This window comes from Hippocampus zosterae, chromosome 12, assembly GCF_025434085.1.
Source record: "Hippocampus zosterae strain Florida chromosome 12, ASM2543408v3, whole genome shotgun sequence".
NCBI classification, from domain to species: Eukaryota; Metazoa; Chordata; class Actinopteri; order Syngnathiformes; family Syngnathidae; genus Hippocampus; species Hippocampus zosterae.
In genome coordinates, this window is record NC_067462.1 from 21297843 (window position 1) to 21586200 (window position 288358).

General features: G+C 45.7%; 2 protein-coding genes and 2 long non-coding RNA genes across 4 annotated transcripts; 2 read left to right on the top strand and 2 right to left on the bottom strand.

Annotated features, from left to right (window-relative positions):
• Window positions 1-14762: 14762 nt before the first annotated feature.
• On the bottom strand, window positions 14763-121178 carry parp4 (poly (ADP-ribose) polymerase family, member 4). The gene is given in 35 exon segments (XM_052081954.1): window positions 14763-15571; window positions 19373-19499; window positions 29446-29545; window positions 29707-29830; window positions 32279-33192; window positions 33293-33343; window positions 33430-33591; window positions 33689-33784; window positions 49155-49235; window positions 49326-49406; window positions 51550-51720; window positions 51815-51914; window positions 60063-60250; window positions 60440-60510; window positions 72531-72720; window positions 72814-72951; window positions 73245-73326; window positions 80930-80976; window positions 81103-81267; window positions 81380-81466; window positions 84467-84598; window positions 84709-84854; window positions 85540-85681; window positions 87773-87956; window positions 88082-88180; window positions 89047-89178; window positions 91327-91478; window positions 95008-95175; window positions 106745-106882; window positions 112729-113049; window positions 113126-113204; window positions 115328-115449; window positions 119469-119668; window positions 119999-120124; window positions 121008-121178. Coding segments are annotated over 33 exon segments (5208 nt in total). The 5' UTR covers window positions 119667-119668; window positions 119999-120124; window positions 121008-121178; the 3' UTR covers window positions 14763-15351.
• Window positions 19829-25989, top strand: LOC127612052 (uncharacterized protein K02A2.6-like). Its single transcript, XM_052083017.1, has 2 exons — window positions 19829-22710; window positions 24153-25989. The coding sequence occupies exons 1-2, from the start codon at window positions 21942-21944 to the stop codon at window positions 25250-25252; spliced, it is 1869 nt and encodes a 622-aa protein (XP_051938977.1). The 5' UTR covers window positions 19829-21941; the 3' UTR covers window positions 25253-25989.
• A 34-nt stretch (window positions 121179-121212) lies between the features above and the next one.
• On the top strand, window positions 121213-136543 carry LOC127612130 (uncharacterized). The gene is made up of 3 exons (XR_007965587.1): window positions 121213-121270; window positions 121417-121503; window positions 136254-136543. It is a non-coding gene; the product is annotated as an uncharacterized LOC127612130 (long non-coding RNA).
• Window positions 136544-179116: 42573 nt separating this feature from the next.
• Window positions 179117-179511, bottom strand: LOC127612150 (uncharacterized). The gene is made up of 2 exons (XR_007965608.1): window positions 179413-179511; window positions 179117-179225 (listed from the first exon to the last, which is right to left on the bottom strand). It is a non-coding gene; the product is annotated as an uncharacterized LOC127612150 (long non-coding RNA).
• Between the last annotated feature and the right edge of the window lie 108847 nt (window positions 179512-288358).

Here is a 288358-nt window from a genome sequence, read left to right on the forward strand (position 1 = left end):
CATGGCGACAACCTTGACAATTTTGTGTGTGGATGACAATTTTGTGTGTGGATGGTGGTTTGTAAACATAAGCCTTCATGATTGGGTGTGAGCTTTTAAAACCCAAAACACAGCCTTCAATGAATACACATGGTGCCTTCATTGACTTAACATAAGCCTTTATGACTTCAGTTATTCAGCCTTCGATGACCTCATCGGGATTACATCATAGTATGGTCAGGCTGGCTGTCACATGATTGATACTTGGTGAACATCCAACCCACTGACCAACAACTATTACAATGTTAATAATATTGGGCATAATTCAAGAGAGACATGTCCCCCAATGGATATTAAGGTAAGCAGCAATTATATAAATTTCAGTTCAATTTGATTAACACTAACATGTCAGTGAGTTGAAGGATTGCTACTCACTGGACATATCGTTCGAGACATCCTCTGCAAAAATGATTTTTTTTTAGTTAATTTTGTTTATTGAACATAAAACATATACAGTCATAATTTGACAGAAAATAAGGAAGATAAAAAAGTAAAAAGAAAGAAATCAGTCTTCATTCAACACAGTTATTATGTTCAAGGGAGTAGAAGAAGTAAAAAAATTATCTAGTCCTACCCCGTTATGTGTTTATATCTACTAAATAATTTTTATATCAATCAGAAAAGAAAAAAGTAAGAAGAAAGAAGTCTCCATTAAGGCTCATACTTTACCCTTAACCGTGATATTTTTACAACTTTTGGTTTGTATCGGGATTATATACATCCACACCCTGGCACTCTTGTGTCAATGTTCTCATGTATTCATAATGGATATTTCAATACCTTTCTCTATTTATCAACTTAGTTCTGATTTATCATTATATTTAATGTTTAGAATTTATCATTTTAACTCTGATTGATGTAGGTTGTTTGTACATTTTTGTTGTTGTTGTTTTTGAACTCAGCAAGCGATTTGCGCATTTTCAGGTCCGTTTCGAGATTATTCCACAGATTAACACCTTTGCTAGATACACTTCTTTGCTTGATGTTTGTTCTTGTTTTGAGTTTTTTGAATAAGTTGGTACCCCTTATTTCACAGCTGCTTTCTCGAATTTCGAAAAACCTCAGAATGTTTTGGCAGAGCAGGTTATTGTGTGCTTTGTACATTAATTGGGCGATTTTAAAGTCAACCAGGTGATAAAATTTCATCGTATTTAATTTGATAAATAGTGGATTTGTAGGATCCATATATTTTGATCTATTAATAATTCGAATTGCTTTTTTTTGTAGTTTGAGAATAGGGAGTGTGTTTGTTTTGCAGGCATTTCCCCATGTTTCCACACAGTAGGTCATATATAGTAATAATAATGAAGTGTATAATGTGTACAAAGATCTCTTATTTAGCACTTCCTTGGTTTTGTAGAGGATTCCTACGGTTTTGGCTATTTTTCTTTTTACGTTATCGATATATGGCTTCCAACATAGTTTTGAGTCTATTACTAATCCGAGAAACTTGGTTTCATACACTCTTTCTATCTCAATTGAGTTTACCATAATTTTAGCCTGGTGTTTGATTGGTCTTGTGCCAAAAACAATTAACTTCGATTTTTTCAGGTTAAGTGACAATTTATTTCTGTCGAACCAGTTTTTTAATTTGTTTAATTCGTTTTCTATGGTTGTCAGGAGCTGTTTCAGATTTTTACCAGAACAGTAGAAGGTTGTATCATCAGCAAATAGGATACATTTACATAGTTTTGAGACCTTGCAGATATCATTTATATATAAGATGAATAGTTTTGGACCAAGCACTGACCCCTGAGGAACTCCGTGAGTGATTTCCAGTTCATTCGTTTTTTTTTATTGTTGAGTTGCACGTATTGATATCCGTTTTCTAAATAACTTGTTATCCACTTGTAAGCTACACCTCTAATGCCATATCTTTCTAGTTTTTTCAATAATATACTGTGATCTATTGTGTCAAAAGCTTTTTTTAGATCTAGGAAAACCCCATAAATAACCCCCACTAACTGTCACGTGTTTCCCTTGCCCGGACGCGGGTCACCGGGGCCCCCCTCTGGAGCCAGGCCTGGAGGTGGGGCTCGTTGGCGAGCGCCTGGTGGCCGGGCCTACACCCATGGGGCCCGGCCGGGCTCAGCCCGAAGAGGCAACGTGGGTCCCCCTTCTCATGGTCTCACCACCCGTGGGAGGGGTCAAAGGGGTCGGGTGCAATGCGAGCTGGGCGGCAGCCAAAGGCGGGGACCCTGGTGGTCCGATCCTCGGCTGCAGAAGCTAGCTCTTGGGACATGGAATGTCACCTCTCTGGCAGGGAAGGAGCCCGAACTGGTGTGTGAGGCAGAGAAGTTCCGACTGGATATAGTCGGACTTGCCTCCACACACAGCCTAGGTTCTGGTACCAGTCCTCTCGAGAGGGGTTGGACTCTCTTTCACTCTGGAGTTGCTCACGGTGAGAGGCGCAGAGCAGGTGTGGGCATACTTATTGCCCCCCGGCTCAGTGCCTGTACATTGGGGTTCACACCGGTGGACGAGAGGGTTGCATCCGTCCGCCTGCGGGTGGGGGGACGGGTCCTGACTGTTGTTTGTGCATATGCACCAAACAGCAGCTCAGCCCCCCCCGATCAGAACTCGAGTGGTGTTTTGTTATTGGACGTCTGTGCTCGTCACGGACTGTCCATAACGAACACCTTGTTCAAACATAAGGGTGTCCACGTGTGCACTTGGCACCAGGACACCCTAGGCCGTAGTTCGATGATCGCCCTTGTGGTCGTGTCATCGGATTTACGGCCGCATGTTCTGGACACTCGGGTGAAAGAGAGGGGCGGAGCTGTCAACTGATCACCACCTGGTGGTGAGTAGGCTCCGATGGTGGGGGAAGATGCCGGTCCGTCCTGGCAGACCCAAACGTATTGTGAGGGTTTGTTGGGAGCGTCTGGCGGAATCCCCTGTCAGAAGGAGTTTCAACTCCCACCTCCGACAGTGCTTTTCCCATGTTCCGGGGGAGACGGGGGACATTGAGTCCGAGTGGACCATGTTCCGTGCCTCTATTGTTGAGGCGGCCAATCTGAGTTGTGGCCGTAAGGTGGTTGGTGCCTGTCGTGGCGGCAACCCTCGTACTCGCTGGTGGACACCAGCAGTAAGGGATGCCGTCAAGCTGAAGAAGGAGTCTTATCGAGCCTTTATGGCCTGTGGGACCCCAGAGGCAGCTGACGGGTACCGACTGGCCAAGCGGAACGCAGCTTCGGTGGTCGCCGAGGCAAAAACCCGAGCATGGGAAGAGTTCGGTGAGGCCATGGAAGCCGACTTCCGGACGGCTTCGAGGAAATTCTGGTCCACCATCCGACGTCTCAGGAGGGGGAAGCAGTGCACCACGAACACTGTGTACAGTGGGGATGGGGCGCTGCTGACTTCGACTCGGGACGTTGTGAACCGGTGGGCAGAGTACTTCGAAGACCTCCTCAACTCCACCAACATGCCTTCCTTGGAGGAAGCAGAGCCTGGGGACTCTGAGGTGGGCTCTCCTATCTCTGTGGTTGAAGTCACCGATGTGGTTAAAAAGCTCCTCGGTGGCAAGGCCCCAGGGGTGGATGAGATCCGCCCAGAGTTCCTCAAGGTTCTGGATGTTGTGGGGCTGTCCTGGTTGACACGCCTCTGCAACATCGCGTGGTCAACGGGGAGAGTGCCTCTGGATTGGCAGACCGGGGTGGTAGTCCCTCTTTTTAAAAAGGGGGATCGGAGGGTGTGTTCCAACTACAGAGGGATCACACTCCTCAGCCTCCCTGGTAAGGTCTATTCAGGGGTGCTGGAGAGGAGGGTCCGTCAGGAAGTCGAGCCTCAGATTGAGGAGGAGCAGTGTGGTTTTCGTCCCGGCCGTGGAACAGTGGACCAGCTCTACACCCTTAGCAGGGTTCTCGAGGGTATGTGGGAATTCGCCCAACCAGTCTACATGTGTTTTGTGGACTTGGAGAAGGCGTTTGACCGTGTCCCTCGGGGAGTTCTGCGGGGGGTGCTTCGTGGGTATGGAGTACCGAACCCCCTGATACGGGCTGTTCGGTCACTATACCACCGATGTCAGAGTTTGGTCCGCACTGCCGGCAGTAAGTCGGAATCGTTTCAGTGAGGGCAGGACTCCGCCAAGGCTGCCCTTTGTCACCGATTCTGTTCATAACCTTCATGGACAGAATCTCTAGGCGCAGCCGAAGCGTTGAGGGGGTCCGTTTTGGTGGCCTCAGTATTGCATCCCTGCTTTTTGCAGATGATGTGGTGCTGTTGGCTCCTTCAAACAGGGCTCTCCAACTCTCACTGGAGCGTTTCGCAGCCGAGTGTGAAGCGGTTGGGATGAAAATCAGCACCTCCAAATCTGAAACCATGGTCCTCAGTCGGAAAAGGGTGGAGTGCCCCCTCCAGGTCGGGGGGGAGATCTTGCCCCAAGTGGAGGAGTTTAAGTATCTTGGGGTCTTGTTCACGAGTGAGGGCAGGAGGGAGCGAGAGATCGACAGGCGGATCGGTGCAGCGTCTGCTGTGATGCGGACGTTGTATCGGTCTGTCGTGGTGAAGTCGATCTACGTTCCAACCCTCATCTATGGTCACGAGCTATGGGTCGTGACCGAAAGAACGAGATCCCGGATACAAGCGGCCGAAATGAGTTTTCTCCGCAGGGTGTCCGGGCTCTCCCTTAGAGATAAGGTGAGAAGCTCGGTCATCCGGGAGGGGCTCCGAGTCGAGCCGCTTCTCCTCCACATCGAGAGGAGCCAGATGAGGTGGCTTGGGCATCTGATTCGGATGCCTCCTGAACGCCTCCCTGGTGAGGTGTTCCGGGCATGTCCCACCGGGAGGAGACCCCGAGGAAGACCCAGGACACGCTGGAGAGACTATGTCACCCAGCTGGCCTGGGAACGCCTCGGGATCCCCCGGGGAGAGCTGGAAGAAGTAGCTAGGGAGAGGGAAGTCTGGGCTTCCCTGCTAAAGCTGTTGCCCCCGCGACCCGGCCCCGGATAAGCGGTAGAAGATGGATGGATGGATGGATGGATGGATGGATAACTGTCACGTCCCGTGTTTGCCAGCAGGGGGCGAGCTTTCTGCCCGCCGTTTACACACCTGTCACCCATTTGGCAGTAATTGCTCAGCCTTTATTTGAAGGCTCTGGCAGTCTACTCACTGCCGGAGAATTCCACGCCGCGCCAATATTCTCTCGCTAAAATTACTATTTGGATTACTTGTTGCCTCTTAGCTTTGTGGCTGTGATTACGCGCCATTATTCCTATTACGTACAAAATTTATATAATCGTCTAATCAGACCTTCCTTGCCATTTGTTTTCCGCAAGCGTTTTCTGTTGTTCCCTTTATTCTATCCCTGGTCCTTATTTTGACCAGCGTTTTATTGTTATTCTCCCTGTCTGGTATTTTGCATTCGTCATTAAAGACTCCTTTTGTTCTCTGACAAAATCTCTTTTGTGTCTGCTATTTCGGGGATTCACCTTTCAGTTATTTTGTTGTGCACGAAGCAATAATTCCATCGCTTCGGGCACAACGTGACACAAACTCCATAACTGCCATTGAGGTGGTCCGTTTTTCCCTGAAGCCATATTGATTCTCGCTTAACAGCGCATGCTTTTGTATAAAGCTATCAAGTCTGCGAGAAAATAGTTTTTCTAATTTTTTGAAAATTTTGGTAGTAGTGATATTGGTCTATAATTTGTAAACAGATGTCTTTCTCGACTTTTATAGATTGGAATAACTTTAGCAATTTTCATTTTTGATGGAAAGATACCAGCTTTGAATGATAGGTTGCATATTCGGGTGAAAGGTAGCACTACATATTCTATAATCTGCTTTATTATTGTCAGATCAATATTAAAGCAATCAGTTGACTTTTTATTTGTCAACGTTTTTATAATATTTGATACTTCTTGTTTTACAGCAGTAAGGAACATCGTGGAGGAGATTTTTTTCTACGTATCTATTTCAAACACGTTTGTTGGATCAGGAATTTGTTTTGCCAGGTTACTACCGATGTTGACAAAATACTCATTAAATTCAGTTGCTATTTCTGCAGTTTTTTCCAAAATAGTATTTTTGCCTTTAATAAAATACTCAGGATAATCAATTTTTTAGGACTATTTCTGATTACTTGGTTAAGAATTTTCCATATTTCCCATCAACAACATTCCCCAGAAACAGACTGCTGTGTTCACAGCAAACTTGAGAAAAACGAAGTATGCAACCATGGTTTAAATCCACTATAGGCTGAGTACTCGTTTACCTTAGATGAGCACTTTATAATGTTATATTGCTCTGTTTTGATTTAATTAAAAAAGCTGTTAAAGCAGCTCTTGTGTGACAAAATATTTTTTTTCACTGTTGTTGATGGACAGTAATATTGTGTGAGAGATTATGTGTGAACAACTGCTCCAAGTGAAAAATGTTAATGTAAAATTGAAAATTGAAATGGTTATTTCAGTAAATATTTGCATTTAGCACATAGAAAATTGATTCATGATTCCAAGTTGATGAGAGCATTAAAATGGGGAAAAATAGGACAAAAAATGTAAAAGGAAATTCAGAAACGATAAAAAATGTATGAGTAATCACGATTAATTTTTTAGTTCATACGAGTTAATTATGACAGTTGCATTTTTAATTAGATTAAATATTTTAATCGTTGGACAGCTCTAATATATATGTTATCTATTAATGTGGGCACTGGTTTGGGAGATGGGAGTTCGAATCCCGCTTGGGGCAAAAATGAGCACATAACACCATCCAGTGTGGGTCCTTGGGTCCTGTGGGTCAGACCCTTCACGCTAATGCCTATCTCATACAATGATGAGAATAATAAAACGAATGACATGCTGGCTCAGACGTCGCCCGGCCAAACAAGGTTGCGTCAGGTGCTGGGGAACCAGAGCATCTTGATGAAAAATGGGCCACTAGAACAAAGCGGAGATGGGCGAGAAGCGATAACAAGCTGTTGTAGTGGATGTCGTGTTGTTTTTGTAATACATACACTTTATTAATTTGCTTAACTCAAGCAACTACAGACACGTCCTTCTCCTTCTCATCTCTGTGCCTTCTGCTCGAGAGGCATTCAACGACCACCCCCAAAAACGTAACTGTGACTTCAATGACAGTCAGAAAAGCAAACATAATGCGCCAAACAGAAAATCAAGAAAGGAAATAGCAAAATAAATTCAATGGGGAATTCTATGGGGGGAGTTTGTGAACACACAACAAAGGAACAAACTACACAAACAACTCAGAGACAGTCCAGTCACCTACAAAAGGAAAGATGACGGAAGTACAACAGAGCATGAAAGCAACGCATTCGACCCGGATGTAATCAACTCTTATCACGCATAGCGACTTCACTCTTGTAGAATTCACACGTCCCATTTTATATCGGTGCTGCCTCGCAAACTAGCATTTACTCCGGAAAAATAGAACAAAAAAATGTAAAAGGAAATTCAGAAACGATGAAAAAATGTGTGAGTAATCACGATTAATTTTTTTGTTCATTTGAGTTAATTATGACAGTTGCATTTTTAATTAGATTAAATATTTTAATCGTTTGACAGCTCTAATAAATATGTTATCTATTAATGTGGCCGTGTCAACTGTTATTCTGCTAGGTTTCAGGATTACTGGGAAAAAGCTGTTGCTGTACATAGTATTTATTAAGTCAATTGTTTTTTGTGTCCATTTGGGTTTAATAAGTCAATGTTAAAGTCACCACATATTATTCGTGTTTTCTTATCGTTGTAGTAACTGAGCATATCTTTTAGTTTTTTATTGAATGTGTCAATACATGATCCTGGTGTCCTATAGATGCAACTTATGATGATATTTGATGCCTTTTTATTATGTATTTCAATGGTTAGACATTCCATTAGGTTTTCTATTGTGTTTGTCAATCTCTCGATTTTACTGCATTTAAGTGCTTTGTCTACATATATTGCAACCCCCCCTCCTTTTTTGTTTTCTCTATTAGTTGCAAACATTTCATAACCTTCTATTTCCATTTCAGTTGTTTTATCTTCATCAAGCTAAGTTTCTGATATGGCAATTATTTTACATTTATTGAATTTAGTCAGCTATACTTTGATTTTTGTGAAGTTTTTATCGAGACTTCTACTGTTTAAGTGTATTACTGAAAGAGCATTTTCCAATTTTCTATTAGTGTTGAATTGTTCATCCAGGTACTAGTCAGAGTTTGTTACCCTTTGTTTGTTCTTGAAGAAGTTATTGTCTGGGTCCAAATTGTTCCCGGGATCAAATGGCTTACAGTCAATATCTTCAAAGGGTTGGAAGTCCATGTTTTTGGGATGTGAATTTCCGGCTCCCACGCGGTCGTCGATGGCTCACTCGCGGTCGTCGCCGACTCCCTCACGCCGTCCGGCTGGCTGTCTCCCGGCTCTCCCACGCGCGCTGGCTGGTTGTCTCCCGGCTGCCTCAGGCTCGCTGTCTCTCGGCTCCCTCGCGGTCACTGGCTCCCCTGCAGTCGTTGCTGGTTTCCTCTCGGTCGTCTCTGGCTCCCTTGCGGTGGTCGCTGGCTCCCTCGCGGTGGTCGCAGGCTGGTTGTCTCCCGGCTTCCTCGCGGTCGCTGGCTTCCCTGCAGTCGTCGCTGGCTTCCTCGCAGTCATTACTGGCTCCCTCACGGTCGGTCGTTGCTGGCTCTCTCGCGGTTGGTCGGTCTTGAAAAACTTATTGTCCAGGTCCAAGTTGTTCTCAGGGTCAAATGTCTTGTGGTCAGTAGGGTTGGAAGTCATCAAAGGGTTGGAAGGGTCATCAAAGGGTTCGAAGTCCATGTTTTTTGGTATGTGAATTTCCTGCTTCAGTAGGTTCAGAGTTTTTATCGTCGGGTGGTGAATAACTCTCAGTATGCTGCTTGATGTTGTTGATGGTCAGTTCTCACTGAGTGTGATGAATGGTTTGGATGAACACAGATCTGATATCCTGGAAGCAGTCGATGAAAGACACACAAAGCTCTTCATCCACAGCTCTCCTTCTTTCAATGTTTTTAGTTTTTACAACAGTCAGGCTATTTCTTTGGCTGCTTCGGGTCCGAACATTTCATTTATGCCTTTGCAGCCGGGAACTATTAATTGCTGCCACTTTTTTGATTTAGCCACATGTTCAGCAACAAGGTAACTTGCTGTCAAGGCTCTCTCATTCATCTTTGTGGTTTTTCTCATGCACGCTGCTTGTCTCTCCGTATATTTACGCAGGCGAACAAAATACTCCACATTGTTGTTTCGAAGTGAAGGGTATTTTGTTTGGAGATGGAGTTTAAGCTTACTTGGGACAATAGCGCTGTTTCACCAATTACCAAGCACAACGGAGTCGGTGCCGTTGCATCTCTGGTAAAAGTAAATCTAAACGAAAGATAGCTTTCGTTGTATTCCCTCATGCCGGAAACTTCGCTTGTCTCGAAGCATAAGGCCATTAGCTAGCTGCTGCTGCTGCTACCTGCCAGTAAGGAAGAATGCTACACGATTACTCTGCCAGGTGATAGACCACACAGGCATACAACATTTCCCATGGCACACCTGATAATATGCAGTGGCACACCAAACAGAGTTTGAAAAACACTGTTGTAGGTGACAGTTCTTTTTCATAATATACAATACTATACCTCATAGTTGTACCAGAAAGAGTTTCATGAACAAAAAGATGACAGCACACTTAAAATCCACTTGTCACATTGTGGTTAAAACCACTCTAATTGTGGGATTTCCATCTCATCCAAATTTGTCAAATTGGTATGATAGCACTTTCCTGTGTTCTGGCTGACACCTGAAAATGTTGGATCTTCGCCCAGCCTAGCTCCAAATCTTAAGCTGAGCTATGAAAACTCGCCAAACTATATATAAATATATATATATATATATATATATATATATATATATATATAAAAGAGCTGTCAAACGATTAAAATATTTAATCTAATTAAAAATGCAACTGTCATAATTAACTCAAATGAACTAAAAAATTAATCGTGATTACTCACACATTTTTTAGCGTTTCTATATTTCCTTTTACATTTTTGTCCCATTTTCCACCCATGTTAATGCTCTCATCAACATGGAATCAGGAATCAGTTTTCTATGTGCCAAATGCAAATATTTACTGAAATAACAGTTTCAATTTTCAATTTTACACGAACATTTTTCACTTGGTGCAGTTATTCACACATAATCTCTCACACAATATTACTGTCCATCTATAACGATGAAAAAAATATTTTGTCATACAACAGCTGCTTTAACAGCTTTTTTTTATGAAATCAAAAGAGCAATATAACATTATAAAGTGCACATCTAAGGTACACTAGTACTCAGCCTATAGTGGATTTAAACCATGGTTGCATACTTAATTTTTCTCAAGTTTGCTTTCAACACGGCAGTCTGTTTCTGTATGTTTGTTGAAGAATAACGAGACACCGGACACCAGTGTTCATTATGTGCCGCTGTATTCGAAACTGCCGGTCTTACAAACAAGCACACTCACTTCCCCCGTGCTGCAGGGGCAAACCATTCTGAAAGGGGGCGGGGGGTTCAATCCCCCTAACATAGTCAGGCTATGTTGATTGTGTTGGTCCTTCTTGCGCGGAAGTCTCTCTCTACGGTTTTGTGTAGACCTCATTTCGAATGACTACACTTGGTTCGATGACAACACTGGAGACATTTTACTTTCGCTACGTCGCTACCACTGTAGCGCACTGTCACTGTCAGACGAACACAGAGAAGCTCCACCCGCTGTATTTATATGGACACGGAACGCTGTAACCTTCCACAAAAAATAGTTCCAAACAAGTAACAATCGCGTCAGTGGCATACATTGTATACCTGTATGATACAGAGAGAGAGAAGAACAGATAACTTTGGTCTTGTCAGTGGAGCAATATGGCAACCTTTTAAAAGTAAACTTTCCATTCATAAACTCTTTAAGTATCCGTTTTCCGTTTCTCGCGCTGCCGTGGCTGGCAAAACAGACATGGGCGTGGACTTCTGCAGCGCTCTTGTTGTTTTGTTTCTGGTGTTTTTATAGAGCAACATAACATCCGCTTGTGACGTGTGCCGCATTAATCTCGCGAGAAAATTTTTAATCCCGTTAAAATTCATTTAAATGAATGCCAATAAAAACGCGCTAAACCGACAGCTCTAATATATATATATGTGTAACGGAGTGATATATTGCGTTTATTAAATTATGACGGAAGTGACGCAACAGGGCACGGTATGGCACCAGCTTCCCGCCGTAGTTCAGGCAGAGCAACCAGGGAGGTCACAGGGTAAGTCAGGTTTCATTAACGGTCCGGATTCATTTCTAGTTTAATTACAATATTTCACTTTGTTTTCCCTTTTTCTACGGCGCTGTGTATTTAATTCCCGGATTTGTTCCGAGTCCACATTGCTTTTTGTGTCATTTCATTTAAGCTTTGTCGAATGAAAGTTTTTATCCATTGAGTTAACAGGTGTTTTTTTTTTTGAGCAGTTATTTTCTAGACTGAAAAACCCCGTGACTTCACCTATCTTGCCATACTGTGTTGCAGGTAATGCTTCTTTCCTTTTGATTGTACTGTATATAGTTTTTCGTGTTGTTTTTCATTTGACTATTAGTGTGGCTGGCGTGTACCCGCGCGGTTCGTCGCGGCCGCCATTACTGTGCATTGTGCAGCCGTTCTGCTGCGTGTGATGCGTTCAGCGGCATCACGTAGATACCAGCGAAAGTGTTTTTTTCCTTTTCTTTGTAAGTAGTTAATATACGATCACCTATGTTGTATATTTTATTTTGTTGTGCATTCAGTTTCTTATGGATGATGTTTCGTTCAGGCAGAGCTACCAGGGAAGTCACAGGTTATTTTCTAGACTGAAAAGCCCCGTGACTTCACCTATCTTGCCATACTGTGTTGCAGACAATAAAAAAAAAGGGAAAAGCCACATCCTAGGGTCTGGTATTCTTGAAGCGGCAGCGACGTGGAGCTCGAGACCATCATAGTTGTGACCCCCGTCACATCTATATATGTGCATGCATTCATTGGGGCTTGCCTCCCAATCCCTGGTATGACCTCCTCTGATCTGGCAGCCTGGGGCCCTCCACCATGGAACCTGCGTTGTACCTCATCAATCTCAAGTTGTGACAACAGTTGCCGTTTGTGGATGTTGGAACACTGAGCTACTAGTTGTTTCGTGGTCAACCGTGACTGGGTTTCGAAGTAACCATTTAGCATGTAACCCCTCTGACTAGGGTTGCTTGAGTAGTAGTCCAACAGAGCCATATTATCGCATCCTGCCCATCTCCGCTTTGTTCCAGTAGCCCATTTGTCATCAAGGTGCTCTGGTTCCCCAGCACCTGACGCAGACCTTGTTTGACCTTCCAAAATATGAAAGCCAATGTGATAATCAGCGACAGATTGCCTACCTTGTCTGCAATCTCAATCAACCTCCATGGCTGTGACGCCCATCCACTCATGTGGGCAACTATGAGTCAGACACCGGCACTGACCGCTGGAATTATGGTAAAGCTGAGTCGATCTTGCACAGAGGCCACAAGAGGCTGAAACTGGAGGGAGACATTTTTGATAGGTTCAGGGTCTCCCTATTTGAGCTCAGGTGGACTCTGGGGCAGATGATTGTTTCATCGACCCCAATTTGACAAATGAATTAGAATCAGGGTGCCCATTACGTGGATCCTGATCTACCGGTAGATCTAAGACAGGTCCCAAGTAGATCCGAGGAGTGTCAAGGAGAAAAAAAACAAACAACCATTAGTGTTTTTGTACATGTTAGTAATATATTTTTTGTTGTTAATGTACGCTGCGCCCTAATCATCCTATCAGTCTCATTTTCACATAAAAATATTAAAAAAAATAAAATAAAGCAGATAAATCTTGAATTTACGGTGGTGCGGGATTGCGTCACCGGAGGTTGTTAGCGCTGAGCAGTCTGCAATTGCAGCTTGTGATCAGAGCTGTTGCGCTCTATCTTTTATCGTCATTATTTTCATTCAGAGTTTGCTTCGTGTACAATTCATCGAGGGCAAGGCCAAAGAATAGGAATCTAGGAGGGCCCAGGGAAGCACTTTAAAACGGTACGTGTGAGCTACGATAGTTAACAGGCTACAAAAGTGCATCGCATGCCTCAGTTTCAGGCTGTTTCTCATCATGACATTTGTGTGTGTGTGTGTGTGTGTGTGTGTGTGTGTGTGTGTGTGTGTGTGTGTGTGCGTGCGTGCGTGCGTGCGTGCGCGTGCGTGCGCGTGCGTGCGCGTGCGTGCGCGTGCGCCGATAAGGGTAGGTTAGTTGATCGAAAAGTAGATCTTCGGTCCAAAAAGTTTGGTCACCCCTGAATTAGATTGTCTGGTCGAAGATTCTGAAAAGGTCAATAGTGTTTGTGATCTCGATGGGCGAATCCTGTCGGAAGTAAGACAGATCACAGGCCCATTAATGTTGAAGAGCTCAGGCAACCATGTCAAGCAAAGGCGATTCTCATGTCTTGCCGAGCGGCATCATTCGGCCTTGGGTTACCAGAACGCACCACTGTTCACATGTGTGGCAATGAAGGGGCAAGGGGGAGAGCTCTTCTTTGTATTTCGGCATGTCATACAGTGTGTGCTTTTGTTCTAAATGTACATGAGTGTTTTGCCGTGAACCTTGGAAGACGTTAACAATGCGTTGCTTTCAAAATATGGTTCAGTATTGCTCGGGAACAAGCACAAACAAGTTCTTTTCTTACCTGATTTTAAATTCAAACCACCGATGTTCATGCATTACTTGGATATCTTTAAATTTGAAGGCAGCCAACACCACTCGCTGGAGGCTGATTACCATAATTAACAATCACTGTGGCGGCTGGCTTGAATTCAATTTAGCATGTGGAGGCTGGCCCGACTGCAGCGGTGTAAGCCCGATCGTGCTGCCGCGGTTTCTCAATTAAACCTTGCAGCTAACTAGCACTTCACGTAAGTTGTCACACTTGACTGACCATTTCAACATATAAAGGGGGTCAAGTCCGGCCCTCAGGAGCCCTTCCTTATCCAGCCTGTTTTTAGATGTCCTCCTCCTCCAACGCAATTGGTTCAAATGATCTGCTCATCAGGAAGCTGTGCAGGAGCCTGGTAACAATCCTGTTTCGAGTCGATTTTTAAATGGTTAAGAGCAAATGTATTGTGAAAAGTTAAATACAACTGAAAGAATAAAAGAAATTACGTTACTTCCGTTTTATTTATTTCAGAATCGGAAAGATGTTATATTTAGAAAAAATACTGTATTCTCTGTTACATCCGTCTACATTATGTTACTCTTGATGCGGGGAAGGCACGCTTCTCGGTCACGTGGTAGGTTAATGCTAAACTGAAACCCAGGAGCGAGCAAAATGAGTAAAAACCAAACGTCTTTGGGAAGGGGCAACGGCCCAGGCAGGAGACAGAAGAGGAGCCTACTACGTAAAAGAAGGCTAAATTTAATATTAATAAATAATAATAATAATATAATTTAATGCAAAAAAGGTTGTAGAGGAAGCGGTATTTGTCTGTGTTTTGTCTTAGAACTATAAAGCGAAGCAACCGCAACCCTGATGTGTGTAAAATAGGAAGTGTGGTGAAACGGCGCAAAAAGCTACATTGCACCACGATAGAATGAAACACAAAATAAGGATTCCTCTTCGGTAAATTGAATACAAAATGTGAATATTTGCATTATGAACCATTGTAGAGAAAAAGTGCTGTTGTCTCAATTAGGCAACTTTCAAAACAATTATCACAAAGAAAAAGGCTTGTCTTTTGCCTACAATTACTAGTAGAGGGTGTCATACAACCACGAGCGAGTCAAGGTTTTTGTTTTATTGATTATTCTTCAACATTCGTCTGTATTGGTCCTATTTAACTATCTCTGAAGAGAGATATTAATCATCTAAAATCTAAATCATGAATATCCAAATGTGATGAACAAAAAAAAGCAGTGAAATCAGCATTAATCCTCAAACGATTCCCTAATAATTCTTGATAATATTTAAATTGCCCATTTTCAGTTCAAAATCAACATTTTTACCAACATATTGCTCCATTAAATATCATTGCAGCCTCATAATATTTTGTGCAAGGAAATTATAGGAAAACGAACATCACACATCCAACCAGCAAAACCTCACGCCAGATAATAAAATGGGAAAAATATTATGGTAGAGGAAATTATGTGTCCAATCTGTTGAACATTTCGGTGTTTAAATATACTGTGTAATTCTCTTTGATTCTACAGATCATTTTTACAGTAAACCTCAGCCAGGGGTGACAAACAGCTTGAAGCAAGCAAACTTGAGAATAGGTGCGAAATACTTTTAAAAAGTGTGTTTTAATATGCTGTGATCAGTGGACGACCATGGAGACAGGAGCGGCCGACGTAATCCTCCTCAGCTCCAGGCCGGCGAGAGGCGAGAATTCAGGGAAGCTGTCGTAGCCCAGCAGTTGGCGGGTGGCCGACTCCCACGTAAAACCGAACTCAAGCCGGCTGCAGATGCAAGGGTACTGGCGGTCTGCCCAGCGAACCCAGCTGACCGCCTTCCTCACCTTCCACCAGCGGGCCGGCCTGGTTTGCACCAAACAATGACCAAAAAAGACAATTGGAGAAAATGACATCCTGTACTCCACGTTGTACTCCGTAAAGCACTTTCAGCATGACATGGTGTAGATCAAGCGCTTTGTAAGTGCGCTCCAGGTTAGCTCATCATTTATCATGACTTGAAGCTTCTTCACTGCCAAAAAGGCAATATGATTACGATTCGTTGAATCATGTCAAAACAACCACTGATGCACACAGATGCTTCCTTGTTGCTCCTTTGTGGTCGCTATTGGAAGCCGCATGTGTTGAGTCCCACAGACTGCAATGATATTGTCCCACATGGTTTTTATTTCACCACGCTGTTTGTTTGCCCGTCTGTGCTTGTGCTGTTTGCTACATGGCAAGTAAGAGAGCAGCAACTCTAAGTGTTTAGCTGCTTGAGAGAGCCAGTCATTTTAAGTGCTTAATAAAGTTTAAAAATCTTAAAAGAGAATACAGTGATCCCTCGCTATTTCGCGGTTCGTTTATCGCGATTTCGGTGCATCGCAGATCTTTTCAAACATTCATTAAAAAAAAAAACTTTTTTTTTTTGAAGTCCCCAAAAAGTCCGCGAGAAGCAGTGAAAGTCAGCAAAACAACAGTGAGTCACATAGAGCAACATATAAAGTACACATGTGGGGCAGGGGTGGGGGGTTGCTGAGAAGATGTAAAGCCATGTTGATTGGCTGTGCATCTTCCTTCTGTCTTATTTTGTGGGTTACCCTTTGATCTTTGATCAGTGTCTAAGTGTTGTTTACGATGCTGCGAGTGTGCGTCTGTGTGTGTGTGTGTGTGCATGTGTGGCTGAGAGAGAGGAGGTTTATAAAAACAAGCAGGTCTCTTCCATCCTTAATTGTCTAACCATACTTAATTGACTAATCGTGTGTGTGTGTGTGTGTGTGTGTGTGTGTGTGTGTGTGTGTTAGTGCACTCTGTTCAAGCGCAAAGGCCCACGTGGGGCATTTTTTTTATTTTTATGTGTATGTTAATTGGTCGCTACTTCACGGATTTTCATTTATCGCGGGTGGTTTTGGTCCCCATTAACCGCGATAAACGAGGGATTACTGTAATATCTGGACTGCGGCCAATCAGAGGTTCTCACCCTTGACAATCTATGATTGGCTGAAAACATAATATGCATGTCCTTTGAGCGATGGTACCTTGGCAGGCAGATGGCACAAGTGCAACCTCTGGCTTTTCTCAGATGTGGCATTGTGAAATTCGGGCGCCCGCGCACCCAAATTAGGTGCACCATAGGGCCTCGTACATTTATGATTTAATTATTTATTGCTCTGTGATAAGTTGAGTGATGAAGAAGTGCAGTCCACCTTTACGTATCATGTTTCATAAGGTGATAGGGAGGAAGTTTTAAAATTTGTTTACACAATCTGTTTATGAGTGGCAAAACAACAATTTCTGCAGTGAAAGCTTCCTCGACTAGACATATAGACATAAAGTATTTAGTAGGTTTAGACCTGTAATTGTAGTCGACAAACTCCCTTTTATATTAATGCTTCATGCTCCATAAGCTTTATCATAATATCCTACAATGCAGAATGATATTGTTTGTTATGATAAATATTAATTTCTTGTTTGTTGAAAAATACAAAAATAAAGCACCTTGGAAGAATTACTGAAAATTCAATCGCAATTTTGAGGGGGGAAAAAAAAATCGCAATTTGATTGTTTTATAAAAATCTTTCAGCTCCATACCAGAAACGCAATGGACACACGTAGAGTAGGTCTTGAATCTCACGAATGAATAAATAAATAAATAAATCAAAGCTACAGAAAGAAACAGCTTGAATGTTAAACATCTCTTGTCCGAACGACGAATACTTCATTTCATTTTGTCCTGATCTTAGAACTGATATTGTGTTCATTTCTACTTAAGTTTCACTGAGTCACGTGACCACGCACAGTGACTGATGATACCAGTTTGCAAATGATCTGCTCATCAGGAAGTTGTGCAGGAGGCTGGTAGTGTGATTGGGTGAAGTGAAGCACCCGTGTGGAAATGTCCAGCCTGTTCATTGAGTTGAGGGAATGTTCCGATTGAAAATCTGAACTTTTAATATGTGATGATCACGTGGGAGTCACTCTGGCATGAATACAGAAGGCTCACCTTTCACCAAGAGCTACTCTGTTGGAAAATCCATAACCCGAAATCCAAGTCAGCTGTCTACCAGGTTATCATACATAAGAGTACAGGAAGATGTCTTCAAGCTGCTCCATGGTAATCCTGTGGCAGGCCATTTGTCAGCAGAGAAGCTTCTGCAGCGCACTCAGGTACTGTGCTACTGGCCATTCATGTCTCGAGATATTCGTGAGTGGTGCAAGAAGTTTGTGCCATGCGATGCTCGACGCAATCCTGCTCCACGTCAGAGAGCAAACCATGAAGACAGTGTCTGCAACCTCATCATTCCACAAGATCTGTTGTGGACCAAATGTCGACAGCTCTGCCTGCAGCCCTGGGCTTGAGTTCCAGTTCCTTTACACGCCGAGGCCGCCGTGATGTTAAGCTTCCGTCTTGTTTCAAAGACTTTGTTCTGAAATGATTGTATGTTCCTGATGCCCCTTTATCTATTTAGTTATTTTTTTTACCCCCCTGTGCAATGTTGTTCATTTGTTGTAACCTGGATTCTATATGAAGTGATCAAAGTAGAAATGAGGACATTTCTCTGGTGGGAGGAGGAGGAATGTAAGCTTATGTTAAATTATGAATTATTTTATATTTGGCATTATATTCTTTTGTGTTACAGTTACCTAGGTTATATTCCGTTTAATAATTGCTTAAACATGTTTATGTTGATATTATCTGATTGGTTAAGGAAACCAGGAAGTGTTTTGTGTTTCCGGGAAGGAGGTGTGTTCTCGTTCGTTCGTTCGGAGGTGCAGACGGGGGAAAATAAAAAGCTGCCTTCAAAGGATTCTGCAATTCCCTTTACTTTGGAGTCAGCCAGTCCTCCATTAAGCGCCTTCAGCTGGTCCAGAATGCCGCTGCCCGCCTCTTGACTGGTACTCGTAAGAGGGAGCACATAACTCCTACGGGCGGCTCATCAGCTAGTTCCTGCGGAAGGCTGGTAAGGTGGGCCTTCGGCCCACAAAAGTGTTGTTGCTTGGTTCAACTTTTTGTTCATCTTCATTGCTTATCGCGAAAATAAAGAGATGTTTAGCTCTACTAAATAACTAACAATTTCATTGCAATGCTTGTGGGTAGACAACATTTTTTCGCTAAGATGCCCGCGCGATCGTAGTGAGCCACTGCCTGAGCGGCGCAGTGGCGGCGCACAGCGGCGCGGTGAAGTAGGTACGTTTTGAAAAGGGACGGACGGAAGGACAGACCGCGTGCGGGACGACGCGCAATATATATATAGATGTTAAATTGCTCCATGTACAGCACTTTGTATGCAGCGATGGCTGTTTGAAAGTGCTCTATAAATATAGTTGACTTGACAATGATTGTAAAGGGAAGAAAATATTCTCTCTCAAAGTGGGTCAGTGATTGAACATTCTCTCTCTCTCTCGTCTATCGGGTAACCCCAGAGGGTCGTTACGGAATAGACGTAACTCACTTATATTCTTTGGCATTCGACTCAGCATGACTTAGATTTGTTCTTGGTTTTACTGTTCGGTGCTTTCTACCGTCTTTGTTACCGATTTGTTTTACTGTTTATTGTATACAGTATGTTAATTTGCTCCATGTACAGCACTTTGTATGCAGCGATTTCTGTTCGAAAGTGCTCTATAAATACAATTGAGTTGAAATTGAATTGAATTGAGTGTCACCTGTCAGTATCCTCTAGACAGAAGAGCGTGCGCAGCAATACACCTTCTGGGAGCTTCTCCAAGCGCATCAGCTGCAGGACCAGAAGAGTCGCCAGAAGCCTCAGAATGTCAGTACGGGCCGTTGCACCTACACACGCACGACAAGTGGAAAAAAAAGCATGAGGTCACGAAAAGGGAGATAATATTGAAGTCTCACTAAACATTATGGATTATGGATGTACCTAAACCACCAATCAAAAAACGTTGATGTCTTCTGCGTAAGTTAGCCTACTATTTATCATACCATTTTAATAGGACATGGATTTTTTGAGCCTGCTCCCGATTTTTGGCAGAGAAAAATACAGATTACAGATGAATTGGCTGAGAAATTGAAAAATATATAGTTATATATATATATAACATTGCGTAAGTGTTCGCAATGTTATAAGATGTAAATATTTTTTTTTTGACTGAAATTATATGAACTGTGTTATCTGTTCTTTAGAGGGGAGATCATTTATGTTTGTCCACGTGCTTTGTACACACCCAACACACCGGAACATATCGAGTAAGTGTTGCTGCATCTCAAAACATTGGGTTGTAATGATTATTTGTTCTGCACTAAGAAGTATTGTGGCTTGGAAATAATGTATTTTTATTTCTGTTTCGCTATTAAGCAAGCCACTGCTGTTGTCAATTGTGGCGTAATTGTCTTTAATCTGTTAAATGATTTTCTTTGATCTCTTAGATCCCTTTTCGAACTCTTTTAAAATTCAGTTAACATCTCAGACTTTCATCTTAAAGCTGTACAATTTCTCATTGTTCAGTCAGGAATAAAGCCCACATAAAAAATATTTTGTGTCCACCCAGTCCTTCCAGAGACTCGGCTACACAATTTTGGTGTCAGAAGTGGGATTCCCTATTAAGTTCTGAGATTGTAGTGGATAGTGTGAGTTTTAAGTATAATAGACAACAGTAGTGGTGAGAAGTGAAGCAGTTCTGATGCCATAGTGTGGAGTGTCGATGGCGTAAGGCCTTCGTGTATAGCCTGTGGTTCGTGTGGCTGAATGTGGAACAGCCTCGCATCGACACGCATCACTGAACGCGAGGGAGTCTTCAAAGCTGCCAGAAGAGAAACGGATTGCCTTTTTGCGACTGTTGCGCTCTGCTGTGTTAAATACATTGCAACGGAGACCTGAAAATGTCAGAGGACGACGCGCAAGCAGCTGCTATCCTGGCAGGGACCTACAGCGAGGATGACCCAAGTTCCTTACATTTGGGTGATGAAGGTAACTGCGTGACCGCGTTACAGTCGCAAATTAGCGAACTCAGTCTAAAACACGAGGCTATCATGTCAAGCCTTGCAAATTTGGGTAATGTTCAGCCCAGATCAATTGTTTACATCCCAAGGGAAAAACATATTAAACCTTTTTCTGGTGAGATTGGGAAAGATGTTGACACTGTTGATGAGTTTATAGAGGAAGTAGAACGGGCAATAAGAACGAGAGGTCTACAGGAGGACGACTAAATAGACTTCATTATTTTACTGTTAAAAAGTTCAGCCCTAGAGGAGGTTAAACTGTGCATGCGAGGGCAACCTAAGACGCCCAGTGATGTGTTTTCTTGTTTGCGTGAAGCCTTTCGAGAAAAACGTACGGTACCGCAACTCCGACATGCTTTTTATGCTCGCAGACAATTTGATGGAGAAGAATTGTGCGAATTTTCACATGCTCTCTCCCAACTGCTCAATTCAGCCCTCCAACAGTCGCCTAATGTGGTATCTGATGCTCAGATAGCTCATAGAGACCAGTTCGTGGAGGGAGTGCGAGACTCCACCTTGAGGCGTGAACTGCGTAGGCTGCTCAGAGAGAGACCGGAAAATAGTCTATTCGATGTGAGAAAGGAGGCAATGATGTGGGCCCTTGAAGACCAACCACCTCACACTAGTGTTGCAAAGAACAGAAACCTGGTTAGTGACCACCAGGATAGGACTTTAGAGAAGAGAGACATGACCACTGAAGTCCAAACTGACTTATCCGTGACCCTGCAGGAAGTAGTTAAAATAATTGCCCAACAGGGAAAGGCTATTAGTGAATTGACAAATGCCATCCGTGGACTCACCATGACCAATAGCAGACCTAAGGTTCAACCCAAGTATATGAGTGACGGCCAACCAATTTGTCTGCGATGTGAAGGTGTTGGACATATTGCTAGGCAATGCCGGGTGACACGCAAACCCCCATATCAACATCCGACTATGCCCAGCCCGCCAGTCCAGGGAAACAGGAATCCTCCACTGTTGTGAGCCGGGCAGTGAGGAGTCGGAGGGAAGGTTCAGGTAATTTGTTGACGAGAGAACGTTTTATAGAGAGGGCTGTAGGCAAGTGCCCTGAAGTAGACATACAGATTGGTGGAGTCCCCTTGTGATACATACTTGACTCTGGAAGCAATGTAAGCACCCTCACAGAAAGTTTTTTCAGAAACTGTCGGAGATGAAGATACGCACTGTACTGCTAAATGGCTTAAACTAACCGCAGCAAATAACTTGCCTCTACCCTATTTAGGTTATGTTGAGTTGGACGTGCAGGCAATGGGGGTCAGGATCCCTAAGTGTGGATTCCTAGTTATCCAAGATAGCACAGATGAGGCTGGCAAATCTTTTCAGGGAATTATTGGAATGAACATTACCAAGCGATGTCAACAATTGGCATTGTCACAGTTCGACACCACTTTGGGTGGTGAATTGGATTTTGCCTGGAAAGAGGCCTTTCCGCGCGTGCAAGAAACAGAGTTGGTAGAGAAGGTTTCAGCTGCTCGTGTCATAGGAACAAGCAAAGTTAGAGGACCGTCTTTTTCCGTCGCAACAGTCTATGCACGGGGCCTAAAGATATCGTCCAATGATGCTGTAAGCATGCTGCTTGAACCTGGAAATAGCCAATTACCAAGAGGATTGATTGTTGTACCAACAGTAGTCCCTTCCTACAGCAATGTTTTCCCAGTCCAAGTCGTCAACTTGTCTCCAGAGGACATCTGGTTAGCTCCAAGAACACGGCTAGGTATTCTAAGTCAGTGTAAGTGTAGGGAAGGCGATCCCTTAGAAGTAAATTTTCAACAGATTTCGTCCAACCACAAGGAAGTCACAATTAGTCGGAAAAGTGTTCCAAAGTCAAATTGTGACGTACAGGGCTTACTAGACCGGTTGGACGTAGGCGGTACAACGACCCAACAGGCAGAGTTTAGGGGGCTCCTGACAAAGTATGCGGATGTGTTTGCTCTACAAGACAAGGACTTGGGATTTACTGACAGGGTTAAACACGAAATCCCCGTGGTTGATGAAATCCCAGTCAACCAAGCATACCGTCGCATCCCACCTAATCAGTATCAGGAAGTCAAAGAACATCTATCAGAGTTGTTGAGGAAAGGTGTTATTCAAGAGAGTTCAAGTTCCTATGCTTCACCAGTCGTCTTGGTCCGAAAATCAGATGGCAGTTTGAGACTTTGCGTTGATTATAGGAGGCTCAACTCGAAAACGAGGCGGGATGCTTTTCCACTACCCGTATCGATGAAAGCCTGGATGCTCTAAGTGGCGCCAAGTTCCTTTCCACACTTGATCTCGCCAGTGGGTACCATCAGGTGGCAGTACATGAGAAGGATAAACACAAAACGGCATTTACCACACCTTTTGGTCTTTATGAGTACCTTAGAATGCCTTTTGGGTTGTGTAATGCGCACGCCACTTTTCAGCGACCAATGCAGACTACAATGAGTGACTTGGCGTTTCAGATCGTACTGGTCTATTTGGATGACCTACTGGTCTTCTCACCAATCTTCCATGACCACCTCGTGAGACTAGAGACAGTTCTGAAGCGATTGAGGGACACAGGCCTCAAGGTAAAGATTGAGAAATGTCACTTCCTAAAAACGGAGGTGAAGTTTCTGGGTCACCAGCTGTCTGCGGAAGGCATAAAAACAGACCCGGATAAAATAAGTGCAGTGAAACAGTGGCCTATTCCTACTACAGTAAAGGAACTCAGGTCTTTCTTAGGCTTTTGTAGTTATTATAGGAGATTTGTGGAAGGCTTCTCTAAGATCGCCGGACCGCTTCATGACGTTGTTAGCACCTGTGCAGCAGAAAATAGTCGGGCCAGGGCTAGCCAGTTGTTCAGGTCCGCTTGGACACCTCAGTGTCAACAGGCTTTTGAAGCGTTAAAAAAATGGCTCACAAGTGCACCCAAACTAGGTTATGCAGACTTAATTCACCTTTCATACTGTCTTTCACTGTCTTTCATCGAGACAGATGCCGACAATTTAGGTTTGGGTGCAGTCCTTTATCAAAAACAAGCGGGTCAGAAGAAGGTGATAGCTTTTGCTAGTCGTAGACTTAGGGGTGCTGAGAAAAATGATCAGAACTATAGCAGCATGAAGCTTGAACTCCTAGCACTGAAGTGGGCAGTGACTGAAAAGTTTAGGAGTTATCTGCTCGGGTTCAAGTTTACAGTCCTCACAGATAATAACCCTCTGTGTCACCTTCAGACTGCTGACTTAGGAGCAACTCAACAGCACTGGGTGGCTCAGTTAGCAATATTTGATTTTGATGTAAAGTATCGTCTTGGCAGATGTAATACTGTAGCTGATGCCCTTTCTCGTCGACCAGTGAATGAGCCAGAACCGACCAGTGAAGATGCAGAGTTTGATGGTAGTGTAGCAATTTGTAGCTCCCTGAGGACAGGGACGGTTTTAGAACCAGAGAGGGTTTTGGCAGGAGTTGAGACCCATATGATCAGACAGCTGCAAGCGTCAGAGGCCAATGAGACAGTAAATGATGAAACTGTTCAAGATAATACCCCCACACTGCCGGGATATTCCAAGGAAGTACTTCAAGGATTTCAGGCTGCCAACCCAACTCTCAAAGTGGTGCGAGACTTTTGGAACCATCAGAGAAAACCATCTTATCAAGAAAGAAGGGGCCTTTCAAAGCCAGTGCGTGCTCTGCTAAAACAGTGGCCCCGTCTCAGAGAAAGAGATGGACTCTTGTACCGAGTGATTAACGATGTTCACCTAGGAGAATGCTACCAGTTGTTACTACCTGCCTGTCTCAAAGACAAAGTTCTCAGAAGCGTCCATGACCAGATGGGACATCAGGGTATAGAGCGAACATTAGGTCTGCTGCGGCAAAGGTGTTTCTGGGGAGGCATGCATGAAGAAGTTGAGCAGTGGATAAAGAAGTGCCAGAGATGTGTTTTGACCAAAATGCCACAACCAAAGATTCGGGCCCCTCAAACTCAATTTTTGGCGACTCGGCCACTTGAGGTCGTTCCTGTGGATTTCACGACACTGGAACGTGCAACAGATGGGCGTGAAAGTCTTCTCGTGATAACGGATGTATTCACGAAGTTCAGTCAGGCAATTGCTGTTCGAGATCAAAAGGCAGATACTCCTGCAAAAGTCATCCTGAGAGAGTGGTTTCTCAAGTATGGTGTGCCAGAACACCTGCACTCAGACCAAGGCCAGAATTTTGAAAGTGCTGTCGTGGCTGAGTTGTGCAAGCTCTATGGAGTTAAGAAGACCCGAACCACACCCTATCACCCCCAAGGCAACCCACAGTGTGAAAAGTTCAACCGAACCCTACATGATCTTCTGCGTACGCTTCCCCCTGAAAAGAAACGCAGTTGGCCGGAACGCCTGTCCGAATTGGTCTATGCATACAATGTGACTCCACACTCAACAACGGGACATTCACCCCATTACTTGTTGTTTGGCGTCCATCCTCACCTTCCAGTGGATGCCTTACTGGGCCAAGAGCAACAAGTCAAAGATGATACAGTCGACTGGCTTGCCGTACACCAGGAACGACCCAGAGATGCACATGCCCGGGCAAGAGAGATGACTGAGAGCAGCTGAGAGAATGGCCCAGCAACAGGAGAAAGTCTACTGTCCACCTGTTGATGTGGGTGAACTCGTGTACTACGTTTCAGGCCTCTCGGAAGAAATAAGATACAGGATGCATGGGCCTCGACCATGTACAAGGTTGTGGATGTACAAGGAACCACCTACACAGTAGAGACCCTGGATGGGGGACTGACAAAGAGGGTGCATAGGTCCAACCTCCGTCCATGTGTGGGACCAGCGCCGGAACAGAGAAGTCCTTGCCAATCACCTGAAAAACAACCTATCCCAGCTCCACCATTAGAAGATGAGGCGGATGATATCGAGTTCGTATTGGTTGAAGAATTCAATGAACCACTTGCGGAAGAGGAAGTTTCCTAAGAGCCAGATGATAATGATAATGTTTCTGACACTGGTTCTGAGGAGGAGGAAAATTTGGAAACAGACTCGTGGCAAAACCTTGAGGCCACATCAGATGTTAGCATGGCCGAGGAGAGCCCAAGACCTGGGCCTGCACCAAGGTGAGAAAGAATAGTGACTGTTAGTGTAGGTGTACCCAGTTCTGCCCTACGCAAGAGTCAGGGGAAAACTGCGGGGAAACACAAGAATCCGTTCAATCTCCCCGTGTCAGCATGCAATGCCATTTCATTAAGTCCGGATGTATTCTCTCAGATTTTAGCAGGGGTGGTCCGCTTCACTTCGACCTTCACCAGACAGGTAATCGAGTGATAAGTCACAGAGGACATTGACTTGTAGCACATAAAATACCCCCCACCCCCAATGCATTTCAATGGCTGTCATTTATGTGCAGATTTTCATTCTTCACAGGCCGGCCTGGTCCTTATCTCCCGCAAATAGCAGGGATCAACTGTAAATAAAATTTCTCTTTCAGTTGCATTCCGCTCTGCATTATTTATTTTTTTACCAAGATGGCGCCTGAGTAGGCAGCTGTCGGCAAGTGCTCTTTAAGAGCCTTGTGTTTTTTTTGTTTTTGTCTTTTGTTTTGTCACATGGTGTAGTGATGGGAATTCCGGCTCCTTTTAGGGAGCCGGCTCTTTTGGATCGGCTCCCTAAAAAGAGCCGGCTCTTTCGGCTCCCAAATGGCTCCTCAGTTTTTTTGTTGCTTAAATTAATTTAATACCAAAAATAACGTAATATTATGTGTAAAATGAATTACTAATGCAAAAAATAGACATTATATCAAATATTTATTATTTATATGGCTTTATTTATATTCTTCTGAACATACTCAACATGGAGTGCTACAAAAATAAAAACAAAGTACAAAGACCCATCTCAAAACAAGGTCGTCAAAAAGTTCCAATCTCTAATGTGTATATTTATAAGCTTTTAACTATTTCCAGTAAAACAACATAAGTAAGCTTTGAATACCACACAACAAATTATAAATTAAAATTTGTAAAACAAAAAGAAAAAAAGCAGCATCCAGGTAAAGATTTTAGCTTGTCTTTAGCGAAGATTGGCATGAAGAAAAACCAAGTGCCTCAGCTTTGAGGGGTTGATCCTCTTTCTCCTCTCTGTTAATATTTGCCCTGTTTTGGAGAAGATTCTCTCTGAGGGGACAGATGTTGCGACAACACACAGCCAACACAAAATGGATGAAAATCCCTTGCAATCATTTACCCAGTTCCTCATCAATTGTGTTCTGTTTTGCTGGTTGTATAGCTTTTTGCATAAAGTGGCTCATAGAGCTCTGGGTTGTACATCTAGGCAGTTGTGACATTGCAGCAGCAGCAACAGTTGCAGACACACTAGCACCTTCATTAATAGCTGGTTCCCTTGCTTGTCTTTCTCTTCAAATTGTACTGATGGGTGGACATTTCTGATGTGCCTGTGCAGGTTATTCGTGGGGCCTGATCTATGGGATATTTTAACCTTGCACAGTCTACACGCTGCCTTTGAACTATCAATTAAATTGAAATGAGTCCATGTTTCACTGCATTTCCTATCCATTTTCTCACTTTTCCACTTTCCACCGTGTTGTTTTTTTTCACTAACTAGCTCTCTCGTCTCCTCGTCTGTCTTGTTCGCGTGCTGCTCAGTGTGCTGCTGACTGTGTCTCTTCTCTAACCCCTCCCTTCTCTAAACTGCAGGGCGTGCGTGTGTGCGTGCGTGCGTAACCCTCCCCTTCCGGCTCCCCAATGAGGAACCGGCTCCCAATGAGGTGGGAGCCGGCCCCCATCGTTCACTTCAAAGAGCCGGCTCTTGGAGCATCACATCACATCACTAACATGGTGGTGTTGTTACATTGTGTGGACCTGATGTGGACTGTTTTAAGCATTTTTGGCCACGACATTCATCAAAGAAATCTGCCTTTCGGCGACACGCGTGTACCAGCACTGATTAGGATTGGGAGGAATGTCGGCGCCATTTGACTGTCGCTGCTGGACAGCCCCGGGGCGCTTGTGTCTTGTGCCTGAAATAGGCAGCTTTTTCACAGCCCCGCTTTGTTCAGTGGAAAGGTCGGTGCTTATGGAGAGTCTGCGGCTGGATGGATGCATGGCTTGAGGAGCCGACGATGAGAAGAAAGGAGCGTCGGCGCAGAGCGCCGATGCGTATGTGGAACTGGGAGTCACGGCTTGGAATTGAAGCGGATTTACCGTATTTTCACGACTATAAGGCTCCATTAAAAGTCTAAAATTTTCTCCAAAATGGACAGGACGCCTTATGGTGCGGAGCGTCCTTTATATGCGCTGAGTTCCAAAATCTGACTGACAGCCGACACGCTGTTTATATAGAGAAAAGGCGGAAGTGACTGTGGCCAGGCATGCGGGAAAGAAGAACATGCTAGTGTGAGTTGCTACGCATTGCCGAGCAGAAAGAAGGAGTAGCAACAGCAAAGTCAACATTTCTCTCGTGTGAAGCTTTCCCACATTTGAAAGTAAAGAACAGAGCGAAACATGGTGGCAGCGCGTGTGTGTGTAGAAAGAATTGAACAATTGTGCAAGTACCGTAATCCATCAAAAACGCCGCGTTCTCTCTCGTTGTTGCGTATTGTGGCGTAAGTCGCCAAGCGCTGCCTCTCACTCTTTGTAAAGTTGTGTTTGCCACCGATCATCCATTGTTCCCATGCCGTTTGCAACTTTACTTTGAATGCCCGGTTGATGCCAATGTCCAGCGGTTGGAGTTCTTTAGTCAAGCCTCCGGGAATAACGGCAAGCTCAGAGTTCATTTGCTTGACTTGTTTTTTCACCGCTGCTGTGAGATGGGCACGCATGCCAAAAGCATAACCGGTGGCTTTAAGTTTGAACTGAGCTTCGTAGGCGTGTCTTTTTGTCAAATTTATTTTCAGGGGTTCTTAGAAACCAAAACCGGAGTTGTTTTGCAACAATGCGCATTGCCACACTCTATACAAGTGTTGGTACTGGCTTGAGGCGTCCACTTACACGCCCACCCTTCACCATTGGCGGACTAGCTTGCCTGTCCTCTCTCTCCCTCTCTCTCTCTCTCTCTCTCCCTCTCCATATATGTATATATACACGCCCACCCTTCCCTGATTGGCCGACTTCTTTGCCACATGCCTGGCCACAGTCACTTCCGCCTTTTCTCTATATAAACAGCGTGTCGGCTGTCAGTCAGATTTTGGAACTCAGCGCATATAAAGGATGCTCCGCACCATAAGGCGTCCTGTCCATTTTGGAGAAAATTTAAGACTTTTAATGGCGCCTTATAGTCGTGAAAATACGGTAAGCAAAATGAAACCTTGCACACTCAGTTCATTGAAGACGAAAGAACATCAGATGTTTTAGTAATATATATATATATATATATATATATATATATATATATAGCTGCTGTGAGATGGGCACGCATGCCATATATATATATATATATATATATATATATATCCACACAGAAAGGCCGGGTCCTGATTCAAACCCACATCATAAATTTACATGAAATACATAAACCAGGGTTGCTTGAGTACAACTGCTGTAAATGACAAACATCAGCCATTTGGCCGATTATTTTGGCCGATGTTTGAAGGGTCATAATTGGCCTAATAGTCAATGTTTCAGATCAATTTCTCTGTATAAATTTCAGAGGAAAATGCCTATTTCCAGAGGCAGACAAAGTCCTAAACATCCTTCTTGAGGATTATTATTTAAAACATTGCAATCAACAATGTAAAAACAATATTGGTAACATAATGTTCAGTCCAACACCAGGGAGGAAATGGATCTCACCGAGGGAGAGGATGCCTTTACTTTCGAGGAACGCGGCAAAGATGTCGAGATCCACATTGACGTACTTGCCCAGTTCTGTGCTCAACTCCCAGTAGCCCTCCTGCAACACAAATTTCACAGGGTGTGTCTTCAAATATTTTGGTGCTCATATCATTTTGCTGAGGTACCTAATTCAATGACAAATAGGTGTGCAGCGAAAATGGCCAGAGTTAAAAAAAAAAAAAAAAAACATCTTGAACACATTGTCATTTTATGACTTACCGAAATCTGCATCTGGAAGTTTCTTCGCCAATCCAAATTAAATGTAACGTGATCAATGCCACCCACTGACATGGTCTTGCAAAAAGGGCTTCTACCAAATGTCCTGAAATAAATGATGTCCGGTTATTAATATAATAATACATTTATTTGTGGGCGCCTTTCTAGAAACTCAAGGACACCTTACAGTAAGCAGTTAAAATCACGAATACAATGCTAAAAACAACATCAAATGAAATAAGAAAAAATACAACAAAAATAAATAAATAAAAATAATGGCTTTATGGTCCAAGTGAATAGCCTTGTCTAAACAGATGTGTTTTGAGGCTGGATTTGAAATGTGTTAATGAGGCTGTATTACGAAGGTCAGCGGGGAGTGAGTTCCATAGCTGGGGAGCAGAGCGATGGAAGGCTCTGTTTCCCAGAGAGGAGGAGAGAGGAGGAGGAACGAAGAGAGCGCACAGGTGTAGGAATATGGATGAGGTCAGATAGGTATGCAGGGGCTAGGTTATGGATGGATTTGAATGTGAGGAGCAGGATTTTATACTGAATTACGGTGTAAAATGGGGAGCCAGTGTAGATGTTGTATGACAGGTGTAATATGGTTTGTGTATGGTGTGAGTGTGATAATGCGGGCGGCTGAATTTTGGACCAACTGAAGCTTATGGAGGGTTTTTTGAGGGAGACCCAGCAGGAGGGAATTACAGTAATCGAGTCGCGAGGTGACGAGGGTCTGAACAAGTATAGCAGTGGACTGAGGAGAGAGAGAAGAGCTGAGCCGATGGGTGTTTCAAAGATGATAATATGCAGAACGAGTGATGTGGTTGATATGTGAAGTGAAGGAGAGGGTGCTATCAAGGATGACACCCAGACTCTTGACCTGAGGGGAGGGGGTGATGAAAGAGCTGTCGAAGGTAATGGAGAAATTGTTTATTTTGTTTAGGGTGGATTTGGTGCCAATGAGGAGGAGTTCAGTTTTATTGCTATTCAGTTTGAGGAAATTTGAGGTGAACCAAGATTTTAATTCCTGCAGGCAGTTGTTTAGGGAGAATGGTGAAAGTATGGTATTGGGTTTGGTAGAGATGTAGAGCTGGGTGTCATCCGCGTAGCAATGAAAGTGAATGTGATGTTTCCTGAAGATATTACCAAGGGGAAGAAGATAGACTAGAAACAGCAATGGGCCAAGGACAGAACCTTGAGGAACACCTGAAGTGAGGGGAAAGGGGTGAGATCTAAAACGTTTGAGCTGGATAAACTGGGTGCCGTCAGAAAGATAGGAGCGGAACCAGGAGAGGGGGATGGTGGTGATGCCAATGGAGGAGAGTCTGTTGAGGAGGATGGAGTGAGAGATGGTGTCAAAGGCTGCAATGAAGTCAAGTAGGAGGAGGATGGCGAGTGAACCGGAGTCAACAGAGAGAAGAAGGTCATTGCATATTTTGAGGAGGGCGGTTTCGGTACCTTGGAGGGGACGGAAGCCAGATTGAAATTGTTCGTAGAGGTTATTGGAGGAAAGATGGGTGTGAAGTTGAGCAGCTACTGTTTTTTCTAGAAGTTTGGAGATGAACGGAAGGTTTGATATGGGACGAAAGTTGTTCAAGTCGGAGGGATCAGAGCCAGGTTTCTTCAGTATGGGAGTGACAGCAGTAGTTTTGAGATGGGAGGGTACAATGCCAGTAGAGAGGGAAGTTTGAATAATGTTAGTGATGAGAGGGGAGAGGGCCGGGAACGAAACTTTTACTAAAACAGCAGGGAGAGGGTCAAGTTGACAAGTAGAGGACTTGGACTTCTGGATTAAGATGGAGATTTGGTGGACAGATGGGATGTGAATGCAGAGAACAGGTGGGTAGGAACCGGGGAGAATGGAGAAGGAGGGATAGGAGCAGATGAAGGGGTGAGTTGCTGGTGGATAAGTTGGATTTTGGATGTAAAAAATGAGGCCAGAGTATTACCTTCATTGGAACTGACTAAACCAGAGTAGAAGATTGATTTGGCTTTGGATATTGAGTCCTTGTAATGGAGGAAGTGGGTAGTGTACATTTCTTTATGAATAGCGAGTCCAGTTTTTCTATATAATCTTGCAAGTTGACGGCCTTTTGATTTGAGTTGTCTGAGAGTAGGGGTAAACCAGGGTGCTGTTTGGTTGAAGGAGACAGTTTGGGTTTTGAGTGGGGCCAGGGTATTGAGAGGTTTGTATTGTAGTGTGTCAAAAACTCATCTGTTGTAGAAAGACAATCAGTACTGGGGAGGTTGTTGATAAGTGATTCTAAATTGTAAATTGTAATAATATACTATGTGATGAACATACAAACACTACCAACACCAATGTTGTTGAATTAATGTGCTTACATTTTTAATATATTGAAAATATGTAAACAGCATTGCAAACTACAGTGGGCAACTGCTTAAAAACTGTTTACTTCAAAGTTAAACCTTACATTTACGCATGCATCCACGCACGCACACGCACCCACACACCCACCCACGTAACAAAAACAATCACAAAGATTATGGTATAAACAATTGAATGACTTTTTAAACGACTGAATCACAAGAGTGGTCATGTTTAGAAACTTACCTGGAGGTCTGTTGAACGACTTGAGAGCTTGGCATTGCTGAATCAAAGTTGAGAGCTCTGTTTCCAAAACTGACTTTCCGTTGTACCTTATCAAGTGCAGCCTTGCTTTTAGCTTGGCCCCCAAATGAAAATCCCACCGCAGGCAGTGCGTTACAGGGCCAGAATTTTGTCCCTGCAATTCCCCGTGTGGGTTGGGACTCAGAAATACCTCCACTAGGGTGGCCTGAAGAAAACGCTGTCAGTTGTTGTCTGAGTGGCGGGCCACTATAAGCGTCGTCTTTGGATGCAGCTCGACCAAGCAAGCGATTAATTGTCTCCTGCATCCCAGTCGAGCCTGAGTCGGCCAAACTCGCCATTGACAGCTGTACTGGTCTGGCAGGTACTATGCCCTGTAAACTCTGGTTACTGGAAATATTGAGAATGCGGTCCCCGAGAACACCAGTGGGTCGACATTTAGAAGGTGAGCTGACGCGAATTTCGCGTAAAACCAGATCCCAAGGTGTAGGACTGTCGACTGATACGCCGACAGGCCGAAGTGGCGGTGGAAGAGGAATATATGATAGATGGCCAACAGATGGTGGTGGAGGGGGAAGAAATGATGGGCTGCGAGGTGAGGGTGCAGGGGGCGGGGCAAAAGATGAGTGGTCAAAACGTGGAAATGAATGAGCAACAAACGGAGGATGACCAACAGGGAGTGGCGGTGGAGGTGGAGGGAGTGATGAGCCCAAAGTATGGATGCTTTTTGATGGACGGCCTGCATCGATTGATACACTGCGCGATCGAAACACACGCCCAGCTTCAGTGTCCGTCATTTTACATCGCTCTTTAGCACCCTTCAATATGGACGACCCTGTGGTGACACTCTTGGACATGGGCATTTCCTCAAATGTAGGTGAGGAAGCTAGACTCGGACTCTAAAGAAAACAAAAACAAAAAATAAAACTAAACAATGAAGAGTTATTGTACTGCACAGATGTGCCTAACAAATAAAGAAATGAGGGCAGAGAGACGAACCGTGGGCGAATATTGGGACGTCTCACTGGAGTCTGAGCCATAACTTTGAGCCTGCATGACAGACAATAGACACAAGCAGCTTAGAAAGATGACCAGAAGTAACATGAGCAACCAAGATGACGCGACAGGTGACATACACTGCCCAGAAATTCGAAAAAACTTTCAACAATCTCCATGTCCCCCTCCTTATCTTCTACAATTTGAGGAGATATCCAGTTGAGGTAGGGAAGAATGTCCACATCTTCTTCCGCCAACAACTTGGGGATGTCCGTGAATCCCTCATCTGTTTGATTCGGTTGCTGAAAGTTCAAAAATACTTTTGTCATGACATATTTGAGTGGGGACCGACAGATGAATCAGTCAAAGTGACAAGAAAAAACAAACAAACAAACAAACCCTTTCTTCAATGGCCACAAAGCTGGTGAACTGAGACAGGATGGAGAATTCTTTGCTCAAGGCAATGATGAAGGACTTCAACTGGATTTTCTTCCCCTGAGGGCACAGGCATACAATTTAAAACAGTTTAGACTGTTGCCAGGTTTGTTGATGCTGTATACAGTATGTCTGAGAGGTACTTTCATTCAAATACACCAAAGACCAATAATTACAACACACCTCTTTCCATTATCTGAACCGTTCTTATTCCAACGAGGTTCGGGGGCGTGCTGGAGCTGATCCCAGCCGTCTTTGTGCAGTAAGCGGGGTACACCAGGAACTGGTTCCCAACCAATCACAGTATAACACACTTTTCAACCCTATTTTTCTATTGAGATAAACTTGTTTTGTCTCATAAGTACCACCTCTCACCCTGCCCCCCCAACAATGGGGCAAATGCAGAGTACAAAAGCAAGGGAATTTTGAGGAGCCCAGAGGCAAAAGAGCAAAGTGAGTCCTCAAAATTCAAAATACCAACAACAATGGTATTCTCTCTGACATTGAAGTCAATGGACAGGCACTCGACTGTGTGTCGAGCGTCAAGTACCTCGGAGCAATTGTGTCCGATGAAGGATCAAAGCAGGAAGTCCTTGCCAGAATTGCTCAAACACCAGCTGGCTCCGGTCTTCACACAGATCTTCAACAGATCCCTGGAGCTGTGTGAGGTCCCATCCTGCTTCAAACAGTCTACCATCATCCCAGTTCCCAAGAAATCGGCAACATCGGAACTGAACGACTATAGGCCTGTCGCCCTGACGTCTGTGGTCATGAAGTCCTTTGAACGCCTTGTGCTGAACCACCTTAAGAACGTCACTGGACCCCTGCTGGACCCTCTCCAGTTTGCCTACCGGGCAAACAGGTCTGTGGAAGACGCAGTCAACATAGGTCTGCACTACATCCTCAAGCACCTCGACAGCACAGGGACCTACGCAAGGATTCTGTTTGTGGATTTCAGCTCTGCGTTCAACACCATCATCCCGGAACTCCTCACCCCCAAACTACTCCACCTCGGTGTGTCCCCTGCGATCTGCCAGTGGATCCTCAGCTTCCTGACGGGACGGACACAACAGGTGAGACTGGGAGCAACAACATCATCAATACGCACTACCAGCACTGGAGCCCCACAGGGATGTGTCCTCTCGCCACTGCTCTTCTCTCTCTACACAAACGATTGCACGTCAACAGATCCAGCTGTCAAACTCATAAAGTTTGCAGACGACACCACGGTCATCGGTCTCATCAAAGACGGCGACGAGTCTGCGTACCGCCAACAAGTGGAGCAGCTGGAGCTCTGGTGCGGCCGACACAACCTCGGGCTGAACACGCTCAAGACTGTAGAGATGATCGTGGACTTCAGGAAACATTCTTCTCCTCAGTTGCCCCTCACACTATCCAACTGCCCTGTGTCAACCGTCGAGACCTTCAAGTTCCTGGGAATCACAGTCTCCCAGGACATGAAGTGGGAAGTCAACACCATCTCCATCCTGAAAAGGGCCCGGCAGCGGATGTACTTCCTGAGGCTGCTGAGGAAGCATGGCCTGCCACAGGAGGTGCTACGACAGTTCTACACGGCAGTCATCGAATCAATCCTGTGTTCTTCCATCACGGTTGGGTTTGGGGCCGCCACAAAAAAGGACAAAATCCGACTTCAACGGACAGTTAGGACGGCAGAAAAAATCATTGGCACCGCCCTACCCACTCTTGAGGACTTGCACACTGCAAGAATCAAGACAAGGGCACGGAAAATCCTCCTGGATCCCCCGCACCCTGCCCACCACCTTTTTCAGCCACTCCCCTCAGGCAGACGCTACAGATCCATGCGCACCAAATCCAGTAGACACTTAAACAGCTTCTTCCCTCTAGCCATTAACTCCTTAAACAGTCACTGACATAGTCACTCTTCTTGCACCACAAAATGGTACTACAAAACTACTGGTATACTCTAAAATGGTTCAATGATTTTGTTGTTTACGATGATACTAGTGCAGTGTGTTATACCGGAGACAAATTCCTTGTGTGTTCTACATACTTGGCCAATAAAGATGATTCTGATTCTGATTCTCAAACGACTGCAGCCCTGTCAAAACTCAGGCCCATATGGAAAGATAATAACATCAGTCTGGCATCAAAAGTGAGACTGCTGCGCTCACTTGTCACCTCAATCTTTCTCTATGCTTGCGAAACATGGACCTGCAGAGCTGCAGAGGAGAATACAGAGTATGGAGATGAGATGCCACAGAAGACTTTTGGGTATCTCCTACACCCAACATGTTACGAATGAGGAAGTCCCGTTAAAAGATCAGACAAGCCATCGGCCCACATAATGACCTCCTATCCACTGTTGTGAAGCAGAAACTGAGGTGGTACGCAGGTGTCATCAGATTCTCAGGCCTTGCAAAGACCATCCTGCAAGGCATCGTACAAGGTGGCAGAAGAAGAGGGAGGCAAAAGAAGAGATGGGAAGATAACATAATAGAATGGACTCACTTGAAACTCAATGAGGCAATGAGAGCTGCCGAAGACAGAGAAGGATGGAGAGAGCTGGTCAACAGATGCCCCAACGACCCCCTGGGGTTACGGGATAGACGAGAGAGAGAGAATGTTCAATCACTGACCCACTTTGAGAGAGAATATTTTCTTCCCTTTACAATCATTGTCAAGTCAACTGTATTTATAGAGCATTTTCAAACAACCATCGCTGCATACAACGTGCTGTACGTGGAGCAATTTAACATATACGATAAACAGTAAAACAAATCGGTAATAAAGACGGTAGAAAGCAGCAAACAGTAAAACCAAGAACAAATCTAAGTCATGCTGAGTCGAATGCCAAAGAATACAAGTGAGTTTTGAGGAGGGTTTTGAAGATTGGCAGCGAGGAGGCTTGCCGAATGTTCAGTGGGAGGTCATTCCAGAGAGAGGGACCAGCAACAGAAAAGGCTTGATCCCCTCTGAGCCTCAGTTTAGTTCTTGGTACTTCTAATAATGTCTTGTCCGCAGACCTGAGGCAGGTGAGTAGGGATGGATGAGCTCAGAAAGGTAAGGTGGCGCGAGATTATTAAGAGATTTGAAAATAAATAAGAGGATCTTGAAAATAACCAAAATATATGGGGAGCCAGTGAAGGGATGCCAGAGTAGGAGTTATGTTCTCCCTCTTACGAGTACCAGTCAAGAGGAGAGCAGCAACATTCTGAACCAGCTGAAGGCGCTAATTGGAGGACTGGCTGACTCCAAAGTAAAGGGCATTGCAGTAATCAAGCCGAGATGTGACAAAGGCATGAATGACTGTCTCAAAGTGTTCATGAGAGAGGAGAGGTTTTATTTTGGTCAGATGTCTAAGGTGAAAGAAGCTGGAATGAACAATGGCACCAATTTGCCGATAAAGTTTGAAATCACTGTCCAGTTCAAGGCCCAAGGTTGAGATTGTTGACTTAAGATAAGGAGACTGGGGGCCCAAGTCTACAGGATGGGATGTACAAGGGCAACTGGGACCAAATAGTATCACCTCTGTCTTCTTTTCATTGAATTTCAAGAAATTTTGTGCCATATATATGAAAAAAATAAATAATAATCCTCGTCGCACCCCCCCCTCATTCAGCTCGGTTCCTCTACCAGAGGCCAGGAAGCTTGAGGGTTCTGCACAGTATCCTTGCTGTTCCCAGCACTGCACATTTCTGGACTGATGTCAGATGTTGTTCCCGGGATCTGTTGCAACCACTCATCTAGTTGGGGGGTCACTGCCCCGAGTGCTCCGACCACCACAGGCACGACTGTCACCTTTACCTTCCAGGCTCTCTCCAGCTCCTCTCTGAGCCCTTGGTATTTCTCGAGTTTCTCGTGTTCCTTCTTTCTGATGTTTCCATCACTTGGGACCGCTACATCCACTACAACAGCTTTCATCTGCCCTTTATCTATGATCACGATATCTGGTTGGTTCGCCATTACCATCTTGTCAGTCTGGATCTGGAAGTCCCACAGGATCTTTGCTCTGTCATTCTCCATTACCTTCGGAGGTGTTTCCCATTTTGACCTTGGGGTTTCCAGTCCATACTCCGCACAGATGTTTCGGTAGACTACGCCAGCCACCTGGTTATGGCGTTCCATGTAGGCTTTCCCTGCCAGCATCTTACACCCTGCAGTTATGTGTTGCATCGTCTCAGGTGCCTCTTTGCACAACCGACACCGTGGGTCTTGTCTGGTGTGGTATATCTGGGCCTCAATGGCTCTGGTGCTCAAGGCCTGCTTGTGATACATATATATATTAAGGGTGTGGAAAATAATCGATATTAATCGATACATCGATGCGCACGTCCGCGATCCGAGTGCATCGGCTCATTCACTGGGCACGACGCGATTGACGGGTGAAATCGCGATTCATCACGATGCATTGATGGGTATCGGTGAAATCGCGATTCATCACGATGCATTGATGGGTATCGGTAAAATCCGATTCAATCGCCGTTTTATTCATGTTAAACGTCACATATCTGCCCTTTCCTAGGCGCAATGAATGCACCATCATTGCTTTGCGTTTTGTGTTGAATACGGACGGTAGCCATGCGTCACATACAGTCCAGTACACAACGAGCGAAACATTATGGAAGTTAGCGCACGCAGCAGCAAGGAAACTACTATATTTAATGCAGCCGCAACATTCAAATCTTATGTTTGGAAATACTACGGCTTCGAAAAGAAAGACGGAAAGCTTGATAAAACCTCCGTAATTTGCAAGGAATGTCGCACTAAGAAGCCATACAACGGCAGCACCACAAATATGCAGACCCACTTAAACCGATGGCACCAGATCACCGACAAGTTTCCCTCCCGCTTCCCCGCCTAGTTCGTCGTCGGACACCGGAGAAACTCTTGGTAAACCAGCTCAGGATCAGAAAAAAATCGCTTCTTATTTTGGGAGTCCCCTTGCAACTCACTGTGACCGCGCAATGGCTATAACTAAGGCCACTGCTTATTTCATATGCAAAGACCTCCAGCCTTAGCGTGGTGGACAACGAGGGTTTCAGACAGCTCGTGCACGTTTTGGAACCCAGGTATAAAATACCAGACAGGTCTGTGTTCACTTACAAACATATTCCCGATGTGTACAACAAAGTGAGAAGTGAGATTACTGTGTCGCTGAACAGTGCGCAAAGAGTTGCACTTACAGTGGATGGGTGGACATCTTGCGCTAGAGATTCATATACATATATATATTATTATTATATTTCATATAAGACACTCAGTGAGAATAGTCTGTTTGTGTTTACACTACAGCAACAGCTGTGAGTCTCAGGTGCCAAATTGTTTACATTTTCTTTGCACAAAACCCAATTGTGAAAGGGCTTAAATAAGTTGTTTTACAAGTTCTACTCTTTATAAGGAATAAAGTGGTATCCTTTTTGTAATACCATACTGAATTCCATCTTTTTAAAAGCTTTTTTTCTTTGCTTATTTGCATCATGTTTAATTGCACAATATCGCAACAAATTGCATTGTATCGTATCGGATCGCATTGATTTGAACTTAATGTGTATCGAATCGTATCGCATCGTGACGACGGTGAAACGTATCGCATCGTATCGCCAGAAAATTCCATGTATCGTTTAAGTATCGCATCGCTGGCAGTGCATCGAGATGTGTATCGAATCGTCTTCAGTGCTGAGATTCACATCCCTAATATATATATATATATATATATATATTAGAGCTGTCAAACGATTAAAATATTTAATCTAATTAAAAATGCAATTGTCATAATTAACTCAAATGAACTAAAAAATTAATCGTGATTACTCACACATTTTTTATTGTTTCTGAATTTCCTTTTACATTTTTGTCCTATTTTTCCCCCCATTTTAATGCTTTCATCAACATGGAATCATGAATCAGTTTTCTATGTGCCAAATGCAAATATTTACTGAAATAACAATTTCGATTTTCAATTTTACATGAACATTTTTCACTTGGTGCAATTATTCACACATAATCTCTCACACAATATTACTGTCCATCAATAACGGCGAAAAAAATATTTGGTCACACAACAGCTGCTTTAACAGCTTTTTTTAAATGAAATTAAAACAGAGCAATATAACATTATAAAGAGCACATCTAAGGTACACTAGTACTCAGCCTATAGTGGATTTAAACCATGCTTGCATACTTAATTTTTCTCAAGTTTGCTTTCAACACAGCAGTCTGTTTCTGTATGTTTGTTGAAGAATAACGAGACACTGGACACCAGTGTTCATTATGTGCCGCTGTATTCGAAACTGACGGTCTTACAAACAAGCACACGCACTTCCCCCGTGCTGCAGGGGCAAACCATTCTGAAAGGGGAGGGGGGTTTCACTCCCCCTAACATAGTCAGGCTATGTTGATTGTGTTGGTCCTTCTTGCGTGGAAGTCTCTAGGGCCGTCCACACGACACACATTTGCTCCGGTGCTGCACCGAGATAGTTTGTGCGGGATATTTTGCACCGCAGCAAATTGTGTGGAGCGTTCACACGTACAAAGCCGCTGACTTTCAGTTCAGTTTCTGCAGCGGCGCAAAACGACAGAAAACAAACGAGCTGTCGTGTTGGTTCTTTTTAAAACGTACTGTATATACACAACTCAAGCGACGACTGGACCGGCACGTCCTTCTCCTTCTCGGTTTCCGTGCCTTCTGCTCGAGAGTGACCGCCCAAGAAAACGTAAATGAACGATGACTTCAATGACACTCAGAAAAGCAAACACTATTGCGCCAAACAGAAAATCAAGAGAGGAAATCACAAAATAAATTCTATGGGGGCGGGGGGTTGTGAACAAACAACAAAGGAACAAACAACTCTGAGACAGTCCAGTCTCCTACAAAAGGAAATATGTTACTAGCCAAGTCTTGTGTCGTTATGAATCAACACATTACGGAAGTCCGACAGAGCACGAAAGCAAGGCATTCTCGCCATAGTACTCTTCACAAGCATTTGCTCTGGAGCTAATTTAACCCAGTTGCGTTCACACGTGCACATTCACACCGGTGCTGCCTCGCAAACGAACATTTGCCCCGGAGCAAATATTTGACCCACCTCCCTGAGGTGGGTCAAATTTGGTCCGGTATAAGCTCTTTTCCAGGGCTACCCCGGAGCTAATTTGCACGTGTGAACGCTCTACTGGGGCAGCCCCGGACCAAATCTTGCCGTGTGAACAGCCCTTCTCTCTACGGTTTTGTGTAGACCTCATTTCGAATGACTACACTTGGTTCGATGACAACACTGGAGACATTTTACTTTCGCTAGGTCGCTACCACTGTAGCGCACTGTCACTGTCAGACGAACACAGAGAAGCTCCACCCGCTGTATTGATATGGACACGGAACGCTGTAACCTTCCACACAAAATAGTTCCAAACAAGTAACAATCGCGTCAGTGGCATACATTGTATACCTGTATGATACAGAGAGAGAGAGAAGAACAGATAACTTTGGTCTTGTCAGTGGAGCAATATGGCAACCTTTTAAAAGTAAACTTTCCATTCATAAACTCTTTAAGTATCCGTTTTTGGTGTCTCGCGCTGCCGTGGCTGGCAAAACAGACATGGGCGTGGACTTCTGCAGCGCTCTTGTTGTTTTGTTTTTGGTGTATTTATAGAGCAACGTAACATCCGCTTGTGACGTATGCCGTGTTAATCTCGCGAGAAAATGTTTAATCCCGTTAAAATTCATTTAAATTAATGCCAATAAAAACGCGCTAAACTGACAGCTCTAATATATATATTTATACACCCCCCCCCCCCCCCCCACACACACACACACAGTGACCTTTACGTTCCAGGTTCTCTCCAGGCTCTCTCAAAACACTTGGTATTTCTCCAGTTTCTCATGTTCCTTCTTTCTGATGTTTCCATCACTTGGGACCGCCACATCCACTACAACGACTTTCCGCTGCCCTTTATCTATGATCATGATATCTGTTTGGTTCACCATTACCATCTTGTCAGTCTGTACCTGGAAGTCCCACAGGATCGTCGCTCTGTCATGTTCCACCACTTTTGGAGGTGCTTCCCATTTGACCTTGGAGTTTCCAATCTATCTATCTATCTATCTATCTATCTATCTATCTATCTATCTATCTATCTATCTATCTATCTATCTATCTATCTATCTATCTATCTATCTATCTATCTATCTATCTATCTATCTATCTATCTATCTATCTATCTATCTATCTCTATCTCTATCTCTATCTCTATATATATATATAATCGCAATAGCACTGATTGTAATTACAAGCTGCAATTACAGACCGCAAACAACTTCTGATGATGCAGGTCACGCCCCACCATAAGTTAAAGGTCAGCTGCTTATTTAATTTCATTTATTTTATTTTTTAAATACTTTTGTGTGAAAGTGAAACTGATCGTTGCGGAGAGGATGCAGTGTATACTTAGACAAAAATATCCCTTTTTAATAACAAGCACACAGACACAAAAATGAAAGCTGCCACCAGAACGCAGACCATCACCACCAAACAAGCCCTGATTGTCGACCGAGAGTAGTAACAGCTAATTTGCCGGGCTAGCCACCGGAGCCCTGAATAGCTTCGGGAATTAAAGGCAGCTAGCCGATGGTCGGCTATCGGATCACCAAATATCGGTGCCAAGACCTGTAATCATTTTCAACTTTCAACTCCTGGTACATCCTGATAAAAAAAACATGCTGCAAGAGTAATTGTATATAAAAAAATGGCACGCCCGTGATGGGTCCACAGCTGCTATCACACACATCCAACCGTCAGCATGACCCCTCCAATTACCGAGGAATACATTGTGAGTGTTTCCCCACCCCTTTGGATGTTTGTGTGTTAGGCCACTCCCTAAGACAATTAAGTGGAGAGACGAGTGAAGGGTTTTCAGAGATGTTTTGAGAATCATGTTCAAGTTCTCCTTAGGAGAAAAAAATCAACTCTGCTAGACTCCTAGTCTCTCTTGTGATTTAAAGTTTGTCTTAAGGGTCTGAATGCCTGACTGACCTGACACATGCCTTCTCAAAAAGTCAGACAACTCCTTATGAGGATGATGCCGCGGTCACAATGAGTGTTCTCTTACAGTAAATGGAGCAGCACAGAGTTCTACAAGGAGATGCGATTGCGGGACAACGTTAAACTTTTCATTCTGCTGTTCGTGGACAGAGCTAACAAGGTGTACATGAGCTGAAAACGAGCACAGAATTGACTTAAAAAATAAGATGGGATGCTCTGAGATCGAGAAAAAAATTTCCATCATGAATTCCAAGCAGGAGTTGGCTAGAATGCTCACCAAACTGGATTACATTAAGAACCAGAGCAGGAGAAAAATGATTCAATCAACGGAATTGCCGATGAGAAAGAGGAGAACTGAAGTGAAAAAAAGTGCATGTTTTCAAAATACATGGGCCTGCGTGGCAAAAATATGAACAGTGAGCGTGTTCAGAGAATTGGTCAGGACCAGAAGGGTGGAAGACCGAGAAAAATTCCCAAGCTCCTTTGGGTGCTAAGATTTTCATTCATCAAGAGTTCTCTGAATCTGTGCAACAGAAGTGGAAAGATCTCTGGCCGAAATTGAGAGCTGCCAGGGGGAGGAGATAAAGACAGAGCTAATCTTCTTTGGGGACATCCATGCTTATTTCAGAGAAACAATGGCAACCTGCATTTTGCATGTGTCACATCAATCCAGATCTGTCTCCCACTGAAAACGTGTCACAAATTATTGTCATGTCGCGTGGCCGCCAGCAGGTGGCGGGTTTTTTCCCCCGTCTGTTCTGCACACCTGTTCGTAATTTCGGGCTGATTACCCTCCTTTATTAAGAGACTCTGGCAGTCCTCTCACTGCCGGAGAATTCCTTACCGTGCCATTGTTCTCTCTCGCTATTTCATCGTTCGAATTTACTCGCTGCCTTTTTGCCTTACGGCCACTACTATTGTTATTCGCGTTTCATCCAAATTGTTATTGCTCTAGATTACTGATCTCAATACTTCCTCGCTCTTTGTTTTTTCGCGAGCGTTTTCGGTTGTTTTTCCTTATTTCCTGGTCCTTATTTGACCAGCGTTTTCTGTTACCGTTTTCCCTGTCGGGCTCTTTCTGTTCGTATAAAACCCTTTGTTTTTCATACAAGATCTTTTCGTGTCTGCTTTTTCCTGGGATCCACCTCGTTATTTTTGTTGTGCACGAGGCGATTTTTCATCGCCTCGGGCGCAACGTGACAGAATTCTCCGGCCACCATGGATCCCGCAGACATCGAAAAGATATTTTCCGCTCTTTCCCGACAAGAGCAACAAATGAGTCAGCACGGCCAAACCATTACGGAACTCCGCGGCGCGGTCTCCATGCTGGCTCATCGGTTCGATGAATTCAAACCTCGCTTAGTTCGGGTGGAGGAACGGAGACCACCACCTCCCGGGGTTCGTCCTACCACCCTGGAAGCGCCCTCCTCATATCCCTCTATGTCGAGGGAGCCCTCGCTTCCACAACCCCCTCGTTACGGGGGTGAGCACGGGCAGTGTGGACACTTCCTACACCAGTGCTCTCTCGTATTTGACCAACAGCCGTCTGCCTACGCTAATGACGCCGCCAAGGTGGCTTATGTCATGAGTCTGTTAACAGGTCCGGCGGCGTCGTGGGCGATTGCGACCAGTGACGCTAAGCCGAATCTCCGTTCATCATTCCGTGACTTCGTGGCAGCCTTTCGTCGGGTGTTCCACCATCCCGTGCGGGGCAGAGAGGCGGAGGGTCGGCTACTCGCCCTTCACCAGGGAAGGCGGTCGGTCGCGGACTACTCCATTGAGTTCCGGATCCTGGCCGCACAGAGTGGATACGGCGATCGAGCCCTGTGTGGACTGTTTCGCCGTGGCCTAAACTCGCTACTCAAGGACGAGCTGGCGACCCGCGACCACAGCACCGATTTGGAGGAGCTGATCGACCTCTCCCTCCTCATGGACAATCGCCTGAGGGAGCGAGGCCGGGAGCGTGGAAGTGATCAGTATCCGTCTCGACGCACCACGTACCGTGAGGAACATCATGGGTTCGGTGAGCACTCTCGGGGCCGGGAGACAGCAACCACGGAGGAACCGATGCAGCTGGGCGGCAAGGACGTTGGTGCGGAGGAAGGAAGGCGCCGTCTCCGCGACCGTGCTACGACAGACAGTGCCCAACCACCTCCTCACGCCGCAACCAGCTATCCGGGGTCGTCTTTCCATGCCCACCCCGAGTACTGTGAGTTACGACCTCGCGCGTCACCCCCCGAGCCTAGCCTAGGCGAGTCGACAAGCGACCGGGACACCCCAACAGACTTGAGCTCGAGGGGTAGGTATTCGGTGGGTCCCGGTCAAGGCGGGTTCGGGCCCTTGTAGATTCAGGAGCGGATGACTGTTTGATGGACACCAGTCTCGCGTCCGAGCTGGGTTGCTTTTTAGAGGAATTGATTGAAAAGAAGCGGGTGCGTGATCTTGATGGGCGTCTCCTGGCGGTAGTAACGCATCGAACGGAGCCGCAAAAGCTTCTACTATCCGGCAATCATATTGAGCATCGCCGTTTTTACGTAATGCGGTCCCGCAACGCTCCGATCATCCTCGGATTACCCTGGCTTCAGACGCATAACCCCGTGATTTCGTGGGCGCGCCCAGCAGTCGATAGCTGGAGCCAATACTGTTATCAGCACTGCTTACAATCAGCCGTCGGGAAGCACGAACGCGTCGCGCCCCCCGAGGAGATCTGCCTTGACGGAGTGCCGGAGTGCTATCGGGATCTTAGGGAAGTATTTAGCGAGGATCGCGCGCGCTCCATGCCCCCACACCGCCCCTACGATTGCGCTATAGACCTGCAGGCGGGCGCCCCGTTGCCGACCTCGCGGCTGTATCAGGTATCCCAACCCGAGCGTGAGGCGTTGACGGAATACATCAACAGCTCGCTCACTGCAGGTCTCATCAGACCATCACGCTCACCGTTAGGGGCGGGTTTTTTCTTCGTGGGGAAGAAGGATAAGACCCTGCGACCCTGCGTAGACTATCGGGGATTGAACGAGATCACGATCAAGAATAAATACCCCTTACCCTTGATAGACTCCGCCTTCGCCCCACTGCAATCTGCCACGGTCTTCTCGAAACTAGACTTGCGCAGCGCTTACCATTTGGTTCGCATCCGGGAGGGCGACGAATGGAAAACCGCGTTTAAGACCCCCCTGGGCCATTTTGAATATTTAGTTATGCCTTTTGGACTCACAAACGCCCCTGCCGTATTCCAGAATCTTATTAACGACGTGTTACGGGACATGATTAACCTTTTCTGTTTCGTTTATCTTGACGACATTTTGATTTTTTCCCGTTCATTACATGAGCACCGGCAACATGTTAGGCTGGTGCTACAACGTTTACTGTAGAACCGGCTCTTCGTCAAGGCAGAAAAGTGTGAGTTCCATGTCCCCGTCATCTCCTTCCTGGGGTTCATTATAGAACAGGGCAGGCTACGAGCGGACCCCATTAAGACGCGTGCGGTCACTAACTGGCCGGTTCCTACCAGCCGCAAGGAACTGCAGCGCTTCTTGGGGTTCGCCAACTTCTACAGACGTTTTATCCGCGGATACAGCCAGATGGTGCTTCCCTTAACCCGCCTTACTTCTGTTAAGATCCCATTTAAGTGGGATCCTACCGCGGATGTGGCGTTTGCTAACCTGAAGGCGGCGTTTACTAGTCCCCCTGTACTTCAACATCCAGATCCTGACTATCCTTTCATCGTAGAGGTGGACGCCTCGGATTCAGGCTGCTGTCCCAACGCTCTCCAGTCGACCAGAAGCTGCATCCCTGCGCCTTCTTCTCCCGTCGACTCAGTGCCGCCGAGTCCAACTACGACGTGGGCAACCGGGAACTGTTGGCAGTTGTGACTGCCTTGCAGGAGTGGCGGCACTGGCTCGAGGGGGCAAAGGAGCCTTTTACCGTTTACACTGATCATAAAAACCTCGCTTATCTCCGCTCCGCCAAAAGACTAAACGCCCGTCAGGCCCGGTGGGCCCTCTTCCTCACCAGGTTCGACTTCGTCCTCACCTACTCTCCCGGGTCTAAGAACACTAAGCCTGACGCCCTTTCCCGTCTCCACGAACCTGCGGGGAGGGACCGATCCCCGGAGACCATCCTCCCGACCCAGTGCATCGTGGGGGCCGTCCAGCGGGAGATTGAGCAGCGGATCCAGGGAGCCCTGGATGGGGTTCAGGTGCCGGCGGGGTGCCCAGCGGGGAGGCTGTTGTTACCTCCTTCCCTCCGATCGGAGGTCCTGCAGTGGGGACATGGGTCCAAGGTGGCGTGTCATCCCGGGGTGAACCGGACTGTGCAACTCGTCGCCCAGCGTTTCTGGTGGCCGGAGCTCCGTAGCGACGTGACGGAGTACATCAAGGCCTGCACCTCCTGCGCCTGCGGCAAGTCGTCCCATCAACCTCCGGCGGGACTGCTCCAGCCGTTGCCCATTCCTCCTCGCCCGTGGTCCCACATCGCCCTGGACTTCGTCACGGGCCTCCCGCCTCCCCGGGGTCGAACGGTCGTGCTCACGATCGTGGCCCGCTTCTCCAAGGCTGCTCATTTTGTGCCTTTGTCCAGGTTGCCGTCGGCGCTGGAGACCGCCAACCTCCTCATCAGACACGTCTTCCGTCTCCACGGCATTCCGGCGGACATTGTGTCGAATCGGGGCCCCCAGTTTGTGTCTCGCGTCTGGAAGCGGTTCTGCCGGTCCCTCGGAGCTACGGCCAGCCTGACCTCGGGATACCACCCCCAGTCCAATGGACAGGCTGAGCGCGCCAATCAGGATCTGGGGGCGGCCCTCCGCTGTGTGTGCCTCCACCGTCCCGCATCCTGGGTCGACCACTTACCCTGGGTAGAATATGCCCACAACACCCTCGTCTCCTCCGCCACAGGCAGATCACCGTTCATGACGGCTTACGGGTACCAGCCACCGTTGTTTCCGTCCCAGGAGGGGCAGGTGGAGGTCCCCTTGTACAGCACCACCTTAAGCGGGCCCACCACGTGTGGAAGGAGGCCCGGGCTGCGTTGTCCCGCACTGCGTCCCGGAACCGGCAGATCGCAGATCGTCGTCGGCGCCCGGCGCCCTCATATGTGGTGGGACAGAAGGTGTGGCTGGCAACGAGGAATCTTCGCCTGGCCGGCACGTCTGCAAAACTGGGACCCCGATTCACTGGACCATTCGAGGTCGAGGCCGTCATCAGCCCCGTCGCGGTCAGGCTCCGGCTACCGGCCTCCATGAAAGTTCACCCCGTGTTCCACGTCTCCCTGCTCAAGCCTGTGTCTTCCAGCGCCTTGGCGCCTCCTCCCGCTCCGCCGCCGCCTCCGCGGGTGGTCGATGGTGGTCCGGTGTACGCGGTGCGTGCCATCCTGGACTCTCGGCGCAGGGGCAGGGTTTTCCAGTACCTGGTCGACTGGGAGGGCTACGGGCCGGAGGAGCGGCAATGGGTGCCACGCTCCTGGATCCTTGATCCGTCCCTTTTGCGCGACTTCCACACTGCTCATCCAACCAAACCGGGTAGTCCGCCGGGAGGCGTCCATTGAGTGGGGGGTACTGTCACGTCGCGTGCCCGCCAGCAGGTGGCGGTTTTTTTCCCCCGCCTGTTCTGCACTCCTGTTCGTAATTTCGGGCTGATTACCCTCCTTTATTAAGAGACTCCGGCAGTCCTCTCACTGCCGGAGAATTCCTTACCGTGCCATTGTTCTCTCTCGCTATTTCATCGTTCGAATTTACTCGCTGCCTTTTTGCCTTACGGCCACTAAGGCCGTAAGGCAACATAACAATTTGGCAACAATAATAACAATTTGGATGAAATGCGAATTGTTATTCGCGTTTCATCCAAATTGTTATTGCTCTAGATTACTGATCTCAATACTTCCTCGCTCTTTGTTTTTTCGCGAGCGTTTTCGGTTGTTTTTCCTTATTTCCTGGTCCTTATTTGACCAGCGTTTTCTGTTACCGTTTTCCCTGTCGGGCTCTTTCTGTTCGTATTAAAACCCTTTGTTTTTCATACAAGATCTTTTCGTGTCTGCTTTTTCCTGGGATCCACCTCGTTATTTTTGTTGTGCACGAGGCGATTTTTCATCGCCTCGGGCGCAACGTGACAATTATGAAGCACAAAATATAGCAACTGAGACCTTGCAATGTTGAACAACCAAAGCTGTATGTCAAGCAAGAATGGTAAAGAATTCCACCTGCAAAGCATAAAAAATGAGTGTCCTTAGTTTCCAAAAGCTTATTGAGTGTTGAGGAAAAGGTGATGTAACACAGTGGTTTACATGCCGCTGTCACAGATTTTTTTGGAATTGTGTTGAAGGCATGAAATTCAAAATGAGAGAATATTTGGAAAAATACAGTTGTTGTCGTTAAACATCCTAATTTCATTGGAATTTGAGTCTGTACATTTGTGAGGCACCTCATGTTCAGCTTCGTTGGAATCAAAGCTTCCGTCTTCGTAGTCTCTAATGAGAGCTCTCGCTGTCAGCTTGTGAAGAAACTGCACACATACACATAACAGCACTATGACCAACCACATCATTTATCATGAAAATAACACCTCATTTGGCAGAGTGTTGCATCCTTATACCGTGCCCCTCGTCTTCTGCAGTTCACTCGTGGACACCATGGTATTTAGTTCCTGGCCGCTCAGGTTTCCAAGCAGGGTAGCCTGCAACAGACAAACAGCAAACTCTGATCAGTAATCTCAACAATCAAAGGTTGTACTGACAGTGGTTTTTTTACATTTGATGGTTAATGACATTTAAATGTATTTTTCTTAGAATTTTTTAAGCCTACTTAGGACACTTAGTCCTAAAAAAGGAGTAGCCTCAACTAGAGGAAATGATAACTGTTTTTATACTTCATCGACTCTTAAACTATTGACTGTTTCTTGTTTTAAGTTTTATCAGTGGTTAATTTAGAGATGTCAAAATTAAGGCCCGTGGGCCAGATCGCGAGTGCAAATCATGTGCGTCAACTTCCACAATCCATGCTAAAATCTGTGCCGAAATGTCAAATTATCATGTGTAATAAATAACATTGAGGTTTTGCAAAGATTTTGTTGCTCTGTTTGCACTCACTTGAACAATAATAGATCAAACCATTATAGTTGACTGATTTAAAAACTAGGAATGCATCAATTTGTTGTGTACGAGTAACAATACGATAATGCGATAAGGGGAGTGAGTCAGCTTCTCAAGGGACAAAAGATAAAGAAAACTCCTATCACGGTTGGTGTCTCTCCCTCCTGGCTAAAAGTCTGCACGGATCAGCTGGCTCTAATCTTCACTCAAACCTTCTCCTTCTACTCCTGGAAATGTGTGAAGTCACATTGTGCATCAAATCCTCGAACACTGAAATCTCAAGAAGCCTGCAATGACTACAGACCTGTTGCTCCTTCATCTACAACTTATAAAGTCTAGGGACGTACACTGTACATTTTTCTTTCAGCAGCAAACACTCCATTTTTGTATCATTTTGGCTTTTACGGCTGGCTGTGTCAGTGGAAGTAAAAAACAAAAAAAATAATGCCCTTACAGCAGCGAACTCTCAATGACTAAGTCAGAGGCTGTCTGTTTATCACTGGCATGAAGACAAATCCCGGTATACACGTGCTGACCTATCAAAAATGCATTCTACTATTTGGGGCCACCTCATGTGCCAACAAACTCACGTACACAATCAATGGGTTGGTCGATGGTACATTGCGATATGCAGTATGGCTTACGGCCATACTACTACCCTGAGAATGCCCAATCTCGTGTGATTTCCGAAAAGATCATAACAGTTCAGGGGCTACAAAAAGGCAGCCAGTGGGCTTACTTTATATTGCCGCATTTACCGCACTATATGGTGCACCTAAAAGCATTCAATTTTCTCAAAAGCCGATAGTGCGCCTTATAATCCGATATGCCTTATATATGGCAAAACACTACATGACACTACAGTCTCTTTATACTGTATATTCCCCAAAGAGTTGTTTCCCTGCTCGTGTTCCTATGCCACCTAGTGGTGATTATTAGCAGGAACCCATTGTATCCGAAAAGGGTTCTGCCCGACACTAATTGACGTGCAGCTGCCAACACACACTCAGACAGACAACTATTTTGTGAGCTCTGCGTAGCCATTATGAAACGAAGATTACACCAAAAGCAGAGTAAACTAATGACTAAACGAAGGAAGAAGGAGACAAGTAAGATTTCTAAGGATGTTTAGCCCCTTGTGGATGTGAGCTCACAAGGTTTGTGTGCCTTTTTTGTTGAATCAATTGTCTTCAAAACCTCTTTCATTCATTTCTTATTTTGTAATGCCATTTGTATTTATGCTCAGGAATAAACTCTGTCTTTTATGGACTTCATGTCATGCTTTATGCTATATGAGGGAGCAACATGAGGATCAAAATTCTAATTTCTTGGATGTAGTATTTTAAATGTTCTGTAAAGCGCTTTGTTATAGCTGCAGCAGTTGTGAAAGTTCTAAATAAATAAAGATATTCCCTTCCCTTTAGTGTCGCTCCATCTAGTGGATCCATAATGCAACCGCAGTCACTATTGTAGCTTCTAATTTACATGCCTTATAATGCAGTGCATGCTATATATGAAAACAATTTTAAAATAGGCCATTCATTGAAGTTGCGCCTTAAACTCCAGAGCACCTTGTAGTGAGGAAAATACGGTGTCTACAGCAGACAGTGGCCTGTCTGCTGTAGTTGTAGTGTGGCTCCAACTACTTGAGATACATTTTAACAAAGTTGGCTAATTATGAAGATTCAATTAATTTCAATTTAATTTAATTAGTGAACAATGTCATGCCTGTGTGCAATGTGGCACGAAGCCATAGACAAGCGTGTGGCAATCGTTGAAGAGTGCATGGAGTTGCTTGGGGGCTTGTACAGGAGTGGGATCTGATGGGTTAAACTGTTGCCATTTCACTGACACAGAACTGCAGCCGGGAGATGCCATGCGCCTCAACTGACACTCCACCTGTGACGGAGACAGGACACGTCCTAAGTTAGGACGAATGTTTCACGGAAATCACCCAAAAATATGAATGTGAGTGTCACTTTTATTTCCTCACCTTCTCTGCCCACTTGTGCTTGTGTTTAGCATAAAAAAATTCATATGCTTCGCACCCCGCCTGAGCAAGGGCTCTCAGCATGTGTCGATTGGCTGTAGAGCTAACAAACAAACAATTGATAACCCATTAAAAAGACAACCCATAAATATAATCTCTTTAGTCTTGATTCAGCAGCAGTTTTCAATGTGTTATCGATCTTTCTTTTTTTTTCATATTCAATTACAGTGCATTATTGATGAAAGGTTTGCTATGCTATGTGAGTGAATGGCCACCAGTTCAGCATGTAACCTGCCTTTAAATCTGCCGCCACGGAGGCCAGAAGTAGTTACTTAAGGGAGAGGATCTGCAGTAGCAAGAAAGCTTGCACCCATAAAAATGCCACGGAGCGGTGTCAAGAATTGCTCCCAGTTCACGAGCAGCAGCTCAGAGCTGATTGTTTTTTTAGCACGCCACTTCTAACTAGTTCGCTTGGCAGAAGAGGAAGGAGATGGCGTTTATAGTAGTTCATATAAGAGTTGATATTGTAAATGGAGTGCACTTATATAGAGCTTTATCTACACCACATGGTGCCCAAAGCACTTTATAAAGCCTTACATCCCCATTGAGAGTGCACACAGCTTCCCCTGAACTCTCACAGGCTTTTTCTCACTTCCGGAGTGAACGCTGGCGAATTTTGGACGCCGCTACTCCTTTGATTTTTGGATTATTAAGTCAATTTTTTAAGTAATTTTTTTGATCTTTAAAAGCCGACATATTTTATGTCGACCTGCTTTTATGGTCACTGAGTGAACAACGATCAATCCACACTCGATCGGCCGAACTGTCATTACCTGTCATCGAGTATTGAGATGTCGTCGAGTTGCGGCTAGCGGCTAGCTTACCTGCTACCTGTTGCTGCTTCCCGACTTCATTATCCAGTCCAGCTATGTCGATCAGCTGTGAGTGGCTTGCTTTCTGCTGGTTCGTCCTGTCTGTTCTCCACCACCCATTGGAAGTGCTTCACCAGTATGTAGCCACTGAGCTCAAACTCAATTTTAATCCACACGGTCCACCACCGCCTGCTCTGCTCCAACACCCGGACATCCTTACGTGCCCCGGCGAAGGTGCACTCACTTGGGCTCACGCCGAAACTATCAATACGACAACTCCAGCTCCATCAGGTTGTTCTGGTCCACTGCTCGCCGCCCACGGAAGAACACCGGACGCTGTGCGGATGCCTCTGTGTTGACACGCGCCCCGAGGTCGGATAGCATCGCGGTCGCTCATAGCTGCACTGCTGTCAATGTTGGCCTACTGAACATCCGCTCCCTTACGAGCAAGGGCCAGTTCGTCCACGACCTCCTGACAGACCGAGAGTTTGACATTCTGTGTCTGACTGAGACCTGGCAGCAGCCAAATGATTATGTACTCTTAATGAAGATACTCCACCGGGCTTTGTTTATCACACTGTGCCTCGCGATGATTCTGCGCGAGGATTGGAAATTTGCACCTGTAAATGTGCCTGCTTTTTTATCTTTTGAAGTTACAGTTATACAGCTAACCAAACAAGAATTTTATCACTGACATTACTACACTCCTCACTCATCTGTATACACTATCACCAAATGTGATTCTCTTAGGAGATTTTAATATACACATGAACAATATCAATAACTCACTCACCAAAGACTTTACCTCCTGTCTGGACAGTTTTGGTTTTCAACAGTTTGTCAAATTACCCACACACAGTAAAGGACATATTCTGGACTTGATCTGCTGAATTGGATTATCACCAACAAACTGTAAAACCGATCTCCTCCCATACACAGATCATCTATTGCTTTCATTGAATGTTAACCTGTCCTTTTTCAAATCCAACCCACAACGCATTCTACATTTCCGTAAAATCAAGGACATTAACCCGGACATTTTAGAATCACTTATCAACAACCTCCCCAGTACTGATTGTCTTTCTACAACAGATGAGTTTTTGACACAGTACAATACAAACCTCCATAACATTCTCAATGTGTCCTGGGTATGACGTTAAACTGCATCCAACTGGTCCTCCAGGTTGGGGGTTGGGCGTGAGGTTAACAACCTCACCCTGTAAAAACCTGCTGCCTTGTAGGTTGGGTCTCTTTAGACAAAGGCTAGGAGAAGGCAACTCTGAATCCAAAATCCCCCTGCTGCCTCGCAGGGTCTGCCTCTTAGGCATTGGCTACGGTGGTACACCAGTGTACCCGGAGTGGAGCCCCGACAGGCAGGGTCAAACACGCAGTCAGCGACCCTGGCAACTCCTGCAGCAGACCCGGTCCCAAGTGTATTGGTTCATCCTCTCCCTTGGGCTCCGATCGGTGACGCCGAGAGGGGGACACTACAGCCTGGGCAACTCAGTGTCTCCATATCCCCCGCCCAAGCCTTCGACGCGCACTGGAGAGTGGTCTCCACTGAAGTCGCAAGACTTCGTAAAGCAACCACGGGAAGAGGCAGTTACCGGTTCATTAGAGCTCCGGCCAATTGCCGTGGAGCCGGAGCGCCAGGGGCCTCGTCCGACGGTGGGAGGAGTCATCGCACTCCATTGGCTAGCTACCGCCCGCCCCAAACTGGGCAGCCCCCGGTCAATAGGGTGCTAGCCCGTCACACTCGCCTGCTCTACTGGGTGCGTAGAGAGCAGGGGAAACCCGGAAAGCGAGTGCCTCCATGCACCAGGCAAAACATGCAAGAGAAAGAAGTCCCCAGCACTTCGCATAGCAAGCTGGAACGTCAGAACTATGTGCCCCGGAATGTCCCCCGACCCGACTCAGATCACTGACCTAAGAAAGACCGCCATCATTGGGAAGGAACTGGCCCGCTTGAACATCGATGTGGCCTGCCTCCAGGAGACACGCCTGCCAGACAGCGGATCCCTCAGGGAAGAAAACTACACCTTCTTCTGGCAGGGTCGGCCGCAGAAGGAACCGCGCCAGCATGGCGTGGGCTTCGCAGTGAGGAACTCCCTGCTCCACGCAGTGGAAACACCGACCGGCGGCACGTCCCGTCTCCTCTCCCTGCGCATGAAGACCACAGCAGGGTATGCCAACATCATCTCAGCCTACGCCCCCACCCTGACGTCCTCCCCAGAAGCCAAGGATGAGTTCTACGAAACTCTCGAAAATGAAGTGAGACGTATCCCCAAGACCGAACTCCTCCTGATTCTCGGCGACTTCAACGCACGTGTGGGGGCCGATTGGCAGGCTTGGCCCTCTTGCCTCGGCCCACATGGAGTTGGCCGACTGAACGAGAATGGCCAACACCTCCTCGAGCTGTGCTGCCACCACAGCCTCTGTATCACCAACACCTTCTTCGCAGGCAATGACCGCCACAAGGTGTCCTGGACGCACCCTAGATCCCACCATTGGCACCAGCTGGACCTAGCAATTACAAGAAGATCCAGCCTGAACGCCATCCTCCACACGAGGAGCTACCACAGCGCAGACTGCGACACCGACCACGCCCTAATCGCCAGTGAGGTGAGGCTGCAGCCTCACAGAATCCACCACGCCAAGACCAAGTGCAAGCCGCGCATAAACACCTGTGGCACTGCCGACCTGGAAAAGGTGAACTGCTTCTCCACTACATTCAGAGATAAGCTGAAAGAGAAATATGACAACACCACAGAAGACCCCGTCCGTCTCTGGGACCAGCTCAGAAACGCCATCTACGACTCCGCAATGCTCGCCTTTGGGAAGAGAGTGCGGAAAAACGCAGACTGGTTCGAGGCGCACTGGCTAGAAATGGAGCCTGCAACAGGAGCCAAGAGAAAGGCAATGCTTGAGCACAAGAACAAACCCTGCCCCAACACCCGAGACACCCTCCGTGCTGCCAGGAGTAAAGCCCAGCAGTCAGCCCGCCGTTGTGCTAACAAATACTGGCAGGACCTCTGCATGGAGATCCAGTCAGCTGCTGACCAGGGCAGGACCAGGAGCATGTATGAGGGGATCAAAACGGCAACGGGTCCATCATGCAACAAAACCGCCCCTCTCAAGTCCAAGACCGGTCACACGATCCAAGACCAAAGCAGGCAAATGGACAGGTGGGCCAGCACTACCTAGAGCTATATGCAACTCAAAACACCGTCGCAGGAGCAGCCCTTGACTCCCTGCCTGACCTTCCCCTCATGGAGGAACTGGACAGCGCACCCTCGCTTGACGAGCTTGCGAAAGCAATCAACGCTCTAAACGATGGCAAAGCACCAGGCCAGGATGGCATCCCCCCTGAGGTACTGCGGCATGGGAAACACACGCTCCTGCAACCGCTGCACCAGCTTCTGAGCCTCTGCTGGGAAAAGGGCCACATCCCCCAAGACATGAGGGATGCCTCCATTGTCACCCTCTACAAGAACAAGGGGGATCGCAGCGACTGTAACAACTATCGGGGCATCTCTCTGCTCAGCATCGTTGGGAAGGTGTTCGCCCGCGTCGCCCTGAAACTGCTTCAGCGCCTCGCCTCACGAGTCTACCCCGAATTGCAGTGTGGCTTCAGGGCTAAAAGATCCACAGTGGACATGATATTCTCCCTCCGCCAGCTTCAAGAGAAGTGCCGCGAGCAGCAAAGACCTATGTTCAATGCCTTCGTTGACCTGACCAAAGCATTCGACCTGGTCAGCCGGAGCGGGCTATTTCAAATACTGGAGAAGATAGGCTGTCCACCAAAACTGCTCACCGTTATCCGCTCTTTCCATCAAGACATGCAAAGCACAGTCCGCTTCAACGGCGCTACCTCCCAGCCATTCCCAGTCAGCAGTGGAGTGAAGCAGGGGTGCGTCCTTGCACCAACCCTATTTGGAATCTTCTTTTCCATCCTCCTCCAGTATGCCTTCTCCGACTGCGAAGAGGGGGTATACCTCCGCACACGGCAAGATGGTAGCCTCTTTAACATGGCAAGACTGCGCGCCAAGTCTAAAACCTACAACATCCTGGTAAGAGAACTACTGTTTGCAGACGATGTTGCCCTCACTTCCCATAGTGAGGCAGGACTCCAGCACAGGGTGGTGGTGAACAGACTCTCACGTGCGTGCAGGGACTTCGGGCTCACGATCAGCCTAAAGAAGACAAATATACTAGCCCAGGGAACCACCGTCGCCCCCTCTATCACCATCGAGGACACGCCACTGCAAAATGTCGACTCCTTCACCTGTCTAGGCTCAACCGTCACATGTGCAACAACACTCGACGCCGAGATCAGCTCGAGGATCGCCAAGGCTGCCGGTGTTATGGCGAAGCTGTCGAAACGCGTCTGGGAAAACAGCCTTCTCAGTGCAAAAACCAAGGTTATGGTGTACGAGGCCTGCGTCCTCTCCACCTTACTCTACGGCAGTGAGTCATAGACCACCTACGCTATGCAGGAACGGCGACTTAACACCTTTCATCTACGTGCCCTCCGGCGGCTGCTGCGCATCAGGTGACAGGACCGGATTCCAAACACCGCGGTCCTCCAACAAGCCGGCCTCCTAAGCATCCAATGCACCTTGATGAAGAGGAGGCTCCGCTGGATCGGCCATACCTTCCGCATGGACCCCCACCGGCTGCCGCGGGAAATCCTCTATGGCGAGCTGCTTGAGGGACGCTGGAGTGTGGGCCGGCCCCTGCTGCGCTACAAGGACACTGTCAAACGTGACCTAAAGGCGGTCCGGGTGGATCCCAACAGATGGGAGAGTGCAGCAGCAGACCGAGCCACCTGGCGCAACACCATCCGCATAGGGGTCGCCGAGGCTGCGGCGGAGGAGCAGGACCGGGCCTCACAGAAGCGGGCAGCGAGAAAGTGCCGCGCAGCTGCTCCACACACCACCCCACCATCCTCAACATTCACCTGCGTGAAATGCCAGCGGGAATGCCACTCAAGAATAGGGCTCTTCAGCCACTCGCGCTCATTCGTCCAGTACAGGACCTAATCCCCCCCCTACGCGTCGACCATCGCCTTTCGAGACGAGGATGCTGCTAACATTCTCAATACCCTGGCCCCACTCAAAACCCGAACTGCATCCTTCAACCAAACAGCACCCTGGTTTAAGCCTACCCTCAGACAACTTAAATCAAAAGGCCGTCAACTTGAAAGATTATATAGAAAAACTGGACTCGCTATTCATAAAGAAATGTACACTACCCACTTCCTCCATTACAAGGACTCAATATCCAAAGCCAAATCAATCTTCTACTCTGGTTTAGTCAGTTCCAATGAAGGTAACCCCAGATCACTCTTTTCACTCATTTCTAAACTCGCTAAACCTGCTGACACTCTTCCCTCACATCTCTATTCCACTATTTTTTGTAATACTGTGGCCTCATTTTTTACATCCAAAATCCAACTTATCCACCAGCAACTCACCCCTTCATCTGCTCCCAACCCTCCTTCTCCATTCGCTCCGGTTCCTACCCACCTGTTCTCTGCATTCACATCCCCATCTGTCCACCAAATCTCCATCTTAATCCAGAAGTCCAAATCCTCTACTTGTCAACTTGACCCTCACCCTACGGTTTTAGTCAAAGCTTCTATCCCGGCCCTCTCCCCTCTCATCACTAACATTATTCAAACTTCCTCTCTACTGGCATTGTACCCTCCCATCTCAAAACTGCTGCTGGCACTCCCATACTGAAGAAAGCTGGCTCTGATCCCTCCGAATTGAACAACTTTCGTCCCATATCAAACCTTCCGTTCATCGCCAAACTTCTAGAAAAAAAAAACAGTAGTTGCTCAACTTCACACACTTCTTTCCTCCAATAACCTCTACGAACAATTTCAATCTGGCTTCCATCCCCTCCTTAGTACATAAACTGCCCTCATCAAAATATGCAATGACCTTCTTCTCTCTATTGACTCCGGTTCACTCGCCATCCTCCTCCTGCTTGACCTCAGTGCAGCCTTTGACACCATCTCTCACTCCATCCTCCTCGACAGACTCTCCTCCATTGGTATCACCAGCATCCCCCTCTCCTGGTTCCGCTCCTATCTTTCTGACCGCACCCAGTTTATCCAGCTCAAATGTTTTCGATCTCACCCCTTTCCCCTCACTTCAGGTGTTCCTCAGGGTTCTGTCGTTGGCCCCTTGCTGTTTCTAGTCTATCTTCTTCCCCTTGGTAATATCTTCAGGAAACATCACATTCACTTTCATTGCTACGCGGATGACAATCAGCTCTACATCTCTACCAAACCCAATACCATACTTTCACCATTCTCCCTAACCAACTGCCTGCAGGAATTAAAATTTTGGTTCACCTCAAATTTCCTCAAACTGAATAGCAATAAAACTGAACTCCTCCTCATTGGCACCAAATCCACCCTAAACAAAATAAACAATTTCTCCATTACCTTCGACAGCTCTTTCATCTCCCCCTCCCCTCAGGTCAAGAGTCTGGGTGTCATCCTTGATAGCACCCTCTCCTTCACTTCACTTATCAACCACATCACTCGTTCTGCATATTATCATCTTCGAAACATCCACCGGCTCCGCTCTTCTCTCACTCCTCAGTCCACTACTATACTTGTTCACACCCTCGTCACCTCACGACTCGATTATTGTAATTCCCTTCTGTTCGGTGTCCCTCAAAAAACCCTCCATAAGCTTCAGCTGGTCCAAAATTCAACCGCCCGCATTATCACACTCACACCATACACAAACCATATTACACCTGTCCTCCAACATCTCCACTGGCTCCCCATTTTACACCGCATTCAATATAAAATCCTGCTCCTCACATTCAAATCCATTCATAACCTAGCTCCTGCATACCTATCTGACCTCATCCATATTCCTACACCTGTGTGCTCTCTTCGTTCCTCATCCTCTGTCCTCCTCTCTGTCCCCCCTGCTCGCCTCGTCACCATGGGAAACAGAGCCTTCAGTCGCTCTGCTCCCTAGCTTTGGAACTCACTCACAGCTGACTTTCGTAATACAGACTCATTAACACATTTCAAATCCAGCCTCAAAACACATCTGTTTAGACAAGCCTATTCACTCGGACCATAAAGCCATTATTTTTATTTATTTATTTTTGTTGTAATTTTTCTCATCTTATTTGATGTTGTTTTTAACATTGTATTCGTGATTTTAACTGCTTGTTGTAAGGTGTCCTTGAGTTTCTAGAAAGGCGCCCACAAACAAACAAACAAACAAAAAATAGAAACTGTGCAGCCCTCATCCAAAGTGCTCCCTGTATTTTAACAATAAACCAGTTGTAAAGAAATCCTGTGGTTTTAATGTAACCTGTGACCCCCTTGACATTTGACTGACCTGATGCCACAAGTGAAGAGGCGGCTGTGTTCAACATTGTCCTTGAGCAGCTGCAAAGTGACACTGATGTTCTGGACGTGGCCGTCTGACAGCAGAAAAAGATTGCGAATGCCATTGGATGGAGGCAGAAGTGCAAGAGCTTGGAGAGGGCGCCAAAGCTCGGTGCTGCCCCCCACTGGTGAGATGGACTGATTGGAAAGAGCAAGAGAGAGCACACAGTACTGTACATTTTTCACTTTTTATGGCTTGTTAATTTACTTTGCTTCATAAGAGGCATTAAGTAGTCCCAATGTACAGTGTACAAGTGTACCTTTTGAGTGTAACACTTTGGTCCTAGTCACATGAAAGTCCGGTAATCATACGTCATCAGGACTGACCTGTATGAAGTTCTCAGCAGCTTGTCGAGCTTTGTGAAGAGGCTGTGCTGTCAGGAACGCTTGTGTGTAATCTGACAATACAACAAAAATACAATCGAACAAAAAAAAATATATAAGTCATTGCCATGTTCTTACAGCATTTGGCTCTGACTCTGGAGACCACGTGTGTCTGGTTTTATTGGAATTAACTGCAGCATTTGATACAGTGGATCACAGTATTCTTCTTACTCGTTTGCAGCATTTGGTGGGCATTGGCGGCAGTGCTCTTGAGTGGTTTAGGTCCTATCTAGCTGACAGGACCTTTTGTGTCAGCCTTGGCTGCTCTGAGTCACGCACTGCTCCCCTGTCATGTGGTGTTCCACAGGGCTCAATTCTGGGGCCTTTGCTGTTCTCGCTGTATCTGCTCCCATTGGGTTCCATCTTAAGGAAACATGGTATTCCCTTCCACTGCTATGCAGATGACTGCCAGATCTATGTCCCACTGAGCAAGAAAGACACCTTCTCATTAAGGCCACTCCTATCCTGTCTGGAAGAAATCAAAACCTGGATGGCACAAAATTTCTTGAAATTCAATGAAAGGAAGACAGAGGTGATATTGTTTGGTCCCAGTGGCCCTTGTACATTCCATCCTGTAGACTTGGGCCCCCTGTCTCCTTATCTGAAATCAACGGTCTCAAACTTGGGCCTTAAACTGGACAGTGATTTCAAACTCGATCGGCAAATTGGTGCCGTTGTTAAATCAAGCTTCTTTAACCTTAGACAGCTGGCCAAAATAAAACCTCTCCTCTCACATGAACACTTTGAGACAGTAATTCATGCCTTTGTCACATCCCGGCTGGATTACTGCAATGCCTTGTACTTTGGAGTCAGACAGTCCTCCATTAAGCGCCTTCAGCTGGTCCAGAATGCCGCTGCTCGCCTCTTGACTGGCACTCGTAAGAGGCAGCATATAACTCCCACTCTGGCATCCCTTCACTGGCTCCCCATTCATTTTAGAGTTATTTTCAAGATCCTCCTCTTTGTTTTCAAATCGCTGAATAATCTCGCGCCACCTTACCTCTCTGAGCTCATCCGCCCCTACACACCTGCCCGTCGCCTCAGGTCTGTGGACCAGTTTTTGTTAGAGGTACCAAGAGCTAAACTGAGGCTCATAGGGGATCGAGCCTTTTCTGTTGCGGGTCCCTCTCTCTGGAATGACCTCCCACTGAACATTCGGCAAGCCTCCTCGCTGCCCATCTTTAAAGCCCTCCTCAAAATTCACTTGTATTCTTTGGCGTTCGACTCAGCATGATTTGTCCTTGATTTTACTGCTTGGTGCTTGTCCACCGCCTTTATTACCGATTCGTCTTACTGTTTATTGTGTATGTTAAATCGCTCCATGTACAGCACTTTGTATGCAGCGATGGCTGTTCGGAAGTGCTCTATAAATACTGTTGACTTGACTTGACTTGACTTGGGCATACGTGGCTAAAAATTACAAAAATTACAGTACACACATGCTTAACAGTACACATACTGAAGAGTTTCCACTTTGCTGTAGCCACCGTTTTTCTTGCTCTCCTCAGTTTCCTTTCAGACAAAATGAGCTTTCTTACCATCAGCCACAAACAGAAGAATGGAGACCCTTTTCTCCTAATTTGAGATTTGTGGGGTCAAGTAGAGAGCCTTCACGCGTGTACCTACAAGTACCGGCGACCCTGTTAATCTCCCAAACCCACGGGGTAGACCAATCTCTACACCACGCACAGTACTGAATAATTGGGGTGGTAAAAGGATAAACCCTCGGCCCCAATTATGCCAAACTTCAAGATAGTCAGCTTCAATGCTGAAGGAATTTCATCATCAAAAGCCGAAATTCTCTCCAACCTCAAAGCTGACATATTATGCTTACAAGAGACCCACAAGGACTCAATACCACCTAAAGTCCCAGACATGCACCTAGTCGTCCACCATGCTAGCCCTGTTCATGGAAGTGCCATCTACACACAAGATCCATCGAACATCCTAAACAGCAGGGATCTCTCCGAAGAAGGGATGGAAATACTTGAAGTAGAAACGACACATATCACCATTGTGTCAGTTTACAAACCACCATTAACACCATTCATGTGGCCCAGAACCCTCAGCCAAAGAAACAAGGCCCTAGTTGCTATTGGTGATTTCAATAGCCATAACACCATCTGGGGCTATGCCCAAAATGATAATAATGGAGAGGTCATTGAAAAATGGGCATTAAGTAACAATCTGACAATCTTACATAATGCTAAAGAGGCTATAACCCTGATCTGGCATTTGTGTCCTCTAACATCTACACAAATTTTGAAAAATATGTCAACGACCCAATTCCCAGATCACAACATAGACCAATCACTTTGAATGTGAGGCCAGTAATCAGGCCTCTCGACTCCAAATCAACACCCAGATTTAACTTTAGAAAGGCAAAATGGGAAGACCTCACCCTTGAACTAGATTCAAGGATCTCCACCATTGCAGCGCGAGCAGAGAACTATGAACACTTCCAAAAGCTTGTCTGGGAGGTTTCCAGGAGATACATCCCAAGAGGATGTAGAAATACCTTCATTCCTTGCCTAACAGATCAAAGCAAGGAACTTTATGAGGATTATGTTCAAGCATATAATGCAGATCCATTTGATGAAAATCGAACTTGGTGAATTGTTAACAGCCTCTGTTGCAAATGGAAAATGTGAACGCAAGAAGCAAGAAGGCATGGAGCACTATAAAGAAATTGAATACAGAAAAGAACATCCGAACAAGAACAGCTGCCGTAACACCGGACGAAGTGCCAAACCAACTACTACTCAATGGAAAACCACCCGATAAAGAGCGAAGATACCTCAAAAAAATGAAATCAGCAGTGGACTGCATTATGCAAGAAAGTGATAAACTCTTCAATCCGTTCACCATGGAAGAACTCTTGGAAGCCATGAAATACCTCAAACCAGGCAAAGCAGCAGGACTCGATGGTATTACAACAGAAATAATTCAGCACTTTGGTACAAAGACCAGATCACGGATACTTGCTCTCTTCAACAACTGTGCAGCAAGTCTAAAGATCCCGAAGATATGGCGAAGAGCAAGAGTCGTGGCCCTGCTAAAACCTTGTAAAGACCCAGAGAATTAAAAAAAGCTATCGTCCTATTTCGCTCCTATGCATCCTCTACAAATTATATGAACGAATGATAATGGCCCGAATGCACCCTACAGTGGAACAACAACTATCGCCAGACCAGGCTGGATTTCGTCCAGGGCGATCATGCTGTAGCTAAATGTTGAACCTCACTCAGTACATCGAGTATGGTTTTGAGGCCAAGCAAATTACTGGTGCAGTTTTTGTAGACCTTACTGCTGCATACGACACAGTAAATCACAGAATCCTTCTCCTGAAACTTGCCAAAGCTGTTCATAATACAACGATTGTGAAAATCATACAGTCACTGCTTACAAACAGACGCTTCTTTGTAGAAATGGATGGCAAGAAAAGTAGATAACGAATACAAAAAAATGGTCTCCCACAAGGCTCTGTTCTGGCTCCAGTACTTTTTAACATCTACACAAATGACCAGCCAGAGTTTGTAAACATCCGAAGAATTATATATGCCGCTGATTTGTGTATTGCCACCCAATCGCGCTCATTTGAAACCACCGAAAGGAGACTATCAGCTGCTCTTCAATATCTAACAGAGTATTATAAACAACACCACTAACACCACCAGAAGAAGACTCAAGCCCCATACTGCGCGAAGAAGTGGAACTAGCCGTCAAGGAACTTAAAAAAGGAAAGTCTGCCGGAGCAGACAATATCCCTGCGGAACTAGTCCAAGCAGGAGGAGAGGCAATGATAACAGCACTCACAAAAATTTGCAACCATATATGGAGTACCGGAGTCTGGCCAACACCCTGGACTCAATCATTAATAATCACCTTGCCGAAAAAAGCTTGATCAGTCACCCAAGCAAAGTCCTGCTGAAGATCATTCTGCACAGACTGAAGCCCATAGCTGAGAACATCATAGCTGAGGAACAGGCTGGATTCAGAGCAGGACGCAGCACCACAGAACAGATTTTTAACTTAAGAATAATCTGCGAAAAACACCTACAGCACCAAAAAGACCTATACCACCTATTTATAGATTTCAAGAAGGCCTTTGACAGGGGATGGCACGCAGCCCTATGGACCACCATGCGCAAGTATAACATCGATGCCAACCTCGTCCGAATCATCGAAAACCTGTATGGCCTCAAGTGCTGTCCTCCTGAATGGAAGTATCGGCAATTGGTTTAAAACTACTGTCGGTGTGCGTCAGGGTTGCCTACTCTCACCCACCCTCTTCAATTTGTATCTAGAGAGGATCATGGAAGATGCCCTTGAACATCATGAAGGAACAATCTCCATCAGAGGGAGAAACATCACCAACCTCAGATTTGCTGATGACATAGATGGACTGGCAGGAACAGAAGATGCAGCTGCCTCATATGGCATGGAAATATCTGCCGAAAAAACAAAGCTGATGACCAACAACAATCAAGGCATCAATCTTGATATCCAAGTCAGTGGGAAAAAACTAGAAACTGTGCAGTCATTCAAATACTTAGGCTCTATTATCTCAGACGAGGGCTCGAGGCCAGAGATGTTGGCAAGAATTGCTCAAACATCAACAGCAATAGCAAAACTCCAAACCATCTGGAAAGATAAGAACATAGCTCTGTGCTCAAAGATCCACCCTCTACGCTCCCTTGTCATGTCAATCTTCCTATATGCATGTGAAACCTGGACACTAACAGCAGATCTCCAAAGAAAGATCCTTGCAATGGAGATGAGATGCTACAGGAAGATATTAAACATCCCTTACACCGATCATGTAACAAACGAGGAAGTTCAAAATAGGATACAACAAGCTATCGGGCACCATGACAACCTACTCACCATCGTAAAAAGACGGAAGTTACGGTGGTACGGCCATGTTACGAGATCATCAGGCCTTGCAAAGACGGTGCTACAAGGAACTGTACAAGGATCTCGCAAACGAGGAAGGCAGAAAAAGAGGTGGGAGGACAACATCAGAGAGTGGACCAACCTGGATTTCGGAAAGTCCCAGAGAGAGGCAGAAAACAGAGACGGTTGGAAAGAAACGGTGAAAGGGTCTTCACGGGCGCCCCAACGACCACAACCGAGGTCAAGGAATAGGTGAGAGGTGAGAGGTTTCTTTGTAGAAATGGATGGCAAGAAAAGTAGATACCGAACATAAAAAAATGGTCTCCCACAAGGCTCTGTTCTGGCTCCAGTACTTTTTAACATCTACACAAATGACCAGCCAGAGTTTGTAAACATCCGAAGATTTATATATGCCGATGATCTGTGTATTGCCACCCAATCGCGCTCATTTGAAACCACCGAAAGGAGACTATCAGCTGCTCTTCAACACCTGACAGAGTATTATAAACAAAACTCACTTAATGCCAATCCAGGAAAGACGCAGGTGTGAGCATTCCACCTAAATAACCACCAGGCAAATAGAAAATTAAGCATCCACTTGAATAATGAGAGACTTGAGCATGTTGACTATCCCGTCTATCTTGGAGTCACATTAGATCGAACGCTCTCCTTCGCAGAACATGTAAGGAAACTCAAGTCAAAAGTTGCCACAAGAAACAAACTCTTAGCTAAACTTCCTAACTCGAACTGGGGAACAGATCCTAAAACTCTGTGAACAACAGCTCTAGCACTATGCTACTCTACTGCTGAATATTGCTCAGCAGCATGGGCAAGATCATGTCATGCTCACAAAATAGATCCTGAGCTGAACAACACATGCTGAATAATTACTGGCTAAAACCAACACCACTGCCAGCACTCTACAGATTGGCGGGCATCGCACCACCACACATACGTAGAGACATTCATGCAAGGACACAAAAGCATAGTCAAGAAAATGACACAAGACACCCCCTCTATGGTCATAGTGACTCAATAAGAAGACTGAAGTCCAGAAAGAGCTTTATGACCGTCCAACGTTTAGATCCTGTGCAGTCAACAAACCACCCAAAAATGGAGAGAATGGGACAGCTCTGCACTAAATGGTGCAATCCAAAGCCCAAACGAACATCTTCCAAGTGGAACTGCCCTCTCAAGAAAGACCTGGGTGACATTAAATAGAATAAGAACCAGAGTAGGCAAGACTGGGAACAACACCTATAAATGGGGACTCTGACTCAGCAGTGAATGTCCGTGTGGCCACCCAATACAAACAATGGAGCACATTCTTCGGGATTGTGAACTGGGGCCCACCTGCACAGATCAAGACCTCTTAGACACTAGTGATGCTGCCAAGCAATGGATCCAGTACTGGCGCGACATATATGATGATGATTTGAGATTTGTTATCGTGTCTCATTGTGATTTATGCGTTTAATATGGCATGATTTTGAGAGTTTATTACGGTGCTATTAAGCAGAAAATCAATCAAGTTTGAGCTGTCCAGGACTGAGTCGAGAATAATAAATAGAAGAATGAATTACGTATTGTGCAGACCATCAATGTTTGTCGTCCATCATCAAAGGATACGACTTGTATATAAAAATTGCAGTACAATTTTGAGTTGTTTTTATTTTTATTGATCTCGGTCTTTCGGCAATCACAGAAGAGCTTTTGACAAAGGTTTTACATTTGCTAAGTTTCAATCCCACAATATTGTATGCATTTAGTTTTTTTTTTCAAGTTTTTGATATATTTTCTCTCTTCCCTATTGATAAAGTCACGTGGCTCTCTGCATAGTCAATTGACGATGAAAGGCAAAGTTTGTCTGCTCCAAGATACATTTACCCAGTTTTACTGTATCTGTTACATAATGAGATGCTGTTGCCGTGTCCATGCAACCATTTTCGATGTGCTGTGTCCTCATAAGAGTCTTGGTGAGCTAGAGCAAGCTAACTTTGGGCAAGAACTACACCCTGGACTGGTCACAAGCTCCAAGTCACATGATGTATGGAAAAAGAGCCATTATTACTAATATTGCAACTACGGTTTGGGTTTATTCAACCCATCATGCATGCTTTTCGAATTGGATGTTCAGAGCAGGGAATCAATACCAGGACATCGGAACTGTCAGGCAGACATGCTAAGTCACCATGGTGCTCTGTTGTTTTGTTGCTGATCAAAAATTCTAACATTATGCTTCTGACATGAGACTTTTTAACTAGCCAGCGCTAGCAACTTTAGCCAGCAAAGCTAACAGGGTTCAGCAATGAGGTCTGTTGGCTATATATATATAAAAAAAAAAAAAAAATCCTCATCTCACCCCTCGGGTGGTGTCCGTCCCTCATTTAGCTCGGGTCCTCTACCAGAGGCCAGGAAGCTTGAGGGTTCTGCGCAGTATCCTTGCTGTTCCCAGCACTGCACATTTCTGGACTGAGATGTCCGATGTTGTTCCCGGGATCTGTTGCAACCACTCATCTAGTTTGGGGGTCACTGCCCCGAGTGCTCCGACCACCACAGGCACGACTGTCACCTTTACCTTCCAGGCTCTCTCCAGCTCCTCTCTGAGCCCTTGGTATTTCTCGAGTTTCTCATGTTCCTTCTTCCTGATGTTCCCATCACTTGGGACCGCTACATCCACTACAACGGCTTTCCTCTGCCCTTTATCTATGATCACGATATCTGGTTGGTTCGCCATTACCATCTTGTCAGTCTGGATCTGGAAGTCCCACAGGATCTTCGCTCTGTCATTCTCCACCACCTTCGGAGGTGTTTCCCATTTTGACCTTGGGGTTTCCAGTCCATACTCCGCACAGATGTTTCGGTAGACTATGCCAGCCACCTGGTTATGGCGTTCCATGTAGGCTTTCCCTGCCAGCATCTTACACCCTGCAGTTATGTGTTGTATCGTCTCAGGTGCCTCTTTGCACAACCTACACCTTGGGTCTTGTCTGGTGTGGTATATCTGGGCCTCGATGGCTCTGGTGCTCAAGGCCTGTTCCTGAGCAGCCAGGATGAGTGCCTCTGTGCTGTCCTTCAGGCCAGTCCTCTCTAGCCACTGATAGGACTTCTTGAGATCAGCCACTTCAGTTATGGTCCGGTGGTACATCCCATGTAGGGGCTTGTCCTCCCATGATGGTCCCTCTTCCAGCGCCTCATCTTCTGTTCCCCATTGTCTGAGACATTCTCTGAGTACGTCATCCGTTGGAGCCTTCTCCTTGATGTATTCATGGAGCTTGGATGTTTCATCCTGGACAGTGGCTCTCACACTCACTAGTCCCCGGCCTCCTTCCTTTCGGCTTGCGTACAGTCTCAGGGTGTTGGATTTGGGATGGAACCCTCCATGCATGGTTAGGAGCTTTCGGGTCTTAAGGTCCGTGGTCTGAATCTCTTCCTTTGGCCACCTTATTATTCCTGCAGGGTATCTGATCACTGGCAGGGCATAGCTGTTTATTGCCCTGGTCTTATTCTTGCCATTGAGCTGGCTTCTTAGGACTTGCCTCACTCGCTGGAGGTATTTGGCCGTAGCCGCTTTCCTTGTTGCCAGTTCGAGGTTGCCATTGGCTTGTGGTATACCAAGGTACTTGTAGCTGTCCTCAATGTCTGCTATTGTTCCTTCAGGGAGTGAGACCCCATCAGTGCAGACTACCTTGCCTCTCTTAGTCACCATCCGACTACAATTCTCAAGCCCGAATGACATCCCGATGTCGCTGCTGTAGATCCTGGTTGTGTGGATCAGTGAATCTATGTCCCTTTCACTCTTAGCATACAGCTTTATGTCATCCATGTAGAGGAGGTGACTGATTGTAGCTCCATTTCTGAGGCGGTATCCATAGCCTGTCTTGGTGATTACTTGGCTTAGGGGGTTCAGTCCTATGCAGAACAGCAGTGGGGAGAGTGCATCACCTTGGTATATGCCACATTTGATGGACACTTGGGTAAGTGGCTTGCCATTGGCTTCAAGTGTGGTTTTCCACATTCTCATCGAGTTCGCAACGAAGGCTCTTAGGGTCCTGTTCACCTTATACAACTCCAAGCATTCAGTGATCCATGTATGTGGCATCGAGTCATAGGCTTTCTTGTAATCAATCCAGGCTGTGCACAGGTTGGTACGTCGGGACCTGCAGTCTTGTGCGACTGTTCTGTCAACCAGGAGCTGATGTTTGGCTCCTCTGGTATCTCTACCAATGCCCTTCTGCGCCTCGCTCATGTATTGATCCATGTGTCCACTTATCTTAGCCGCAATGATTCCTGACATGAGCTTCCATGTTGTGGAGAGACAGGTTATTGGCCGATAGTTGGATGGGGCTGCACCCTTCGAGGGCTCCTTCATGATCAGGATCGTTCGCCCTTCGGTTAGCCATTCTGGGTGAGTCCCATCCCTCAGCAGATGGTTCATTTGTACTGCTAGGCGCTCATGGAGTGCTGTGAGTTTCTTTAGCCAGTAGGTGTGGACCATGTCCGGGCCTGGTGCTGTCCAGTTCTTCATATCTGAGACTCGTTCCTGTATGTCTGCCACTGTTATGGTAACTGGGTTCTGTTCAGGGAGGTTGCTGTGCTCCTCTCTCAGGGTCACCAGCCATTGTGCACTGCTGTTATGTGCAACCTCCTTCTCCCATATGCCTTTCCAGTACCTTTCAGTTTCCAGTCTTGGTGGGTCAGCTCTGTTGTTAGGACCCTGCCACTGAGCGTACACTTTCGCAGGTTGTGTTGCGAACAGCCTGTTTATTCGTCTGGCCTCATTCTCTTTCGTGTACCGCTTTAGGCGACTGGACAAGGCTTGCAGCCTTTGTTTGGCAGTTTCGAGTGCTTCAGGTATGGTCATCTGGATGTACTTCTTGAGTATCGGCCTTTTCATCACACCTCTCTGGGCCTCCGTCAATTGACTCACATCTTTCCGGGCCGCCTTGATCTTAGCCTCCAACCGTCTTTTCCATGGTGGGTAACGTATCTCATGGCTTCCATGGTTGCTCTTATAGCCAAGCATCTCAAGGATCACTGATGCTGAAGCGTATATCAGCTCATTGGTTTCCGTGATCGTTACGGTAGGGATCGTCCTCAGTGCTGCATTCACACTTTCCATGAGACTTTCAGGTGGTACTTCACATAGCCGTTGTAATCGGTTTCTAGGTTGCCCAGCTTTCATTCTCGCCATGATCTTAGCTTTCAGGTCAGTTGCTGCCTCGCTCAGCATTTCATTCATTGGGGCTGGCCTCCCAATCTCATCATCTGCATTCATTGGGGCTTGCCTCCCAATCTCTGGTATGACCTCCTCCTCTGGTCTGGCAGCCTGGGGCCCTTCACCATGGAACCTGCGTTGTACCTCATCAATCTCAAGTTGTGACAGCAGTTGCCGTTTGTGGATGTTGGAACACTGAGTTACTAGTTGTTTCGTCGTCAACCGTGACTGTGGGTTACGAAGTAACCATTCAGCCCACATTCTCTGCATGTAACCCCTCTGACTAGGGTTGCTTGAGTAGTAGCATTCCAACAGAGCCATGTTATCGCATCTCATCACGGTGCTCTGGTTCCCCAGCACCTGACGCAGACCTTGTTTGGCCGGGCGACGTCTGAGCCGGCATGTCATTCATTTCATTGTCTCTCATCATTGTATGAGGTAGGCATTAGCGTGAAGGATCTTGCCCAAGGACCCACACTAGATGGTGTTATGTGCTCATTTTGCCCCAAGCCCGTCTCCCGTATGCCAAACCGATGCCTTACCAACTGAGCTATCCAGCCGCTTATATATATATATATATATATATATATATATATATATATATATATATATATATATATATATATATATATATATATATATATATATATATATAGATATAGATATATTTATATATACACACACATACACACACACACACGTCGACTTCACAGTGCAGAGGTATCGGGTTCAATTCCAGCCTCCCCGTGTGGAGTTTGCATGTTCATGGCAGGCTGATTGATCACTCTAAATTGTCCCTAGGTGTGAGGGCGTGCATGGTTGTTGGTCTCTTTGTGCCATTTGATTGGCTGGCTACCAATTTGGGGTGTCCCCCGCCTACTGCCCAAAGACAGTTGGGATAGACTCCAGCACCCCCGCGACCCTAGTGAGGATGAAGCGGTTCGGAAGATGAATGAATGAATGAAATATATAGACACACACACACACACACATTTTGTGCGTAAATGAATAATTCTTTTGTCCAAACAAGTGAGGTTTGAGACATTGCCGTAGCACACACATTTGGAATCACTACTCTGTCTACCTCAGGAGTGTCAAACAAATTTTTGTCCAGGGCCACATTGTAGGACCGTTCTCACTGTGAAACCATGTATAGAAGTCAATAATAATCGTTCATTTAACTATTTAAGTTTGTGTAATGAGGGGTTTGGTGACAAGAAAAAGGAATGTCTTAGTTCTTTATTCCAGATGAGAATTTGTAATTTTGGTTCGGATTTTGGCAAGCATCATGGAAGTTGACATGTTTTAACTGCTTTTGTGGGCCACACAAAATGATGTGTCGGACCAGATTTTGCCCTTGAAGTTGACGTCAGTGATCTATATCATTTTCCAGGCTATTGTTGTTTTTTGCCGTCTTATCTGCAAGCTACGATAGCATTCATCTTGATTTATGTTACATTATTTGGGGTCACTTTGATACAGTGCATGCCATTTTTAAAAGGTATACTGCTTCTGTGTTAGCAACAACAAATCGGTGATGAGAAAGTAACTTCCACGAAACACAGCCAAATACATAAAAAACATGAAAATAAAAACAACAGACATGCGTACACGCAGAGTGGTGATTGGTGAAATTAAAACAAAATGGGATGTCTGTGGGACGGAATGGTACACAGCACTGTTTTATTTTTTTCTGTATTTGGCTACGTGTCAGGTATGTAGCACAGATGTGTGATGCATTACTGGTGAATTCATTCTGAACCCCGTTTGGCTGTCACTGACGATTCGGATGGACTGACGAGCGGACTGACGATGCCTGCCTCTGCTTAATGGCAATAACTAAGGGGAATAGTCTCTCTTTTTCACACGCACGCATGCACGCACACGCACACGCAGACACACACACGAATTGGCACTGACCTGTGCCAAACAAGATGATGTTGATTTTAAGGTCACCCTTTAGGGTTTTGATGGCGTGCCGGGCAATCCTCTGGGCCCAGAGTAAAGGCTCTCCATGCATGGACTCAGACGTGTCCAGCAAAATGACCACTTCATTGGATCCAGAAGTGGGTTTGATGTCAAAGTTAGGGTAGAAAACTAACATGCAGGCCTGCGGGATTGACAATTAGGTTATTAAAAAAAAAAGAATTCCTGGAGTGAAGCAGCAGATCAAGGCTGACAGATAGACGCCAAACTGTCAGACCTGGCTGTCCTTGTCAGGGTGTTCCTCCACCCACATCCTGGGTAGATGTACCTCCGACAGAGTGACTGACAGCTGGAATCCTTCTGGAGTCATGACCTGCCCTGGCAGCACACTCACAACTGCCTTGCAGTCGGTCCTCTGTAGGATAACATTCACAATACATTTAATGTATTAATAACGTGATCACAGAGAGCAAAATGATCACTGCTGTCACAGCATTTTGACGATATGTGATGTTGAAAGGCATCTGTGTGAGCTCTTGAAACACTGCAGATCACACGGTTTTATAGGAAATATGAAAATATGAAAACTGTCCTGAAAGGTATAAAACAAAAACTGTGCATTTTTAATGAAGCTGCAGATTAAAAATACATGAAAAGGAGTTTGTTCCAATCCAAGAAAAGGCATGAAGGGACTAACATGGGACCAACCTTCATCTTAACTTTGTGCGTAATGCATTGCAGGTTGGTGATGTCATATGGCATCTCAATGGACATGTCCAGGCTGAACTCTCTGAAGGGGACCAATTAATTTGTTAGCACACTTACATAATAAGTGCACAATATACAAGCCACATTTTTTTTGATGCACCACCGTCACATGCCAAAACAGCTGCTATTTAACAGCCAATCGGAAACTTGAGAAAGACAGCGATTTCCAGATCACATAGCACAACGAAGAATCAAAGTACTACATAGGACTGAAACATGGTAGCATTTCACTTTTCCACATTTTGTTATGTCATTTTTCCCCCTCATACTTATACACACAATACCCTATAATGACAACATGAAAAACGTTTTCGGTGGGAGCAGGGGATTTTCAAAGTTTTTAAAAATTTAAAAAACTAAAACATATCTGTGTAAGGATTCGCAGTCTTTGCTCAACACTTTGATGCACCTTTGGCGGTAATTACACAAATCTGGCACACCTAATCAGTGGGCAATTAACGCCCATTCCTCCTGGCAGCACCTCTCAAGCTCCATTAGGTTGGATGGGTAGCATCACTGCAAAGCCATTATCAGATTTATCGGGAGTTATTTGATCAGATTCAATTCTGGGCTCTGGTTGGGCCACTCAAGGACCTTCACAGCATTGCCCTGAAGCAAGTAAGCTTCATTTAAAAGCCACCTACAGATAATGTTAAAAACAAAATGGAAAACCAAGGATGTCATGAACAACAAATCACTACTATGTATAGCTCCCTATTACTCAGGGACGTGAGGTCAGGTGGGGCATGCGAGGCACTCGTGCATCCCCCTGCTGGACGTTCTCTGCACGTGAAGAGCAGAACAAATAAAACATACTTTATGGACTGTGCTTTTGTCAGGTGGAGAGGTGACATGACAAAAGAGAAAAAGAACTGTATGGTCGAAAAGATCACTTGTTACGTAAAGGCACCATGTCTTATGATGTAATGGTATAAGGTTAAATGAAATGAATTCCGGGAGGCCCGGTGGTTGACTTGTGAGCGAATTGGCCTCACGGAACAGCGGTGCAGGGTTTGCATGTTCTCCCTCTGCCTGCGTGGGTTTTCTGTACTCCGGTTTCCTCTCACATTGCAAAAACATGTACCTGGGTGTGGGTGTGAGCACGGATGGTTGTTCAGCTATGTGTGCCGTACTATTGGCTGGCAACCAGTCCAGGGTGTCCCCTGCCTACTGCCCAGAGACAGCTGGGAAAGGCTTCAGCACCCACCGCAACACTTGTGAGGATAAAACGGATCTGAAAATGGATGGATGGATGGATGAATTGAATTCCATGACAAATGGCTTAACGGTTGGCATGAATGTTTGCAATTCTAAAAATTCAAACAACAGATTTCCCCATCTTTGATTTAGGCCCTTCTAAATTTGGTTTCACCACTAAATTTATTCATTCATTCATCTTCCAAACCGCTTTATCCTCACTAGGGTCGCAGGGCAGCTGGAGCCTATCCCATCTGTCTTCGGGCAGTAGGCCGGGGACACCCCAAATTGGTTGCCATCCAATCGCAGGGCACACAGAGACAAACAACAATGCACGCCCTCACTCACACCTAGAGACAATTTAGAGTGATCAATCACCTGCCATGCATGGTTTTGGAATGTGGGAGGAAACCGGAGTACCCGGAGAAAACCCACGCAGGGCCGGGGAGAACATGCAAACTCCACACAGGCACACAGGGAGCTGCAATTGAACCTCTGCACTGTGAGGTCGACGTGCTAACCACTGGACTACCGGGCCGCCCACTGAATTTAGACTTTAACAAAATAAATGGAATTAGCCAGTGCATTAACAATATAATTTTAGGTTTAGCTACCAAAGGCAAACAGAGAGAACCACAGTAAACATCCACATTAGAATGACAATTTCAGAGTTAGAAAACAGCGTGATCAGATTGATTTCTTATTTCTCCTAAAGGTTGTTTAATAGAGAAAGCCAAACTGTTACTGGCACTCAAGGATTAAGGCAGTGAGTACCAGAGATGTGTTCCTCGAGCCGGTCCTGTGGACCGGCTCGAGGACCGAGGGGGGGTCCTTGGTCCTTGGCCTCTGAGTCAAGTCCTTGGCCTTGGAGTGCCGGTCCTCTGACACAATGAGGGATTCGAGCCTCAAATCGCTTGTCTAAGGACCACAAAAATCATGAAGGAATCTAATAAATTACATCCAAGGAAACCCATATTGATGGATTAACTTTGGCGCTTTAAGAGGGGCGGGTCTGCCACTGACAGGTACACAGTTAACGCAACGTATAAAGAGCGGCATCACAGTTAGTTTCAATCACGGTTTGTTGCGTTCGCGATCGGCAGTTCAAATAGCGTGTAAAGCCTTTCTGTAACAGTGATGTATTTTATTTATTTATTTTTGCACAGTCGTCACGTTTGTGCGGTTGCGCTCGAATGTTTGTTTGAACCAAGTAATTTGCGTTACAGCTGGGGTCAATAATGTCGGCAGTTCACTTCTGGGTTTGGCCGTTGGGATTTGGAGTCCTTTTGCTCGATTCCAGTTATGTTAGCTGAATGCTTTCTCATGTTTGAAATAATGAATATTAATGATGCATAGTGCGGCCCGGTAGCCCAGTGGTTAGCACGTCGGCTTCACAGTGCAGAGGTACTGGGTTCGATTCCAGCTCCGGCCGGCCTCCCTGTGTGGAGTTTGCATGTTCTCCCCGGGCCTGCGTGGGTTTTCTCCGGGTGCTCCGGTTTCCTCCCACATTCCAAAAAAACATGCATGGCAGGCTGATTGAGCACTCTAAATTGTCCCTAGGTGTGAGTGTGAGCGTGGATGGTTGTTCGTCTCTGTGTGCCCTGCGATTGGCTGGCAACCGATTCAGGGTGTCCCCCGCCTACTGCCCGAAGACAGCTGGGATAGGCTCCAGCACCCCCCGCGACCCTAGTGAGGATCAAGCGGCTCGGAAGATGAATGAATGAATGAATGATGCATAGTTTAAAATCATGGTTGATTTAATTATTTATTATTATTGTTGTTAAGTTGAAGGTATTAATTAATGTTGTATTAGTGGTAGTGGTAATAATAGTAGTACTCAGAGAATGGTTAGAGATTCAGCCATCTCGTTACCTCTGCGTCCCGCGTCCTCAATGCATAATTTTCCCACGGGACGCAGAGTTCCAAACAATGTGTGTTTTTGGGACGCAAGAAAATTTCTCAGTCAAAACAAACAAACAAACAAAAAACTACGGCAAGGCTGAGGATTTCACAGTAACAATCGTTACCGGTTCGTGTGTCGTTTCCGTGGCGTCATTTTCACGGTACCGAAAAATAGTTTAATTATAAAAGTCACTGCACTTGAATTGACTGTGTGATCCACGCGATTTACTGCGCCTGTATGTGTGTTTGCGTTATGATGTGGTGTGTGAGTGTGTTTCTTCTAATTTACTTTCGTTTTGTTTTGTTTTCAGTGCTGGGGGGGACACAACAGTTGACGTTATGTGTGCATGCGGGTTGTTATTTTAGTCCGCAAACTGAGGAATCGCGCGGATGAAAGTTTGAGATGGCGGCGAAAAAAACTCACAAAGGTCTACTAATTACGACATTTGAGAAATGGGAATGCCAGTCTCATTTTTCGTATGAATCGTCTAAAGGGCGTATCACTAAACTCACCTGTGACGTATGCACAGAACGCGAGAGCGAAATACGACGCGAGGCACGATTACGAGGCAAATTGGTCATTAGATTTTTAGGCTAATCGCTGTGAAAAATATTATGAAACAGTATTGGTTATTCTATAATTTACTGGTTGTAGCATGGTAACTTTATGAATAAAACATTTGTCACAAGGTGTAGTAATGCTAATGTTAACTGTTGGTAGAACTAATGATGACGTGTGTTAAATTATTTCGTCAAATTGATCGTAGATTACACATGCATCATCTTGGGAAGAGCATGTCAAGCCACATCAATACTTTCTTGTATTAATGATTACCAGTCAATTAATATTTGCAGTGTGAGATTGGAAAAAAATACTCTAATGATGCCACATGAGTACACTAGTTTTTGATCCATTTATTTTTTGGAATAAACCTGGAGTACACAGCTGCTGATGTAATGTTCATTGTTAATACATAGTTTTCAAACATTGACCCTTGATACACTATACTTTTGAGTTTCGGAATTCTTGATTATCAATATCAGTCAAAATAGAAAAATGGGTTCCCATGATGAACGTTTTCGGAACCCAACATTTGTTGTCGTGGTTTCCCATTGGGTAATCCGACGGAACCGAAAAACGGTTACCATGAATTTCCGAAATCCTCAGGCTTGCTCCTGAATTATTACAATTTTTGCAGGATTTGTTTATCATTGTATGTATATGTTGTTGTTTGTGTTATCATATTCAATTGAATAAGTAGACCCTTTCAGAATTAAAAATTTGGCACTCTCAATGCATAATGGGACTCATGCTTTTCTGATCAGCAAGTCCCTGGGACTCGCTGCCGGTAAACTGTAAAATTATCACAGAGATTACCACTTTTTCTGCAGTCAGTGATTGAGTTTTATGCAAAGTCATTTCTCAACTTGTGTTCCGTGCCATGTCATGCTTATTGAGTGTTGATTTACTTCATATTAAGAAACTACTGCACTAAAACATTAATTCATAAATGTATACCATATGATTTTTTCCCCTCAGTATAAATAACACGTTCCCTGACTGTTCTACTCTTTGAATAAAAACACTTCATTCAAGCGTTAGGGAGTGCAAAGGGTTATGATAGAGGGGTGTTGCAAATCATGAAGACCTGCCAAGTGGTATGATAGCATTGTTTTATACATGTCCTCGGCTAGGCCTCAGTTTCAAAATCAGTACTTGGTCCTTGGCCTTGGAGGCAAGTCCTTGGCCTTGCCCCGGAGTCAAGTCCCTGGCCTTGGCCTTGGCCTCGGGTTGCCGGTCCTTGGACACAACACTGGTGAGTACCCGATGTGTCCTTTTCTGTTACCGGCTTGAGAAACCGTTGTCTCCTTTTGTTTGTTTGTTTGTTTATTGAACATAAAACATATACAGTAATAGTTTCACAGAAAATAAGGTAGATAAAAAAGTAAAAAGAAAGAAATTAGTATTCATTCAACAGTTATGTTCAAGGGAGTAGGATGAAGTAAAAAACTTATCTAGTCCTACCCCGTTATGTGTTTATATCTACTAAATCATTTTTATATCAATCAGAAAAGAAAAAAGTAAGAAGAAGTCTCCATTAAGGCTCATACTTTACCCTCTTTCTTCTTTCTACATACATTCTTGCTGCTGGAGGCTGTAAATTTCCCCAGTGTGGGACGGATAAAGGATATCTTACTTACTTAACCGTGATATTTTTACAACTTTTGGTTTGTATCGGGATTATATACATCCACACCCTGCCACTCTTGTGTCAATTTTCTCTTGTTTTCATAATGGATATTTCAGTACCTTTCTCTATTTATCAACTTAATTCTGATTTATCATTATATTTAATGTTTAGAATTTATCATTTTAACTCTGATTGATGTAGGTTGTTTGTACTATTTTTTTTAATTTGTTTTTGAACTCAGCAAGCGATTTACTCATTTTCAGGTCCGTTTCGAGATTATTCCACAGATTAACACCTTTGCTAAATGCACTTCTTTGCTTCTTTGTTTGTTCTTGTTTTGAGTTTTTTGAATAAGTTGGTACCTCTTAATTCATAGTTGCTTTCTCGAATTTCGAAAAACTTCTGAATATTTTGGCAGAGCAGGTTATTGTGTGCTTTGTACATTAATTGGGCGATTTTAAAGTCAACCAGGTCATAAAATTTCATCGTATTTAATTTGATAAATAGTGGATTTGTGGGTTCCGTATATTTTGATCTATTAATAATTCAAATTGCTTTTTTTTGTAGTTTGAGAATAGGGAGTGTGTTTGTTTTGCAGGCATTTCCCCATGTTTCCACACAGTAGGTCATATATGGTAATAATAATGAAGTGTATAATGTGTACAAAGATCTCTTATTTAGCACTTCCTTGGTTTTGTAGAGGATCCCTACGGTCTTGGCTATTTTTCTTTTTACGTTATCGATATGTGGTTTCCAACATAGTTTTGAGTCTATTACTAATCCGAGAAACTTGGTTTCATACGCTCTTTCTATTTCAATTGAGTTTACCATAATTTTAGCTTGGTGTTTGATTGGTCTTGTGCCAAAAATAATTAACTTCGATTTTTTTAGGTTACGTGACAATTTATTTCTGTCGAACCAGTTTTTTAATTTGTTTAATTCGTTCTCTGACTAAGTATACAGTACTGTGGCAAAGGGCAATGGGAGGTTTTACCAATTTGAAATGGAGAGCCGGTCAGGGCTTATTTTAGTCCCTGGGGTCAGCGAGATTTAACACTTTCCGTTGATTTTCTTTTTCAACACATTGCAACGCACCGCAAGCCTCCAGTAACACGTATCCACGCATACATTCGTTGTTGACTTGGGCAGTTGGCACGTAAACTTACACAAGAGATGTTGCCATTTGTCTTTCGAATGCCAATAAACGTGTATTATCACAATGTGACTGCACGTGCTGATGTTAAGGGTCTAAAATATTTAATTAATACATGGCATATTTAGTCACTCTTACGGCCAGAAAAGTCACTCCAAGTGCACGCTGGAGACCAGAATGTACAGTGCTGCTGCTAGCATGTGGCAATGCTGTATGAAACCCATCGACCAGGGGTGCCCAATATGTCGATCGCGATTGACCGGTCGGTCGCAAGTCCCAAGTCGGTCGCGAGGGGTGTTGAAGGGAAAAAAACTAAACAAACCAAAAAAAAACCCCATTTGTGTGTCAGTGTGCACGTTATGAATATATTTTTGTGTTAGTGGACACTGCACCTTGATCATCTCCATCAGTCTCACTTTCACAAAAAGTTCATCCATCCATCCATTTTCCGAACCGCTTAATCCTCACTAGGGTCGCGGAGGGTGCTGGAGCCTATCCCAGCCGTCTTCGGGCAGTAGGCGGGGGACACCCTGAACTGGTTGCCAGCCAATCGCAGGGCACACAGAGACGAACTACCATGCGCGCTCACACTCACACCTAGGGAGAATGTTTTTAGTGTCATCATCATTGTCATTAGTGTAGTAGTGTCATTCAATCAGTCTGTCATGCATGTTTTTGGAACGTGGGAGGAAACCAGAGCACCCAGAGAAAACCCACGCAGGCCCGGGGAGAACATGTAAACTCCACACAGAGAGAGCGCAGCTGGAATTGAACCCGGTACCTCTGCACTATGAAGTCGACGTGCTCACCACTGGACTACTGTGCCGCCACTTTCACAAAAAGTATTAAATAAAATAAAATTAAATTAAAAAGCAGGTCACCTTTAACCTACGGTGATGTGTGACCTGCATCATCGGAAGTTGTTAGCTATCAGCAGTCTGCAATTTTTTTAATCCCCCCCCCCAAGATGGCGCCCGGGTAGATAGCTGTCGGCAAGTGCTCTTCAAGAGCCTTGCGTTTTTTTGTTGTTTTTGTCTTTTGTTTTGTCACATCGTTTTGCTGTTACGTCGTGTGGACCTGATCTGGACTATTTTCAGCATTTTTGGCCACGACATTCGTCAAAGAATAATAATTTATTTTTTCGTTTTTTTTTCTTCTACAACTTCTACTTTCATGCAAACCTTGTACTTGCTGCATCATCTGTTACACACACTTTGTCCACGGTCACCTATTGAAAACACAAATACATCTGAGTTAGACTAAATCTGGCTTTCTTTCCACTTTATTGAGCCGAAAAAAAATATTTTAAAAAATGCACAATTTTCTATTTTAATTCAAACCAGGCCTGTGTTACCTGTGTAATCTGGTTGAGCGCTGCACTTTTCTGCCACGGTGCAACACTACTAGGCAGGGTGAAGAAAACACTCCCGTCCTTGATGATGAGCTCTGACACAAAGGTCACTTTAAGGAGCACGCTGGCACCAGTTGGCAGGTTGCCCACGCTGATGGTGAAAATGTCCTGCAAGGAATGGTGTAGAGGCCACATTAGAGGTGATACTAAGTTTATTGCCTATTTGTGAGTGTGGATGTGTGTGAGTGTGGACGGGTGTGTGCATGTGTGGAGTGCTTACTGGGACATCCTGGTCCATGAGGTAGGCTCCATGGCCCTTCTCTATTGCCCGTTTGTACTGCTTACGAGCTCGTTCTTTCTTCTTCACCTGACATGAAGGACATGCATGTTAATTAGTGTTGAAATCATCAGACAACAAGGCTGCATTGGCAAGCTACTGTGTCAACGAGGCTTCAATTCCAGATCATTGCCTATATCTGATTCATTTAACTCTCCATTCTGTTCTCTTCATAGTTTAAAGTCTTAAATCGATAAGATGTTCATCAAAAATATGTCAAATGTGTGTTCTGTGTGTTTTGCTCTTATTTGGGCTTTTGGTGACCTTTTTGTCATACTTTTTCAAAAGATAAGACTCTCACACAAAACAGCAGTACGCCACTCAAGAGTTTAGTTTAGGATTAAATCTGTGCTGCTGTTTTATCTATTTTATTTTTTGGGGCTGAGGGGGTTATTCAGTCACACATTTCAAAAGAAGGATCAGTCTCAACATGTGGTTTTGAGGAGACCAATATGAGCAGAGAAGAAAAATATATACCAAAAGTTAGGTGAAATATGAGAAAAAAACTCTGGTTTTACCATACAGTGCTATAAAATAGTATTTGCCCTCTTCCTGATTTCTGTGTTATTTGCATGTTTATCATATACAAAGATTTCAGTTCATCAAACCAATTTGAATATCACAGAGACTACCAAAGTGCCAATCTCATTTATTAAGGCACAAAAAAATTACAAAACTACCTGTCTCTCTGTGAAAAAAGTAATTATTAAATTATAAAGTAACTGTGACCAACAACAGCTTGGGAAAGCTGAGTTCAATTTCACATCCAAGCACCACATTTGTTGAATCAAGAAATCACAGAAACAGAATCTGGGGGACTAAGTAGGCTACAAGCTCTCAAGAAACCAACGCATCATGCCACGAGTCGAAGAAATTCAAGAAGAAATTAGAAAAAAAGTTATTGAAATCTATAAGTCTGGAAAAGACTACAAAGCCATTTCCAAGAGACTGGGGTTTTAGAAAATCACTGTCTAAGTCATTATCCACTAATGGAGAAAACTGGGATCAGTCTCAAACTTTCCCAGGAGTGGTCAACCAGCTAAAATTACTGCAACAGTGTGACGACGACTCATCCAGGAGCTTGCAAACGAACCTAGAACAACACCCAAAGAATTCCAGACCTCACTGGCCTAACAACTTCAGATCAGTGTTCATGACTCTTTCATAAGAAAGTCACTGGCCAAAAATGACATCCATGGGAGAGTTACCAGGAGAAAAACACTGCTGTCCAAAAAGAACACAAAAAAAAGCCAGTGGCAAAAAGACATATTGATGATCCTCAAAACGTTTGCAAAAACATTCTGTGGACTGACAGGTCAAAAACTGAACTTTTTGTAAGATGTGCAGATGTCTGATGAAAAGAACATTATGCCAACAGTGAAGCATGGTGGTGGCAGTGTAATGGTCTGTGATGCTTTTCTGTCTCCAGACCACGACAACTTGCTGTGATTGATGGGACAATGAATTCTGCTGTCTGCCAGAAAATCTGGAAGGAGAACGTCTGAGAATCAGCAAGCGCTCTTGGATCATGCAACAGTACAACGATCTGAAACACACCAGCAAGTCCACCTCTGGGGGAAGAAAAAAAAACACGGGCGAGTGGCCAAGTCAAAGTCCTGATTTGAATCCAATTGAGATGCTGCGCAGTGAGATGCTAGAAAACCCTGCAACATGGCAGAGTTGAAACAATTCTGCAAAGAAGAGTGAGACACAATTCCTCCAGAGCGACGTGAATGACTCGGCGCCAATTATTTCAAACGCTTCATTTAAGTTATTGCTGCCAAGCATGGCACAACCCATTATTAGGTTCAGTGGGCAATTACTTTTTCACAGAGGGTCAGAGAGGTTTGGATTTTTTTTTTTTGGTGCCTTAATAAATTAAATTGGCAGTCAGAATTTACATTTTGTATTTCGTTGGGTTGCCTCTGTGTGATATTAACATTGTTTTTATGAACTGAAATGTTAGTGTGGGATAAATATAAAAATCAGGAAGGGGCAAATACTTTTTCACGGAACTGTATGTGTCATTAGATGTTATCAAAGTAGCAGTACGTCTGTTTTGTTGTTTTGTCAATGGTGAACCTTTTCTTGCACATGTATGACAGTTAAGCATGTGGGCTTAAGAAAAAGCAAAAAATGAATTTTTTTCAGGCCCATCAATCAGTCCAGTTTCTATGCTACTGATCTACATTCTGGTGGTAGGGAACTGCAGTCAATCCCAGCTGACTTCACTGATACATTCAATCACATGCAACATACAGACCAGTGGTTCTGAACCTGGGTTCGATCGAATACTAGGGGTTTGGTGAATTGGTCTCAGGGCTTCGACGGAGCCTCTGCCATGCAGGTTAAGACACACCGACCCAAGATGTCAATTAGTTATGACACGCCGCCTGACCATCGCTGGCTGCAGATGATCACATGACATTGTTTGTCTAATCAGTGCTGCGGGAAATTTAGTTCGCTCAGTAGTCACCGTGTGACTGTCATGATATAATGTCATACAATTTTTAAAAAACTACACATTTACCATCTAATTTTATTGACTTTTTTTCTGTTTTTAATAAATGTGCTCTTTAATGTCTGGAATTTGTAAAAAAAACATTTTTATTTTTCACTTAGAGGTCGGTGAACGTGCATATGAACTGGTTGGGTTCGGTACCTCGAACAATGCTAAGAACCACTGATTTAGACACACAACCATTCACACCTCTGAACAATTTCAAGTCTTTAATTAACGTCATGTGTACATTTTTGGAATGTGGGAGAAAAATTGGTTTCTGCAGAAAACCAACACTATATGCAATCTCTAAACCGAGACATGGCACATCTTCTGACCGTGTGAAATGTTAATCACTACTTCACCCTGCAGCCTTTTATGGAAATTTAATCCAGTAAATTTGCAAAGTAAATTTAACTGGGCTCCTTGAGGGAACAACATGGAATTTTGAACACTTGAAAACAACATTTAAAGCCAGCGTTCGCTTGCTATGGTTTCTTTAGCTAAAAGTACATCTTAAGATAATTTACCTGTCCCACCACATGTTTCCCATTAATGAAGGCTTCAAAGCCACACACTGCTGCATATTCGTCCAAAGGGAAGACATACTTCGCTTCAATGGGCACGTTCCTCTGATTAGTATACCTTTGGAAGATGATGACCTACAAAAAGCATAAAATAAATGTCTGTCTTCCAGGATGCTGCAACCTGAAGACATACTGTATAAATAAAAAGTGAGTATGAGTGAAAGTGAAAGTGAAAATGCTCTGACATGTGAGAGCAAATCCATCAACTTGCACTTCACGTGTACACCCAGCAGGGGGAGCTGCTGCCCTGAGCTGTCCAGCAGTCCTGAAGTCATGTCGTTCAAGGGGTTGTTTATGCTTCCAATACCTGCATCATCATCAGGAAGTACCACTTGGAAAATCACGCGCGCGCGCACACACACACACACACACACACACACACACACACACACACACACACACACACACACACACACACACACACACACACAATGTCATGATCACCCCTCCTGAGCGTTGCAGGCAATGCCAGCATATTTAAATAAGACCTCTATTTACTGTGCAAAGATCACACTGGCCTACAGAAGGAGTTGTTCTCATCCATTGCACTCCTTTGTTAAGATAAATACTTTCCAATGCAGCTCGATGACATGCACGCTTGCCGTGGGGATGGTAGGATGGTCCATTAAGTCTTCTATCAGTTTGGGAGTTGTTACTGTAGTAAAAACTTGTGCTCAGCTTCTTTGCCAACTGATCCTGAGAGAAAACTCTTGGCGAAGGAACTTTTACTGCCAATTAGGAGCAATGCTACAATAGCAACCTTTGTGAACGTCGCCCCTGAGGTTCTGCAGCGTGAAACCACTTTTGCATTTTTATTTATTTATTTTACAGCGTTAGCACCTTGAATAGAAACAGCAACGAATATCATCTTATGGAAATGAGAGCTCATGATATATATATGTTTTTAAAGAGAAGACACTTAAGGGTGACCTACTAATGACTCCTTCAAATGAAAAAAATAAATAAAATATTAGTGACTACATCGCAAAACTAAGCAAGTGCTGCACAGTGCTCACCTGGATCAGCAGGGGGCAGACAAGACTCAGCCGACGTGTCTATCGTTGGGTTGAAAGGCTTCAGTTGGTCTCCATCAATGCTGAACTGGACAACATATTTCAGCTTGACCTGATCCGGACTGTACACCACATACTCATCACCCTGGAGCATGGAATGGAAAAAAATGGCTTCAGTCATATTTGAACCATAAACCTTCACTCTAAATGGAATTAGATTGAGATGTCATTGTCACAACACAGAACGACATAGTTCCCCTTGCCTTACCGCAACCATAGCAGTTCAGCTACGTTAATTATTGAGGAAATTAATATCTATCCATCCATTTCCTGTGTTGCTTATCCCTACTAAGCCAGTGGATGAGCTGGAGCCTATTCCAGTTGACTATGGGCGAGAGGCGGGATACACCCTGATTTAGTCGCTAGTCTATCAAGGGCACACAGACAAAGCAACATTCACACCTAAGGGCAATTTAGAGTCTACATTTAACCGAGAAGGAAATTAGTTTTTAGAATGTGGGAGGAAACAGAATGGGGAGAAAAGTCACGCAATAATGGGGAGAACATGCAACCTCCACATAGGATGGCCAGAACCTGGAGCCTGGATTTGACGCACATTTGTGATCTCTCAAGCCAACTCTATCATGTATCATCTGCATGTGGAGGTCTGTTTGGTGTTTTGCATCCTTGACCTCCCGTCAGACATGAACAAATCAGTTTCTTCTTCTACCATCATATCAGTGACCCTCTCGCATGCCGGATTTCAGAATCAGAATCATAATCACCTTTATTGGCCAAGTATGTAGAACACACAAGGAATTTGTCTCCGTTATAACACGCTGCATTAGTATCATCGTAAACAAGGACATGACAAATAGGTATGCAAGGACATTTTGTAATGTAAGTGAGAAAATGTGCAAAAGTATCAAGCAGAGCTAAAGTGATCAGTGGTAGAATACAATACGATAACAGTTTGTACAGTTGGTGCAGAAAATCATTGAACCATTTTAGAGTGACCAGTAGCAGTATTTGTAGTACAAGAAGAGTGACTACATCAGTGACTGTTTAGGGAGTTAATGGCTAGAGGGAAGAAGCTGTTTAAGTGTCTGCTGGCTTTGGTGCGCATGGATCTGTAGCGCCTGCCTGAGGGGAGTAGCTGGAAAAGGTGGTGGGCAGGGTGCGGGGGATCCAGGAGGATTTTCCGTGCTCGTCTTGATTCTTGCAGTATGCAAGTCCTCAAGTCCTCAATAAGAAAAGCTGCTTCGATTGGCCATTAAACAATAATTTAAACAATATTGGCCATTAAAGAATACTATATGGGGGTTAAAAAAATCTATATCCGTTGAGCTCAGAATCTGTCTCCCTGCACTTCGAACAAACCCACTAAAATCACATTATGCCCTCTGCGCCACAAAAAACAAAAACAAAAATACATTACAGCAGCTGAAAGCAGGCCCTCGGTCAGCTGGAATGTCCAGCATGGCTAAATTCCCAAACACACTAAAGGTTTGCACCTGCACGAAAATCAAGATGCACCAGTTTTTACGTCGAGTACATGCGCACCGTCTACGAAAACAGAGCCCACAAAGCCCAAAAAGGAAAAATGTGATGCTCGGCAGAGTGGAAAAGGAACAGAGGAAAATGCTGTCTCGCTGCTCAGTAAAATATGGTTGCACAGAACAATATACCGTAAGCAATATTTGAAGGAAAAAAATAAAATTTACCAAGCAGATGCTAATGGAAATTCACTTATTATTTTAGCTACACCCACACCACTGTAGCTCATTAAAATCTATAGAATACCGCCATTTCGTTCACCCTCCATTCTTTATTTTAGATACACAAGACAGTGGTTACTGTTATGCTTTTATCACCAGTAGGTCTACTACTCAAAACATAGCTTGTTTAATTTAATAACGTTTTAATGACAATGCCAGGAACAAATAAATTTGCTTAACAATGTTTACCTATTGTTATTCAAATGATGTGTTGAAATTTGAACAACTTCGAGACAAACAAGCCTCACAGGGCTAATTGTGTTCTGTTTTGGACATTCCACTGTGCAGCCAAATCGATAATTCGCTCATCATATGACTGTAAATCTAATGAGATGCATTGCAACGAGCTGTTAACACACAAATCTGCGTGTACAATAAAAATACTGGAACAGCATTAATGATTAACACCTTCAGACAAACTAAACTATTTAATCACACAGACAAAATTGCAGCCCTACCTCAAACTCTGAGTTAACCATCGCTGTGCGGCGGATGCCGTGTACACTGTTGTGTCCCTCCGGGGCCTGAGCCAGAGTGGGATCTCTCTGGTGAAGCTCCAGGCAGCGCCCCAGGGCCACGTCACACACCAGCAGCAGCCGAGAGCCGTCCGAGACGCTGGGCTTAGTGTACTTTATGCAGGTGCTATATGAAGGGTGGAGGAGGACATGCGTATGACGATGGTTTGTGAAGGTGAAATGATGAAACAATGCACAGCAGTCCAGGGCTGAAGAACAACATTTAAAGGAATTTTCTTAATGCTTACTGACCGCATGTGATCGCTGAAGTATATGCCATTTCCAAGACTGCCAGCATCTGTTCGTTCAATCCCATGACGTTCTACTCCAATACAAGGTAGCAGCAAACCACTAATAGGAGAGTGAAGGGCAAACAAACTGTTTGTTCTTGTTTTGGATTTTGATCAACTTATAAACTGTATTCAAGAAATGCTAATTACAATGAATATGAGAAAACTGAAATAAAAAAGGAGAAAGAATAACTATATATATATACAAACCAAAAGGTGTATAAATAGAAAAGTATATTATACATAAGGGTAAAAGTATTTGATGACATGTAGATTTTTCTTTTCTTCTTTGTTTTGAAAAATGATCAATTCAAATTGCTACATAATAAGGGGTAGGACTAGATAAGTTATTTACTTCTTCCTACTCCTTTGAGCATATAACTGTGATGTGTTTTTTCTTTTACCTACTTTCTAATTTTCCTTTCATAGTTTTTGTTTGACTTTTGTCAATCTATTATTATGTGTACTATATATGCTCAATAAACAAATAAACAAAACAAAACAAACATATCGATTGTTGGTTTGTAGAAAATGCCATCGGTGAAAATGAGCAAATAATGGATCCCCCCCCCCCCAAATGTATTTTTTAAGCACGTAATTACAGTATATTACACAGTCAAACAGCAGATCTTTAGAGAGACAGCCCGAAACATTGTCTCTTTTTAACCCTTTCAGGGACAATGGTTACGACAGCTTATCATGATACAAGGTTACAGGGCACGTGAAAGGGTAAACAGTATCATTACCTTTCTTCACTGCTCCCAGGTTGTGGCTTTTAAAGGTCCATAGAATGGATTGTATTAAAGTGCCGGTAAGAGTAAGGAGCTTACTATGCAGTGAATCATCTAAGATGCACAATTTGGCATATGTGTGTTGTGTGTGTACTGCCTATATGTGCATGTATGTGTTAGTCATGCTTAAACTCACCGGGACAGAATTCCAACAAAATTGCGGGCGCTGGAGGAGTGGAGGAGGGACTTGATGTTGCCGAGTTTGCCTTTAAAGGTCTGCAGCTCCACCGCTCTGCTGACACGTAACACCTGATTGATCTGCACAGATCTGAAAAAAGGCAAATAAGGTAGGCATTTACTTTACAGGTAGCTCTTGTGAATCAAAAGTAAGCTTTTATCAGCCTGCTGGGATCAATCAAGCCTGAAGCAGACCCACAGGAGCTGTGGCTGAAAAGGCCCCTGTGGAGATGAAACTGCAGAGCGTGGCTCCAAATCCTTGCGCTAGTCATCGATTGTGTTTCTCAGAAAAGCTTAAAATGCTGTGTGTTAAAGAAACTTACTACCATGAATGGCTATCCACAATAAGATGGGATGGACGACTGCACGCTTTGCACACAGATCTTTTGCTGAGCAACACCAACTAACAGACTGGCCAATCACGGCACAGCACTGGACAGAGATTCAGCAGTTTCTTGGTGGTGCTCCGATTTATTCAACGATACACTTTCTAATTTCAAAATGTGAGATATGTCTAACTGTTCAGATATGAGGGAGAGAGAGAGAGGGAGAGAGAGAGAGAGAGAGAGAGAGAGAGAGAGAGAGAGAGAGAGAGAGTAGCTTTTACAAATAACGTGCCCTGCGACTGACTGACAACCAGTTCAGGGTGTATTCTGTCTTTCGCCCGAAATCAGCTGGGATGGCTCCTGCATCACCGGCAATCATGTTCAGGATAAGCAGTGTTGAAAATGGCTGAATTTTACATGGAACAAATCTATTTTTAATGATCAATCTAGGGCGGCCCGGTCGACTGGTTAGTGTGTCGGCCTCACAGTGCAGAGGTGCAGGGTTTGATTCCGGCTCCGGGCTTCCTGTGTGGAGTTTGCATGTTCTAAGCGTGCCTGCATGGCATTTCTCCAGGTTTTCTCCCATATTCCAAAAAATCATGCCAGGTTAATGGAACATTCTAAATTTTCCCTTGGTGTAAGTATGACCACGCATGGTTGTATGTCTATGTGTGACCTGCGGTTGGCTGGCAACCACGTCAAGGTGTCCCCTGCCTCCTGCACGAAGAAGGCTGAGATAGGCTCCAGCATGCCCCATGACTTTTGTGGGTGTAAGCGGATCAGAAAATGGATGGATGAATAGATGATCAATGTATGCGGTTCTACACATAAAATAAATATGAACAATAACTCACGTGTATTTCAAAGTCCTCTAAACGTGGTTCACGATCCCTGCGGTGCTCTGCTGGTGCGTCTTTTTAAGTTTTTATGTTGGGGCGGGTTTTTTTCTTATGGGCGAGAAGATTATTGTAAAAACATGCCGTCTTTCATTTGATTTGAGAAGAGGTTCACCATTAGCGAATCAGAACAGAAAACTCAATGACCGTTTGTACACCGTATGCTATAAAAAAAAAAAGAACTACCGGTACATCATAATAGTGACACAAGCGATGATGGAACCGAGGTTAAAATAGCATGAAGGGCGGATCGACTGAAGATGAGAGTTTGCTTCAGCTTGAAAAAAATGACGTACTGACGATGATGGGTGCCCATCCTGCTGACGAATGACGAATGAAGGACTGGCAAAATTTTGTAAATCGCCCACCTTTGGCCATTTGCAACTTCTGAACATCATATATTGTTACCCTCATTAAGAGAAACTCACTGTACTGTTACTGTTGGTAGCAATAATTAAGCACACAATTACAATGGTGTTCGCTGATATTGCTAACTAAGCTAAAAGCTATGATGGCCAGTCCCTCCCACCCCCTCCAGCCCGCCCTGACAGCACTTGGTAGCTCCTTCAGCCAGAGACTGTTACACCCGCGCTGCAAGAAGGAGAGATACCGACGCTCATTCCTACCGACTGCTGTCAGGCTGCTGAATAAAAATAACAACAATAATAATAATAATAATAATAATAATAATAATTAAATGATGTGAAAGACAATTGTAAATAGCACTGCGATTTATCCATTTTGTGTTTATATTGCACTTAATTGAACGGTGTTTGTTGTTTTTTTTCTTCTTTCTTCTTTCTACCTACATTCTTGCTGTTGGAGGCTGTAAATTTGCCCAGTGTGGGACAAATAAAGTATATCTTATCTTATCTTATTCTCCTTCCTTCATCATCAGATTATGCGGTGGTTGACATTTGCTGTGCGATTTGGATGTTACTTTTGCTTTTATCTTGAGTTGTTTTGCATGATTTTCTTGTGGTGCTTTGTAGAATGGAATACATAAAACTTTCTCACCTGTCTTTGACCAGAGATGACACAGTGCGATATTCGCAGGAGCCAGGCTTGACTGTTTCAATGTTGCACCTCAGGGCGCGAAACTTGCCAACGCAGGAAGTGGCGGGGCTTCTCAGAGTCAGCTCACTCACGTTCAGGATGTCTCGAATAAGCTAGACAAGGAGGAGCAGTGAATCTCTTAACAGTCTTGATGAGAGCCGTGTGTGTGGCGGAGGAAAAAGTGCATTTTTTGGTGCATATGCGGTAGATGATTTTCTGAGTCATTTGACATGAAAAAATGAAACAAAGGAAGATCCTCAGTCCTTCAACAAATGTTTTTGGTGAATCTCAGTCATTCTTGTTTCAATTAGAACAACAGTGTGTAGTGACTGGACCTCCATAAATCTTATTAATGCTATGCTGGCATACAATGAGGAGTGCTGCCTCGCTCTCATTCATTTACGGGACTCACCCCTGCAGGAGGAGAGTTGGGTCCACATGTCACGTTTGGGGACGCTCAGCCTCCTTTGAACTTGGCTACTTGGACCCCACATTTCTCCCTCCTCACTTTTTCACATCTAACAAGACTGCAAAATATTTACCCTCGTTGATATTTATCGATTACACAGTGCAAACAAACATGACTCGTTCCCAGTTTTCAGTTTCAAGCTAGGTATAAGAGGCGTACAGTGCCGTGAAAAAGTATTCATACTCCCTGGTCTTATTCACATTCTGCGAGCATACAATCACAACCTTGAAGGTGTTTTATAGAGATTATATGTTAACACAAAGTTGAGCAATTGTGAAATGGAATGAAAAACCCCCAAAATGGTTTGCATTTTTACACAGCCATGTGTTTTCTGAAACACGTTAACACCAAAATAAAGAAATAAAAGTCCACCTATGTGTAATTTAACCTCAAGATAAATACACCTGTTCTGTGAAGGTATCAGTGGTACGTATCATAAATATTCCCTGCTCTGAACATCATCCAAAAATGGTAAAAGTATGGAACAACTGCAAAACTACCAAGACACAGACCGTACGTGCACCGAAACTGAGGGAGCGACCCAGGGGAACACTCTTGAGAGAAGCAGCCAAGAGGCCTATGGTCACTTGAAATCCACAGTCCAGTATGGAGAATGTGTCTATGGGACAACGATAAGTTGTGCGCTCCACAAATATGACGTTTATGGAAGGAAGAGTGGCTTGAGGAAAGACTCTGATGAACGATAGGCACAAAAAAAATATGTAGGGGACACCGCAGAAATGTGGCAGAAGGTGCTTTGGTCACATGAGACTAATTGTGGTCAATTTTTCAGAGGTACGTGTGGTGGAAAATTAACACTGCTCATCACCCTGAGCACCTCATCCACACTCTGAAACAAGGTGGTGGTAAAAATCATGCTGTGGGGATGATTTACTTCAGCAGGCACAGGAAAGGAAACTTGTCAGAGTTGATGGGAAGATGGATGGAGATATACACGGCAATCCTGCAAGAAGACCTGATCGAGGCTACAAAACATTTCAGAATGGGAAGGAGATTAATCTTCCAGCAAACCAATGTCTCCCAATGAAATGTGTGGAAGTAGTCTTACTTTGTGCACAAGTGGAACACATGCAAAATCATCATTGAATTCATGACCGGCCCATTTTCTTTGCACCACCATGTGCATCTAAATTAATCAGAATTCGTGTTAAATGACAGCTCTTGCTCACATAGCTCTAATTTGCATAAACCCCACAGCTTTTTCCCTAAAAAAGGGCCCCAGCTGGACAGATCTTAGCCAATGCACGAGAGTCGGCCCTAACATTTTTATAAGTTTCTTCCTCTTGATCCGAAAAGATCAGCATTATCGAAAAGCTTGCTCAACGTAGAAACTGATGACAAATAATAACATCATCAATAACTGTTAACCAATCTCAATGTTATATTAGAGAATGCTGCACACCAAACATGGATAGACAAATAAATAAAGTGCCCAAGAATAAACACACAATTTGTTAAAATAGATCATAAATATAGCGGAGCAAAAAGGTTTTTCTAAGTTGATAAAACTCAATTGACATTAGCGCTGGTGACCTCAGTGACAATGTACTGTATGTGTCTTTAATCTTCTTCACGGTGGACTGTAAATTACTCGAAAAGTTGTAAGATACAGAATTTGTAGCGTGCATATGTACTTGATGGATCTGAACACTTGGAAGTCTTGAATTAGTCAGGAAATGTCAGCGCTTCGATGGGTTTTCCGGCGATGGAACCAAAGGATTCCCATGCATTCTTCTCTTGAAAACACACACGTATAGTACATATGCACATTTACACACTTAAAAGGCATGACGTGATGAGAAGTGCACTTTGCTGTTATTAAATACATTGGTCAACTCATTCCAAAATTCATGATTTAAGTTACTGTTATTATTGTTAAAATAATTATGATTGGTTTTATTAATGACTCTTAGTTTCAATACGTTTGTGCATCTTGGGTAAAAGATGTGTGTTTGATGCTTATTCAAAAGTTGATTCATCTGAAAAGGTTTCATATTTAAGAATACTAACATATAGTGTACACGTGCAAAGATATTGATGAATCACAGATTTAAGTACATGTAGTGTTAGTGACCCTGAACATACATCGAATGACCCAGTCAAAGTCCACATCTAAAGTCTGTGGCAAGACTTGAAAACTGCTTTTCACAGATGTTCTCCATCCGATCTGGCTGAGCTTCATCATTTTTTTTGTCAAGAAGAATGGGCAAAAATGTCAATGTTTAGATGGGCAAAGTTGATAGTGACCTGCTCCGAAAGATGTGCAGCAGTCACGGCAGCATAACGTCGCTGTACAAAGTATTGAGGCAGGGGGACTGAATATAAATGTACACCACATCAGGTAAGAAACATGGCAAAATGTGAAAAAGTTCAAGGCGTGTGAACGCTTTTTCAAAGCACTGGATCTCAACCTCATGTCAGACAAACAAATGCCGATTATATGACTGAAAATGAAAAGACACAGACTGTTATTCTTAGCCAAGTATCCAAATTATGATCAATGGATCAGATAATGGATGGATGGCTTTATCACTTCTATCATTGCTCCTTTGTGTTTAAAATACATTTCACTTCAGAGTTGTAGGAATGGAAGTGAAACAATATTAAAGGGCATTTTGTAATGCACTGTAAATTTCCCCAGTGTGGGACAAACAAATGATATCTTATCTTATTTAATGCTATTGGTGAGCGTAGTCTTTTTTTTTCTTGCACAGTCTATAAATTTGACCTGTAAGGATCTAACATGTGACAATTAGAAAAAGTGAACCCATTATACGTGAATTGAGATGAAGGCAGCTAAATAAAAACATATAAATGGGTATATTCTTTGTTGTTGAAGGCTGTCAGTGTTTCAAATGTTCAAAAGCAGAAAAAGAACATGCTTGAGGGTATTTTTGTGAGTTCATCAAAGTAGTTTCGACAGGCTTCAGTAGCAGAAGAAAGCACAATCAAATTGAGGAGGCAAAATAAAACCCTTTTGGGCTGTGGTTTGTTACAAGCCGGCAATATTAATTACAATGGGTGGTTATCTGTTGCAGCAGTGTGAATTGTGGCCTGGAATACACTGAGCAAAACTCCACTTCTTAGTCTTATAATTGTTGTGTACTTATTTGTTTGTATGACACAAGGTGATCATGTGCATTTTGTAATACCTGACAGAGGTCCAGTTTTTCAGAGATAACCTTGGGACTGCAACCTCGACTGATATATTTGTGTGGCAGCAGGGCGTAGACTTCAAACAGAAGAGAGAATGCTGCGGCACTGTTGACTTCCTTCAGTTTCCTTTGCGCTTGAATCAACAATCCCTCAGCTCTGCTCACCTAATAACACAGACAGGATGGAACACAAGGACAGTGAATGTAGAATCTGTTTGACTTAATGTGGACTTGGCCTTTCTGTGTAGCGTTTGATTTTTGAAAACAAAATTACCGTATTTTCACGACTATTCGACGCACCGTACGGTTGGGCGCTGTCACGTTCCGTGCCTGCCTGCAGGGGGCGGGCTTTCTCCCCGCCGACTGCACACCTGTTGTTCATTTCGGGATGATTATGCTTCCTTTATTAGGAGACTCCGGCAGTTTACTCACTGCCGGAGAATTCCACGCCGTGCCATATTGCTCTCGCGCTCTATTTCGCTATTTGTTATTCGACTCGTTGCCTTTTTGCCTTACGGCCGATACTCTTGTTATTCGCGTTTTGCCTCTAAGATTTTGTATTATTCGTATTTCCGCCAATTCAGGCCCTCCTCGCGTTTTTTTGTTTTCCGCGAGTGTTTTCAGTTGTTGTTTCCTTCTTTGTTATTCCTGGTCCTTATTTGACCAGCGTTTTGTGTTACCGTTTTTTCCCTGTCGGGCTCTTTCTGTTTTTTGTCATTAAAGACACCCTTTTCTTTGACAAGATTTTTTCGTTGTCTGCTTTCCGGGGATCCAACCCTTTACTTCCTTGTTCTGCACGGAGCGATCTGTTATCGCTTCGGGCAGAACGTGACAGAATTCTCCGGCCACCATGGATCCCGCAGATATCGAGAAAATATTGTCCGCTCTTACCCGACAAGAGCAACAGATGAGTCAGCAGGGCCAAGCCATTTCGGAACTCCGAGGCGCGGTCTCCATGCTGGCTCATCGGTTCGACGATTTCGAACCTCGTTTAGTACGGGTGGAGGAACGGAGACCCCATCCCTCCGGGGGCCATCCAGCCACCCCGGAAGCGCCCCCCTCTCATACCATTATGTCGAGGGAACCATCGCTTCCACACCCCCCTCGTTATGGGGGTGAGCATGGGCAGTGTGGCCACTTCCTTCACCAGTGCTCACTTATATTCGACCAACAGCCGTCTGCCTACGCTAATGATGCCGCCAAAGTGGCCTATGTGATGAGTTTGTTGACAGGTCCGGCGGCGTCATGGGCGATTGCGACCAGCGAATCCAAGCCGATTCTCCGATCATCGTTCCCTGAGTTCGTGACGGCATTTCGCCGGGTGTTCCACCATCCCATGCGGGGCCGAGAGGCAGAGGGTCGGCTCCTTGCCCTCCACCAGGGAAGGCGATCGGTCGCAGACTACTCTATCGAGTTCCGGATTCTGGCAGCACAGAGCGGATACGACGATCGAGCATTGTGTGGACTGTTTCGTCGCGGCCTGAACTCTCAGCTCAAGGACGAGCTGGCGACCCGCGACCACAGCACCGACCCGGAGGAGCTGATCGACCTCGCTCTCCTCATGGACAATCGCTTGAGGGAGCGGGGCCGGGAGCGTGGGGGAGATCGTTTCCCGTACCGACGCACTCCATATCGTGAGGAACATCGTGGAGTATTCCGGGAGACAGCACCCGCGGAGGAACCTATGCAGCTGGGAGGCAAAGACGTTGGTGGAGAGGAAGGAAGTCTCCGTGTCAGCCGTCGAGCGACTAGTGACAACACCCAAACCTCCCCTCACGCCACAACCAGTCATCCAGGATCGTCTTTTCGCGTCCATCCCGAGTACTGTGAGTCACGATCCCGCGCGTTAACTCCCGAGTCTAGACGAGTCGACGCGCGACCGGGACACCCCAACAGACTGGAGCTTGAGGGGGAGATATTGGGTGATTCCCGGTCGAGGCGGGTTCGGGCCCTGGTAGACTCAGGACCAGACGACTGCCTGATGGACACCGAGCTCGCATCCGAGCTGGGTTGTTTTTTGGAGGAACTTATCGATAAAAAGCGGGTTCGTGATCTCGATGGGCGTCTCCTGGCGGTCGTAACACATAGAACGGAGCCATTGAAGCTCCAACCTTCGGGTAACCATGTCGAGCATCGGCGTTTTCTCGTAATGCGGTCCCGCAACGCTACTATTATTCTCGGGTTACCCTGGCTCAGGGTACACAACCCCGTAATTTCCTGGGCGCGCCCAGCAATTGATAGTTGGAGCCCGTACTGTTATCAGCACAGTTTACAGTCAGCCGTCGGGGGGTACAAACGTGTCACACCCCCCGAGGATATCTGCCTTGACGGAGTGCCGGATTGCTATCGGGACCTCAAGGAGGTTTTCAGCGAGGACCGCGCGCGCTCTTTACCTCCACACCGCCCCTACGATTGCGCAATAGACCTGCAGGCGGGCGCCCCGTTGCCGACCTCGAGGCTGTATCAGGTGTCTCGGCCTGAACGCGAGGCGTTGACGGAGTACATTAACAGCTCGCTCGCCGCAGGCCTCATTAGACCTTCGCGTTCACCGTTAGGGGCGGGTTTTTTCTTCGTGGGGAAGAAGGATAAGACCCTGCGACCCTGCGTCGACTATCGTGGGTTAAACGAAATTACAATAAAGAATAGATACCCACTACCCTTGTTAGATTCCGCCTTCGCCCCATTGCAATCCGCCACCGTTTTCTCCAAATTAGATTTACGCAGCGCTTACCACTTGGTCCGTATCAGAGAGGGAGATGAATGGAAAACCGCTTTTAAGACCCCTCTGGGCCATTTCGAGTATTTAGTGATGCCTTTCGGGCTTACTAACGCTCCTGCCATTTTCCAATATCTCATTAACGATGTTTTAAGGGACATGATTAACATCTTCTGTTTTGTCTATCTGGACGATATATTGATTTTCTCCCGGTCGTTACATGAGCACCAGCAACATGTTAGGCTGGTGCTACAGCGCCTATTAGAGAACCGGCTCTTCGTCAAGGCAGAGAAGTGTGAATTCCATGTTCCCGTCATCTCCTTCGTGGGGTTTATCATTGAGCAGGGTAGGTTGCGAGCAGACCCCGTTAAGACACAGGCAGTCACGAATTGGCTGGTTCCTACTAATCGCAAGGAACTGCAGCGTTTCCTGGGGTTTGCAAATTTCTATAGACGGTTTATCCGAGGCTATAGTCAAAAGGCGCTCCCCTTGACCCGCCTGACGTCTGTTAAGACCCCATTTAAGTGGGACTCCACCGCGGACGCAGCGTTCGCAGACTTAAAGGCGGCGTTTACCAGTCCCCCCGTACTTCAACATCCTGACCCTGATCTTCCCTTTATTGTAGAGGTGGACGCCTCGGATTCAGGGGTGGGGGCGGTGCTGTCTCAACGCTCTCCGATCGACCAGAAGCTGCACCCCTGCGCCTTCTTCTCCCGTCGACTCACAGCGGCCGAATCCAACTACGACGTGGGCAACCGCGAACTGTTGGCTGTTGTCTCCGCCTTGCAAGAATGGAGACACTGGCTCGAGGGGGCAAGGGAACAGTTCACGGTCTACACGGACCATAAAAACCTTGCTTACCTCCGTACCGCCAAGAGACTAAACTCCCGGGCCTTGTTCCTCACCAGATTCAACTTTATTCTCACCTACTCCCCCGGGTCGAAGAATACCAAGCCCGACGCCCTTTCCCGTCTCCACGACCCCACGGGAGGGGATCGGCCCCCGGAAACCATCCTCCCGGCTCAGTGCATCGTGGGGGTCGTCCAGTGGGAGGTTGAGCAGCGGATCCAGACTGCCCTGGAGGGGGTTCAGGTACCGGCGGGGTGTCCGGCGGGGAGACTGTTCGTGCCTCCGTCCCTGCGGTCGGAAGTTCTGCAGTGGGGACATGGGTCCAAGGTGGCATGCCATCCGGGGGTGAACCGGACGGTGCAACTCGTCGCCCAGCGGTTCTGGTGGCCGGAGCTCCGGAGCGACGTGACGGAGTTCGTCAGGGCCTGCACCTCCTGCGCATGCGGCAAGTCTTCCCGTCAACCTCCGGCGGGATTGCTCCAGCCGTTGCCCATTCCGCCACGCCCCTGGTCCCACATCGCTCTGGACTTCGTTACGGGCCTTCCCTCCTCCCGGGGTCGTACGGTCGTGCTCACGATCGTGGACCGCTTCTCCAAGGCGGCTCATTTTGTGCCCTTGTCCAGGTTACCGTCGGCGCTGGAGACCGCCGACCTCCTGGTCAAGCACGTTTTCCGTCTCCACGGCATTCCAACTGACATTGTGTCTGAACGGGGGCCCCAGTTTGTGTCTCGCGTCTGGAAGCGGTTCTGCCGGTCCCTCGGAGCTACTGCCAGCCTGACCTCCGGCTACCACCCCCAGTCCAACGGACAGGCGGAGCGCGCCAACCAGGATCTGGGGGCGGCCCTCCGCTGTGTGTGCCTCCACCGTCCCGCATCATGGGTCGACCACTTACCATGGGTGGAGTATGCACACAACACCCTCGTCTCCTCCGCAACCGGCCGGTCACCGTTCATGACTGCTTACGGCTGTTCCCATCACAGGAGGGGCAGGTGGAGGTCCCTTCCGTTCAGCACCATCTTAAGCGGGCCCATCACATGTGGAGAGAGGCCCGGGCGGCGTTGTCCCGCACTGCTACCCGGAACCGGCAGATCGCGGATCGTCGTCGGCGTCCGGCCCCCTCATACGTGGTGGGACAAAGGGTGTGGCTGGCTACGAGGGATCTTCGCCTGGCCGGCTCGTCGGCGAAGCTGGGTCCCCGATTCACTGGACCGTTCGAGGTCGAGGCCGTCATCAGTCCAGCTGCAGTCAGGCTCCGGCTGCCACCCACCATGAAGGTCCACCCCGTCTTCCACGTCTCCCTACTCAAACCCGTGTCTTCCAGTGACTTGGCTCCTCCTCCCACGCCGCCGCCACCCCCGCGGGTGGTCGAGGGTGGTCCGGTGTACACGGTGCGTGCCATCCTGGACTCTCGGCGCAGGGGCAGGGGCTTCCAGTACCTGGTCGATTGGGAGGGCTATGGGCCGGAGGAGCGGCAATGGGTGCCTCGCTCCTGGATCCTTGATCCGTCCCTTCTGCGCGACTTCCACACCTCTCATCCTTCCAAACCGGGGGGTCCGCCGGGAGGCGCCCGTTGAGGGGGGGGTACTGTCACGTTCCGTGCCTGCCTGCAGGGGGCGGGCTTTCTCCCCGCCGACTGCACACCTGTTGTTCATTTCGGGATGATTATGCTTCCTTTATTAGGAGACTCCGGCAGTTTACTCACTGCCGGAGAATTCCACGCCGTGCCATATTGCTCTCGCGCTCTATTTCGCTATTTGTTATTCGACTCGTTGCCTTTTTGCCTTACGGCCGATACTCTTGTTATTCGCGTTTTGCCTCTAAGATTTTGTATTATTCGTATTTCCGCCAATTCAGGCCCTCCTCGCGTTTTTTTGTTTTCCGCGAGCGTTTTCAGTTGTTGTTTCCTTCTTTGTTATTCCTGGTCCTTATTTGACCAGCGTTTTGTGTTACCGTTTTTTCCCTGTCTGGCTCTTTCTGTTTTTTGTCATTAAAGACACCCTTTTCTTTGACAAGATTTTTTCGTTGTCTGCTTTCCGGGGATCCAACCCTTTACTTCCTTGTTCTGCACGGAGAGATCTGTTATCGCTTCGGGCAGAACGTGACAGGCGCAGTCTCTTTAATGGGTGACATTTCTGTATTCTGTACACATATACAGACCGCACTGTACCAATGGGCGCAGTTTTACAGTGGTAAAACATACGCCAGCTTAAACATACGGCATGCATGTGCGCACGCGAACACGTTAGCTTGAAGCATACGGTAGCATGCCAAGACATACAGATACAAGCTAAAAACACGTTTTTAAAAAGGCAACGAAAGCAGAACTGAGTTCGGGAGTATTTTATTTAGCCATCGTACAATATTCTCACGTTTTTCGATCAATCATCACCCAGAAATCCATCAAAGTCCTCATCCTCTGTATCAGAAGCAGAGGACTGCACATCCCAGTTGTCATTGAACGCATCACATGCTAGTGTGAGTTGCTACGCATTGCCGAGCGGAAAGAAGGAGCAGCAACAGCAAAGTCAACATTTCTCTCGTGTGAAGCTTTCCCACATTTGAAAGTAAAGAACAGAGCGAAACATGGTGGCAGCACGTGTGTGTGTAGAAAGAATTGAACAATTGTGCAAGTACCCTAATCCATCAAAAACGCTGCGTTCCTTCTCGTTGTTGCGTATTGTGGCATAATTCGCCAAGCGCTGCCTCTCACTCTTTGTAAAGTTGTGCTTGCCACCAATCATCCATTGTTTCCATGCCGTTCGCAACTTTACTTTGAACGCCCGGTTGATGCCAATGTCCAGCGGTTGGAGTTCTTTAGTCAAGCCTCCGGGAATAACGGCTAGCTCAGAGTTCATTTGCTTGACTTGGTTTTTCACCGCTGCTGTGAGATGGGCACGCATGCCAAAAGCATAACCGGTGGCTTCAAGTTTGAACTGAGCTTCGTAGGCGTGTCTCTTTGTCGAATTTATTTTCAGGGGTTCTTAGAAACCAAAACCGGAGTTGTCTTGCAACAATGCACATTGTTGCCACACTCTATACAAGTGTTGGTACTGGCTTGCGGCGTCCCTTTAGCGTCCACTTACACGCCCATCCTTCACCATTGGCAGACTAGCTTGCCTGTCCTCTCTCTCTCTCTCTCTCTCTCTCTCTCTCTCTCTCTCTCTCTCTCTCTCTCTCTCTCTCTCTCTCTCTCTCTCTCTCTCTCCCTCTCCATATATGTATATATACACGCCCACCCTTCCCTGATTGGCCGACTTCTTTCCCGCATGCCTGGCCACAGTCACTTCCGCCTTTTCTCTCCATAAACAGCGTGTCGGCTGTCAGTCAGATTTTGGAACTCAGCGCATATAAAGGACGCTCCGCACCATAAAGCGTCCTGTCCATTTTGGAGAAAATTTAAGACTTTTAATGGCGCCTTATAGTCGTGAAAATACGGTAAGCAAAATGAAACCTTGCACACTCAGTTCATTGAAGACGAAAGAACATCAGATGTTTTAGTAAACATCTACGTCAGGTTCAGGGGCAAATATATTGAGCACTGTTTTGGCAGACTGGCACCTATGCGTTTGCCGTAAAATCGGGCATAACTTCATTTTTTTGCCAGTGCAAGTCTAGTCCAGTGGTTCAAAAATTTTAGGTTCATCCAACAATGCTTTGCACTGGTTTGGGTGAGCTTGGCTGAAAAACATATTTCAGAGGGGGTACATCATTTAAAACAGGTTGGAACCACTGCAGTCTACCATAATTGGAGTCGTGTTGCACCTCTCGAGATGTTCCAGGGTACAGAGTTGCCTTGCCCCAGACTCATCTGAAAATTTGGTCACAGAAAGTAGTCTGCGTTCGTCATAAAAAAGTCAGCATCGTCATTTTCGTGCCGGGGTAATGGACTAGTACAACATGTTTGTGAATTTGGTACACGCGCGACGACTCAGTGGGCGTCTGCCATTTGCCGCTTTGCGACAAATGGCAAATGGCATACACAAATTTGTGTATGGTGAATGTCAGCAGATTGAATTCCTGAATATAATATATCCTTTAATTGTCCCACACTGGGGAAATTTACAGTCTGCAGCAGCAAATTTGGGGGGAATGATAAAAAAAATGTACCGTATTTTCACGACTATAAGGCGCCATTAAAAGTCTTAAATTTTCTCCAAAATGGACAGGACGCCTTATGGTGCGGAGCGTCCTTTATATGCGCTGAGTTCCAAAATCTGACTGACAGCCGACACGCTGTTTATACAGAGAAAAGGCGGAAGTGACTGTGAAAGAAGTCGGCCAATCAGGGAAGGGTGGGCGTGTATATATACATATATGGAGAGGGAGAGAGAGAGAGAGAGAGGGAGAGATAGGACAGACAAGCTAGTCCGCCAATGGTGAAGGGTGGGCGTGTAAGTGGACGCCTCAAGCCAGTACCAACACTTGTATAGCGTGTGGCAATGTGCATTGTTGCAAAACAACTCCGGTTTTGGTTTCTAAGAACCCCTGAAAATAAATTCGACAAAGAGACATGCCTACGAAGCTCAGTTAAAACTTAAAGCCACCGGTTATGCTTTTGGCATGCGTGACCATCTCACAGCAGCGGTGAAAAATCAAGTCAAGCAAATGAACTCTGAGCTTGCCGTTATTCCCGGAGGCTTGACTAAAGAACTCCAACCGCTGGACATTGGCATCAACCGGGCGTTCAAAGTAAAGTTGCGAACAGCATGGGAACAATGATCGATGGCAAACACCACTTTACAAAGAGTGAGAGGCAGCGCTGGGCGAGTTACGCCACAATACGCAACAACGAGAGGGAACGCGGCGTTTTTGATGGATTACGGTACTTGCACAATTGTTCAATTCTTTCTACACACACACGCGCTGCCACCATGTTTCGCTCTGTTCTTTACTTTCAAATGTGGGAAAGCTTCACACGAGAGAAATGTTGACTTTGCTGTTGCTACTCCTTCTTTCCGCTCGGCAATGCGTAGCAACTCACACTAGCATGTGATGCATTCAATGACAACTGAGATGTGCAGTCCTCTGCTTCTGATACAGAGGATGAGGACTTTGATGGATTTCTGGGTGATGATTGATCGAAAACGTGAGAACATTGTACGATGGCTAAATAAAATACACCCGAACTCAGTTCTGCTTTCGTTGCCTTTTTAAAAACGTGTTTTTATCTTATCTGTATGTCTTGGCATGCTACCGTATGCTTCAAGCTAACGTGTTAGAGTGCGCGCATGCATGCCGTATGTTTAAGCTGGCGTATGTTTTACCACTGTAAAACTGCGGCTATTCGTACGATGCGTCCTGTGTATGTGTAAAATACAGAAATGTCACGCATTAATGAGACTGCGGCCATTAGTACGATGCGTCGAATAGTCGTGAAAATACGGTATATAAAATTCCTTGTCTCACCCCCCCCCTCGGGTGGTGTCCGTCCCTCATTCAGCTCGGGTCCTCTACCAGAGGCCAGGAAGCTTGAGGGTTCTGCGCAGTATCCTTGCTGTTCCCAGCACTGCACATTTCTGGACTGAGATGTCCGATGTTGTTCCCGGGATCTGTTGCAAGCACTCATCTAGTTTGGTGCTTCGGAGCACAGGCACGACTGTCACCTTTACCTTCCAGGCTCTCTCCAGCTCCTCTCTGAGCGCAGGGTATTTCTCGAGTTTCTCGTGTTCCTTCTTTCTGATGTTTCCATCACTTGGGACCGCTACATCCACTACAACGGCTTTCCTCTGCCTTTTATCTATGATCACGATATCTGGTTGGTTCGCCAGTACCATCTTGTCAGTCTGGATCTGGAAGTCTCACAGAATCTTCACTCTGTCATTCTCCACCACCCTCGGAGGTGTTTCCCATTTTGACCTTGGGGTTTCGAGTCCATACTCCGCACAGATGTTTCGGTAGACTATGCCAGCCACCTAGTTATGGCGTTCCATGTAGGCTTTCCCTGCCAGCATCTTACACCCTCCAGTTATGTGTTGGATCGTCTCAGGTGCCTCTTTGCACAACCTACACCTTGGGTCTTGTCTGGTGTGGTATATCTGGGCCTCAATGGCTCTGGTGCTCAGGGCCTGCTCCTGAGCAGCCAGGATGAGTGCCTCTGTGCTGTCTTTCAGGCCAGCCCTCTCTAGCCACTGATAGGACTTCTTGAGATCGGCCACTTCAGTTATGGTCCGGTGGTACATCCCTTGCAGGGGCTTGTCCTCCCATGATGGTCCCTCTTCCAGCACCTCATCTTCTGTTCCCCATTGTCTGAGACATTCTCTGAGTACGTCATCCATTGGAGCCTTCTCCTTGATGTATTCATGGAGCTTGGATGTTTCATCCTGGACAGTGGCTCTCACACTCACTAGTCCCCGGCCTCTTTCCTTTCGGCTTGCGTACAATCTCAGGGTGCTGGATTTGGGATGGAACCCTCCATGCATGGTTAGGAGCTTTCGGGTCTTAACGTCCATGGTCTGAATCTCTTCCTTTGGCCACCTTATTATTCCTGAAGGGGATCTGATCACTGGCAGGGCATAGCTGTTTTTTGCCCGGGTCTTATTCTTGCCATTGAGCTGGCTTCTTAGGACTTGCCTCACTCGCTGGAGGTATTTGGCCGTAGCCGCTTTCCTTTATATATATATATATATATATATATATATATATATATTATATATATATATGACACCAGCATGGGACAATCTCTCTGAATCAAAAATCAATTCAATGAACATATTGTGGAAACGAGACCCGCCGAAAGTCAGTTTCCATGCAAACAAGCAGACTAACATGGCGGTCCTTAAAGGGACTACAATTATTTCTACCCCGTTATCAAATGATCGTGAACTCTCTGACAAGCATATGAAACATTGCATTCACACGTTTGCAGTTGGCGGTGAATTATGTATATAGCAGTCATTACAATATTATAATAATAATTATCCAAAAGACATTTTCAAAGCCCCCCCGTCACTTTTGTTGGTTAAAATTCAGACGCACGATCAGGGGTGAAAGTCGGCCTCCTATTGCCCATCAGCAAGGGAAGATATTGCAATGTCATGTACGAATCCCAAAGAGTCCATTTGTGTTTCCACAACATCAAGCACGGAGTCGGGCATCGCGCCCCTGCGACTATCCTTATTTGAATGCAAATGAGGGATGCCATGACAATTGGTCGGAAAAAAATGGCACAAAAAGGTGCAAACACCCTTTATGCCCAATTCTACTGGCACAATGTGTAGCAAAACACCACAAGAAGGAAAGTGTGCACAGTTAGACTGTGTTTTGCGCTAGACTTGCATTCGGAACGAAAATAGAGCCCATTGTCTTCCATGTTTACAAACGGACTAAGCCATACATGAATTAGTTAATTACTTACTTAAAGGGCGCGTGTTTATATAGCCGTAGAATAGACATTTCTGTGGGCCTTGCAAATAAGTCAAAATTCAGTAAAATGTAAGGGATTGAGGGGGTTGCTCCAGTGATAAAGGGTGGTATTCAATTTGTTAATCCAGTGATTGTGCCCCGATAATAACAACACAGGCGTAATTTCATCTTCATGGATGGCAACGCTCCAGCTTATTGAGGTCGCATCATCAGGACATGGCTTTTGGAGGGTGGTGTACCTCAAATGTAATGGCTTGCACTTTCTCCAGTCCTGAATCCTATTGAAAACCTGTGTGATGAGCTGAGTCGCCGTGTAGAGGCTCGAAACTCAGCCTCAACCTCAATGACCTGAGGGCTGCCCTACAAGAAAAGTGGGATGGCAGGCCACAGCAGACAATAAGTCGCCTTGTGAACAGCAGGAGTCGTTGTCCAGCTGTAATTGATGTTCAAAGGCACATGATGAGTTATTGAGGCATTGAAATTTTTTGTTGTGGTGTTCCCACCATTGCTGTTAACTTTTGTTTCAATGAATTGTTTGAGATGACAAAATCACCAGAGCATCCTTCTACTTAAATATGACCTATTTTCACAATCACTGTCGCATGAACTTTTTATATTTTCCATATATTTCACCTGAAAGCCAAATATCCCTGTATTTTGTTAAACCACCGATGGACCTTTTCTGAAAAGTCATAACTGTATATTAGGTTTATTGAAGATATTAGTGAAGATAAATCAATATTCACCATCTTTTCTGGGTTTGCAAAAAACAACACACTGATCATGGTACAATCAGGAAAGTCTTACGTCATTGAGGCTGAGTTTGCTCACAGGAACTTTGAGGATGTTGCCTAGGCAACCCAGGGCCTCAGTCCAGAGCAGCTCCACAAAGACAGCCACGTCTCGTGACAAGACTCCGGTGTTCAGCTTCTCCTCCAGCAGCAGCTGCCAGTTGAAAAAGCCACATGTCAATCAGCAGCAAAATAGTGACAGACACGATTTGCCAGGTTGTTGAGTAACCTCGTGACATTTGAAACTGTGTTCTCTGCGCCTTAAGTGGCATCCGCCCATTGAGGTGTGAATGCTACTCAAGTGTGCTATGACCATTTATATTCCTGTGAAGTTTACTCATCCTTCCACAAAAATCTGTGATAGGAATGTTTTCCTTGCTACTTTATAATAACATTATCATTATGAAAGGTGACTTGAGTTTGTTTTCCCTGAATTGCTATGATACATTGGCTGGCAGTTCAGTGTGTACCCCGCACTGCCCAAAGACGGCTGGGATGTGCTCCAGCACGGCCCGCGACCCTTGTGAGGATAAGCGAATCAGAAAATGGATGGATGGATGGATGGCTATTATAGATAATGATTTAAAAATCCCTTACACATAGATAACTGTAAGACATTCATTCATTCATTCATCTTCCGAACCGCTTGATCCTCACTAGGGTCGCGGGGGGTGCTGGAGCCTATCCCAGCTGTCTTCGGGCAGTAGGCGGGGGACACCCTGAATTGGTTCCCAGCCAATCTCTGTAAGACAACCAATATATAAAATTGTCGGAAGTCACTTATAACTGTCTATTAATGCATTCAAACCTTAATTGTTCATTTTGTTCATATTGATTTGTAATATAACCAGCAGTAGACTTTTCCAAGTATAAACCAGTTATTGGTTAATTGCATCAACATCTGAAGGCATCATGACAACACTGTGAATCTGGAAATCCTTTTACAAGACCTTGAATCTGTTGTGCGACTAAATGTGGTTTGTTGTACTGTAAATAGATATTTGATCATACCACTTGTGAACGTTGACCCAAGAAAATCTGCTTCATAACATTAATTGCCACCAAAAACAATTCAGTTGAGCAGCTGTCAAACTATAAGATAAGATAAGAAAACCTTTATTAGTGGAGAAATTCCCAATTCACAGCAGCAAAATTATGAAAGGAAGAAGTAGAACAACAAAATATAGGAGCTGCTGGAAAGGCAGCCACTCTCGCGGCGCCAATTTGAAGTCAAAATAACAAGAACAACGCAACACAACATACAGGACACAGACAGTCGTGCAATCTTCACCACTTTTCTGCATACACTTTGTTGTCTGAAGCAGTTATAGACGAAAGAGGAGAGGATCAAGGTGTCCTTTCACCAGTGTATCAGAGACATCATGCTGAAAATGTGCACACGTCTGCTACAAGCTAAGTTTTGAAAGCAAACACGAAGCTGTAGCGTCCATTGATGAAAAGAGATTAGTTCACTTCTCCTGTCCCACGTAATCCGCTTCAAACTCCAAGCCGCGACTCCCAGTTCCAAATCCGCATCGGCGCTCCGCGCTAACGCTCCTTTCTTCTCATCGTCGGCTCCTCAAGACTTACATCCATCCCGCCGCAGACTATTCAACAGCACTTATCTCTCCGCTGAACAAAGCACGGCTGTGAAAAATGCTGCCCATTACAGGCGCAAGACACAAGCGCCCCGGGACTGTCCAGCAACGACAGTCAAATGGCGCCGACATTCTTCCCAGTCAAAAACAGTGCTGGTATACCCATGCTGCTGAGAAGGCCCAACCACCAAGCACAGAGTCTCCTCCTTGATGAATGTAGTGGCCAAAAATGCTGAAAAAATTCCAGATCTGGTCCACACGACATAACAACAAACACAAAGTGACAAAACAAACACAAAAACAACAAAATGTCACTCTTTGTGTGTGTATGTGTGTGTGTGTGTGTGTGTGTGTGTGTGTGTGTGTTCAGACATAGACAAGTTGTCTGCGAGGACAGTCCAAGTGTTATCAATGGCATCTGTCAGACTAGGTGTGGATTGTCCTATTGTGAATCTTCCTTTGATGTGTATATGGTCTCTAACATTTGGCCGTCTTTTGTTGTTGGAAGTGGTCATCCGGCTATGGGGCCTTTTTGAGTGCCGTTTGTGATTTCCAGTCCAGGGGTCCAACCGGCCTCTCCCCTTTACCCGATCTTGACTTCAAAGCTATTAATTATTTCTTTATTACATTTATTTATTTATTATGACTATTAAATATCCTCCAGGTTTTGGGAAAAATGGGGGGGGGGGGGGTTATAAAATAAAACATTTGGGGATATGATTTAAGATTGGCGGCCCGGTGCTCCAGTGGTTAGTACGTCGACCTCACAGTGCAGAGGTATCGGGTTCAATTCTATCTCCGGCCTCCCTGTGTGGAGTTTGCATGTTTTCCCCAGGCCTGCGTGGGTTTTCTCCGGGTACTCCGGTTTCCTCCCACGTTCCAAAAACATGCATGGCAGGCTGATTGAACACTCTAAATCATTACGTTGATCGCGATCGACCAGTAGATCACGGACTGGTCCCAAGTCGATAGCGAGGGGTGTAGAGGAGAAAAACAACAAACAACCATTTGTGTGTCTTTATGCATGTTAGTAATATATTTTTGGTGTTAATGTACACGAATCATCATATCAGTCTAATTTTCACAAAAAGTATCTAAAAAATTAAAGCAGGTATATCTTTAACCTGTCACCGGACGTTGTTAGGGCTAAGCAGTCTGCAATTGCAGCTATGATCATAGCTGTTGCGCTATATCTATATATATATTGCGCGTCGTCCCGCACGCGGTCTGTCCTTCCGTCTGTCCCTTTTCAAAACGTACCTACTTCACCGCGCCGCTGCGGCGCTCAGGCAGTGGCTCACTACGATCGCGCGGGCATCTTAGCGAAAAAATGTTGTCTACCCACAAGCATTGCAGTAAAATTGTTAGTTATTTAGTAGAGCTAAACATCTCTTTATTTTCGCGATAAGCAATGAAGATGAACAAAAAGTTGAACCAAGCAACAACACTTTTGTGGGCCGAAGGCCCACCTCACCAGCCTTCCGCAGGAACTAGCTGATGAGCCGCCCGGAGGGCGGCGAACCACCACCTTACCAGCCTTCCGCAGGAACTAGCTGATGAGCCGCCCGGAGGGCGGCCCACCAGCTAGTCTTTTATAATTATCATTATTCTCATTCAGAGTGTGTTTTGTGTACAATTCACCGAGGGCACGGGCAAAGAATAGGAATCTAGAGGGCCGAGGAAAGCACTTTAAAACGGTACGTGTGAGCTACTATCGTTAACAGGCTGCAAAAGTGCGTCACATGCCTCCGTGTCAGGCTGTTGCTCATCATGGCGCGCGTATGTATTTGCGTGCACGGTAACGGCTCGATCGCGTGAGGTTGGTTGATCGAAAAGTCGATATTCGGTCCAAAAACGTTTGGACACCCCTGCTCTAAATTGTCCCTAGGTGTGGGTGTGAGCGTGGATGATTGTTCGTCTCTATGTGCCCTGCAATTGGATGGCAACCGGTTCAGGGTGTCTCCCACCTACTGCCCAAAGACGGCTGGGATAGGCTCCAGCGCCCCCTGTGACCCTTGTGAGGATTAAGCGGATCAGAAAATGGATGGATTTATGACTTCGCTGTTAATCTACCCTGCATGGCAACATCAACAGATATAAAACCAAGGAACCTTTGTAGGGAATTATAAATCGACGTGTGGTGTGTCTGCGTTACGGACATCCCATTAACGTACACATATTTTAAAATGACAAAATGCACATAGATGTTTCACAGGATTGTGACATTATTTTGGTGCTTATTGCGTTGCAGATTGTCTGCTTTGAAAAAAAAAATCCTTTGGATTTACCTGATTCGAACATGCACATTGGTTGCACGTGATTAAAATGTCGAGCCATTTTTACATGATTTCCTCCAAAAAAAACAAATGATATGATGTGAAAACTTTTAAATTATGTTCTACTGAAAATCAAGGACTGTATTTTCACGACTGTAAGGCAAATTTAAAAGTCTTAAATTTACTCCAAAATGGGCAGGGCACCTAATAATGCGGGGCATATTATGTATGCACCACGTTCCAAAATCTGTGAATGCTGTGTGACTTCGAGGAGCGCTCCGCTTGACTGACTGATTTTGTACTGACACACTGCTTATGGAGAGGAAAGGAAAGGTGTGCATGACTGAGGAAAGAGAAAGAGAATTCTACAGACACAGCCCCAGTGAGCGTTTATAGTGTCGGAATGTGCATTGTGCTAAACAGCATCAGTTTGGCTAAGGACACCTGAAAACAGCACATACGAAAAGACACACTTATGAAGCATAGTTTAAATTGCAAGCTATCAGTTACGCGGAGGTCCATGAGGATCAAGCAGCCACGAGAGAGTCTTCAAGATCAACGTATCCATGTATCTTGGTGCTTTCGTTTTATGAAGCGGCACCATCTCTCCATTAGGGCAAGGACAACTGCGGCGCAGCAACATCTGGCACTTTACAAGGAAAAGCTAGCCATCTTCCGCTCATACTGCAGGAAAAGGTAATGTTCTGCAATGCATTAAATAAAGATTGGAGATTTTAATCCTCTATTTTGGCGCTCTGCCGGCTTCACTTTGCTTCCATTACAGACTAATCTCAACCAATCCACACATTCCCAGTTTACCTGCATGGGCTACCGCAAGTAATGAGGGACACAAATACTTTGTATTATGAAATACAACAAAAACATTGCCGCCAGACAAATCCAGCCCAACCACATCACCATCATGGATGAGGTAACGGTCACCTTCGACGGTTGTGCTTGGTTGTCAGGGTAATGGACAGAAACTTCACAAGACGCTGCCTAAAGTTAAGTTTCCAGCCGGAGTCATCATTAGGGCCAATCAAAAAGGCTGGATGGACGAAAAGGAAATGATCCGTGACACCATCCATGTCAGAGTCGCTGTGAAAAAACGAGTGTAGTACGCTAAATGAACTTGGCGTTTGCCATTATTCTGGGAGGCTTTATGAAGGAAATCCAACCGCTGGACATCGGTGTCAACAGGACATTCAAAGTCAAGCTGCGAGCAGCATGAGAGCGATGGCGAACACAGCTTTACTAAGACTGGGAGGCAGCACGGGCCAGTTATGCCACAATTTATGAATGGATGCCCAAAGTAACACGTCTGCTTGTACTGTTGTTCAACCTTTCAAAAAAGCTGGCAAAATTTCTGAGGAGCCACGCGGCAATGACACCGACTCGAGGGAACATGACGTGAGGGAACCCGGCATGTTTGATGGAGAACCTGCCCAGCTATTCATTTCGGATACAGAAGATGAGGACTTTAATGGATTTGTGGTTGAGGGTTGATCCAAAAATAACATGAGTACATTATTAAATGCTTCAATAAAATACAATAGAACTCAGTTTTACTCCTGCTGCCTTTTTAAAAATATACACTAGCACGCAGGCATGCTACCACATTATTTAAGCTAGCATGTGTTTTACCATGCCTGCGTCCAATAATACAATGCGCCTTGTGTATGTGATACATACAGAAATAGCATCTGTAATTGAGACTGCGCCTTTTAATATGGTGTGCCGTATGGTCGTGAAAGTACTTTTTTCAGTGTGACCTACAAATAGAAGGAGCAGCATGTCTCTCCATCAACTGAATTTTGGCGATACAATAATTGCTTGAATTATTGTATTATTATTAAAAACATTAGTGACAAAGTGCATCAAGACGACAATTAGGAACCTGACTAGGTAATAGAGACAGCTCGTATGTGACCCCCCACAATAAATTTTATGTTGGCTCATAATGTTGCCAGTATTACCCCTGATCCGCAGAGGAAGCTTGAGCTGTTTTATGGTATAATAATCTTTTATGTCTTAGTGGTGCCCTCTAGAGACTATTTGGCTGCAACTGTTTTCATAATTACTCAAATATTCGCGTTATGTGTTTTTGTGAGGGAGGGGTGGAGAACCTGCTGAAGGGCGTATGAGCCAAGGTTCTGATCCTGCGGGGGAATGCTGGCCCATGGGCGCAGACCCGAAGCCAGCAGGATGTCAGTCAGTGCCTGGTAGACCTCCACAGCCTCCTCTGAGGTCGACGGGAATATCACCATGTCATTTGGTACCGTCTGCTGTTAGCACAAAAACAAATTACAATATAAACCAATATTTCGCGGAACGTTGAGCAGACATATTTGACTTACGCCCTTCTGGTAGTTAATCACGCGGTACTGCTGCCTCTTCTGTCCTTTGGCGCTCTGCAGCTCCAGCACACACCAGGTTCCGCTGTCATCCTACATAGACGAGTACATTATAGCACATTATTACCTCTGACAAGTAAGGCACAGAGACATGGTGCCTAACAGTCACCTTATGAAAGATGGAATACTTGGCAACATTGAAGTCATTTGGATATGCTGGAATGTCTTCATCCTGTTCTGTATAAATCCTGGAGAAATCCACAGCAGAAGTGCCAAGATAAGTACTTTCATTTCAGTATTTCAGGAGCCCATTCTGAGGGAGCTTTAGCGTGATAAGCCCGGTAGTCTATAGCAGATGGCTGTGACGTGCAAGCTGAAAAGAGAGAGGCGCTCTCATATATAGAGGCTTTATGTAATGTATCAAACATGACTTTTTCTATTAATTTTGAAAACAAAAGAATATTACTCAGGGTACTGCACACAAAGGAAAATACTTTCCTTTCTGGAATAAATATGTTCTCCCTGTGTTTGTGTGATCTTTCACCCGCGTTCCAAAAATGTGCATTTTAGGTTCACTGAAGACCCTTATTTCTGTTCGTAGCAAAGTAACCAGTTCCTCAATGCTTCAACTGTGACCGAAATTGTTCTCATGCCGCCGAACTGAGGAGCATCTCCACATTGTCGTAAATGGGCAATGAGGCATGAGCACCGAGCATCTACAAAGACTTGCTAAAATTGACTTGCGGATCAGCCTTTTTGCTTCTTGACATATGTGCTCAAATTGTGTACAGAATATAACCATGAGCATGTATTAGCTCGATGGTAAACGGAGCAGGAATTGAAATTTTAATTGTTGACTTCTGTATTGTCATTCTTTGATGAATCATCAGTCCATTTCCTATAAAGCTTGTTCTCAATAGGGTCATGGATGTTCTGGAGCCCAGCTGACTTTCGGTAAGAGTTGGGGAATGCTCTGAAATGGTTGCCAGCCAAATCCCGGAATTTTTTTGAATATGAGCATTTGAATATACCTATTATACTAATAATACTAATAATAAGACTTATACCTAAGTCTTTCATTTATTTTGGGCAGTATTTAATCCTGAAATGACATAATTACACCGGCAATTACTTTGCTATGAAAGCCTTTCATTATCACAATTTTATTTTGTCAAATGCATTTGGCCTCATCAATAGACTAAAAACATTTTGATGGTTTTGCAGAGAGAGAAAGTCAAATAAATAACTAAAAGAATGTGGTTGCAAAAGTGTGCACGCCCTCTTTTTTAATTTAAAAGATATGTGTAGTGGAAACAACACTGCTACACTTCAAAAGAGCACCGCACCTAAAGAAAATCATATTTGGTGGCAGCATCAGGCTTTATGGATGCAATTCTTCAGCTTAAAATTGAGCCTTAGAAAAGGTGAAAGGAATTATTAACTATTTGAAATCGCAGTCCGTGTGAAGAAAAAAAGACTTCTGATAGAGGGCAAAAAGAAATAACAGAAAAAAACAGCTAGAAGAGCAAAAAATTATATTTGCGTTATTCAGAGGCACTTTGGTGATGACAAGTGTGTTGAACACAGCCACATTCTTTAATGGTTTTGCTCTGTCTGTGTTTTATGTTTGTATGTTTGGGTACCTCTTTTTTCTTTAAATATTTTTGTAACGCAGCTTATCTGAGTCTGCAATTTTGGGATCAATTCTCCACCTGGGTGGTCTACAGACCGTGTCAGAATAATCCGACTCTGGATCCCATTGAGTCAAATAAATGTATGAATATTTTGGCCAGCCAGGGACGACTGGTGGGACACCAGGAGACCATGTCAACGGAACTCCATGGCGCGGTTGCCCTGCTGACCCGTCCGTTTGAGGAATTAGTCTTGCATGTTGAGCAGTCGGTCACCCATGGTTAGAATACCTCCTGCTCCCACAGTATGTCATCACCCAAATTTACCCCATTTGTCACACTATGGTGGTAATTCCGGAATATGTGGCCAATTCATTCATCAGTGCTCATTAATATTTGATCAGCAACCTTCCACCTATGTTAAGGACAGTTCCAAGGTTGCATTTGTCATGACTCGCAATAAAAGTCAGTAATGCGCATCCATATAAGATGTAGCGGTGTCACACAATATGATGAGTTTTAAAAGTGTAATGAACATAGTACCAGCCTCTTTCACATTTGCTTTCAACACAAAGGGCCGTGGCTTCAAAGGTGCCTTAAAAGAATAGTGTGAAAAGGTATGAGGAAAACCAGAGAGCGACGCTATGAGTCCAAAGGTTGATTATGCCGTGTTAGTGGTCTCTCGACCTCATCCTATCCTGATGCCCCAACACCTTGCTGCGCCCAGGCACGATACACACCTGAACTTGCCCAGTACGCTTACACTCTTATCTGGAGGGTAGGTTTTATCTTTGGATGGCTTGAGAACAGCTCTGCTCACTGCAAATACAAAAACAGTCACACACAGATACTCACATACACCCTAAGTGCAAAGTCACAATCTTTTTGTGGCTCCTGTTTGCTGATAGAAACCTTTGCATGGCCTCGAGCCATCTGTGTCGAGCTGAGTGAGCCTGACTTAGACGCTTTATCAACGGGCCTATGCATCAGCCAAGAGAGAGCATAACTCTTTGATTGGTGTCTGCGCCACAAGCAAATGAAGGCCGTGATCGACAAGAGCCAAGAGTCGCTTGGCTGGAACTGGGTGCGTGTTGGCTCTGATTCAATCTGTCTGCACTGTGTAAACAGAGGAGAGTGCACATGCTGCATGGACCCTTTTTCCATTAGTCCTCATGTCTGCACCTCATATTTATGGCGCTCTCTTTCTCTCTCGTGGGCATATATCAAGGTGGGATTTGTGCAAGCAAAACCTAAATCTTTTACAGTCTACCCCCGCTTCCCGCCACCTACACACATTTACTCTATATTCCATCCTGTGGCTGCCTTTTCTCTATTTGGTAGGTTGCCTTATTTTGATAAACAAAGAAAATAAGCCTGTGCACAACATGAAGCTTTAGGCATGCCTAGTAACATGTTGTAAAGTTACCCATACATTGAAAATGCTCTCTGATAGGGTACTTAGAAATACAGACGCGTTACAATCCTATATTATTCAGCGCTGTGATGTTTATTTAAGGCTGGTCTAACAGTTGGTGAAATTTGAGACCCTCTTCGTGTAAAGTTACAACACCTGAAACAGTATTGTGTAGAGTGTATAGAATGATATTTTGGTGTGACTTCATGATTAAAATATACAGAGATATAATAAATAAATAAAACCGTGATAAATGTGTAATTCATATGGATGAGCTACAGTGAAACTCCTCTAGAATAAAACTTACATGGGCGAAATACCCCCTAATGTGAAAAAATCTTCATGCATTAACACCATTCCCATTCTATTGCCACCCATACGATGAAAAAAACACCCTGTTGCGTGATACAAAATCATTTTCTCTGCTCCAGCCTCGCGAAGACATTCACTACAACGAAGTCTAATCCAACAGCGACCTCTACTGCTTCATTCGGAAAGAAACATTTCTTGCTGCAAACATGATTTCGTTGTAGAGGAGTTTCAATGTTTTGGACAAATTGTATGTAGTTTATCACACCAGCTACACCCACCATTGAAGTGGATCAGTATGTGGAAAATACAAAGGGGTAACTTGACTTGCACAATGTTCAGCGCAATCGACTCAGTGATTGCATTTCATCAAGGTTCTTTCTTGTCTTTGTAAAGCAATGTCACATTGATTCCACTCATGTTCTCCAAGTCTTAGTGGAAGCTTTTCCTTCTGTGCCGTGCATCCTTTCACATGTCTCAGATTCACATGCTGAAATTATTTAGTTGCGCTATTCGCTGTAGTTAACATTTTCTAAACATAGAAAAGCACAATCTTTGTTGCTTATATCCGCAAATCCAAAACCATTCTAACTGACTGATTGCCTCTTTAGTCATGTAGGTCCTCTCCGTTTGCTGCATCAGTGTAACGAGTGGATGTCACCAAGCTATGTTAGCTACAAGGGTATGGGGTGCACGTGGGGGGTTGTTTGGGTGGTAGGAGATCATATTTGGGGAGGGGGGGTGTCAAAAGTTCAATGTAACCCCCACCAAAAATGTATAAGATAAGATAAGATAAGATATCCTTTATTTGTCCCACAAATATATATCACTTAAATTCAATCATATATATATCATTTAAAGTCAATCGCAGTCGAACGGTAGTCCATGCATTGGTCTGAGGTTACCCCGAGAGGTGTTGGTAAAAATTAAGAAAAAAAATAGAGTGTGTAAGGAACCCAATAATTCATTCACCAATAATGACAACCTGTAACCTGATAACATGATAAGTTGTCCACTGTAGTAACCGCTGTCCCTGAAACGGTTAATATGGTATTTTTTTTTGTGTTTGTGTACACTGCACCCGAAGCATCCTATCAGTTTTGCTTTCACAAAAGATTAGAACAAAATAAACTCTATTTTTTTAAAGCTGCTTTATTTTTTATTCTCATTCAAAGTTTGTTTCATCTGCAATTTACTGATAACATTGGCAAAGAATTTTAAAACAGTCCACGTGAGGTATGACAGTGATGTATCTGCACTTAATACATAACAAAGTGCGTCCCTGCCTCCATGTCAGGTCTCTGACTAAGGTAGGCAGTGGTTTCCTTTTCACAAACTCACACACTTTTATATCTACTTTATTTTTCTGTTTGATTCATGTTAGGGTCCATTATGGCTGTTGCTCACCATGGCATGAGTGTCTGCGTGTGTGTGTGTGTGTGTGTGTGTGTGTGTGTGTGTGTGTGTGTGTGTGTGTGTGTGTGTGTGTGTGTGCGTGTGCGAGGAAAGTGAGGGGTATTCCCATCTTTGAGTCAAGTCATGTATTCGCCCAAATAGCGTGGCCACAATCACCCTGGTTAAAAATAACACATACACATGTGTATACACATACATATACGTGTGTGTGTATATACATTCATATACGTGTATAATATATATGTATATATATATTGTGCGTCGTCCCGCACGCGGTCTGTCCTTCCGTCTGTCCCTTTTCAAAACGTACCTACTTCACCGCGCCGCTGCGCCGCTCAGGCAGTGGCTCACTACGATCGCGCGGGCATCTTAGCGAAAAAATGTTGTCTACCCACAAGCATTGCAATGAAATTGTTAGTTATTTAGTAGAGCTAAACATGTCTTTATTTTCGCGATATGCAATGAAGATGAACAAAAAGTTGAACCAAGCAACAACACTTTTGTGGGCCGAAGGCCCACCTTACCAGCCTTCCACAGGAACTAGCTGATGAGCCGCCCGGAGGGCGGCGAACCACCACCTTACCAGCCTTCCGCAGGAACTAGCTGATGAGCCGCCCGGAGGGCGGCGAACCAGCTAGTACAGTATAAAAATAAGGTTGTTGGCGGTCCGCTTGCGATCAAAGCTGTTGTGAATTATTTTATTTTTTGTCATTCAACGTTTGTTTCATCTGCAATTCGTTGATGGCACTGGTAAAGAGTGGGAATCTGGAGCACCAGAAGAAGCATTTTAAAATGGTACAAGTGAACTATGATAGTCATGTTTGTGCACTGAACACTCTGCAGAACTGCGTGCCATGCCTCCGCGTCAGGTCTCCACTAAAGTGGGCAGTGATTCCCTTTTCACAAACTCTTGTATCTACATTATTTTTCTGTTTCGTTAATGTTAGACGTCATTGTGGCTGTTGCTCATCATGGCATGCGCGGGTTTGTGTGTGCATGTGTGCACCTGCGGTAACGGGTGGATCCCAAGAGTTGGTTGCTTCAAAATTAGAACTTTGGTCTTAATAGGTGGGGCACTCCAGGGTGAAGTGGAAACAAATATAGGGCGAGGTTCAACACTTTGTTAACAATTGCATGAGCAAATAGGAACAGAATGTTTTTCAATGTACAATTGCAAGGAAACAACGATTTGAGAACCAAAACATTCTGACATTTTGGAGACATTTCTGCAGTTTCGAGGTCACAATGAATGCTTGTGACCTTTGATCCCTTAGGGAGCAGTGCATTAAAAATTGGTACTATTGTCATGTTTTCAGGAAGGGAAGGTCTTGCGCCGAATAGATCATCATAGAGCATCATAGAAACATCATAGAGCAGTGCCAAGAACTTCAGATACCACTCATGATCAACTATATCGATTTCAAGAAAGCCTTCGACAGCATCCTCTCTCTGCATCAAGTTACCAAGGAAACAGAATAAAAAAGCATATCTGAGATAAGTGTCTTATTAGTCTTTCAAGAACAAATAATGTTGCCCCATTCATTTTTCTTAGCAACCACCAGCTGCACAAAACATGTCCAGGAAAAAAATCTTAATGATGTAACTCTTGTTCGCTAGCCGATATTTTAGTTCATCAGTAAAGTTTTATCATGAAACACATTGAACATTTGCTGCCTATGTGGCTGACAAAATTCTTGAAAAATTGAAAATGGAAAAAAAAGAGTACTGTACTGTGGCCATTATGTAAAAACTAAAAAGAAAGACCGTGCACATAAGTGCACGTACCCAATGGTTGCTTTTGCACATCGTCTTACTTGTTTGGTGACTACAAAACAAAGGCTTCCTCCATTTTCTGTCACGGACAACTTCAGACTCTTCCTCTCCTTAAAGGACAAGTTTTTCAGGTCCAAAAGCACTGAACACTTGTCAAACACAGCCATGCCTGCACAAAGGAGACACTGCAAGGTCAACTTGACCACTTGCTTTTCAAAAATACAATAATACAGTATTACAATACAGTAGTTACGAAGGAGATTATTATAACATGGTGTTTTGGCAATTTACGGTCAATGCCCAATCAATCACTGTGATCAATGAGACAAAAACAGGCATAATTAATGTATTCTTTTTTTTTAACTTTAAAATAGAGTTGTGTCTAGTCATTCAATGAAAAACAGGCAGCATAGCAGGCTGATATGAATGTTGTTTCCCCATATTTGTTAATACTAAACAACAGCTCACCCACAAAGGCATGAAGAGAGTGAATGCGCACCTGAAATTTTGACCTGAAGAGGCCTTTTGGATTCAAGGTGAAACGGCTTCAATAAAAAAGAACAACCCAGGTGCCTTGCTTCATTTTTTTTTTTGGCTGATTACCGTGGTTAGGATGACTGAGTATCTGTATACACACAAAGAGTTTCAAGGCAAGTATTAGTACAAGTCTTAACATTCAAATCACAAAACAAGAACGTGTATTTTATTTATTGATTTCATTTTACTTTTTTGCGTTTCAGAGTAAACACATTGACTGTATTTTGCAGACATCTACACACCAACAAGCAGGAAACATAACAGTATTAAGCATACATTTGGAACAGTACCAATGTACGGTGCGAGTAAAAGTATTGTTTGATTTCAACAGCCCACCACAGTACAAGAACCCTGGACTTGCGTGTTGTTGGGGGAAGAGCGGGCTTTCTCTCCCTCCCCGTGTTCGTTAATTTCGGATGATGAGGATGTTGGTTATCCAAATACAGGCTGGAGTCAATGAACAGTTCTTCAAAGGGTTTAATTTATTTTTCTGCAGTTAACGAATCGATTCGAGCTCCTGCGGGTTTCAGGTTTCAGTCAGGAAGCTCAGAAGAAACACAATCATGAGATTATATAGAGACAATATGATAATGAGAGGCGGGGAGTTGCGCCTCCATGTGGGAGTGGTGAGGTGAGACCAGACCACCACTACCAACCATTGGTGTGATGGCAGGAACACGGATACTTGAGATAACTTCTTTTGGTGTTAAACATGTCCTATGAAGGTGGGCCCTAAAAGTGGTGGGGATCGAGGGGCACTAAAGGTGATTGTAAACACTGTGAGCAGGAAATACCTCCAACAAAATTCTACATTCTTTGTTTCTTTCAAAACCAACTAACAGAGAGGAATAATACCGTAACATTGGCATCAATTTAATGTAATAAAATGTCATTTATATATGGCAAAAATATAATAAAATGACAAAGTTAAACCGAACAATAATAATGTTTCGTAAAAAAAAGACATTTACCGGAAGAGAGTAAAGGTCGTTGATACTGAAGATTAACCATACAAACACATGCCCGTGGTTCAATATGACGATGTAGCGACGCGAATTAAAGAAACTTTGGAAGTTTATACTGACCTGCCATGTTTGTTTTGTTTGAGAGTTTCTGTCAGACTAACATGAACCGAGACCAAAAGCTAGACAAAACGATAATACAGCTTCCGGTGTGATTTCAAAGCAAAAGCTTTGTTTTGACATGACAACGAATAATCAAGACCACGAATAATGTATTGAGTCATTAATTTCTGTGATAGTCGCTGATAGTGTAGTAGTACAGTTGCCTTACATGTGTATGGTCAGCGTGGGGTTGATGATGTGGATGTGGGGATTTTTGTTCATTTTTCACAACGGTCGACTTGTTCACTTTGACTAGCTGGCTACCAGTTCAGAGTGTGCGACTGCGCCCTACCTCCGAAGTCAGTTATGATAGGCTCCTCCAGCCCCTGTGATCTTGTTCAGGGTAAGCGGTGTTGAAAATGCATGGTAGGTTGTATGCAATTTCTGTGATAATCACTTACTTTATAACAGAATGTTGAGGAATGGGAGCTGTCAATTTGCTCTTGGCCCTTCCTTGCTTACAGATTCTTTTATCTCTCTATAAGGTGGAAGAAGACCCAACACCACATAGTCTTTTCTTCAGTTTATCACAACGCAACACGAATCGATTCGGGCTCCTGTGAGTCTCAGATTTCATCAGGAAGCCCCGAAGAAACACATACATGAGATTATATAGAGACAATATGATAATGAGAGGCGTGGAGGTACGCCTCCCATGCAAATCCCGAAACAAAGAAAGTAACATGTCATCTGACCCGGTGTGGCCGGAGGAAGCCAGGAGCGGTGAGGTGAGACCAGACCACCACTACCCCCCATTTGGTGCGATGGCAGGAACAAAGGAACAAAGATACCGGAGATAACAGCTCCTCTAAAACATGTCCCGCGGAGGGGGGGGGGGCCCCAAAGTGGTGGGGCCGAGGGCACTAAAGTTGATTGTAATAACATTGAGCAGGAAATACCCTCAACCGCATTTGTACATTGTTTCTTTCAGTGTCTGAACAAACACAACCAACAGGAAGGAACAACACCATAACCAAATAAAAAGCAGAAATAAGGAAGATCAAGCAAAGTTCGATTCTGATATGATGACAAAGTATAGACCACTGCTGCTGGTCACAGATCTTGAGATTAGGGTTCCTCTTTGAGGGCACTTGAGAGCCTTCAGGGACTTTCATGAGGAAGTGGAGGCAATAAAAGCCCTTGGGGGGCTGTTAATTAACCAGAGGGAAATGGCTCTAACTTCAAAGTACATTCTTTGTTTTAACTACTTCAGCAGATTCTCAGGAGAGAGACTAGTATCAATAGTTCTCATAGCAAGATGAAATTCAACAATGTTCTACTACTACTTCTAGCGGAATAATTCCTTAACAATCCCTCTCTTGATCACAATTAATATTGTGATCACAAAACTTCGGTGTCAAACTCCGTCGTCAAAGCGGAACAACCAATTCTGTCTTGTGCAAAGCATCATCAAACAAACTACAGCCAGAAATAACCGTCTCAGTGAAGCCTGACATCAGTGCCCACATTAGTAGAGAAATAGAGACCAAAATAACCAGTATGATCAGGAAGATATGTTATTAGTTCTGGGCCCCCTGAGAACTTTGTCTTGGTTTCACGTCCAGGCGTCCTTCCGAATGTCACTTTGAAGTTGGAGACGCTTCCTGGGGCTGACACATTCCTTCTCGGTAGACAGCATGATGGGTCCTTTCTGTCACTCTGCGTGGTCCCATTCATCTCGGCTGGTGCCCCTTCCGCTGTAGGACCCCCAGATACACATGCTCGGGATACGTCTGTGGTTTCATGTCAGTGTTCACCCTGGAGTCTCGTCCGCTCCTGAAAATAGGAGACGAGAACACTCAATGACTCCTTGTCTGCTTCATGGGGAATCGTTTGTTGAAGAGCGCCCGGGTCCATGGATTGCCATGGAGCGGGGAACTCCTCGTCACGTCCCATCTTAAAAGGTGTGAGACCCGTGGTGGACTTAACGGTGGACCTCATGGTGAAAGCGCAAGTGGTAGCGCCTCATCCCAATCCGATTTCTCTGAGGTCATCACCATCTGAGTTTTTGATATAAGCCTCTGATACGTTGGTTCGAGCTTACCTTGAATTGCAGATAAAAAACCCCATGCCTCCCGAATTGGAGTCTTCAATTTAGTTGCCAACAGGACTGGACGTCCATCAATTTCATGCCGATACAAACCAGTCTCATCCCTGGCCACCCGGTTAGTTCTTCTCCTCCGGGATACCCTCTCTTGGTCTGAAATAAGGTTGTTAGTTTGGAAAACATACAATTTCCCATTTTTGATTCCACTTCCATCACTAAAGATCAAGTCGTCTTCTACTGTCTCTTTAGTCATCTAGTCTGCTTTGTCATTTTTTTCATTTTGTCTTTTACGTGGGAAAGTCCTTCTAATATGTGCCCTGCATTTAATAACTACTTCTTTTGGTTTTGGCAGAGCCTCTCTAAGTTTTTTGTTTCTTTGTTTTTTCTTCACTATGTTGAATCGATGTTCCTGTGGCAGTTTTTGAAATTTTTTATTGTAAACATTTGCCTCATGCTGCCGCATATCTGATGCATGCTGAATATTTTTGTTCAATTGGGTCCAATTGCCTGCTGACGTATGTCAAAATTCATCAAAATTAGTCTTTTACTTCCCTGTTGTTCACGTTCCTGCCATTCACGTTCCCCCCTCTTTTCTGAAAAAGAACTACAGAAACAGAACCTTCTTTTTCAGAAACATCTAAGTAAATCAGCTAAATCAGGCTGCACAAAAGAAACCGGCATCGCTGTACCTTCTGATGTGTTCAGTCTCCCCAAAAATATAAAGGCAGTGCGCATTGTAATTTTCACATGCGATATTTTGAAACCGCAAAAAGCCAAACGTCAAAGGTGCCACCACATGGCATCCAAACAACAAATCTTAGATGATGCATTACTATACCGAATAAGCACAACGCCATCCGTAGGTCGGAAAGAGTAGATAAGGTGTTTAAGCACCTGAATAAAAATTCCAGAAGACAAAATCGAATACGTGGGGCAACCGAGTGTGGTAAAATTTAACTCCAAGGTGAGAGAATGAGAAAATTCCCTATACGATTCTGAAAGAGGTATATGGAAAAAACCTTAGCCAAATCGATTACAAAAATGTGTACGAATGAGAATTTTTGGATATTTGAGTAGACGGCAAAAAAGTATGAGCGGCGCGGCCATGTCAGGCCTAGATACCAGTCAATGAGATGAGATCCTCTGACAGGTCCACTCTGGCTGCCACACCCTTCAGGACCTACAATAATTGAGGAGGAGGGAACATTAAACAAATTGCCTTGTGTTTCACCCAACCAGGCCATGCGATAAATTTCAATCTCTAGCTTGTCAAAAGCATTGTGCAGTGGGAAGGACCGATCAGCGGATGGTAAGGTCATATGGAGGAAGTCTAAGGAGACCAAAGCCGATACTGTTGGAAGACAGAGTTCAGTGGTGGGTCATCGGCTGACTTTAGCAATAGTCAGTCTTGTATCAGCCTGCATTGGGAGCGAGCGTAGTCCAGCATGTTCAAGTTCATGACAGTCTTTCAGTGAGGCCAGCAGTGATCCCGATTGTTGGGGATTCGGGTACCCATGGAGCAGATGGGTATTGTCCATTTGGAGGTGCCGTATCCTGTCATTGTTGTTGGTTTTGCGGAGGAGGAGTCAGAGCTTGTTGATCATAGCCTGATCGATGAACAGGTGGGCGCCGGCGGTGCGGGCATTTCCTTGTCCAATGATTCACATCACCACAAATGAAACAGCCAGCTTGGCTCCCGTGACTTCCTCGTCCACGCCCACCTTCCCGTCTCAGACCTCCCCCCAGCCATGCGTCTCGGCCCTGCCTTGTGGGCAGGCCGTAATGTTGAGGAGTGGCTTGGAGCTGCGGTGTGGGTGTGATCAGCCGCGGTGGAGCCTGTTGAGAGACACTGATTGACATTTGATTAGATCTCCCAAGTTTCTCTTTTTTGCGTGCATTACTGGAGGCTCTCTTAGCCTCTTGTACTTGTGGATTCAAAAAGTTGTTCTGTAGCTCGGATGTTTTCTCAGTCTCTTCCTCGGCTCTCATTCGAGATTGCTGCACATAATATAGGAAATGAGTTCGCCAATTCACGTCATCTGAAGTGGGGAGAGTGGGAGAGTTAGTCATCATTTTCTGCACATCAGACGGACAACCCCCCAGCACTGCTTGCCTGAACAAAGCCTGATTCAATGGATGACTATTGGGGTCCTGTCCTGTGACAGTCACCCAAGCATCCATACAATTAACCAAATAAGTCATTGGGTGTACCTCAGATAGCAATTCAAACACCAGTTGTTGTGAAGGACCCCATGTTGTTGCATAAAGGGAACTCAGCGCGTCTGATTTTCTATCATTCAACCTAGTCAATTTGCAAGAGGCTATTCCCTCTAATAGGTCCATAATCTCTTTGGGTAAATACTTACTCTTAAGCCAGTCTATTGCCCACAACTGTATGTCATAGTCAATTTTAGGCAAATCCAGCAACATTTGCCTCGTCAATTCAGTCTCCTTAGTTACAAAAGTGGTTGCATCCCAAACACTCATGCTCTCATTATCCTGTGTAATTTGCATACATTTTTCTACTTTTACCAATTGTTTATGAACCACCCTGGGCAGATCAGGGGGAAGCTTGGCACACAAGGGATTCAGGTGGGGGCCAGTAAAATGGCTAGTATGTGTTATCCCCCTTTCCTCGCCTATGTTCAAACGGCTACTCGGCGCTTGTAGTGGGGTCATAACTTTAGCGCTCGTCACCTCATGCGGTGAAGGAGGCATCCTCGCTGCCTTGTTTATCATAACTTTGTCGGAGTTACTTTGGTTATATATATTTTTTCTTTTTATATTTCAACCTATTGTCTTATTCTTACAATTTATTCTTAAGACCTTGTTTTCTCGCTTTACTTACCCCACTGCGCAGTGCATTCGCCCTTCTCTCTCTCTGCGCAATGCATTCGCCTTCCTTTCTTTCCTACTTACCACCAGACGGTATGTCAACCGTTTTCTTGCCTTCAGGCGTTCCGTCCATCTTACAGTTCACCATGTTTTTATCATACTCACCGTCCAATATACTCCCTTATGGACCGTGTGACGTCACGTAATTCTCCAATTGTAACAATGGAGCTGTCCCTAACTTGCCCTAAATATACAGCTGTTTACTCAGACCGTGATCTCCAGTCGTCAGTCCTACGACAATTTATCAGCATCCAGAATAATAAAAATTACCTGGACCTGCCTCAGCAATTAACCACTAATTTTTTAAATGCCTACGAACTCAGTATGGTCTTTGCTCGTCAGCTACTAGCCAAACCTACGACTCAGCGGTTCTACCTAATTTAAACCGCCTACGTGGTGCCTCAATAACTGTGCCAATTCAGTTATCTACGACTCAGTGGCAAAGTTTGGACGGTATATTGTTTTGAATATACCTCACACCTATACCTTAATTCCTTTTTCCTGTACAGTACTTCATTTTACTCAGACCGCGATCTCCAGTCGTCAGTCCTACGAACTCATTATCAATTTGTTATTTGCCACCTACAAGACCCAATTACTATACTTGGTTCAACACATTCAGGTTCAGAGCAGTTTGATTTGATCGGTCCTTATTGGACATAAGCCGAATCTTGACACTTTGCCCGTAATAACAGGAACAGGTGTGTCTTACCTGGTTATAGTGGAGCGCTCCTTGGTTACTGCCTGAGTCTGAAGGTCCTGAAACCGGTGTCGGTCTTTTTCCAGAGAGATCCTGTTCGTGACGCCATTTGTTGAGGAATGGGAGCTGTCAATTTGCTCTTGGCCCTTCCTTGCTTACAGATTCTTTTATCTCTCTATAAGGTGGAAGAAGACCCAACACCACATAGTCTTTTCTTCAGTTTATCACAACGCAACACGAATCGATTCGGGCTCCTGTGAGTCTCAGATTTCATCAGGAAGCCCCGAAGAAACACATACATGAGATTATATAGAGACAATATGATAATGAGAGGCGTGGAGGTACGCCTCCCATGCAAATCCCGAAACAAAGAAAGTAACATGTCATCTGACCCGGTGTGGCCGGAGGAAGCCAGGAGCGGTGAGGTGAGACCAGACCACCACTACCCCCCATTTGGTGCGATGGCAGGAACAAAGGAACAAAGATACCGGAGATAACAGCTCCTCTAAAACATGTCCCGCGGAGGGGGGGGGGCCCCAAAGTGGTGGGGGCCGAGGGCACTAAAGTTGATTGTAATAACATTGAGCAGGAAATACCCTCAACCGCATTTGTACATTGTTTCTTTCAGTGTCTGAACAAACACAACCAACAGGAAGGAACAACACCATAACCAAATAAAAAGCAGAAATAAGGAAGATCAAGCAAAGTTCGATTCTGATATGATGACAAAGTATAGACCACTGCTGCTGGTCACAGATCTTGAGATTAGGGTTCCTCTTTGAGGGCACTTGAGAGCCTTCAGGGACTTTCATGAGGAAGTGGAGGCAATAAAAGCCCTTGGGGGGCTGTTAATTAACCAGAGGGAAATGGCTCTAACTTCAAAGTACATTCTTTGTTTTAACTACTTCAGCAGATTCTCAGGAGAGAGACTAGTATCAATAGTTCTCATAGCAAGATGAAATTCAACAATGTTCTACTACTACTTCTAGCGGAATAATTCCTTAACACAGAATTATCGAATGTAGTTCACTCTCTTGCACAAACATTTTTCCCCCACGATGTGGTCATACAAACCCCAATTCCAAGAAAGCTGGGAGGTTCTGTAAAACGTAACAAAAATAGAACACTACGATGTGAAAGTCCTTTTCAATCTATGTGTAACAGAGTGATATATTGCGTTTATTAATTTATGACGGAAGTGGTGCAACAGCGCACGGTATGGCACCAGCTTCCCGCCGTAGTTCAGGCAGAGCTACCAGGGAGGTCACAGGGTAAGTCAGGTTTCATTGACGGTCCGTATTCATTTCTAGTTTAATTACAATATTTCACTTTGTTTTCCCTTTTTCTACGGCGCTGTGTATTTAATTAGTTCCCTGATTTGTTCCGAGTCCACATTTCTTTTTTGTGTCGTCATTTAATTTAAGTTTTGTCGAATGAAAGTTTTTATCCATTGAGTAACAGGTGTTTTTTTTTTTTTTTTTTTTTTTTTGCGCAGTTATTTTTTAGACTGAAAAGCCCGGTGACTTCATCTATCTTCTTGCCATACTGTGTTGCAGGTAATGCTTCTTTCCTTTTGATTGTACTGTATATAGTTTTTCGTGTCGTTTTTTGTTTGGCTATTTGTGTGGATGGCGTGTACCCGCGTGGTTCTTCGCGGCCGCCATTATTGTGCATTGTGCACAATGTGCAGCCGTTCTGCTGCGTGTGATGCGTTCAGTGGCATCACGTAGATACCAGTGGAAGTGTGGTTTTTTTCCTTTTCTTTGTAAATAGTTAATATTCGATCACCTATGTTGTATATTTTGTTTTGTTGTGCATTTAGTTTCTTCCGAGCCGCTTGATCCTCACTAGGGTTGCGGGGGGTGCTGGAGCCTATCCCAGCTGTCTTCGGGCAGTAGGCGGGGGACACCCTGAATCGGTTGACAGCCAATCGCAAAGTGGAAAAGTGTGCTGTGATCCGACAAGTCAATATTCCTAATTGTTCACTTCATCGTAAAAAGAGTGTAAGTACAAGACTGGACCCCTTTCTCCCATTGAATGATTTATGTATGATGTACAAAATATATCAACAGAAACCCTGGATTATTGGGCTACTGAAGTTGTGCAGTACATCAAGCAAGAATGACAAATGATTTCCATCTCAAAAGCTTCAATATTCAGTTACCAAACGCTCATCGAGTTATGAAAACTAAAGGTGATGTAAAGCAGTGGTAAATATTCTCCTGTTGCAGCTTGTTTTGTTTGAGCAAATCCAAAATGAGTGAACATTTACCAAAAAAAAAAAAACACACACACAAACAGGTTTATCAGTTTAAACACCAACTTGTCTTCGTGGTGTATTCAACTGAATTTTGGTTGGGAAGGATTTGCAAATCATTGAAATTAACCGGAATTGGGTTTTGTAAATTCTTATTGATGGTATGCTATGTTTATTTAAGCACTTTTATCCATCCATCCATTATCTGAACGCTTTTCTTCTCATGAGTCTGTGGCAGTGTTGAAGCCTATCCCAGCTGTGCTCTGAGTGCTTATCGAATATCAGTGGGGAGATATCACTGCCCAGTCAGCAAAGACATTTGGCCCAGATTTGGCATGAAGCTGGCAAAGATGGCATCGCGTCGGCACTGGCATAAGGCATGTGGGCCGAACATGGCCCAGTAGTGCCAAAAGAGGCATTGGCTTGACTCTGGCAAACCAGATGTAGGCTAGTTGTTGAGTGAAGTATCTGGGCCAGAAATCAATGTACAACTCTGGCCTATATATGCAGCCATCTCGTTACCTCTGCATCCCGCATCCTAGACGCATAATTTTCCATAAAAGTCACCACACACGAGTTGACTGTACGCGATCAAAATCTCTCCTGCGTGATCAATGCTTGTGATGTGATAAACCTTATCTAATCCAATCCAATCCAACGCAATTTCACTGTGCCTGTATTGTGTTTGTGGTGCGGTGTGGTGTGTGAGTGTGTTTCTTCTAATTTACTTTCGTTTTGTTTTGTGTTCAGTGTTGGGGGGAACGGAACAGATAACGTTATGTGCGCATGCAAATAGCTATTTTAGTCTGCAAACTGAGGAATCGCACGGATGAAAGGTTGTGAAGGCGGTGAGGTCTACTAATAACGACATTTAAGAAATGGGAATGCCAGTCTGATTTTTCGTATGAATCGTCCGAAGGGCGTATCACTAAACTCACCTGTGGTGTATGCACAGAACACGAGAGCAAGATGCCACGGTAGGCACGATTAAGATAAGATATCCTTTATTCGTCCCACACTGGGGAAATTTACAGCCTCCAGCAGCAAGAATGTATGTAGAAAGAAGAAAGGAGAAAGAGAAAAAAAAACATCTTTCAATTAAATACAATATGAACACAAATGGATAAATCGCAGTACTATTTACGAGGCAAGTTGGTCATTAGATCTATAGGCTAATCGCTATGAAAAATATTATGTAAGAGTATTGCTTATTCTATAATTTACTGATTGTAGCATGGTAACTTTAGGAATAAAACATTCGTCACAAGGTGTAGTAATGCTAATGTTAACTGTCGGTAGAACTAATGATGATGTGTGGTAGATTATTTCGGCAAATTGACAGTAGATTACACATGCATCGTTTTGGGAAGAGGATGTCAAGCCACATCAATACTTACCTGTATTAATGATTACCAGTAAATTAATATTTGCAATGTGAGATTGGAAAAATAATCAGATTTTGTGGAATGCTGTATTCATGATGCCATATGAGTACAACATATTTTAATCCATTTCTTTTTTTGAATAAACCTAGAGTACACTGCTACTGATGTAACGTTTGTCACGTTCCGTATTTGACAGCACGGGGCAGGTGTTCTTGCTTGCCGCCTGCACACCTGCCACCCATTTATCGGTGATTGCACCTGCTATATTTAGGCGCTACGGCAGTCGACTCACTGCTGAAGTATTCCACGCCGTGCCATTGCTATTGCCTATTCATTCTCGGTTAAACACTGCCTTAAAGACTATTGATAATTGTTACGTTCCTAGACATCCTCTCGTGTGTAATTATAGTATTTTGCCTAAACTTTAGATGGGGGGGGGGGGGGGTTGTGTTGTAATGAATGTAATTTTCGTGACAAAGTTACTTTCTGTGTCTGCTATTTCGGTGATCCACTTATCCTCAGTTTGTTGCGCACGAAGCGATTACTCTGTCGCTTCGAGCTCAACGTGACAATGTTCATCGTTAATGCATAATTTCCAAAAATTTACACTAGAAACATTATACTTTTGAGTTTCAAAATTCTTGATTATGAACATCAGTCAAAATTGAAAAATGGGTTCCCATTCTTACGGAACCCAAAATTAGTTACCGTGGTTTCCCATCGGGTAATCCGACGGAACCGAAAAACGGTTACCGTGACTTTCCGAAATCTTCAGGCCTGCTACTGAATTATTTAAATTTTTGCAGCATTTGTTTTTAATTGTATGTACAGTATATGTTGTTGTTTGTGTTATTATCATATGCAATTGAATGAGTAGACCATTTCAGAATTCAAAATTTGGCACTCTATAAATGCATCATGGGACTCATACTTTTCTGATTGGCAAGTCCCTGGGACTCACTGGGGGTAAACTGTAACATTATCACTGTATATGTACAGCCAAGTAGTGAGCCACCCTCAAATGCAGTTTCAGATTTTTTTTTTCTACTTGCAGCCTTGTTTTACATCGCAGACATATGCGGAATTCTATTCATCACACACACATACACACATGCACGCATTGGCACACACACACACACTAATTCTTGTGCACGCTCGCTCGTGCACACACACAAATTAAACGTGGTCAAGTACGATTATGTTGAAGTCCACTGACGTCAGCGAAAGAAGGTACAAGTTTAGAATTTTCTTATTTTTGTTTTTTTTTTTCCTCTTATGTCCTTTAATATCCTCCCCCTCCTCTTTCGACCAGCTCTCAACAACCCAGTCTGGTCCCACTGCCCAAGACCCCCCACCCTAAGGAGCTGAACAGCTACAGACCGGTGGCGCTGACGTCTCACCTGATGAAGACGCTGGAGAGACTCGTCCTCGCCCACCTTCGACCGCTGGTGAGCCACTGGACCCGCTGCAGTTTGCCTATCAGCCTGGCATCGGCGTAGAAGACGCCATTATCTACCTCCGGAGTGGACCACCATCTCACAGCATCACGACGTGGTGCGACGGTGTGAGTAAATTTATTTAATGGTTAGGTTAACGTTTGTCTTTTGTGACAGTGCACTGGCATTTATAATACGAAGACAATTCTGTCTCGAGTTTAGCTTGAATTTTGAAGAGCGCTAATAATAATGATTAGCATTAGCCCGAAATGGGGGGAAATTACTGTATGTGCTCCAAGCACAGATATGACTTCTTCATGGTGACTTTGGGAAGTATTAAAAATATATTGTTACAATTTAAGGGTTGTTTACATGTATTTTTTCCTAAAATTGTCACCTGCTGTATCTAAATCGAAACTGAAGCGCGCGAAATAACCCGCTCAGCTATGTCAGAGGCGGGCTGGGCCTGAGCCTGCTGCGTCAGTTTCCGTGTGCATATGAGTTTCGTGAAAATGTAGGTGATTGTACAATCAGAGGTACTGCCAAAAAAAGAACCAGTTCTGCACTGAAATACAATGAAATAAATTTTGATTCAGTTTGCTGCGATGCGAACTGGATACTTCATTATAATAATAATAATAATAATAATAATAATAATAATGCTCTTGCGACGCGGATGCCCAGTCTCATTCGGCTGGGTCGTCGCAGTGCGTAGAGCCGATCAGCTTCACCAGGGTCCGCCAATGACCACGGTCATGGGCCAGGTCCGCTGCATCCTCCAGGGTAAGGCCCTGGTGTTTGAGATCCTCTCTGATGACATCAAGCCATCTGGTGTGGGGTCTGCCGCGTGGCCTTTTCCAGCCGGCTGTCGCTGGATCAAATGAGAAAATGACACGAGTTGGGTGTTCCGGGGGTAATCGGAGGAGATGACCAAGCCAACGGATGCGCCTCTGAGCGGCCAGTCGGGATGCAGGGGGCTGAAGGGTTTTCGGAGGTTTGAGTTGGAAACATGGAGGTGCCAGCTGATGTTCAAGATGGTTCTGAGTGACCTGGTGTCAAAGCCGTCGATCCTCTTGGCCTGGGTCTTGTTTAATGGCCAGGATTCTGCACCATATAGGAGGATGGGAAGAACTGCTGAGTTATAAATGCGCATCTTGGTCTTTTGGGACACTGAGTGGTGGCGCCAGAGGGGCCGCCACAGTGACTGCATTGCCGCGGTCAATCTCTGGCTTGAGATCGCCACTGCTGGTAATAGTGGAGCCCAGGTAGATGATGGAATTGACAAATTGCACTTCGTCTGTGCCAAAGATCAGGGGGGAGGGGTTCGGTCCGTCACCAATATACATAAGTTTGGTTTTCTGCCAGCTAACTTGGAGGCTCAGCTTTGCTGCTTCTGTTTGGTATATGGAGAGAGCACTGCTGAGGTGTTGGAGGGAGTTGCTGAACAGGGTGGTGTCATCAGCGTATTCAAGGTCGGACAGGTGGAAGTTGCAGAGCGACACGCCTGAGACTTGCTCCCGGACTCGGATCATTAGGTGGTCAATGACACAGTTAAATAGGTCAGGAGCGGCCACGCAGCCCTGTCTGACCCCGCTGTTAATGGGGAACCACTCTGAGTCCTTCCCATTCACACGAACACAGCTCTCTGAGTTGTTGTAGAGTCGCTGGAACAATGTGGTTATTTTGGGTGGCACTCCAAGGTATTTCAGAATGTTCCAAAGGGAGAGGTGGTCGACTGTATCAAAGGCAGCTTTGAGATCTATGAAGGCTATAAAAAGATGTTGGTCCATCCGAAACTCTCTAACCTTCTCAACAATGAGTCTAACTGCTGAGATGTGATTTATGGTGGACCGGTTGGGCATGAAGCCAGCTTGTTGGGGGCAGCGATGGCTTCGAATGGCGGGATGGACGCGGGTGAGAAGGATCCGGGTGAACAGTTTTGCGGCTATGGAGAGCAGTGAGATGCCTCTGTAGTTGTTGCAGAGTTGCTTGTCGCCTTTCCGCTTCCAGAATGGCAGGATGATGCCTCGGGTCCAGTCTGTGGGGGGCTGTTCTGCCACCCACACATGGTTAATGATGTGGGTGAGCCACTGGGCCATGGAGTCACCACCTTCTTTGAGCAGCTCTGCAGTGATGGCACAGATTCCAGGGGCCTTGTGATTTTTTAGTGATTTTATTGCTGCTCTGACCTCGTCGATTGTGACTGGATCCGTTTTGCGGTTGGGGGTGGTAGAGTTGGCAGCAGTAACAAGACGGGGGTCGGTGGGGACTGGAGGGTGATGAAGGAGGTTGCTGAAGTGCTCTTCCCAGAGTTCAAGGCAGTCTATTTCAGTGGTGATGCGATTTCCACTGGCATCCTTCACGAGGGCGGTCTTGATGTGTGGTCCGATGCGGGTTTGGCGCAGCATTTGAAAGACCTGTCTAAGGTCGTTGCGCTGTGCTGCTGATTCCATGCGTTTGGCCTCTTCTCCCCAGTATCTCTCCCTGTCAGTTGCAATTGCCGCATTCCGTGCTGCATTGAGCCTCCGGTACTCTGTGATATCACCGCGCAGGCGAGCAGCACGGCGGCGGTCAATGATGTCGAGGGTCAGCTGTGAGATCCATGGTTGTTTGGGAAGAGATCTTGATCTTCCCAATACATCCTGGGCAGACTGGTTGACCTTTAATTTGAAAGTCTCCCAGTCTGCGATGTCATCAACGGCGAGAGCGGTGAAGGCATAGGTGATGGAGCGGCGATATGCGGAGGCAGTGGTGGGGTCCCAGAGTCTGGAAGACATTAAGCGTGGTTGTGGCCTGATAGATGGGTCTAGTCGTATTTTAAGTCTTAGCTGGGCAACCAACAGGCGGTGGTCAGTGTTGCCCAACTGTGCACCTCTGAAGACCCTGCAGTTGGTGACGGAGGATCGCCAGCGGCGGGAGATGATGATATGGTCTATCGCCTTCCGGGTTCTTCCATCAGGGCTATACCAGGTCCAGTGATGGATCTGCTTGCAGGGGAACCATGTGTCGGTGATGCAGATGTTATTTGAATGGCAGAGGAGAAGCAGACGTTTGCCGTTATCATTTGTGGTGTTATCGACAAAGGTGGTGCCAATGGGTTGTGTGGGGGTTTGGTGAGATGGTCCTTCTCTGGAGGAAGAAGAGAAGGTTGCATTGGCGTCAGTGAGGATGATGACAATGTCATGTGGTGGGGTTTGGCTAACGATCTGATGGAGTTGGTCGAAGAAGGTGTCCTTCACTGTATCATCGGCGAGTTCTGTGGGGGCATAAGCAACGATGACTGTCATCTTGCCATGTCGGTGGAGGAACCGTGCAGACAGGAGTCGATCGTTAATTGGGATCCAGCTGATAAGTGATTGCCGTGTATTTTTGGACATGGCCAGCGCAACTCCATGGAGGCCCGTCCGGATTTCAGGGCCACTCCATATGAAGCTGTGTTCTCCTGCTGTAATTTCGCCGCTGCCTTGCCATCTTGATTCACACAGACTCGCCATGGTGATTTTGTAGCGGGAGAGCTCCAAGGACAGCAGTGAAGGAGCTCCAGCCCGAAGAAGCGTTCGGACATTCCATGTGGCAATGCGCGTCTTCAGGCGTAGGTCAATCCGTACTCGTTGGTCGGGGGCGTTCCTATGTGTTGTCTCGGTTTGGGCAGTCTGGTTTCTTCTGGTCGGTTTCGTAACAATTAATTTCTCCTGAATGGGTTGTTGGCCCTCTGCAGGATAGTCGGGTGATGGGGCTGCCATCTCAGCGGCGTACTGACACACCGTTGGGACCTTGTTAGTCTGGAACCTCCCCGAAGACCGGCCCGCTAAGGGAGACCCTACCTGGAGCAAGCTCCAGACGGTAACGCTCTCCGGATCATAAGAACACACAAGCCTCCTTGCCACGGCAAGGCCAGGACCCACAAGGAGGGGATACTTCATATTTGACCATAAAGTTAAATGAAAAACTGTTACCTGAATTTTTTAAAAAATCTGACGTTGAAATGAAAAGTTTTGTATTTGTAAGACTGAATATGAAAATAAACAGAATTAAATTTTCAGTGGGGATCAAATACAGTTTCAAAGACAAACTATATCCTTTTCAAATTCAAATTGTACAATTCAGATTCAGTTATTCAATATGATTCAGATTAAAATATAAAATCAATAAATTATCCGAGCCACCTGACTTCAAATTATGTAATTAAAATTCGGTATAAACTATTTAAATCTAAATTATCCACATTTAGTTTTTAGTGGCAAATATTCCACCCTACGGTGTCACACCGAGTTTAAGAAATTTCAAGGGTTATTTTTACTGAGCATTTATTGGTAATGAAATGTACAAATGTTTGTTTTTCTAACACACTGTCCATCTTTGTTTTCCTACAGTTCTTACAGCGGCTGTCAGACCTAACAGGCTTACATCTTGGGCCACAGACCAGGAAATTGATGTCATAATCAAAAGATGGCTACATTTGGCTCCTGATAGAGATGGCGAGAGCATGAGAAAAAAAGAGGGCATGGAGAGCACAATAATTTGATGGATAGAAAAATGCTGTTCAAGAGCAAGTTGCATCCCAGTTTGGACTCTGTGTTCACTGTTAAAAGTGCAGTTTTCCAGTGTATGTGCAGTTACATGTGAAGTTCACAAAATAACACAATAAATGTATTGTAATATCTGTTTTTTGTATTTGTGTGACATCATAGAAAAGGGATGAGCCAGGTTGGGCGAATATTGGCTGAATTAGTCTGAGTGGAGAGCGCATGGGCGTGAGTTGTAGCTAACGGCAACTCCGATGAATGTGTGTTTATTGCTCCTTTTGTTTATTAAAATCTAAAAGGCTGCATCAGCGACTGCGTGCATCCTTCTGTCCATGTTGAAGGGCATTACAATATTTTTATAACAGTCGTTTTTGAGGCATTTAAAAAAATTTGGGTGGAATATGGCTTATGAAAGAAGTGGCTTAGTTAAGGTTGAATTAAGGCTGATATAAGTAAACCTGTTCTGGCCCAGCGTAGGGCCGGAGCAGCGCCAGATATGATTGTGCAATTTGGCTCAGATATGGGCCTTATGTGGCCCACATTGTGGATGCCAGATGTGAGCCACTAAAGGACCGTCATTCATTGAGGTATGTGTGCCGGGTGCAAGTGATTGGATTGGATTAGATAAAACTTTATTGTCAAATGTACTGCATGTGTAACGTGTAACATACAGCACAGATGAAATTTCTTCCCTCTCAACATAAAACAAGAGGCGCCGCTGCGGGTGTCCGCGCCGCTATCAAAAGAAAAGTTAACAAAAAAAAAGACAAAATAATACAAAACAACACGAGACCCAGACAATCGTGCAATCTTAACCACTTTCCTGCATACACTTTGTTGTCTGAAGCAGTTATAGATGAATGATGTATGTGGCCCAAAGCTGGGCCAGACCAATGTTGCTGAGTGGGTGGGCTTGGTCTGTTACTGTCCAGCATGGCAGCATTAGCTGAGATAAGATCCATCCATCATCTACCGCTTATCCGGGGACGGGTCGCGGGGGCAACAGCTTTAGCAGGGAAGCCCAGACTTCCCTCTCCCTAGCTACTTCTTCCAGCTCTACCCGGGGGATCCCGAGTCGTTCCCAGGCAAGCTGGGTGACATAGTCTCTCCAGCGTGTCCTGGGTCTTCCTCGGGGTCTCCTCCCGGTGGGACATGACCGGAACACCTCACCGGGGAGGCGCTCAGGGGGCATCCGAATCAGATGCCCAAGCCACCTCATCTGGCTCCTCTCGATGTGGAGGAGAAGCGGCTCGACTCTGAGCCCCTCCCGGAAGACTGAGCTTCTCACCTTATCTATAAGGGAGAGCACGGACACCCTCCGGAGAAAACTCATTTCGGCCGCTTGTATCCGGGATCTCGTTCTTTCGGTCACGACCCATAGCTCGTGACCATAGGTGAGGGTTGGGACGTAGATCGACCGGTAAATTGAGAGCTTCGCCCTTTGGCTCAGCTCCTTCTTCACCACGACAGACCGATACAACGTCCGCATCACAGCAGATCTCCCGCTCCCTCCTACCCTCACTCGTGAACAAGACCCCAAGATACTTGAACTCCTCCACTTGGGGTAAGATCTCCTTCCCGACCCGGAGGGGGCACTCCACCCTTTTCCGACCGAGGACCATGGTTTCAGATTTGGAGGTGCTGATTCTCATCCCAACCGCTTCACACTCGGCTGCGAAACGCTCCAGTGAGAGTTGGAGAGCCCCGTTTGAAGGAGCCAACAGCACCACATAATCTGCAAAAAGCAGGGATACAATACTGAGGCCCCCAAAACGGACCCCCTCAACGCTTCGGCTGCGCCTAGAAATTCTGTCCATAAAGGTTATGAACAGAATCGGCGACAAAGGGCAGCCTTGGCGGAGTCCTACGCCCACTGGAAACAATTCTGACTTACTGCCGGCAATGCGAACCAAACTCTGACATCGGTGGTATAGTGACCGAACAGCCCGTATCAGGGGGTTCGGTACCCCATACTCACGAAGCACCCTCCACAGAACTCCCCGAGGGACACGGTCAAACACCTTCTCCAAGTCCACAAAACACATGTAGACTGGTTGGGCGAATTCCCACATACCCTCAAGGACCCTGCTAAGGGTGTAGAGCTGGTCCGCTGTTCCACGGCCGGGACAAAAACCACACTGCTCCTCCTCAATCTGAGGCTCGACTTCCTGACAGACCCTCCTCTCCAGCACTGCTGAATAGACCTTACCAGGGAGGCTGAGGAGTGTGATCCCTCTGTAGTTGGAACACACCCTCCGGTCCCCCTTTTTAAAAAGAGGGACTACCACCCCGGTCTGCCAATCCAAAGGCACTCTCCCTGTTGGCCATGCGATGTTGCAGAGGCGTGTCAACCAGGACAGCCCCACAACATCAAGAGCCTTGAGGAACTCCGGGCGGATCTCATCCACCCCTGGGGCCTTGCCACCGAGGAGCTTTTTAACCACATCACTGACTTCAACCACAGAGATAGGAGAGCCCACCCCAGAGTCCCCAGGCTCTGCTTCCTCCAAGGAAGGCGTGTTGGTGGAGTTGAGGAGGTCTTCGAAGTACTCTGCCCACCGGTTCACAACGTCCCGAGTCGAAGTCACCAGCGACCCATCCCCGCTGTACACAGTGTTAGTGGTGCACTGCTTCCTCCTCCTGAGACGTCGGATGGTGGACCAGCTCGGGCTCCTTCCCTGCCAGAGAGGTGACATTCCATGTCCCAAGAGCTAGCTTCTGCAGCCGAGGATCGGACCGCCAGGGTTCCCGCCTTTGGCTGCCGCCCAGCTCACATTGCACCCGACACCTTTGGCCCCTCTCATGGGCGGTGAGCCCATGGGAAGGGGGACCCACGTTGCCTCTTCGGGCTGTGCCCGGCCGGGCCCCATGGGTGTAGGCCCGGCCACCAGGCGCCTGCCAACGAGCCCCACCTCCAGGCCTGAGACAAGATATGCTAAAAAAAAAAAAGTGCTCGCAGCACCTACAGATGTGAAAGATTCAATCAGTATGTTTATGGTCAAGCTGTTTAAGTGGAAAAGGATCATGAGCCCCTTCTGTCAATCATGTCTTCTCAACCAGGATGCAATAAATGATGATACGTCTGTAAAAATATGTGAATATCGTCTTCACAGTAGACAAATGCACTATGTTGAATGCAGACACACTTTCCCGTGCAGGTGATGAAAATGAAAGCGCAGACTAAACAAAAGATGCTGGAATGCAGGCTTAATTTGGACACGAGAGTGTCATCCCTCTTTGTCTCTGAAGAGGGAACAGACCAGACAAGAAAAGAGAAACTGTTCACACTGTGAGAACATTAAAAGAAACAATACTGAGGATGACATGAGGGAAGACAAACGTCTGGCGCTGCAATACAGGAATCCAGAAAGCGTAGAACAGAACTGATTGTTGTGGTCGGCAACAAATTCAACGTGAAGAAGTCTGTCATCAAAACCAACCTGCAGTAACCAAGGAAATGGCACAAAACCAAAACAACATTTAGGAGAGGAAAAATACAAATGGAGGAAGCGCAAAGTCATGTACTGGCCACAAATGCACACAGAAATTGGCCTGTAGCCTTGAGTGAAGTATCTTTTCTGAAGACTGTATTTAGAGCAGGGGTGCCCAATACGTCGATTGCGATCCACCGGGAGCTCGCGGACTGGTCCCAAGTTGATCGCGAGGAATGTAGAGGGGGCGGGGGGGGGGGGGGACAACCAACCCAAAACATTTGTGGGTCTCTGTGCGTGTTATTAACATGACATATTTTTGTGTTAGTGCAGCCTGTACCCTTAGCATCCTATCAGTCTCACTTTCACAAAAAGTATTTTAAAAAATAAAACAACAAAATCAGGTCTGGTTACCATTAACCAACTGTGGTGCGTGTGTTTATCTTTCTGTTTCGTTCATCTTAGGGGTGAAGGCGGAATTTGCACCACACTATTTGACCAATCGTCAAATACCTTGGCGGACTTCCGGGGTGCTCGTTGATGGGCTCAGGAATGACCAGATGCACTTGTCTTTTGAGTCAGTAACACAGAAAAGTATTTAATCCCTAACAAATAGTCTAATACAGCATAGATCAAGCCAATTATTCTAAATAGAGCTCTGGGTCATCAACTTCTGCTAACCGCAAAGGTAGCGAGGCAGAGTGACAAAGATGCCTTTCCCTTGATCCACCTTGAATACAATTCCCCAAAAAGGTATGTCTCTCTTTGTGTGTGTGTGTGTGTGTTCAGGCATATACAAGTTGTCTGCGAGGACAGTCCAAGTGTTATCAATGGCATCTGTCAGACGAGGTGTGGATTGTCCTATTGTGAATCTTCCTTTGATGTGTATATGGTCTCTAACATTTGGCCGTCTTTTGTTGTTGGAAGCGGTCATCCTGCTATGGGGCCTTTTTGAGTGCCGATTGTGATTTCCAGTCCAGTGGTCCAACCGGCCTCTCCCCTTTACCCGAGGCACCTTGGCACCCCCTCTTCCTCAATCACACTTGAATGCAAACAGTCTCCTATTTACACTAAGAAAAACATCATTATTTGCAGTCACACATTCCAATCCTCCACCTGAATCATCTACAACCATGAAAATAGCACTGTAACAAAAGCAAGTATTTTGTTACTATATGAAAAAACGTGATGCGGCAACACTAAAGTGCATACTATGAATGAAAGACCCTTCAGGGGCCACTATTCCTGCTTGGCTCTGGACGAAGGCGGACACTTTTGCCGAGCTCCTGTCCCCCCCCCCCCCCCCCCCCCGTCCTCTCCTTGCTCGCCACTTAGTCTTTGTGCTGTCTTTGTCTAACTTTTTCTAGCCTCCTACCGTATTTTAATCCGAAGAACTAACCATGGAATTAGTTGGCTGTATTGTGGTTTTTTTTTCGACGAAAAGAGCAGGCAGTGGGGAGCCTACTTGCCCCTCAGGGACATTTGCTGCCGGTACGCCCTTGATCCATGGAGAATGTGGAGAATGGTGTGTCTGTCAATCCTGTCCGTTGAGGAAATGGAAGACATCTACATTACCTGCCTTCTGATAGCAGGTATGCTGCTGTTTGGTGTTAGCAGCTTCCTGGTCTATCGCAAAATTCAACCATTCTGGATGGTTTGGTGCGAATGTCCAACACTCAGACTCAAGCGGTGAGTGAGCTCAACCGCAATATAGATGCGGTTTTGGAGCGATTCTGTACGATCGACAACAACATGGAGAAATTGGAATCCGCGCTGCGGAAAGAGATTGCGGATTTGGCTGATCGGCGCCAGTGAAGAGATACAGGCCACGGACTCAAGGCTGTCTGAAGTTGTTGGCGGCCGTCCCTCCAAAACAAACAATGCTATCTGGACCCTTTCCCCTGGATGGAAATATGCATGGAAGCTAGTGCCCCCCACCATCACACCCCTCCTTCTCGGCCATGGACTGATAAGCCGGGACTGTCTTCATGAGCAGACCTTGACGAAGCAGCTGTGGCCTGTACACGCATACACATACATTACGAGACAATCACATGCTCATACACATCCTTATTATCACCGTCTTCATCGCTCCGATTCTTTTCCCCTGTGACGTGGTACGATCTGCTGAGCGCACGGTGGTTCGTGCAGCTGGTCAGACGGGCCGCGACGCGGTCACCCCCCCCCCCCCCTCGCCATCCCACCCCCCCCTCCCATTCATCCTCCCCCTTATTACATGTTCTGTCTTGTGACTTGTTATAACTGTCATATGCTTATTTATGTGCTAGGGTCTTTTTTTATCCTGCATGCTTGTGTAAGTGTGTGCGGTAACCAGTTCATCACGTGAGGTCGGTTGATTGAAAAGTAGATCTTCTGTCACAAAAGGTTGGGCACCCCCCTGATTTAGAGTGGCAGCACAGCGGTCGACTGGTTTGCACGTCCGCCTCATAGTGCAGAGGTGCTGGGTTCGATTCCGGCTCTGGCCTTCCTGTCTCGAGTTAGCATGCGTCTCCCCATGCCTCCGTGGGTTTTCTCCAGGTACTCTGGAGAAGAGTATTCTGCTTTCCTCCTACATTTCAAAAGAACACACACATGGCAGGTTGATGGAACACTCTGTCCAAATGTCCCTGTGTGTGAGTGCGAATGGTTGTTCGTCTACATCTGCCTGGGATAGGCTCCAGCACGCCCATGAGCATATGCGGATTAGAAAATGGATGGATAGATTTATTTAGAGACATGAGGGGTGTTCACACGGCAAGATTTGGTCCGGTGCTACGCCGGGGCTACCCCAGTCGAGCGTTCACACGTGCAAATTAGCTCCGGCGCAGCCCCGGACCAAGCAAATTTGATCCACCTCAGGGAGGTGGTCTTGTGCTCATCTCTCACGAAGCCTAAGAGAATCATCAACATTTATGGGTGAGGGCCTTCTGGACTTCTCAACCGAAACCTGGAGGGAGCCTTATGTACTGTATACAACAGTGGCGGATACTGGTCGGTCAAGGAGGGGAAGCTCAATTTTGGCCGACATCATAAAATGTGTCCATTTATTTATACGGGAATTCTACTCTCCGTTCCTTTTCAAGAAAATCTGTGACCCTGTCATACCACCAAGGCGTCTTTTCCAGGGACTTAACTAGTGTCCTACAACTACAGCTAGCCCGCGGGAGTCCGGGGTAGAATAGGTCCCTAGCACCCCCTTGCTGTTCGTAAGAGGCGACAATTGGGGCGAGTCGTTTGCTGCGAGTTACGACCCGTGGGGTGGGAGGAGCTCCTTAGCCTTGGTCGGCAATCTTCCTTCGGGAATAAACCCAGAGGCCAAATCCGGAGTTGGAGTCCCTAAAGGGATGCATTGTGAAACTCTCTCAGCGTGCTGGCAACTCCTGCGATGACGTCGATGCCAAGCTGCTTGGGCCCCGCCCTTCCGTTGGACAACATCAACGGCGTGGAGAGGAGGTATCGAGCGCATGGGCAATGCCAGATCCTCCATACACACTTGCCCAGGCCTGTGCCCTGGAGAGGACACTCCAGCGTCATTGTGTGAGGACACAACACGAGGAGTGGCAGATACCAGTGATAAGTCAGTGCTTAATTGGCGTAGAGCTAGGCTAGGGTCACTCCTGACAGTGGGAGGGGGCCTCGTACCCCCACCGGGTAGTTACCGCCCGCTTCAAGCCGGGCAGCCCCCGGACAGTAAGGTGCTACCCCGCCACAGTTCACTTTCCTTACTGGTGCGTAGGGATTAGGACCAGGAATAGTTTATAAGGTGGACTGTAAAACCGATGCACCAGGAAACAACAAAAGAAACACAACAAGGAGCAAGCCCTTGTTAAAACTTGCAACATGGATTGTCAGGACAATGACAACCGGTCTGATGTCAGACCTAATGGACATCAGCGATGCCCGCAAGACAGCAGTGATCAACAACGAGCTGCTGAGACTCCGCATTGACATTGCTGCGCTGCAAGAAACCCGCCTCGCTGAAACTGGATCTCTCCGGGAGAAAGACTACACCCTCTACTGGTGCGGGAAAGCGGCCGACGAGACCAGAGAGCACAGCGTTGGTTTCGCTGTCAAGAACTCCCTGCTGAGCATGATAGAGCCTGGTGGAGAAGGGACTGTGAGGATTCTCACCTTGCAACTTCACACTACAGTCGGCACTGTCACCCTGTTCAGCGTCGACGCCCCTACTCTATACTCCAGGAGGCGCAGGACGCGAAAAACAAGTTTTATGACCAGCTGTTGGCAGTCATCCAGAAAGTTCCAACCACCGACCAACTTGTTCTTCTTAGGGATTTCAACGCTCGCGTTGGATCCAACCACATATCATGGCCCAGTTGCCTCGGCCCTTGGGGAGTGGGTGACAACAACAACGGACAACGTCTCCTGTAACTGTTCACACTTTAAGACCTGTGTGTCATCAACAGTTTCTTCCAGAGCAAACCGCAGCACAAGATGTCGTGGCGCCACCCCCGCTCAAAGCGCTGGCACCAACTGGATCTCATCTTGACCTGCCGCAAGCAGCTAAGCAGCATTCTGACCACACGCTCGTACCACAGCACTGACTGCGATGCGACACAGACCACTCCTTGGTCTTCTGCAAGATCCAACTCCAGCCCAAGAAGCTGCACCGAGCCAGGCCACCTAGCAAGCCCCGCATTGACACAGCCAAGGCAAACCATGTGGGCATGGTGGAGGCACTCCCCCGGCACCTGAAAGACGCCCTGGAGAAGAAACCACCAGAAGGAAATGCGGAACAGAGATGGCACCTCCTCCGCAACACCATCCACGACATTGCCTATTCCATCTTCGGCAAGAGAACAAGGAAATGCCAGGACTGGTTTGAGGCAAACGTGATGGAACTCAGTGCCGTAATGGAAGCGAAGCGCACAGCACTGCTGAAACATCACCAGAATCCCTCCCGGTCCACACTGCAGGCTCTCCGAGCTACCAGAAGTCAAGTCCAGGCGACAGCGAGGCACTGCGTCAAGTACTGGATCGATCTCTGTGATGGCATTCAATAAGCCGCAGACACCGGCAACATCAGAGGCATCTATGACGGGATCAAGAAAGCCATAGGTCCTTCACACAGCAAGACAGCCCCCCTTAAGACGAAGACAGGCGAGACTATCACAGACAAGAGCAAGCAGATGGAGCGATGGGTAGAGCACTACTCAGACCTCTACAGCAAATAAACCACCATCTCCGATGCCACCCTAGAGTCTGTTGAGCACCTGCCCGTAATGGAGGAGCAAGACGAGTTACCAAGCCTTGAGGAGCTCAGCAAAGCCATTGACAGCCTGCCCGTCGGGAAAGCTCCTGGCCTTGACGGTATCCCAGCAGAGGTGATCAAGACCGGCAAAGAACCTCTGCTGCACCACTTACACAACCTACTCTGCCAGTGCTGGGAAGACGGTGAGGTACCGCAAGATATGCGTGACTGTAACATCATCACCCTCTACAAGAACAAAGGTGACCGCAGTGACTCCAACAACTACAGAGGCATCTCCTTACTGAGCATTGTGGGGAAACTCTTCACCTGAGTGGTCCTGAACAGACTCCAGAAGCTCGCTGACAGGGTGTACCCCGAATCACAGTGTGGCTTCAGGTCGGAACGATCCACCATCTACATGATTTTCTCGCTCCGCCGTGCTGTAGATGCTCAGCGTCCACACAGTTTAAATCACAGTGAAGCTGCGGGAATGAATGAGAGTCGCGCCATAACCAGTAATAAGAAGCTGATTCGGAACAAAAGTTCAGCGTTAGCATATTTGGTCAATGACATGTACACACAATTGTTGATACACACATATATTTGATCACTTATTTTTTGACATTTTAGGGAAAGTAGTCTTAGAGCATTCGCCTCTGGTATACATAGTATTTCTCACACTGCTGTAAGTCACACCCTGAACTTACATCATCAACACAGATCGTGGAACAGCTCTTAGGATAAATTGTTTTGTTCAGTGGCTATGTCGGCACTGTTGGACAGTCGGCGTTGGTGCGGCTGAGTGGATGGCTGCTGAAGTTGAGGATGAGGAGAGAGGAGCGTTGGCGCAGAGCGCCGATGCGTATTTGGAACCGTGAGTCGCCGCTTGGAATTGAAATGGATTTCCATGAGACAGGAGAAGTGAACCAATCTCTTTTTTCGTCAATGGATGCTACAACTTCTTGTTGACTTTGAAACTTAGCTTGTAGCTGACGTGTGCACATTTTGAGAATGACGTCTCTGATCCACTGGTTAAAGGAAACTTTGATTCTCTCCTCTTTCATCTCAAACTGCTTCAAACAACAAAGCGTGTGATGGATAAGTGGTTAGAACTGCATGACTGTCCGTGTTTTATGTTGTGTTGTGTTTATTATTTTACTTTATGTTAACTGTTTTGTTAAGCGCTTTGTTACAGCTGCCGCTGTTGTGAAAGCGCTATATAAATCAGCATGTATTGTATTGATTTGTAAATTGTGTAGACATCCATCCACAAACCAATAGCTCACAAACTGCCACACAGCCACCAGAGGTGGCAAACCCTAGAGCAGGTTGTGATGACCGCCAATGTTCTCCAAAAAGAAGTGCCTTTGTTTAAACCGGACACAGTTGATCAAAACAGACAAAATTTGCTGAAGTATTGTTGACCCAAGGGATGGAAAATAGAGAAAAATAAGCAGAACAGTGAACATGTGATATGATAACATCAGTCAGATACAGGAACATCTGCAGGCATAGTTCGGAAACGCCATCACATTTCTAATCGCTAATTAGTGTAGCCTGCTAAATAAGGCTAACATAGCTGTTAGCGCCTTCAAAGCTCACGTAATAAAACTACATTGTATACCGCTTGTCATGCATACAGTTTTATGGCAGTTTTGTTTTGTTTATGATGTTTTATATCAAGATTTTTTTTTTAGCACATGAAAGTTGATGTTGTTTTACTTCCCTTTTTTCAGCAACTGCATCATTATCAACCCAGAAAGGTTGATAATGAAAGAACGATAAACTGGAAATGAAAGGACACCAATTAAGAGGAGTGACACTTTGGCGCAAAAGAAGACAACATCGGTAAATCCATGTCTGTGCATTATTAAGCTTTGTAATTTCCAGTGGGACTGTGATTTTACACAAAGACACATGCATGCACGGACACACACACACACACACACACACACACGCACACACACACACACACACACACACAGGAGTTCGTCATGTTTATTGAATCTCTGTTACTCATTCACTTTACAGAGCCAAAGTCACTGTTAATCTCGACTATTATTATTAATCTCACAAGAGTTTTAAAAAGAACATGTACCGGTAATTTGTCTTTTTTCTTTATTGTTAAGGGTGGTGATTATCATAATAACATGATAAAAATAATATGTCAATTATTATTACCGTCAACAATAACAATAAAAATACCCACACATCCATCCGTTTTCGGATCCACTTATACTCACAAGGGTCGCAGACATGCTGGAGCAGTCAGCAGTGTACACCCTGAACTGGTTGCCAGCCAATCGCAGGACACATATAGACGAACAAACATTCGCACTCATGGTCACATCTAGGGACAATTTAGAGCAGGTGTCACCAACATTTTTGAGGGTGAGAGCAACTTCATGTGTACCGATTGTGTGAAGGGCTACCAAATTGATACACGTCTGAAATAACATATTTGTCCAAAATACCTTCAATAATATGAGGATGTGTTATTTTTAATACTTGATGATTTAAATTGTCAGACTTTGATCGTGTTTCGAAATGTCTCACAGTACTGCCAATGTTTGCATTTTTAAATCATAATTTCTACTAGCAAATCACAATGTCCAGGCACTGGCGGGCTACTCAAGTGGTCTTCACGGGCTACCTGGTGCCCGCGGGCACCATGTTGGTGACCACTGATTTAGAGTGTTCCATGAACCTGCCATGCATGTCTTTGGAATGTGGGAGGAAACCAGAGAACTGGAGAAAACCCACACAGGCACAAGGAGAACATGCAAACTCCACACAGGAAGTCTGGAGCCGGAATTGAACCTTTGCACATCTGCACTGTGAGGCCGACGTGCCGCCCTAATAAAAATGAATAAAATATGAAGTGCTAGATTATTATTCTATTTTATGAAAACTTTTGTCTAGTTTATTGAAGAATTTATTTTACATTTTAAAATGAACTGCATTTGACTGGATCATCAAAACAAAGAATTTTACTGGCAGAAGTGATCCAGTAAAATACTGTAATCAGTCATCAAAAAATACTGTAGTTAACTCCATAGATCATTTCTAAGTGCACTAACATAGTCAAAACTCACAGTGTTCTACTGGATGACTGCTGCCCATAAAATACCGAAATTTTTAGGATGACATTTTTTACAGAGTGCACTCAAGTTTTCGGGCTGTAGACATTAACTAGACGGGTTTGCAGTGCTTAAGATTAATTTAGAGTTGAGATGTTATACAATGCTAATTCTAGTTTGTCTAAACAAGAAAAAACTCACAATAAACAGAATTTATCTCAACTATGGAATGCTATGCACCCCCCCACCCCTATTCTTCTTCTACAATTTAATTTGTTTAATTTGATTGATGTTTTCATACATATACATCGAGTCGCATGCCAGCCTAATCGCATCACATTCTTCAAGACAACCAATGTGCAGAAGCAACTGTGATTTGAAATAAACGATGCATCTTGCGTTTTAATTGCTTGTTTTTTTTTAAACTTTGGTTTATGAGTGTGTGTGCGGGTGCGTGTGTGTGTGTGTGTGCGTGTGTTTAAAACAGTGCACACTTGGAATATATTTACGAATGGAGCACTGGAGTTCGTCGACCCCCAAAATCCCTGTTCCCTAATTGTAGGTGTGTTCAGAAATATCCTCCGAGTGCACTGTTGCACTCTGACCGTTTGGAAATTTGGAATGTTGTTCAAATGTGCTGTTCAGTTATTCAGGGTGCCCCAAGAAACCATGCTGAGTGCAAACAGTACATGAAAAGTAAACAACTGCGAACTAATGTCAGTGGTGCACGCTCTGCACACCGGCAGAGTAAATGTCGGCGAATAACTACGTTTAAGTTTTCCTATTTATCTTAAAATGGCTCACTTTAACTTAAATGCCACCTTGCATTGTAGCCAAACGCTCAATACTCGTGGATTATTGCACCTTGTAAATCCTTTTTGTTGTGCAAAGCAAATGTTAGTTACCATGATTCCTTTCATACCTCTGGTGAAGAAGGAAACAAAGAAGAAGCAACAGCAGTCATGGCAACTCACTTTTGGTTTGCACAGCCAGAAGTATTTAAAAGACTCATTAATCCACCAGGATTGTATCTTTCTGCACTGCAATGAGGCTTGTAGTTAAAAGAATGCCATTTTAAGATTAAAAAGGAAGAAAAGGGCAGAAAATGTTTCTTCGGATTCCTAAAAATCACGAATTTCACGCCCAGCCTAAAGAAAAGTGATCGATCACAGCGAGCTAAGCTGTTGCAATCGTTGCAAGCCGTCGGTTAGCAGTCTGAAGAGAGCTTCACATTGACACAGACGTGCTCTTGGATTCGTTAATAGTTTTCATGGAAGAAGATATGTATACACCACCGTGAACTGCTCCCTGTGTGTTGTATGAAGATCTATAATCTGTCGTAACATATGTGTTGCAGCGTGTGTAGTTGAAACACCCCCTACAGTACCCCTTCTTAAAAAGAGGGTTCGCCACCCTGATCAATCCCGAGGTACCGTCCTCGATGGCAACGTAGTGGTGTAGAGGCAAGAACAGCCCCACAACATACAGAGTCTTTAGCAAGTATGGTCAGATCTCATCCATTTTCTGCAAATCTTGCTAATGAGCTGAACAATTGAATCAGGTGTGTGGGAGGACTGAGATATTTTAAAAAAGCTGGATAGGGTCTCTCGAGGACCGGACTTGGGCACTGCTGAGTTAAGCGGTAGAAAATGAATTGATGCTATTGGTCTAATGTTTCCCTTACCTTGACATCGTTATGAGGTGTTCTTATTTTACTGCCGTTCGATGTCAGGGTGTCAGATTTGACTGTCAAGCTGACAACTAACAAGATGTCAATCCATCATCTTTATGGCGGTAAATGGACACTAGCTGAGAACCTTTAAGTGCAACCGCTGTTTCTCCACAATGCCGCTCCACTTAAATCTATTATTCAACAAACTGCTGGCATTTCCATTTTTATGTAAATCCACTGAGCACTCTTATTTTTGCAAAGGCAGAATTTTGGATGGATTTTGTATCAGATCTCACCAGATTGTCAAGACCTTCATAATGTTGTATAGAACAGGTATTTTGTATTCTCCAGGTACTTGGGATTGAGTGTAAAGTTGAGTTGATTGGATTATACTGGCCTATGTCTGCCGTTGCTGTGGAAACAGGTCAACACCCCCTTTTGAATCAGCCCGCTCAGTCATTAGCTCAAAGCTAATCCTTCAACCAATAAGATGGCGAAAAGAAAAAAAGATGACGTGTATGGTACACTTCAGGATGAATGGACTGAAGAATTCGCCTTTGTGAATAGAACAAGTTCTGCAGTTTGTCTACTTTGCAATGACAAAATACCATAGATGAAACGGTCGAATGTAAAGCGGCATTTTGACACACGCCATGCTACGTTTGCATCAAAACACCCTGCGAGAGAGCAGAAAGGAAGTGTACAAGCTACGACTAGGACTTTGAAGCCTCCCGTGGCTGCAAGGGACGCTTCAAGGTCCTCAATGTCCATAGTTAGCACGATGGAACTCGTCTTCTCTGTAATTAGCGCTCCAGTTAGCGGCTAACTGGACTGATAACTGTTAGCGGAAGGCTTTTAGCATGGTAACGGGAAAAGCGGATCGGAAAATGGATGGATGGAAGGATCGATGGATGTACTGTGCAGTATTTTACATGATTATGTGATCGGGGGATGCTGTTGAAAAAGCACACACAGTTGCAGTAATATCTTGCCTTGACTGGATCTTGTGTAACAAAGACAAAGCCTCTGCTGTGGCTATTCGGTGGGCTCTCTGTTTCTTTCCCTAATAATGAGAGCTCTTTTTTTATATTCTAGTGACCTTATCTAGCTCTACAAGAGGGAGAAAGAGTTTCTTAGCTTGATTTAAATTCCTTCATAGCGTCCCTGGCTTTGAACAGAAATAGAAAGGTTGCGATTCACTGTCTGAGCGCATCTTCCAGCATGATAAAAAGAGAACAAAAAACACAGAAATGTGAAAATTTATCAGTGAGTCAAGGCAGATCGATAAAAAGAATACTGTATAGTCCTTTGTAATTTATTCCCACTCAGGAACATTACATCTTTCAAAATGGTAATATAAATACATGGTGCAGCTTGTTTAAGAATATCCTTCTTTCTTTCAGTACTTTTACAATCTGGTGGTAATCAAATATGAACAATAAATGTAAATAACACAATCAAATATCATTTATCAAACTTCGCAACCAACAACAGAACAATGACGTTATTGGAGAGTCATTTGGTATCTCTGTACCTCTACCTGCATGTGACTGAGAAACACTCCCACTGACAGCCTCAAAGGAAAGAAAGAATTTCTTTTTGACAGAAAACACATATGATATACAAGCATTATCTTTGTTCATGATGTATGACTTATCTTACAACATACAGTCAATGGCTATGACTTGGCTACATACTTGGCCAATAAACATGATTCTGATTTTGATTGTGATGACGCATTGACAGAGCTTCCTCAAAGTTTGACCGCTTCAGTTGATGCTTTCGCGCAGAAAAGAAATCTACCGACTTGTCGGCTCATTTGCATACAAAACGATGACGGCGGGAGGGACTGTAAATCACGAACGGCTGAGACGCGGCACACAGCACGGACTTGAGGAGACAAGACAATCTTGATGAACACAACGATACTGTGTCCTAATGTTTGTCATGATGGTGATGGGAGCATTTGGAGTAAAAACATTGAGAACCAGCGGTATAAATACTGAACAATCTCATTACTTATTTACACCTGTGTGAAATGCAAAGAGAGAGAGACAATTTTGATAACGATTCAGGTATTCTCTAACCGTGGTTCCCTCCTGACAAGTGTGTGAGAAGTGCTCTGGTCTGCTATAATTTTTGGATATTTACATTGTCCCACAGAGTGTCAGACTGATCCTTGGGGTGGTCAAGGCTAGCTCAGGGAGTCCGCAAAACAAAAACTTGCAAACATGTTATCAACAATCAACATAAATATTTATATTGGATAAAACACACACACGCACACACACACGCATGCGCACACACACACGCACACTTGCACACGCAATGTTACTGTATTCCCAGTTACTCTCACATTCATGTGTTCATACAATAAACCATCCCTTTTATACTCATACCTGAGTTCCATCATTCATCAATGACTGACTTTTTATATTTCCATGTTGTGTTAGCAAACCATGAATTTTAGACAGAATCATTTGGTCCAAATATTTGACCCACTGTACGTTTTAATTAAAATAACATTAATATACAGCACATAAATAAATAAGTGACAATAGGTGACATTATTTCTCCCTTCATATTGTGTCACCGGTATTACCGAATGCTGATTTATTTTTTCATATCAAGCGAATAGTTGCACCATTTATGAGTAAACATTTTAAGGGAAAGATGTTTCAAATTTAAAAACATACTATGGGAGTATGTAGACCAGGGATGCATAACTGGCAGCGGCACACACACACACACACACACACCCATTATATATATATATATATATATAATATAATAATATATTGTTTCCTTGGGCAAGATCCTTCACGCTAATGCCGACCTCATACAATGATGAGAGACAATAAAACGAACGACATGCCGGCTCAGTCGCCCAGCCAAACAAGGTCTGCGTCAGGTGCTGGGGAACCAGAGCACCTTGATGAAAAATGGGCTACTGGAACAAAGCGGAGATGGGCGAGATGCGATAACATGGCTCTGTTGGAATGCTACTACTCAAGCAACCCTAGTCAGAGTGGTTACATGCAGAGAATGTGGGCTAAATGGTTACTTCGAAACCCACAGTCACGGTTGACGAAACAATTAGTAACTCTGTGTTCCAACATCCACAAACGGCAACTGCTGTCACAACTTGAGATTGATGAGGTACAACGCAGGCTCCATGGTGAAGGCCCCCAGGCTGCCAGATCAGAGGAGGAGGTCATACAAGAGATTGGGAGGCAAGCCCCAATGAATGCAGATGATGAGATTGGGTGGCCAGTGCCAATGAATGAAATGCTGAGTGAGGCAGCAAAGAAAAGCTAAGATCATGGCGAGAATGAAAGTTGGGCAACCTAGAAACCGATTACAACGGCTATGTGAAGTACCATCTGAAAGTCTCATAGAAAGTGTGAATGCAGCAGTGAGGGCGATCCCTACCGTAACAATCACAGAAACCAATGAGCCTATATACGCTTAAGCATCAGTGATCCTGGAGACTCTGGGCTGTAAGAGCAACCATGGAAGCCATGAGATACGTTACCCACCATGGAAAAGACGGTTGGAGGCTAAGATCAAGGCGGCCCGGAAAGATGTGAGTAAATTGACAGAGGCCCAGAGAGGTGTGATGAAAAGGCCGATACCTGAGAGGTACATCCAGATGACCATACCTGAAGCACTCGAAACTGCCAAACAAAGGCTCCAAGCCTTGTCCAGTCGCCTAAAGCGGTACACGAAAGAGAATGAGGCCAGACGAATAAACAGTCTGTTCGCAACACAACCTGCGAAAGTGTACGCTCAGTGGCAGGGTCCTAACAACAGAGCTGACCCACCAAGACTGGAAACTGAAAGGTACTGGAAAGGCATTGGGAGAAGGAGGTTGCACATAACAGCAATGGCTGGTGACCCTGAGAGAGGAGCACAGCAACCTCCCTGAACAGAACCCAGTTACCATAACAGTGGCAGACATACAGAAAAGAGTCTCGGATATGAAGAACTGGCCAGCACCAGGCCCAGACATGGTCCACACCTACTGGCTAAAGAAACTCACAGCACTCCATGAGCGCCTAGCAGTACAAATGAACCAGCTGCTGAGGGATGGGACTCACCAAGAATGGCTAACCGAAAGGCGAACGATCCTGATCATGAAGGATCCCTCGAAGGGTGCAGCCCCATCCAACTATCGGCCAATAACCTGTCTCTCCACAACATGGAAGCTCGTGTCAGGCATCATTGCGGCTAAGATAAGTGGACACATGGATCAGTACATGAACGAAGCACAGAAGGGCATTGGTAGAGATACCAGAGGAGCGAAACATCAGCTCCTGGTTGACAGAACAGTCGCACAAGACTGCAGGTCCCGACGTACCAACCTGTGCACAGCTTGGATTGATTTCAAGAAAGCCTATGACTCGATGCCACATACATGGATCACTGAATGCTTGGAGTTGTATAAGGTGAACAGGACCCTAAGAGCCTTCATTGCGAACTCGATGAGGATGTGGAAAACCACACTTGAAGCCAAATACCTCCAGCGGGTGAGGCAAGTCCTAAGAAGCCAGCTCAATGGCAATAATAAGACCTGGGCAATAAACAGCTATGCCCTGCCAGTGATCAGATACCCTGCAGGAATAATAAGGTGGCTAAAGGAAGAAATTCAGATGATGGATGCTAAGACCCGAAAGCTCCTAACCATGCATGGAGGGTTCCATCCCAAATCCAGCACCCTGAGACTGTACGCAAGCCGAAAGGAAGGAGCCCGGGGACTAGTGAGTGTGAGAGCCACTGTCCATGATGAACCATCCAAGCTCCATGACTACATCAAGGAAAAGGTCCAGCGGATGACGTACTCAGAGAATGTCTCAGACAATGGGGAACAGAGGATGAGGTGCTGGAAGAGGGACCGTCAGGGGAACAGAGGATGAGGTGCTGGAAGAGGGACCATCATGGGAGGACAAGCCCCTACACGGGATGTACCACCGGATTATAACTGAAGTGGCTGATCTCAAGAATTCCTATCAGTGGCTTGAGAGGGCTGGCCTGAAGGACAGCACAGAGGCACTCATCCTGGCTGCTCAGCAGCAGGCCCTGAGCACAAGAGCCATTGAGGCCCAGTTAAACCATAACAGACAAGACCCAAGGTGTAGGTTGTGCAAAGAGGTAACTGAGACGATCCGACACATAACTGCAGGGTGTAACATGCTGGCAGGGAAAGCCTACATGGAACGCCATAATCAGGTGGCTGAAACGACCGAAACATCTGTGCGGAGTACGCACTGGAAACCCCAAGGTCAAAATGGGAAACACCTCCGAAGGTGGTGGAGAATGACAGAGCAAAGATCCTGTGGGACTTCCAGATGCAGACTGACAAGATGGTAATGGCGAACCAACCAGATATCATGATCATAGGGAAAGAGCAGAGGAAAGCTGTTGTAGTGGATGTAGTGGTCCCAAGTGACTGAAACATCAGAAAGAAGGAACATGAAAAACATTAGGAAAAATAACAAGGGCTCAGAGAGGAGCTGGAGAGAGCCTGGAAGATAAAGGTGACAGCCGTGCCTGTGGTGATCAGAGCACTCCGGGCAGTGACCCACAAACTAGATGAGTGGCTGAAACAGAACAACATCGGACATCTCAGTCTAGAAAAGTGGTATCCTTTTCTAGACTGCGCAGTATCCTTGCTGGGAACAGCAAGGATACTGCGCAGAACCCTCAATGAGGGACGGATCCACCAGAAGGGTGTTATGAGGAGTTTTATATATATACACATATATGTATATATACACATAATTGTGACTTTTTAAAAAGTTCTTCAGAAAATGCTTATTGACATTCATTCTAATTTCCCTACTGAAAACAGAGGGGGGGGGGGGGGAATAATGTGAGATAATAATAATAATATATCACATTTGTAAGCGCCTTTCATAACACTCAAGGACACTGTACTGCCAAGACCAATAGTAAAACACAGATAAAATAATAAATAAAGAAAGAAAGATTCAAGGCGGATAGGCAAGTCTGAATAGGTGGGTTTTGAGCTGGGTTTTGAATAAGGAAAGGGAGTCAATATTACGAATGTTGGGACGAAGTGAGTTCCAGAGTTTGGGGGCAGAGCGACTGAAGGCTCTGCACCCCATTGTACTGAACGGGCAGAGGGTAGAAAAAGGTGGAGGGAGGATGAGGACCTGAGTGAGTGAGATCGAATGGAGATTTGAAGAAGAGCTGACAGATAGGGGGGCGCAAGGTTATGGATGGCTTTGAATGTATAGAGAAGTAATTTGAACTTGATTCTAAGTTTGACAGGAAGCCAGTGGAGCTGTCGGAGGATGGGGGTGATATGATGGAAGGAGGGAGTTCTCGTGATGATCCGGGCTGCTGAATTCTGAACAAGTTGAAGTTTATGGAGGAATTTTTGATGGACACAGAAGAGGAGTGAGTTGCAGTAGTCAATACGGGAAGTGACGAGACTGTGAACAAGGAGAGCGGTGGTGTGCGGAGTGAGTGAGGGATGTAGGCGGTTTATATTGCAAAGGTGGAAATGAGCGGACCGGGTAATGTTATTGATGTGGGAGTGAAAGGATAGTGAACTGTCAAGGATGACCCCCAGACTCTTCACCTGGGGGGAAGGAGATATCGTGGCATTATCAATTATGAGGGAGAAACTGTCGGCTTTGTTTAGAGTGGATTTGGTACAGACGAGTAGGAGTTCAGTTTTATTGCTGTTTAGCTTGAGGAAATTATAGGTGAACCAAGATTTGATTTCTGAGAGACAATGAGAGAGGATGAGGGTGGGAGAGAAGCGTCGGGTTTGCTGGAGAGATAGAGCTGGGTGTCATCCGCAAAGCAGTGAAAGTGTAAGCCAAATTTGCGGAAAATGTTTCCGAGCGGAAGGAGGTAGACAATGAAGAGGAGCGGACCGAGGACAGAACCCTGGGGAACACCAGAAAAAACGGGCAGGGATTGTGAAGTAAAAGAATCAAGTTGAATGAACTGAGAGCGGCCAGTGAGATATGAGTGGAACCAATGTAGACGGGTGTTGGTGATGCCTATGGTAGAGAGTCTATTGAGGAGGATGGGGTGAGAGATTGTGTCGAAGGCTGCACTCAGGTCAAGGAGGATGAGGATGGATATTAGGCCAGAGTCTGCTGCGATGAGAAGATTGTTTGTGATTTTTATGAGGGCTGTTTCAGTACTGTGTTGGGGACGGAAGCCAGACTGGAATTGTTCATAAAGACTATTGTCGGTGAGGTGGAGTGGAGCTGACAGGCGACAGTTTTCTCCAGAATTTTCGAGGTGAAGGGAAGATGGGAAATGGGGCGTAGGTTATTGAAGTCATTGGGATCCGAACCAGGTTTTTTCAGGATTGGGGTGACAGCTGCAGTTTTGAAGAGCACAGGAACAATTCTAGTCGACAGAGAGGAATGGATAATGGCTGAGATGAAGGGAAGCAGAGAGGGTAGGCAGGATTTGACCAGAACTGTGGGAAGGGGATCGAGCTGACAGGAGGAAGTCTTGGATTTAATGATGAGGTCTGAAATTAATGAGAGATGGGGGAGTTCAAAAGAAGAGAACAGTTTTCAAGGGGTGAGAAGGTCAGAGGAGGGGAAAGGTACACAAGAGCCCAGATGCTGGTGGATTCTGTTGATTTTTTCGTTGAAAAAGAGGAGAAGTGCGTTGCAGGTGTCATGAGAATAAGAGTGAGGTGGTAGGAAGTCAGGAGGTTGAGTGATTCTGTTCCAAAGGGAAAAGACAGTCTTAGTATTTCCAGCATTGGAGCAGATGAGTCCAGAGTAGTAATGTGATTTTGCTTGAGACATGGAATCCTTGTAGAGGGATAGTTGAGTTGCAAAGATGACCTTGTGAGCAGTGAGGCCGGTTTTCCTATAAAGTCTCTCAAGCTGCCGAGTTTGGGATTTCAAGGAACGTAGATGAGGGGTGAACCAAGGGGCAGACCGAGTAAAAAGGACAGAGCGGGACTTGACAGGGGCGAGCGTATTGAGGATGCTGGTGAGACCAGAGTTATATCGGAAAACCAAATCATCAGGAGTAGAATCAATGTCCGGGTGTCAGGGTGGTCAGCCATGCAGTGAGAGAGTAAATGTTAATGTCTTTAATATTACGGTAAACAAAGTTTTTCGTTTGTTTCTTGCTCTCCTTCGACACAAGTCCTTTTATACCTCTATAAGGCGGAATAAAGACCCAACACCACGTCATACTTTTGCCGTTTATCACAACACAACACAAATCGTATTGGGCTTCTGAGAGTTTCATATTTCTTTCGGAAGCCCCGAACAACTACAATCACATGTATATACAGGCATAGTATGTTAATTATGTTAATTAGGGGCGGGCAGTCCTTCCATTATGTAAAAATCAGAGACAAAGAAAGTCAAGCAAAGTTCAATCTTGACATGATGACAAAGTATAGACCACTGCTGCTGGTCCACAAATCTTGAGATTAGGGTTCCTCTTCGAAGGCACTTGACAGCATTCAGGGATTTTTACGAGGTGGTGGAGGCAGGAAAACCCTCGGGGTGCTGTTAATTAACCAAGTGAAAATAGGATCTAAACTTCACACTACATTCTTTGTTTTAAGTACTTCAGCAGATGTTCAGGACAGAGACTAGTGTCAATAGTTCTCATAGCAAGATGAAATTCCTCAACAATGTTCTACTACTACTTCTAGCGGAATATTTCCTTAACAGTATGTATGTGTGTGTGGCTGAGAGAGAGAGAGAGCGAGAGAGAGAGAGAGAGAGAGAGAGAGAGAGAGAGAGAGAGAGAGAGAGAGAGAGGAGGCTTATAAGAACAAAAGCAAGTCTCTTCCATCCTTAATTGTCTAATCATCCTTAATTGACAAATCATAAACAGGCTGCTGCAAGCCTGGGATCATCACCAACCTGTGTGTGTGTGCATTAGGGATGTGAATCTCAGCACTGAGGACGATTCGATACACATCTCGATGCACTACCAGCGATGCGATACTTAAACGATACATGGAATTTTCTGGCGACACGATGCGATATGTTTCACCGTCTTCACGATGTGATACGATGCGATACACATTTAGTTCAAATCAATGCGATCCGATACGATACAGTGCAATTTGTTGTGATAGTGTGCGCAATTAAACATGATGCAAATACGCAAAGAAAAAAAGTTAAAAAAAGATGGAATTCAGTATGGTATCGCAAAAGTAGACCACTTTATTCCTTATAAACAGTAGAACGTGTGAAACAACTTATTTAAGCCCTTTCACAATTGGGTTTTGTGCAAAGAAAATGTAAACAATTTGGTACCTGAGACTCACAGCTGTTGCTGTAGTGTAAACACAAACAGACTACTCACTGAGCGTCTTATATGAAATATCCATCTCCATAGGACAGAAAAAAAATACAATTGAAACAATGTGGCAGTCACAGCCTCAAAGCTGCTGTGTGTATTGTAGCGTACACAGACCACTCTCACTGAGCTTCAAAATGAAATGTCCAAACGAGTCATCCATATATGGTTTTTCCTTGCGCGGTCACAGTGAGCTGCAAGGGGACCCCCAAAATAAGAGGCGATTTTTTTTCTGATCCTGACCTGGTTTGCCAAGTTTCTCCGGTGTTCAACGATGAACTGGATGGGGAGGGGGCGGGAACCTTGTCGGTGATGTGGTTCCATCGTTTTAAGTGGTCTGCATATTTGTGGCGCTGCCGATGTATGGCTTCGTAGTGCGACATTCTTTGCAAATTACCGAGGTTTTATCAAGCTTTCCATCTTTCTTTTCGAAGCCGTAGTATTTCCAAACATAATATCTGAATGTTGCGAGTGCATTAAATAAAGTAGTTTCCTCGCTGCTGCTTGCACGAACTTCCATAGTGTTTCGTGAGTAGTGCACTGGACTGTATGTACACTCACGGCTTCCGTCCGTATTCAACACAAAACGCAAAGTCATGATGGTGCATTCATTACACGTAGGAAAGGGCAGATAGGTGACGTTTAACATGAATAAAACGGTGCTTGAATCGGATTTTACCGATACCCACCAATGCATCGTGATGAATCTCAATTTCACCCGTCAATCGCGTCATACCCAGTGAATGAGCCGATGCACTCGCATCGCGCACGTGCGCATCGATGTATCGATTAATATCGATTATTTTCCACACCCTTAGTGTGCATGCATGCGTGTTCGTGCGATCTGCTCAAGCGCAAAGGCCCACGTGGAGCAATTTCTTTTTAATGTATATGTTAAAGGTCGCTACTTTGCAGATTTTTATTTATCGCGGGTGGTTTTGGTCCCCATTAACCGCGATAAACGAGAGATTACTGTCTATCGACTGGCATCTGTGACTTCCAATTAGAGGTAAAAAAATGCAGCCGGACCCGACCCGGCCCGCGGGTATTAAAGCCTGACCCAGCCCAACCAATTAACTTGATTTGCAGGCCCCAGCCTGAAGCAAACCCGAAATTTCATATTTTATTTGTGAGGACTTGGGAGGAGGAGGGGTGATTTATGATAACAAATTAAAGCCTGGCTTTCGTCACGAAATCTAAGTTAAACAAGACTATCCAAACATTTATATCTTTTATATCTCTGTTTCTGCAGAGGGTACATTAGCTGACAATTTTCTCACATTGACCGATTTTTTTAAGAGTTGGCAGGAAAAATTTAAGGCCGTCCGTGTCACATTTCGGGCAAACCGAATAAAGTTGGGATCCCAAAAGTGTAGACATCAGACAAGGTCTCCGTAGCAAAAAGGGTTTAATATACAAAAATCGCACTGCCAAAGAAGTAATATAAAGTGCTGGTCAAAACAAGGACCAGAGGGAATAAAACGAATAAGAAAAAGCGCTTGCACAAAAGGCAAGGGAGGAAAATAAGAACCGCGAAGGCAAACCAAAAACAATGTAGCAAATACACGCAAGCGAAAGCCAAATCACAAAATAAAAACTATACTTACAAAATACTGGGTACGGAGAGTTCAAAAGCGAAAACACGACGAGGTCTATAGCAAAGTAGTCTATGAGCAAGGAAGCAGCAAGGCAAAGGCAATACTCTGACAACAGGTGCACAGCAGAGGGGTCCTTAAATACAGAGTCTACTAATCATAGATTGGCAGCAGGTGTGCACAGAAGTCCGCTCATGCCACCTGCTGGGCAGACCGAAAACAGAACCGTGACAGTCCGTCATTTTGATGGTTTGAAAATTGGGCCACAAACCACCCAGCACTACGTTCTGAAGAATCCAGCGCGACACTTGAAGATAGAGAAGCAGAGAGACAAAAATGGCAAAGAAGACGGGAAGGAGTACTTTGAATTGTCATTGCAAGAGTAGGACAGTATGTGTTGTGATGAGGTGATTTCAGTTTTTTTGCGAACCACGGTCTCTCGTGGCCAAAACTATTCACGGCTTCGAAATGCCTCAGTGCACTGTGATGTTTGGGTAGCAACATCACAGTGATATTTATTTTTAAAAAGTCAGCGAGAGAGAAGCCTGGCCCAACCCGACCCGAAGCAATGATTGACATTTTAGGCCGGTCGGTTCAGGCTCGGGCTTAAGATCTTACCTCTACTCGGGCTTAAGATCTTACCTCTACTTCCAAGTATATTTCAGAGGGTTCTAGTGCCATGATGGGGTCTAGTCTAGCTCTGCCAGGTTTCCGACAGTGTGTTTTTTTCAAAGCGTATGACATGGTAAATGGAGTGCACCTACATATTGTGCTTTTTCTACTCTCTCTACATGTTTAATATGACATTTTCTTGTGTAGAATTTAACTTTTAATTACAAAAAATATTTTTATAATCCAAACATTTTTGCGTGCTGCACAGTCTTTTGACATGCTTTTCATCTCTTTGCATAAGGCATCCTCTTCTCGAGGCTTCCCGACGAGCTTACCACAACCACATTGCAATCAGCACCTCGCTACAGCCATGCGAATAGTACAGTCAATTTGCTTTGATTTGTTGCCATGCGTGAGTGATGTGTGAGAGAGAGATGCTAATGACATACACTGCCAAGCCTGGCATTATTGACCGGACTGCTGACCAGTTTATTGAAAGCTTAAAAGCTGGCTTACTTCGTATTCACATTCACTCACACCCACTTACGAGCACCCACTTCTCTGTCAACAGTGTCATGTTGCGTGATGGTAGAGGACCCAAACAGAAGGCAGGCAGGAGAAGGATGGACTGAACAAAATCTATCAGCAAAACAATGGAAAAACTAAATCCAAAACTAACTAACTAAGAATGGAAAAACTAAATCTAAAATTACAAGAAAAGTAACAAGAAAACAAAACCCCATGGTAGTCGCACAAACAACGTGACAGATCTACAACCAAAAACCCATGACAGTAACATGACGATTCAACCAAAAAAAGGACCCCCTAGGACCAGAAGCCTAATCGTATTGCCACCCTGTTCTGGTCTTGCGTGTCTGCGGCTACCGCCCGTTCCTGTCCCGGCGACGCACAACCTGCAGCCGCCACCCACTCCCGTCCAGGCAGCGCACGTCCTGCAGCCGCCACCCATTTCAGTTCAGGCAGCATAAATCCTGCGGCCGCCACCCATTTCCCGCCCTGGCGCTTGCTGCACATCATGCGGCTGTCACCCGTTCTCGTCCAGGGGTCACGTCATGCAGCCGTCACCCAGTTCTGTCCAGTTGGTGCATGTCATGCGACCATCACGGACTAATAAACAGCTTGACAAAGCCCCTTTCTGCCACACGACACATGCACACTCCCCCACATTCGTATGTCATATACACTGAACAGGAACCGGAAAGTGTTTCCATCTGCAGTAAATGCTGTCTGGTGCAATCCCGGTGTGTAGTCACACACGAAACAGGTGGCGTGTGTTTCCGTCAGTTGACAGTGAAACGTGAATCCATTTGTGATAGACTGAGAGAGTCCATCGGTACTGACTTGATTAGTGATGATTTGATGTTTACCATTCCACTTTTATGATTTACCTTTCCTTATGCTTTGACACTTTCTGTTTCTTTTGCCCTTTTTTCCTTTCCTTTCCATTATTTTCCCCCTCCTCACCTTATGCTTTAGTTCTCATTTTCCTTTCCCACACTTTTCCTATAATCTAACCATTGCTTTTAGCTTTCCCTTTCCTGTTTACTCTGCACTTACCCTGCCAATGCCTTACTTTACCTATTGCTTGCCTTCCCTTTTTCTTTCTCTTTACCTCTCCCTTACTTCTACTTTGACCTTTGCATTTATCGTCTTGGCCGTTTTCTTTTTCTTCAACTGACCCTTGCTTTTACTTTTACATTACCTATATTTTTTACCTTGTCTAACTCTTACCTTTTTTTCTGCCATGACATTCTGTGCAACCATTGTTGTTACTGTTAGGGAAGCACAATATGGTGGGAAAAAAGCTCTTTATTGAACATGGGACTTCCCATTCTGAAGGTACAGCAGGAAGCGCTAAAAATTACAGGCAATATTGTGTTTGCACAATATGGCCATTCCATGTTTTCTTTTCACATATTGGAAGTCTGCTCTTATGTATTCTGGCTTTCACTGTTTGAAGGAGAGACCGCAAACATCAACCACACACTGTAAACAGTAGCTGGATGCAATCTGTAAGGTAAGCCTCATCTGGTGAAATGTTCCTTTGTAGGGTTTAAAAAAAGCCGTTCTTATATTGGGTAATGTAGCAAACAAAAGCTGCTCTTGTGAGAGTAAAAATCATGAAAAATTGTGCAAAATAATGTGTGGTTATGATGCTCAATACTGTTTAATGCTTTGTATTTTACATCAGTGCGCCCAGGATGTTCTTTCGCTCATAACATGCAAAAGTGAATGCATATTAGTTGAGCCAGCTTCATTAATAAATCTTACCATCCACTGTACACTCACCAAATATCACACCGTTAGAACAACCCGCACCATTGAATGAGATCCAATACAAGAGTTGAATAAAAAAAATCTGCTTTTACAAATATATAATGCTCCTCTCTAATTGCAGAATGAATTTAACATTCTGTGTTATTACTATTACTGAGACGCATGGTTGGTGGCATTGGTGACTGTTGGGTAGTCGGAAGTGTCCTCCTTTTGAGGTCCAATTTCCAAGGGAATGAAAAACAGTGGCTGAAGCATGTGCTTTGATTAATTTATCAAGTCAAGTCCGCTTTTATTGTCACATATGCTCTATGTGTAACCTGCCTGGTAGATGCAAGAGAAAAACAAAAAACGAATGTTTTTCCTTGTTTTCCATTTTAATATTATTACATAATACCTAACATATATAATATCTATCTATCTATCGATCGGAATCTCTCTCTCTCTCTCTCTCTCTCTATAAATATACACACACACACACACACACACACGCACACACACACACACACACAGTCGAACCTTGTTAAAACATACCTTGAGGGACATAATGAATCTGTATGCCATGTTATATTTCGTTGGAACCATCTCCAATAAAATGGCTGCCAACTACGACGTAAAATGCAGTATGAACATGTAATGCAGTATAACAATGTCAATTGCAGATACGTTCATATGAAAAAAAAAAACATTTTGTAAGTCATGAAACTAGGGTGGCCTGGTGGTCCGGTGGCTAACACATCGATCTCACAATGCAAAGGTGCGAGGTTCAATTCCAGCTCCGGCCTACCTGTGTGGAGTTTGCATGCTCTCTGCGTGGCTTTTCTCCGGACACTCTGGTTTCCTCTCACATTCTAAAAACATGCATGGCAGGCTGATTGAACACTCTGAATTATCCCTGAGTGTGAATGTGAGTGCGGATGGTTGTTCATCTCTGTGTGCCCTGCGATTGTGCCACGTTGCGTGGTGGTGGTGGACCCCAAAAAGCAGGCAGGAGGGAGGAGCAGGGTGTACTTGAAGAAGTGTATTGATACAGAGAAAACTAAATCCAAAACAAATGTAGTCCTAAGTATCAAACAAAACCATGACTGGCAAAATTCACAGCAGCAAAGGAACAGCAAGCAAACAATCAACATGACAGTAGCAAGAGCAAACTGCAAACAAACAAACATGACAGTAGCAAGAAGCAACAATGACCCGACACTGAGTGGCACTCCACTAAACGTAGTGGACCATTTCACCTACCTTGGGTCCACTTTATCTTCAAACTGTTCCCTTGACACTGAAGTCCACACCCGTATTAATAAAGCATCATCATCCTTTGGTCGCCTACGCAGCAGGGTCTGTGAAAACCGAAACCTGAAGACCTGTACCAAGATTGCTGTGTACAATGCAGTATGTCTATCCACTTTGCTCTACGGGTCAGAGTCATGGACTCCATATCGCCGTATCTATATCCATTACTACCTTGGAAGCCTTCCAAATTCGCTGCCTGCAAAAGATCCTTGGCCTGTCCTGGGTGTCATGTTGCGAGGTGGTGGTGGGCCCCAAAAAGCAGGCAGGAGGGAAGTATGTCTATCCACTTTGCTCTACGGGTCAGAGTCATGGACTCCATATCGCCGTATCTATATCCATTACTACCTTGGAAGCCTTCCAAATTCGCTGCCTTCAAAAGATCCTTGGCCTGTCCTGGGTGTCATGTTGCGAGGTGGTGGTGGGCCCGAAAAAGCAGGCAGGAGGGAGGAGCAGGGTGCATTTGAAGAAGTGTATTTATAAAACACAGAAAACTAAATCCTAAGCAAACAAAGTCCAAAGTAGCAAACAAAAATCATGACTGAAGATAAAACATAACAACAACCAAAACATGGCTGAATCAAACCTGATTGCAGCAACTAAACAGCAAACAAACAAACATGACAGTAACAAGAGCAAACAGCAACACACATGACAGTAGCAAGAAGCAACAATGACCCAACACGAGTGTTCGGGCTGGGAGTCCTTTTAAGGCCCTAATTACCTATGATCAACAGTTGTGCAGCTGCCAGGGGAGCCCTACAATGCCACCTGTTTGTCCTTAAATCGAATCATGACAGTACCCCTCCCTCAAGGGACGGATCCCAGACGTCCCAAAATTGTCCAAAAGCTTGCCTCGCCGGAGAACAGGAACAAAAGCAACGGCGACCTTCGCCTCGCCGAAGTACAGGAACAATAAGCAACGGCAACCCTTGCCTCGCCGGAGAACAGGAACAAAAGCGACGGTGACCTTCACCTCGCCAGGGAACAGGAACTAAAGTGACGGCAATCCTTTGGCTTGGCGTGGCCTGACGTGGACGGAGCTCGACATAACGGGGGACATGGAACAGCCAGACGTGAACAGGGGCTCGGCCTGATGTGGGGGTGGACGTGGCGGGGCTCGCCGGCGACGTGAATTTGACTCAGCTCAAACAGACAGGTGGACGAGGACGGGGCTCGGTCCACTGGAGATGCGGCTTGACGAGACGAAAACAGGACAGCCGCATCACCAGCGCTGCCTGAAAGGGAAAGGGGTGCCGGCCGCAGACACGCTCCGCCAGGCACATGGTGGAATAGAGTCCAGTCCTTAGTAGCTGCGGGGTCCAGGTGGTCGGGTCATTCTGTCACGTTGCGTGGTGGTGGTGGTGGACCCCAAAAAGCAGGCAGAAGGGAGGAGTAGGGTGTACTTGAAGAAGTGTATTGATACAGAGAAAACTAAATCCAAAACAAACAGTCCTAAGTATCAAACAAAACCATGACTGGCAAAAAACTCACAGAAACAGAAACACAGAAAGTTTTCTCCGGGTACTCCGGTTTCCTCCTGCATTCCATTAACATGCATTGCACACTGATTGAACACTCTAAATTTTCCCAAGTTTTGATTTAGAGTGTGAATGGTTGTTTGTCTATTTGTGCCGTGTGATTGGCTGGCAACCGGTACAGGGTGTCCCCCGCCTACTGCCTGAAGATAGCTCGGATAGGCTCCAGCACCCCCTGCGACCCTTGTGAGGATAAAGTGGATCAGAAAATAGATGGATGGATTAAGATTAAGATATCCTTTATTTGTCCCACAATGGGGAAATTACAATCAGAATTCAGAAAGGAAAAACGAGGGGTAGGGAGAGGGAAAAAAAACACGCTCAAACTATCCTCTTCTGAATACGCATATGACAGTTACAACAAGTCAGAAGACATAACATGTAAAAGGGGGAGGATGAATGGGAAGGCGGGGTGGGGGGGAAGGAAGGGGTGACTGCGACGTGTATGCGCGTGTGCTTGTCCATTCGTGTATTGGTATGCGTGTACAGGTCATAGCTGCTTCATCGAGGTCTGCTCATCATGATGAAGACAGATATGATGATATGTAACTCAACATTAGTATTTCACAATACATAAATAGCTACGATGATTGAAATAATAATAATCATCATCATTTTTTAAAGTTTATTTTTAGAAATCCATTCCTCAAATGGGGGCACAAGCATTTTGGTGGTCCGACTGGCCCCTTATGGTCTGACGTGGTGACGGGGCTGAGAAGTAGACTATGAGATAGGACACAGAAGCAAAGCCACAGTAAAGTCAAGTTAAGTCAAGTCAACAGTATTTATAGAGCACTTTCAAACAACCATCACTGCATACAAAGTGCTGTACATGGAGCAATTTAACATGCACAATAAACAGTAAGACAAATCGGTAATAAAGGCGGTAGAAAGCACCAAACAGTAAAATCAAGAACAAATCTAAGTCATGCTGAGTCGAATGCCAAATAATACAAGTGAGTTTTGAGGAGGGCTTTGAAGATGGGCACCGAGGAGGCTTGCCGAATGTTCAGTGGGAGGTCATTCCAGAGAGAGGGACCAGCAACAGAAAAGGCTAGATCCACTCTGAGCCTCAGTTTAGTTCTTGGTACTTCTAACAAAGTCTGGTCCACAGACCCGAGGCGCCGGGCAGGTGTGTAGGGGTGGATGAGCTCAGAGAGGTAAGGTGGCGCGAGTTTATTCAGAGATTTGAAAACAAAGAGGAGGATCTTGAAAATAACTCTAAAAGGAATGGGGAGCCAGTGAAGGGATGCCAGAGTAGGAGTTATGTGCTCCCTCTTACGAGTACCAGTCAAGAGGCGAGCAGCGGCATTCTGGACCAGCTGAAGGCGCTTAATGGAGGACTGGCTGACTCCAAAGTAAAGGGCATTGCAGTAATCGAGCCGGGATGTCACAAATGCATGAATTATTGTCTGAAAGTGTTCATGTGAGAGTAGAGGTTTTATTTTGGCCAGCTGTCTAAGGTGAAAAAAGCTGGATTTAACAACGGCACCAATTTGCCGATCGATAAAGACAATGGCATTATCACGTAAATTAAGACCAGCAGAATGTTGCTTTTTTCTTCGACTTGTTCCTGTTTATGAGTCGGATGGGAATCGTTCTGGAAAGGTGTACATTTTATTTCATGAAAACCTGACTGTGGATGGTATGATAAACAATGAGGCACGCATACATGCACTCATGTTTGGTTATCCCTGGCAACCCTCCCTGAGGGGTTCTGTCACCCTGCCCACCCCACTGAAAAACCTCTGACTACACCCTGGTCATGCGTCATGCAATTCACATGAGTTGTGGCAGCCTGAGCTGCTTTCATCACCAGTGCACAAGATGCAAATGAGCACACTTTTGATGGCTCAATCAAACAGAGTCAGATCCCTTTGCACCCGTGTATTTCTGTTCCATGTTTACAAAAAGTGAGTAGCCTCGTTAAATTTAGGCCACCTTGTCCTGCTTTTTTAAAACTGTTACAATAATCTGACATTTTAAAATTGTTGACATACATTAACAGACCAAAAGTCAATCCATCCATTGATTTTCTAATCCGCCTATCCTCACGAGGCTCGCGGGTGTGCTGAAGCCTATCCCATGCTGTCTTCGGGCACCAGGCGGAGAACCCCCTCAACTGGTTGCCAGCGAATCGCAGGGCACACAGACGAACAACCATTCACACTCACACCTTAGGGGTGCCCAAACCTTTTTGACCAAAGATCAACAAACCTCCCGCAATTGATCCGTTGCCTTGCACGCGCGCACACACGCACACACTTACACACGCATGCCATGATGAGCAACAGGCTGAGGCAGGGGCATGCGACACACTTTTGCAGCCTGCTAACTATCGTAGCACCCGCGTACCGTTTTGAAATGGTTCTCTCGGCCCGCCAGATTCCCATTCTTTGCCCGTTCCATCGATGAATTGTCGATGTTTATGGAATGTGGGAGGAAACTGGAGTACCTGGAAAAAACCAACACAGGCACGGGGAGAACATGCAAACTCTACACAGGAAGACTAAAGCTGGAATCGAACCCTGCACCTCTGCACTGTGAGGCGGACATGCTATCCGTTCCAAAGATCTTGAATATTAATGTTTCGCATCATTTAAAAAGTATCAATATACATTTTAGAAAACTATCCTATTTATTTATAATCCTTCCTGAGGTTTATGATCTCACAAGTGAAGGTTTCTACACATTTTGACTCATTATACAACATTTAGTTTCCCTTTTCAACCACTTTTTATACGCACATATTGTGATCATAATATAAAGGATCACTCATGTCACTCTGCACTTGATCATAGTTTTGGTATTATAAGGGAGCAAATATTGAAGTCAAAATGCATTAATAATGATGATTATTACAAATGTCCTTTTGACTTACATTGATTTATGCACAAATCCATTTGGTGTCACGTAACAAGGTGCTGTTGGACCCCAAAAAGCAGGCAGGAGGGAGGAGCGGGGTGTATTTGAAGAATTGTATTTAAAACAAAGAAAACTAAATCCAAAACACACAAAGTCCAAAGTATCAAACAAAAACCATGACTAAATGTAAAACATAACAGTGAACTAAACATGACAGAAAACAAGAACAAACAGCAACACACATGACGGTAGCGAGAAGCAACAATGACCCGACACCGAGTATTCGGGCAGGAGTCCTTTTATACAACTAATTACCAAATGACCAACAGGTGTGCAGCTGCCGGGGGAGCCCTACAGTGCCACCTGTTGGTCCCTAAACCGAATCATGACAGTACCCCTCCCTCAAGGGACGGATCCCAGACGTCCCAAAGTTGTCCAAAAGCTTGCCTCGCCGGGGAACAGGAACTAAAAGCGACGGCAGTCCTTGCCTCACCGCAAAACAGGAACAAACGCGACGGCAACCTTCGCCTCGCCGAAATGCAGGAACGATAAGCAAGGTAAGCAAGCCCCTCCGTGAGCCGTCACCTTACCGTGGTGGAGGGGTTTGCGTGTCCCAATGATCCTAGGAGCTAAGTTGTCTGGGGCTTTATGCCCCTGGCAGGGTCACCCATGGCAAACAGGTTCTAGGTGAGGGGCCAGACAAAGCATGGCTCATAGACCCTGATGATGACTACAATATATGGACCAAGGTTTCCCTTGCCCGGATGCGGGTCACCGGGGCCCCACTCTGGAGCCAGGCCTGGAGGTGGGGCTCGTTGGCAAGCGCCTGGTGGCCGGGCCTACACCCATGGGGCCCGGCCGGGCACAGCCCGAATAGGCAACGTGGGTCCCCCTTCCCATGGGCTCACCACCCATGAGAGGGGCCAAAGGGGTCGGGTGCTATGTGAGCTGGGCGGCAGCCAAAGACGGGGACCCTGGCGGTCCGATCCTCGGCTGCAGAAGCTAGCTCTTGGGACATGGAATGTCACCTCTCTGGCAGGGAAGGAGCCCGAGCTGGTGTGTGAGGCAGAGAATTTCCGACTGGATATAGTCGGACTGGCCTCCACACACAGCTTGGGTTCTGGTACCAGTTCTCTCGAGAGGGGTTGGACTCTCTTCCACTCTGGAGTTGCTCACGGTGAGAGGCGCAGAGCAGGTGTGGGCATACTCATTGCCCCACGGCTCAGTGCCTGTACATTGGGGTTCACACCGGTAGACGAGAGGGTTGCCTCCCTCCGCCTTCGGGTGGGTGGACGGGTCCTGACTGTTGTTTGTGCATATGCACCAAACAGCAGCTCAGCATACCCACCCTTTTTGGAGTCCCTGGAGGGTGTGCTGGAGAGTACTCCTGCTGGGGACTCCCTTGTTCTGCTGGGGGACTTCAATGCTCACGTGGGCAATGACAGTGAGACCTGGAGGGGCGTGATTGGGAGGAACGGCCCCCCCGATCAGAGGAGTCCTATCGAGCCTTTATGGCCTGTGGGACCCCGGAGGCAGCTGACGGGTATCGACTGGCCAAGCGGACCGCGGCTTCGGTGGTCGCCGAGGCAAAAACCCGAGCGTGGGAAGAGTTCGGTGAGGCCATGGAAGCCGACTTCCGGACGGCTTCGAGGAAATTCTGGTCCACCATCCGACGTCTCAGGAGGGGGAAGCAGTGCACCACTAACACTGTGTACAGTGGGGATGGGGTGCTGCTGACTTCGACTCGGGACGTTGTGAACCGGTGGGCAGAGTACTTCGAAGACCTCCTCAACTCCACCAACACGCCTTCCTTGGAGGAAGCAGAGCCCGAGGACTCTGAGGTGGGCTCTCCTATCTCTGTGGTTGAAGTCACCGATGTGGTTAAAAAGCTCCTCGGTGGCAAGGCCCCAGGGGTGGATGAGATCCGCCCAGAGTTCCTCAAGGCTCTGGATGTTGTGGGGCTGTCCTGGTTGACACGCCTCTGCAACATCGCGTGGTCAACAGGGAGAGTACCTCTGGATTGGCAGACCGGGGTGGTAGTCCCTCTTTTTAAAAAGGGGGACCGGAGGGTGTGTTCCAACTACAGAGGGATCACACTCCTCAGCCTCCCTGGTAAGGTCTATTCAGGGGTGCTGGAGAGGAGGGTCCGTCAGGAAGTCGAGCCTCAGATTGAAGAGGAGCAGTGTGGTTTTCGTCCCGGCCGTGGAACAGTGGACCAGCTCTACACCCTTAGCAGGGTCCTTGAGGGTATGTGGGAATTCGCCCAACCAGTCTACATGTGTTTTGTGGACTTGGAGAAGGCATTTGACCGTGTCCCTCGGGGAGTTCTGTGGGGGGTGCTTCGTGGGTATGGGGTACCGAACCCCCTGATACGGGCTGTTCGGTCACTATACCACCGATGTCAGAGTTTGGTTCGCATTGCCGGCAGTAAGTCGGAATCGTTTCCAGTGGGGGTAGGACTCCGCCAAGGCTGCCCTTTGTCGCCGATTCTGTTCATAACCTTTATGGACAGAATTTCTAGGCGCAGCCGAAGCGTTGAGGGAGTCCGTTTTGGGGGCCTCAGTATTACATCCCTGCTTTTTGCAGATGATGTGGTGCTGTTGGCTCCTTCAAACGGGGCTCTACAACTCTCACTGGAGCGTTTCGCAGCCGAGTGTGAAGCGGTTGGGATGAAAATCAGCACCTCCAAATCTGAAACCATGGTCCTCAGTCGGAAAAGGGTGGAGTGCCCCCTCCGGGTCGGGGAGGAGATCTTACCCCAAGTGGAGGAGTTCAAGTATCTTGGGGTCTTGTTCACGAGTGAGGGCAGGAGGGAGCGAGAGATCGACAGGCGGATCGGTGCAGCGTCTGCTGTGATGCGGACGTTGTATCGGTCTGTCGTGGTGAAGAAGGAGCTGAGCCAAAGGGCGAAGCTCTCAATTTACCGGTCGATCTACGTCCCAACCCTCATCTATGGCCACGAGCTATGGGTCGTGACCGAAAGAACGAGATCCCGGATACAAGCGGCCGAAATGAGTTTTCTCCGCAGGGTGTCCGGGCTCTCCCTTAGAGATAAGGTGAGGAGCTCGGTCATCCGGGAGGGGCTCAGAGTCGAGCCGCTTCTCCTCCACATCGAGAGGAGCCAGATGAGGTGGCTTGGGCATCTGATTCGGATGCCTCCTGAGCGCCTCCCTGGTGAGGTGTTCCGGGCATGTCCCACCGGGAGGAGACCCCGAGGAAGACCCAGGACACGCTGGAGAGACTACGTCACCCAGCTGGCCTGGGAACGCCTCGGGATCCCCCGGGGAGAGCTGGAAGAAGTAGCTAGGGAAAGGGAAGTCTGGGCTTCCCTGCTAAAGCTGTTGCCCCCGCGACCCGGCCCCGGATAAGCGGTAGATGATGGATGGATGGATGGATGGATGGATAAGCAAGGTGACCTTCACCTCGCCAGGGAACAGGAACAAAAACGACAGCAATCTTTTTGGCTGGGCGTGGCCTGACGTGGACGGAGCTCAACGTAACGGGGCACAAGGAACAGCCGGGCGTGAACAGGGGCTCGGCCTGACGTGGGCGTGGACGTGGCACGGATCGTCGTCGACGTGAATGGGACTCAACTCGAACAGACACGTGACAAGCCTCGGCTCAACGTAGACGCGGACAGGGCTCGGCCCACCGTCGACGCGGCTTGACGAGACGAAACAGGACAGCCGCATCACCAGCGCTGCCTGAAAGGGGAAAGTGGTGTCGGCCGCAGACGTGCTCCGCCAGGCACATGGTGGAACAGGGACCAATCCGTAGTACCTGCGGGGTCCAGGTGGTCGGGTCATTCTGTCACGTAACAAGGTGGTGGTGGACCCCAAAAAGCAGGCAAGAGGGAGGAGTGGGGTGTATTTGAAGAACTGTATTTAAAACAAAGAAAACTAAATCCAAAACAGACCAAGTCCAAAGTATCAAACAAAACCATGACTAAATCTAAAACATAACAATTAACTAAACATGGCAGAAAACAAGAGCTAACACTGTTAGCCAGTGGACAAGTGATGGGTCCATGAGGCCTCATGAGGCGTGTCGACACACTGACACACTGTGTTGATACTGTGCTGATGCTGTGTCGCTGACCACTGCCACCTGCTGGACCTTCAAGATCCCTGCAGCCAACCCACTTAACAGACTGAACTGACTGATCATTTTTTTTGTATATTGAACATATAAAATATACAATTCGATAAGAAATTGGCAAAAAGTGAAGGTAAGATATAAAAAAGGAAAAGAAAATCAAAGTCATTATCACAAATATGTGTTCAAAGGAGAAGAAAGAAGTAAAAAAACTATTGTCCTATCCCTTCTTATATATTAATTGATCATTTTTCATAATCTCTCTTTCCTATTTTGAAAATGTTTTCCAATGTTTTAAACTTCAGCCTGTTGTGTCTTTTACAAGCAATTTCCCCTGCTGTGGAGAACACACGCTCACAAGGGACGGATGAGGCTGGCGTACAAAGGAACTCCTTTGCGAGGTGCGAGAGGTTTGGGAAAGAAGTGTGTTGGTCCTTCCAGTACAACAGCGGGTCCCGGACACGCGCAATATTCCCCTGTGCCAGGTACCGCTGGATCCCAGATATTGCATTTGCTGTTGCACCACCTCTTCCCAGTCTCCCCACATCATCCAGATGACTCCACAGGCCACCTAAAAAACAAAACCAAATTGGCATTTAGAACAGTTTACAATAAACTAATAATGATGAGTAACATGCCTGATGTAGTTGCAGAGGGCTGCGATGATGGTCCAGGCTTGGCCTCGATTGTGCACCCGATGACACGAATGCACTCAGCCCGCAGTCTGGATATGGCCTCCGTGCACCTGGAGGAACTGCGGAATCCAAGTGATTTGAATCTGGGGTCTAGAAGTGTTGCTAAGGTTAACACACTCATAGACTCCAAACTGGAAGCAGTATCTGTGACTCGACACTTGAGGTGTTCGTGGAGTTATATGACTGGCTGTGTGTGCAGGGTTGAAGTGTGGCGCTCAAGTGCATGATAAAGCATTTTCATCATCGGGATGACCTTTGAACCTGAAACTTTCCTCTCTTCAGACAACTCCACTGTAGCTTGATGGAATGGAGAAAGCACAAGTAGTGCTTCTCTTATGATGGTGAACTCATCAGCTGTCAGTGGAGCCAAATCTGTCTTTAGGGAGGCCAGAGATACCCACACTGGTTCCCTCTCACCATGCAGCCTTGACAGCATTTCATAGGTACTGTCCAGCGTGTTGGCACCTCATTGACAAGTTTCAGGGTTGGACGTCCCATCTGTTGCTGCACCTGAGCAAGCTTCTCCTTGGCTGTAGTGCTTGAACGGAAATATGTAACAATGTGCCGAGCTTTGTTCCTAATGTCTGTAAGTGTAGGGACCTGATCGCACGATTTTCTAACTAATGAATTAAGACTATGTGCAATGAAAATTGAGTGGGGTATTTGGAGGTGTCTCGTGGATGCGGTCATGTTCGGTGCTGCATCAGTCACAAGACACTTTACTTTGTTGGTTATGACCCAGTCCTCCATTATGCCCCTTTTGACCTGGGCCAAATTGTCAGCAGTGTGATTTTGTGGAAAATATTGTACTCCCAACACTGATGAACACAACTGCACATTTGCATTAATGTAGTGACAGGTGAGTGCCAAGTAGGCTTCCATGTTCACAGAGGTCCAGATGTCAGTCGTTATACTCACTGCCACATCTTGCTGTACTTCCATTTACACTTTTCCCCGTTCCTCCTTATAAATACAGCAAAACATATGAGGGTTGAAGGAGCTGAATCAGCTCCTTGAACCGTTCACTCTCCACAATGCTGAGGAGCTGGCAGTCCTTGATAATGGAGTTCAGCAGTGCCTGATCGAGCAGCCGCTTCCTGGAAGCTTGATTGTCAAACATGGAGTGGAGAGTCAACCAATAATAATTACTGATTGCCAATCAGTAATCATCAACATAACAACCGTGAAAAGATGAGTGAACGTTTGTATACCTGGCATAATACTGGGTGTATCGCGAACTTCATTCTCATGCTTAGCCCGATAATGCCTCAGCATGGTGGAGGTGCTTCTATTGGTGTATGACAATTCGACCCGGCAAATTAGACATTTCACCTGTAATGAAATGTGAATAAGAAGTAACTAACAGTTACCTTGAAATGTATTTGAATTAGAATGGTACAGCACACGTCAATAATCTGAGAGGCACTCGGCGAGTGCCTCTCGCCGAGAGGCTCTCGGCGACAGAAGGTGATTTGAATAAATAAATAAATAAATAATACCTTATTCTCCAGGACTTCAAAATGGTCCCACACAGTGGATGATTTGCGTCTCTGCTCCATAATTGGCAAGGAAGGCAAAGCACGAACACGAAGTCTGCAGTGACACGAACTTCGACAAGCGAGCGTGTGTGAGGTCTGGCTTGTTTCGGCAGGTGGCATTGTGTCGCCAGACGCACTTCCTTATAAACACTGTGCGGCGGGCTTTTGCTGCGTCAACGCCCTCTGCACTGAGTCGACACCCCCTGGACTAAGTGGTGCAGCCTGGACTGTGCCAAGCAGCCGATACAGTCTAAACTGCACCGGTGCAGTTCACGTGTCAATTAGCAGCCTGCACTGTGTCAACGCAGCCGATGTGTCAATTAGAAGCCTGGACTGTGTCAACGCAGCCGATGCAGTCTGAACTGTGCCGGTGCAGTTCACGTGTCAATCACGTGACGTAATGAAGCAGCACATGAATCGACACGTGGTTTGCTCTGTGAGCCCGGCGCATGTGTCAACGCATCGGTGTCGCTGGACCCATCACTAGCTAACAGCAACACACATGACAGTAGTGAGAAGCAACAATGACCTGACCCCGAGTGTTCGGGCAGGAGTCCTTTTATACAACTAATTACCAAATGACCAACAGGTGTGCAGCTGTCGGGGGAGCCCTACAGTGCCACCTGTTGGTCCCTAAACCGAATCATGACATTTGGGCCTCAATGAGAGGCATGTTATACTGATGAAAATACGATTTTTGTGATGGGCAATGCAGGCGACCGCAACAGGTGCAATCTACGTGAGGATGCAGGAGGGCCATCAAAAAAACAAAGCCAAACAAACAAACAAAAAACTCAGACCAAAGCTCGGCCGTTTTATATTTCTTGGAGAGATAACCGCTCATTTCCATGTCAAGTTAAACTAAAGTCAAACCAAAGCTGACATTTCTACTTTAGAGACTACGACTCATTTCCATGTCGAATTAATGGAGTGGACGCTGGGGCGTCCTCATTGTCACGCCAATTTGCTGCTGAGAGTCAAATAGGTTTATGTGTGCCCGAGGAGGCAAGGTGGGAAGGGGCAGCTGATCAAATTGCGACTGTCAAGGTTGGTAAGGGGGGTGTGGGGGCGAGAGATCGACTAATGCCAGGCCACACAACACAAACTGCTTCTAACTAATTGTATTTCATAACATAGAGTCATATACCCACATGTAACTGATTAGGTTGTATGAAAAATTTTATAAAATTAAACTATAAATTTGTTTACTTCACGTGGCTCTGGATTCCAATTGATTGACGGGTGGCCAAATGGTGTTGGCGAAAGCTCACGCAAAAGGTTATGATAGTGATGTTATGATGTTGAGTTGAGTGAGTGATGTTGAGTGATGTTATAATGTTGAGTTTTAAATTATCCTCGGGGCGGAAATCTAGCAAGGACCGCCTCTGGCTTTACTCAGTCTAACAAAGTAGGGCTAATTTTATTCATGTCCGCGAAGTAGCGCCCAATTAACATATTCACGATTTATATTTATTTTTAAGTCCGCAAACAGTTCGTGAGAAGCTGTAAAACAATAGCGAGTCACATAGAGCAACATATACAATACTGTACTGCATGTATATGATTTTTTATTTATTTTTATGAATACTGTATGTTTGAAAACATCCGCGATGCACTGAATCCACGATAAACGAACCGCAAAATAGCGAGGGATCACTGTATTGCTGGTTTGACTTTTTTTTGGTACCATACCTGCATCATGTAACGTGTTATAATCTCAGCTTTTGGACAGGTAGGGGCTGCTGTGTGTATGTCTCATGTTGCTAACCATGGGCCAAGCAATGCTCAGGAAGTTCATGTGAATGCTCAGACACATGAATAATCAGAGGAGAACATTGTGTCCAACCCTAAACTTGAAATGCAGAAACGTAATATTGTGAACGTCAATTGAAAGATGTTTGTGAAAGAGTTACCTTCATTTATCCATATCCACATACAGTCAACCCTCGTTTCAAAACACCCCATTTTCACCCCTACAGTGATCCCTCGCTACTTCGCGGTTCGTTTATCGCGGGTTCAGTACATAACGGATTTTTTCAAACATATTAAAAAATATATATATATATTTTTTTTTACCTGTTTATGTTAATTGGACGCTACTTCGCGGATTTTCGTTTATCGCGGGTGGTTTTGGTCCCCATTTGGTCTCGCAATAAATGAGGGATTACTGTATTTATTACTTGAAAAAGAGAACAGCCTCAAAACTGAGATTCAGGTTTTTAATCACACAAAATAAAAGAATCACTAACTTCATGTTGTTATGACTTTTTTTTTTAAACAATGAATCTTCCTCACTGTATGTCGTCGTTCTTCAGTGGATAGCTCCACTTCACGAATGACAAAAGGAGAGATGGAATCCTTCAATACAGTTTATTAAAAGGGGTTGGGGGGGGGGCGTGTCTGCACCGCAGCACGTTCGAGAACACAACTCTCGTAACAAAAATCACTTCCTGCTTCTTTTACTTTAACAGCCCATCAGAACCTATCAATATAAAAACACGTCTAAACAATCATTAAACAACAGAATATAATTTAGGAATGCTTAACATGAAATAATATGATGCTCAAACATAAAATGATAATTAATAATATCACATAAGCTTACATTCTTCCTCCTCTCACCAGAGAAATGTCCTATTCAACTGACTGTAGAATACAGGTTACAGTGCACGGGGGGAGGGGGGGTTAAAAACAGGCATCAGGAACATATACCGGTAATCATGACAGAACAAAGAGTTTGAAACAAGACGGAAGCTTAACTTCACGGCAGCCTGGGCGTGTGAAGGAAGTGGAACTTAAGCCCAGGGCTGCAGGCAGAGCTGTAGACATTTTGGTCCACAACAGCAAATCTTCTGGAATGATGAGGTTGCAGTCACTGCCTTAATGGGTGCTCTCTGATGTGGAGCAGGATTGTGTCAAGCATCACATGGCACAAACTGCTTGCACCACTCACGAATATCTTGAGACATGAATAGCTAGAAGCACAGTACCTGAGTACGTTGCAGAACCTTCTCTGCTTACAAATGGCCTGCCACAGGATTTCCATGGAGCAGCTTGAAGACATCTTCCTGTAACTCTTGGGGTATGATAACCTGGTAGACTGCTGACTTGGATTTTGGGTTATGGATTTTCCGACAGAGTAGCTCTTGGTGAAAAGTGAGCCTTCTGTATTCATGCCAGAGTGACTTCTCTGCAGCGGGTCTGTTTTTCATCCTCCAGTGAGGGGGTTTGAAGCCTTTGGTCTTCCTACTCATGACCTCTGCCATGATCGAGTCCTGCTCCTGTTTCTCCTGCAGTTCCAATCCACTGGTGGAAAGCTGGAAACTAGGTGAGGAGGATCCTTTGGACTGTTTTGGAACCGGCTGATGGGGTTTTGGTTGTGGTTACGGCCGAAGATCGGCAGTGCATGCATAGCTGGGTTTGCTGTGGTTCACATTAATGGGCCTCGTAACGACATCAGAATCAGAATCAGAATAATCTTTATTGGCCAAGTATGTAGGACACACAAGGAATTTGTCTCCGGTATAACACGCTGCATTAGTATCATCGTAAACAAAGACATGACAAAAAGCTGTGGAAGGACATTTCGTAATGTAAGTGAACCGTAGTGCGGTGTTACCACCCAGTGAGACAATGTGTAAAGTATCAAGCAGAGCTAAAGTGATCAGTGGTAGAGTACAATACGATGACAGTTTGTACAGTTGGTGCAGAAAATCATTGAACCATTTTAGAGTGACCGGTAGCAGTATTTGTTGTACAAGAAGAGTGACTACGACAGTGACTGTTTAGGGAGTTAATGGCTACAGGGAAGAAGCTGTTTAAGTGTCTGCTCGATTAGGTGCGCATGGATCTGTAGCGCCGGCCTGAGGGGAGTATTGGGCAGGGTGCGGGGGGTCCAGGTCCAGTTGTGGCGACCCCAAACCGTGATGGAAGAACACAGGATTGATTCGATGACTGCCATGTAGAACTGTCGTAGCACCTCCTGTGGCAGGCCATGCTTCTTCAGCAGCCTCAGGAAGTACATCCTCTGCTGGGCCCTTTTCAGGATGGAGATGGTGTTGACTTCCCACTTCATGTCCTGGGAGACTGTGATTCCCAGGAACTTGAAGGTCTCGACGGTTGACACAGGGCAGTTGGATAGTGCGAGGGGCAACTGTGGAGAAGGATGTTTCCTGAGGTCCACGATCATCTCTACAGTCTTGAGCGTGTTCAGCCCAAGGTTGTGTCGGTTGCTCCAGCGCTCCAGCTGCTCCACTTGTTGTCGGTACGCAGACTCGTTACCGTCTTTGATGAGACCGATGACAGTGGTGTCGTCTGCGAACTTTATGAGTTTGACAGCTGGACTTGTTGAGGTGCAATCGTTTGTATAGAGGGAGAAGAGCAGTGGAGAGAGGACATCCCTGTGGGGCTCCAGTGCTAGTGGTGCTTGTTGATGATGTTGTTGCTCCCAGTCTCACGTGTTGTGTCCGTCCCGTCAGGAAGCTGAGGGTCCACTGGCAGATCGTAGGGGACACACTGAGGTGGAGAAGTTTAGGGGTGAGGAGTTCCGGGATGATGGTGTTCAACGCAGAGCTGAAATCCACAAACAGGATCCTTGCGGAGGTCCCTGTGCTGTCGAGGTGCTCGAGGATGTAGTGCAGGCCTATGTTGACTGCGTCCTCCACAGACCTGTTTGCCCGGTAGGCAAACTGAAGAGGGTCCAGCAGGGTTCCGGTGACGTTCTTTAGGTGGTTCAGCACAAGGCGTTCAAAGGACTTCCCGCTGCATCTACTTGGGGAATGGCAGTGGTGGCAGTCATCATCAGAGATCCAATCATGTCTGCTTTGTTGGACCTCAGGTGAGTCTGGATGGTACCCGCGATGGAACTCTGGAGTTTGACCATAGTGTCTGTCAGGTGAGTCGTCGGCTCTGGTTTGGCATTCATCACGATGGTCGGATGGAAAATGGTGACTGGCCCAGTGGTCAAAGCGCTTACTGAGGTAGATACAATACAATACAATACAATACAATACATGCTGATTTATATAGCGCTTTCACAACAGCGGCAGCTGTAACAAAGCGCTTTACAAAACAGTTAACATAAGGTAAAATAATCAACACAACACATAACATAAAACATGGACAGTCGTCCAGTCCTAACCACTTTTCCGTCACACGCTTTGTTGTTTGAAGCGGTTTGAGATGAAAGAGGAGAGAATCAAAGTGTCCTTTAACCAGTGGATCAGAGACGTCATGCTCAAAATGTGCACACATCGGCTACAAGCTAAGTTTCAAAGTCAACAAGAAGCTGTAGCATCCATTGACGAAAAAAGAGATTGGTTCACTTCTCCTGTCCCAAGGAAATCCATTTCAATTCCAAGCGGCGACTCAAGGTTCCAAATACGCATCGGCGCTCTTCGCCAACGCTCCTCTCTCCTCATCCTCAACTTCAGCGGCCATCCATCCAGCCGCACCAACGCCAACTGTCCAACAGCGCTGACATAGCCACTGAACAAATCGGGGTTGTGAAAAATGCTGCCCATTACTGGCGCAAAAAACACAAGCGCCCCAGGTCTGTCCAGCACCGACAGTCAATGGCGCCGACATTCCTCCCAATCAAAATCTGTGCTGGTACAGGCGTGCTGCCGAGAAGGCGCAACCACCAAGCACAGATACTGCTCCTTTGACGAATGTCGTGGCCAAAAAGCGCTGAAAACAGTCCATATCAGGTCCACACAATGAAACAACAAACAACATGTGACAAAACAAAAGACAAAAACAGCAAAAAAGAACAAAAAAGCAAGGCTCTTGAAGAGCACTTGCCGAAGGCTGCCTACTCGGGCGCCATCTTGGAAAAAAAAAAAAAATGTAGATGTTCTCCTCCTGTAGCTGGCGGACATCACTCTGTGGGTTACTCACTTTAAGTGTCAGTTGTTCGATTGCTTTTAGAAGTTTATCAAAAGCAGCATCAGAACATGTTATTGACACCTGGTCCATAGTCTGCATAGGTGGGTGTTAGCATGAAGGTTCAGTGCTGCACATGTTTTTTCACAGCGTCCAGCAACAACGAGGACTTCATCAATGTCTGCCGCTCCCATCTCGTGAATCTTTTCTTGCAGGGCAGGGTCTAAACCAGCCACGAAGCGACGAAACTTATCTCCTTCCTGCGTTACACAGACGCGGTCAGGGAAGGCTTCCATAACGAGGCACGTGATGTCAGCACTGTACACCTCAAGGCTTTCACCGGGCTTGCGGGGACGAGCATTGACATGGGTTTGGAAAAACGTCAGGGAGTGGTCAAGACCAAAAACATCCTGGAGCCACTTCTTGATAGCCCCGCAGTCCTCCTTGACTGTGAGGGAAAGGCTATCCCAGCCCAGAAATGCAGCACATACCACCCTCCAGTGTGGGTCCTTGGGCAAGATCCTTCACGCTAATGCCTACCTCATACAATGATCAGAGACAATAAAATGACGTCGCCCGGCCAAACAAGGTCTACGTCAGGTGCTGGGGAACCAGAGCACCTTGATGAAAAATGGGCTACTGAAACAAAGTGCAGATGGACGAGATGCGATAACATGGCTCTGTTGGAAAGCTACTACTCAAGCAACCCTAGTCAGAGGGGTTACATGCAGAGAATGTGGGCTGAATGGTCACTTCGAAAGCCACAGTCACGGTTGACCATGAAACAACTAGTAACTCAGTGTTTCAACATCCACAAACGGTAACTGCTGTCACAACTTGAGATTGATGAGGTACAACGCAGGTTCCATGGTAAAGGGCCCCAGGCTGCCAGATCAGAGGAGGAGGTCATACCAGAGATTGGAAGGCAAGCCCCAATGAATGCAAATGATGAGATTGGGAGGCCAACCCCAATGAATGAAATGCTGAGCGAGGCAGCAACTGACCTGAAAGCTAAAATCATGGCGAGAATGAAAGCTGGGCAACCTAGAAACCGATTACAACGGCTATGTGAAGTACCACCTGAAAGTCTCATGGAAAGTGTGAATGCAGCACTGAGGGCGATCCCTACTGTAACGATAACGGAAACCAATGAGCTGATATATGCTTCAGCATTAGTGATCCTTGAGATGCTTGGCTATAAGAGCAACCATGGAAGCCATGAGATACATTACCCACCATGGAAAAAACGGTTGGAGGCTAAGTTCAAGGCGGCTCGGAAAGATGTGAGTCAATTGACGGAGGCCCAGAGAGGTGTGATGAAAAGGCCGATGCCCGAGAGGTACATCCAGATTGACCATACCTGAAGCACTCGAAACTGCCAAACAAAGGCTCCAAGCCTTGTCCAGCCGCCTAAAGCGGTACACGAAAGAGAATGAGGCCAGACGAATGAACAGGCTGTTTGCAACACAAACTGCGAAAGTGTACGCTCAGTGGCAGGGTCCTAACAACGGAGCTGACCCACCAGGACTGGAAACTGAAAGGTACTGGAAAGGCATATGGGAGAAGGAGGTGGCACATAACAGCATGAATGATATGAAGAACTAGACAGCACCAAGTCCCGGACATGGTCCACACCTACTGGCTAAAGAAACTCGCAGCACTCCATGAGCGCCTAGCAGCACAAATGAACCAGCTGCTGAGGGAAGGGAAAAAAAATTGCAACAGAGCACAAGTACCCTTTGTCCTATACATATACATACATTATATATATATATATATATATATATATATATATATATATACATATATATATACATATATATATACATATATATATACATATATATATATAATATATACAGTATTTATATTAGAGCTGTCAGTTCATCACGTTTTTATCGGAATTAATTAATAATAAATTAATTTTAACGTGATAAAAGTTTCTCTCATGAGATTAACGCGACAGACGTCTCAGTGGATTTTACGTTGCTCTATAAATAAACCGGAAACAAAACAACAAGCGCACTACAGTAGTCCACGCCCTTGTCTGTTTTGCCAGCCATGGCAGCGCGAGACACCGAAAACGGATATTTAAAGAGTTTATGAATGGAAAGTTTACTTTTAAAAAGTTGCCAGATTGTTCCACTGACAAGACCAAAGTTAACTGTATGTTTTGCAGTCATAAACTGAGCTATCATCATAGCACGTCGAGTCTGAAATACCATTTAATGGCCAAGTACGCAGCTGATGTGAGTATTCCGCCCCCTCGTCTAAGACAGGCAGCTATGGATCATTTGAAAGCGAAGATTGATGAGCCTCTGGTGAATAAAGAGCAGGTAGCCTGTTGAGTACGATGTACTGTATGCCACTGACGCAATTGTTACTTGTTTGGAACTATTTTGTGTGGAAGGTTACTGTGTTCCGTGTCCATATAAATAAAGGGGGTGGAGCTTCTCTGTGTTCGTCTGACAGTTACTGTGTGCTGAGGCATGTCGAGAGTTCAGCGGGGCAGTCGTAGCGAACACACTGAAAATAAAACGTCTCCAGTGTTGTGTTGTGCCTCAAAACAAGTGTAGTCATCCAAAATGATGTCTACACAAAACCATAGAGAGATATCCGCGCAAGAAGGACCAACAGAATCAACATAGCCTGACTGCTGTGTTCAAAGCAAACTTGCGAAAAACAAAATATGTAACCATGGCTTAAATCCACTACAGGATGAGTACTAGTTTACCTTAGATGTGCACTTTATAATTTTATATTGCTCTGTTTTGATTCCCTAAAAAGAGCTGTTGTGTGGCAAAATATTTTTTTAACTGTAGGAGCTAAATTGTCTGGGGCATTATGCCCCTGGTAGTGTCACCCATGGCAAACAGGTACTAGGTAACGGACCAGACAAAGCACGGCTCAAGAACCCCTGATGATGAATAAAACAAATGGCATTCAGCTTCCCTTGCACGGACGCAGGTCACCGGGGCCCCCCTCAGGAGCCAGGCCTGGAGGTGGGGCTCGTTGGTGAGTGCCTGGTTTCCGGGCCTACACTCATGTGGCCCGGCCGGGCTCAGCTGAAGAGCCAACGTGGTTCCCCCTTCTCATGGGCTCACCACCCATGGGAAGGGCCAAATGGGTCGGGTGCAATGTGAGCTGGGCGACAGCCAAAGGAGGAGCCGATCCTCGGCTGCAAAAGCTAGCTCTTGGGACATGGAATGTCACCTCTCTGGCAGGGAAGGAGCCCGAGCTGGTGTGTGAGGTAGAGAAGTTCCGACTGGACATCGTCGGACTTGCCTCCACACACAGCCTGGGTTCTGGTTCCAGTTCTCTCGAGAGAGGTTGGACTCTCTTCCACTCTGGAGTTGCTCACGGTGAGAGGCACAGAGCAGGTTTGGGCATACTCATTGCCCCCCGGCTCAGTGCCTGTTCACACCGGTAGACGAGAGGGTTGCCTCCCTCCGCCTTGGGGCGGGGGGGCGGATGACTGACTGTTGTTGACTGACTGTTGTTTGTGCATATGCGCCAAACAGCAGCTCAGCGTACCCACCGTTTTTGGAGTCCTTGGAGGGTGTGTTGGAGAGTACTCCTGCTGGGGACTCCCTTGTTCTGCTGGGGGACTTCAATGCTCACGTGGGCAATGACAGTGAGACCTGGAAGGGCGTGATTGGGAGGCATGCCCCCCTCCCCCGCCCCCGATCAGAACTCGAGTGGTGTATTGTTATTGGACTTCTGTGCTCGTCACGGATTGCCCATAACGAACACCTTGTTCAAACATAAGGGTGTCCATATGTGCACTAAGCATCAGGACACCCAAGGCCGCAGTTCAATGATTGACTTTGTGGTTGTATCATCAGATTTGTGGCCGCATAGGTTGGACACTCGGGTGAAGAGAAGGGTGGAGCTGTCAACTGATCACCACCTGGTGGGGAGTAAGCTCTGATGGTGGGGAAGATGCCGGTCCGTCGTGGCAGACCCAAACATATTGTGAGGGTTTGTTGGGAGCGTCTGGCGGAATCCCCTGTGAGAAAGAGTTTCAACTCCCACCTCCGACAAAGCTTTTCCCATGTCCCGAGGGACGCGGGGGACATCGAGTCCGATTGGACCATGTTCCGTGCCTCTATTATTGAGGCGGCCAATCTGAGTTGTGGACGTAAGGTGGTTGGTGCCTGTCGTGGCGGCAACCCCCGTACTCGCTGGTGGACATCACCATTAAGGGACGCCGTCAAGCTGAAGAAGGAGTTCTATTGGGCCTTGATGGCCTGTGGGACCCCAGAGGCAGCTGACGGGTATCGACTGGCTAAGCATAACGCAGCTTCAGTGGTCGCCGAGGCAAAAACCCAGGCATTGGAAGAGTTCGGTGAGGCCATGGAAGCCGACTTCCGGACGACTTCCAGGAAATTCTGGTCCACTATCCGATGTCTCAGGAAGGGGAAGCAGTGCACCACTAACACTGTGTACAGTGGGGATGGGGCGCTGCTGACTTCGACTGGGGACGTTGTGAACCGGCGAGCAAAGTACTTAGAAGACCTCCTCAACTCCACCAACACACCTTCCTTGGAGGAAGCAGAGTCTGTGGATCCTGTGGTGGGATCTCCTATCTCTGTGGTTGAAGTCACCGATGTGGTTAAAAAGCTCCTTGGTGGCAAGGCCCCAGGGGTGGACGAGATCTGCCCGCAGTTCCTCAAGGCTCTGAATGTTGTGGTGCTGTCCTGTTTGACACACCTCTGCAACATCGCGTGGTCAGCGGGGAGAGTGCCTCTGAATTGGCAGACCAGGGTGGTGGTCCCTCTTTTTAAAAAAGGGGACCGGAGGGGACCGGAGGGGATGTTCCAACTACAGAGGGATCACACTCCTCAGCTTCCCTGGTAAGGTCTATTCAGGGGTGCTGGAGAGGAGAGTCCGTCAGGAAGTCGAGCCTCAGTGTCATGATGACGAAAGACATACTGTATATTACAAATTCTGTTTCTTTGTGGATTTTGGATGGAAGAAAGGTATACATTTCTTTCCATCCAAAACTGTTTTACTTAATGCACTTTGTAGAACACTAATTGTTTCAGATGAGGTAATTTCAACCACCTGGGAAAGGGCCAATTGTTGCTTGGACCTGATTGGTCTGAAGCTCAAGTGAACTTCCTTTAAAAGATGAATGAGGAAGTCACTGCGGCTGGACAACTTGGAGAGCTGTGCTACACGTGGGCTGCTCAAAACTGATCAACTGTCACTCCTAAAAATAAAGAAAACTGGAAAATCTCCCGAATCCTGGCTGAATTGCCTTTTTATTTTATTTTCACCTGGCCTGCTGTTTCGTCGCATAACAATTGGTGGCAGTGGTTGGATTGGTACGCCTTGCTGAAGAGAAAAGAGGAAGCCAAGATGAGGAGTATAGGAAGAGGAAAAAGCCATGCAGCAGCAGAGCCAAACCAGATTCAAAGGGTGAGCGCTGAAGAGGCTGGGGCAAGTCTGGAGCTTGAGTTACCCCGAAAAGAAGCTGTTGCCTTTTCCCGTGATGCAGCAGACATTTCCCAAGCCCAGGGTGAAGCTGACCCACGTGACATGGAACCAGTGGTTCGGCCTAAGACCGTGACAGTGAGTACAACCAGAGATCCACTAGATGAGGGAATTGTTAAAGAAATAAGAGACTTTATGCAATATTCTAAATGTAGAGAGGAAATGTTAATTGAACAGATCAATGAGTTAAGAGATCAGATGCGCACCAGGAAGCAAGACCGGAATTTCGATAGACAAACAAGTCAACATTATCCTCCTCCAAAACCACAGGCCCAAACCCCTGACCCTCGAATGTTTAGGCTGACAAACCTTCCTCCGGCACAAGGACCTCCAACTCAGGGTTACCTACCATAAGGTCATTTTCCACCATTTCCCACTGTAAGTCAAACTGCAATTCCCATGGTATCAGGACCCAGAATTCCAGATCTTAAAGAAGGTGAGGATGCAGAAAGGTTTTTTTTTGTTTGAAAGAATAGCTAAAACCTGGGGGTGGAGGCATGATGAGTGGGCTGCCAGAGTGACTGGAAGGGCACTGGAAGCATATACTGGCATGGATGAAGAGCAGGTAGAGTCCTATGAAGCTATTAAAGCGTCAGTGTTACTCAAACACAATATAACTGAAGAAACATATCGGCAGAGGATTCACAGCACCATCGTTCCCTTGGGAGAGACTGTCAGAGAAAGTTATAACCGACTAAAAGGACTGTACAGGAGGTGGATGCGCCCAGACGATTGCAGCAAGGATCAGATTGGAGAAGTTGTCATTCTGGAGCAGTACTTGAGAGTTATTCAACCCGAGGTCCGCATTTGGGTAAAGGAGCGCAATCCCAAGACTGGGTAGGAAGCAGCGGAGTTGGCAGAGCACAACATGGCAGCACACCGGGAGCTACAGGAAGAAGGGGCCAACTGTTAAGCTCAACTACGAAGGACACCGACCCATTCAACCGGCAGACTTGGGTAATGCTGACATTGGGGCTCGGAGACAGTAAAGTTACAACCAAAATGTGACTTTATTTGTTTCAACTGTCAACAACCTGGCCATAAGGCTTCCATGTGTCCTGTACGAAAACCCAAACCAGTAGAATTTTGTTCAGTACCTAGAGCGGGGCAAGAAATATTTCAAGAAGGAAATCATTGTAGACATAGACATACAACCTCTGTAACTGTAAATGGGCAAGTGGTAAAAGCACTGGCTGACACAGGCAGCAAACACTAGTTAAAGCGAGTTTAGTCAACAGTTAATTGCTCAATTATGAGAAGGTTGTAAATATCACTTGTGTTCATGGTGACAGTCAGGATTATCCCATGACCAATATGACTTTTGGGATTGAGGGACAATTTTTCACACTTAAGGTTGGTGTATTGAAGAATTTATATTATGATGTTGTTTTGGGAGATGACTTACCGATATTGGACCATGTTGTCCAGAAAATCTTTATACATTGCACATGCATGGCAGTCATTATGTTTCAAACTAAAGGATTGGAACCGTTACCTAATCTTGATGATACACGTGTCCAAACGGGAGGCAAGGTAAAGAAAAGTAGACGGCAGTGTAGGCAGGAAAAGAACCGGGGAAGTGTTCCTATTAACTTCCCAATGCAAACTGGTATTCAGGACCCAGTCATTAAACCTGAGTGGCAGACTCCTGAGAATTTTAGAGAACATCAGAAAAATGATCCAACTTTAAAATCACTGTTTGAGAAGGTTTTTGAAGTTGATAGGGTGCCAGTGGGTGGCAAAAAGAGCTTGCAGGGAATCACTGGGGACCCATTTATATTGAAAGATCATCTACTGTATATCTCTGACACAGCAACACCTAGATTGGTCATAGAGAGACAGATAGATATGTAGATATTGTACCATGAAGAAATAAATAGGCTGCAGTCAATCACTCCATATCATGGAGGACACCTGGTGGGTGCAGAAGGCAAATGAAATCCAAAACCTGGCAGACTAACAACACCCAGGGCTTCTACAATGCCATCAAAGCACTGTATGGTCCCATGAAGCGGGCAATTGCTCCAGTCCGATCAGCTGATGGCTCTGCACTCCTCAAGGACCACCATGAGATCCTTGCCCGTTGGGCAAACCACTTTGAAAATCTTCTCAACCATACCAACCCTGTCAACCCACACATTCTGGACAATCTCCCAGACCTGCCAACAATCATGAGCCTCGAAACCCCACCATCCTATTCTGAAACCCAGCAAGCCATTGCGGGCCGAAAGAACAACAAAAGTGCTGAACCTGATGGGGTTTTCAAACACGGATATTATCTCCTCACGCGCCAACTGCACCTCCTGATTCAAAAGATCTGGGAACATGGGACCGTCCCGCAGGATTAGAAGGATTCTAACATTGTTGTTATTTATAAGCAGAAAGGGGACAGAGCAGCCTGTGGGAATAGTCGAGGAATCCCTCTCCTCTCCACCGCAGGAAAGATCTTGGCCAAAATCATGCTCAGCAGGCTGGTCAATCACATCTCAGAAGGTGTGCTTCCAGAAACTCAGTGTGGCTACCGGAAGACTAGATCCACCATTGACATGATCTTTGTTTTAAGACAGCTAATAGAGAAAAGCAGAGAACATTACAAGGACCTGTAAATAGCCTTCATCGATCTCAGCAAAGCCTTTGACACCATCAACCGTGAGTTGCTCTGGAAACACCTCTCCAAACTTGGGGTGCCACCCAAGTTTCTCTGCATCCTCCAGCAGGCGCATGATGGGATGCAAGCCAGAGTGCTCATCGGAGGACTCCAGTCAGAGCTCTTCAAAGTGAAAGTTGGGGTGAAGCAGGGCTGTGTCTTGGCTCCAGTGCTTTTTAACATCCTCCTCTCTGCCACCACGTGCCTCTTCCACCGTGACATGGGACATGAAGATGGTGTCCATATGGAGTACCGCCAAGACGGAAGCCTCTTCAACATCAGATGGCTCCAGGCTCACACAAAGACAAAAATCTGTCAGATCTGTGAGCTTCAGTATACTGATGACTGCACTATACTAGCTCACAGTTCAAACTCTATGCAGCACGCCCCGGACACCATTTCCAATCTGTACCACTCCTTTGGTCTTCAGACCAACATTAAAAAAAATGAGGTCATGTTCCAACTCTCTACCCTAACTTCCACATCCCCCGCCTTTCACATTAATGGCACTCCACTAAAGGTAGTGGACCGTTTCACCTACCTTCGCTCCACTTTATCTTCAAACTGTTCCCTTGATACTGAAGTCCACACCCGTATTAATAAAGCATCATCATCCTTTGGTGGCCTGCGCAGCAGGGTCTTTGAAAACCGAAACCTGAAGACCTGTACCAAGATTGCTGTGTACAATGCAGTATGTCTATCCACTCTGCTCTACGGGTCAGAGTCATGGACTCCATATCGCCGGCACATTACTACCTTGGAAGCCTTCCACATTCACTGCCTGCAAAAGATCCTTGGGCTGTCCTGGGTGTCATGTTGCGTGGTGGTGGTGGACCCCAAAAAGCAGGCAGGAGGGAGCAGCAGGGTGCATTTGAAGAAGTGTATTTATAAAACACAGAAAACTAAATCCTAAGCAAACAAAGTCCAAAGTAGCAAACAAAAATCATGACTGAAGATAAAACATAATAACAACCAAAACATGGCTGACCAAACCTGATTGCAGCAACTAAACAGCAAACAAACAAACATGACAGTAACAAGAGCAAACAGCAACACACATGACAGTAGCAAGAAGCAACAATGACCCAACACGAGTGTTCGGGCTGGGAGTCCTTTTAAAGGCCTGATTACCTATGACCAACAGGTGTGCAGCTGCCAGGGGAGCCCTACAGTGCCACATGTTGGTCCCTAAACCGAATCATGACAGTACCTCTCCCTCAAGGGACGGATCCCAGACGTCCCAAAGTTGTCCAAAAGGCTTGCGTTGCCGGGGAACAGGAACTAAAAGCGACGGCAACCCTTGCCTCACCGGAGAACAGGAACAAAAAGCAACAGCGACCTTCGCCTCGCCGAAATACAATACAATAAGCGACGGTGACCTTCACCTCGCCAGGGAATAGGAACAAAAGCGACGGCAATCCTTTGGCTGGGCTAAGGATTGCCATGTCCTGACATGGACGGAGCTCGACGTAACGGGGGACATGGAACAGCCGGACGTGAACAGGGGCTCGGCCTGACGTGGGCATGGCACGGCTCGTCGTCGACGTGAATGTGACTCAGCTCCAACAGACACGTGACGAGCCTCGGCTCAATGTAGACGCGGACGGGGCTCGGCCCACCGTCGACGCGGCATGACGAGACGAAAACAGGACAGCCGCATCACCAGCGCTGCCTGAAAGGAGAAAGGCTATCGGCCACAGACGTGCTCCGCCAGGCACATGGTGGAATAGGGAACAGTCCGTTGTACCTGCGGGGTCCAGGTGGTTGGGTCATTCTGTCATGTTGCGAGGTGGTGACAGAATGTGTTTTAAATTGTATTTAAAATGTTTTAAATTGTATTTAAAACACAGAAAACTAAATCGTAAACAAAGTCCAAAGTAACAAACAAAAACCATGACTTAAACAAAAACTATCAATAACCAAAACACTACGAGAAAACACATGAACACAGCAAACAAACAAACATGACAGTAGCAAGAGCAAACGGCAACACACATGACAGTAGCAAGAAGCAAAAATGACTCAACACTCGCTGGGAGTCCTTTTAAAGGTCGATTACCTATGACAAACAGGTGTGCAGCTGCCATGGGAGCCCTACAGTGCCACCTATTGGTCCCTAAACCGAATCATGAAACTGGGAAGATCGAATTCCCCATACAGACATCCTCAAAAGCACCAATTCCATCTGCATGGAAGTGGCCGTGGCGAAGAAACATCTTCGGTGGATTGCACACACCATTCGCATGCCAGACAACCGCCTGCCTCGCCAGGTCCTCTATGGCCAACTGAGAGGTGCAAAGCGTTCTGCTGGGGGGCAAAAGCGGCACCTCAAGGACTATAGCAGAGACCTCCTAAAGCCAGCCAACGTCAACCCCACGCAGCTTGAAACACTTGCACTCAACAGACCAACCTGGCAGATCACTTATGCCACTGCAGTCTCTCAAATACACCAAATTAACCAAGCCAGACGAACCGAGAAACGCATTCAACGACATCAGCGGGCAGTGTAGTGGGCGTTTAAGAGGACGCAAAAGGCACGCCCGTAGCAGGTACCAGTCGCTAATGAGTGAAGGATGAGCGTGTAAGAGGTGAAGAGAAAAAATAAAGTACAACCGAAATCAAAAATTTTGCTTCCGTTGTCCCTTTAAAAATGTGTTTTTAGCGTGCGTGCATGCATGCCGTATGTTTAAAATGGCGTATGTTTTACCATGCCTGGCTGTGCCCATAATACAGTTCGTTTTGTGTATGTGTCAAATACAGAAATAGCACCCCTTACTGAGACTGCGCCCAACTACACGGTGCGCCGAATGGTCGTGAAAATACGGTAATAGTGAGTTTGCTTGAATGAGGCAGATTAGTTCGAATTATTATGTCACGGGGTGTAATTTATGTCACTTTTGGCCAGATTACACGAGTAGACGACAAAGTTAGAGATGAATGCATTCCTTCTGAGATAAGATAAGATATCCTTTATTCGTCCCACAATGGGGAAATTTACAGCCTCCAGCAGCAAGAATGTATGTAGAAAGAAGAAAGGAGAAAGAGAAAAAAAAACAACAAACATCTTTCAATTAAATACAATATGAACACAAATGGATAAATCGCAGTACTATTTCCAATTTTCCTTCACATCATTTAATTATTATTATTATTATGATTGTTATTTTTTATTCATCAGCCTGACAGCAGTCGGTAGGAACGAGCGTCGGTATCTCTCCTTGCAGCGCGGGTGTAACAGTCTCTGGCTGAAGGAGCTACCAAGTGCTGTCAGGGCGGGCTGGAGGGGGTGGGAGGGACTGGCCATCATAGCTTTTAGCTTAGTTAGCATCCTTCTGTTGCCCACCTCCTCCAGAGTGTCAAGGGAGCAACCCAGGACAGAACTGGCCTTCCTGACCAGTCGCTCCAGTCTCTTTCTGTCCCGGGCCGAGATGCTGCCTGACCAGCAGACAATGCCATAATGGATGGCCGAGGCCACCACCGAGTTATAGAACGTCTTAAGGAGTGACCCCTGAACCCCAAAAGACCTCAGTTTCCTGAGTAGGAAGAGTCGGCTCTGTCCTTTCCTAATCAGGGTGTCCGTGTTTGTAGACCAGTCCAGTTTGTCGTTCAGAAGAACACCAAGGTACTTGTACGAGGTCACCCTCTCTATGTCCATACCCTGGATGTTCATCGGTGCTGGTGAGGACTTTTTTCTGCAGAAATCCACAACCAACTCCTTAGTTTTCCTAGGGTTGATCTGGAGGAGATTCTGCTGGCACCAGTCCACAAAGTCCTTTGTCAGTCCCCTGTACTCCCGATCGTCCCCTTCTGTAATGAGGCCAACAATCGCAGAGTCATCGGAGAACTTCTGAAGGTGGCAGTTTGGAGTGTCGTGTCTGAGGTGTAGAGGATGAACAGGAATGGAGCTAGAACAGTCCCCTGCGGCGCTCCAGTGCTGCAGAGAAGCCGGTCCGACTCACAGCTCTGCAATCTCACGTACTGCGGCCGATTTGTGAGGTAATCTATGATCCATGCTGTGAGATGGTGGTCCACTCCGGCGTTCTGCAGTTTGCCTCCCAGCAAATTGGGCTGGATGGTGTTGAAGGCACTGGAGAAATCAAAGAACATGATTCTCACAGTGCTCCCAGGCTTCTCCAAGTGTGACAGCACTGAGTGGAGGAGGTAGATAATGGCGTCTTCCACGCCGATGCCAGGCTGATAGGCAAACTGCAGCGGGTCCAGTGACGGGCTCACCAGCGGTCGAAGGTGGGCGAGGATGAGTCTCTCCAGCGTCTTCATCAGGTGAGACGTCAGCGCCACCGGTCTGTAGCTGTTCAGCTCCTTAGGGTGGGGGGTCTTGGGCACCGGGACCAGGCACGAAGTTTTCCACAGCTGTGGAGCTCTGCCCAGCTTCAGGCTCAGGTTGAAGATGTGCTGGACAATGTTACACAGCTGGTCAGAGCAGGTCCTGAGGAGCCGGGAACTGATCTTGTCCGGACCTGCTGCCTTCCTCACATTCATCTTCCTCAGTTGGTTCCTTACCTGCTCTGTTGTGACGGACAGGCAGGAACCAGGTGACATACTGTTGGTGAGAGCTGGTCGAAAGAGGAGGGGGAGGAGAAGAAGTCCTCAGTGAGAGAGGTTGCAGTTTGTGGTTTGGGGAAGGGACAGACGACTGGTTGAAACGGTTGAAAAAATGGTTCAGTCCATCTGCCCAGTCCTTGTCCTTCTCGATCACTGTCTTTGGGCTGTCATGGCCTGAGATGGTTTTCAGGCCCCTCCAGACACCAGTGACATTGCTGGCCTGTAACTGGTTTTCATCCTTTATATCTTCTTCCCCTCCCTGATCTTTCTTCTCAGCCGAATCTGCACGGCCTTCAGCTCCTCTCTGTTTCTCGACCGAAAAGCTCTCTTCTTCTCCTTCAGCAGGGTCTTTATGTCAGGATTAATCCATGGTTTGTTGTTGGAAAAACACCACAGAGTTCTGGTGGGTACGGTGTTCTCCTCACAGAAGTTTATATAATCCGTGATGGTGTCAGTGAGTGCATCAATGTCCTCCCCATGAACCTCGCTGAAGAGTTCCCACCTGGTTGTCGCGAAGCAGTCCCGCAGAGCATCTTCAGCTTCCGATGACCATTTCTTGACCATTCTGGTCACAGTTGGCTGCCTGTGCACCAGGGGTTGTAGGGCAAAAATGATGGCGACACAAACTTCAAGCAAATAAACAAGCAAAAACACACTGAGCCCATGCAAAGAAAATGACTGCTCTGGCCTTATGTCTATTTATGACATAAAAAGCAAGATGAAGTTGAAAAAATATGTAACTAATGTGAGTAATATGTGTATAAATGAAAACAATTGCCAATGGTAAATATTAATCAATATAATTTAAAATATTTAATCATGAAAAATAAACATAACTGTTATACAGTAATCCCTCGTTTATCGCGGGGGTTACATTCCAAAAAGAACCAGTGGTAAGTGAAATCCGTGAAGTTGGATTTATTATAAAAAAAGCAAAAAAATGAGAGGGACGAAATTTCAAATGTGCTGTATGTGAAACAAACAATACAATTGTACTTGGTACTTGATAGATAGCTTTTATTTTTTACATTTATTATACAATACTGAACTATGTATACAATGCTGAGGCAATTGCTCTAAGACTGCAAGGGAAGCTCAGCTTCCCCTAAAATGTCAAAAAGTGATCAATTTATATCTGTGTACGTACAATTGTGTGGACATGTCATTGACTAAACATGTGCTACAGCACACTCAACTTTTGTTCCGAATCAGCTTCTTATTCCTGGTTACGACGCGACTCTCTTCTCATTCATTCCCGCAGCTTCACTATGCTTTAAACTGTGTGGACGCTGAGCGTCTGCACCCAGGACGCTGGGCGTCTCAAGAGTTCTGAGTAGGTTGTCCCAATGCATTGAAATGAGTCATTGGATAAATGCTGGTTTTGTCCCTGCTGTCGGATGCTCAGCGTCTCTGGGAGTCTATGGACAGTGGGCGTGTATCGGCCCGCCCGGAAGCTAAGCTTTTCTGCATGATGATTGGATGATCTGTCTGAGACTGAATCTCTTTTTGATTGACAGCAAAATGAGCCAATCACCGTTTTTATGGTGAAGGCAACCTTCTCATTTTTTTGAAAAGGAACGGAGAGTAGAATTCACGTATAAATAAACGGACACATTTTATGATGTAGGCCATAATTGAGCTTCCCCTCATTGACAGACCAGCATCCGCCACTGATACAATGAAACTAAAGACAAAAAATTTGCAAAGGTAAATTTGGCAAGCTGTACAGAGACGAGGTGTGGAGACTGTTCATGTCGGTCAGTGCCTTAGCCAATCGGGATGCAGAACGCAATTCACTATTTAAAAGCATAAAAAAACTGCACACAAAAAATCAGTGAAACAACGAAGTTGCGGGAAGTGAACCACGTTAGAGCGAGGGATAACTGTAATTGTATTAACTAATACATTTATAACTGCATTAGTGTTCCCTGTACAGTTTTTCAAGACCGCAAGGCCTGTCACAATAAATTCAAACCCAGGTTGGAGCAAAACATCGCATAAAATAAAGACAGTTGGAAAATGATGAGAACCACAATAAAGAGAAGAATTGGCCTCAAATTCTTGATTGGAATGTGCCTCACGCAGTACATCAGGGGTCCCCAAACTACGGCCCGTCAGCACATTTGCCCCGGCCTTCTAACCCTCCTGTTGTACTCGGGTCAAAATGACCCGTCCCTGTGTTAAAAACGCCCCAAAAAAACCCTAAATTATATTTTTTTAACTTGAAATGTTATGACTTTTCCTAGATTGGCCCCAACTGCAGAAACATTGAAGTGTTGTTTTTATTCACATTTCCATGGAAGCTGTACAAAAAATTTACAAAGGTGGTATTCAGGTCAAAATGACCCATGACGCAAATAGGGTTGAAATCAAGGTCACAAAGTTATTTAAACACCATAGAATGTTTCAGTGTTTTAGTTGTGTCTCAGATCAATTAGTAGATCACGTGAACAAGACAGTAGCAGACATAAACAAGACAAGATAGGTGGCGTTCTCGTAGATGGCAGAACTCTTTTTTTTTGGATTTCAAGGGGCTATAAAGGTGCTACAGATGGCAGGACTCCGGATTCTCTCTGTGCTGACGCCATGAGTGTGCATTATGACACTGAAGAGGCTCTAGAGCTGATTTTGTCTGCTGTCCATTTATTTCCTGTTTTTTCTGTGAAGAACTCAGAGAGTGTTATTTAGTTATTATTTATTTCATTAATAGTGTTATTATTTGTTTCCTCACTTTTTTTCTGTAAAGAACCTGGAAAGGGTTATTTGGTTATGCGTGGGTTTCTGGAAAACAATACATTTTTTAAGCTCCCCTACGATCGTCACACTTTTCCCCCCCATGAGAGAAGGGAAAAGTTATGTGGCCCTCACAGGAAAAAGTTTGGGGACCCCTGCAGTACATAATACTCGCTACATTTTGGCCACATGCTTTCACTATTTGTAAGGAAGGTAAAGCCTTCCACCTATCAACATGACCTGATTGGGTGGTGGAAGATGAAAGGGAGGACACGGGCCCCTCCCTCTTAAACCCTGTTGCAACAGTGTACCTCATTAACTGTGGTTGTTTGGCTGAGCAGCTCATTTCCAAAACCAGAGATGTATTTTTAGCGTAATCCTGCGTGATTAGGTGATGTCATTACGCTAGTATGCATGCACTGCTACATTCAGGTTTGCCATGGCAATCACCAACCCCCCATGGATACAGTGAAAACTTAAAAAGACGCGCTCCAGAACTGAAACATGGTCCTGTGAATTGGTGCTCTGAAGTAACTACCCAAATCGGTCCATCCCAAAAAACAGTACTGTCTTCATTATCCCTAGTTATGAGTACTGACGAACTGACTTATAGCTTAACTGACAAGTGTTGTGTGGGACATATCTGTGTGTCTTTTCAATTAATGCTTTGGATGTTCATAAAGGTTTCTTTTTGAGGTCACACAGTACCAACACTGGAGCGAATAAGTGGACTGTGAAGACTTGAGAAGAATCATTAATTTGCTGTGAGCCCATGGGAGTTGTTGAGCTCCACACAGTCTAGGCAGATGACAATTGACACGGTTCTACCATTATTCATGAGTCAATTTTTATTTGATCGTGAGGGTGGGCGGGGGAGGGTGAATGTTAAAGTGATGCTGAGCTGAGGACTACGATATCACCATTTTTGTCCTCATATATGGTGACCTGATTATTAGTATTTCCCAGTCAACATGATCAGTGAACTCGGAACGTTTCAAAAGACATTACTGGATCAGCGAACCTCTAAGCAGCACAGTGGGGTGACCATTTTTGGTCCCCTGGTTCGCATGTCCGCCTCACAGTGCAGAGTGCAGGGTTCAATTTTGGGTGGAGTTTGCATGTTCTCCCTGTACATGCGTGGGTTTTCTCCAAGTACTTCTGTTTCCTCCTACATTCCAAAAACATGCATGGCAGGCTGATTGAACACTTTAAAACGGGAAACTATGGCTCGCGAGCCATATATGGCTCTTTTGATGATTTCTGGCTCGCAGATAAAACAAAATATTTTATTAGTGTTGAGTGTATCAATCGAAACATTTTTCACTACTCATTTCCTGTTCGGGCTGCAGTTAGCTCCATGAGCAATTTTGATTGGAAGATACTGACCTATGTTGCTGTTGCTGTGGAAACAGGTAAATGCCCCCTTTTGAATCAGCCTGAAAGCTAATCCTTCGACAAATAAGATGGCAAAAAGAAAAAAAAAGATGACGAGAATTGTACACTTCAAAACGAATGGACCAAAGGATTCGCCTTTGTGGAGAGAGCAGGTTCTGTCAAATTTGCAATAACAAAATACCATCGAAACTGATAGAATGCAAAGCGGCACTTTGACACGCCCCATGCTACGTTCGCATCAAAATACTCTGCGAGAGACAGCAGAAAGAAAGCGTGCAAGCTACACGGCAGGGTGCAAGATAGCCAGCAGAGAACTTTGCGTGTGGACCCGGCAAGCTGACTTTCATTCCGATAGTTTTGCTGGATTTTTAGCAATCGTGAGGAACGGAAATACCATTCACATTAACTCATTTACACCCTTTGACGTATAAATACGTCAATTAGCGCATAGCCGCTCCCTCCCCATGACGTATTAATACGTCAATCACGTTTTTTCATGGTGGCGGGTCCAAGAGAGTCTGATGCAACTTCTCACCAAAGGATTAGGCTTGACGGCAATGTTAAATAGCAAATGGCCATCGGGTGGCAGTGGTGCAAAAATCCACCAAGATTACGCCGCAGGAGTAGAAAGGGTGTATAGTGGAGGAGGGGCGTAGGTGGATAGTGGATTGGAACATTAGCAACTTGCAACGATGGAGAAAAGGAAACAACTAGCTAAAAATGATTGTTTTTTTTTTCAGTATAAAAGTGTCCTCGAAACAAAACAACAAAGGAGATGGTGTGTGTGTGGAAGAGAAGATGACGCTTCAGTCATGTAATCGAAAGCAGCACCCGTCAAACGAACGAGTTCATTTGACAAAGATGAACATGCTCCACGTCAGGGACCATCGCTTCGCAGCGCATTTTGTGCCTCCCGTGGGGCACATCGCCCACAAATCATCGCCCCGGCGACTTCCAGCGATGACGGCAAAGAAGTCGTGCCCTGCTTCGCATGGCCGACGCAGGGTAAGTTCCCATTCAAAACTTCATCAATTCTTATGCCTCATCAGTCACTTTTATGCACCGCTACATTCCCCACTATACTATAAAGTTGCCAGTAACACTAATCATTTATGTACGGTTGATGCGTCTCGTAGATGTGGATGAAAATATGCGGCGTAAATGTGCTGACTTGCGTGTCGCCATAGGTTTTAAAAAACAAAACAAAACAAAAAAAAAAACAGGACACATTTGGTCCGCTCAGCTATGCTAAAACCACGAGTGTTAAATTCATATTCCATTTCATTTCAAATTGGATGCTGAGCAACGTGGAATGAATGGTGTAAATAGTGGTGTGCGAGCATGTATGTGTGTGGGAGAGATGTTGAAATGTAAGTGGAGAGCAACAATAAAAAAATAGAAAAATAAAAGTGTGCAATTGTACATACTTCTATAAATTACAGATTGTCCAACCAGAAGCCAAAAGATGATGACTCCTTGCTTTGGTGGTGGAAAGAAAGGTAAAAAAATTATTGTACCTCACTCTGCAGCAAGATACTGTATTTTTGCAACTTTTTATGTTTCTATAATTTGTAGGTCGTGCATCTGGACGTGGTGGGATGAATCGATGTGGTGACAAACTGGATGGAAGCCAAAAACCATCCTCTCCACAGCTGCACTTTCGTTCATTGTTCAATTTGCACTTTTGTTCATAGTTGAATAGTTTTGTTGTGTGCAAATAAATTATTTTGCAAAAAAAACATTATTTGTAATGTTCTTTTGTAGGAGGAACACATTATTGAGGTATTTGAGCTGTCACAAAAGCAAAAAATAGTGTAAAACTTGAAATGATGCTTGAAATGCATGCTGTTACAAAAAGCTCATTTTCTCTGGATTTCTGCAGAAAATCGGCCTTTTCAACTTTTTTTTACCCTTTTAAGGATTTTTTTCTGCCGAAAGACGAAAGTCTCATCTTTCGTTTGACAGGTCGCATGTATATATAGCCATAGAACAGGAAATTCTGTGGGCCTTGCAAATCAGTCAAAATTCAGTAAAATGTGAGGGATTGAGGGGGTTGCTCCAGTGAAAAGGGGTGGTATTCAAAGAGTTAATGGTGAGTAGTATCACAAAATAGTTTTAAAGAATACATTCAGAGGCTTGTTATACTGATATTTTGTTGAATTCATTTTTAAAATGCAGTTTATATATACTTGTATATATTTTAAAAAATCCTCATCTCACCCCTCGGGTGGTGTCCGTCCCTCATTCAGCTCGGGTCCTCTACCACAGGCCAGGAAGCTTGAGGGTTCTGCGCAGTATCGTTGCTGTTCCCAGCACTGCACATTTCTGGACTGAGATGTCCGATGTTGTTCCCGGGATCTGTTGCAACCACTCATCCAGTTTGGGGGTCACTGCCCTGAGTGCTCCGACCACCACAGGCACGACTGTCACCTTTACCTTCCAGGCTCTCTCCAGCTCCTCTCTGACCCCTTGGTATTTCTCGAGTTTCTCATGTTCCTTCTTCCTGATGTTTCCATCACTTGGGACCGCTACATCCACTACAACGGCTTTCCTCTGCCCTTTATCTATGATCACGATATCTGGTTGGTTCGCCATTACCATCTTGTCAGTCTGGATCTGGAAGTCCCACAGGATCTTCGCTCTGTCATTCTCCACCACCTTCTGAGGTGTTTCCCATTTTGACCTTGGGGTTTCCAGTCCATACTCCGCACAGATGTTTCGGTAGACTATGCCAGCCACCTGGTTATGGCGTTCCATGTAGGCTTTCCCTGCCAGCATCTTACACCCTGCAGTTATGTGTTGGATCGTCTCAGGTGCCTCTTTGCACAACCTACACCTTGGGTCTTGTCTGGTGTGGTATATCTGGGCCTCGATGGCTCTGGTGCTCAAGGCCTGCTCCTGAGCAGCCAGGATGAGTGCCTCTGTGCTGTCCTTCAGGCCAGTCCTCTCTAGCCACTGATAGGACTTCTTGAGATCAGCCACTTCAGTTATGGTCCGGTGGTACATTCCGTGTAGGGGCTTGTCCTCCCATGATGGTCCCTCTTCCAGCGCCTCATCTTCTGTTCCCCATTGTCTGAGACATTCTCTGAGTACGTCATCCGTTGGAGCCTTCTCCTTGATGTATTCATGGAGCTTGGATGTTTCATCCTGGACAGTGGCTCTCACACTCACTAGTCCCGGGCCTCCTTCCTTTCGGCTTGCGTACAGTCTCAGGGTGCTGGATTTGGGATGGATTTGGGAGAGTGCATCACCTTGGTCTATGCCACATTTGATGGACACTTGGGTAAGTGGCTTGCCATTGGCTTCAAGTGTGGTTTTCCACATCCTCATCGAGTTCGCAACGAAGGCTCTTAGGGTCCTGTTCACCTTATACAACTCCAAGCATTCAGTGATCCATGTATGTGGCATCGAGTCATAGGCTTTCTTGTAATAAATCCAGGCTGTGCACACGTTGGTACGTCGGGACCTGCAGTCTTGTGCCACTGTTCTGTCAACCAGGAGCTGATGTGTGAGTCCTCTGGTATCTCTACCAATGCTCTTCTGTGCTTCGTTCATGTATTGATCCATGTGTCCACTTATCTTAGCCGCAATGATGACTGACATGAGCTTCCATGTTGTGGAGAAACAGGTTATTGGCCGATAGTTGGATGGGGCTGCACCCTTTGAGGGATCCTTCATGATCAGGTTCATTTGCCCCTGTTGTTGTTAGGACCCTGCCACTGAGCGTACACTTTTGCAGGTTATGTGAACAGCCTGTTTATTCGTCTGGCCTCATTCTCTTTTGTGTACCGCTTTAGGCGGTTGGACATGGCTTGGAGCCTTTGTTTGGCAGTTTGAAGTGCTTCAGGTATGGTCATCTTTACGAGCTGCCTTAATCTTAGCCTCCAACCGTCTTTTCCATGGTGGGTAACATATCTCATGGCTCCCATGCTTGCTCTTATAGCCAAGCATCTCTAGGATCATTGATGCTGAAGCGTATATCAGCTCATCGGTTTCCGTGATCGTTACGGTAGGGATCACCCTCAGTGCTGCATTCACACTTTCCATGAGACTGTCGGGTGGTACTTCACAGAGCCGTTGTAATCGGTTTCTAGGTTGCCCCGCTTTCATTCACACCATGATCTTAGCTTTCAGGTCAGTTGCTGCCTCGCTCAGCATTTCATTCATTGGGACTGGCCTCCCAATCTCATCATCTGCATTCATTGGGGCTTGACTCCCAATCTCCGGTATGACCTCCTCCTCTGATCTGGCAGCCTGGGGCCCTTCACCATGGTACCTGCGTTTTACCTATTCAATCTCAAGTTGTGACAGCAATTGCCGTTTGTGGATTTTGGAACACCAAGGTACTTTGGGTTTCGAAGTAACCATTTAGCCCACATTCTTTGCATGTAAGCCCTCTGACTAGGGTTACTGCAAATAAATTATTTTGCTACAAAACATTATTTGTAATGTTCTTTTGTGGGAGGAACACATTATTGAGGTATCGGAGCTGTCACAAAAGCAAAAAATAGTGTAAAACTTGACATGCATGCTTGAAATGCATGCTGTTACAAAAAGCTCATTTTCTCTGGATTTCTGCAGAAAATCGGCCTTTTCCATAACACTTAGCAGTTTTCTAATGCTGATTGCCAACGAACGGAGAAAGATAGAAACAAACTTTTTTTCTGCTGAAAGAAGAGAGTCTCACCTTTCTTTTGACAGGTTGTATGTATATATAGCCATAGAACAGAAAATTCTGTGGGCCTTGCAAATCAGTCGAAATTCAGTAAAATGTGAGGGATTGAGGGGGTTGCTCCAGTGAAAAGGGGTGGTATTCAATGAGTTTATCTCTTTTACCCATTTTGCTTTTTGTTCATCTAAATGTGCTTTTGTAAATTATGTATGCTTGTTTTAAGTGCACATCCTGTGTTTTAAGCTCTTGTAAAATGTCTTTGAGTGTGATGAAAAGCGCTTTCAAATAAAATGTATTATTATTATTATTATTAAAACATACTTTGTCACGGACCGTTTGCTGCTCACTGTCTGGTTTGGTTTGGTTTGGTTTGTTTATTGAACATAAAACATATACAGTCATAATTTGACAGAAAATAAGGTAAATAAAATAGTAAAAAGAAATCAGTCTTCATTCAACACAGTTATTATGTTCAAGGGAGTAGGAAGAACTTAAAAACGTATCTAGTCCTACCCCGTTATGTGTTTGTATCTACTAAATCATTTTATATCAATCAGAAAAGAAAGAAAGTAAGAAGAAAGAAGTCTTCATTAAGGCTCATACTTTACCCTTAGCCGTGATATTTTTATATCTTTTGGTTTGTATCGGGATTATATACATACACACCCTGGCACTCTTGTGTCCATTTTCTCTTGTATTCATGATGGATATTTCAATACCTTTCTCTATTTGTCAACTTAGTTCTGATTTGTCATTATATTTAACTAGCTGGTTCGCCGCCCTCCGGGCGGCTCATCAGCTAGTCCCTGCGGAAGGCTGGTCAGGTGGGCCTTCGGCCCACGAAAGTGTTGTTGCTTGGTTCAACTTTTTGTTCATCTTCATTGCTTATCGCGAAAATAAAGAGATGTTTAGCTCTACTAAATAACTAACAATTTCATTGCAATGCTTGTGGGTAGACAACATTTTTTCGCTAAGATGCCCACGCGATCGTAGTGAGCCACTGCCTGAGCGGCGCGCAGTGGCGGCGCGCAGCGGTGCGGTGAAGTAGGTACGTTTTGAAAAGGGACAGACGGAAGGACAGACCGCGTGCGGGACGACGCGCAATATATATATAGATGTTTACAATGTATCATTTTAACTCTGTTTGATGTAGGTTGTTTGTACTATTTTTTGGAATTTGTTTTTGAACTCAGCAAGCGATTTACTCATTTTCAGGTCCGTTTCGAAATTATTCCATAGATTAACACCTTTGATAGATACACTTATTTGCTTGATGTTTGTTCTTGTTTTGAGTTTTTTTTAATAAGTTGGTACCTCTTAAATCATAGCTGCTTTCTCGAATTTCGAAAAACTTCTGAATGTTTTGGCAGAGCAGGTTATTGTGTGCTCTGTACATTAATTGGGCAATTTTAAAGTCAACCAGGTCATAAAATTTAATCGTATTTAATTTGATATATAGTGGGTTTGTGGGTTCCATATATTTTGATCTATTAATAATCTGAATTGCTTTTTTTTGTGGTAGTTTTAGAATAGGAGTGTGTTTATTTTGCAGGCATTTCCCCATATTTCCACACAGTAGGTCTTATATGGTAATAATAATGAAGTGTATAATGTGTACAAAGATCTCTTATTTAGCACTTCCTTGGTTTTGTAGAGGATACCTACGGTTTTGGCTTTTTTTCTGTTTACGTTATCGATATGTGGCTTCCAACATAGTTTTGAGTCTATTACTAATCTGAGAACCTTCGTTTCATACGCTCTTTCTATCTCAATTGATTTTACCATAATTTTAGCTTGGTGTTTGATTGGCCAAAAACAATTAACTTCGATTTTTTCAGGTTAAGTGACAATTTATTTCTGTCGAACCAGTTTTTAAAAATTTGTTTAATTCATTTTCTACGGTTGTCAGGAGCTGTTTCAGATTTATTCCACAACAGTAGAAAGTTGTATCATCAGCAAATAGGACACGTTTAAATTGTTTTGAGACCTTGCAGATATCATTTATATATAAGATGAATAGTTTTGGACCAAGCACTGACCCCTGAGGAACTCCATGAGTGATTTTCAGTTGATTCGTTTTTTTATTGTTGAACTACACGTACTGATATCTGTTTTCTAAATAACTTTTTATCCATTTATAAGCTTCACCTCTAATGCCATATCTTTCTAGTTTTTTCAATAATATACTGTGATCTATTGTGTCAACAGCTTTTTTTAGATCGAGGAAAACCCCAACGGTAAATTCTTGTCTATATTACTGGCTATTGCTTCCACAAACTCCGTAACTGCCATTGAGGTGGTCTGTTTTTCCCTGAAGCTGTATTGATTATCACTTAACAGCACATGCTTTTGTATAAAGCAATCAAGTCTGGGAGAAAATATTTTTTTTTAATATTTTTGAAAATTGTGGTAGCAGTGATATTGGTCTATAATTTGTAAACAGAAGTCTTTCTCCACTTTTATAGATTGGAATAACTTGAAATAATTTTCATTTCTGATGGAAAGATACCAGCTTTGAATGACAGGTTGCATATGTGCGTGAAAGGTCACACTATATATTCTCTAATCTGTTTTATTATTGTCATATCAATATTAAAGCAATCAGTTGACTTTTTATTTTTTTAAGTTACAATATTTGATACTTCATGTTTTACAGCAATAAAGAACATCGGGGAGGAGTTTTTTTTCTACGTATCTATCTATTTCAAACAAGTTTGTTGGATCAGGAATTTGTTTTGCTCGGTTACTGCCGATGTTGACAAAATACTCATTAGATTCAGTTGCTATCTCTGCAGTTTTTTCCTGAATAGTATTTTTGCCATCCATCCATCCATCATCTATCACGTATCCGGGCCCGGGTCGCGGGGGCAACAGCTTTAGCAGGGAAGCCCAGACTTCCCTCTCCCGAGCTACTTCTTCCAGCTCTCCCCGGGGGATCCCGAGTCGTTCCCAGGCAAGCTGGGTGACATAGTCTCTCCAGCGTGTCCTGGGTCTTCCTCGGGGTCTCCTCCCGGTGGGACATGACCGGAACACCTCACCGGGGAGGCGCTCAGGAGGCATCCGAATCAGATGCCCAAGCCACCTCATCTGGCTCCTCTCGATGTGGAGGAGAAGCGGCTCGACTCTGAGCCCCTCCCGGATGACTGAGCTTCTCACCTTATCTCTAAGGGAGAGCCCGGACACCCTGCGGAGAAAACTCATTTCAGCCGCTTGTATCCGGGATCTCGTTCTTTCGGTCACGACCCATAGCTCGTGACCATAGGTGAGGGTCGAAATGTAGATCGACCGGGAAATTGAGAGCTTCGCCCTTTGGCTCAGCTACTTCTTCACTACGACAGACCGATACAACGTCCGCATCACAGCAGACGCTGCACCGATCCGCCTGTCGATCTCCCGCTCTCTCCTGCTCCCACTCGTGAAAAAGACCCCAAGATACTTGAACTCCTCCACTTGGGGCAAGATCTCCTCCCCGACCCGGAGGGGGCACTGCACCCTTTTCCGACTGAGGACCTTGATTTCAGATTTGGAGCTGCTGATCTTCATCCCAACCGCTTCACACTCGGCTGCGAAACGCTCCAGTGAGAGTTGAAGGAGCCACATCATCTGCAAAAAGCAGGGATGCAGTACTGAGGCCCCCAAAACGGACCCCCTCAACGCTTCGGCTGCGCCTAGAAATTCTGTCCATAAATGTTATGAACAGAATCGGCGACAAGGGGCAGCCTTGGCGGAGTCCTACCCCCACTGGAAACGATTCCGACTTACTGCCGGCAATGCGAACCAAACTCTGACATCGGTGGTCTAGTGACCGAACAGCCCGTGTCAGGGGGTTCGGTACCCCATACCCTCGAAGCACCCCCCACAGAACTCCCTGAGGGACACGGTCAAACGCCTTCTCCAAGTCCACAAAACACATGTAGACTGGTTGGGCGAATTCCCACATATCCTCGAGGACCCTGCTAAGGGTGTAGAGCTGGTCCACTGTTCCACGGCCGGGACGAAAACCACATTGCTCCTCCTCAATCTGAGGCTCGACTTCCTGACGGACCCTCCTCTCCAGCACCCCTGAATAGACATTACCAGGGAGGCTGAGGTGTGTGATCCCTCTGTAGTTGGAACACGTCCTCCGTCCCCCTTTTTAAAAAGAGGGACTACCACCCCGGTCTGCCAATTCAGAGGCACTCTCCCTGTTGACCACGCGATGTTGCAGAGACGTGTCAGCCAGGACAGCCCCACAACATCCAGAGCCTTGAGGAACTCCGGGCGGATTTCATCCACCCCTGGGGCCTTGCCACCGAGAAGCTTTTTAACCACACCGGTGACTTCAGCCACAGAGATAGGAGAGCCGACCTCAGAGTCCCCAGGCTCTGCTTCCTCCAAGGAAGACGTGTTGGTGTAGTTGAGGATGTCTTTGAAGTACTCTACCCACCGGTTCACAACGTCCCGAGTCGAAGTCAGCAGCGCCCCATCCCCACTGTACACAGTGTTAGTGGTGCACTGCTTCCCCCTCCTGAGACGTCGGATGGTGGACCAGAATTTCCTCGAAGCCGTCCGGAAGTCAGCTTCCATTGCCTCACCAAACTCTTCCCACGCTCTGGTTTTTCCTCGGCGACCACCGAAGCTGCGTTCCACTGGCCAGTCGATACCCGTCAGCTGCCTCTGGGGTCCCACAGGCCATAAAGGCTCGATAGGACTCCTTCTTCAGCTTGACGGCATCCTTTACTGCTGGTGTCCACCAGCGAGTACGGGGGTTGCCGCCACGACAGGCACCAACCACCTTACGGCCACAACTCAGATTGGCCGCCTCAACAATAGAGGCACGGAACATGGTCCACTCGGGCTCAATGTCCCCCGCCTCCCCTGGAACATGGGAAAAGGTCTGTCAGAGGTGGGAGTTGAAGCTCCTTCTGACAGGGGCTTCTGCCAGACGCTCCCAAGAAACCCTCACAATATGTTTGGGTATGCCAGGACGGACCGGCATCTTCCCCCACCATCGGAGCCTACTCACTACCAGGTGGTAATCAGTTGACAGCTCCGCCCCTCTTTTCACCCAAGTGTCCAGAACATGCGGCCGCAAATCCGATGATACAACTACAAAGTCGATCATCGAACTGCGGCCTAGGGTGTCCTGGTGCCAAGTGCACATATGGACACCCTTATGTTTGAACAAAATGTTCGTTATGGACAATCCGTGGCAAGCACAGAAGTCCAATAACAAAACACCACTCGAGTTCTCATCGGGGGGGCCGTTCCTCCCAATCACGCCCCTCCAGGTCTCACTGTCATTGCCCACGTGAGCATTGAAGTCCCCCAGCAGAACAGGGGAGTCCCCAGCAGGAGTACTCTCCAGCACACCCTCCAAGGACTCCAAAAAGGGTAGGTATGCTGAGCTGCTGTTTGGTGCATATGCACAAACAACAGGCAGGACCCGTCCACCCACCCGAAGGCGGAGGGAGGCACCCCTCTCGTCTACCGGTCAGAACCCCAATGTACAGGCACTGAGCCGGGGGGCAATGAGTATGCCCACACCTGCTCTGCGCCTCTCACCGTGAGCAACTCCAGAGTGGAAGAGAGTCCAACCCCTCTCGAGAGAACTGGTACCAGAACCCAATTTGTGTGTGGAGGCAAGTATCCAGTCGGAAATTCTCTGCCTCACACACCAGCTTGGGCTCCTTCCCTGCCAGAGAGGTGACATTCCATGTCCCAAGAGCTAGCTTCTGCAGCCGAGGATCAGGCCGCCAGGGTCCCCGCCTTTGGCTGCCAACCAGCTCACATTGCCCCCGACCCCTTTGGCCCCTCTCATGGGTGGTGATCCCATGGGAAGGGGGACCCACGTTGCCTCTTCGGACTGTGCCCGGCCGGGCCCCATGGGTGTAGGCCCGGCCACCAGGCGCATGCCAACGAGCCCCACCTCCAGGGGATTTTTGCCTTTGATAAAATACTCTGAATAATCAGTTTTTTTAGGACTATTTCTGATTACTTGATTAAGTATTTTCCATTTTTCTTGTGTGTTACTTTTATTCTGCACTAATAGTGCATTATAATGATCTCTTTTACTGGTTCTTATAATATTTACTAGTTTATTTTTATAGGTCTTATATTTTTTTCTGCTTCTTCAGTTCTCAATTTTAAAAATAATTTTTATAAATTGTTTTTGTTTTTATATCCGTTTTCTTAACCTTTCGTTATCCATGGCTTACTTGTGTCTTTATATTTTTTGGAGACTTTAGTTAATGGAAAATGTTTATCATAAAGCTGTATTTGGGACTTTGTTTGAGTAGACCTCGGTCCAGTTTTGTTTTTCTAGGTCTTGCTTAAAATTTGATTTCATTGATGGAGCGTTGGGTTCTTAGTCTTCGTCTTCTTTCTTGGCTCTTGACGAAGGCGGACACTTTTGCTTTCTGCTCCTGCTCGCCACTCAGTCCATGTGCTGTCTTTGTCTGACTTTTCCTAGCCTCCTGTCGTATTTTCATCAAAACAAACATGGAATTGGTTGGCTCGTCTCTCGATGCCATCGACAACATTTTCTCGATGAGAAGAGCAGGCAGTCAGGAGCCTGCTTGCCCCTCTGGGACTTTTGCTGCTGGGTACACCCTAGATCCTTGGAGGAAGTGGAGACCGGTGTGCCTGACAGTACTGTCCGTTGAGGATGTGGATGACATCTACATTATTGGCCTTCCGATAACAGGTATGCTGCTGTCTGGTGTTAGCAGTTTCCTGATCTATCGCAAAATTCAACCGACGGGAGCGTCTCTATTGGAAGTGAAGAGGCTGCCGGTCTAAGGATGGCATAGTGCGGATGTCCAACACTCAGACTCAGACTGTGCTCAACCACAAACTGTTGCGGTTTTGGAGCGTTTCTGTATGATGGTCAAGAACTGGGAGAAACTGGAATCCGTGCTCAAATATTGACTGAAATCAAGGATTTGTCTAATCGACCCCACTAAAGAGACCTAAGCCACGGACTCAAGGGTGTCTTAAATTCTTGGGCAGCCTGCTACCAAAACAACATCTTCTATCTTGACCTTCCCCCGATGAAAGAATGCACGGAAGCTCGTCCCCCACCATCACCCCCTCCTTCATACATTCCCTTGATTCACCGTCTTCATTGTTTATGTCTTCTGACCTGTTGTAACTGTCATATGCTTGTGCAGGAGTTTTTTGCCTAACTCAAATTATCCTCAAAATGAGGGTAGTTCGAGCGTGGTTTCTTTTCTCCCTCTCTCCCTCCCCTGTGGTTTCTTTCTGACTTTCGGGTTGAGTGAACGCTGGCGCGTTTTGGCTGCCGCTGCTCAACCCGTATTGTTTTGTGTTTTTTGTTATTGTAAAGTGTCCTTGGGTGTCTTGAAAGGCGCTTATAAATAAAATGTATTATTATTACATTTAATAATACATGTAATATCAAAATATCTTTTCTATCAAAATAATTATGAAAAACTGCAAAGACAGGTAGGTGGTCACTTATGTCATTAATGAGAAATCCACTTTCCATTTTATGATCAATCTAATTTATAAATATGTTATCTATTAATGTGGCCATGTCAAATGTTATTCAATCATTCTTGTTTGGCTCTCGACGAAGGCGGACGCTTTTTGCTTTTTGCTTTCTGCGCTGTCCTCCACCCCACCCCACCCTTCCCTGCTCGCGACTCAGTCCTTGTGCTGTCTTATGTCTGACTTTTCCTAGCCTCCTGTCGTATTTTCATCCTAAAAACAAACATGGAATTGGTTGGCTGGTCTCTCGATGCCATCGACAACATTTTCTCGATGAGAAGAGCAGGCAGTGGGGAGCCTACCTGCCCCTCGGGGACTTTTGCTGCTGGGTACACCCTAGATCCTCGGAGGAAGCGGAGAATGCCTGTCAACACTGTCCGTTGAGGATTTGGACGACATCTACATTTTCGGCCTTCCGATAACAGGTAGGCTGCTGTTTGGTGTGAGCAGTTTCCTGATCTATCGAAAAATTCAACCGACGGGAGCGGCTCTTTTGGACGAGCCTGCCGGTCTAAGGATGGCATAACGCGGATGTCCAACACTCAGACTCAGACTGTGCTAAACCACAAACTGTTGCGGGTTTGGAGCGTTACAGCTGGATGGTCAACAACTTGGAGAAAACTGGAATCCCTGTTCAATTACTGACTGAAATCATGGATTTGGCTGATCGACGCCACTAAAAAGCCATAAGCCACGGACACAAGGCCGTCTTGAAATCTTGGGCAGCCTGCTACCAAAACATCATCTGCTATCTCGACCTTCCCCTGATGAAAATATGCACGGAAGCTAGTCCCCCACCATTACCCCCTCCCTCATACATTCCCTTGATTCACCATCTTCATTGTTTATGTCTTGTGACCTGTTGTAACTGTCATATGCTTATGCAGGAGTTTTTTTTGCCTTACTCAAATTATCCTCAAAATGAGGGTAGTTCGAGTGTGGGTTTTTTCTCCCTCTCTCCCTCCCCTGTGGTTTCTTTCTGACCTTCGGGTTGAGTGAACGCTGGCGCGTTTTGGCTGCCGCTGCTCAACCCGTATTGTTTTGTGTTTTTTGTTATAGTAAAGTGTCCTTGGGTGTCTTGAAAGGCGCTTATAAATAAAATGTATCATTATTATTATTATTCTGCTAGGTTTCAGGATTACTGGGAAAAGGCAATTGCTGTACATAGTATTTATGAAGTCAGTTGTTTTTTTGTCCCCTCCGTGAGTCGTCACCTTACCGTGGTGGAGGGTTTTGTGTGTCCCAATGATCCTAGAAGCGAAGTTGTCTGGGGCTTTATGCCCCTGGCAGGGTCACCCATGGCAAACAGGTTCTAGGTGAGGGGCCAGACAAAGCACGGCTCAAAAGACCCCTTATGATGAGTAAAATTAATGGATCTCAGTTTCCCTTGCCCGGACGCGGGTCACCGGGGCCCCCCTCTGGAGCCAGGCCTGGAGGTGGGGCTCGTTGGCAGGCGCCTGGTGGCCGGGCTTACACCCATGGGGCCCGGCCGGGCACAGCCCGAAGAGGCAACGTGGGTCCCCCTTCCCATGGGCTCACCACCCATGAGAGGGGCCAAAGGGGTCGGGTGCAATGTGAGCTGGGCGGCAGCCAAAGGCGGGGACCCTGGCGGTCCGATCCTCGGCTGCAGAAGCTAGCTCTTGGGACATGGAATGTCACCTCTCTGGCAGGGAAGGAGCCCGAGCTGGTATGTGAGGCAGAGAATTTCCGACTGGATATAGTCTGACTTGCCTCCACACACAGCCTGGGTTCTGGTACCAGTTCTCTCGAGAGGGGTTGGACTCTCTTCCACTCTGGAGTTGCTCACGGTGAGAGGCGCAGAGCAGGTGTGGGCATACTCATTGCTCCCCGGCTCAGTGCCTGTACATTGGGGTTCACACCGGTAGACGAGAGGGTTGCCTCCCTCCGCCTTCGGGTGGGTGGACGGGTCCTGACTGTTGTTTGTGCATATGCACCAAACAGCAGCTCAGCATACCCACCCTTTTTGGAGTCTTTGGAGGGTGTGCTGGAGAGTACTCCTGCTGGGGACTCCATTGTTCTGCTGGGGGACTTCAATGCTCACGTGGGCAATGACAGTGATACCTGGAGGGGCGTGATTGGGAGGAACGGCCCCCCCCGATCAAAACCCGAGTGGTGTTTTGTTATTGGACTTCTGTGCTCGTCACGGATTGTCCATAACGAACACCTTGTTCAAACATAAGGGTGTCCATATGTGCACTTGGCACCAGGACACCCTAAGCCGCAGTTCGATGATCGACTTTGTAGTTGTATCATCGGATTTGCGGCCGCATGTTCTGGACACTCGGGTGAAGAGAGGGGCGGAGCTGTCAACTGATCACCACCTGGTGGTGAGTAGGCTCCGATGGTGGGGGAAGATGCCGGTCCGTCCTGGCAGACCCAAACGAAGAGTGAGGGTTTGTTGGGAGCGTCTGGCGGAATCCCCTGTCAGAAGGAGTTTCAACTCCCACCTCCGACAGAGCTTTTCCCATGTTCCGGGGGAGGCGGGGGACATTGAGCCAGAGTGGACCATGTTCCGTGCCTCTATTGTTGAGGCGGCCAATCTGAGTTGTGGCCGTAAGGTGGTTGGTGCCTGTCGTGGCGGCAATCCCCGTACTCGCTGGTGGACACCAGCAGTAAGGGATGCCGTCAAGCTGAAGAAGGAGTCCTATCGAGCCTTTATGGCCTGTGGGACCCCAGAGGCAGCTGACGGGTATCGACTGGCCAAGCGGACCGCGACTTCGGTGGTCGCCGAGGCAAAAACCCGAGCGTGGGAAGAGTTCGGTGAGGCCATGGAAGCCGACTTCCGGACGCCTTCGAGGAAATTCTGGTCCACCATCCGACGTCTCAGGAGGGGGAAGCAGTGCACCACTAACACTGTGTACAGTGGGGAGGGGGCGCTGCTGACTTCGACTCGGGACGTTGTGAACCGGTGGGCAGGGTACTTCGAAGAGCTCCTCAACTCCACCAACACGCCTTCCTTGGAGGAAGCAGAGCCTGGGGACTCTGAGGTGGGCTCTCCTATCTCTGTGGTTGAAGTCACCGATGTTGTTAAAAAGCTCCTCGGTGGCAAGGCCCCAGGGGTGGATGAGATCCGCCCGGAGTTCCTCAAGGCTCTGGATGTTGTGGGGCTGTCCTGGTTGACACACCTCTGCAACATCGCGTGGTCAACAGGGAGAGTGCCTCTGGATTGGCAGACCGGGGTGGTAGTCCCTCTTTTTAAAAAGGGGGACCGGAGGGTGTGTTCCAACTACAGAGGGATCACACTCCTCAGCCTCCCTGGTAAGGTCTATTCAGGGGTGCTGGAGAGGAGGGTCCGTCAGGAAGTCGAGCCTCAGATTGAGGAGGAGCAGTGTGGTTTTCGTCCCGGCCGTGGAACAGTGGACCAGCTCTACACCCTTAGCAGGGTCCTTGAGGGTATGTGGGAATTCGCCCAACCAGTCTACATGTGTTTTGTGGACTTGGAGAAGGCGTTTGACCGTGTCCCTCGGGGAGTTCTGTGGGGGGTGCTTCGTGGGTATGGGGTACCGAACCCCCTGATACGGGCTGTTCGGTCACTATACCACCGATGTCAGAGTTTGGTTCGCATTGCCGGCAGTAAGTCGGAATCGTTTCCAGTGGGGGTAGGACTCCGCCAAGGCTGCCCTTTGTCGCCGATTCTGTTCATAACCTTTATGGACAGAATTTCTAGGCGCAGCCGAAGCGTTGAGGGGGTCCGTTTTGGGGGCCTCAGTATTACATCCCTGCTTTTTGCAGATGATGTGGTGCTGTTGGCTCCTTCAAACGGGGCTCTCCAACTCTCACTGGAGCGTTTCGCAGCCGAGTGTGAAGCGGATGGGATGAAAATCAGCACCTCCAAATCTGAAACCATGGTCCTCAGTCGGAAAAGGGTGGAGTGCCCCCTCCGGGTCGGGGAGGAGATCTTACCCCAAGTGGAGGAGTTCAAGTATCTTGGGGTCTTGTTCACGAGTGGGGGTAGGAGGGAGCGGGAGATCGACAGGCGGATCGGTGCAGCGTCTGCTGTGATGCGGACGTTGTATCGGTCTGTCGTGGTGAAGAAGGAGCTGAGCCAAAGGGCGAAGCTCTCAATTTACCGGTCGATCTACGTCCCAACCCTCACCTATGGTCACGAGCTATGGGTCGTGACCGAAAGAACGAGATCCCGGATACAAGCGGCTGAAATGAGTTTTCTCCGCAGGGTGTCCGGGCTCTCCCTTAGAGGTAAGGTGAGAAGCTCAGTCATCCGGGAGGGGCTCAGAGTCGAGCCGCTTCTCCTCCACATCGAGAGGAGCCAGATGAGGTGGCTTGGGCATCTGATTCGGATGCCTCCTGAGCGCCTCCCCGGTGAGGTGTTCCGGTCATGTCCCACCGGGAGGAGACCCCGAGGAAGACCCAGGACACGCTGGAGAGACTATGTCACCCAGCTTGCCTGGGAACGACTCGGGATCCCCCGGGGAGAGCTGGAAGAAGTAGCTAGGGAGAGGGAAGTCTGGGCTTCCCTGCTAAAGCTGTTGCCGCCGCGACCCGGCCCCGGATAAGCGGTAGATGATGGATGGATGGATGGATGGATTGTTTTTTTGTGTCCATTTGGGTTTCATAAGTCAATTTTAAAGTCACCACATATTATTCGTGTTTTCTTATCGTTGTAGTAACTGAGCATATCTGTTAGTTTTTTATTGAATGTGTCAATACATGATCCTGGTGTCCTATGGATGCAACTTATGATGATATTTGATGCCTTTTTATAATGTATTTCAATAGTTAGACATTCCATTAGGTTTTCTATCTGTTTGTTAATCTCTCGATTTTACTGCATTTAAGTGCTTTGTCTCCATATACAATACAATACATACAATATATGCTGATTTATATAGCGCTTTCACAACAGCGGCAGCTGTAACAAAGCGCTTAACAAAACAGTTAACATCAAGTAAAACAATAAACACAACACAATATATTGCAACCCCTCCTCCTTTTTTGTTTTCCCTATTAGTTGCAAACATTTCATAACCTTCTATTTCCATTTCACTTGTTTTATCTTCATCAAGCCAAGTTTCTGATATGGCAGTTATTTTAAATGTATTGAATTTAGTCAGGTATTCTTTGATTTTTGTGAAGTTTTTATAGAGACTTCTACTGTTTAAGTGTATTACTGAAAGTGCATTTTCCAATTTTATATTAGTGTTGAATTGTTCATCCAGGTCATAGTCAGAGTTTGTTACCCTTTGTTTGTTCTTGAAGAAGTTATTGTCTGGGTCCAAATTGTTCTCGGGATCGAATGGCTTATAGTCAGTATCTTCCCTTCCGGTCGTCGCCGACTCCCTCACGCTCAGGCTGGCTGCCTCCCGGCTGTCTCACGCGCGCTGGCTGGTTGTCTCCCAGGTCCCTCAGGCTCGCTGGCTGGCTGGGTGTCTCCCAGTTCTCTCGCAGTCGCTGGCTCCCTTGCGGTCATCGCTTCCTCCCTTGCGGTCATCGCTTGCTCCTTCGCGGCTGCTGGCTCGTTGTCTCCTAGCTCCCTCGCGGTCACTGGGTCCTTTGCAGTCGTCGCTGGCTTCCTCTCGGTCGTCTCTGGCTCCCTAGCGGTTGTCGCTGGCTGGTTGTCTCCCGGCTCCCTCGCGGTCGCCGGCTCCCCTGCAGTCGTCGCTGGTTTCCTCTCGGTCATCTCTGGCTCCCTTGCGGTCGTCGCTGGCTCCCTTGCAGTGGTCGTTGGCTGGTTGTCTCCCGGCTTCCTCACGGTCGCTGGCTTCCTTGCGGTCGTCACTGGCTCCCTCACGGTCGGTCGGTCTTGGAAAACTTATTGTCCGGTTCCAAGTTGTTATCAGGGTCAAATGTCTTGTGGTCAGTAGGGTTGGAAGTCATCAAAGGGTTCGAAGTCCATGTTTTTTGGTATGTGAATTTCCTGCTTCAGTAGGGTCAGAGTTTTGTCGTCGGGTGGTGAACAGTTCTCAGTGGTCACTCTGGCGTTGCAAACACGAACCGATTCCATATAACTGTAAAAATGTTGCCTGTTTGGTAAATGAGCTTCTCTCTTCTGTTATCAGAGGCAAACCAGTTGGTCAGTTGCGAGAAATACTTCATAATTCTAATTTTAAAAAGGTCGAATTTACAAGTCGCACAAGTGTGAGTTGATAAAAAAATAATCTTGTTGTCTTCAATTTTAGGGGCAAAATGACACCATTTAGGGCAGGGGTGCCCAAACCTTTCGAATCGAAGATCTACTTGTCGATCAAACCTCCCGGGAACTACCCTTACCGGTACACATGCACACACACACACACAAACACACACACACACGCACGCACGCACGCACGCCATGATGAGAAATAGCCTGAAACTGAGGCATGCGATGCACTTTTGCAGCCTGTTAACTATCATAGCTCACATGTACCGTTTTAAAGTGCTTCCCTGGATCCTCCTAGATTCCTATTCTTTGTCCGTGCCCTCGGTGAATTGTACACGAAGCAAACTCTGAATGAGAATAATGACGATAAAAGATAGAGCGTAACAGTTCTGATCACAAGCTGCAATTGCAGACTGCTGAGCGCTAACAACCTCCGGTGACACAATCACAAGCCACTGTAAATTCAAGATTTACCTGCTTTATTTTATTTTTTTAATATTTTTGGGGTGAAAACAAGACTGATAAGATGATTCGGGTGCAGCGTACATGAACACAAAAAAAATATGTTACTAACATGTACAAAGACACACAAATGGTTGTTTGTTTTTTTTCTCCTTGACACTCTTCGGATCTACTTGGGACCTTCTACCGGTAGATCAGAATCGACGTAATGGGCACCCCTGATTTAAGGGAAGTCTGGAGCCCTGGACCCTGTTTTTTTTTTTACCTCAAAATGTTGTTATTGTTGTCTTCTGTAATTGACTACCCTTGTACCGAACCAAACCTTGAGTTTTTCAATTGGAAACGACACCTTGTAGGGACATACAAATCTGTATGTTAATTACGGTTGTTCTTTGTACCCATTTCCAATAAAATGGCAGCCAACTATGATGTATAATACAAAATGAACATTTATAGATGTAAAAACACAAACATATAACACAGTATCAGTGATAATTTTACATTTTACCCGCAGAGAGTCCCAGGGACTCGCTGATCAGAAAAGTGTGAGTCCCATTATGCATTTCGAAAGTTCCAAATTTCGAATTCTGAAATGGTCTACAAATTCAATTGCATATGGCAAGAACACAAACAACAACATATACATGCAATTATAAAAAAAATGCTGCAAAATTTTAAATAACTCAGGAGCAGGCTTGAGGATTTCAGAAATTCATGGTAACCGTTTTTCGGTTCTGTCGGATTACCCAATGGGAAACCACGGAAACTAATCTTGGGTTCCGTAAGAATGGGAACCCATTTTTCTATTTTGACTATTATTCATAATCAAGAATTCTGAAACTCAAAAGTATAATGATTCAAGGGGAAAATGTTAGTAAACTGCATTAACAATGAACATTATATCAGCAGCTGTGTACTCCAGGTTTATTCAACTGAATAAATGGATCAAAATATGTTGTACTCATATGGCATTAATACAGCATACCAAAAAATCAGAGTATTTTTTCCAATCTCACACTGCAAATATTAATTTACTGGTAATCATTAATACAGCTAAGTATTGATGTGGGTTAACATCCTCTTCCCAAGACCATGCCTGTGTAATCAATTTGACGAAAGAATCTAACACAGTATACTGTTTCAAGGGTCAATGTTTGAAAATTATGCATTAACAATGAACATTACATCTGCAGCTGTGTACTCCAGGTTTATTCCAAAAAATTAATGGATAAAAACTGGTGTACTCATATGGCATCATCAGAGTATTTTTTCCAATCTCACACTGCAACGATTAATTGACTGGTAATCATTAATACAGGTAAGGATTGATGTGGCTTGACATCCTCTTCCCAAGACGATGCATGTGTAATCTACGATCAATTTTGTGGTGTCTTAACCATCATAGATTTGTATGTTGTTTCGACACATTGACTTCCCGTAATTGGTATTGCCATCTACTGCGCGTGTGTGAAATGTTAGCTGGAATGCTAAGTCTCTTCCCCACGAGGTTAATGGCGGAACTCGACGGTCGAATACATAATAGAAAATGCGTGTGTGTGCCTCGTCATTTCAAGACACAACAAATTTGACGAAAGAATTTAACACACGTCATCATTAGTTCTATCAACAGTTAACATTAGCATTACTACACCTTGTGACAAATGTTTTATTCCTAAAGTTACCATGCTCCAACCAGTAAATTATAGAATAACCAATACTTTTACATAATATTTTTCATAGCGATTAGCCTATAGATCGAATGACCGACTTGCTTTGTAATTGTGCCTCCCGTCGTATCTCGCTCTCGTGTTCTGTGCATACATCACAGGTGAGTTTAGTGATAAGCCCTTTGGACGATTCATACAAACAATCAGACTGGCATTCCCATTTCTTAAATGTCGTAATTAGTAGACCTTAGTGAGTTTTTTTCGCCGCCATCTCAAACTTTCATCCGCGTGATTCCTCAGTTTGCGGACTGAAATAACAACCCGCATCACGTTATCTGTTCCATAACCCCCCCCCCCCCCCAACACCGAAAACAAAACAAAAGTAAATTAGAAGAAACACAGAGATTGGATCGCGTACAGTCAACTCGTGTGCAGTGACTTTTATGGTTAAACGATTTTTCGGTACCGTTAAAATGATGCCACGGAAACAACATGCTACCAGTCAACGATCGTTACTGTGAAATCCTCAGGCCTGCCATAGTTTTTTTTTTCCTTGCGTCCCAAAAACGCACATTATTTGGAACTGTGCGTCCCGCAGGAAATTTATGCCTCTAGGTAGCGGGACACAGAGGTAACAAGATGGCTGCAGTATAAACTTACACTGTGAAGAAAATAAAAAAAAATATTAGACATGAAACAAACAACTGTAGCATTCCTACTTCATCTCATGCAAATGAAAAGTGCCATCTCCAGTTCAGGATGTGCTTCCATTTACCAGACATGTTTTCAGACCATGTGCCTCCCGAAGTACAACAATGAGCAAGTCGATCAGTCGCGTTGCTAAGCAACGGAGGGGAATCTTGCGCTGTGCATTTAGTTCATAAGCAATATAGTGAGAGTGGTGGAAATGATAAAAACGGTGCACGCTGAAAAGAGGTTTGACTATATTTGGCTAGCAATGGGCAAAAGGGCAAAGATCATGAATAATATTCGCCTCTTGCAATCGGGAATAATGCAAAAAGCCTTGAACAATAACAAAAAGAATGAATTCCAATCCTCGAAGGTACTTGTGATCATCGTCAGCCAAGGTCAGGCTACCCTCAAGCATGAAAGCAGACAAACAACATCCAAATACAGTGACATACTTGTCTCACTTGTCCATCTTGATATGGATGTTCCATAAAGGGCACTCACCTGTATTCTGCACTATTATGGCATGTGGCCTTGAGGCATTTCCAGAGCTGTATGATATGACATAATGGCAGAAATACATATTCATGTGGGACACCGTGTTCTTTTCTCTTGTGTTGGTCACTCAGAACAGGGAAGCACGCAGCAATTAAAGCACCAATGTGACAAAAGAACAAGAGGAAACGGAACCACCCGCTGTCACTGCTAATGCATGAAGAGAAAAGGCTTGAGGGCATGCTAGCGATCGTCATTGGAAACCAGCATGCCTATATTTGCTTACAGAGTTGAAAGCACAATTTAGCACCTCGCTCGGTCCCTCAGTCATTCAGTCACTCACTCATTCAACATTAAGCATAATCAGTCAAAACTGCCTCCTCCCCGCTTCACCTCTGCATATAAAACTTCCACATTAGGATTAAGAGTACAACGGCTTAATAAACAGGCATTTCATGGCAGACATTGTAGGTAAATTTAACACATGGGTTAGCTTCAGAAGAATTGTATGTGGCAAGTGTGACATCTGCCACACAATGACCAGTCTCCCAAGTTTTAATGATGCCTTTCTACATACTACATCAGGTTGAGCTGCATGCTCCCCGTTTTACTACTGCCGACTAGGTTTCTCATCCACACAGTAGCTCCTGACTGCATGTTTTGAATATTCAAACATTTGGCCGGGCTTTTAAGGCAATCACGTCCTGTCTCATTTGCCTGTCCCCTCACGGTGACCTAAAATGGGTCATCTAAAGAGCTACAAAAACACATGGTATTTATCCTATTTGGTCAGAGGATGATATTCATGAAGACCCTCTGCTTTTTTTTCATCCTCTTTGTCATACAACTGATATTCAATGAAAGGTAAGTGTCATCATAAACAGAGCAAATAAGATTTGTGAGACTGACTTTGACGATCTTCAAAGCAACTTTAAGTGCATTCAGTATTCAGGCTGAGTCACTGCTCCAAGCTCCATGTTACTTACAATGTCACGTCTCAACTAAAATGAGCGTTTTCTCCAAATGGCCTTTTTTTGGTCCCAATTGAAGAAGCTTTCCCCAAAGTCATCTCTGAGAGTGACACACATGCACCGACAAACACGCACACCCCATCACAGCATGGCCTCGAGCAGCAGATGTGTGAGATTGAAGAACTGATTGTGTCGGAGCACGTGATGGAGGTTTGAGAGCAAATACGACGGTCCTCGTGAAGCAAACATGTTCGCAAACAGCTCAAGTGTCAACGCGCTTTGGGACGAGCAGCTCTCTGTGATCTCTCCCAGTCACACCCCTTATGTCTTTCCAAAAAACAGAAACCAGGGAATAAACAAATGGCGGTGGCTAAATGGTTAATTCCTTCATGCAGCAAAAAATGTCACCAAATAACACATCCAGTGACAAAATAGAAGATTCATGTTGACTAATGGAATTTTGCTCATCTTATCCTTTACCATTTAATTTTCTGCCACAGTATGAGTTCTTTTTAGTTAAAGTGCATTTTTAGTCAATGAACTATCACGACGCACAGTTTTCCAAATTTTAGGCAAATAAGAACATGATGTGCATTTGTATGCAGCCCATCTGCAACAATGGTTTCTAGACTCGCCTTTATCTGCAACGACACTAGCAAGTTTTCTGTTATTTTCTCGACCAACTGCTAGAAATTGAAATTTTTGCCCATTCTTCAGCCAGATTGGGAGAAGCATCTTTGAACAGCAATTTCCAATTCCTGCAACAGAAATTCGATGGAATTTAGGTTTGGACTTTGACTTGGCCTTTCTAACACATAGATTTTCTTTTGCTCTAAACCACTGGTTCTTAACCTTGTTAGAGGTACCGAAACCAACCAGTTCATATGCACATTCACCGAACCTTTCATTAGTGAATAATAGAAATATGATTTTTTCCAAATTCAAGACATAAAAAAACAACACATTTATTAAAAACAGAAAACAGTAAATACAATTAATACAAGTATAAAGTCCTCTCCGTGAGCCGTCACCTTACCGTGGTGGAGGGGTTTGTGTGTCCCAATGATCCTAGGAGCTAAGTTGTCTGGGGCTTTATGCCCCTGGCAGGGTCACCCATGGCAAACAGGTCCTAGGTGAGGGACCAGACAAAGCACGGCTCACAAAGCCCCTTATGACAAATAAAATCGATGGTACCCAGTTTCCCTTGCCCGGACGCGGGTCACCGGGGCCCCCCTCTGGAGCCAGGCCTGGAGGTGGGGCTCGTTGGCGAGCGCCTGGTGGCCGGGCCTACACCCATGGGGCCCGGCCGGGCTCAGCCCGAAGAGGCAATGTGGGTCCCCCTTCTCATGGTCTCACCACCCGTGGGAGGGGTCAAAGGGGTCGGGTGCAATGCAAGCTGGGCGGCAGCCAAAGGCGGGGACCCTGGCGGTCCGATCCTCGGCTGCAGAAGCTAGCTCTTGGGACATGGAATGTCACCTCTCTGGCAGGGAAGGAGCCCGAACTGGTGTGTGAGGCAGAGAAGTTCCGACTGGATATAGTCGGACTTGCCTCCACACACAGCCTAGGTTCTGGTACCAGTCCTCTCGAGAGGGGTTGGACTCTCTTTCACTCTGGAGTTGCTCACGGTGAGAGGCGCAGAGCAGGTGTGGGCATACTTATTGCCCCCCAGCTCAGTGCCTGTACATTGGGGTTCACACCGGTGGACGAGAGGGTTGCATCCCTCCGCCTGCGGGTGGGGGGACGGGTCCTGACTGTTGTTTGTGCATAAGCACCAAACAGCAGCTCAGCATACCCACCCTTTTTGGAGTCCTTGGAGGGTGTGCTGGAGAGTACTCCCTTGTTCTACTGGGGGACTTCAATGCTCACGTGGGCAATGACAGTGAGACCTGGAGGGGCGTGATTGGGAGGAACGGCCCCCCCGATCAGAACTCGAGTGGTGTTTTGTTATTGGACTTCTGTGCTCGTCACGGATTGTCCATAACGAACACCTTGTTCAAACATAAGGGTATCCACGTGTGCACTTGGCACCAGGACACCCTAGGCCGTAGTTCGATGATCGACCTTGTGGTCGTGTCGTCGGATTTGCGGCCGCATGTTCTGGACACTCGGGTGAAGAGAGGGGCGGAGCTGTCAACTGATCACCACCTGGTGGTGAGTAGGCTCCGATGGTGGGGGAAGATGCCGGTCCGTCCTGGCAGACCCAAACGTATTGTGAGGGTTTGTTGGGAGCGTCTGGCGGAATCCCCTGTCAGAAGGAGTTTCAACTCCCACCTCCGACAGAGCTTTTCCCATGTTCCGGGGGAGACGGGGGACATTGAGTCCGAGTGGACCATGTTCCGTGCCTCTATTGTTGAGGCGGCCAATCTGAGTTGTGGCCGTAAGGTGGTTGGTGCCTGTCGTGGCGGCAACCCTCGTACTCGCTGGTGGACACCAGCAGTAAGGGATGCCGTCAAGCTGAAGAAGGAGTCTTATCGAGCCTTTATGGCCTGTGGGACCCCAGACGCAGCTGACGGGTACCGACTGACCAAGCGGAACGCAGCTTCGGTGGTCGCCGAGGCAAAAACCCGAGCATGGGAAGAGTTCGGTGAGGCCATGGAAGCCGACTTCCGGACGGCTTCGAGGAAATTCTGGTCCACCATCCGACGTCTCAGGAGGGGGAAGCAGTGCACCACGAACACTGTGTACAGTGGGGATGCGGCGCTGCTGACTTCGACTCGGGACGTTGTGAACCGGTGGGCAGAGTACTTCGAAGACCTCCTCAACTCAACAAGCCTAGGGACTCTGAGGTGGGCTCTCCTATCTCTGTGGTTGAAGTCACCGATGTGGTTAAAAAGCTCCTCGGTGGCAAGGCCCCAGGGGTGGATGAGATCCGCCCAGAGTTCCTCAAGGTTCTGGATGTTGTGGGGCTGTCCTGGTTGACACGCCTCTGCAACATCGCGTGGTCAACGGGGAGAGTGCCTCTGGATTGGCAGACCGGGGTGGTAGTCCCTCTTTTTAAAAAGGGGGACCGGAGGGTGTGTTCCAACTACAGAGGGATCACACTCCTCAGCCTCCCTGGTAAGGTCTATTCAGGGGTGCTGGAGAGGAGGGTCCGTCAGGAAGTCAAGCCTCGGATTGAGGAGGAGCAGTGTGGTTTTCGTCCCGGCCGTGGAACAGTGGACCAGCTCTATACCCTTAGCAGGGTTCTCGAGGGTATGTGGGAATTCGCCCAACCAGTCTACATGTGTTTTGTGGACTTGGAGAAGGCGTTCGACCGTGTCCCTCGGGGAGTTCTGTGGGGGGTGCTTCGTGGGTATGGAGTACCGAACCCCCTGATACGGGCTGTTCGGTCACTATACCACCGATGTCAGAGTTTGGTCCGCATTGCCGGCAGTAAGTCGGAATCGTTTCCAGTGAGGGTAGGACTCCGCCAAGGCTGCCCTTTGTCACCGATTCTGTTCATAACCTTCATGGACAGAATCTCTAGGCGCAGCCGAAGCGTTGAGGGGGTCCGTTTTGGTGGCCTCAGTATTGCATCCCTGCTTTTTGCAGATGATGTGGTGCTGTTGGCTCCTTCAAACAGGGCTCTCCAACTCTCACTGGAGTGTTTCGCAGCCGAGTGTGAAGCGGTTGGGATGAAAATCAGCACCTCCAAATCTGAAACCATGGTCCTCAGTCGGAAAAGGGTGGAGTGCCCCCTCCAGGTCGGGGGGGAGATCTTGCCCCAAGTGGAGGAGTTTAAGTATCTTGGGGTCTTGTTCACGAGTGAGGGCAGGAGGGAGCGAGAGATCGACAGGCGGATCGGTGCAGCGTCTGCTGTGATGCGGCCGTTGTATCGGTCTGTCGTGGTGAAGAAGGAGCTGAGCCAAAGGGCGAAGTCCTCAATTTACCGGTCGATTTACGTTCCAACCCTCATCTATGGTCACGAGCTATGGGTCGTGACCGAAAGAACGAGATCCCGGATACAAGCGGCCGAAATGAGTTTTCTCCGCAGGGTGTCCGGGCTCTCCCTTAGAGATAAGGTGAGAAGCTCGGTCATCCGGGATGGGCTCCGAGTCGAGCCGCTTCTCCTCCACATCGAGAGGAGCCAGATGAGGTGGCTTGGGCATCTGATTCGGATGCCTCCTGAACGCCTCCCTGGTGAGGTGTTCCGGGCATGTCCCACCGGGAGGAGACCCCGAGGAAGACCCAGGAACGCCTGGGAACGCCTCGGGATCCCCCGGGGAGAGCTGGAAGAAGTAGCTAGGGAGAGGGAAGTCTGGGCTTCCCTGCTAAAGCTGTTGCCCCCGCGACCCAGCCCCGGATAAGCGGTAGAAGATGGATGGATGGATGGATGCTATTCTATGGATTATTCCATTGATTCATCAAATTATCTGATATTTTGCATTAAAGTTTAGTACAAAACCATTTCTGTTTATTAACTTATTGTTGTTTGTATGGTAATGTTTTATGATAAAACAACTAAGCCAAAATTATACAATATGACATCAGTGTCACGATGCGTGGTGGTAGTGGACCCCAAAAAGCAGGCAGGAGGGAGGAGCAGGGTGAATTTGATGAGTTGTATTGAATAAAACATAAAACTAAATCCAAAACAAAGTTCTAAGAACACAAGGAATCCAAAGTACCAAACCAAAACCATGACTGTGGCAAAAAACTAACAAGAACAGAACCATAACAGGACCCAACAAACAAACAATGACCCGACACTGAGTGGTCGTGCCGGGAGTCCTTTTAAAGCAATAATTACCTAACAACCAACAGGTGTGCAGCTGCAGGGAGAGCTCTACAGTGCCACCTGTTGGTCACAAACCAAAACATGACAATAAGAGGGATTGATGTACTCACCAAACCTTTGAAACTGACCCAGTTACTGGTTTGGTCATTGTTTTTGAAAGTAAAGCCAGATATTTGCAAATGTCTTTGTTTCGCGTTTCATCATACCGTCTGATATTACCTCCGGGGCCCAATTTGTGTTATAGCTCTGGTCGGCCTTAGCAGTGTCCTTGGGTGTACAGGTAGAACATACTATTGCTTATCCCCCACAGGCCAATGGTTTTTAACATTAATTTGCGCTGTGGACTGCACTTTTAGATGGAAACTCGGTCGACTGTCTTCCGTGGCTTTTGCTCAGGTTACATTTGGCAAAAAAAAAAAAAAAGATTGCTACTGCTGAGTCAGTGCATTTTTCAGGGGGCTTTCCACGTTAGCCGGCCAACCATATTTCATGGAAACCGTATGTTGAGTGTTTTTTAGTGTTTTGGGAATTTGGGAGGGGGGTGTTAAAACATTCAAATGGGCATGGATATGTCCTATCTAGACCGTTAAAAGACTATACTATGAATTCCCCAAATAGTAAAGATTCAAAAACTAGGATTTTTAGTGTGGCTTTTTCAACACAGACATTTCCACATTTAAAAGAAACATTTAGGTGACGTAACGGTCATTGACCAAAGTAAAGAAAAAAATTCTTTTGGGGCTCTTGTATACACACTCAACTCAACTGTATTCATAGTCACACACACGCACACATTCATAAAAGTATGACAGTTGTGATGCGACGTTGATGATGTGTCCAGAACATGCGGCCGCAAATCCGATGATACAATTACAAAGTCCTGGTGCCAAGTGCACATATGGACACCCTTATATTGAACAATGTGTTCGTTATAGACAATCCGTGACGAGCACAGAAGTCCAATAACAAAACACCACTCGGGTTCTGATCGGGGCGGGGCGTTCCTCCCAATCACGCCCCTCCAGGTCTCACTGTCATTGCACACGTGAGCATTGAAGTCCCCCAGCAGAACAAGGGAGTCCCCAGCAGGAGTACTCTCCAGCACACCCTCCAAGGACTCCAAAAAGGATGGGTATGCTGAGCTGCTGTTTGGTGCACAAACAACAGTCAGGACCCGTCCACCCACCCGAAGGCGGAGGGAGGCAACCCTCTCGTCTACCGGTGTGAACCCCCATATACAGGCACTGATCTGGGGGGCAATGAGTATGCCCACACCTGCTCTGCGCCTTTCACCGTGAGCAACTCCAGAGTGGAAGAGAGTCCAACCCATCTCGAGAGAACTGTTACCAGAACCCAGGCTGTGTGTGGAGGCAAGTCCGACTATATCCAGTCGGAAATTCTCTGCCTCACACACCAGCTCGGGCTCCTTCCCTGCCAGAGAGGTGACATTCCATGTCCCAAGAGCTAGCTTCTGCAGCCGAGGATCGGACCGCCAGGGTCCCCGCTTTTGGCTACCGCCCAGCTCACATTGCACCCGACCCCTTTGGCCCCTGTCATGGAAGGGCGACCCACGTTGACTCTTCGGGCTGTGCCCAGCCGGGCCCCATGGGTGTAGGCCCGGATACCAGGCGCTTGCCAACGAGCCCCACCTCCAGGCCTGGCTCCAGAGGGGGGTCCCGGTGACCCGCGTCCGGGCAAGGGAAACTTAGATCCATTTATTGTAATCATCATCAGGGGTCTTTGAGCCATGCTTTGTCTGGCCCCTCACCTAGAACCTGTTTGCCATGGGTGACATTGCCAGTGGCATAAAGCCCCAGACAACTTAGCTCCTAGGATCATTGGGACACACAAACCCCTCCACCACGGTAAGGTGATGACTCACGTAGGGGGTAGTATTAGTGGGAATGGTAATAATAGTAGTACTCAGAGAATGTTTAGAGATCAGCCATCTCGTTACCTCTGCGTACCGCATCCTAGACGCATAATTTTCCCACGGGACGCACAGTTCCAAACAATGTGCGTTTTTGGGACGCAAGGAAATTTCTCAGTCAAAACAAACAAACAAACAAACAAACAAACAAACAAACAAACAAACAAACAAACAAACAAACAAACAAACAAACAAACAAACAAACAAACAAAATACGGCAAGCCTGAGGATTTCACAGTAACAATCGTTACCGGTCGCGTGTAGTTTCCGTGGCGTCATATTCACGGTACCGAAAAATAGTTTAAGTCGTTTAAGTTTCAGTTCGAAAAGAACTCACAGGTCTACTAATTACGACATTTGAGAAATGGGAATGCCAGTCTTATTTTTCGTATGAATCGTCTAAAGGGCGTATCACTAAACTCACCTGTGACGTATGCACAGAACGCGAGAGAGAGATACGACGCGAGGCACGATTACGAGGAAAGTTGGTCATTCGATTTAGATTTGTAGGCTAATCGCTGTGAAAAATATTATGAGACACTATTGGTTATTCTATAATTTACTGGTTGTAGAAAAATGGGTTCCTATGATGAACGTTTACAGAACCCAACATTTGTTATCGTGGTTTCCCATTGGGTAATCCGACGTAACCGAAAAACGGTTACCATACATTTCCGAAATCCTCAGGCCTGCTCCTAAATTACTTAAATGTTTGCAGCATTTGTTTATCATTGTATGTATATGTTGTTGATTGTGTTATTATCATATGCAATTGAATAAGTAGACCATTTCAGAACTTTTCGGAATTTGGGACTCTCTCAATGCATAATGGGACTCATGCTTTTCTCATCAGCAAGACCCTAGGACTCGCTGCGGTAAACTGTAAAATTATCACCGAGAGATTACCGCTTCTTCTGCAGTCAGTGATTGACTTCTATGCAAAGTCATTTCTCAACTTGTGTTCCGTGCCATGTCATGCCTATTGAGTGTTGATTTACTTCATATTAAGAAACTACTGCACTAAAACATTCATTAATAAATGTATATCATATGCTTTTATTTTTTTTCTCAGTGTAAATAACACATACCCTGACTGTTCTATTCTTTGAATAAAAACACTTCATTCAATCGTTCGGGAGTTGTCAGAGATTTTCTCGGACAAAGAAATGACTCGGCACACAGGAAAATTGTCTTCAATATCGGCGGGAGCGGATCTCTGAGAGCGAACGACGGTTAGTTGCTCCGCGATCACACTCGAGTTCCCTTCCCGCCAATTCAGACTTTTATTGTAACATACAAGGAAAACACTGCCCCCGATATTTGCATACCGCCCCCCCGGTCCTGCCTCTCGGTAGTGATTGGTTACCTGTTTTAAACATTGAACCACCAGTACGTTGGCGCCTTTTCTGTCGGGTCTACATTGAATTAACATGTTGCAGACTTTGCGAATTATTCATTCCCCTTTTGTGACCGAGTTTCGCCCTCTCCCCCGTGATCGCCCACCTGCATTGACGTGCTAATTGTGTACTTCAACAGCCCTCCGGCCAGGTAGCCGGCGCCTTTATGCACAGGCATTTGGGGGTGCTGGATACGCACCCAAACGTTTCGATGTGTCCAAATTAAAATGAAACTTTAAACATGATACAATTTTGCTCATAGATTCCTCTAACAGGAGTGCAAAGGGTTATAATGGAGGGGTGTTGCAAATCATGCAAAGACCTGCCAAGTGGTAGGATGGCATTGTTTTATTGTCCTTGGCTAGGCCTCAATTTCAAATTCAGTCCTTGGTCCTTGACCTTGGCCTCGGCCTCGGAGGCAAGTCCATGGTCCTTGGCCTTGGCCTCGGAAAATTTCTGAAGTCCTTGGCTTTGGCCTTGCCTCGGAAAAATTTCCAAGTCCTTGTCCTTGGCCTCGGAGGCAAGTCCTTGGCCTTGGCCTTGGCCTCGGGTTGCCGGTCCTTGGACACTGATAAATACAGTTGACTTGACTTGACTTGATTTGACTTCGCTGCACGTGCTTGAGATGTCATGACAATGAAAATGAAAAGTTGTTGATGGCAAACTTTCAAAGCAGGCAGCTCTTCAACTGAGGGGTGGGTGCAGTGACAGAGCTGTGCCGAACTGTCAAATGATATTAATTTGGTTGCCTCAGGCTCAAAGCGATATCGTGACCAAGTTTGGTCTTAGAGCAAGCATTGATTTGTGGGGAGACATGGATTGAGCTTCAAATGCTGTATGTGCACCCTAAAGTTGATGCTACTATCCTTTAGCATATCAATGGGATTTTACATTGACTTTACCATGAGCCCTCATACCCCCAAAACAAAGCATGTCTTGCATTTAAATATACAATGTTATTGTATGTTGAAGCACGCTCAGGGAAAAGAGAATCACAGTTACGTCAAACATTTGCTGTGTGAGCAACACGGTGCCTACAGGTGGCTTTCATAATATTAGGAACTTGCATAAACACCACGCCGTTTGGCACAATCATTCATTCATTCATTCATCTTCCGTACCGCTTGATCCTCACTAGGGTCGCGGGGGGTGCTGGAGCCCATCCCAGCCGTCTCCGGGCAGTAGGCGGGGGACACCCTGAATCGGTTGCCAGCCAATCGCAGGGCACACAGAAACAAACAACCATTCGCACTCACACTCACACCTAGGGACAATTTAGAGTGTTCAATCAGCCTGCCACGCATGTTGTTTTTGGAATGTGGGAGGAAACCCGAGCACCCGGAGAAAACCCACGCAGGCCCAGGGAGAACATGCAAACTCCACACAGGGAGGCCGGAGCTGGAATCGAACCCGGTACCTCTGCACTGTGAAGCCGACGTGCTAACCACTGGACTACCGGGCCGCCCTGGCACAATCATTGTTTATCTTCAATTCTAATGTTTTAATGACAGTGAATATCCAAAATCAAAATCACGGTTAACCTTCAATTAATTGCACAGCCCTAACACAAAGCACATATACACTGTATGTGGAGTGAACATTCACAGAAATAGATGGATAGATGTACTGCAGAGGAGCCTACTGCACATGTCAAACTTTTAACATGAGTTTATGGGGGAGCGTATCATTGCCCCAGAGCGGATATTGCATCACTAAAACAGACAACACAGATGAATGAAGCTAATTTACTCACCATACATATACTTACCCTGCTCATACAAAAATCGAAAATGAAATATTTTTATTTGACTTGCAATTGTCACAGTTGTGGATATATGTAACAGAATCTGATCTGACAAACATAGACAAGAATAAAATCTAACTGATTTTTATAAAAGAAAATGCATGACCGACAAAGTACAACAAATGACACTGGTAACAAAGAACCACGACAAAACTGAAAATACTTGCAAAAGGCACGGACAAATAAATAAATAAATAAATAAATGAATTAATAAAGGTATATTACTCGTCAAAAGGACTTACAATATAAAAAATACAAAATGTGGCTAGATTATTACGAGGCAAGAACATGGACGTCTAGAAAATACAAACGATTGGTATGAGAGGCGTGAGCAACGCTGAATTATCCGACACCAAGCTGTCGGCTTGGCACTCATTTCAAAAGCAGGTGAGAATGATGATGATGATGATGATGAACGGGTGGGGCGCTGAAGGAGATGCCCGCCGATCCCGGCTAATAAGAGACAAACAAACAGAACCATGACAGCAATATTTGTATTTCTTTGTCTTTAAGGAAAATGAATACAAGAGAAGGACCGGATTTGGGCACCTCTGTTTTACAGGAAAGCATGTGTGAAGAATCTTTCAGTCACACGCCCGAAGACACACCGTAAAAAATTGATAAGTAGGTGATAATAGAGAAAGTCCTGTTGAACAGTGGTACTATGAATAGTAAGCAGTGTACTGATTTCCTCGATGACACCTGCTACCTCACACAGTGTGTGTGCGTGTGTGCGTGTGTGTGTGCGCGTGTTCTCGGCTCCTCATTTCCCTGGAAAAATAACCAATCACAGTATGAAAAATGATACGCACGTGATAATAATTTCCCAACAGGGTCACATTTTCTATCAGGAATTTGCAGAATGAAACCTGGCACGGCGGATCGGCGGTGCCGATGTTTCCCCGTTAGGGGCATCAAACGTCTGCGAGAGTTCCGGAATCGTTGGCATTTCCTGAAAAGCACAACATACACATTTTGAGATAGATGAAGCTGGAAATAAATAAAGCGAGTGTTTTTGGGTCTCCGGAAAACTAATTACTGATAAGCACCTCAAGACAATAAATATAACATTATGATTAATTATACCCTGCCTACTGCCTGAAGAGAGCTGGGATAGCCTCCAGCATGCCCGCGACCCTCATGAGGGTAAGCGCATTAGAAAATGGATGGATGAATAATTTTTAATCATTGAACAAAACAGCCTCTTGGAGTCACTTGGATCATGATGTCCAAACTTTTTATTTTCTTTTATTTTTTTACAGGGCCTCAAGCCGAAAATAATACAAAAAAATACTAACTGTAATCCAACATAAAACACTTACATGTGACAAAATTATATTTCGGTGGCCAGTGGCCGTGGATGCCATGTTTTTAGGAGGAGGCTTAAAACGCAACATTTTATCATGGCTTTTGAATAACACATTTGAATACTAATTGTATCCATCCATCCATCCGTTTTCCACCGCTTATCGGACCAGGTCGGGTCGCGGCGGCAGCAGCTTTAGGAGGGAAGCCCAGACTTCCCTCTCCCCAGCCACTTCTTCGAGCTCTTTCTGGCGGATCCCGAGGCGTTCACATGCCAGCTGGGTGTCTTGGGTCGTCCTCGGGGTCTCCTTCCAGTGGGACATGCTCGGAACACCTCATACTAATTTTAATTATTTTAATTTTTTAATTCAACTTTTTTTTTAAGTTTCAGGGTATCCTCATGGGGTGTGGAGGGGCTCCATGCTGGGAGGTGTGGCGGCTGACGTTCTTGTTCGCGTGGTTGAGCTCCCCTTGTGGGTGCTCTTTTCCTCATATAAGATATCCTTTATTTGTCCAGCAATGGGTATATTACAATCAGAATTCAGAAAGGAAAAAACGCTGGGTAGGGAGAGGGGGGAAAAAAACCACGCTCGAACTATCCTCTTCCGAGGATAATTTAAGTCTAGGATAAAAAAAGAGCCTAGCACATGAATAAGCATATGACAGTTACAACAAGTCACAAGACATAACATGTAATAAGGGGGAGGATGATTGGGGAGGGGGGTGGGGGGAGGGGCGACCATGACGCGGCCTAGATGACCAGCTGCACGGATTCACACGAGCGCTCTGCATGTCGAACCACGTCACGGGGGAAAAAGAATCGGAGCGATGAAGACGGTGATAACAAGGATGTGTATGCGCGTGTGCTTGTCCAGTCGTGTACGTGTATGCGTGTACAGGTCATAGCTGCTTCGGCGAGGTCTGCTCATCATGAAGACAGTCCCTTATTAGTCAATGGCCGAGAAGGAGGGGGGTGGTGGTGGGGGCCCTAGACTCCTTTCCATCCAGGGGAAAGGCCAGATAGCGTTGTTTGTTTTGTGGAGACAGCCGCCAACAATTCCAGACAGCCTTGAGTCCTTGGTCTGTATTTCTCACTGGCGCCGATCATTCAGATCCGAAATTTCTTTCCGCAGTGTGGATCACAACGTCTCCATGGTATTTTCAATCGCGCGGAGTCGCTCCAAAACCGCAACAATATTGCGGTTGAGATCAGTCACCGCCATCGAGAGTGACCGGCAGCTTCTTCACTTCCAATAGAGCCGCTCCCGTCAGTTGAATTTTGCGATAGAACAGCAAGCTGCCAACACCAAACAGCAGCATACCTGTTATCAAAAGGCCAATGGTGTAGATGTCTTCCACATCCTCCACGGACAGTACTGTCAGGCACACCGGTCTCCACTTTCTCCATGGATCCAGGGCGTATCCAGTAGCAAGTGTCCCCGTAGGGCAAGCAGGCTCCCCACTGCCCGCTCTTTTCGTTGAGAAAATTTTGTCGATTACATCGAGAGACCAGCCAACTAGTTCCATGGTTACTTCTTCAGATGAAAACACGGTAGGAGGCTAGGGAAAAAAAGTTAGACAAAGACAGCACAAAAGACTAAGTGGCAAGCAGGGAAAAAAAGGGGGGGGAGGGCAGGGGAGCAGTGCAAAAATCGTCCGCCTTCGTCGAGAGCCAAGCAGAAAAGGTAAATATGGTAAATATGGTTTATGTATCAGTGTATGACACGGCAGAGTGGGACGGTCCTCTTTTTGTTGTTGTTGTTTTAACTGCACAGCGCCGTGAGTCGCATTTTTATGTATGACAAGTGCTATAAATATAAAGTTTGATTGATTGATTGATTAAATCCGTCCCTGCTGGGGAAAAGAAAGCAGCAAAGCTTGTATCCCCATTCAGCCCCCAAACAATAAAGGCGAGCACAGGTGTAATTTCTTTTCGTTGGTCGAATTTAATTTAGTTGTTTAAAAAATGGCATGGCTTAAAAAAAAACAAGTCTATGCAGCAAATGGCCAAACTTTGGACTGATTTTAGGTGGACTAAAAATAGGTGAGAGTGAGTCATATTTAAGTTCATTGCTTTTTCCGAGTTCAAGCAGCTGTCGTAGGAATGATTTATGGACGCTGGGCCATGTCCGCTATGTGAGAGAATATTGTCGAGTGCCACCTAAAATTGGCTTCGCCTCACATCGCACGTAAAGTATTGCAATGTTCTTTTTCAAGGTCACTAGAATAAGAAAAGTCTGGTCCTCGGGCAGGGAACTTTATTCCATTTTAGTTTCAACAAATACAGACTCTGGTCATTGTATGTTTATTCCTCTACATGAGGAAAAGTTCTGGGTTCAATATTTATTTGGCTTTATTTGAAACCATGGTTAAATATGCCTTTTTGCAGGTAAAAATGAACGAACTAAAACACAGCTTCAATTTGCCATTGCCTCCCCCCTTTTTTTAAAATCAACAATGAAAAATACATTGTGATTTTAATTACCTCACGTCATAGAATATAAACAGTGTGTTCAGGATATATCAGCAAGCTGCTATATTAGCCATAAATAAATTATGTATATGCATCGGTACTGCTGTAGAATGCAATACAATATTTCAAGAGCATTTTTTTTATTGAGAGATGGATCACCCATACACAATGTGTGTGTATGTGTTTTTATTAGAGTTATCATGCAATTAAAAATTTAAACTGGAATGGCAACATTCCATAAAATTAAATTAAATTTTTAGTCTTTTTTTGGACAAAGCTTGTTACAGATATTTACTTGAGTTAAAATCTTGAAATCAATGTCAAGGTATATTTTCAATTCCAAGGCTGACCTTATAGCTTTCTTTGATGTGTGAATAAAATTATTTCCTTGTAAAATACAAGTGCTGAACGATGCAGCATAGATATATAATGAAAAGGGTGTTTGAATTTGGCTTTGCAAAGTATCCAAATTAATGTAAATTGAAAGTGAGTTAACTGAAAGGTATATTATATGTATTGACAGATAGTAATTTCCTGCACCTCTAGCTTTTACATTACGCAACGTAAAAAACAGGTATGCAAGCACACCGTCTTCGGGTTAATGGAATGAACCACAGTGTCTGCCACGATAAATGCGGACCCTTATGAAAATAGTTGCAATGATGCAACAATTACACGAGGAGTTCACCCGAGATTCTACTCACTGAGATACAATGTTAACACATTGTGAGCTTCAAAGCTTTGCGTGTCCAATGATATGAAACAATATGATATATGAGCTCAGCAGTACCATTGATTCGGGAGCTTATTGGAGTTTGCGCTGGGAGGATACAATATTCCACATATTTGCCACAAAAGAGTCAAATCAAAAGCGAGTTGGAAAAAGGCACCCCCCAATCGAGGCGCTTTGCAACTTTTTAATAACATTTCATGCTCGGCAGGATATGGATTGAGATTGGATAATATAGCACTTTCTTCATCCATAAGCGGATGATTAAAAGCTGCTGCCAGCATGCTGATAGCATTAGCCAGTCACCACCATGATAAATGACCTCCACATCTATCAATTTTATTGAGGAAGGGTGAGGAAAAAGGCGCTGCAGCATGCTGTACAAGGGTTTGACTTTCAACACAACATCATCAAAAAAACATATTGAAAAAAAATCACAACACAACATGACAACTGGGAATGCTCCTTTTGAGCGTCCATCCCCACTGTCCCATTTACGACAGATGACTTCTAGTGTCCTGCTTTTCTGTGTAATATCCCTAAATCTGTCCAGCTGATATTTTAGTGCAAGCTAAACAACTACAGTGCTCCTCATAAAAAGCAAACAAGCAGCAGTAAGCATGCTTCCAATAAAGCAGGCAGAGAGGGAAAGAAAGAAAGAATCCCACTGGGAACGCAACAACAAGGCATGTTTTTTTTTCCAGTTTGCCATCGGGACATTAAGAGTGTGCAGGTATATTTCATAAATACCTTAATGACGATAAACAGTAATCTATCACGACAACAACTTTAATTAGGACATGGTGTCATCAATCAGGCGAGCAATCAGTCGGGACTTTATATATAGGACATTTTTCATCTGCAGCGACAGGAGCTCAACATCTGCACATCAAGAGGGATTACAATTAATCACATTTGAATCAAATTAAAATATTTGTCACACAAAGCTATGCTCTTCTATTCAAATGCATTTTGGACTTTCTTGGTTTCACTTTGACAGGAATTTGAGTCAAAGGTCACGGGCATTCAATGTTGGCATTCGGCTTTGCTGTTTACTGTACATGTAAATGCAGTGATGTCTCCAGATTGTCTAAATCTTGTCATGATATGGACTGTAGACTATGAAATCCCGAAATTCTTTGCAGTTGTATGATGAAATACATTGGCCTTAAACTGTTCAACTATTTTCTCACCCAGTTGTTCAGAAAAAAGTGAACCTCGCCCCATCTTTGCTAGTGAATAAATGAGCGATTTATGGAAGCTCGGTTTACATTCAATCTGGTTCCCAGTTAGCCTCTTCACCTGTTGGATATTCCAAATAGGTGTTTGATGAGAATTCCACAACTTCTTTTTTGCCACCTGTCCCAGATTTTTTGGAATGTGTTGGAAACAGAAAATTCTTAGTTCATTTGCTAAAATCAATAAATTGTATCAATTTGAACATCAGGTATCTTGACTTTGTCGTGGATTCAATTAAATATAGGTTAAAGAAGACATCATTGTAGTGTGTTTTTATTTATGTTTAAGACAATGTCTCAACTTCATTGGAAATGGGTTTGTCCATCCATCCATCCATTTGCTGAACTGCTTTATCCTTACAAGGGCCGCGGGTATGCTGGAGCCTTTTCTCAGCTATCTTTGGGCAACATGCAGGGGACACCCTGAACTGGTTGACAGCCAATCGAAGGGCACACCCAGACGAACAACCATCCACACTCACACTCACACTCACACCTAGGGACAATTTAAAGTGTTCCACCAACTTGCCACGCATGTTCTTGAAACATAGGAGGAAACCGGAGTCGCCGGAGAACCCACATTCAAGCACGGGGACAACATGCAAAGTCCACACAGGAAGGTCGGGGCTAGAATCGAACCCTGCACCTCTGCACTATGAGGTTGACGCTCTAACCAGTCGACCACCTGGCCACACTATTTCAGACATAAAAACATCAAAATCAAGTGTTGTTGGTTGCTATTTCAAGTGATCAATTATAATGATTACGTATATGACAATATAGGCACATAGGTGAAAAAGCATGTTTTATGACTGTGGTGGGATAATATGCTGTAATGTCACTTAAAAACTAGCAAAGTACTTTTTTACAACACATGCAAAATATGAAGATCATACATGTCAATCAGAATCAGAATCAGAATCAGAATCATCTTTATTGGCCAAGTATGTAAAACACACAAGGAATTTGTCTCCGGTATAACACGCTGCACTAGTATCATCGTAAACAACAAAATCATTGAACCATTTTAGAGTAACCACTAGTTTTGAAGTACCATTTTGTGGTGCAAGAAGAGTGACTGTCAGTGGCTGTTTAAGGAGTTAATGGCTAGAGGGAAGAAGCTGTTTAAGTGTCTACTGGATTTGGTGCGCATGGATCTGTAGCGTCTGCCTGAGGGGAGTGGCTGAAAAAGGTGGTGGGCAGGGTGCGGGGGATCCAGGAGGATTTTCCGTGCCCTTGTCTTGATTCTTGCAGTGTGCAAGTCCTCAAGAGTGGGTAGGGCGGTGCCAACGATTTTTTCTGCCGTCCTAACTGTCCGTTGAAGTCGGATTTTGTCCTTTTTTGTGGCGGCCCCAAACCAAACCGTGATGGAAGAACACATGATTGATTCGATGACTGCAGTGTAGAACTGTCGTAGCACCTCCTGTGGCAGGCCATGCTTCCTCAGCAGCCTCAGGAAGTACATCCGCTGCCGGGCCCTTTTCAGGATGGAGATGGTGTTGACGTCCCACTTCATGTCCTGGGAGACTGTGATTCCCAGGAACTTGAAGGTCTCGACGGTTGACACAGGGCAGTTGGATAGTGTGAGGGGCAACTGAGGAGAAGAATGTTTCCTGAAGTCCACGATCATCTCTACAGTTTTGAGCGTGTTCAGCCCGAGGTTGTGTCGGCCGCACCAAAGCTCCAGCTGCTCCACTTGTTGGCGGTACGCAGACTCGTCGCCGTCTTTGATGAGACCGATGACCGTGGTGTCGTCTGCGAACTTTATGAGTTTGACAGCTGGATCTGTTGAGGTGCAATCGTTTGTGTAGAGAGAGAAGAGCAGTGGCGAGAGGACACATCCCTGTGGGGCACCAGTGCTGGTAGTGCGTATTGATGATGTTGTTGCTCCCAGTCTCACCTGTTGTGTCCGTCCCGTCAGGAAGCTGAGGATCCACTGGCAGATCGTAGGGGACACACCGAGGTGGAGTAGTTTGGGGGTGAGGAGTTCCGGGATGATGGTGTTGAACGCAGAGCTGAAATCCACAAACAGAATCCTTGCGTAGGTCCCTGTGCTGTCGAGGTGCTCGAGGATGTAGTGCAGACCTATGTTGACTGCGTCTTCCACAGACCTGTTTGCCCGGTAGGCAAACTGGAGAGGGTCCAGCAGGGGTCCAGTGACGTTCTTTAGGTGATTCAGCACAAGGCGTTCAAAGGACTTCATGACCACAGACGTCAGGGCGACAGGCCTGTAGTCGTTCAGTTCTGATGTTGAGGATTTCTTGGGAACTGGGATGATGGTAGACTGTTTGAAGCAGGATGGGACCTCACACAGCTCCAGGGATCTGTTGAAGATTTGTGTGAAGACCGGAGCCAGCTGGTCAGCGCAGACTTTCAGGCAGGAGGGGGACACTTTGTCGGGCCCCGGAGCTTTCTTGATCTTTTGCTGCTTGAAGAGCCGTCTCACGTCCTGTTCGTGGATCTGTAGTGGAGAAAAAGAGGGTGGGGGGCTAGGTAGAGTGGTTTCTGGTAGAGGTGGGTGTGTGTGGGAAATGGGGGTGTCCTTTTCAAATCGGCAGAAAAACATGTTTAATTCATTAGCAAGACCCTTATTGTTCACTGTTTGGGGGGATGGCATTCTATAGTTAGTGATTGCTTTCAGGCCATTCCATACAGATGCAGAGTCGTTAGCAGAGAACTGGTTTTTCAGCCTCTCTGCATAGCTTCTCTTTGCGATGTTAATTTCCTTTGTCAATTGGTTTCGGGCATGTTTGTACAGTGCCCGATCTCCACTTCTAAATGCGGCCTCTTTCTCTTTCCTGAGTTGCCTGAGTTTGGGAGTAAACCATGGCTTGTTATTGTTGAAGGAGCAGAACGACTTCGTTGGTACACACATGTCCTCACAGAAACTGATGTATGATGTTACAGTGTCTGTGTATTCATCCAGTGTGCCCGTTGAAGTTTCAAAGACGCCCCAATCAGTGCAGTCTAAGCATTCTTGTAGAGCTAGCTTTGCTTCATCTGTCCATTTTTTCACAGTCTTAACAACCGGTTTAACACATTTGAGTTTCTGTCTGTATGTAGGTATTAAGTGGATTAAATTGTGGTCAGAAAGACCCAATGCTGCGCGGGCGACCGATCGGTATGCATTTTTGATTGTTGTATAGCAGTGATCTAGAATGTTGCCTTCTCTGGTGAAACAGTCTATGTGCTGCTTATATCTGGGAAGTTCACGGTTAAGATGTGCTCTATTAAAATCGCCCAAAATGATCAGGGGTGACTCTGGGTATTTTAGTTCGAGTTTGTTTACTTGTTCGGCTAGCGTTTGTATCGCCGTGTTAGCGTTAGCTTGTGGCGCAATGTAAACACCTACTAGTAAAAAGGAGGTGAACTCACGTGGCGAGTAGAATGGCTTGCAGTTTAAAGACAGCGACTCCAGGTCCGGGCTGCAGTGTGCGTCGAGCTTCGTGACATCAGTGCACCATTCTTCGTTGATATAGAAGCAAATCCCACCACCTTTCGATTTCCCAACAGTGAGTTCTGCTTTATTTGAAAATAACATGCAATCATTTGCCTACTTTGTACATGTTGTCAATATAACATTATAGTGCAAAATTCAATGTACACATTTGTTTGTGAAAAAAAAAACGTTTTGAATTACACTATCAGGAAGTCAAAAAGGGTGTTCACACGGCACACATTTGATCTGGCGCTGCACCGATGTAATTTGTTGCGATATATTTTGCACCGCAGCAAATTGTGTGGAGCGTTCACACGTACAAAGCCGCTGAGCGTGTCAGCACCGGCACAGCGTCGGTGCAGTCCCACTTGCGTTCACACGGCAGTTTCTGCAGCGGAGCAAAACGACAGAAAACAAATGAGCTGTCGTGTTGGTTCTTTTTAAAACGTATACACAACTTAAATGATTACTGGACAGGCACGTCCTTCTCCTTCTCGGTCTCCGTGCCTTCTGCTCGAGAGTGACTGCCCCAGAAAACGTAAATCAACGATAACTTCAATGACACTCAGAAAAGCAAAGACGTAATGCGCCAAACCGTAAATCAAGAGAGGAAATCACAAAATAAAGTATATGGGGTGCGGGGGGTTGTGAACACACAACAAAGGAACAAACTACACAAACAACTCAGAGACAGTCCAGTCTCCTACAAAAGGAAAGATGTTACCAGCCAAGTCTTGTGTCATTATTAAACAAACACATGACGGAAGTCCGACAGAGCACGAAAGCAACACATTCTCGCCGTACATAATCAACTCTTCTCGAGCATTTGCTTGGGAGCAAATTGGAGAGTTCACACGTGCAAATTTACATCGGTGCTGCTTCGCAAACAAGCAATTGCTCCGGAGCAAATTTTTAAACCACCTCCCTGAGGTGGATCAAATTTGGTCCGGTGTAAGCTGTTTTCCGGGGCTACGCCGGAGCTAATTTGCACATGTGAACGCTCTACTGGGGCAGCCCCGGCGTAGCACCGGACCAAATCTTGCCGTGTGAACACCCCTAAACTGTCAATAGAATAAGAGATCATCCACGTAATATATAGATCGAGGTCTGCATACAATGGATGACAAAAGCATCCCTCTGAAGATGTACAGTATCTGTCAGTTCTCTGACTGAACAGAATTTGTTGACTCAATTTAAACCTCTCTTCAAAGAACCCCGTAGTCCTCCTCCTCACTTTGCTGATTTTCAACATTCCTTTTTTATTGGCCCTTTCAGCCATTTGCATTAACTCATGTTTTACTTACTTTGGTATTTTTTGAAAAAAAAAAAAAAACCTCAATGTGAAGAGATGCATTGCACTTTTCACAGTTGGTGCGTTTGTCACAAAAATAACATCTCAGGAATCTATTCTTTGCATTTATTGGCCAGTGAGAACGTTGGTCAGCTCTTGCCTCATGCCAAACCTCTGTCTCAGAGACTGTGTTCACTTTGTGAAAGTGAGAAGCTCAATGTTTGTGGTGGCTGGACTTTGTCAAAGGCATGTCGCTCTTTATTCCATCACTTGACCACTTATTCGATATATTGACCGCACCCACTTGTTTGTTGCTACAGACAACATTTTGGTTTGAAGGGAATACAGTGATACCTCGCTATTTCGCGGTTCATTTATCGCGGCTTCGGTGCATCGCGGATTTTTTCAATCAATCATAAAACTTTTTTTTTTTTAAGTCCGCAAAAATCAGTGTCTAAATATTGTTTACGATGCATGCTAGTGTGTCCCCACTCCTCTCAAGCGGGGAAGGTCCACTTGGGGCACGTGTGTGCGCAAGCATGGGCGTGCAGGTAAGTGTATGTGTGTTGCTGAGAGAAAGAGAGAGAGAGTGAGAGAGAGAGAGAGAGATAGCGAGAGAGAGAGAGAGAGAGAGAGAGAGTGTGTGTGGGTGCGCGCGTGTTCGTGCGCTCTGTTCAAGCGCAAAGGCCCACGTGGGACATTTTTTTAATATAAACAATAATCCCTCCTTTATCGCGGTTAATGGGGCCAGGGAGCTTGAGGGTTCTGCGCAGTATCCTTGCTGTTCCCAGCACTGCACATTTCTGGACTGAGATGTCCAATGTTGTTCCCGGGATCTGTTGCAACCACTCATCTAGTTTGGGGGTCACTGCCCCGAGTGCTCCGACCAACACAGGCACGACTGTCACCTTTACCTTCCAGGCTCTCTCTAGCTCTTCTCTGAGCCCTTGGTATTTATCGAGTTCCATCACTTGGGACCGCTACATCCACTACAATGGCTTTCGTCTGCCCTTTATCTATGATCACAATATCTGGTTGGTTTTCCATTACCATCTTGTCAGTCTGGATCTGGAAGTCCAACAGGATCTTCACTCTGTCATTCTCCACCACCTTCGGATGTGTTTCCCATTTTGACCTTGTGGTTTCCAGTCCATACTCCGCAGATATTTCGGCAGACTATGCCAGCCACCTGGTTATGGCGTTCCATGTAGGCTTTCCCTGCCAGCATCTTACACCCTGCAGTTATGTGTTGGATCGTCTCAGGGGCCTCTTTGCACAACCTACACCTTGGGTCTTGTGTGGCGTGGTATATCTGGGCCTCAATGACTCTGGTGCTCAGGGCCTGCTCCTGAGCAGCCAGGATGAGTGCCTCTGTGCTGTCCTTCAGGCCAGCCCTCTCTAGCCACTGATAGGACTTCTTGTGATCAGCCACTTCAGTCATGGTCCGGTGGTACATCCCATGTAGGGGCTTGTCCTCCCGTAATAGTCCCTCTTCCAGCTCCTCCTCTTCTGTTCCCCATTGTCTGAGACATTCTCTGAGTACGTCATCCGTTGGAGCCTTCTCCTTGATGTATTCATGGAGCTTGGATGTTTCATCCTGGACAGTGGCTCTCACACTCACTAGTCCCCGGCCTCCTTCCTTTCGGCTTGCGTACAGTCTCAGGGTGCTGGATTTGGGGTGGAACCCTCCATGCATGGTTAGGAGCTTTCGGGTCCTAACGTCCGTGGTCTGAATCTCTTCCTTTGGCCACCTTATTATTCCTGCAGGGTATTTGATCACTGGCAGGGCGTTGCTGTTTATTGCCCGGGTCTTAATCTTGCCATTGAGCTGGCTTCTTAGGACTTGCCTCACTCGCTGGAGGTATTTGGCTGTAGCCGCTTTTCTTGTTGCAAGTTCGAGGTTGCCATTGGCTTGTGGTATACCGAGGTACTTGTAGCTGTCCTTAATGTCTGCTATTGTTCCTTCAGGGAGTGAGAGCCCTTCAGTGCGGACTACCTTTCCTCTCTTAGTCACCATCCGACTACATTTCTCAAGCCCGAATGACATCCTGATGTCGCTGCTGTAGATCCTGGTCGTGTGGATCAGGGAGTCTATGTCCCTTTCTCTCTTAGCATACAGCTTTATGTCATCCAAGTAGAGGAGGTGACTGATTGTAGCTCCATTTCTGAGGCGGTATCCATAGCCTGTCTTGGTGATTACTTGGCTTAGGGGGTTCAGTCCTATGCAGAACAGCAGTGGGGAGAGTGCATCACCTTGGTATATGCCACATTTGATGGACACTTGGGTAAGTGGCTTCCCATTGGCTTCAAGTGTGGTTTTCCACATCCTCATCGAGTTCGCAACGAAGGCTCTTAGGGTCCTGTTCACCTTATACAACTCCAAGCATTCAGTGATCCATGTATGTGGCATCGAGTCATAGGTTTTCTTGTAATCAATCCAGGCTGTGCATAGGTTGGTATGTCGGGACCTGCAGTCTTGTGCGACTGTTCTGTCAACCAGGAGCTGATGTTTGGCTCCTCTGGTATCTCTACCAATGCCCTTCTGTGCTTCGCTCATGTATTGATCCATGTGTCCACTTATCTTAGCCGCAATGATGCCTGACATGAGCTTCCATGTTGTGGAGAGACAGGTTATTGGCCGATAGTTGGATGGGATCGCACCCTTTGAGGGATCCTTCATGATCAGGATCGTTCGCCCTTCGGTTAGCCATCCTGGGTGAGTCCCATCCCTCAGCAGCTGGTTCATTTGTGCTGCTAGGCGCCCATGGAGTGCTGTGAGTTTCTTTAGCCAGTAGGTGTGGACCATGTCCGGGCCTGGTGCTGTCCAGTTCTTCATATCTGAGACTCTTTCCTGTATGTCTTCTGCTGTTATGGTAACTGGGTTCTGTTCAGGGAGGTTGCTGTGCTCCTCTCTCAGGGTCACCAGCCATTGTGCACTGTGTTATGTGCAACCTCCTTCTCCCATATGCCTTTCCAGTACCTTTCAGTTTCCAGTCTTGGTGGGTCAGCTCTGTTGTTAGGACCCTGCCACCGAGCGTACACTTTCGCAGGTTGTGTTGCGAACAGCCTGTTTATTCGTCTGGCCTCATTCTCTTTCGGGTACCACTTTAGGCGGCTGGACGAGGCTTGGAGCCTTTGTTTTGCAGTTTCGAGTGCTTCAGGTATGGTCATCTGGATGTACCTCTCGGGGCTCGGCCTTTTCATCACAACTCTCTGGGCCTCCTTCACATCTTTCCGGGCCGCCTTGATCTTAGCCTCCAACCGTCTTTTCCATGGTGGGTAATGTATCTCATGGCTTCAATGGTTGCTCTTATAGCCAAGCATCTCAAGGATCACTGATGCTGAAGTGTATATCAGCTCATTGGTTTCCGTGATCGTTACGGTAGGGATCACCCTCAGTGCTGCATTCACACTTTCCATGAGACTTTCAGGGGGTACTTCACATAGCCGTTGTAATTGGTTTCTAGGTTGCCCGGCTTTTATTCTCGCCATGATCTTAGCTTTCAGGTCAGTTGCTGCCTCGCTCGGCATTTCATTCATTGGGGCTGGCCTCCTAATCTCATCATCTGCATTCATTGCGGCTTGCCTCCCAATCTATGGTATGACCTCCTCCTCTGATCTGGCAGCCTGGCGCCCTTCACCATGGAACCTGCGTTGTACCTCATCAATCTCAAGTTGTGACAGCAGTTGCCGTTTGTGGATGTTGGAACACTGAGTTACTAGTTGTTTCGTGGTCCACCGTGACTGTGGGTTTCGAAGTTGCCATTCAGCCCACATTCTCTGCATGTAACCCCTCTGACTAGGGTTGCTTGAGTAGTAGCATTCCAACAGAGCTATGTTATCGCATCTCGTCCATCTCCGCTTTGTTCCAGTAGCCCATTTTTCATCAAGGTGCTCTGGTTCCCCAGCACCTGACGCAGACCTTGTTTGGCCGGGCGACATCTGAGCCGGCAGTTTTGGTCCCCGTTAACCGCGATAAACGAGGGATTACTGTATTAAAGAGTTGGTTTTCTGTCATTGGGCCACATCTCCCATTTCCTCTTTTCGTCATGTCATCAAGGCGTGAAAGACAAGTCAAGTGGCTGCCATGGTGACAACCTTGAGGCACCTCATCTTTCTCTGCAAGACTAAAAACAACATTTGTCCCTTGGCCGAACCCGAAAGTTTTTGGGAGGAGGGTAGGGCGTCCCCCGTATGGCTGCTTATGATGCATGCACTCAGCCCTCTGGCTGCTCGAGGACCTGAGAGATTCTTCAATTGGGCTAGGAGTTCTGTAATAGCGACTATGTGAATCATACAAACAAGTGTTGTGCTGTTAATACGTTGTTAAGAAAATACAGTGTTTGGCAACACTGTGTCCTTGTTATTTTGCATCCCAACACAACATACTCAACCCGGTTGGGGACAATTAAAGGGACAGATGAAAACCCACTTCTGTTCTTGTTTAGTCGGTTCTTTTTATAAAATTTCCCATCCTCTGTCTTCCATCCCAAAAATGGGCATCTGTCTGGACAGACCATTCTGTCCCAGGGAAAGAATGCCTGCAGAATCTCTGTAAAAACATGCAAAATACAAGCATCACATTCCAACGTATTAGAAAATGCAAAAAAAAAGTCGGGCCTACCCAAATGCTTTCAGTCAATATATATCCCCATTTGAATACAGTGAATTACTATTTACTTAAGCCGATTAGAAAATGGAGGTTTGGAATTTAATACACAGCATTTCAATCTCCATTTGGATAGAAAAAGTGCCTTTACTTATCCATATTCATAACCTCAAGGCTCAAATTCAAAAAAGTCTGCTCCGCCTTCCCCACCTGAACAATTGAAGGAAATACATCAATGAAAAACTTTTTTAAACTTAGAGGAAAAAAAGTAAAAATTACATTTGACATGGGCCGCTCAGTTAGTTAAAGGTGCAGGTGGGCAGAGAAAATGTGAGGGTATCAGAAAATTAGGTGCCATTACTGGTACTGTTATAATTTTTTTTAAACTGTAGAACTTTTCTCTATATTCAAAGATACACATAAACCATTTATGATTAAAAGCTCAACACAATTTATCTTCAAAACACCATCGTGAATCAAGATCATTCAATTTTTGAGGCAAAAATATTTTCTTCCACTTTGTGCTCCATAGCTGATTTATGAACACATCTCATTAATGATCCTCAAGTAACTGTTTGAAAAATGGTCACTTTACTACAATTTGTTCTTTTTATGGTTTTGAACGTGGAGTAGGGATTCGGCTGCTGTTTAACGCAGAGCTGGATCTTCTTCGTGAGACAGACGGCTGTTTGAGATGCTAAAAACTTGGAAACATATTCAACTATTTGACTTAACACCTTTAAGAGAAAGCTGATGAAATTAACTCGACACTACAGTATATAACAAATAATTGCTTTCTTGGCTGACTTTCAAAAATGCGAAGAATTTTAAAGTGGCCCTTTTCAACCTTTAATGACACGTTAAAAACAACCACCACCAATTTTTATTTTTATTTTTTTGTGAACTTTGCTTTGCGGTGAACCGTGATGTGTCTCTTCAGGTTGTTTATTTTTCTTTTTTTCTCTCCGTGATACGAAAATCAAGCAAAATGATTTTTTTTCTCTTCTTCAGTGTGTTAAGGATTCAGACCTGTCTAAAACAGAAGTGGATCCCACAAACGCAAACATGGATTACAAAAAAAGCTTTTTAACAAAATAAGGTCACTACACAGACACAGTACAACATAAAATACTTGTAACAAATAACAAGGAAAAGAACAATATTAACCAAAAGTACTTGCAAAAGGCAAGAAAAATCACTTGTGAAAAAGACAAGCAAAGCCACTCAACAAAGAAAAACAAAACACATTGAGGATAACACTAGAAACAAGATTGTTCTTGTGCCAATGCTCAACTAGAACTAAACAAGAAAATACCAAACAAGACTATGACTATGAGCAAGATCAACGAAGGTCTAGAAAATCAGCACTTGGATGAAAGTTGTGACGAAGGAAAATTATGCAACAACAGGCGATGACAGTCCCGATTAATCGGGCGAGATTTGATGACATGATGCGAAAGAGGTATGGAACTGGAGGGGAAGGCCATTTGCTGCAGACAGAGAGAACAGAATCCATGACAGAGTATCGTCAAAATGTATCCATATACGTCTTCTCTTTCTCCCGGGCCATCAATGCTTTACAGAAGTTCTATGCACTTGTTATTTTGCCATGATTGGGAACATGCCACCTTGTGTTTTTTTTTTTTAAACATGAATCATGGGAGAACTTACTTCAGTGCAGTCTTTATTTATTGAGCTACATTTTCATTGCATCTTCATTAGTCCATGAAAATGCGGTATAATGTAGTCCTAGTTATGGATTATTAATCGTGTTTTTAGTCTCATCTAGCCGAGTTTTCAGTGAATTTTCATCCCCTACGAACAAACGTGGCGTGTGTTTCCATCGCTCGTAGTCAGCAAAATGGCATTGACTGAGAAGGCACGTCAGTATTAACATTTAACAATTAAGGTGACAGACGAAAACCTGCTTGCGTGGCTGATTAGTCTGTCAGTCTTCAGTTTCTCATCATTGGTCACTGCAAAACACTGCAGTTTAACACCCAGAAGACAACCAAGATATTTGTGGACAGGAACATTCCATGCCTATGGTGCCCCTTCACCCTCACAGACACCTCCATTACCATTGTGGACTCCTTCCACTTCCTGGGCACCATCATCATCTGGGACAACAAGTGGGTGCCGACCATCTGCTCCCTCATCAGAAAGATCCAGCAGAGCAGGAGAAAAACTAAAATGTTGGTCCATTTCTACACGGCCATCATCAGGCACAGAGAGCAGCACACTGCTGTGTCCTGCTGAGAAGCTGAACGTGTGCAGGCTCCAATCCATTCAGTACCCGGAGGACTTCAGGACACTGAGGAGTGCAGGTTGCATAAAATGTGACAGTACTCACAATGGAAATAGGGCCTGTACCATCCTCTACCCTCAGGAGGCTGCCATCCATTCGGACCAGAACCTCCCGCCACATAACCAGTTTAGTCCTCTTGTCTACCAGACTCAGACTCTAAGATGGGATCACTCGTTCAGACTTGTGAAATTGGCAACAAAACTGCTCAAATTCACACCTCCACCTGAGGCTTTTTGCACGTTGTTTTATTTTTGTCTTAGTCTATTTTAATTAGATGCCATGAGAGCCCCATTTGTTTTGTAGTAGATACTTAATATAGTAAAAATAGTGAAGCGAGCTGTCTCTGTCAGCAGAATGCACTGGGAGCGATGTACCAAGAGCACAACACAGTCAGCGAATGGAACGAGGCAGTCTCTTAAACTATCCACACACTGTCCTTTATTCATGCCCATTTCTCTTTGTGCCAACCCACTTCTTCCTTGACTATCGTTCCATGCTTTTACAGTGAAATAAAAGTAACACAGCACAATATAACTGAATGTGGTCACAGATGTGCAGGATCCAATCGCTCAATGCTTGGGTGAAAGTGGCCAACTGCTATATTTTTCATGATGGTCGCTTCTAATCGGTTCAGCTGTGTTATGTGGTGTGTGGCGGGTGGATTTCTCGTGGAAATCTATTAAGCAATTTTTCTCTAATCCTGCTAATTAATAAACAACCCAGTGATGAAAATATGAGATTCTTGCAGAGGCAATAAACGAGTAAAGAGGGCTGTGTTGTAGGCTAATTAAAGTAAAAGACAAAAAACAAGATAAAAGTGGGTAGCAATAAAGGGAAAAAGATCCGGGGGAGTGAAAGCGAGATGAAAGGAGCTTAACATGTTTTAATGAAAAGATAAATAAGATTCAGATGATCTGCATACTCAACAAGCTAATAGAGGCTATTACATCATTATGAGTGTGTGTTGTATATGTAAAAAAGGAAGAAAAAAACATGGGCCAGCGTTGCAACTTGGCCAAAAACAAGCAAAGATTCACCTTGCAGAAGCAAAAAGTGAAAAATGAGCTCTTTATCTCAACAGCACAGATAAAGAATATTTCATGAAGCTCACCGCACCCCCACCCAACCCCACTAACCAACGCCAAATATCCCCCATCTATCCCCCTTCACCTCTCTCAACACGCTTGTTTACAGTAATGGCATCCCAAGGGAGCGTTTTGAAACGGCGCCCGCAGCAGCAGCTTTCATCTGGAGGCCCCATGTTCTTATAAATATGCAGTCATCTCTCTCTCGTAGGGCCGATAAGGCAGATGCACAATTTACAAGGAGTGGGCTGGCGACAGCCTCGGCAGCACTCTGACACAGTATAGTGGGAGAAAAGATATTCCCGTCGACGTGGCAGTACTTAAATAGCTAAAACAAGGAAGAACATCGACGAGAGGTCATCTAAAGAAAGTTAAAAATCGTAAACCTCCCAAAGCGCGAGGCTGGTGTTATTCAATATAAACAGCATCACATGGTCCGTCAGCTGTAACCTTACCGTGGTGGAGGGGTTTGTGTGTCCCAATGATCCTAGGTGCTAAGTTGTGTGGGACTTTATGCCCCTGGCAGGCTCACCCATGCCAAACAGGTCCTAGGTGAGGGACCAGACAAAGCACGGCTTATGAAGAATAAAAGATATGGACCTTTGTTTTCCTTGCCCAGATGCGGGTCACCACGGCCCCCCTCTGGAGCCAGGCCTGGGAGGAAGCGGCAGGTGGCCGGGCCTTCACCCGTGGGTGCGAGCCGGGCTCAGCCTTCCCATGGGCTCATCACCTATGGGAGGGCCCAAAGGGGTCGGGTGCAAAGTGAGCTAGGCTGTAGCCAAAGGTATGGACCTTGGTGGTCCAATCCTTGGCCACAGAAGCTAGCTCTTGGGATGTAGAATGCCACCTTTCTTCCAGGGAAGGAGCCTGAGCTGGTGTGCAAGGCAGAAAAGTTCCGACTGGACATATTCGGACTTGCCTCCACACACAGCCTGGGCTATGGTACCAGTTGTCTCGAGAGGGATTGGACATCCACGATGGAGTTGGCCACGGTGAGAGGCATAGAGCAGGTGTGTTTCCCAGCTGGCCTGGGAACACCTCGAGAACCCCCGGGAAGAGCTGGAAGAAGTAGCTGGGGAAAGGGAAGTCTGGGCTTCCCTGCTAAAGCTGTCGAACGCTGGATAAGTGGAAGAAGATGGATGGATTGATGGACATGGTCAGCTTGACTTACGTCAACTACCGTAATTTCCGGACTATAAGGCACAACTATTGTCACATGCTTTCAACCCTGCGGCTTATTTAATGATGCCGGCGATTTAAAGATTTTTCTAATGGCCGCCAGGGAGTGCTCGAGCAGAAAATGTAACAGTGAGACGCTATCTTGTGTCACAGTGAAAACAAACGGCCATGAGAGGGCGCATTTCACCTGTGTTTTGAGCTGGACTGCAATCCGAAAGATGTGTGGCTGGGTCTATGACAGACACAAACCAAACACAAAATAATTTTTATGAAGACTTCATTCACTACTGAACATAGAAAATGTACAGCATTAATAAAATAAAAGACTGAGATATGTCAAACTCCTCCGTGAGTCGTCAACTTACCGTGGTGGAGGGGTTTGTGTGTCCCAATGATCCTAGGAGCTAAGTTGTCTGGGGCTTTATGCCCCTGGCAGGGTGACCCATAGCAAACAGGTTCTAGGTAAGGGGCCAGAAAAAGCACGGCTCAAAGACCCCTGATGAAGATTAAAATAAATGGATCCAAGTTTCCCTTGCCCGGACGCGGGTCACCGGGGCCCCCCTCTGGAGCCAGGCCTGGAGGTGGGGCTCGTTGGCAAGCGCCTGGTGGCCGGGCCTACACCCATGGGGCTCGGCCGGGCACAGCCCGAAGAGGCAACGTGGGTCCCCCTTCCCATGGGCTCACCACCCATGAGAGGGGCCAAATGGGTCAGGTGCAATGTGAGCTGGGCGGCAGCCAAAGGCTGATCAGTTGACCCCTGTCAACTGATCACCACCTGGTGGTGAGTAGGCTCCAATGGTGGGGGAAGATGCCGGTCCGTCCTGGCAGACCCAAACGTATTGTGAGGGTTTGTTGCGAGCGTCTGGCGGAATCCCCTGTCAGAAGGAGTTTCAACTCCCACCTCCGACAGAGCTTTTCCCATGTTCCGGGGGAGGCGGGGGACATTGAGCCCGAGTGGACCATGTTCCGTGCCTCTATTGTTGAGGCGGCCAATCTGAGTTGTGGCCATAAGGTGGTTGGTGCCTGTCGTGGCGGCAACCCCCGTACTCGCTGGTGGACACCATCAGTAAGGGATGGCGTCAAGCTGAAGAAGGAGTCCTATCGAGCCTTTATGGCCTGTGGGACCCCAGAGGTATCGACTGGCCAAGCGGAACGCAGCTTCGGTGGTCGCCGAGGCAAAAACCCGAGCGTGGGAAGAGTTCGGTGAGGCCACGGAAGCCGACTTCCGGACGGCTTTGAGGAAATTCTGGTCCACCATCCGACGTCTCAGGAGGGGGAAGCAGTGCACCACTAACACTGTGTACAGTGGGGATGGGGCGCTGCTGACTTCGACTCGGGATGTTGTGAACCGGTGGGCAGAGTACTTCGAAGACCTCCTCAACTCCACCAACACGCCTTCCTTAGAGGAAGCAGAGCCTGGCGACTCTGAGGTGGGCTCTCCTATCTCTGTGGTTGAGTCACCGATGTGGTTTATAAGCTCCTCTGTGGCAAGGCCCCAGGGGTGGATGAGATCCGCCCGGAGTTCCTCAAGGCTCTGGATGGTGTGGGGCTGTCGTGGTTGACACGCCTCTGCAACATCGCGTGGTCAACAGGGAGAGTGCCTCTGGATTGGCAGCCCGGGGTGGTAGTCCCTCTTTTTAAAAAGGGGGACCGGACGGTGTGTTCTAACTACATAGGGATCACCGATAGGGGGTACCGAACTGTTCGGTCACTATACCACCGATGTCAGAGTTTGGTTCGCATTGCCGGCAGTAAGTCGGAATCGTTTCCAGTGGGGGTAGGACTCCGCCAAGGCTGCCCTTTGTCGCCGATTCTGTTCAGAACTTTTATGGACAGAATTTCAGAGGCGCAGCCGAAGCGTTGAGGGGGTCCGTTTTGGGGGCCTGCGTATTGCATCCCTGCTTTTTGCAGATGATGTGGTGCTGTTGGCTCCTTCAAACGGGGCTCTCCAACTCTCACTGGAGCGTTTCGCAGCCGAGTGTGAAGCGGTTGGGATGAAAATCAGCACCTCCAAATGTGAAACCATGGTCCTCAGTCGGAAAAGAGTGGAGTGCCCCCTCCGGGTCGGGGAAATCTTGCCCCAAGTGGAGGAGTTCAAGTATCTTGGGGTCTTGTTCACGAGTGGGGGCAGGAGTGAGCGGGAGATCGACAGGCGGATCGGTGCAGCGTCTGCTGTGATGCGGACGTTGTATCGGTCTGTCGTGGTGAAGAAGGAGCTGAGCCAAAGGGCGAAGCTCTCAATTTACCGGTCCCAACCCTCATCTATGGTCACGAGCTATGGGTCGTGACCGAAAGAACGAGATCCCGGATACAAGAGGAAGAAATTAGTTTTCTCCGCAGGGTGTCCGGGCTCTCCCTTATAGATAAGTTGAGAAGCTCGGTCATCCGGGAGAGGCTCAGAGTCGAGCCGCTTCTCCTCCACATCGAGAGGAGCCAGATGAGGTGGTTTGGGCATCTGATTCGGATGCCTCCTGAGCGCCTCCCTGGTGAGGTGTTCTGGGCATGTCCCACTGGGAGGAGACCCCGACGAAGACCCAGGACACGCTGGAGAGACTATGTCACCCAGCTGGCCTGGGAACGTCTCGGGATCCCCCGGGGAGAGCTGGAAGAAGTAGCTAGGGAGAGGGAAGTCTGGGCTTCCCTGCTAAAGCTGTTGCCCCCGCGACCCGGCCCCGGATAAGCGGTAGATGATGGATGGATGGATGATTAGAATCAGGATGAATAGAAAAGTATACAAAAAATTTAAAGTAATGGCTTGTGAGAACTTTCCGGCATGCTGTATGCATTCGAAAGACGCGGAAAACAACTCTTTTTTTGTTTTGTTTTTTAAAACCAGCCGTGTGAATGCTGTTTTACTGCCGTGGTCCTGCCGCGTCACAGGCACGATTTGGAAAGAAAAGTTCAAGGCCAAGTGTGAAGTGATTTCATGAAATGCCAATTAGGGTCACAATGAAAGTACTTTTTAATAATAATAATAATAATACATCACATTTGTAAGCGCCTTTCACAACACTCAAGGACACTGTACAGCCAAGACCAATAGTAAAACACAGATAAAATAATAAATAAAGAAAGAAAGATTTAAGGCGGGTAGGCAAGTCTGAATAGGTGGGTTTTGAGCTGGGTTTTGAATAAGGAAAGAGAGTCAATATTACGAATGTTGGAAGGAAGTGAGTTCCAGAGTTTGGGGGCAGAGCGACTGAAGGCTCTGCACCCCATTGTACTGAGACGGGCTTAGGGTAGAAAGAGGTGGAGGGAGGATGAGGACCTGAGTGAGCGAGAGGGAATGGAGATTTGAAGAAGATCTGACAGATAGGGGGCGCAAGGTTATGGATGGCTTTGAATGTATAGAGAAGTAATTTGAAGTTGATTCTAAGTTTGACAGGAAGCCAGTGGAGCTGTCGGAGGATGGGGGTGATATGATGGAAGGAGGGGGTTCTTGTGATGATCCGGGCTGCTGAATACTGAACAAGTTGAAGTTTATGGAGGAATTTTTGATGGACACCGAAGAGGAGTGAGTTGCAGTAGTCAATACGGGAAGTGACGAGACTGTGAACAAGGATAGCGGTGGTGTGCGGAGTTAGTGAGGGACGGAGGCGGTTTATATTGCGAAGGTGGAAATGAGCGGACCGGGTAATGTTATTGATGTGGGAGTGAAAGGATAGTGAACTGTCAAGGATGACACCCAGACTCTTCACCTGGGGGGAAGGAGATATAGTGGCATTATCAATTGTGAGGGAGAAACTGTCGGCTTTGTTTAGAGTGGATTTGGTACCGACGAGTAGGAGTTCAGTTTTATTGCTGTTTAGCTTGAGGAAATTGTGGGTGAACCAAGATTTGATTTCTGAGAGACAGTGAGAGAGGGACGAGGGTGGGAGAGAAGCGTCGGGTTTGCTGGAGAGATAGAGCTGGGTGTCATCCGCAAAGCAGTGAAAGTGTAAGCCAAATTTGCGGAAAATGTTTCCGAGTGGAAGGAGGTAGACAATGAAGAGGAGCGGACCGAGGACAGAACCCTGGGGAACACCAGAAGAAACGGGGAGGGATTGTGAAGTAAAAGAATCAACTTGAATGAACTGAGAGCGGCCAGTGAGATATGAGTGGAACCAATGTAGAGGGGTGTTGGTGATGCCTATGGTAGAGAGTCGATTGAGGAGGATGGGGTGAGAGATTGTGTCGAAGGCTGCACTCAGGTCAAGGAGGATGAGGATGGAAATAAGGCCAGAGTCTGCTGCCATGAGAAGATCGTTTGTGATTTTTATGAGGGCTGTTTCAGTACTGTGACGGGGACGGAAGCCGGACTGGAATTGTTCATAAAGACTATTGTCGGTGAGGTGGGAGTGGATCTGAGAGGCGACAGTTTTCTCCAGAATTTTCGAGATGAAGGGAAGATGGGAAATGGGGCGTAGGTTATTGAAGTCATTGGGATCTGAACCAGTTTTTTTCAGGATTGGTGTGACAGCTGCAGTTTTGAAGAGCACAGGAACAATTCCAGTCGACAGAGAGGAATGGATAATGGCTGAGATGAAGGGAAGCAGAGAGGGTAGGCAGGATTTGACCAGAACTGTGGGGAGGGGATCAAGCTGACAGGAGGAAGTCTTGGATTTAATGATGAGGTCTGAAATTAATGAGAGATGGGGGAGTTCAAAAGAAGAGAACAGTTTGCAAGGGGTGAGAGGTTCAGATGAGGGGAAAGGTACAGAGGAGCCCAGATGCTGGTGGATTCTGTTGATTTTTTCATTGAAAAAGAGGAGAAGTGCATTGCAGGTGTCACGAGAGTAAAAGTGAGGTGGTAGGGAGTCAGGAGGTTGAGTGATTCTGTTCCAAAGGGAAAAGAGAGTCTTAGTATTTCCAGCATTGGAGCAGATGAGTCCGGAGTAGTAATATGATTTTGCTTGAGAGATGGAATCCTTGTCGAGGGATAGCTGAGCTGCATAGATGTCCTTGTGAGCAGTGAGGCCGGTTTTCCTATAAAGTCTCTCAAGCTGCCGGGTTTGGGATTTCAAGGAACGTAGATGAGGGGTGAACCAAGGGGCAGACCGAGTAAAAAGGACAGAGCGGGACTTGACAGGGGCGAGCGTATTGAGGATGCTGGTGTGACCAGAGTTGTATTGGAAAACCAAATCATCAGTAGTGGAGTCAATGTCCGGAGTCAGGGTGGTCAGCCATGCAGTGAGAGAGTCAATGTTAATGTCTTTAATATTACGGTAAACAATGGTCCGGGGTGATTTGGCAGTTGAGAGCTGGAGTGTAATGTTGAATGAGATAAGGAAGTGGTCCGTTATTGGAAGTTCATCAGCAGTACAGTTGGAGGGGGAAATACCAGAGCAGCAGATCAGATCCAGGGTGTGACCTTTGATGTGTGTGGGAAAATCTACAAATTGATCAAAACCAAGACTGTTAATTGAAGAAGTGAAGTCAATGGTGAGAGGAAGAGCAGTGTTGTCCATATGTATATTAAAATCTCCCAGGATTATTACATTTGGTGACAGAGAGGAGAGATGGGTGAGGACAGTAGACACTTCATTTAAAAAGTCGCGGTGGGGTTTGGGGGAGCGGTACACTGTGGCAATAATCGTGGGGATGGGTCCGGATATTTGACAGGCAAGGCATTCAAAGGAGGAAAGTGGCGGGAGAGAAACTGAAAGTACTTTCCACTTCTCGCGGTATACTATCGCGAGACCTCCTCCGCGACCAGAATCGCGGGGCTTGGAAATGTAAACAAATCCCAGGGGAGTGGAATCGTTCAACTGTGAGAAGTCCCCGGGAGTTTGCCAGGTTTCATTCAAGCAGAGAATGTCAAGCTTACGGTCCGTGAGGATATCTTGAATGAGATTACCCTTCCCAGTAAGCGAACGGATGTTAAGTAGCCCGAAGTTGACGGCGGCAGTCTCGCTGCTGCGGGGGCCGTTAGCCGACCTAGCCAAGCCGGCTAACGCACGATGGTCGATGGATCGGCCGGCGTTTCTGGATGGCCGACGGGAGGAAGACCAGAAGGAGACGATGGTGTTGGATCGGTTGAGGCAGAAGCCCCGACGAGACCCACGATGAATAAATTTCCGGGAAGGAAAGCGAACGATGTCCGGGAGCCGGTGTAGAGCAGGAGGAGGGCCCAGCCATTGGAAGCGGAGCCGAAGGAGCTCGGCCAACGAGTACTGGAGCAGACCCTTGACAGGTCGATGGAGGAGCGACAGGTTGACAGGTAGGACGCTGAGACGCCGGGACGAAACAGTCGAAGATAGTTGAGAGTGCGAGGCAGGCGTGAATGGGGGCTGGGTGGAATGACTGTGAGATGATGATCGTGATTCCATGCGAAACAGTAAAACAATCGAGCGTAAAAACACCGTAAAACACAAAAGTTTGTGGGAGAGCAGCGGCAGCCAAAACGCGCCAGCGTTCACTCTACCCGGAAGTCCCAGGACAGGCAAGGCATTCAAAGGAGAACATTGTCCACCAAATAAAGCATGAAAAAATAATTTATATGTTGTACATTTGACAAAATAATCGCTTCTCCAAAGTTCCAGCCTAAAAGGGGAGTAACCTGGAAGTGATACGTCACATGGAGAACAGCGATGGCCGAGCTCCATATGGCCGAGATGCAAAGCATTTCAAACAATGATTCAAACAGCGATACAAAGCGATAGATCGAGCGCAAGTGAGGATATCGAAGTTTTTGAAGAGTTGGAGGAAAAAGAGGAGGTTGGAATTTTTCATGTTGGACCTTACATGTATGAGCCAGACGCTAATCAGGATGTAAACAATGTGCCCAGACGACCTGACATGGAATGGAGACCCATCGAGATGTCAAAATTGGTTAGATATAGGCTGGTATTATTTTTATGATTCGAAGATGCAGGCAAGTGCACATAATTTTATGTTTTTCTGATGACAGTGTTTAAAAAACATAATCAGACTTCATGTTCAAGCAGTTAGCCTACTCGGTACTTGAGTATTATTTTTAGCAAATAATTTCTTGACTTCCAGAACAATTTGTCTGACTGCCATTATTACTCATCGCTGATGTGAATAGCATCGAGCATCGGGGTTTGCCTCAAGCCGAAAACTAACGCCGCTAGCTTCTCCTGTTCAACGTTATTAGCTTTCAGATGCCCAAGCCACCTCATCTGGCTCCTCTCGATTTGGAGGAGAATCGGCTTCACTCTGAGCCCCTCCCGGATGACCGAGCTTTTCACCTTATCTCCAAGGGAGAGCCCGGACACCCTGCGGTGAAAGCTCATTTAGGCCGCTTGTATCCGGGATCTCGTTCTTTCAGTCACCACCCATAGCTCGTGACCATAGATGAGGGTTGGAACGTAGATCAACCGGTAAATTGAGAGCTTTGCCCTTTGGCTCAGCTCCTTCTTTATCACGACAGACCAATACAAAGTCCGCATCCTGTAATTGCGAAAGATTTTAACTTTATTCATTTGCGTCCTGAAGATCGTGGGATCGAAACGTAGAAGAACTGTAATGACTGTTGCGGAGCGAGTGAAATGCATCCGTTTGAGCGAGGCTGGACACAAAGTAAAAAGCATCCAGGAGACACTTGGAGTCGGAAAGACGCAAATCTACGAAACACGCCTCTGCAAATCTATGAAACTCCTGATGACAAGCCACCATCCAGCAAGGAAGCACTGCAAATGGCAACAAAAATCCTTCTGTTTGCACAAGAATCACCAGACAGTGGTGATCAACGGGACAGTTACTTGCAACTCACAAGAAAACTGTATGACACGCAGTCAAACATTGTCATAAACCAAAGAATGCATCCAACAAAACAATCCAAAATAGACACATTTTTTTCCACGACAGAAAAAAATACTTTTATTTAAATAAAATGTAAACATTTTAACAATAATTATATTAATTAAGTTATAAACAATAATTTATAACAATTAAAATACTGTAGGTATTGTACAGTTGTGATTTCTTTGGATACACCTGTATTGCAGTTTTTGTTATATAAACCGTTTTTGGACAGTACATTTTGCACCAAACATGCCAACATGTGTTTTGTGGACTTGGACAAGGCGTTTAACCGTGTCCCTCGGGGAGTTGTGGGGGGGTGATTCGTGGGTATGGGGTACCGAACCCCCCGATACAGGCTGTTTGGTCACTATGCCACCGATGTTAGAGTTTGGTTCACATTAGGCAGTAAGTCGGAATAATTTCCAGTGATGGTAGGAATCCGCCAAGGCTGCCCTTTGTCGCCGATTCTGTTCATAACATTTATGGACAAAATTTCTAGGCGCAGCCGAAGCATTGAGGGGTTCAGTTTTTGTGGCCGTAGTATTGCATCTCTGCTTTTTGCAGATTGTGTGGTGATGTTGGCTCCTTCAAGCAGGGCTCTCCAACTCCCACTAGAGCGCTTCGCAGTCAAGTGTGAAGCGGTTGGGATGAAAATCAGCACCTCCAAATCTGAAACAATGGCCCTCAGTCGGAAAAGGGTGTACTGCCCCCTCCAGGTCGGGGAGGAGATCTTGCCCCAAGTGGAGGAATTCAAATATCTTGGGGTCTTGTTCATGAATGAGGGCAGGAGGGAGCGAGAGATCGACAGGCGGATCGGTGCAGCGTCTGCTATGATGCAGATGTTGTATCGGTCTGTCGTGGTAAAGAAGGAGTTGAGCACGGCCCAGGACACATTGGAGAGACTATGTCACCCAGCTGGGAAGTCTGGGCTTCCCTGCTGAAGCTGCTGCCCCCACTGACGGCCCCGGATAAGCGGTAGAAGATGGATGCAACATTTAAAAAATTAAAACATTTTTGACCATCTTAAGGCAACCAGAAAGTTTTTTATTTTCAGTGTTTGAAAACTGTTGGCACTTGATTTAATCACACTATGTAAGAATGGTCATCTCCATTTCTGATGGTGTTGGGGTGATGATACACTTTTTACCTGTATTATGATATTTTGTTTTACTCCTACAACTTTTAATCCTTTGGTACCATTGTCATGTCGGCTCTTCAAGCAGATTTGAGAAAGTAAAGATTGCTGGTAATTATTTATAGAGTTCTTGTCAGTCTGGAAAGACAATTTCTAACAAATGTCAAGTGTTGTATGTTGGTGAAAAATATTTGGCAAGTGTCATAACACATCCGTGTTTGCTTTCTTAATCGTAACACCCAAAAAAATTAAATCCCAACACCCCCCACCCCTGAAAAAAAAGCATCAAAGTATAATGTTCATTTTCAAATGAATAATTAGAATGAAGCAACATTGTTATGAGTGAGAGTATTACTACTCTAATGTGAAATAAACATTTTCTCCTCTTGTTTTTAGCAGGGTGGTGACGTATAAACTTACTGTATGAACAGGTGGATTAACGATGTATACATATCCGCAGGGAATTCATTTAAAGGACATTCAGACTGGAAGGACTATTGCTCATAAATGTGTTGAAAAAAAACCCTGCAGCCTATCCCAGCTGTCTTCTGGGAGTAGGCGGGGGACACCCTGAACCGGTCGCCAGCCAATCGCAGGGCACACAGAAAGTAATGACTATTCGTGCTTCACGCCTAGGGAAAATCTGGAGTGTTCATTCAGCCTTCCAAGCATGTTTTAGGAATGTGGGATGAAACCAGAGAAAACCCATGCAAGCACGGGGAGAACATGCAAACTCCACACAGGAAGCTGGAATTGAACCCGGTACCTCTGCATTGTGAAGTCGACATGCTAACCACCCGACTACTGGGCCGCCATATAAAACATATATACAGTATATATATCAAACATATGTGTATACCGTATTTTCTGCACTAAAAAACGCACTGGATTATGAGGCGCACCTTCAATGAATGGCTATTTTGTTTTTTTTTTAATACATTGGACACTTCACATTATAAGGTGCAATCTACAATGCCTCCACGAGATGGCGCTACGCTCCTTCCATTCAACTCGAAAAGCGTATGTTCAACTTGAGAGGTGTTCATGACAGCCTCTGAAAAATGTAAATTAACTATTACTGTACTTAAATAAAACTACGAACATTGAAAAAAATGCATCAAAACAGAAAATCAAGCGAGGAAACCACAAAATAAATTCTGTATCCCCCCACAGAATGTATTTTGTGATTTCCTCGCTTGATTTCTTCATGGTTGAATAGAAGTAACTTACGTTTTTTGGAGGTGGCCATGAACGCTTCTCTTGTGGAACGTAAGAAGGCAAGGAGACGGACAAAGACGTGCAGTACCTGTATTTGTTGAGACTGTGAAAACCATTAATCAAGTCTGCGTTTTAAAGAAATATTGTCATGATTTGGTTTAGGTCCAACAGGTGGCACTGTAGGGCTCCCCCTGCAGCTGCACACCTGTTGGTCATGAGGTAATTAGTGTTTTAAAAGGACTCCCAGCCCAACCACTCATTGTCGGGTCATTGTTGCTTTTTGCTGCTGTCATGTTTGTTTGTGGCTGTTGGTATGCTATTGTTTGTTTCAGTCATGTTTTGGTCATGTTTTTGTTATTTTTAGTTTCTGCTAGTGATGGGTCCATGAGGCCTCATGAGGCGTGTCGACACAATGACACACTGTGTTGATACTGTACTGATACTGTGTCTCTGACCACTGCCACCTGCTGGACCTTCAAAATCCCTGCAGCCAACCCACTTGACAGACTGAACAAACTGATTTGATGATGATGTGTATACAATGCACTACCTCACTCTACCCAATGACTAGTACTGAATGAGTTAAAAGCTCAGTGTAGCCACAAGCCCCATTTTTTATGTTGTTGTTTATGCTGTTTATATTGTCTATACTGTTCAGATTACATGACTTTTTTTGTATAGTGTAGCTGCTATCCTTTCTCAGCTGCGTGTGTTTAATGCACAGCATGTTTACATGCATGTATGCACTGAGGATTGAGAGGAAGAAATTTCATCTATGCTGCATGTCATACATAAAGCATATTTGACAATAAAGATGACATTGACCCTTGACAATATCATTCACATCCATGCATTCATATTGTATCATTCAATGTGTTTCAATAATGTGCAATTCGTGTGAATGAGGATGCTTGTGGGCTTTGTCTTCACAATGTTTGATTTAGAAAAATAAGATGCTCCAGTGTTTTAAATTTCAGTCTGTTGCATTTAATGCATGCTATTTCCTCTGTTGTGGAGAAGACACACACACAATGGAATAAGACATGTCAAAAATCCGAGAGGCACTTGGTGAGATAAGGACATTTTAATGAATACCTTATTCTCCAAAAGGAGATCAAAATGGCTCTACGCGGCGGACAATTTGTATTTGTCCGGAAGCTGCTCCATAATATGTACATACTGTAGCAACGTCACTCGAGTGAAGCGCGTCTCAGCACTCAGCAGTCGATAGTCTGCTGCTCTCAGCTGTGCGCGCGAGCACCTACTTGCGGCGCCGACCCAACCCTCGCCACATATTAAGCTTTGAACTACGACAACAGCTAAGCTAGCCTAGCCGATGTAATGATGGTCAGCAGACAAGGTTTACGTTTTATGTGACTTTTAATAGCAACGTGGCAGAGTCATCAAACATGCGGTGTGCTCACTCGCAGTCACTTTCTGGAACTCCCCCTTAGAGGCGGGACCTCTCAATCAACTGGAGTATGACATACAGTACAAACGTTCATAAAACACTTCTCATATAATAATAGCCTATTATATGACAGCCGGCATGACGCTAGAAGTCAGACGGACACATTTTTTTCTGATAATCAGTGTGTTTTCCGTATTGCCCAAACATATTTTTATTCGAGCGAGGGTGGGGTCTAGCTTGTTTCAGCAATCGACATCGTGTCGCCAGACGCAGTTCCTTAGGATACACTGTGCGGGCTTTTGCTGCGTCAACGCCCCCTGCACTAAGTCGACGCCCCCTGGACTAAGTGCCGCAGCTTGGACTGTGCCAAGCAGCAGATGCAGTCTAAACTGCGCCGGTGCAGTTCATGTGTCAACGTCATGTGACGTAATGAAGCGGCACATGCACCGACACGTGGTTTGCTCTGTGAGCCCGGCGCATGCATCAACGCATCAGTGTCGCTGGACCCGTCACTAGTTTCTGCCATGGTTTTATTTGTTACTTTGGATTCGTTTTGTTTTCATGACTTTGTTTTGGATTTAGTTTTCTGTGTTTTATCAATACTTCTTCAAATACACTCTGTTCCTCCTCCCTCCTGCCTGCTTTTTGGGGTCCACCACCACCTTGCTACGTGACAAATATAAAACCACAGCTCTCCTTTTTTTAACAAATACAGGTGAGTCTTCATCCATCTCCATGCCTTCTCTTATTCTATTCAACTCAAGAGCCGTTCATGACCGCCTCGAAATACACTTTGGCAAAACGCATTTCCTTGATCATTGCGCCACGACAATCAGATCTCAGTAGTAGTTATTTATTCCTTTGTTGTGTATTCAGAAATGATGGAATTACAATATAAATTCTGTCGGGGTGGCAATAAATGTATTTTGTGATGTCCTCGCTTGCTTTTCAGTTTTGATGTATTATTTTCAATTTCGTAGTTTAATTGAAGTAATCATTAGTTTATATTTTTTGGAGGCGGTCTTGAACGCCTCTCGAGTCAAACAGAAGAAGGCACGTCGACAGACAAAAACGTACCTGTTTTTGTTGAGACTGTTTTAAAAAATGAACACCACAGCTCTCCTTTTTTCGGGGCTGCAACAAAAACTTACTTAATAAAGCAGCGACACAGTTCACTGAACCAACAGCAAGTTATAACATTGGAAGTAGGTCTCCAGGAAGGAGCCATCTTGGAGTTTATGTATTACCGTAATGACTATACAAAAGACGCACCGGATTTAAAGGCGCTCGTGAGCTTTTGAGAAAATGGAAGACTTTTTGGTGCACCCTATAGTGCGGAAAATATGGTGTGTGTGTGTATATGTATAATATATATATATATATTTTTTTTTTGCGAATAATTGCATCTTGCCTAAAGTGTTTTGCATTATTTGGACTGCTGTGTGTCTGTTGCATTGACCCAGAGAAGACATACAGAGCAAGGTGGTGGTGAATTGGATGGCCATGCTAGTCTGCTAGTCAGTCACAAGCGAGCTAGCGACCAGGTAGTGAGCCCAATACTTGTAGTTTGGGGCAAAGTGGCCTTCTTTACCCAGCGTGTTCATTGAATTTCGGATGAGGAGGATGTTGGTTATCCAAATACAGGCTGGATTTGATGAAGAGTACCTCCAAATTGTTGATTTGCAGAATATTCTGGGCACCCGCGATTTACAGACAATGGCTGCGATGGTCACGAGTGCAAAGAAGGAAGGGATTCACCACATATTTATCTCATCAAAAGGGCGGTACCGAAACACAAGTTGTGGCATCAGAACTTTTTTTTCTCCAAAATCGATTCTTGGCTTTTATCAACTGGTGCATTCCTATGTCGGTGCGTCTCTACAAGGTCTCCAGTAGGGAGTGTTCCAATTTTAAGTGGTGATTGCTTCAAGAATGCTGAGTCTCGCTGCGAGCATGTGAAAGTTCTACATTATGACTAAATATGAACAGAATACACACTTCAATACAGACTAGTGGACCGGCTTTGGGGCTGTCCTATTGGCCCCTCCTCTTTTTGTGCACCATAAATGAGTACACATTACAAAGATACTGAGGGAAAGTTAACTGTTTTAATATGTACAGTAACCTGTAAACTAGGAAGCGAAGGAGCATACCGGCATCAGGCTCAACCAGTATGCCACGAGCTTGCTTGGTGTTGTGTCAGTGTGTTGGTCCACATAACATAAACACTTCAAGGAAAGTTAACACAATGACACATTATTCAGCGCGTGGTTTACACTGATAGCCATTTGCCGCAAAGAGTCCAAAAAACTGTATTTTAATTTACTGGAGAAGATCGGGCGTGTTTTCAGTGCATCCAGCGGACATGCCCACGGTGTCTGAAAAAGCCGTTTGTCTCTGGTGTCTGAAAAAGCTGTTTTATACTTATTTGTTTCATTCATTCATATTTGTCAGGCGTGTTTGCCACCCTGTAGTTTGTCAAGTTTATAACACATTGGATTGGATTGGATAAGATTTATTGTCAAATGTACTGTATGTGTAACATGCAGCACAGATGAAATTTCTTCCCTCTCAACATAAAACAAGAGGAGCCGATGCGGGTGTCTGCGCCGCTATCAAAACAAAAGTTAACAAGAACATGACAAAATAATACAGAACAACACAGGAGACACAGACAATCATGCACTCTTAACTACTTTCCTGCATACACTTTGTTGTCTGAAGCAGTTATAGATGAAAGAGGAGCGAATCAAAGTGTCCTTTTCACCAGTGGATCAAAGACTTCATGCTACAAGCTACGCTTGAAAGCAACAAGAAGCTGTAGCATCCATGAACGAAAAAGAGAGATTGGCTCTCTTCTCCTGTCCCATGTAAGTCCTCTTACATATTACATACATAATTTGTACTTTTTTTTAAAATCAAAGATGTCTGGATTAAAAGCTGCAATGAGCACATTTTGCAATGCACAGCTTTTCGAAGCGAGGTTTGAAGCAGGACACAGCAACTCTCGGCTCGTGCTCAATGTGCAGAAGGCACCTGTATTTTAGTTTACTGACATTGCAGCGTTTTTTTTTTTTTGTTTGTTTGTTTTTTTGGGGGGGGGCGGGGGGGTGTTGACGTGACAGATTGACCCCAACTCTAACCCTTACTGACAGCAGTGCAAGACACTAGTTTTAACTGTCAGTAAAAATCGGGTTCTTTTTCTTATTCCACTACTACTTTGTGCTCTGTGGTCTTTGGATTTGATATTATTGGCAACAAGGAAAGAAAATTAGGAGAAAAGTAAAATGATACGCTTGACTTGGGAAATAAAATCTGATGAAAATGATCCGTTTTATTTATTTATTTATTTATTTTACTTTGTATTCGAAGTACGGTCATACGAATAAAATATTTTTACCCTGTTACATGACTGTAATGAAGACGTTGTTTTGTGTTGCATTATGGGTCCACTCACAGAATTCCATGAACACTTTCCCTTAAGAATCTTTTGTTGAGTCAGGAAGAATCGATCAGTGACAAGACAGAAAACACTGTGTTCTTGAAAAGGACATTTCTTGATTGATGACTCTTTATTAACACTCTTCGCTGATGACGTGAATGACTGAAGTCTGCCAGTTTTCCAGAATGCTCCTTTACTTAACAGATTCTCCCAAGGCTTCCTCAGAGACTCTTTCGCTTCTCGTTTGTCTCACATGTCTCTCCAGACGTGTCGTCAAGTGTCCTCACTACACGCGGAGATCTTCATCAACAACTATCGAACGCTCTGACCGTGCTCTGCATGCGGACGGTGGATTTGCCACGATTGCCTTCCTGTGAGTTGCCTGACAATGTCGGCCAAGCTTGATTTGTTGATGTGCCGTGGAAAAAAAAAATCAATTTTCTATCTCTATTTTTTGTTGAGGGAGCTCAAGCCCATCTCATTTTATTTCAGACCAGGGCCATCACTAGGTTTCATGGTGGTGGGGGTGGGGGGGAGGGAGCATTCGCCATGCAAAAACCCCCCGAAAAAAAAAATATACAGTAGACACATTATTAAAATGCATAAAAACTGTATGCAAAACAGGTCACTGTGTTGTTACAAATTAAGCCAAACCCAAGCGACAAAAACAAAACAAAAAAAAACAGAAAAGTTTCGATTGAAGGAGTTAATAATGAAGTAATGAAAATGGAATTAACAGGTACCATACTTGTTCTGTCGAAGCATCAAAGAATGTCATCTGTTTTAAAAGGTGTCACAGCGGTCTATTACTCTGTTTTGACATGCCTGTGACTCACAACACACTGTTTACTCTGAAATACTAAGTCACACAGATGTTTGAGCAGAAATATTGTGACTTTTCAATCGAATGATACAAGTAATGGTTGAACAAATGTAACTTCATTTCATCCATTCATCCATCCATCTACCGCTTATATATTGGGCTAGGTTACGGGGGCAGCCGCTTTAGCAGGGAAGCCCAGACCTCTCTCTAGCTTCTTCTTCCATCTCTCCCCAGGGGATCCCCCAAGGTGTTACCAGGCCAGCTGGGTGGCATAGTCTCTCCAGCGTGTCCTGGGTCATCCTCGGGGTCTCCTCCCGGTGGGACATGCCCACAACACCTCACCGAATCAGGTGCCCAAGCCACCTCATCTGGCTTTTCTCAATGTGGAGGAGAAGCGGCTCGATTCTGAGCCCCTCCCGGATGACAGAGCTTCTCGCCTTACCCCTAAAGGAGAGCCCAACACCCTGCAGAGAAAACTCTTTTCGGCCGCTTGCATCCGAGATCTCGTTCTTTCGGTCATGACCCATAGCTTGTGACCATAGATGAGGGTTGGAACGTAGATCGACCGGTAAATTGAGAGCTTCGCCCGTTGGCTCAGCTCCTTCTTTACCACGACAGACCGATACAATGTCCGACCGATCCGCCTGTCGATCTCTCGCTTCCTCCTGCCCTCACTCGTGAACCAGACCCCAAGATACTTAAACTCCTCCACTTGGGGCAAGATCTCCTCCCCGACCGCACTCCACCCTTTTCCGACTGAGGACCATTGTTTCAGATTTGGAGGTGCTGATTTTTATCTCAACCGCTTCACACTCGGCAGCAAAACGCACCAGTGAGAGTTGGAGAGCCCTGCTTTAAGGACCCAACAGTACCACATCATCTGCAAAAAGCAGAGATGCAATACTGAGGCCACCAAAACGGAACCCCTCAACGCTTCGGTTGCGCCTAGAAATTCTGTCCATAAAGGTTATGAACATAATTGGCGACAAAGGGCAGCCTTGGCGGAGTCCTACCCTCACTGGAAACGATTCCGACTTACTGCCGGCAATGCGAACCAAACTCTGACATCGGTGGTATAGTGACCGAACAGCCCGTATCAGGGGGTTCCGTACCCCATACCCACAAAGCACACCCCACAGACCTCCCAGAGGGACACGGTCAAACGCCTTCTCCAAGTCCACAAAACACATATAGACTGGTTGAGCGAATTTCCACTGTTCCATGGCTGGGACGAAAACCACACTGCTCCTCCTCGATCTGAGGCTCGACTTCCTGACAGACCCTCCTCTCCAGCACCCCTGAATAGACCTTACCAGGGAGGCTGAGGAGTGTGATCCGTCTGTAGTTGGAACACACCCTCCGGTCCCCCTTTTTAAAAAGAGGGTCCACCAACCCGGTCTGCCAATCCAGAGGCACTCTCCCCGATGACCACGTAATGTTGCAGAGGCGTCTCAACCAGGACAGCCCCACAACATCCAGAGCCTTGAGGAACTCCGGTCGGATCTCATCCACCCCTGGGGCCTTGCCACCGAGGAGCTTTTTAATCACATCGGTGACTTCAAACACAGAGATAGGAGAGCCCACCTCAGAGTCCCCAGACTCTGCTTCCTCCAAGGAAGCCGTGCTGGTGGAGTTGAGGAGGTCTTCGAAGTACTCCGCCACCGGCTCACAACGTCCCGAGTCGAGGTCAACAGTGCCCCATCGCCACCGTACACAGTGGTAGTGGTGCACTGTTTCCCTTTCCTGAAACGTCAGATGCTGGACCAGAATTTCCTCGAAGCCGTTCGTAAGTCGGCTTCCATGGCCTCACCGAACTCTTCCTACGCCCGAGTTTTTGCCTCAGCGACCACCGAAGCTGCATTCCGCTTGGCCAGTCGATACCTGTCAGCTGCCTCTGGGGTCCCACAGGCCATAAAGGCCCGATAGGACTCCTTCTTCAGCTTGACGGCATCCCTTACTGTTGGTGCCCACCAGCGAGTACGGGAGTTGCCGCCACGACAGGCACAAACCACCTTACGGCCACAACTCAGATTGGCCGCCTCAACAATCGAGGCCGGAACATGGTCCACTCAGACTCAATGTCCCCCGCCTCCCCGGATGATGGGAAAAGCTCTGTCGGAGGTGGGAGTTGAAACTCCTTCTGACGGGATTCCGCCAGACGCTCCCAACAAACCCTCACAATACGTTTGGATCTGCCAGGACGGACCGGCGTCTTCCCCCACAATCGGAGCCTACTCACCACCAGGTGTTGATCATTTGACAGCTCCGCCTCTCTCTTCACCCTAGTGTTCAGAACATGGGGCCACAAATCCGATGATACAACTACAAAGTCAATCATCGAACTGCGGCCGAGGGTGTCCTGGTGCCAAGTGCACATACGGACACCCTTATGTTTGAACAAGGTGTTCATTATTGATAATCCGTGACGAGCACAGAAGTCCAATAACAAAACACCACTCGAGTTGTGATCGGGGGAAGGGGGGGGGGGGGGTGTTCCTCCCAATCACGCCCTGAGGATTGAAGTCCCCCAGCAGAACAAGGGAGTCCCCAGCAGGAGTACTCTCCAACAAACATTCCAAGGACTCCGAAAAGGGTGGGTACGCTGAACTGCACAGCATATCCACGGTCAGGACCCATCCCCCCACCCGAAGGTGGAGGGAGGCAACCCTCTCGTCAACTGGTGTGAACCCCAAAGTACAGGCACTGAGCTGGGGCAATGATTATGCCCACACCTGCTCTGCGCCTCTCACCGTGGGCAACTCCAGAGTGGAAGAGAGTCCAACCCCTCTCGAGAGAACTGGTCCCAGAGCCCAGGCTGTGTGTGGAGGTAATTCCGACGATATCCAGTCGGAACTTCTCTCCCTCGCACACGAGCTCCGGCTCCTTCCCTGCAAGAGAGGTGACATTCCATGTCCCTCGAGCTAGCTTCTGCATCCGAGGATCGGACCGCCAGGGTCCCCACCTTTTGCTGCTGCCCAGCTCACACTGCACCCGACCCCTTTGGCCCCTCCCATGAGTTGTGAGCCGATGAAAAGGGGGACCCATGTGTGTAGGCCCGGCCACCAGGCGCTCGCCAATGAACCCCACCTCCAGGCCTGGCTCCAGAGGGAGGCCCCAGTGACCCGCATGTTGCAAGGAAAACTGAAGTCCATTTGTTTTATTCTTCATCAGGGGTCTTTGAGTCGTGCTTTGTCTGGTCCCTCACCTAGAACGTGTTTGCCATGGGTGACCCTGCCAGGGGCATAAAGCCCCAGACAACTTTGCTCCTCGGATCATTGGGACACACATACCCCTCCACCACGATAAAGTGACGGCTCACGGAGGGGTACATCATTTCATTTAATTTAAAAAATAAAAGTAATACAAGAGTAGTCATTGTGAAAATTATCTGGGACAGGATAATTTTTCTTATATTTACCTCTTGGCTCTCTCCCTTTTCTAATCATTGCTCTCCGAAATAAAATGTCATGTAATGTAAGTCTTCCATGATGCACCATGGCTGAAATGTTTCATGTATCAAATCCATATTGAGTTCAATATGAGTCCTAGACTTCCCACATCACTGGCGGATATATTCTTTGAAATCGTTTACATTCACATTTCCAGATGTTGCTTTCCTTGGTGTTCTCTCAACTCATGTCCTGATTCCTATAGTTCAGTATGGAAGGATGAGTGATATTATCCGTCTTCAATTGCACACTGCAAGAATCAAGACAAGGGCACGGAAAATCCTCCTGGATCCCCCGCACCCTGCACACCACCTTTTTCAGCCACTCCCCTCAGGCAGACGCTACAGATCCATGCGCACCAAATCCAGCAGACACTTAAACAGCTTCTTCCCTCTAGCCATTAACTCATTAAACAGTCACTGACATAGTCACTCTTCTTGCACCACAAAATGGTACTACAACACTACTGGTATACTCTAAAATGGTTCAATGATTTTGTTGTTTACGATGATACTAGTGCAGTGTGTTATACCGGAGACAAATTCCTTGTGTGTTCTACATACTTGGCCAATAAAGATGATTCTGATTCTGATTCTGATTATTGTTATTATCACACATTGATGACAATCAAAAGTGAATGAGCTCTGCTCCGGTTTCATGGTGTGAATTTATGCATCGAGTTCACTCCGTAACCAAGGGGAACTCATCTTGATGTAAACAGCCAGAAGCTTCCAATTGACGAGATTGTTAAACGTAACATAGGGACCTAGTGCTGTTCGACAGAAGCTCACTAATTGTTACAACAAGCAGTAATGAAGACTTCCTTTCATGACAACGTTTCTTCTGTCCATCGTTTACATTTCCTTTTCTCTTTTTCCTGCTTTTAATTGTCTTGTGTGCTTAGGCAAGCCATCTTGTGTTCGGGACCAGTTCAAGCAAAGTCACAAGGAAATCATGGACCGGATTTCCGACAAATAAAGACATTCTCTATTCAATTAGGTGGAACAACGCACGACAAGTATTCTTTAATTTACACAAGTCCTGCTCAAATAGTGGAGGGCAACCCCCAAAGGGACCGCAATGTGAGGCCGGGGCATGGGGTAGTACTTTAGGTCAGCCGTCCCCAACCTTTTTTGCCCTATGGACCAATTTAATGTCAGACAATAATTTCAGGGACTGGCCTTTTAAGATATCACGTGACTGAGAAGCACCGCCTTCACCTGCGTCAAGAGTGACACACTGAAGACGGATGTAAGAGAAAATCTGGTAATTTTCAAAATAAAATATCTTTCAGATTCCGGTGGCCCGGTAGTCCAGTGGTTAGCACGTCGGCCTCACGGTGCAGAGGTTCCGGGTTCGATTCCAGCTCCGGCCTCTGTGTGTGGAGTTTGCATTTTCTCCCCGGGCCTGCATGGGTTTTCTCCGGGTGCTCCGGTTTCCTCCCACATTCCAAAAAACATGCGTGGCAGGCTGATTGAACACTCTAAATTGTCCCTAGGTGTGAGTGTGAGCGTGGATGGTTGTTCGTTACTGTGTGCCCTTTGATTGGCTGGCAACCGATTCAGGGTGTCCCCGCCTACTGCCCAAAGACGGTTGGGATAGGCTCCAGCACCCCCCGCGACCCTAGTGAGGAACAAGCAGCTTTCTGAATCTTTCAGATTCCGAAATGAATGAAACAGAAGTAATATGTTATTTATTCTTTCTTTGTGGCCTGGCACCAAATGACCCGTGGACTGCTACCAGTCTACGGCCCGGTATTGGGGACCATTGCTCTGGGGAATATGCTTTTTTGCTGAAGAGACTAGAAAAAAAGTGTAATTTCACATCCACTACAGCAGTTGGCAGTAGCACCATCATTGTCAGAGTGCGCATGGAGCATTAGCTCTATGGTGTTGTTTTTTTTTTTTCGTGGGGGGTTGTTTTTGGGGGGGATTTTTGCATCAAGCAGGCGATATAAAGTGTAATAAACAAACCTGCAGGAGACAAGATGAAAAGAAAGGTTGAAAGAGCCAAAGATAATGAGACAAAATAAAGTCACCCGAAAGCTAAAACAAGGAAATATGACAAGGCATATGTTGCGCTTGGCTTCACGATGTCTGCAGTGGGAGACAAGGAATGGCCAGTGCGTTTACTGTGCCAAAAAATGCTGGCAGCGGACAGCATGAACCCAAATAAATCAAGGCACCACTTAAAGACGTTACGCCTCAATCACGCTGATAACCAGCTGGTTATGCACTAAAATCACCATCATCATAGCCATTAATCCTGACTTCCTCATTTTTATTAAAAAAAAAAAGATAAAAACATCTGCACAAATGTTTGATTCATTTTTTGTTTTGTAGACTAAAGTTCATCCATCAATCATTTTCCGATCCGCCTGATCCTCATAAGGGTCACAGGGGGACGCTGGAGTCTATCCCAGATGTCTTTTGGCAGTAGGCGGGGGACACCCTGTGTCACGTTGCGAGGTGGTGGTGGACCCCAAAAAGCAGGCAGGAGCAGGGTGTATTTGAAGAATTGTATTTAAAACAAAGAAAACTAAATCCAAAACACACAAAGTATCAAACAAAAACCATGACTAAAGCTAAAACATAACAATGAACTAAACATGACAGAAACCAAGAGCAAACGGCAACACACATGACAGTAGCAAGAAGCAACAATGACCCAACACCAAGTGTTCGGGCTGGTAGTCCTTTTAAAGCCCTGATTACCTATGACCAACAGGTGTGCAGCTGCGGGGCGGAGCCCTACAGTGCCACCTGTTGATCCCTAAACCGACTCATGACAGTACCCCTCCCTCAAGGGACGGATCCCAGACGTCCCAAAGTTGTCCAAAAGCTTGCCTCGCTGGGGAACAGGAACTAAAAGGGATGGCGACCTTCGCCTCGCCGAAATACAAGAACAATAAGCGACAACCCTTGCCTCGCCGGAGAACAGGAACAAAAGCGACGATGACCTTCACCTCGCCAGGGAACAGGAACAAAAGCGACGGCAATCCTTTGGCTGGGTGTGGGCTGACGTGGATGGACCTCGACGTAACGGGGGACATGGAACAGCCCGACGTGAACAGGCAGGGCTCGTCGGCGACTTGAATGTGACTCAGCTCTAACAGACACGTGACAAGCCTCGGCTCAACTTACACGCGGACGGGGCTTGGCCCACCGTAGACGTGGCTTGACGAGACGAAAACAGGACAGCCGCATCACCAGCGCTGCCTGAAAGGGGAAAGGGTGTCGGCCGCAGACGCGCTCCACCAGGCACATGGTGGAATAGGGAACAATCCTTAGTACCTGTGGGGTCCAGGTGGTTGGGTCATCTGTCATGTTGCGAGGTGGTGGTGGACCCCAAAAAGCAGGCAGGAGGGAGGAGCAGGGTGTATTTGAAGAATTGTATTTAAAACAAAGAAAACTAAATCCAAAACTAACAAAGTCCAAAGTATCAAACAAAAAACCATGACTAAAGCTAAAACATAACAATGAACTAAACATGACAGAAACCAAGAGCATGATGCATGCGCCGGGCTCACAGAGCAAACCACGTGTCGGTGCATGTACCGCTTCATTACGTCACGTAATTGACACATGAACTGCACCGGTGCAGTTTAGACTGCATCGGCTGCGTTGACACAGTCCAGGCTGCTAATTGACACATCGGCTGCGTAGACACAGTCCAGGCTGCTAATTGACATGTGAACTGCACCGTGTAGTTTAGACTGCATCTGCTGCTTGGCACAGTCCAAGCTGCGGCACTTAGTCCATGGGGCGTCGACTCAGTGCAGGGGGCGTTGACGCAGCAAAAGCCCGCACAGTGTATCCTAAGGAAGTGCGTCTGGCGACACGATGCCGATTGCTGAAACAAGCTAGACCCCACCCTCACTCGAATAAAAATATATGTTTGGGCAATACGGAAAACACACTGATTATCAGGAAAAAATGTGTCCGTCTGACTTCTAGCGTCATGCCGGCTGTCATATAATAGGCTATTATTATATGAGAAGTGTTTTATGAACGTTTGTACTGTACGTCATACTCCAGTTGATTGAGAGGTCCCGCCTCTAAGGGGGAGTTCCAGAAAGTGACTGCGAGTGAGCACACCGCATGTTTGGTGACTCTGCCACGTTGCTATTAATAGTCACATAAAACGTAAACCTTGTCTGCTGACCATCATTACATCGGCTAGGCTAGCTTAGCTGTTGTCGTAGTTCAAAGCTTAATATGTGGCGTGGGTTGGGTCGGCGCCGCAAGTACGTGCTCGCACGCACAGCTGAGAGCAGCAGACTATCGACTGCTGAGTGCTGAGACGCGCTTCACTCGAGTGACATTGCTACAGTACGTGCATATTATGGAGCAGCTTCCGGACAAATACAAATTGTCCGCCGCGTAGAGCCATTTTGATCTCCTTTTGGAGAATAAGGTATTCATTAAAATCTCCTTGTCTCACCAAGTGCCTCTCGGATTTTTGACATGTCTTATTCCATTGTGTGTGTGTCTTCTCCACAACAGAGGAAATAGCATGCATTAAATGCAACAGACTGAATTTTAAAACACTGGGGCATCTTATTTTTCTAAATCAAACATTGTGAAGACAAAGCACACAAGCATCCTCATTCACATGAATTTCACATTATTGAAACACATTGAATGATACAATATGAATGCATGGATGTGAATGATATTGTCAAGGGTCAATGTCATCTTTATTGTCAAATATGCTTTATGTATGACATGCAGCATAGATGAAATTTCTTCCTCTCAATCCTCAGTGCATACATGCATGTAAACATGCTGTGCATTAAACACATGCAGCTAAGAAAGGATAGCAGCTACACTATATAAGAAAAGACATGTAATCTGAACAGTATAGACAATATAAACAGCATAAACAACAACATAAACAATGGCGCTTGTGGCTACACTGAGCTTTTAACTCATTCAGTACCAGTCATTGGGTAGAGTGAGGTAGTGCATTGTATACACGTCATCATCAAATCAGTTTGTTCAGTCTGTCAAGTGGGTTGGCTGCAGGGATTTTGAAGGTCCAGCAGGTGGCAGTGGTCAGCAACACAGTATTGGTACAGTATCAACACAGTGTGTCATTGTGTCGACACGCCTCATGAGGGCTCATGGACCCATCATGAGGCGTGTTTGCCGAACATCAACACACATGACAGTAGCAAGAAGCAACAATGACACCATAACGAGTGTTCTGGCTGGGAGTCCTTTTAAAGCCCTGATTACCTATGACCAACAGGTGTGCAGCTGCCGGGGGAGCCCTACAGTGCCACCTGTTGATCCGAATCATGACACCCTGAACCGGTTACCAGCCAATTGCAGGGCACACAGAGGCGAACAACCATCCACGCTCACACCAACACCTAGGGACAATTTAGAGTGTTCAATCAGCCTGCTGTGCGTGTTTTTGGAAAGGAAACCGGATTGACTCGAGAAAACACACACAGGCCCGGGGAGAACTTGCAAACTCCACACAGGGTGTCCGGAGCTAGTGTCTGGGCCGTGTTTTATGTATTCTGCTCCTCAGTTAATGTTGCTGAACTGAATTTGAATTTATATTATTATGTATTGAGGGCGGCCCAGTGGTCCAGTGGTTCGCCCGTCGACCTCACAGAGCAGAGGTCTTGGGTTCAATCCCCGATCTGGCCTCCCTGTGTGGAGTCTGCATGTCCTCCCTGGCCCTGCGTGGGCTTTCTCTGGGTACTCCGGTTTCCTCCCACATTCCATAAACATGCATGGCATGTCCCGAGGTGTAAGTGTGAGCGTGGATGGTTGTTCTTCTCTTTGTGCCCTGCGATTGGCTGGCAACTGGTTCAGGTTGTCCCTTGCCTACTGCCCGAAGATACCTGGGATGGGCTCCAGCACTCCCCGTGACCCTTGTGAGGATAAAGCAGATTGGAAAATGAATAAATGATTTATTGATTTATTTAATTTTGGTCTTCAGATAAATGGAGCAATACGTTGGTCAAAAAGTTGGTAAAAATGTTTCAAGGAGGATATTTTTTTTGCCAGGCAAATTGATGCATTTCAAATCTTTTCTGTATTATTGTAATAAAGTTATTCTTTGCTGTAAGACGAGTTACATTTCTTTCTCTTTTCTTTCATGTTAATAGGAATACAATGTAAGAAGTGTACTTATAGCAATTTTACAGGCAAAGGATATTTATTGTGGTGGGAAGAGTGGATGGGTAGCGCAAATTGTTTTCTTCTTGTGGGGGTGAGTAACTAAAAATTATTGAGAAGCACTGCCTTACACTATCAAGGAAAGGAAGCCCATAGATTTATGATCAGATTTAGGTGCGTTATATAGTCCTTTTTTTTTCTTATAGTGGTTAGCACGTTGGCTTCACAGTGCAGAGGTACCGGGTTCGATTCCAGCTCCGGCCCCCCTGTGTGGAGTTTGCATGTTCTCCCCGGGTCTGCGTGGGTTTTCTCCGGGTGCTCCGGTTTCCTCCCACATTCCAAAAACATGCGTGGCAGGCTGATTGACCACTCTAAATTGTCCCTAGGTGTGAGTGTGAGAGTGAATGGTTGTTCGTCTCTGTGTGCCCTGCGATTGGCTGGCAACCAATTCAGGGTGTCCCCCGCCTACTGCCCGGAGACAGCTGGGATCGGCTCCAGCACCCCCCGCGACCCTAGTGAGGATCAAGCGGTTCGGAAGATGAATGAATGAATATACTGGTTAAAAAGCAGGGTCGTAAAGAGTGCAATAGTGGAATACTGGTTAGTAATGAGGACTCAGTGAATGTTTTTGATCGGAACAGATTGAAGAATGACATAGGTGACTTCCTGATAAAACGAGAAACAGACAGTTCTCCCGACCACCAGAGAAGGTGATCAACAGCACAGAATAATCCCTTTGCACGCGCACAGGTCGAAAATGCATACTAACAAGCATCATTAGTCACCCATGGGTGACCCAAGACGTCATGAGAGGACTCATAGAGCAGTAAATACATAAGCTGTCGATTTATGATCATATTAAAGTGAATAATAATCGTCTTTTCTGGACACTTTATATCAAACTTTTTGTCAAAACTGAATATTGACCCTTTCATGGACAGCAGTTACTACAGTGCACAGCGTATCATGTTATCATGTTACAAGGTGCATGAAAGGGTTAAAAAATATCAACCAAATCATTTCAGGGGGTTAAGAGCAATTTAGGGAGGCGTCAGCACGTCCACTGTGCTATTTAAAAATGTTAGTCTGGAGCCCTGCCCAAAATACCCCTGGAATGTTGTAATAATTGGATTTTGTCAGATGTCAGAATTCAATCTGCCAAAAGCCACTATATGGAAAAAAAAAACAACAAAAAAAGACATTTTCATAACTCTTTGCTGAAATACCATTTTCTACACAGCTTTGAGATGTTATGCTGTGTTGTATTGATCAATTCCAGTACCAATGGATTTCTTTAATTTGCATTTTGCTTCTCAGTCAAGATTCACATGCACATTTCTGATAGCATCTAAATTCTTGTGATAGCAATGATTTATCAAAGATTTCTTCAATTGCTGATGTTTCTGATTGTGGTTGCTGTTTTTGTCGAGCTACACTGCACTAAATGAACATCTGGGAAGCTGAACGAGCAGAGGAGCACTAAATGGGGTTGGGGGACAGGTTCACATTAAATTATTGATAAGTTATGAATTAAAGTTTAACAACAGAACTCTCGGGAGAGAAGACGTGTCGCTTTGTTGAAACTACAGCCACTAAAGAAGCACTCTGCATGTTCATGGCTCAGGGTTTAGAAGATAAAAAACAACAGACTTTTTTTGCATACTTTTGCCATACGTGGGCATCCTTTTAAAGCTTTGAAAGGAAAAAAAAAGCTAACGCCAGCAAGGTTGCCGAGTGTGTTCAATATGTGAGGCACACAATGCATGCCATTTCATAAGTGGACAAATGTGCTGTTTGCGCCCCTCGGGATGCTATTGCATCCGATGTGCGATACACAGGGAACGATCGGCGAGCGCAGCCCACATTAATGGCGGCACTGGGTCTGCATCTTGTCCTTCTATGCACGAGTCAGCTCATTATCAGCTACACTGTTCCCCTCCATATGTGAATTATTCAACCATGTTTCTTTTGACATGCTGCGCCTTCTTGCTCGTTACATTACATCCATTCATTTTTAATTGCACTAAATTAATCATCCTGTGTTTTGCTCATTTAGTTCAGTTACCCTCATTAAGTCCATGAGGTAATCGAATACCATTAAGACAGTGGGGGAAAAAAAAAAAAAAGAAATAAAATACCATGCGGTGGCACAACCACGTCTGCATATTTGCGTTATTTTTGGCCACAACAACACATGCGCCAGCACAGAGTCAGGCCTTATCACGAACAAACCATCTTTGGCAGTGGTCTCTATTTACATAGACAGTACATTTGTGGCGCAGTACCAATGCCAAAACCTGACTTTCCTGCATGTGGCTCCCTGCACATGTTTGCCAATTGAGCAGCCCTGCCTTCAGGGCCGGCGCGAGGCATTTTGTTGCTCGAAACATAAATGCTTTGTGGTGTCTCCCACATCCCCTGCATCAACCAACCCTGACAGAAATGATCACTATCTTGAGTATTTGACAGTTCTGCTTTATTTTGCAAAATAAGTTGTCAATATTAATGTTTCAAAGATTTTCACAAAAATAAGAGCTAAATAATAATAATTAAGTCTGATAGAATGGCACCAGAAATACAAGACCAAATAATATTTGCCAAGTCTGGACTGCTGGCTACCCAAGTAATATTTGGTCTTGCATTTCACTGGAGAATCCCTGTATATTTGTTAAATATACTCAATGTGTTGACCACTCCACAATAGCATTTTGGGTTGTTTTTGGTGACCTTGTCTATCACATTTGCTACAGTACTAGCATTTCTTGAGGTTTTCGGTCGGAGTGAAGGAAGGCCAATATACTGAGACCAAGAGTTTTATGTCATGTGTTTGGAAAGAAATCAAACTATTGACTGAAGTGCATGAAAACGCAACATTAAACATGGCTGTGGTTATGGTGGTCATCTAAACATGGCTGTAACAAAATAACAATTTTTTCTTTCCCCCTTTTCTGCCCTTCACCTCTTGGTGCCTTTTTGACAACATTTCCAGACATCCCAAAATAAGCTTCTGGCAAATTTGCGATTTAATCATAATGGAACTTTCTACTAGGGAATGAAAGAGATGGTGCTGGCAAGGCACCAAAATGTAGATTTACGAGCTTGATCTGTTCTTGCGTAAATAAGCCTACATTATTTTTACAAACATTTATTATAAATATTATATACGGTACTGTATATGTAAAATTACAAATCCCATTATTCTGATTTTTTACGAGCTTCATTTTTTTGGTGACCCCCAGACTGGTGGTGTCCTACTCTCAATGCGTGATCAGCGTGTGCCAAGCGCTGTGCCTGCCTGTCTCACAAAGCTTGGCATGCTGGTGCAGAGGGTGTCACGAGAGATGTGGCTGGCAGAGTGGCAGAAAGTCAATCTAACTTGGGCCTGCTCAGATCATCTCTAAGTGCCGGCCGGTGCAGGGTAGGCAGTTGCTCGAACTGAATTTTAGTGATTTTAATCGGCGCACAGACAACCAGCGAGCTCCACGTATGTGTGGTGGATGTCAGATTTATTTATTTTTCTAAAATATGTGAAGAGCTGGCATCAAACTCGGGATCATTGGACAAACTCCAATTCTGATGTTTGATGATGTTTGATGAAAAGTTGTGACTAAATAATAATACAATATATGTTTTTTTCCCATCCTTTTTACCAGTATCCAGTTGACTACACTAAAAAGATAAGATATTTAATATTCAAACTGATGAACGTTATTCTGTGGCAAATATCCACCTATTTTGTCGACGACATGCTCCAAAAAAAGCTGAGATAGAGGCATGTTTACATATTTCTATGGGAGACAAGTCTGGACTGCTGGCTCGCCACTCTTATACTCATTCTCTCTTACTACAAAGTCCCTGCTCTTGTGGCTTGGAATTCTCTTGAAATGAACACTGACATCCCGGAAAAAGCGTGAATGGTCACATACAAACCCTGGCAAAAATGATGGAATCAGCAGTCTTGGAGGATATGTAGTTGTTTAAGTGTGTACCAAAAAAGCACATAACAGACATGACAGACAGGCAACACGAAAGTCATTTCCAAAAGCAATTCTCTGGCTATCACACTTCTTTCCTTGGTTTTAGTGTTTCTGACAGCTAGAAAGGGCGGCCCGGTAGTCCAGTGGTTAGCACGTCGGCTTCACAGTGCAGAGGTACTGGGTTCGATTCCAGCTCCGGCCTCCCTGTGTGGAGTTTGCATGTTCTCCCCGGGCCTGCGTGGGTTTTCTCCGGGTGCTCCGGTTTCCTCCCACATTCCAAAAAATATATATGGCAGGCTGATTGAACACTCTAAATTGTCCCTAGGTGTGAGTGTGAGTGCGAATGGTTGTTCGTCTCTGTGTGCCCTGCGATTGGCTGGCTACCGATTCAGGGTGTCCCCAGCCTACTGCCCGGAGACAGCTGGGATAGGCTCCAGCACCCCCCGCGACCCTAGTGAGGATCAAGCGGTTAGGAAGATGAATGAATGAATGAATGAATGAATGAATGAATGAATGAATAAAGCTAGAAAGTTACCATTTCGAACGACTGATGTTTCGTATCATGTCCGTGATCGGCTTTTTTTCCCCACAAAATTCAACGACTTCATGAATATATTCCAAGACTGGTGATTCCATAAATATTGCCAGTGGTTGAATGTTGGTCCAAAACCTGTATGGATCTTGCAGAATTAATGGGTCCTTCACTGATGTGCATGCTCGCCATGCCACTGCACTAACATACCCACATACCATCAGAGATGGTGGTTGTTGAACGTTTCACTGACAACAGTCCATATGTTTTATTCCCCCCGTGCCCTCTCTTTGGTTTGGAGGAAAACAACATTCATGATTTCCCAAAACAATAAATTTTTTCCACTTTGCATCAGTCTATCCCCGATGTGCTCGGCCCAGAGAAGCTGGCAACCCCTTCTGGGTGGTGGTGATATGTGTTTTGCTTTGTTTTGCTTTGCACGGTAGAGTTTTAACTTGCATTTGTACAACTAATGACGAACTGTGTGAACTGACAATGGCTTTCTGAAGTATTCCTGAGCCCGCATGGCTGCACAGTAGAAACAATAAAAAAATTCCAGGGTTAGGGTTTCCCCACGGTTGCCTGTCTGTGAAAATTATGGGCTTGTATGGTTGTAGGGAAAAGTATAGATTGAAAACGATTTGCAAAACTTTGTCTTCTGCTTTTATTATTTACACTAGCTGGTTCGCCGCCCTCCGGGCGGCTCATCAGCTAGTTCCTGCGGAAGGCTGGTAAGGTAGGCCTTCAGCCCACAAAAGTGTTGTTGCTTGGTTCAACTTTTTGTTCATCTTCATTGCTTATCGCGAAAATAAAGAGATGTTTAGCTCTACTAAATAACTAACAATTTCATTGCAATGCTTGTGGGTAGACAATATTTTTTCGCTAAGATGCCCCCGCGATCGTAGTGAGCCACTGCCAGAGCGGCGCAGTGGCGGCGTGCAGCGGCGCGGTGAAGTAGGTACGTTTTGAAAAGGGACAGACGGAAGGACAGACCGCGTGCGGGACGACGCGCAATATATATATAGATTATGGACAAAGTCCCACAATCATCATTGTTTTTATTATCACTTATTCTATTTTCAAACCATCTGACTGGGGCAAAATTACCCGCCTCAATGCAGAGTTAATAATAATAATCATCATCATCATCATACATTTTATTTACATTTTAGTTACAATAACAAAAAAACACAAAACAATACGGGTTGAGCAGCCGCAGCCAAAACGCGCCAGCGTTCACTCAACCCGGAAGTCAGAAAGAAACCACAAGGGAGGGAGAGGGGGAGAAAAAAAACACGCTCTCACTACCCTCATTTTCAGGATAATTTGAGTTAGGCAAAAAACTCTTGCACAAGCATATGACAGTTACAACAGGTCACAAGACATAAACAATGAAGACGGTGAATCAAGGGAATGTATGAAGGAGGGAGGGATGGTGGGGACTAGCTTCCGTGCGTACTTTCATCAGGGGAAGGTCGAGATAGCAGATTTTGTTTTGGTAGCAGGCTCGCCAAGAATTTAAGACAGCCTTGAGTCCGTGGCTAATGTCTCTTTAGTGGCGTCGATCAGCCAAATCCGTGATTTCAGTCAATATTTGAGCACGTATTCCAGTTTCTCCCAGTTCTTGACCATCTTGGAGAGACGCTCCAGAACCGCAACAGTTTGTGGTTGAGGACAGTCTGAGTCTGAGTGTTGGACATCCGCACTATACCATCCTTAGACCGGCAGCCTCTTCACTTCCAAGAGAGCCGCTCCCGTCGGTTGAATTTTGCGATAGATCAGGAAACTGCTAACACCAGACAGCAGCATACATTGTATCGGAAGGCCAATAACGTAGATGTCATCCACATCCTCAGCGGACAGTGTTGACAGTAAGGGTGTGGAAAATAATCGATATTAATCGATACATCGATGCGCACGTGCGCGATCCGAGTGCATCGGCTCATTCACTGGGTACGACGCGATTGACGGGTGAAATCGCGATTCATCACGATGCATTGATGGGTATCGGTAAAATCCGATTTAAGCGCCGTTTTATTCATGTTAAACGTCACATATCTGCCCTTTCCTAGGCGCAATGAATGCACCATCATTGCTTTGCGTTTTGTGTTGAACACGGACGGTAGCCGTGCGTCACATACAGTCCAGTATACAACTAGCGAAACATTATGGAAGTTAGCGCAAGCAGCAGTAAGGAAACTACTATATTTAATGCAGCCGCAACATTCAAATCTTATGTTTGGAAATACTATGGCTTCGAAAAGAAAGACGGAAAGCTTGATAAAACCTCCGTAATTTGCAAGGAATGTCGCACTAAGAAGCCATACAACGGCAGCACCACAAATATGCAGACCCACTTAAAACGATGGCACCAGATCACCGACAAGTTTCCCTCCCGCTCCCCCGCTTCCCCGCCCAGTTCCTCGTCGGACACTGGAGAAACTCTTGGTAAAGCAGGTCAGGATCAGAAAAAAATTGCCTCTTATTTTGGGAGTCCCCTTCAACTCACTGTGACCGCGCAATGGCTATAACTAAGGCCACTGCTTATTTCATATGCAAAGACCTCCAGCCTTAGCGTGGTGGACAACGAGGGTTTCAGACAGCTCGTGCACGTTTTGGAACCCAGGTATAAAATACCAGACAGGTCTGTGTTCACTTACAAACATATTCCCGATGTGTACAACAAAGTGAGAAGTGAGATTACTGTGTCGCTGAACAGTGCGCAAAGAGTTGCACTTACAGTGGATGGGTGGACATCTTGCGCTATATATATATATATATATTATATATTATATTTCATATAAGACACACAGTGAGAATAGTCTGTTTGTGTTTACACTATAGCAACAGCTGTGAGTCTCAGGTGCCAAATTGTTTACATTTTCTTTGCACAAAACCCAATTGTGAAAGGGCTTAAATAAGTTGTTTTACAAGTTCTACTGTTTATAAGGAATAAAGTGGTATCCTTTTTGTAATACCATAATGAATTCCATCTTTTTAAAAGCTTTTTTTCTTTGCTTATTTGCATCATGTTTAATTGCACAATATCACAACAAATTGCATTGTATCGTATCGGATCGCATTGATTTGAACTTAATGTGTATCGAATCGTATCACATCGTGACGACGGTGAAACGTATCGCATCGTATCGCCAGAAAATTCCATGTATCGTTTAAGTATCGCATCGCTGGCAGTGGGTCGAGATGTGTATCGAATCATCCTCAGTGCTGAAATTCACATCCCTAGTTGACAGGCACACCATTATCCGCTTCCTCCAAGGATCTGGGGTGTACCCAGCAACAAAAGTCCCAGAGGGGCAAGTAGGCTCCCCACTGCCTGCTCTTCTCATCGAGAAAATGTTGTTGATGCCATCGAGAGACCAGCCAACCAATTGCATGTTAAGATAAGCTAAGATAAGATAAGATAAGATATCCTTTAATCGTCCCACACTGGGGAAATTTACAGCCTCCAGCAGCAAGAATGTATGTAGAAGGAAGAAAGAAGAAAGAGAAAAAAACAACAAACATCTTTCAATTAAATGCAATATGAACACAAAATGGATAAATCGCAGTACTATTTACAATTTTCATTATCATTTAATTATTATTATTATTATGATTGTTATTTTTTATTCATCAGCCTAACAGCAGTCGGTAGGAACGAGCATCGGTATCTCTCCTTCTTGCAGCGCGGATGTAACAGTCTCTGGCTGAAGGAGCTACCAAGTGCTGTCAGGGCGGGCTGGAGGGGGTGGGAGGGACTGGCCATCATAGCTTTTAGCTTAGTTATTTTCCTTCTGTTGCCCACCTCCTCCAGAGTGTCAAGGGAGCAACCCAGGACAGAACTGGCCTTCCTGACCAGTCGCTCCAGTCTCTTTCTGTCCCGGGCTGAGATGCTGCCTGACCAGCAGACAATGCCATAATGGATGGCCGAGGCCACCACCGAGTTATAGAACGTCTTAAGGAGTGACCCCTGAACCCCAAAAGACCTCAGTTTCCTGAGTAGGAAGAGTCGACTCTGTCCTTTCCTAATCAGGGTGTCCGTGTTTGTTTTTAGGATGAAAATATGACTGGAGGCTAGGAAAAGTCAGACAAAGACAGCACATGGACTGAGTGGCGAGCAGGGAAGGGTGGGGGTGGGGGTGGGGCTGGGGGGGGGGGGGGGACAGGAGCAGAAAGCAAAAGCGTCCGCCTTTGTCGAGAGCCAAGCAAGAAGGTGTGCAGTGTGCCGGATTTAAAGTGGTTCATATAATCAATACTCGTGGAAGCTGATCTACTAACTGGGGGTGCATCCAGCATTGCGCCTTCCAATTGTTTATTATCTGCAAATGCTTTCATTTGTAGATCAAATGTAACAGGCCCAGTAAGAACACACACACACACACACACACGCACACACACACACACACACACACACACACACACATGCTTGCACGCACGCGGGTGCCCACCCATGCACAAGCGCACATATGCATGCACGCCACGTGGCGATGAGCAGTTGGAATGGGCCGAAAATGAACGAAAGCTAAAGACACAAACAAACTAATCTTTTTTTCCCACCCATTTCCTCCTCCCACCCCTTGCGGTCAAATTGGGACCAGTTCACTGGCTCCTGGTCGATTGCGATCGACGTATTGGGCACCCTGCCTTAAAATCAGAGGTAAATCAACTTTTGAAGCAACCAACTTCCCAAGATCCTCTCGCGCATATGCAAGCATACACACACACACTCGCAAGCACGCACGCGGGTGCCCACCCATGCACTCGCGGACATATGCACGCACGCCACGATGAGCCGTCGGAATGGGCCGAAAATGAACGAAAGGTAAATACAAACAAACAAAGCTTTTTTCCCCACCCATTTCCTCCTCCCACCCCTTGCGGTCGAATTGGGACCAGTTCGCTGGCTCCTGGTCGATTGCGATCGACGTATTGGGCACCCTGCCTTAAAATCAGAGGTAATTCGCTGACTAGCTTAGCGCTTAGCGCAGTTGTTTGCGCATGCAGTTGTGATGCAGTCATCTGATTGCTTGACCTCTATGTCAATCAGATAATGGGATTGATGATAGGTTGACGTAGTACGTATTGTGTATTTAGCACCTTTGCTTGAATGGCATCGCCACTGCCGAGGCGTTTTCGATGCTTGTTATGTGAAAGCCCGGGAGCAGCGTTGAACCAGCCAAAGAGCCTCATGCGGCTCACAAGCCACGGGTTGGCCACCCTGTTATAATACACTAGCTGGTTCGCCGCCCTCCGGGCGGCTCATCAACTAGTTCCTGCGGAAGGCTGGTAAGGAGGTGGTTCACCGCCCTCCGGGCGGCTCATCGGCTAGTTCCTGCGGAAGGCTGGTAAGGTGGGCCTTTGGCCCACAAAAGTGTTGTTGCTTGGTTCAACTTTTTGTTCATCTTCATTGCTTATCGCGAAAATAAAGAGATGTTTAGCTCTACTAAATAACTAACAATTTCATTGCAATGCTTGTGGGTAGACATTTTTTCGCTAAGATGCCCGCGCGATCGTAGTGAGCCACTGCCTGAGCGGCGCGCAGTGGCGGCGCGCAGTGGCGGCGCGCAGTGGCGGCGCGCAGTGGCGGCGCGGTGAAGTAGGTACGTTTTGAAAAGGGACAGACGGAAGGACAGACCGCGTGCGGGACGACGCGCAATATATATATATAGATTGCTGTGCCATATCATTTGTGAAGGGCACGCGGTATCACACTAATTGATAGGAGGCCATTGGTTTCTGCTGTTTTCATCAGGTACGTTGTATGTGTGGCCCTTTTTCTCTTGATGTCCACGGCGAGCGGCACACTGTATCACTCAAATTGATTGGAAGACATTGTTTTTTGCTAGTTTCCTCAGATTTTGGGATTGAGCCAATTAAACACAGCCAATACAAGAAATCCTGCTGTGCGTCGGACACTACCAGTTACATATGTCAATAAGATTTATCAAACCCAAGAAAATAAATTGCAGGAGCTGATTTGGTGTTTTGAAAGGCCATATTCTGACATGGCCTTTCAAAAGCAGGTGAAAACATGCAGAGTGGTGTCAACAGAGGTAAAATCAAGTGTTGGGGAAAACTTCTCTGCTTGTGTAAACATTTTTGAAATGCCAAAAACAAAAACTGGCTTGTCACATTGTCTATTTGGTAATGCAGTAATGCAGATTTGGAGCTACTCAAAGATCTAAGTCAAGAGCTGACTTGAGTCACAAGAAGTAGTCATGCCGTATCACCCATGACAAAACTCCATTCAACATTGTATTTCTTTACATCTGGTTCTTTCAGTGCACTGCGACAGCTGGCATCACCCAGAGGAGTTTTTTGGGGCACACTGTCTCAGGATTTAAACATAGTTACCCAAGATGCACACTTATTCATCCAATTGCCACACACTCAAGGGAGTTATAGATAAGATGATGTTATCTTGTTGGTAACTACAACTGCTATGTATATGAGCTATTTATTGTTATGGCAAAATATATTGTATGAAGTGTGTTCTTAATTATAATTAATGTAGGTCAGTCTACGGAAGGGTAATTGTATGGATAACTGCACATTGATATTTTCTGTAAATATGCTACTGTCACAAGAAAGTGTATAGCAAATTGTAAAATAGTATTTAGTCGTATGTATTAACTTTGGTATAGAGCAGGGGTGCCCAAACATTTTGCACCGAAGATCAACTAACCTCCCGGGATCTACCTGGACGCACACACGCACACACGCACACACACACACACAAAAACACACACACACACACAAACACACAGGCACGCCATTATGAGAAACAGCCTGAAACTGACGCATGCGATGCGCATTTGCAGTCTGTTAACTATCGTAGCTCACACGTACTGTTTTAAAGTGCTTCCCTGGGCCCTCATAGATTCCCATTCTTTGCCCGTGCCCTCCTCTGTGAGTTGTACACGAAGCAAACTCTGAATAAGAACAATGACGATAAAAGATAGAGCGCAACAGCTCTGATCACAAGTTGCAATTGCAGACTGCTGAGCGTTAACAACTTCCGGTTACGTAATCACGTGCCACCGTAAATTCAAGATTGACCTCCTTTATTTTATTTTTTAACATTTTTTGTGAAAATGAGACTTTATGAAAATGAGACTAATAGGATGATTAGGGCCTTAAACTTAAACTTAAACTTGGGCCTTAAATTGGACAGTGATTTCAAACTCGATCGGCAAATTGGTGCCGTTGTTAAATCCAGCTTCTTTCACCTTAGACAGCTGGCCAAAATAAAACCTTTCCTCTCACATGAACACTTTGAGACAGTAATCCATGCCTTTGTGACATCCCGGCTCGATTACTGTAATGCCCTGTACTTTGGAGTCAGCCAGTCCTCCATTAAGCGCCTTCAGCTGGTCCAGAATGCCGCTGCTCGCCTCTTGACTGGTACTCGTAAGAGGGAGCATATAACTCCTAGTTATTTTTCAAATCCTCCTCTTTGTTTTCAAATCTCTAAATAATCTCGCGCCACCTTACCTCTCTGAGCTCATCCGCCCCTACACACCTGCCCGGCGCCTCAGGTCTGTGGACCAGTCTTTGTTAGAAGTACCAAGCACTAAACTGAGGCTCAGAGGGGATCGAGCCTTTTCTGTTGCTGGTCCCTCTCTCTGGAATGACCTCCCACTGAACATTTGGCAAGCCTCCTCGCTGCCCATCTTTAAAGCCCTCCTCAAAACTCACTTGTATTCTTTGGCGTTCGACTCAGCATGATTTTACTGCTTGGTGCTTTCTACCGCCTTTATTACCATTTCGTCTTACTGTTTATTGTGTATGTTAAATCGCTCCATGTACAGCACTTTGTATGCAGCGATGGCTGTTTGAAAGTGCTCTATAAATACCGTTGACTTGACTTGACTTGAGGGTGCAGTGTACATTAACACGAAAATATTTCCAACATGTACAAAGACACACAAATGGTTGTTTGTTTGTTTTTGTCCTCGACACTCCACAGATCTACTTGGGACCTATCTTAGATCTACCGGTAGATCAGGATTGACGTAATGGGCACCCCTGGTATAGAGA

Excerpts from the sequence above, each read along its gene's own strand:
- LOC127612052 (XM_052083017.1), top strand. The coding sequence starts at position 21,942 with ATGGGGGTCAGGATCCCTAAGTGTGGATTCCTAGTTATCCAAGATAGC. Across the intron at positions 22,711-24,152 it reads CCCAGTCAACCAAGCATACC|AGGCCAATGAGACAGTAAAT; the intron begins GTCGCATCCCAC and ends TGCAAGCGTCAG.